The following is a 288358-nucleotide window of genomic DNA, read 5'->3' as shown; positions in this document are numbered from 1 at the left end:
TCCTGACTTGCTAATTGTAGCCATTCTGACTGGTGTGAGGTGGTATCACATTGTGGTTTGTATTTCCCTGATGCAGTGATGTGAACATTTTTTCATGTGTCTGTTGGCCATTTGTATGTCTTCTTGGGAGAAATGTCTCTTCATGTCTTCTGCCCATTTCTTGATTGGATTTTTTGTTCTTTGGGTGTTGAGTTTGATAAGTTTATAGATTTTAACTAACAGCCTTTTATCTGGTATGTCATTTGCAAATATTTTCTCCCATTCTGTTGGTTGTCTTTTGGTTTTGTCAATTGTTTCTTTTACTGTGCAAAAGCCTTTTATCTTGATGAAGTCCCAGTAGTTCATTTTTGCCTTTGTTTCCCTTGTCTTTGGAGACAGGTCTTGCAAGAATTTACTGAGGCCGAGGTCAAAGAGGCTGCTGCCTGTGTTCTCCTCTAGGATTTTGATGGATTCCTGTCTCACATTTAGGTCTTTCATCCATTTTGAGTCTATTTTTGTGTATGGTGTAAGAAAATGGTCCGGTTTCATTCTTCTGCATATGGCTGTCCAATTTTCCCAACAGCATTTATTGAAGAGACTGTCTTTTTTGCATTGGGTATTCTTTCCCGCTTTGTTGAAGATTAGTTGGCCATAGAGTTGAGGGTTCATTTCAGGGTTCTCTATTCTGTTCCATTGATCTATGCATCTGTTTTTGTGCCAGTACCATAGTGTCTTGATGATTACAGCTTTGTAATAGAGCTCAACGTCCAGGATTGTGATGCCATCAACTTTGGTTTTCTTTTTCAACATTCCTTTGGCTATGCGGGGTCTTTTCTGGTTCCATACAAATTTTAGGATTATTTGTTTCAGTTCTGTGAAAATAGTTGATGGTATTTTGATAGGGATTGTATTGAATGTATTAGATTGCTCTATATAGCATAGATATTTTAACAATATTTGTTTTTCTAATCCATGAGCGTGGGATGTTTTTCCATTTCTTTGTGTCTTCCTCAGTTTCTTTCATGAGTGTTCCATAGTTTTCTTTTTTTTTTTCAAGCAATTGATGTGTTCATTTGGATATTTTTTTAAATGTTTTTTTATTATATTATGTTAGTCACCATACAGTACATCCCTGGTTTTTGATGTAAAGTTCGATGATTCATTAGTTGCATATAACACCCAGTGCACCATGCAATACTGAGTACAGATCCTTTGTCTCTTTCATTAGGCTTATTCCTGGGTACCTTATGGGTTTGGGTGCAATTGTAAATGGAATCAGCTCCTTAATTTCTCTTTCTTCTGTTACATTGTTAGTGTATAGAAACGCAACTGATTTCTTTGCATTGATTTTATATCCTGCCACATTGCTGAATTCCTTTATGAGTTCTAGCAATTTCAGGGTGGAGTCTTTTGGATTTTCCATGTGAAGTATGATGTCATCTGTGAAGTTTGAGAGTTTGACTTCTTCTTTGTCGATTAGGATGACTTTTATTTCTTTTTGTTGTCTGATTGCCGAGGCTAGGACTTCTATTACTATGTTGAACAGCATTGGTGATAGTGTACATCCTTGCCACGTTCCTGACCTTAGGGGAAAAGCTCTCAGTTTTTCCCCATTGAGAATGATATTCGCTGAGAGCAATTCATATATGGCTTTTATGATATTGAGGTATGTTCCTTCTATCCCTACACTGTGAAGAGTTTTAATCAAGAATGGAACACTACATCAAAAACTAAGGATGTACTGTATGGTGCCTAACATAACATAATAAAAAATAAAATAAAATAAAATAAAGGATGGATGCTGCCCTCTGTCAAATGCATTTTCTGCATCTATTGAGAGGATCATATGGTTCTTGTCCTTTCTTTTATTTATGTAGTTTATCACATTGATTGATTCATGGATATAGAAACAACCATGCAGCACAGGAATAAATCCCACTTGGCCGTGGGGAATAACCTTTTTAATGAACTGTTGGACCCTATCGGCTAGTATTTTGGTGAGAATTTTTGCATCCATGTTTGTCAGGGACATTGGTCTGTAATTCTCCTTTTTGGTGGGGTCTTTGTTTGGTTTTGTGATCAGGGTAATGCTGGCCTCATACAAAGAGTTTGGAAATTTTCTTTCCCTTTCTGTGTTTTGAAACAGCTTCAGAAGAATAGGTATTATTTCTTCTTTAAATGTTTGGTAGAATTCCCCTAGGAAGCCATCCGAGACTGGGCTCTTATTTGTTTGAAGGTTTTTGGTCACTGCTTCAAGCTCCTTGCTGGTTATGGTTCTGTTCAGGTTTTCTATTTCTTCCTGGTTCAACTTTGGTAGTTGATACATCTCCAGGAATGCATCCGTTTCTTTCAGGTTGCCTAATTTGTTGGCTTATAGTTGCTCATAATATATTCTTATAATTGTTTGTATTTCTTTGGTGAGGGTTGTGATCTCTCATCTTTACTCATGATTTTATATATTTGGGTCCTTTCTCTTTTCTTTTTGGTAAGTCTGGCCAATTAATATCTTTCTAATTCTTTCAAAGAAACTGCTCCTACTTTTGTGGCTCTGTTTTACTGCTTTTTAGGTTTCTGTTTCATTGATTTCTGCTCTAATCATTATTATTTCTCTTCTCCTGCTGTGTGTAGGCTTTATTTGCTGTTCTTTCTCCAGCTCCTTTAGGTGTAAGGTCGGTTGTGTATGTGAGACCCTTCTTATTTCTTGAGAAAGTTTTGTATTGCCATATACTTTCCTTTTAGGACCGTCGCCTTTGCTGCATACCAATCATTTGGAACAGTTGTGTTTTCATTTTCATTTATTTCCATGAATTTTTAAAAATTCTTCTTTAATTTCCTGGCTGACCCATTCATTTTTTATTTTTATTTTATTTTTTAATGTTTTTTTATTATATTATGTTAGTCACCATACAGTACATCCCCGGTTTCCGATGTAAGGCTCGATGATTCATTAGTTGCGTGTAACACCCAGTGCACCATGTAATACATGCCCTCCTTACTACCCATCACCAGTCTATCCCATTCCTCCAACGCCCTCCCCTCTGAAGCCCTCAGTTTGTTTCTCAGAGTCCATAGTCTCTCATGCTTCATTCCCCCTTCTGATTACCCCCCCTTTCTTTGACCCATTCATTTTTTAGTAGGATGCCCTTTAGCCTCCATGGATTTGAGTTCTTTCCAAATTTCCTCTTATGATTGAGTTCCAGTTTCAAAGCATTGTGGTTTGAAAATATGCAGGGAATGATCTAAACCTTTAGTACCAGTTGAGGCCTGATTTGTGACCCAGTATGTGATTTATTCTGGAGAATGTTCCATGTGCACTAGAGAGGAATGTGTATTCTATTGCTTTGGGATGGAATGTTCTGAATATATTTGTGAAGTCCATCTGGTCCAATGTGTCATTCAAAGCCCTTATCATTTGTTGATCTTTTGCTTAGATGATCTGTCCATTGCAGTGAGGGGGCTGTTAATGTCTCCTTCTATCATTGTGTTATTATAAATGTGTTTCTTTGGTTTCATTATTAATTGGCTTGTATATTTGGTTGCTTCCATGTTAGGAGCAGAAATATGTACTATTTTTTTTTTATCTTCTTGTTGGATAGACCCCTTAAGTATGATATAGTGTCCTTCCTCATCTCTTATTACAGGGTTTAGTATAAAATCTAATTTGTCTGATATAAAGATTGCCGCCTTAGCTTTCTTTTGACATCCATTAGAATGATAAGTGGTTTTCCACCCCCTCACTTTCAATCTGGAGGTATCTTTGGGTCTAAAATTAGTCTCTAGCAGACAGCATATCAATGGGTCTTTTTTTTAAAATCCTATCTGATACCCTGTGATTTTGATTGAAGCATTTAGCCCTTTTCCATTCAGTGTAACTACTGAAAGATATAAACTTGGTGCCATTGTATTACCTGTAAAGTGACTATTACTTTATATTGTCTCTGTTCCTTTCTGGTCTATGTTACTTTTGGGCTCCCTCTTTGCTTAGTTGATCCCTTTTACTATTTCATGTAGGGCTGGTTTGGTGATCACAAATTCTTTAAATTTCTGTTTGTCCTGGAAGCTTTTTATCACTCCTATTATTTTGAATGCCATCCTAGCTGGCTAAAGTAGTCTTGGCTGCATGTTCTTCTCATTTAGTGCCCTGAATATATCATGCCAGTGCTTTCTGGCCTGCCTGGTCTCTGTGGATAGGACTGCTGGCAAGCTAATATTTCTACCCTTGTAGGTTACTGACCTCTTGTCCTGAGCTGTTCTCAGGATTTTCTCTTTGTTTTTGAGATTTGTAAGTTTCACTATTATATGTCAGGGTGTTGACCAACTTTTATTGATATTAAGGGGGGGTTCTCTGTGCCTCCTAGATTTTGATGCCTGTTTCCTACCCCAAATTAGGGAAGTTCTCTGCTATAATTTGCTCCAATATACCTTCTGCCCCCCTCTCTCTTTCCTCTTCTTCTGGGATCCCAATTATTCTAATATTGTTTTGCTTTGTGATATCACTTATGTCTCGAATTCTCCCTTCATGATCCATTAGCTCTTTATCTCTCTTTTTCTCAGATTCTTTATTCTTTATCATTTGGTCTTCTGTATCACTAATTCTCTCTTCTGCTTCATTTATCCTAGCAGTTAGAGCTTCCATTTTTGATTGCATTTCATTAATAGCCTTTTTAACTTCAACTTGGTTAGATTTTAGTCTTTTTATTTCTTCAGAAAGTGATTCTCTAGTATCTTCTATGCTTTTTTCAATCCCAGCCAGTAACTTTATAATCATTATTGTGAACTCTAGTTCTGATGTCTCACTTATGTTCATACTGATCAGGTCCCTGGCAGTTAGTACTGCCTCTTGTTCTCTTTTGAGGTGAATTTCTCCTTCTTGTCATTTTGTCCAGAGAAGAATAGATGAATGAGAGAACAATATACTAAAATGGCAACAATGACCCCAGAGAAATATATACTAAACAAATCAGACGGGACCTGAAACCAGGAAAGTGAAAAAAAAGAGAGAACGAGAGAGAATGTAATCATACAGATGAGCAGGAAGAGCAATACACTGGATTCTGTGTGTATTTTGGTCTCTGTTTTCAAAAACTAGTTCCCAAAATTGTAAAGAAAGAAAAACTTATATAAGTATAAAATAAAGTCAAATACACTGAAAGCATAGAATGTAACTGTAAAAAGAAAAAAAAACAAGAGAAAATAAAAATAAAAATTTAAGAAAAACAACAACAAAAAAGGAAGGGATATAAACAGACTGGTGAACAGAACAGATCAATACACTATCTCCTGAGTTTGTTAGAAGAAACTACATCTTAAAATTGTAAAAAATGAAAAACTTATTTATAGAAAAATAAAATTAAGCATCTGCCTTTGGCTCAGGGTGTGATCCCAGAGTCCTGGGATCGAGCCCCATATCAGGCTCCTCCGCTGGGAGCCTGCTTCTTCCTCTCCCACTCCCCCTGCTTGTGTTCTCTCTCTCACTGTCTGTCTCTCTCTCTGTCAAATAAATAAACAAAATCTTTTAAAAAAATAAAATTAACTACGTTGGAAGGATAGAATATAACTGTAAAGATGGAAATTAAAAAAGACTTCAACAAAACAAAAAACAAAGAACCCCCCCCAAAAAAAGGGGGAAAAAAGGAAGAAGAAAAACAACAACAACAACAAAGAGAATATGACCAGACAGGTGAATAGAACAGAGGCATACACTAGTATTTTGGGTGTATTTTGGGCTGTTTGAAGAAACTGCATCCCAAAATAATAAAGAAAGAAAAACTGTAAAAATGAAAATCAAAAATTGATTTTAAAAAGGGAGTAGATAAAACAAGACATTGTTTGGAAAAGGAACAGAAAGATATTAAGAAGATGTGGTCCATATACACAATGGAATATTACTCAGCCATCAAAAAGAATGATTTCACATTTGCTGCAACATGGACGGGACCGGAGGAGATAATGCTAAGTGAAATAAGTCAAGCAGAGAAAGACAATTGCCGTATGGTTTCACTCAGTTATGGAACATAAGAAATAGGAAGATCAGTAGGAGAAGAAAGAGAAGAATGAAGGGGGGGTAAACAGAAGGGGGAGTGAACCATGAGAGACTATGGACTCTGGGAAACAAACTGAGGGCTTCAGAGGGGAGGTGGGAGGGGGATTGGAATAGGCCGGTGATGGGTATTAAGGAGGGCATGTATTGCATGGTGCACTGGGTGTTATATGCAAGTAATGAATCATGGAACATTACATCAAAAACTAGGGATGTACTGTATGGTGACTAACATAACATAATAAAAAATTATTATTAAAAAAAGAAAAATAAAAATAAATAAAGTTTAAAGCATAGAGAATCATGGCGGGGGGTGAAAACCATGAATTCTTTGTGCTGTATTCCCCTAGCCCTGGAGTTTTGCAGTTCTCATTGATCAGTAGTAAACTTGGTCTCAGCTGGATGTTATTCCTGATCTTGTGGGAGGGGCCTGTTGCATTGATTATCAGGTGTTATTGCCCAGGGTGGAATTGCACCACCCTTGCCAAAGGGCCAGGCTAAGTAATCTGTTCTGGTTTGCTCTCTTTAGCTTTTGTCCCCTGAAGTTTTTCTGCACAGCTTCAGAGGGTGAGAATGAAAATGACGGCCTTCCAATCACTGGTCCCAGAGCACAAAGCTTGGTGCCCTACTCCTCCATGCACCCTCTGAAAAAGCAGTCAATCACTTCTGTCTCCCTGGTCTCTGGCTGCAGTCTGTGCTCACCGGTCTCTGACTAAGTGTTTCTATGTCAGGCACGTGACACGGTTTTGAGTCTTCAAACCCTGCAGACTCTCATAGCGTGCTCCTGCACTGCACTTCCTGAGGGAGGAAGTGAGGTTGCACTGGTTCTGCTGCTTGTTGGGCCCCTGCACAGAAAGCAGTGGCCCGGCTATGCCACAGTTCATGATTCATGGCAACCCTGAGCTAAGACCCACTCCTGGGCTTACTCTGCAGCGAGTTTCCCCACTCTGATGCCTAGCGGCTCTGCTGCACTCAGGCACCCCCGGTCTTCCTGTGACCTCAAGGACCTTGAGCCCACACTGTCCCAGGGAATGTTCCCCTGCTTAGCAGCCTGAGCAATGTTCCTCACTGGAGCAGATTCTAAAAGTTCCAATTTTGTGCACCGCTGCTCTGTAACTTGCCAGTAGCCGGCTGATGGAGGCTCCCTCTCCCTGTGGTCTATCTTCCCATGTATCGCCTTAGGTTCAGTTTTCTGCACCTCCTACCTTGCCAAAAGAGGTCACTTTTCTATTCCTATAGTTGCAGCTATTCTTTTCATAGAACTCCAGTTGAGTTCACAGGGGTTCAGAATGATTTGATAGCTATCTAGCTGAATTCCTGGGACCAGGTGAAATTAAGATCACCTATTCCTCTGCCATCTTGGACTCTCCTCCTCAATCAATAAATATTAATAATGCTCCAGGTGCTGTGTGCTCAGTGATAGTCACATACATGGGTCACAATGGGGAACATGAATACCCATTTTAGTCACAGGAGGGTGTCTTCTATTTGGCATCTAGAGATCAATTATCCTATGTTTCCACTAAATGACAAGCCAAAGGAAATGGGGTAGGAATTTTGGGCAGGAATTACAATTACCTGAAATATCATATCTGGGGACTATTGGAATAGGTACAGGGATGTTTGGAATCTCCTTTGACACCTAAAAGTATGGTCTGGAGGGGCGCCTGGGTGGCTCAGCCATTAAGCATCTGCCTTCGGCTCAGGGAGTGATCCCGGCGTTCTGGGATCGAGCCCCACATCAGGCTCCTTGCTGGGAGCCTGCTTCTTCCTCTCCCACTCCGCCTGCTTGCGTTCCCTCTCTCGCTGGCTGTCTCTCTCTCACTGTCAAATAAATAAATAAAATCTTAAAAAAAAATATGGTCTGGAGACATTTTGGCCCTAGATTAGGTTTGGATTTTAGCAGGACATCGTTTAGATGGAGCTTTCAGAATTAATGGTCCCAATGCTTCTACCTCTGGCCCACCACTGTGTATTTGGAGGAGATGGAAGACATGGCTGGAAGGTGACCTGGTCACAAAGAGAAGAACTGGCTCAAATACTCCTTTAGTAGCCATGCCCTGGAGTCTTGACTCTTTGTGGAGGTAGGGTGCTGCAGGAGAAAGAACATGGTCTTCGAAGTCACAAAGAACCAAGGTCATATTCATGCTCCTCTTTGTACTGACTATAAGAACTTGGACCAATTGTCTAACCTCTCAGTCTGTAAAGTGGAATAATAAGACTTATGTCATATGGTTGTTATGGGAGTTAAATGAAATCACATCTGTGAATTACTTGCAGCCCAACAAATTCCCATTCTCTTTTATCCCTCTGTCCATGTAGCCCTAAAGGTTGCACATATATCCAGTATCCCAATTTGCCAGATAACCATTTTTCTCTGCCTCTTGCCTCTGCACATGTTCCTCAATGCCTCTATAGTTCAAGCCTTAGACCCTGGTGTATTAGCTTGTATTAGTCCCACAACATAACAATGAGAGAATAAAGTTTTTAGAACCATACTAACATGAGTCAAGGTTGTAGTGTCTTTCCAGCAATTTTTGCTTGATGACAAATTTGGTTGTACATCAAAGCCAAGGGAATTCTATCTTCCCACCTACTCCTCTGATCTAAAGTTCCTGATTTGGGGCTAGATCATTCTGGCTGGGATTTGATTCCAACCAAAAGTGATGGCAAACTTGTTTATAAAGGACATGTAGGGAAGGAGAAACCATAACATTTACTACTGGGACATTGTTGTTTTCCTCCTATCTTTTCAGTTTGACAAATATTGAACCTACAGAAGTTGCAAGAATAGAAGCATTAACACCGCTGAAACTTTCAATGAGATTGAGCAGTTGTTAATATTTGGCACATTGGCTTGCTCTCTCCAGTGTGTGTGTGTGTGTGTGTGTGTGTGTGTGTGTGTGTGTGTGTGTGTTTGCATGAAATATGGTCCATATACAAAGTTTACTAATTATTCAATGTTTTATACTACAATGTTTCTCCCTGATCCAAGTGCTATACAGGGCTCTGCATTGCATCTCATTGTCATGTGTGTTTATTCTCCTTTAATCTGCAACTGTTCCTCAGCCTGCCATTCCTGACATGGATAGTTTTTCAAAACAGAGGTCAGTTGTATTATAGAAAGTCAATTTTCTGTGGAAAATTGTTTTGTAGACAGATCATTTTTTTATTTCAAGTTTTTATTTAAATTCTAGTTAGCTAAAACATATGGTAAATTTGGTTTCAGGTGTAGAATTTAGTGATTCATCACTTACATCTAACACCCAGTGCTCATCACAACAAGTGCCCTCCTTAAACCCATTATCCATTTAGCCCATCCCCACCCACCTCCCTCCAGGAATCCTCAGTTTGTTCTCACTCATTAAGAGTCTCTTATGGTTTGCTTCTCTCACTGTTTTCATCTTAATTTATTTTTCCTTTCTTTCCCCAATGTTCATCTGTTTTGTTTGTTAAATCTCATATACGAGTGAAATCGTATGGAATTTATCTTTCTGTGACTGACTTATTTCAGTTAGCATAATACCTCTAGTTCCATCCACATCATTGCAAATAGGAAGATTTCATTCTTTTTGATGTCAGAATAATATTCCACAGTGCGTGTTTATATATACACACAAATGTATATATCTTTATTCATTCATCAGTTGATGGGCATTTTGCTCTTTCCATAATTTGGCTATTGTTAATAATGTTGCTATAAACATCAGGGTGCATGTTCCCCTTCAAATCAGTATTTTTGTATCCTTTAGTAAATACCCAGTAGTACAATTACTGGATTGAAGGGTAGCTCTATTTTTAACTTTTTGAAGAACCTCCATACTGTTCTCCAGAGTGGCTGCACCAGTTTACATTCCCACCAACAGTATAAGAGGTTTCCCCTTTCTCTACATCCTGACCAACACCTGTTGTTTTTTGTGTTGTTAATTTTAGCTGTTCTGACAGGTGTGAGGTGGTATCTCATTGTGGTTTTGATTTGTATTTCCCTGATGCCGAGTGATGTTAAACATTTTTTCACGTGTCTGTTAGCCATCTGGATGTCTTCTTTGGAAAAAAGTCTGTTCATGTCTTCTGCCCTTTTCTTGACTGGATTATTTACTTTGGCGTGTTGAGTTCGATATCTTCTTTATAGATTTTGTGTAATAACGCTTTATCAGATATGTCCTTTGCAAATAACTTCTCCCATTCTGTAGATTGTCTTTTAGATTTATTCATTGTTTCCTTTGCTGTGCAGAAGCTTTTTATCTTGATGAAGTCCCAATAATTCATTTTTGCCTTTTTCCCCTTGCTCCTGGAGACGTGTCTGTAAGAATTTGCTATGCCTGAGGTCAAAGAGGTTACTGTTTGTGTTCTTCTATAGGATTTTAATGGTTTTCTGTCTCACATTTAGGCCTTTCATCCATTTTGACTTTATTTTTTGTATGGAGTAAGAAAGTGGTTCAGTTTTATTCTTCTGCATGTTGCTGTCCAATATTCCCAGCACCATTGGTTGAAGAGACTGTCTTTTTTCCATTGGATATGCTTTCCTGCTTTGTTGAAGATTATTTGACCATAGAGTTGTGGGTCCATTTCTGGGTTTCCTATTCTGTTCCACTGATCTAGGTGTCTGTTTTTGTGCCAGTACCATACTCTCTTGGTGACTATGGCTTTGTAATACAGCTTAATGTCCAGAATTGTGATGCCTCCAGTTTTGCTTTTCCTTGTCAAGACTGCTTTGGCTATTTGGCGTCTTTTGTGGTTCCGTACAAATTTTAGGGTTGTTCTAGCTCTGTGAGAAATGCTGGTGATATTTTGAAGGGATTGCTTCAAACGTGTAGATTGCTTTGGGTAGTATAAACCTGCAGAACCTCGCTCCTAACGACTCAACTGTGCTGCCTTCCTGTGAAAGAAGCTTTTAGAATCCCTTCTCCATGAACTTGAGGACAATTTCTTGTCATTTGGGGTGGTTTGCAGCAGTCATGGGAAGTACAGTGTTAGTGGACAAAGAATCTCCAGAGGGAGAGGATCTGAAGTTTGAAAATGTCCCCAGGTGTCTTCATTATGCCGGCCTCTGTTCCCCAAAGTAAGAACTTCTGCCTTAGGATATTCTATCTGGATTATAGGGCCTGAGCATGATGCCTTAAAAAAAAGTAGGGCTTCTCTAACTGGGCATGGGGGTTCATTGCCTATAATCCAAGGCAACCAGATATTTTAAAGCAAGTGTCCTCAAAGGCAAACAATTCTTTATCACTTATGTGTGGTTTGTACCTACCATGAATGATATGCGGTTAAGGTATCATCACAGTTGGTTTCCCCTCCATACTATCCATGTTGCTCACCTTCCACAAGGAAGGTAATACCATGTATAACTTTACACCTCCGTTTGGTCCTTTCTCTCTTTACAAAACACCAAATACCAAAAACCATGAATGATATGCGGTTAAGGTATCATCACATGATATGAATGATATGCGGTTAAGGTTATTACCTTCCACAAGGAAGGTAATACCATGTACAACTTTACCTGAGCCAGGATTATAAAGGTTTCTTGGCTACAAAGTATGTATCTCAATGTCCAGTAGAAAGGAATTCTGGATTATGGCCTCTTTCAGGTTTCTCTTCTCAGCGTGGTCATTTGTTCAACAAATATTTATTGAGCACCTAACTCACAGTCTGATGGAGGAGACCAGCAGCTGACCTGGAATTTGGGTACATTTGGATCAGTGACACATGGGGGAGGTCCCAGTGCTAGGAGAGCACATAGGAAGGGCAGCATAAGGGTCAGGGGAGGCTTCCTGGGGAAGCAACTGCTGAGCCGGGAAATGAAAGAGAAGTCGGGGTTAGCTCCATGAATGGGCCACGAGGGTATTATGGGGAAGGGAACACAGTGAGTGCCAAATTTCGGGAATCTGGAGCAGAAACTGGGCAGGGGATGAGGCTGCAGGAATCAGCACAGATCAGATTATAAAGGAAGGAAGGATGTGAAGGAAGGACAGTGGGGAACCATGAAGCCTGGTCATGGATCAGGAATACCACAAATAGTGTAGAAAGATTCCATAAGTTAAGAATTGACCCTTCTTATCTATCTTGTGTGCTTGTTGGTAAATCATAACATTGCAACTGGTGAGTGGCAAGTAAGGAGTCTAGATGGATTTGTAGACAGAAGGTCTGGCCCATAACTCCAGGGTTCCGTTTGATTATCTATAGAGAAGACTTTTCAATTTTGACTTGAGCTTTCTGTCTTTAAAAACCTCTGACAACATTTCCTACAATTCTCTCAAAACCAAAGGCTGTGTTGGGAGGAGAGTGGAGGCTGCGTGACTCTGCTTTCTTTGCTCTCCACTTCTCATTTCCTGGGCATTGCTGTGAATTGTGAACAAAGCCTTGTTCCCCTTGAGGAGGGGGCCATTTGAATAGCAGCAGAGGAGAATGGGGATGAGGGAACCACATGCAGGATTCTTTCATTAAGAAAACGTTCAGACAACAGTTTGAATGAGTTAAAAATAACTGCTTGTGAAAAATTCATAGGATGTTACAAGTGAGTGTTTTACTACAAGCTCACAGAGCAGGACAGAATCCCCAGGCCCCTGGCAGCTGACATCACAGATGACACAGGGTGTGTAGAGAGCACAGTGTGGCCAGTGAGGAGATTCTCTGCAGAAGTGAGCTCACCTTCTCTCCTGAAACCCTGAGAGGAGGAGACAGAAGGAATTGCTTAGGTTGTAAGCTCCTGAGGTAGGTGACTTATTTTTCTCCCTATGGATCACATTCTTATAACTGTTCACTTAAAAATCGGAGTGATTTTTTATCTGGTTGCTTTGGGTGAGGTTAATTGAATGCCAGAATTCACAATGTAGCCTTTCTGGCTCCTCTCTCTTTCTAATCAGGGACCATGGGTTGGCTGTTGCACCCAGTTCTCCAGTGTTTCCTTCCCAGACAGTCTGGTCCTCTCCTTCTTTCAGGTGGTTACACCCTTTTCTCCCTCTTCCTCTCTGCTCATTGAGCCCCTGAAGGCCTATGTGGCTAAAGGGAAGGGGCAGACTATAGATTCTTGGCCATCTAAATGGATGTACAGCTGAATGGATGATGCAGAAAATGGAGAAAGTGGCCCAAGTGACATCTAACATAGGCTAGCTGCTGTTGGGGCTAAGGGTTTTAAGACTGAGAGACTGGTATATGTATTTTAAACTCTGATGATACATAAAAAATGGTTCTATAATTGCAATGATGCCCTCTAGTCTATGAATTAATATGTCATTGCTCATGCTCAGGCACTGTGCACATATCCTGCATGTGAATTACATACAGCCCAATACAATCACGCCCTGTTGTGTCTTACCACCTAATTAGTACATGAAGCTACATGACTTATGAACTCAAATGGTATTTGAGTTTCATGTGGTGTGTAAAAAAGGAGAATATTAGTTGTGTATAACACCCAGTGCCCCATACACAACTAATGAATCATCGAGCCTTACATCGGAAACCGGGGATGTACTGTATGGTGACTAACATAATATAATAAAAAATCATTATAAAAAAAAAAGAATACTACAAGCAAAAAAAAAAAAAAAAGGAGAATATTGGGGTGCTTGGGTGGCTCAGTTGGTTGAGTCCGACTCTTGATATCAGCTCAGGTCTTGATCACAGGGTTGTGATTTCGGACCCCATGTTGGGTTCCATGCTGGGCATTAAGCCTACTGAAAAATAAAATTTTTAAAAAATCAGAATGTTGGGACGTATTTGGTAGTTTTTCTGCGGGAAAAGCAGGATTGATTTTTCTATGGTGTCTTTTGGTGTCATTTTGTGTATTACGTGGGCTGCAACAAGTTACATATGTGTTTTGAGTTTCCGTTGGTTGGTTGAACATCATTGTTCAGTAAATATTTATTGTCTCCTTAGGCATTATGGAAGGATAATATTTACCAGAAGAAATATGGAGCACAAGCTTTGAAGCCTGAGCAAGGGACCTCGGCAGCCCCCATCCAACTTGGCTTAACTCAGCCTCACTGAACCAGATCCAACCCTGTTGGCTCCCTGGGCTTGCTACAGCTCCCTGATCCTTAGAATCCTCTTCAATTCCAGCTAGAATGCTGCGTCAGGCACTTCTCAGGTTTGGTCGAAAGCTCATATGCAGACATTCGCTGGAGGAAGTGTTTGAGTTTGAAACTGGCATAAAACTGAGCACTCTGGATTTAGCGGCCCTGGGTGTGGGCCGCACAGTGGGTGTTGGTGTGTATTTCCTGGCTACTAAGGTGCCAATCAAGCAGGACCATCCATTGTGATCTGCTTTTTTGGTGGCGGGCCTGACTTCACTGTTGGCTGGGCTGTGCTATGCAGAGTTTAGTGACTGGGTTCCCCATCCTGGCTTTGCATATCTCTACACCTATGTCACTGTGGGCGAACTCTGGGGTTTCATCACTGGCTGAAATCTCATTCTCTCCTTTGTTGCTGATGCATTCATTATGATCCAGGTCTGGACCTTAACTCTTGACATCTTGATTGGGAACTGGAATGAGAGCATTTCACGGCATGTTCCCCAAGTCTTGGCAGACAATCTAGGCTACTTTGCCATGGTCCTTCTGTTGTTGCTCACAGAAATTCAAAATCTGAGATATCGTGAGTACTACATAGTTTTCAAACTGATCACATTGGTGAAATTTTTGGTTCTCAGTTTTATCATTATCTTTGGCTTCATTAAGGGAGACCTGCACAACTGGAAGCTCACAGAAGAGGACTACATACAGGCTGGACTCAATGGCACCTCTAGCTTGGGCCCTCTGGGCTCTGGAGGATTCATGCCTTTTGGCTTCCAGGGGCTTCTCTGAGGATCAGCTACCTGTTTTTATGCATTTGTAGGTTTCAGCACTATTGTTACTAGAGTCAAAGAATCACATAATCCCCAGTGTTCCATCCCCATGGGCATTGTGGTTTCACTGTTCACATGCTTTTTCTTGTAAATTGGTGTCTCTACGGCACTTACCTTTATGGTGCCTTAGTACCAGCTTCCACCTGGGAGTACCTTGCCTGAGGCATTTCTCCATATTGGCTGGGTCCCTGCCTACTATGTTGTAGCTTTTTCAATTTACTGTAGTCTTTTTCTTGTCACCTATTGGAGGTTTACGTTCCCCATACATCGGGTGATATACATGATGGCGCAGGATGGTCTCCTATTCCCTGTTCTTGCCGGATTCCATATTGGCACATATGGCCGCATTGTAGCCATTGTGATCTTTGGCATTATTGCAGCAACCACAGTATTCTTCTTTGGACTCGCTGATCTTCTGGACCTCATGTCAATTGGAACCCTGATATCTTATTCCCTGGTAACTTTTTGTGTTCTCATCATCAGGCATCTGCCTGAGAGATGAAAAAATGAAACAGAGGTGCTGGAGGAGAATGGGGGAAATAAAGCGTAAGTGCAGGAGGAGAAGGGACCTGCAGCAGAGAAGCTGACTCTACAGGGACTATTTTTCCCAAGCAGCCCCACCCCGACTACACTCTCTGGCCGGGTTGTCTATGTTTGCTCCTCACTGCTTGCTCTGCTGCTGACTCTCCTCTGCCTGGTGCTGGCCCACTGGCCAGGTCTGCTTTCTGGAGACCCAGGTCCCATCACAGTGGTTGTGTTGCTCCTGGTACTCATCACTGGGATCACTGGGGTCATCTGGAGACAGCCACAGAGCTCCACTCCCCTTCCCTTTAAGGTCCCTGCTCTGCCTCTCCTCCCACTCCTGAGCATCTTTGTGAATGTTTGCCTTATGATGCAGATGACAGCTGCCACCTGGCTGAGATGTGGTGTCTGGATGCTGATTGGGTTTGCTATCGACTTCAGCTATGGGATCCAGCAAAGCCTGGTCACTTTACACTACTTAAGGGCCCAAACTGTAGACCTTGAACTCAGTAGTGTCAATCCATATTTGGCTTGACATCATCACAAGTGAATAGCAGACTGCTTGCCCTACACGGTAATGGGGAGAACTCTAGAGCACATGGAAATCTAGGGCTCCTATGAGATGTTGGTGGGGGAACACTAATAGAGCTCTGTATTTATGGTAGGGTGAAGGATGTATCTTTGCTCTTTGTCCTTTTTTTTTTTTTTAACTTCCTACTTTTCAATTTTGGCTGTAGGTGCTTACTGGATTTTTATAAAATTAGTATTAAAAGAAACTTGAAAAAGTGTTTTCATTTTCTTTGGTTAAATATCTACTAGGGAGGGAGGTGCCTAGCTGGTGGAGTCAGTAGAGCATGACTCTTGCTCTCAGACTGGCGAGTTTGAGCCCCACATTGGCTGTAGAGATTACCTAAGAAAATACGCAGTAGCAGAATTACTGGATCATATAGTAGTTCTGTTTTAAATTTTTTGAGGAAACTCCATACTGTTTTCCATAGTGGTTGCAGCAGTTGACATTCCCACCAAGAGTGCATGAGGGTTCCTTTTTCTCCATATCTTTGGCAACACTTATTTTTCTTGTCTTTTTGATTTTAGCTGTCTTGGCAGGTATAAAGTGATATCTGATTGCAGTTTTCATTTGTATTTCCCTGATGATTAGTGATACTAAGCATCTTTTCATTTGTCTGTTAGCCATCTGTCTTCTTTGGGAAAATATCTATTCAGGTCCTCTGCCCATTTTTTAATTGGATTTTTTGTGGTATTAAGTTGTGTAAGTTCCTTATGTATTTTGAGTATTAACCCCTTGTTGAAATATCATTTGCAGATATCTTCTCCCATTCACTAGGTTGCCTTTTTTTGTTGTTGATAGTTTCCTTCTCTGTGCAAAACCATTTTAGTTACTTGAGTTCGAAAAAGTATATGCACCCCCATGTTTATTGCAGCATTATTTATAATAGCCATGATATGGAAGCAACCCTAGCCCCACTGATAAATTAAAAAAAAATGGACTCGCCATTTGTAACAACATGGATGGCCTCGGTGGGTATAATGCTAATTAAAATATGTAAGCCTGAGAAAAACAAATGCCATATGTCTTCACTGTTATGTAGAATTTAAGAATTAAAAAAACTTCAGAAGAAAAAAAAAGACAAAACAAAAATGAAAAAAAAAAAAAAAAAACCCAGACTCCTAAATATAGGGGAGAAACTGGTAGTTGCCAAAGGGGAGATGTATAGGGGAATGGGTGATTTAAATAAAGGGAAATAAGAGTACATAATCTTGATGAGCACTGAGAAATATGGGGAATTATTGAATCATTGTATTGTACACCTGAGAGTAACATAACAATACTGTATGTTCATTATATTTCAGTAAATAAACTGGAGAAAGACCAAAAAAAGATGACATAGGGCTCTGGCACTTAAGAAGCTGATGTTCTAACAGAAGGGGTAAAGCATAGCTATAACACAAAGTAGAAAGTGTTGTCGTAGGAAGTATACAAATATAGTGTCTTGGGAATTCAAGTGGAGGATGACCATCTGTGGCTGGCACAGAGGTGAGGGTTCATTGGTAAAATCAGAGAAGACATTGTACTGGAATGGCATTTGAGTTGGCTCTCTTCAGGGATAGGAAGAGTGGGTGGCAGGCAGAGATTGTAGAACACGGGGCTTGCACAGGACAACACGAGGAAAAGCACAAGAAAAGGAAGCAGTGTTCAGAACACACCCAGCAGGCTGTGTATCCTGAGCCTTGGCTGTGTGAGGGGACAACAGAGCATGCACAGGTGGATCGGAGTCAAAGGTTTCCTCTGAGCACAGAGTACTTTGGTTTTGAGCCCACTACCCATGTTGAAAATCCCTGGTTTGGTACTTCTTTTAGCGACATCTGTATTCTTGGACTTTAAATTTTTTCTACTGTTGTCTGCTTTGGTCCACCTGCACAGAAAGTGCACAACTGAGAGCCACGTGTCCTGGGTTCTCCTTCTGTCTCCACCATTATCTAGCAATGTGACCTTGAGCAAGCCACACATTTCCCTCCATGCCCTGTTTATTTATCTGTAACAGGAGGGGTCACAAATGATCATTTCTCAAGTTCCCTTTAGTTAAAAAATTCCTCTGGTTCTTCTGTCCTGTTATTCTCTTAACTAGGTCTCCTTACTGCACACAATCAGAACCTGTACCCTGCCCACTTTTCACTACAACCCATTGTTGGAGCTGTAGAGGGCCAATAAATAACACCCCAATTTCCCCTTCCTGTGTTTGGAATCTATTGATAATCATGACATAGAGACAGATGATTAAGTCATCAGCTGTAGATCCGCAGCCTAATTGCTCACTAATCCTGCAGCACTTAATTAGGCAGATTTACTCCTCATCACATGTAGTGCTGAGTGTCCCTCTTCTGCCACCACAGGAGAGACTCTGTTTTTATTAGTTTTTCTCCTGTATGAGCAGGTTGGATTGCATGTGTCCAGTGGGCAGGTTTGTTCTGGACAAAAAAAGAAGACCAACAAAAAATTGGAAGAAGCTAAGCCTGGTATGCTCAGTGTTATGTCTTCACTTCATTAATCAAGGTCCCAGTGAGATAGGGCCCCGTGGAGAGTGGCCAGGAATAGTACTCTGCTCAGTGGTGGTCCGACTTCAGGGGGTGCCATGACATCTGGAGGGCCTGTGAAAACAGGTTGCTGGGCCCCTGTCCCCAGTGTTTGGAATTCAGGAGGTCTGGGTGGGGCCCAGAACTTGTACTTCTACCAAGTTCCCAAGTGATGCTGATGCTGCTGGTCCAGGGACCACATTGACAACCAAAGCTCCAGCTGAAGCCTCTTCACATGTAAAGATGAAGTGAGGGAAACAAAGGTGCCCTTTCTACACTCACCCTCATTCAATGACACATAGAGATTAAAATACCATCATTAATCCTTTCACAGTGGGCAGATCATAATGAATCATTCCAAAGATATGTATGTCAAATTAACACTATGTACACTTTAAACATCTTACACTTTTATATGTCAATGGTACCTCAATGAATCTGAAATAAAAAAATAGCATACCACAGTTATCTGTGTGTCTTTCTTTTTTTCCTTTTTCTTTCATTTTTTTTTTTTTGCTCTTAATTATAGATCATGGGTAAGGAGTATATCCTGTTCACTCCCAGAGTGCATCCAGCTGGGGGCCAGGCACATAATGAACATTTAATAAATTTATCTTAAATTAAATTGACCCTTACACATTTCCTTGGTACAGAAAATTCTCGTTTCCTCAGGCTAGCACTGTACTATTCCTTTAAATCTATCTTCTGGGAGACTTCCTTGACAAACAGCATTTCTCTCCATCCAGAACTGTATCTGTACCCAGCATCTAGAACCAGACCAGGCACTTGTAGTTTTGCCCTGTGCAGCTATGCCTGAGTTCTGGTGATTGTCCTGTCTGCTCCATCCCCGTGGAGTCTTGCTCAGGACAAGGAGTAGGTTCTACATTTCCTCTAGATCCAACAGTAAGAACAGTGTTGTTCATTCAAAGAACCAGAGGGACAATACAGCCCTGGGGCAGGAGAACGCCCGACATGACCCCCACTGGTCCTGCTCCATCTCTTCCCATGGGGTGTAGGGAGGGGCTGGAAGGAGTGAAATTGATAGAAGACCCAACCAGCTCTACCCCATTCCAGGGAATCCCTGAAGATGAGACTGGCTCCAGTGTGGGCACAACAGGCATCCTTCTTGATGCAGTCAGTTTTATGCTTTGGTATAGGAGGGCCAGAGTTTTCCTATTGTATTTAGGTATGGGGCCTGCCCTGGGAGGGAGATGGGGCAGTTACTGTGTTCCTTGCTGAATTTCTCATGTTCCCAACAGGAAGTAGGTGACTCCAGGCAAGCCTGCCAGAGGCCTGATTACCCATATCCTTAACTACTCCTTTAGGTACTTTTTTGAGGGACTGGAGCAGAAACCTTGTGAGAGCATCTATGGTTCTTTGGGGAGAGAGAATTGATCCCCCACATGGGGAGAAAAATGGACTGAAATAGAAACTAATAGCTGGATAGGGATTGAGACATCATTGGAATAGAAGGTATGAGTAGAAACTGAGAGAGAGGTATTGGTCAAGAGACACTTCCTGGGGGAGGATACCCATGGAGCAATTTTGGAAATGGAAGAGGGACTTGTGAGTTGGAAAAGGAATGGGACAGTCATTCTAGGCACATGAACCTTTAGGAGTAACGAAAGAATGAACTCTTGTGAGGGATGTATTTTCATGTTTGAAGGGAATTTGTGAGCCAGGTTTCTATTGTTTATTGTGCCATGGAACCATATTCCTGAATCAGGAAGTGATGAGATATGATTCTTGTTTCCATCTGGATGCTAGACAGACAGAAGGATGTGGAAAGATAGACTCTTCCTGGGAAATACTTGTAGGAACTGCTACAGTCATCTAGATCATGCTCTTCAAGGTGTGGTCCATGGACCTGCAGCCAGGGTGTTGCCCTGGGAGCTTCTTAGAAATGCAGAATCTCAGGCTCCGGTGCAGACATGCTGAATCACAATCTGCAATTTTAACAGGCTCCCAAGTGATTTGTATGCTCTTTCAGGTTTGAGAAGCACTGCCCTTAAATGATGGATGACAGGTGTCTGGCCTCCGATGAGTACTATGGAAGGTATAAAAACTCTGGAATTGGGAGCACAAGAGAAGGGGTCTAGTCTGGGGAAGTTCAATTTGGGGAAGAGGGAGAAGTGTGGGGTCTGACTGCCCTCCTGTCTCCAGTCCTCCCATGCCAGTCACTATGGCTGCTTTAGCACTCTGCCCACTGTGGGAAAAAAGCCTGCGATGCCCTCCCTCGAGTCTGCCTGGTCCTCAGAGCTCCTCTAGGGCAAGCATTGGGTGGGTGGGGACTGTTGCCAATTCTATTTCTCCTACTTCATATGAGGGCCTGAAAGGGACTAGGAAGGTCACATTAGTCATGCCCAGCCTCAGGGTTGTTTGGTCCCTTAATCAAATGAGTGATAATATTATGATACTAATTGAGGAGCTATGGAGGTTGGGGGATTGAAATAGGAGTTCTTAACTATCTGTCCTGGAAATTAAGCTACTTTCATCCTTCAAATGCTTTCAGGAGAGACCAGATGTCTACATAAGAGGTTATACCCTGATAGGAACCTAATTAATGCTTTTAAGGGATCTTTTGATGATTTTTAATAGGTTAATAACAAACTATATGAGAGCTATAATTGCAGAGACCTGGACTGATAGGCAATGGAATGATGTTAACATGTTGGCATTAGAGAATTTGTTTAGGCTTTTGAGGATTTGTGTACCTCATCCCCTTTAAGAATGGGTGATAAATACAGGCCAATAGCAAAGGAAAATACATGGAGATTCAACATAAGGAAAATTTCCTGGGATTAGAGGGTGACAGGGGAATTGGGAGGGTGCAGTCTCTCTGGCTATCCACATGGCTGTCTCAATTGGGTGTGGAAAGTCTCAGATAGGCTCCTGCTAAGAAACAGTGAAATGTACACAATGAACTCTGAAAATCTGTGTTATCCCAAGAATTCTCCAGTTCACTTCTTAAATGAGAAGATGGAGTGGATGTGCGGTGTATGTAAGGTGGTGAGGCATTAGGATAATGAATGACAGAAGAAAAAAACATAGTATTATTAGAGCACTGAAATCTGTTATCAATTCTCCTAAATCTCTTTGGATTTCAGAGGATTTATTGGACATTAAGACTCAAGTAGAGTTTTAGGTTTACAGTCCTTACTCTCTCCATGCATTTATCTTGTGTCATAGGAGATTTCCTAAGGGAAAGGAACATCTTTCTTTTGTATTGCTTCTTTCTATGGCCACAGCTCCAAAATAATGATGATGAGCTTATAATAACTACCATTTGCTGAGTACTCCAAACACTTTACATAAGCACGTCTTTCATACAAAGTTGGATGAGGTGAGTGATTTGTTCTTTTCACAAAAGTTGAAACTAAGGCTCAGAGACGTAAGTCATTTGTGCAAAGTGAGTAGTGAGGCTAAGATTTGTACCTCGTTTGAGCAGTCTTGTGCCTGCAATCCCCGAGCTGTTCTCCGCAAGGAATAGGGGCTCAGGAAGGATTAGATGATTATTGACACTTGATGGCATAGAAGTAATTGAAAGACAGTGGATAATTCCAGTAGTGAATAATGAAAAACCAATTTCTATGTGTTTGTGGCAGAGACACACTCAGAGACACACGCAGCTCATACTCAGACACTCTCTCCTTCACCTTCCCTGGGCTCCACCCAGCAGTCAGGAGCCAGGAAAGGGGGCGATGCTGGGTGCGTATATTCATAAAACTCCTCACTGAAAGCCATGAGTGTGGACCTAATATATGGACATACGTGTTTGAATTTGAGTGGAAATATGCACCACGGAATTTCTGTCGATATGTCTACAAACATAGGCATAGTTTTAGACTTACTTGATATGGTCTGTGTGTGTGTGTGTGTGTGTGCATGTACATGTACACGAATCCTGAAGGAGTTCAATCAGCACTAAGGAACCAGCTGCCTTCCACCCCTGGCCCTGGTTGGTGTGTTTGTACGAAACCCTGAGATTTATTTTTCATCTTCTTTCACAGATAACTTAAGGAGCTTCTTTCTCGGAAGTTCATGGCTAAGATGCTGAGTTGCTGTGGAGCCCTCTACATCTGCTACAGTCAGAAGAGGTTTGCAGAGAAAGAAAAACAGCAGCTGCAAGGAAATCCCCTCCTGTTTTTTACCCTCTTGTCTAATACACAGTTGCAGTCACAGGTACACCACCCACAGAACCACTTCCCCTCTCCTCCAACTGCCTGACGGAAGGCACTAAGAGAAGCCATTTTATTTACTTCTTCACTTCCAAGTATGACTCTTTACTTGAGCCACCCCAAAAGAGGAGAATTAAAAATTATACTAATTAAGGAATCTAGAGTGGAAATTGTGAGAAACTGGTCATTTGTGGAACTAATTTGATAAAAATGCAATGAGCTCTGACAGAAGTAGGGACGATAAGAGGAGTTTGATGTCTCTGTTACTTCTTTAGAAAACCTGAAGCAAGTCTCCCGGAAGCAGGAGGCAGGAAGTCCTGCACGTGGTATGAAGGCAGAAACAGCACAGGAACCCCTCCTCCACCTTCCAATGCCAGTGCTTTTGAGACTGTTCTATGAGGGATTTTTATGACAAACTGTAGTTTACATGTGACAATTCACCTCATCTCTTGTCCAGAGAGGGAGGAAAAATAAATATTATTGATAGAGAATGTCAGAATGTCTAGGAAAATTGATTATGGAGATGGAAGTAAGAGGGGTTTCTCTCTTTCCCCAGGTATGCAAATTACGTGACCTAATTTGTGGTATATGCCTTTCTGCCCTTTGTGCTCTTCTCAGTGACGGGATTAAGAAATCCTTGGGGTTCTGGTTCCAAGATGGCGCTGGAGCAGGAGACCTAAAGTTCATTTGGTCCTAGGAATTCAGCTAGAGAGCTACCAAACCATTCTGAATACCTATGAACGCAACTGGAGAATGAAGAAAAGAGTAGCAGAAACTCTATGAACAGAAAAATGACCACTTTCTGCAAGGAGGAGAAAAGATGGCAGAGGAGTAAGGGACCCCTTTCTCAGCTAGTCCCCTGAGTCGAGCTGGATAGGTACCAGACCATCCTGAAAACCCATGGAATCAGCCTGAGATGCAGGAAGATACACCTGGATCTCTACAAACGAACATCTCCAGCGATGAGTATTGAGGTACAAAGTGGGGAGCTGTGAATCCATGCACAGATATCAGAAGGTAAACAGAAGTGGGAGGGAGCCACTGGGCTCGGGCACTGGGAAGTGATAGCCACCTGCACTGGGGAGCGGGCGGACTCACGGGGACCGGCACCGCGAGAGAACAGACTGAGACTGTGAGCCAGGGAACGTGCGCGTGACCAGACTGAGAACCGGAGCTCCGGAGTGCACACTGGAACTGGACTAAAACCAGGAGCTCGGGAGTGTGTGCACGACCTGACTGAAAACCGGAGCTCTGGAGCGTGCGCGAACCACACTGCAACAGAGAGCTTGGGATCGCATGTGGGAACCAGGGGCGGCTGGTGGTGGTAGAAGCACAAAGGACAGAGACATGCCAGCCCTGAAAGTGAGGGCTGGGAGAGCAGCTGTGGGGCACAGAACCCGGGACGCTGCAGTGTTTTTAGCAGCACCAACAGAAACAGAGTTAAAGTGGCCAAGAGAGCTCAGTGGAGAGTGGACTGCGATCTCTCTGTTCTGAGACAGAGGCTAGGTTCCAGCCACTGCAGCTCTGACTCTCAGAAGAGCCACAGAAAACTGCCATGGAAAGCCGCCAAAGAACAAAAGCCCAGAAATACCAGCTCACATTGTGCCCATCCCCATCCCCCCTCTCAGGGGCAGGGTGACTCTACCCAAACAGGGTTGCCTGAGTATCAGCGTGGCAGGCCCTTTCCTCAGAAGGCAGGCTGAAAAATCAAGACGCCCACATCCCTAAGGTCCCTATAAAACAAGTGCACACTGCCTGAATCCTGGTCAATAATTTGGGCGCTGGGCATCCCCGCAACCTCTCCTCATCAGAATGACGAGGAGGAGAAATGCCCCCCAGCAAAGAAAATATAATGATTCTGTGGCCTCTGCCACAGAACTGATGGATATGGATATAACCAAATTGTCAGAAATGGAGTTCAGAGTAACAATGGTCAAGATGATGTGTAGGCTTGAAAAAAATATTAATGAAAATATTAAGGAGAATATAGAATCTCTAAGGGTGGAAATGAGAGTGAATCTGGCAGAAATTAAAAATGCTATGAATCAAGTGCAGTCTAAACTAGACGTTCTGATGGCCAGGGTAAGTGAGGCAGAAGAATGAATCAGTGAATTGGAGGATGGGATGGTAGAAGAGAAAGTTAAAACAGAAACTTGGCTCAAAAATATCTAATCTCAAGAATGTAGATTACGGGAGATTACTGACTCAATGAAATGTTCCAATGTCAAAATCATCGGCATCCATGAGGGGGTGGAGAAAGAGAGGTCTAGAAGAGATATTTGAACAAATTGTAGCTGAGAACTTCTTTAATTTGACAAAGGAAACAAGCATTCGTGTCCAAGAAGCAGAGAGGACCCCTCCCAAGGTCAATTACAACAGTCCTACACCACGTCATGTCATAGCGCAATTCGCAAATATTAGATCCAAGGATACAGTATTGAAAGTGGCCAGGGGGAAGAGAATCCTTATGTACAAAGGGAAAAATAGCAGAATAATGTCAGAACTGTCTAAAGAGACCTGGCAGGGTAGGAAGCGTTGGCAGGGTATTTTCAAAGCTCCATCTGAGAAGAACATGCAGCTAAGTATCTACTGAGGGAGAGATAAGGACCTTCTAGGATCGGCAGAAATTGAAGGAATTCGTGACCACCAAACCAACCCTACATGAGATATTAAGAGGGGTTCTATAAAAGTAAAAGGCCCCAAGGGTGTTACAGAATATAAATTTACAATCTATAGAAACAAAGACTTTACAGGCAACATGACATCATTAAAATCATATCTCTCAATGATCACTCTCAGTATGAGTGGCCTAAATGCTCCCATAAAATGCCACAGGGTTGCAGATTGGATAAAAAGACATGACCCATCCATTTGTTGTCTACAACATACTCATTTTGAGCCTAAAGATACATTCAGACTGAAAGTGAAGGTATGGAAAACCATTTTTCATGCCAATGGACCTCAAAAGAAAGCTGGGGTAGCAATTCTCGTATCAGACAGATTAGATTTTAAACTAAAGACTGTTGTTAGAGATACAGAAGGACACTATATTATTCTTAAAGTATGTATCCAACAAGTGGATATAACAATTATAAATATCTATGTCCCTAGCAGGGGAGCAGCTAGATACACAAGCCAACTCTTAACCAGAATAAAGAGACATATAGATAAAAATACGTTAATAGTAGGGACCTCAACACTCCACTATCAGCAATAGACAGATCACCTAAGCAGAAAATCAACAAAGAAACAAGAGCTCTGAATGCCATTCTAGATGAGTTGGACCTCATAGATATATATAGAACACTATACCCCAGAACAAAAGAATACTCATTCTATTCTAATGCCCATGGAACATTCTCAAGAATAGACCATGTTCTGGGTCACAAAACCGATACCAAAGGTCTCAACCGATACCAAAAGACTGAGATTATTCCCCGCACATTCTCAGATCACAATGCTTTGAAACTGTAACTCAATCACAAGGAAAAATTTGGAAGAAACTCAAACACTTGGAAACTAAGAACCATCCTGCTCAAGAATGATTGGGTAAACCAGGAAATTAAAATCAGTTTAAACAATTTTTGGAGACCAATGAAAATGAAAACACATTGGTCCAAAACCTATGGGACATTGCAAAGGCGGTCCTAAGGGGAAAATACGTAGCCATCCAAACCTCACTCAAGAGAATAAAAAAATCTAAAATGTAGTTTTTATATTCTCACTTCAAGAAGGTGGAGCTGGAACAGAAGAACAGGCCTAACCCATGCACTAGAAGGCAGGTGATCAAGATTAAAGCAGAGATTGATGAATTAGAAACCAGGAACACAGTGGAGCAGATCAACAGAACTAGAAGGTGGTTCTTTGAAAGAATAAATAAGATCAACAAGCCATAGGCCAGACTTATTCAAAAGAATAGAGAAAGGAGCCAAATTAATAAAATTATGAATGAAAGGGGAGAGATCACAACCAACACCAATGAAATAGGAAGGATCATGAGAAACTTTTTTTTTTAAGATTTTATTTATTTATTTGACAGAGATAGAGACAGCCAACGAGAGAGGGAACACAAGCAGGGGGAGTTGGAGAGGAAGAAGCAGGCCCATAGTGGAGGAGCCTGATGTGGGGCTCGATCCCAGAATGCCGGGATCACGCCCTGAGCCGAAGGCAGACGCTTAACCGCTGTGCCACCCAGGCGCCCTGGATCATGAGAAATTTTATCACAGCTTTATGCCAATAAATTAAACAACCTGGAAGAAATGGATGCCTTCCTGGAAACCTATAAACTACCAAGGCTGAAAGAGGAAGAAGCTGATGTTTTAAACAGACCACTTAATTAAGAAGAGATTGAAGCAATGAACAAAAACCTCCCCCAAAACAAGAGTCCAGGGCCTGATGGTTTCCCCAGGGAATTCTACCAAACATTCAAAGAAGAAATAATACCTATTTCCTGAAGCTGTTTCAAAAAAATAGAAACAGAAGGAAAACTACCAAACTCATTCTATGACGCCAATATTACCTTGATCCCCAAACCAGGCAAAGACCCCATCAAAAAGGAGAATTACAGACTGATATCCCTGATGAATATGGATGCCAAAATTCTCAACAAGATCCTAGCTAATAAGATCCAACAGTACATTAAAAGGATTATCCATCACGACAAGTGGGATTCATCCCTGGGATGCAAGGGTGTTCAACATTCGCAAATCAATCAATGTGATTGATCATATCAACAAGAAAAGAGTCAAGAACCATATGAACTTCGCAATTGATGCAGAAAAAGCATTCGACAAAATACAGCATCCTTTCCTGATTAAAACCCTTCAGAGTGTAGGGATAGAGGGTACATTCTTCAATTTCATAAAAACCACCTATGAAAAGCCTACAGTGAATATCATTTTCAATGGGGGAAAAGCTGAAAGCCTTTCCCTTAAGATCAGGAACACGACACGGGATGCCCATTTTCACCATTATTATTCAACATAGTACCAGAAGTCCTTGCAACAGCAATCAGACAACAAAAACGGATAAAAGGTATCCAAATTGGCAAAGAGGAAGTCAAACTGTCTCTCTTCACAGATGACATGATACTCTATGTGGAAAATCCAAAAGACTCCACCCACAAACTACTAGAAGTTATAGAACAATTCACTGATGTGGCGGAATACAAAATCAATCCTCAGAAATCAGTTGCATTTCTATACACGAACAATGAGACTGAAGAGAGAGAAATTTGGGAATCCATCCTATTTACAATAGCACCCAAAATCATACATTATCTCGGAATTAACTTAACCAGGGAGGTGAAGGATATATATTCTAGAAACTACAAATCACTCTTGAAAGACATTGAAGAAGACACAAAAAGATGGAAAAGCATTCCATGCTCATGGATCAGAAGAGTAAACATAGTTAAAATGTCTATGCTACCCAGAGCAATCTACACTCCCATGCCATCCCAATCAAAATACCAATGACATTTTTCAAAGAGCTGGAACAAACAGCCCTTAAATTTGTGTGGAACCAGAAAAGGCCCTGAATCGCTAAGGAATTGTTGAAAAGGAAAAACAAAGCTGGGGACATCACGTTGCTGGATTTCAAGCTGTACTACAAAGCTGTGATCACAAAGACAGCATGGTACTGGCACAAAAACAGACACATAGACCAATGGAACAGAATAGAGAACCCAGAAATGGACCCTCGGCTCTTTGGGCAACTAATCTTTGATAAAGCAGGAAAAAACATCTGGTGGAAAAAAGACAGTCTCTTCAAGAAATGGTGCTGGGAAAATTGGACAGCTACATGTAAAAGAATGAAACTTGACCACTCTTTCACACCATACACAAAGATAAACTCCAAATGGATGAAAGACTTTGATGTGAGACAGGAATCTATCAAAATCCTAGAGGAGAACATAGGCAGCAACCTCTTTGACATCGGCCACAGCAACGTTTTTCATGACACATCTCCAATGGCAAGAGAAACAAAAGAAAACATGAACTTCTGGGACTTCATCAAGATAAAAAGCTTCTGCACAGCCAAGGAAACAGTCAAGAAAACTAAGAGGCAGCCCAAGGAATGGGAGAAGATATTTGCAAATGACACTACAGATAAAACACTAGTATTCAAGATCTATAAAGACCTTCTCAAACTCAATACATGTGAAACAAATAATGAAATCAAAAAATGGGCAGAAGATATGAACAGACATTTTTCCAGTGAAGACATACAAATGGCTAAGAGCCACAAGAAAAAATTTTCAGAATCATTAGCCATCAGGGCAATTCAAATCAAAACCACCTTGAGATACCTCCTTATGCCCATTAGAATGGCAAAAATTGTCAAGGCAGGAAACAACAAATGGAGAGGATGTGGAGAAAGGGGATCCCTCTTACACTGTTCATGGGAATGCAAGTTGGTACAGCCACTTTGGAAAACAGTGTGGAGGTCCCTTAAAAAGTTAAAAATTGAGCTACCCTATGATCCAGCAATTGCACTACTGGGTATTTACCCCATAGGTACAGACGTAGTGAAGAGAAGGGCCATATGCACCCCAATGTTCATAGCAGCATTGTCCATAATAGCTAAATTGTCGAAGGAGCCGAGATGCCCTTCAACAGATGACTGGATTAAGAAGATGTGGTCCATATATACAATGGACTATTACTCAGCCGTCAGAACGAACGATTATACATTTGCAGCAACATGGATGGGACTGGAAGAGATTATGCTAAGTGAAATAAGTCAAGCAGAGAAAGACAATTATCATATGGTTTCACTCATTTACGGAACATAAGAAATAGGATGATAGGTAGGAGAAGGAAGGGAAGAATGAAGGGGGTAAACAGAGGGAGGAATGAATCATGAGAGACTGTGGACTGTGGGAAACAAAGTGAGGGCTTCAGTGGGAAGAGGGTTGGGGATTGGGATAGGCCCGTGATGGGTACTAAGGAGGGCGCATATTGCATGGTGCACTGGGTGTTATACACAAATAATGAATAGTGGAACATTGCATCAAAAACTGGGGATGTACTGTATGGTGACTAATATAACAAAACAAAAATTGTAAAAAAAAATAAAGTAAAAAAACACAACAAACAAACAAACAAATAAAAAACAAACAAAAGAAATCCTTTCATTCTTGGGGCACCTGGGTGGCTCAGTTGTTAAGCGTCTGCCTTCGTGTCAGGGCCTGATCCCAGGGTCCTGGGATATAGCCCCGCATTGGGCTCCATGCTCCGCTGGAAGCCTGCTTCTTCCTCTCCCATTGCCCCTGCTTGTGTTCCCTCTCTCACTGGCTGTCTCTCTTTCTGTCAAATAAATACAATCTTAAAAAAAAAGAAAAAGAAAAAGAAATCCTTTCATTCTTATTAAGGAACTCAGTGGGGAGAAAGAGGTGATGAGACCTAACTATCGAGGCATAAGGGGTACCCTGTCCCATTTGAATCATTGCCTCTTCCTTAAGATCAAGTGGAAGAGAAGTGGGGATAAATGGAACCTGAGTTGGGACCCAGGTCCTGGTTCTTGTCTTCTGTATTCAATGCCTCCAGCTTCTGGTCCTTGCATTTCACTCTCTCATGATGAACAGATGTTCAATATCAAATGATGCCCAAAGTCAAGAAATTCTTCCCAGTAGTGATGCCTTTCCTTGGAGTTCTGTCCTCCCAATGTCTGACTACTAAAATCCTACACAATCATCAAGGTCCACTTTAAATGTTACCTCTGCCTACATCTCCCTGGATTATCTGCCTCTGAAGAAATTTCTTTCCTTGGATCTCCTCTACTCCTTTGTGTCACTCTTACTGTATATTCTCTCTGCACACTGTCTTCAGCTGTAGTTACCCTGTGTCTTCTCTTTCTCCCTCACTCAACTGTAAGCATCTGGAGTGGGGAAACTGCGCCCTGTATATTTTTATATTCTCTCCACTGTGCTTCATACAGAGCTAAAGACTTGTTAAATAACTCTCATGCATGGTATTAAACAGGGGGAATCAATGGGCCATACAAAGAGATGTAGAAGTAGAGGTATTATGAATACTGACAAAGGACATTACTGTTTGTAGGTCTGCACATGATACTTTCAGATATGGATCATCTTATTAGTAAATGTTGATCCCACCAGTAGGTTTATTCCCATATAATATAGTAATTCATTGTTCATTCCTTCTTTCAATCAAAGATAGAGCTTTTCCTAGAGGGAAATAGACAATAAGCAAGAAAACTAATGTTCAATAATTCTGGAGTGTGATGAACCCCCAAAGGAAATAAAGAGGGTCTTGTGATCAAGAATAACAGGGAGTTTCATTTAGATAGGGAGGTTAGGAGAGGCCTTTATGGTCACTGTCATATTTTAGACTCCTATGATTATGAGTTAATTCAATTTCTAACCCAAAGAATAATCAGAATAAAAACAATGACAAAGGAGAATAAAAAGCCTTCCCACCAGGGTGTGTGTTTGGTCCAACTTCGAAACCTCCCTCCTGCTTGGGAACAGGGGAAGTCAGGGCCTTTCCCCTGCCTCAGGATGGACCCTGTCCCATCTATTCCAGCCTAAGATTCAGCAAACAAAACAGCGTTAAGAGCTTTGATCTTGCTAGAGACTTGGAGACAAATCAAGGCAGAGGCCTCTGAAATAAAGCCCCAGGATGTGAGGAGCTGGGGAAGAGATGGAGACCGGAGCACACAGAGACAGAGGCTAAATGCTGGAGTCACAGGGACTCCCTGTCAGCTCCCAGCTCAGTCTCAGTGGATTCTGGGCTCTGTACTCTTTGGGGGAGTAGCTGAGGTGTTTTGGGGAGGGTACAAGATATCCTCTGAGTGACTTTAGAGACTACGTGACCCCAGTCATCCCTGGATCCTGGTCCAAGGCTAAAGACTCCCTGGACTGTGAGGTGCAGGCAGTCCGCCAGTATCCCAGCAGCCTCAGCTAGCTCCTTCATCACCAGGGTCTTCGTTTCTTTTCCTCTCCCCCTCCTCCAGGGACAGGTTGGAAGCATTTCTTTCTGTCTCATGCAGAGCAGGGGTCCCATTAAGTAAGGCTTGGGAGTGGGTAACAGGAATCTGAGACTGGCACCTGGACCTTTTATACCCACTAACTCTTTCCTGAGCCAGCTTCCTCTTGGGATAACATGTTTTGGGTGTGTATACTATAGGTACATTAAGAAAGGTTAGTTAATCATCATGTGGGCTCAGGGTGCTGGCTAAAGCTTAGAGACTACTAAGCTGACTGGAGGGGCTCAGGCAGCTGTGAGGTCACCTACGATTCTGCCAGAATGGAGGCACTCAGGCTGGTGTGCAAGGTGAGGGGTCAGAGATCTGGGAGCCCTGGCTGAAGAGAGGGTGTGTGATGCTGGAGGGGTGGGGGAACATTGGCTGGGCCCTTGCGGGCAGGTGTCGTGGTGTCCTGAACTGGGCTGGGTGGAGGTAGATGGAGAGGAGGACACCCCCTCAGCTTAGGGAGGACTCTAGGCTCAGGGCGTCTTGGAGCACATTCTCTCCAAGTGGCCCAGAGGGGAAGGGGAGAGAATGGGGAGGAGCCATTTCAGACCAGTCCAGCCTCATTCCTGAGTCCTCTACCCTCCCTCTCAGATGTCAGTGATCTGTGGGGAGAAAAGAGGCAGAGGCTGAGAAGGGTCTGTTCTCTCCTGCAGAATCACTCTGGGAGCTGAGGGGGTCTCCCTCCAGCCAGAGTGGAGGTGGAGGCCATGGGAAGACCTGATGAGGAACAGTCACCTTTTGCCTCTGTCCTGTCCTGAGACAGAGTGGCTTTGGGGTGACCAGGTCTTTAGGCCATTTGGGGTCCCAGGCATCCCAAGGGTCCCATGGGTCCTGGAGCAGAGCCAAGCTCCAGGGGCCCTGGCAGACACCTCCCCCCCCCCCCCGCCCCATGATACTCAGGCAGGGCTGGGCTTGCTGTGGTGGGTGGGGCTTCCCCAGTGAGAAGGAAGTGCCTAGAAGGTTTCCCCCGGTTATACTGTTCCTCTGCGCACCCCTGCCAGTCATTTTGTTGGTGGAGAGATGTCTCTTCAGTTCTCCTTAATACCTGAATGGACCAGGTCTGCATGCAGGAAGAGAGGGGGGAGGGCAGGCAGAGGGCGGGAGGAGAGAGAAAGGGGCAAATGTCCTTCCTTTCACTGAACTCTGAGCCCTGCTCTACTCCCTAGATTCTGAAGGGTGGGAGAGGTGTGAAAGCAGATGTAGAAATGACTAGAAATGGGGCAAAATGGTGGGATGTAGCAGGCTGGAGAGATGGAGGTAATGGAGAGGTGGAGCCCATTGGGAGGTGGGGGTTGTCTGGGGAGGTGAGCCAAGAGGGGAGGGAGGCAGTCTGGGGAAGTGGAAGGTCATCTAAGTGGGAGGGGAGAGAGTGGGAGGTGGGCAGGGGAGGGGTCAGAGGGATGGGGATGGGTGGGGGGGAGGTGGAGGCACCAGGATGGGCAATGGCAAATGGAAGCTCAGATATGGTCAGGGCGACCAGTTGTCTGGAAGGAGGACTGCAGGAGGACCCCCCTGGGAGGAGGGGAAGCAGACAGCAGTTCAGAAGCAGAGCCTGGGAGGATGTACAGAGTAAGCCTGTGGCAGGGAAACCAAGGGTCTTTGCGGGCCCTTGGAGGGTCCCAGGAAGGTGAGGTAAGACCTCAGAGCCATTTCCCACTCAGGCTGTGGCTTGACTCTGGAGGGGGATGAAGAGGCCACCTGAGCAGCAGGGTAGGGCAGCCATCCCAGCTCCCCTTGGCCTAAGGCACCTGCAGGGGGTGCCCATCTGGGTGGGAGCCACTGGGCTGCTTGCCAGTCTGAGCACAGAATCTAGTGGGGTTTCTTCCAAAGGGTTGTTTAGTATTTGTGGGGCGACACAGTCTCTCCCTTGACTGCTTAGCAGAGCAGGTCCTGTCCTATAACTGCCTCTCACGCTGTCTATAAAGAATGCGTCGGAATTGGTGTAATTCAGGGACATTCAGGATGACTTTCTGCAGGTTTGCTCCTTGCGTGCTGATTAACCCTTCATATCCATCTGATTGGAGGGCCTAGTGCTCCATCCCAAACTTTTCAGCCATGGCCAGCTGCGTTAAAGTTTATTAGGGAAAAGGCTACCTGCAAAGGGGAAGAGGCACTAGGGACCAGGAGGGGAGGGGGCAGGGCCGGGGTGGGGGAGTCAGATGGAATTGGCCTAGTCAGAGATGAAGTTTCCCTAGGTGTGTTCAACTGAGGGTCTGAGGCTGAAGGAGATGGAGTTTCTGCATCAGGGACAGAAGGACTGGAAGGGTGTTGGGGAGATGCTCACCACAGGGGCGGGAGAATGGAGTGGGGTGGCTTCCATGGGTGGACACACTGCTGATCAAACTTTACCTGCCTTAATCTTCACAGAGGTATTAGGTAAATTTTAATAATCCCACCTTACAGGTGATGAAACTGAGGCTCAGAGAGGTTATGCGAAGGGCCCAAGATAACAGCATATGAAGAAGCAAAGGCAGGATTTGAACTTGGGTCTTTGCTCCTGAGCTCTTGCTCTTCCCCCACACCACTGGGTAGAAGGTCTTACTGTTTTATGCGTCTCCCTCAGCTGCAGGCCTGGGGGTGGGGGTGAGGTGGGGGGTGGCAGGTAGGTGCTCACAAGTGCCCGTTGTGAGAGGGACTGAGTGATCTCTGAGGGCTGCACTTCCACGGTGTGGGCCACAGTCCCAGAGACTCTGGTGGCAGGAAGGGGGGTAGAGCAGGGGAGCTGCAGTGTGGGCCAGGAAACCGGAAGCAGGTTCCCTGTGGGTTTCCCTGCTTTCCCCTGCACATTCTAGATCTCTAGGATCTAGAGGACTGGGCTCTGGAGTCTTAGAAGAAAGGAATAGAGTGGTGCGTATGTGTGCACAAGTGTGTTTGATGAGTGTGTGAGAGTGTGTAAGTCTGGGTGTGCATGTCGACAAATGTTTGTGAGTGTGTGTCTTTGTGTTACATACATGTGAGAGTGTGATGTATGGGTGTGTATATGTGTGTATTTTGAGGGTGTCTGTGTGTGTGTATGAGTGTGAGCATCTGTGTTTGTATTTGCATGTGCACAGGTGTGTGTGTGTGTGTGTGTGTGTGTGTGTGTGTGTGTGTGCTGTCCCAGGGGAGCCTGAAGTCTCACAGCTGCAGATGTCTTTGATTTGTGCACATTTCCAGCAGGTTCCAGGCTGTGCTATGGGGTGGGGGGAGGGGGGAGGCCAGGAGAGGAAGGCTGTTAGTGCTGGAGGTGTGGGGGATGAGAGCCTGAGCAGTGGGTGTCTCTGTCCTGCCAGGGACAGGGTGGTGGCCTCAGGGTCCTGGGTCTGAGGCTGGGTGGATACTGGGGCCTGAGGCCTGCACTCAGGGCTGCATGGGAAGAGCTCAGAGGCCCTGCTCTTACCAGGGAGAGCCATAAAGATGGGGGAGCAGGATGGGAGGGAGAACAGACAGTGGAGTGTTCAGGCCTGCACTCTCCCAGCCCCCACCCCCAGGAATTGGGAATGATGGAACATCTCTCTTATGGATTACTTCTTTCTATGTCCACAGCCCCAAAATAATGATGATGAGCTTATAATAACTACCATTTGCTGAGTACTCCAAACACTTTACATAAGCACGTCTTTCATACAAAGTTGGATGAGGTGAGTGATTTGTTCTTTTCACAAAAGTTGAAACTAAGGCTCAGAGAAGTAAGTCATTTGTGCAAAGTGAGTAGTGAGGCTAGGATTTGTACCTCATTTGAGCAGTCTTGTGCCTGCAATCCCCGAGCTGTTCTCTGCAAGGAATAAGGGCTCAGGAAGGATTAGATGATCATTGACACTTGATGGCATAGAGGTAATTGAAAGACAGTGGATAATTCCAGTAGTGAATAATGAAAAACCAATTTCTATGTGTTTGTGGCAGAGACACACTCAGAGACACACGCAGCTCATACTCAGACACTCTCTCCTTCACCTTCCCTGGGCCCCACCCAGCAGTCAGGAGCCAGGAAAGGGGGCGATGCTGGGTACGTATATTCATAAAGCTCCTCACTGAAAGCCATGAGTGTGGACCTAATATATGGACATACATGGTTGAGTTAGAGTGGAAATATGCACCAAGGAGTGGGGAATGTTTCTGTCGATATGTCTACAAACATGGGCATAGTTTTAGACTTATTGGGTATGGTCTCTGTGTGTGTGTGTGTGTGTGTGTGTGCGTGTGCGTGTGCACATACAGGAATCCTGAAGGAGTTCAATCAGCACTAAGGAACCAGCTGCCTTCCAACCTTGGCCCTGTTTGGTGCATTTGTACCAAACCCTGAGATTTATTTTTCATCTTCTTTCATGGATAACTTAAGGATTTTCTTTCTGGGAAGTTCATGACTAAGATGTTTGGCTGCCGTGGAGCCCTCTGCATCTGCTACAGTCAGAAGAGGTTTGCACAGAAAGAGAAACAGGAGCGGCAAGGAAATCCCCTCCTATTTTTTACCCTCTTGTCTAATACACAGTTGCAGTCACAGGTACACCACCCACAGAACCACTTCCCCTCTCCTCCAACCGCCTGACAGAAGGCACTAAGAGATGCCATTTTACTTACTTCTTCACTTCCAAGTATGACTCTTTACTTGAGCCACCCCAAAAGAGGAGAATTAAAAATTATACTAAATAAAGAATCTAGAGTGGAGATTGTGAGAAACTGGTCATTTGTGGAACTAATTTGATAAAAATGCAATGAGCTCTGACAGAGAGGAAGGCTGTTAGTGCTGGGTGGGGGGTGGGGGATGGGAGCTTGAGCAGTGGGTGTCTCTGTCCTGCCAGGCACAGGGGAGTGGCCTCAGGGTACTGGGTCTGAGGCTGGGTGGAGGCTGGGGCCTGAGACCTGCACTCAGGGCTGCATGCGAAGAGCTCAGAGGCCCTGCTCTGACCAGGGAGGGTCATAAGGGGGGAGGGGCAGCGTGGGAGGGAGGCCAGACAGTGGAGGGTTCAGGACTGCTCTCTCCCTGCCCCCACCCCCAGGATTTGGGAATGATGGAACCAGGCTGCAGTTCCTAACTCTAGGGTCCACCCTTTCTGCCTGAGGGCCTCAGAGTCCCCAGAAGTCCTTGTGTGTCACCTGCTCAGGCTGGGATGACCTGAATCAAAGTGAAGACTTCTATCTCTAGTCAGTACCACCCAGACAGGTGCAGAACAAGTCCTTGTCTCCTGGAGGCCTCTCGTGAGGCCATGTGTGCATTCTTACTGTGTTTCATACAAGCTGAGGCTTTCACACCCCTTATGCTGGGAAGTTCCTACTGAGTCTAAATCAAATCCTCGGGTTGCACTTTGTGCCCTATAAACCCAGGCTGAGTTTGTGAAATTAAAGACCAGTGTCCCCTCCCCCCAGCATGGTAGTAGGTTCTTCTGGATAGGGACTTGGGTCAGAGTGTCGGGACACTGAGAAGATGTGGGGAAAGCCTGGTAGGTCACAGAAGGTCAGACCTTTCCTGGGCAGGAGGACAGTGATCAGCAGGGCAGATTCAGAGAAGAGAGCTCAGAGACCTCCAGTTTTCCCTCTGGTTCCCCTGTCACTCCAGGCGGTGCCAGGGGAACTGGAAACAGGGGCTATGGTAGGAGGGAGATTAGAGCAGGGAAAGGGCTTCCCTGTCAGCAGCTGTGAGGAGCCTCTGGAAACACAGGACAAAGAGCACATGATGAATGAGGAGAAGGTCTTCTGGCAGCTCAGGAAGTAGGAGGAGGGGGCAGGGCTGTGGGACTCAGGAGCAGAGGGGGGTGTGTGCTGAGGATGGGGGTGTGCACAGCATGGTGTGTTGGCCCACATGTCTGTGTTCGTGGTGAACAGTCCTCTGTGCCCGGTTCTGTGTGTAGCATAGGTTGCATGGGAAGGGGGAGCTGTGACATCGGGGTGTGAACCCAGGGCTGTGAGCTGGCTTCCCACTGGGCCCATGAAGTGTGCTTTGCTTTTAGGAGCGGCAGTCAGCACCCATGGGAAGACCCTGCAGTGGGAATCAAGAGTGCGTGGGTTCCAGTTCTGGCTCTAGTTCTCAGCGGGTCCCCTGTGAGGCCTCAGCTCTGGGAGCTGGGATGTCACCTGCTGTCCAACCATAAAGAAAAAGCCAGTGGCCCTTCTGTACCAGCAGCCCCAGTGCTGGGGACCAGAAAAGGGAAGGGGGCTGCAGTGGGGATGCATTTCAGGTGCCGAAGGAAATAAGGGGTTCCAGTGGGAAGGACAGCAGGAGGGGTTTCCTGAATTCAGAAATTCCTGGGCTCTTGCTGGAGCCACAGACCCCCCAGCCTGGGCAGCCCAGCCTTGTCTAAGCTCCCAGGGCCCAGGGCTGGCTCTGCAGGGAGCGCCGTTCTCTGCCGCCCTCTTGTGGCCGCCGAGCCCTTAGTAGGTTGCTGCTGAGAAGCTTCCCCTCAAGTCCACAGCTCAGAGTCCCTCGCCCCCTGGTGGAAATTGCATGTATCAGGAGAAAGGATGTTTGATCATCCAGCCCCACATTTCCCCCATCTCCCCTGGTTTCTGGGGGGCACTCAGGTCCTTCTTTTTTTGTTGTTGTTGTTCTTAAAGCGTTTATTGTTTCTTTCTTTTTTTTTAAATGATTTTTTATTATATTATGTTAGTCATCATACAGTACATCCCCGGTTTCCGATGTAAAGCTCAATGATTCATTAGTTGCATATAACACCCAGTGCACCATGCAATACGTGCCCTCCTTATTACCCATCACCGGTCTATCCCATTCCCCCACCCCCCTCCCCTCTGAGGCCCTCAGTTTGTTTCTCATAGTCCATAGTCTCTCATGTTTCATTCCCCCTTCTGATTACCCCCCCTTTCTTTATCCCTTTCTTCCCCTACCGATCATCCTAGTTCTTATGTTCCATAGATGAGAGAAATCATATGATAGTTGTCTTTCTCTGCTTGGCTTATTTCACTTAGCATTATCTCCTCCAGTGCCGTCCATGTTGCAGCAAATGTTGAGAATTCCTTCTTTCTGATAGCTGAGTAATATTCCATTGTATATATGGACCACAACTTCTTAATCCAGTCATCTGTTGAAGGGCATCTCGGCTCCTTCCACGATTTAGCTATTGTGGACATTGCTGCTATGAGCATTGGGGTGCATATGGCCCTTCTCTTCACTATGTCCGTATCTTTGGGGTAAACACCCAGTAGTGCAATGGCTGGATCATAGGGGAGCTCAATTTTTAACTTTTTAAGGGACCTCCACACTGTTTTCCAGAGTGGCTGTACCAACTTGCATTCCCACCAACATTGTAGGAGGGATCCCCTTTCTCCACATCCTCTCCAACAATTGTTGTTTCTTGCCTTGTCTATTTTTGCCATTCTAACTGGCGTAAGGTGGTATCTCAGTGTGGTTTTGATTTGAATTTCCCTGATGGCTAATGATGTTGAACATTTTTTCATGTGTCTGTTAGCCATTTGTATGTCTTAATTGGAAAAGTGTCTGTTCATATCTTCCACCCATTTTTTGATTTGTTTATTTGTTTCTTGCGTATTGAGTTTGAGAAGTTCTTTGTAGATCTTGCATACCAGTCCTTTATCTGTAGTGTCATTTGCAAATATATTCTCCCATTCCGTGGGCTGCCTCTTAGTTTTTTTGACTGTTTTCTTGGCTGTGAAGAAGCTTTTTATCTTGATGAAGTCCCATAAGTTCAATTTATCTCTTGTTTCTCTTGCCTTTGGGGACGTGTCATGAAAAAGTTTGCTTTGGCTGATGTCGTAGAGGTTGCTGCCTATGTTCTCCTCTAGAATTTTGATGGATTCCTGTCTCACATCGAAGTCTTTCATCCATTTGGAGTTTATTTTTGTGTATGGTGTGAGATAGTGGTCAAGTTTCATTCTTTTGCATGTAGCTGTCCAGTTTTCCCAGCACCATTTATTGAAGAGACTGTCTTTTTTCCACCGGATGTTTTTTCCTGGTTTGTCAAAGATTAGTTGCCCAAAGAGCCGAGGGTCCATTTCTGGGTTCTCTATTCTGTTCCATTGGTCTATGTGTCTGTTTTTGTGCCAGTACCATGCTGTCTTTGTGATCACAGCTTTGTAGTACAGTTCAAAATCCGACATTGTGTTGCCCCCAGGTTTGTTTTTCCTTTACAACAGTTCCTTGGAGATTCGGGGCCTTTTCTGTTTCCATACAAATTTAAGGACTATTTGTTCCAGTTCTTTGAAAAATGTCCTCGGTATTTTGATCGGGGTAGCATTGAAAGTGTAGATTGCTCTGGGTAGCATGGACATTTTAACTATGTTAATTCTTCCGATCCATGAGCATGGAATATTTTTCCATCTTTTTATATTTTCCTCAATGTCTTTCAAGAGTGATTTATAGTTTCTAGAATATAGGGCCTTTACGTCTCTGGTTAAGTTAATTCCAAGGTAACGTATGGTTTTTGGTGCTCTTGTAAATGGGATGGATTCCCTAATTCCTCTTTCTTTGGTCTCGTTATTCGTGTATAGAAATGCAACTGATTTCTGAGCATTGATTTTGTATCCCGCCACGTTACTGAATTGCTCTATAACTTCTAATAGTTTGGGAGTGGATTCTTTTGGGTTTTCCATATAGAGTATCATGTCATCTGCGAAGAGAGACATTTTGACTTCTTCTCTGCCGATTTGGATACCTTTGATCCCTTTTTGTTGTCTGATGGCTGTTGCAAGGACTTCTAGTACTATGTTGAATAATAGTGGCGAGAGTGGGCATCCTTGTCGTGTTCCTGATCTTAAGAGAAAGGCTTCTAGCTTTTCCCCATTGAGAATAATATTTGCAGTAGGCTTTTCATAGATGGCTTTTATGAGATTGAGAAATGTACCTTCTATTCCTACACTCTGAAGGGTTTTAATCAGGAAAGGATGCTGTATTTTGTCAAATGCTTTTTTGGCATCGATTGAGAGGATCATATGGTTCCTGAGTCTTTTCTTGTTGATATGATGTATCACGCTGATCGATTTGCGAATATTGAACCACGCTTGCATCCCAGGTATGAATCCCACTTGGTCATGATGGATAATCCTTTTAATGTACTGTTGGATTCTATTAGCAAGGATCTTGTTGAGGATTTTGGCGTCCATATTCATTAGGGAAATCGGTCTGTAATTCTCCTTTTTGATGGGGTCTTTACCTGGTTTGGGGATCAAGGTAATATTGGCCTCATAGAATGAGTTTGGTAGCTTTCCTTCTGTTTCTATTTTTTGAAGTAGCTTTAGGAGAATAGGTATTATTTCTTCTTTGAATGTTTGGTAGAATTCCCCAGGAAAACCGTCCGGGCCTGGAGTTTTGTTATTTGGAAGGTTGTTTATCACTGACTCAATTTCTTCATAATTAATTGGCCTGTTTAAGAAATCAATTTCTTCCTGTTTCAGTCTTGGTAGTTTATAGGTTTCCCGGAAGGCCTCCATCTCTTCCAGATTGCTTAGTTTTTTGGCATATAGCTGTTGTTAATAGTTTCTAATAATCCTTCCAATTTCATTGGTGTTGGTCGTGACCTCTCCTTTTTCATTCATAATTTTAATAATTTGGGTCCTTTCTCTTTTCTCTTGGATAAGTCTTGCCAGTGGTCTGTCAATTTTATTGATTCTCTCAAAGAACCAGCTTCTAGTCCTGTTGATTTGCTCTACTGTACTTCTGGTTTCTAATTCATTGATTTCTGCTCTCATCTTGGTCAACTGCTTCCTCGTGAGTGGATTAGGCCTGTCCCTCTGTTGCTGTTCCAGCTTCTTGAGGTGAGAATATAAAAACTGCATTTTAGATTTTTCTATTCTTTTGAGTGTGGCTTGGATGGCTATGTATTTCCCCCTTAGGACTGCCTTTGCGGTATCCCATAGGTTTTGGACCGTTGTGTTTTCATTCTCGTTGGTCTCCATAAATTGTTTAAATTGATTTTTGATTTCCTGGTTTATCGAGTCATTCCTGAGCAGGATGGTTCTTAGTCTCCAAGTGTTTGAGTTTCTTCCAAATTTTTCCTGGTGGTTGAGTTCCAATTTCAGAGCGTTGTGGTCTGAGAATATGCAGGGGATAATTTCAATCTTTTGGTATCGGTTGAGACCTGTTTTGTGTCCCAGAACATGGTCTATTCTTGAGAATGTTCCATGGGCATTAGAATAGAATGAGTATTCTTTGGTTCTGGGGTGTAGTGTTCTATATATATCTATGAGGTCTAACTCGTCGAGTATGGCATTCAAAGCCTTTGATTCTTTGCTTAGTTTTTGCCAGGGTGTTCTGTCTATTCCTGATAGTGGAGTGTTGAGGTCCCCTACTATTAATGTATTTTTATCTATATGTCTCTTTATTCTGGTTAAGAGTTGGCTTGTGTATCTTGCTGCTCCCCTGTTGGGGGCATATATATTTATAATTGTCATATCCACTTGTTGAATACTTCCTTTAAGAATAATATAGTGCCCTTCTGTGTCTCTAACTATAGTCTCTAGTTTAAAATCCAATCTATCTGATATGAGAATTGCTACCCCAGCTTTCTTTTGAGGTCCATTTGCGTGAAAGATGGTACTCCATCCCCTTACTTTCAGTCTGAATGCACTTCAAAATGAGTCTCTTGTAGACAGCAAATGGATGGGTCTACACTGTTGACCCCAGTCACTGTGATGTAATTTGCTCATACTGTGCCTGGTGCTTCTTTAGCTCTCAGTGCAGACCCAGTCCCAGCCTTAACCTCTCCTCCCTCTCCTCCATGGGATCCCTAACCTGTGTGTCCAGCACCTTCTCCAGGGCTAGTCAGCCTCACTTGCCTCAGTTTCCCTTTTTCCTTGCCCCCACTCATCTGTACTAGGCGTGCCAGGCAGCATGAACCCTGAGAAAGTAGGCAGTGTCCATATCCATGTGGGGCCTCTGGGAGCCCCAGGTGGGCACTGGGAGGGAGCCTGGGGCAGCCCTGGCAGCAGCCTCATCCTCTCAGCTTTCTGGGCCCTTCCAGCAGCAGCAGCAGCTCCTGAGAGGGGCCCGGGCTCAGCAGGAGTCAGGTGAGAGGGAAGAGGCTCCTGGAGCCAATATGCAGCCCCTCCCTGGCCTGGCTCCCCTCCTGCTGCACACCTGCCTCCTTCTCTCTCTCTGTCTGCTCCCTCCCCCTCCTCCCTGCAGCCCTGTCTGCTTCCTTCCATCTTGGCCTCCTTCACCTTCATCTCTGTCAGCACATCTGTCTGTCTGTGGGCCTGTCTGTCTCTCTGACTCCAGATATTCTGTGGTCTGAGATTTCCCAGACTGGGGCTGCCCTCAGCTCTCCTTTCTGGCTGTCCCCATCCCTGCCTCCCTCCCTCACTGTCTGAGGGTCTCTTTTCCCATCACATCTGTGTGAGTCTCACCCTGTGAGCCTTTCCATGTGTCCCCCACATGTCCTCCTGTCTGTCTCCTGTGCTGCCTCCCCCACCCCTGCTCCCTCTCTGCCCTCCCTCACAGCTCTCTCCCTGCTTCTCTTATCTCTGTGTCTCTCAGCCTTTTCCCTGTCTCTGGCTCACACCCCTGCTTCCTCCCCTCTTCCCTCCTCCCCCATCAAGGTTCAGATACTTCCTGTGACATCACCTGGATGGGCTCCACCTGCCAGGTCCCTATTCTGTCCCCTCCTCCAGGAGAGACTTATATCCCCAACTCTGCATCCTCTGCACCCCCAGCCCTGGGCCAGTTCTTTTTCTTCTTTTTTTAAAAAAAATTATATTTATTATAATAGCTACATACAATAGGAAGGATAAAGGGTGGGAACATGCAGGGGACATAGGAACAAGGTGACATGGCCAGGGCCACAGCTTATTCCAGGGCAGTGGGTTGAGAAGAAAAGGTCAGGGATGGAGTGGGGGACCGAGGGATGGGGTCACTGTGGCTCCAGTCCACCCACTCCCAGGAAGCTCCTGCAGTGACTGGATCCTCTTGTTTACCCTGGTGCCTTCAAATTCCATCTCTTGTCCCACCTCTGGCACTAGTGGCTCCTTATTCTGATCCCTGGACTTGTTTTACCCTGAGGTGTCTTAAGTAGGATGATGTTTAGAGCCCGAACCCGAACATTCCCTCCTTCTGAAGGTAGTGCCCTTGTCTTGCCTGCTTCTGCCCCGTCTCCAGTCTTAGCTTTTCCCCACTTTGGGGCAGAATCTATGATTCCCCTCCTTACCCCCCTCCCTTCCTCTGGTAAAAAACAAAAGTACTAAGTCCCCAGGAGGGGCAACAGATAATAACAGGAGGGGTGAGGAAGAAGGAGAACAGGGAGCATCAAGGAGAAGGCTCACAGATCTGGAAGGGCAGGGCAGGGGGTGCAGAGAGGAGAGGGGGTGAGGGCAGTGGCCGCCCCTGTCTTCTGGCATACCAGCCCACTGTCCAGGGGGCTTCAGCAGAACCGGGAGGACAGGTGTGTGGGGTCAGGTCTCCCAGGCCACTGTCACCACTGCTGTCCTGGGACAGAGCTCACCGGTACCTCTGCTGCGGAGCTCACAGACATGGTGACGTCCTGGCAGCACATCTGCACGTGGTGGGAAATAGCAGCCATGCTGGGCGTCTTGCCACACATGTGACCCTGCACCTGTCCTCGTGCGGTTCTGTGTGTGCTGCAGTGGATCCTTCGGAGCAAAAGCTGCCACACACGTCGCATGTGAAGGGCCGTCTGTGGAGTGCACGGTGAGCATGACTGATGAGGTGATCCTGGGGGAGCTGCTCTGGCCACACTGGGAGCAGTTGTAGGGCTTGTGCACTGCACCCTCCTGTCTTCTGTGTGCATGTGACAGCTCATGGGGTCCTTGTGCTTGTGCACTGTTGGCACACTGGGCACGGGTGGGGCTCCTAGTCTCAGTGCCCCAGCTCTGGTCATTTGGATGGGAGACGTCGCTGAAGGCCTTGCTGCACCTCTCACAAGCATGCTTCTTCCAGGTGCTTTCCAGAGGCGGTCACTGTCACCTGTCACCTGTGGCCCCTGTGCAGCTGACATCACACATGGTGCAGGGTATGTATAGGGCACAGTGTGGCCAGTGAGGAGACTGTCTGCAGAAGTGAGCTCACCTTCTCTCCTGGAAACTAGAGAGGAGGAAACAAAGGATTTGTTTCGGTTGTGAGCTACTGAGCTAGGTGACCTACTTTTCTCCCTATGGATCACACTCATGTAATTGAGGACATAAAAATTATAGTGAGTTTTGCCTGGATGTTTTAGGTGAGATGTATTGGATTTCAGAATTCCAAAAACCACCTTCCTGGCTCCTGTTCCTTCTCAGTCCTGGACCCTGTGTTGGCTGCTGCCCCCATCTCTCCAGTGTTTTCTTCCCGGAAAGCCTGTCCTCTCCTTCTTGCAGGTGGTTATGAAGGCCCTGCCCCTTTCTCCTTCTTCCTCTCTGTTCACAGAGCCTGTGTGAGTATAGGTGGGTAAAGGGAAGGGTGAAGTACACATTCTTGGCCATCAGTACTGCCTAATGGATGACGCAGAATGAGGAGAAAGGGGACCAAAATGACATCTATCCTTGGGTAGCAGATTTTGGGGCTAAGAGTTTTAAGACTAAGAGACCAGTATTTGTTTTTTAAACTCTGATGATACATAAAACATGGGTCTGTACTTGCAGCAAGGCCCTCTAGTTCATGAATTAATGTGTTATTACTCACGCTCAATCACCGTGCACACTTACTGCCTGTGAATTCATGCACAACACATTCATGCCCTGTGTGTCTTACCACCTAATTAGTACATGAAGCTACATGATTCATGAATCCAAGGGGTAATGTCATGTGGTGTGTAAAAAAGGAGAATGTTGGGGTGCTGGGATGGCTTAGTTGGTTGAGAGTCCGACTCCTGATACTGGCGGAGGATTAGGTCTCATGGTTGTGAGTTGGGTCCCATGTTTGGCTCCATGCTGTGCATTGAGCCTACTGAAGAATAGAATTAAAGAAAAGCAGAATGTTGGGAGGTATTGGTACTTTATCCAGGGGGAAAGCAGGATTGATTTTTCTATGATGTCTTTTGGTGTCAATTTCTATGGTAGGTGGGCTGCAACAAATTACATGTGACTTCTCAGTTTTGGATGGTTAGCTGAACAGCATTGTTCAATAAATATTTATTGTCTCCCTAGGCATTATGGAAGGATAGCATTTACTAGAAGAAATATGGAGCAGCAGCTTTGAAGCCTGAGCAAGGGACCTCGGCAGCCTCAACCTGACTTGGCTTCACTCAGCCTTACTGAACCAGATGCAACACTGTTGGCTCCCTGGGCTTGCTACAGCTCCCTGATCCTTAGCATCGTCTTCAATTCCAGCTAGAATGCTGCGTCAGGCACTTCGCAGACTTGGTCAAAAGCTCGTACGCAGACATCCACTGGAGGAAGTGTTTGAGTATAAAACTGGCAGAAGCCTGAGCACTCTGGATTTAGTGGCCCTGGGTGTGGGCCGCACCGTGGGTGTTGGTGTGTATTTCCTGGCTAATGAGGTGGCCAGTAATCAAGCAGGACCATCCATTGTGATCTGCGTTTTGGTGGCGGGCCTGACTTCACTGTTGGCTGGGCTGTGCTATGCAGAGTTTAGTGCCCGGGTTCCCCATTCTGGCTCAGCATATCTCTACAACTTTGTCACTATAGGTGAACTCTGGGCTTTCATCACTGGCTGGAACCTCGTCCTCTCCTTTTTTGCTGATGCATTCATTGTGGTCCAGGCCTGGTCCATGGCTTTTGATCTCCTGTTTACAAACCGGATCTCTGAGACCATGCATGAGAGCATCTCAGAGCAAGTTCCCCAATTCTTTGCAGACAATGTAAACTACTTTTTTGTCCTCTTTCTATTTTTCTTCGTGGAAGTTCAATACGTGGGGCGACGTGGGTTCTTCAGAATTTTCAAAGTGTTCACATTGGTGAAGCTTTTGGTTCTCAGTTTTGTCATCATCTCTGGCTTCATTAAGGGGGACCTGCACAACTGGAAGCTCACAGAAGAGGACTACATACAGGCTGGACTCAATGGCACCTCTAGCTTGGGCCCTCTGGGCTCTGGAGGATTCATGCCTTTTGGCTTCCAGGGGATTCTCCGAGGATCGGCTACCTGTTTCTATGCATATATTGGTTTCAGCATTATTGTTACCAGAGTCAAAGAATCGCACAATCCTCAGCGTTCCATCCCCATGGGCATTGTGGTTTCACTGCTCATCTGCTTTTTGGTGTATTTTGGTGTCTCTGCAGCACTTACACTCATGGTGCCTTACTACCAGCTTCGACCTGGAAGCACCTTGCCTGAGGTATTTCTCCATATTGGCTGGGCCCCTGCCTACTATGTTGTAGTTATTGTAATGTTTTGTAATGTTTTTGTCTACACCTACAGGAGCTTTACATTCCCCATACGTTTGGTGATATACATGATGGCAGAGGATGGCCTCCTGTTCCCTGTCCTTACCGGGATCCATGCTAAGTCATATGTCTATATCGTGTCCACTGTGATCTTTGGCATTATTGCAGCAATCACGGTATTCTTCTTTGGACTCACTGATCTTCTGGAACTGAGGTCAATTGGGACTCTGATATCTTATTCGCTGGTAGCTTTTTGTGTTCTCATAGTCAGGTATCAGCCTGAGAGAAGGAAGGAGGAAAATGAAGAGCTGCAGGAGAATGGGGGAAATGAAATGCAGGTGCAGGAGGAGAATGGACCTGCAGCAGAGAAGCTGACTCTACAGGGACTATTTTTTCCAGGCAGCCCCACCCCCACTCCACTCTCTAGCAGGGTTGTCTATGTTTGCTCCTCACTGCTTGCTCTGCTGCTGACTCTCCTCTGCCTGGTGCTGGCCCACTGGCCAGGTCTGCTTTCTGGAGACCCAGGTCCCATCACAGTGGTCGTGCTGCTCCTGGTGCTCATCACTGGGATCACTGGGGTCATCTGGAGACAGCCACAGAGCTCCACCCGCCTTCCCTTTAAGGTCCCTGCTCTCCCTTTCCTCCCACTCCTGAGCATCTTCCTGAATGTTTACCTTATGATGCAGATGACAGCTGGACCCTGGCTGAGATTTGGTGTCTGGATGCTGATTGGTTTTGCTATCTACTTCAGCTATGGGATCCAGCAAATCCTGGTCACTTAACCGTACTTAAAGGCCCAGACTGTAGACCTTGACTTCTGCAGTGCCAGTACATATTTGCCCTGACGTCATCAAACCTGCATGGGGGAGCGGGCTGACTCGTGGATGGCACCTGCAAAACAGCGGACTGAGACCGTGAGCCGGGAGCGCCCGCCACCAGACTTCTCAGGGAACTCGGGTGTGCTCACTGGAAGCAGACTGAGACCAGGAGCTCCAGGAGTGCGTGGGGGCAGGGGGGGGGCGGCTGGCAGCTGGCGGCTGGCAGCATTAGAAACACAAAGGACAGAGATGCGCTGGCCCTGGAAGTGATGGCTGGGACGCCGGGTGTGGGGTGCACATCCCAGGATGCTGCAGGGTTGAGCAGCACCAACAGTAACAGAGTTAAAGTGGCCAGAACATCAGTGGAGAAGGGTCCGCAATCCCTCTGTTCTGAGACAGAGGCTGAGATTTGGCCGCTGCTGCTCTGACTCTCAGAAGAGGCACAGCAAACCGCAAGGGAAAGCCGCCAGAGAACAAAAGCCTGGAAATACCGGCTCACAGTGTGATTGCAAGTCTTAATTTTTATTTCCCTGATTATTAGTGATGTTAAGCATCTTTTCATGTGTATGTTGGTCATGTCTGTCTTGTTTGGGAGAAAATCTACTTGGTCCTCACCCATATTTTAATTGGATTACTTTTTTTTTTGTATTGAGTTGTATAAGTTCTTTATGTATTTTGAGTATTAACCTCTTATTGATATATCATTTGCAAATATCTTCTCCCTTTCAGTAGGTTGCCTTTTTTGTTGTTGTTGATGGTTTCCTTTTCTGTGCAAAAACATTTTAGTTACATGAATTTGAAAAAATATATGCATCCCTATGTTTATTGCAGCATTATTTACAATAGCCAGGATATGGAAGCAGCCCTAGTATCCATGGATAGATGAATAGATAAAGAAGACATAGTATATATGTATGTACAGGGGACTATTATTCAGCCATAAAGAAGAATAGAATCTTGCCATTTGTAACAAAATGGATGGACTGGGTGGGTATAATGGTAATTAAAATATGTCAGTCTGAGTAAAACAAATGCCAAATGTTTCCACACTTATGTAGAATTTAAGAATTAAAAAAAAATTAAAAGAAGAAAGAGAGACAAGCAAAGAAACAAAAAACACCCCAGACTCCTAAATACAGGGAACAAACTGGTGGTTGCTAAAGGGGAGATAGGTAGGGGAATGCATGATTTAAATAAAGGGAATTACAAGTACACTAATCTTGATGAGCACTGAGAAGTGTGTGGAATTGTTGAATCATTGTATTGTGCACCTGAGAGTAATAAAAGAGCACTGTATGTTCATTATACTTCAGTAAAAAAAATAAAAAATTAAAGAAACTAGAAAAAGACCAGAAACAGATGAAATAAGGTCCCTGCCCTTAAGAAGCGGATATTCTAACACAAGGGGTAAAGCATAGCTGTAACACAGAGTACAAAGTGTTGTCATAAGTAATATACAAACAAAGTGTCGTGGGAATTCAGAGTGGAGAATGATCATTTGTGGCTTGTAGAGGAATGTGGCTTGTAGAGTACTTGTAGAGGAATGGCATTTGAGTTGGCTCTCTCCAAGAAAAGATAGGATTTTACCACATGTGTGTAGCAGGCAGAGACTGTAGGCAGAGAGAACAACACCAGGAAAAGCACACAGGAAAACGAATCAAGCTGTGGAGCTTGAGCCTTGGCTGTGTGAGGGGACAAGAGAGCAGGCACAGGTGGACGGGAGCCAGAGCTTTCCTCTAAGCACAAAGCACTTCGGCTTGGAACCCACTACCAAAATCCCTAGGGTTGGCACTTCTCTTACCGACATCTGCAGTCTTGAACTTTAAAGTTTCTCTACTGTTGTCTGCTGTGGTCCACCTGCGCAGAAAGTGCACAGCTGAGAGCCACACATCCTGGGTTCTCCTCCTGTTTCCACCACTAACTAGCAATGTGACCTTGAGAAAGCTGCTCAGGTCCTTCCATGCCCTGCTTATTCATCTGTAACAGGAGGGGTCACAATGAACATTTCTCAAATTCTATTTCCTTAAATTTTTCTAGGATTTCCTCTGGTTCTTCTGTCCTATTATTCTCTTAACTAGATGTCTCTACTGCACACAATCTGAACCTATATCCTGCTCACTTTCCACTACAACCCATTGTTGCAGCTGTAGACATCCAATAAATAATGACCCACTTCCCCCTTCTATGTTTGGACAAACTGATAATCATGACAGAGACAGATGATTAAATCATCAGCTGTAGATCTGGTGCCTAACTGGCTTGCTACTCCTGTATCCCTACATTAGACAGACTTAGTCCTCCTCACAGTAGTGCCGAGCATCCCTCATCTGCCATCACAAGACAGAGTGCGCTTTTATTAGTTTTTCTCCTGTATGAGCAGGTTAGATTGCATTTGTCCAGTGGTCAGGTTTGTTCTGGACAAAAAAAGAAGACCAACAAAAATTGGAAGAAGCTAAGCCTGGTATACTCAATGTGACGTCTTCACTTCATTAATCAAGGTCCCAGTGAGAGAGGGCCCCATGGAGAGTGGCCAGGAATAGTGATCTGCTCTGTGGTGCTCCAACTTCAGGGGGTGTAATGACACCTGGAGGGCTTGTGAAAACAGATCAATGGGGCCCTGTTCCCAGTGTTTGGAATTCAGGAGGTCTGGGTGGGACCCAGGTTCTACCAAGTTCCCAGGTGATGCTGATGCTGCTGGTCCAGGCACCACACTTAGAAAACCAAAGCTCCAGCTGAAGCCTCCTCATTTGTAAAGATGAAGGGAGAGAAACAAAGGCGCCCTTTGTACGCTCACCTTCATTTAATGACACATTATATTAAAATACCATCGTTAGTCCTTTCACAGTGGGCAAATCATAATGAATCCTTCCACAATTGTCAAATTAACACTATGCACACTTTAAACGTCTTACAATTTTATACATCACTGGTACCTCAATAAGTCTGAAATTGAAAAATAGCAAGCATACCACAGTTATCTTTGTTTTCTTTTTTTTTCTTTTTCTTTTTCTTTTCTTTTCTTTTTTTTTTTTTTTTTTTGTTCCTGATTATAGATCATGGGTAAGGAGTGTGTTCTGTTCGCTCTCAGAGAGCATCCAGATGGGGGCCAGACAAATAATGAGCATTTAATAAATTCATCTTAAACTGAATGAACCTTACACATTTCCTTGGTACAGAAGATTCTCCTTTTCTTCAGGCTAGCATGTGCTACTCCTTTATTTTTTTATTTTATTTTATTTTATTTGTGGAAAACTAAAGGATTTATTTTTCGTTCATTCTGAAACAAGTACGTTTTTCTATGCCATATAGAAAACATGCAATCTTGGGGCGCCTGGGTGGCTCAGTCCTTAAGTGTCTGCCTTCAGATCAGGGCGTGATCCCGGCGTTCTGGGATCGAGCCCCACGTCAGGCTCCTCCACTGGAAGCCTGCTTCTTCCTCTCCCACTCCCCCTGCTTGTGTTCCCTCTCTCGCTGGCTATCTCTCTCTCTGTCAAATAAATAAATAAAATCTTAAAAAAAAAAGAAAACATGCAATCTTTTACAGTAGGGCTAAGAGAAGACTTTGGTGTCCGTCTTTAAAGTATATTATTATTACTACCTTAAACTTGTGAATGAACTACTAAATGTTAATACACATTCTTTGAACAAATATGGATGATGATCCTTTTTATCCTGTGAAAGAGATTCCTGGCAGTAAAAACAGTCTACTTTTCAAATTCTCTTATAAGATAAAAGAGCAGTTGGGAAAGTAGCTGTTTGTATTAAGATATTAAGAATCTATGGTAAACCTATATTTAAAGTATTTTTTCCTAACCTGACCCCTTCTCAAGCTTAAATCATACTGACTTTTTGGTCAGATTAAAACAGCACAACAGAAGATTAAATTCAAGTTATGCCACCTGAGAATAAGAAAGAAATTGGATACCAGTCATAGTCTCTGAGTCATGTTAGGCAGAATGACAAATAAATGATCATATACATAATGACAAGGCAGTCTTTGGCTTTGGGCAGAGGTCCATAAATATTTTGCACATGCTTGGAGTAGATGGATGTCCAGTTTAAAACTATCTTCTGGGAGAATTCCTTGAGAAACAGCATTTCTCTCCATCCAGAACTCTATCTGTACCCAGCATCTAGAACCATACCAGGCACTTGTAGTTTTGCCCTGTGCAGGTATGCCTGAGTTCTGGTGACTGTCCTGTCTGTTCCATCCCCCTGGAATCTTGCTCAGGACAAGGAGCAGGTTGTACATTTCCTCTAAATCCAACAGTAAGAACAGTGTCGCTCATTCAAAGAGCCACAGGGACAATACAGCCCTAGGGCAGGAGAATGCCTGATATGAAGTCCCCTGGTCCTGCTCCATCATTTCCCATTGGGTGTGGGGAGGGGCTGGAAGGAGTGAAATTGATAGAAGACCCAACCATCTCCACCTGATTCCAGGGAATCCCTGAAGATGAGACTGGCTCCAGTGTGAGCACAACAGGCATCCTTCTTGATGCAGTCAGTTTTATGCTTTGGTATAAGAGGGCCAGTGTTTTTCTATTGTATTTAGGTATGGGGTCTGCCCTGGGAGGGAGGGAGGGAGGGAAGTTACTTTGTTCCTTGCTGAATTTCTCATGTTCCCAATAGGATGTAGGTGGCTTCAGGCAAGCCTGCCAGAGGTCTGATTACCCATATACTTACCTACTCCTTTAGATGTTTCTTTGAGAAACTGGTGCAGAAACCTTGTGAATGCATCTATGCTTCTTTGGGGAGAGAGAATTGAGAACCAATATGGGGAGAAAAACAGCCTAAAATAGGAGGAATTCAGACCTGGATATAGAGTGAAGCATCATTTTTCTGGAATGGAAGGTCTTAGTAGAAACAGAGAGAGAGGTGTTGGTCAAGAGACACTTCCTGGAGATTTATGCCTGTGGAGCAACTTGGGAAATAGAAGACAGATGGGTAAGTTGGAAAATAAATGGGACAGTAATTCTAGGCACATGGACCTTTAAGAGTCATGAAGGAAGTAGACTCTGGGAAGGATGTGTTTTCACATTTGAAGGGAATTTATGAGCCAGGTTTGTATTGTGTATTGTGCCATGGAACCAGATTTCTGATTCAGGAAGGGGTGAGATATGATTCTCATTGCCATTTGGAAGATAGACAGATAACCCTGAGTCGAGCTGGATAGGTACCAGACCATCCGGAAAACCCATGGAATCAGCCTGAGACGCATGAAGATACATCTGGATCTCTACAGATGAACATCTCCAGCACTGAGTTTTGAGGTACGAAGTGGGGAGCCGTGAATCCGAGCACAGATATCAGAAGATAAATGGAAGGGGAAGGGAGCCGACGCGCTCAGACACCGGGAAGTGGTAGCCACCTGCACTGGGGAGTGGCTGGACTCGCGGAAGGGCACCCTTGAGAGAGCAGACTCAGACCATGAGCCCAGGCATGCGTGTGCTTCCAGACTGAAAACTGAAGCTCTCGAGTGCTCATTGGAACCAGACTGATACCGGGAGCTTGGGAGCACATGCGCGCGACCTGACTGAAAACCGGCGCTCCAGAGTGTGCGGGAACCACGCTGAAACAGAGAGCTAGGGGGCACGCGCGGGAACTGGGGGCGGCTCACAGTGTTAGAAACACAAAGGTCAGAGATGTGCATGCCCTGGAAGTGAGGGCTGGGACACCGGCTGTGGGGTTCACAACCCGGGATGCTGCAGGGTTTTTAGCAGCACCAACAGAAACAGAGTTAAAGAGGCCAGGAGAGCTCAGTGGAGAGTGGACTGTGATCTCTCTGTTCTGAGACAGAGGCTGGGATTCGGCCACTGCTGTTCTGACTCTCACAAGAGCCACAGAAAACTGCCATGGAAAGCCGCCAGAGAGCAAAAGCCCGGAAATACCAGTTCACATTGTTCCATCTCTATCTGCCCTCACAGGGGATGGGGCAACTCTACCCAAACAGGGTTGCCTGAGTATCAGCTCGGCAGGCCCCTCACCCACAAGGCAGTCTGAAAAATCAAGAAGCCCACATCCCTAAGGTCCCTATAAAACAAGAGCATACTGCCTGGGTCCTGGTCAATAATTTGGGCTCTGGGCAACCCCGCAACCTCTCCTCATCAGAATGATGAGAAGGACGAATCCCCCCCCAGCAAAGAAAAGATAATGAGTCTGTGGACTCTGCCACAGAACTGATGGATATGGATATAACCAAATTGTCAGACATGGAGTTCAGAGCAACAATGGTCAAGATGATGTGTAGGCTTGAAAAAAATATTAACGAAAATATTAACAAGAATATAGAATCTCTAAGGGCAGAAATGAGAGAGAATCTGGCAGAAATTAAAAATACTATGAATCAAATGCAGTCAAAACTAGATGCTCTGACAGCCATGGTAAATGAGGCAGAAGAACGAATTAGTAGATTGGAGGATGGGTGGTAGAATAGAAAGAAAAACCGGAAACTTGGCTCAAAAAAATCCAATCTCAAGAATGTAGGTTACGGGAGATTACTGAATCAATGAAACGCTCCAATGTCAGAATCATCGGCATCCCCAAGGGGGTAGAGAAAGAGGGAGGTCTAGAAGAGATATTTGAACAAATCGTAGCTGAAAACTTCCCTAATCTAGCAAAGGAAACAACCATTCGAGTCCAAGAGGCAGAGAGGACCCCTCCCAAATTCAACCACTACAAACCTAACCACGTCACATCATAGCGTAATTCGCAAATATTAGATCAAAGGATACAGTATTAAAAGCAGCCAGGGCAATGAAATTTCTCACATACAAAGGCAAAAATATCAGGATTACGTCAGACCTGTCTACACAGACCTGGAATGAAAGAAAGGGTTGGGGGGGGGCATTTTAAAAGCTCTTTCAGAGAAAAACATGCAGCCAAGGATCCTTTATCCAACAAGGCTATCATTCAGAATTGATGGAGAGATAAGGACCTTTCAGAATTGACAGACACTGACCAATTTTGTAACCATGAAACCAGCCCTACAGGAGACATTAACGTGGGTTCTATAAAAGTAAAAAGGCCCCAAGAGAGATACAGAACAGAAATTTACAATCTATAGAAAAAAAAGACTTCACAGGCAACATGACATCATTAAAATCATATCTCTCAATAATCACTCTCAATGTGAATGACCTAAACACTCCCATAAAATGCCACAGGGTTGCAGATTGGATAAAAAGACATGGCCCATCCATTTCCTGTCTAGAAGAGACTCATTTTGAACCTAAAGATACGTCCAGATTAAAAGTGAAGGGATGAAGAACCATTTTTCATGCCAATGGACCTCAAAAGAAAGCTGGAGTAGCTATTCTCATATCAGATAGATTGGATTTTAAACTAAAGACTGTAGTTAGAGATACAGAAGGACACTATATTATTCTTAAAGGATGTATCCAACAAGTGGATATGACAATTATAAATATCTATTCCCCCAACAGGGGAGCAGCAAGATACACAAGAGAACTCTTAACCAGATTAAAGAGACAAATAGATAAAAAAACATTAATAGTAGGGGATCTCAACATTCCACTATCAGCAACTGATAGATCACCTAAGCAGAAAATCAACAAAGAAACAAGAGCTTTGAATGCCATACTAGACCAGATGGACCTCATACATATATATAGAACACTACACCCCAGAACAAAAGAATGCTCATTATTTTCAAATGCACACAGAACATTCTCCAGAATAGATCACGTGCTGGGTCACAAACCAGGTCTCAACCCATACCAAAAGACCGAAATTATTCCCTGCATATTCTCAGACTACAATGCTTTGAAATTGGAACTCAGTCACAAGGAAAAATTTGGAAGAAACTCAAACACTTGGAAGCTAAGAACCATCCAGCTCAAGAATGATTCAATAAACCAGGAAATCAAAAATCAATTTAAACAATTTATGGAGACCATCGAGAATGAAAACACAGTGGTCCAAAACCTATGGTACACTGCAAAGGCAGTCCTAAGAGGAAAATACATAGCCATCCAAGCCTCACTCAAAAGAATAGAAAAATCTAAAATGCAGTTTTTATATTCTCACCTCAAGAAGCTGGCACAGGAACAGAAGAACAGGTCTAAACCATGCACTAGAAAGCAGTTGATCAAGATTACAGCAGAGATCAATGAATGAGAAACCAGGAGCACTGTAGAATAGATGAACAGAACTTGAAGCTGGTTCACTGACAGAATAAATAAGACCGATAAGCCACTGGCAAGACTTATTCAAAAGAATAGAGAAAGGACCCAAAGTAATAAAATTATGAATGAAAAGGGAGATGTCACAACCACCACCAATGAAATAGGAAGGATCATTAGAAACTTTTATCAACAGCTTTATGCCAATAAATTAAATAACCTGGAAGAAATGGATGCCTTCCTGGAAACCTATGAACTACTAAGACTGAAACAGGAAGAAATTGATTTTTTAAACAGACCAATTAATTATGAAGAGATTGAAGCAGTGACCCAAAACCTCCCAAAAAACCAGAGTCCAGGGCCTGACGGATTCCCTGGGGGAATTCTACCAAACATTCAAAGAAGAAATAATACCTATTCTCCTGAAGCTGCTTCAAAAAATAGAAACAGAAGGAAAACTACCAAACTCATTCTATGAGGCCAGTATTACCTTGATCCCCAAATCAGACAAAGACCCCATCAAAAAGGAGAATTACAGACTGATATCCCTGATGAATATGGATGCCAAAGTTCTCAACAAGATCCTAGCTAATAGGATCCAACAGTACATTAAAAGGATTATCCATCATGAACAAGTGGGATTCATCCCTGGGATGTAAGGGCGGTTCAACATTCGCATATCTATTAGTGTGACAGATCATATCAACAAGGAAAGATTCAAAAACCTTATCATCCTCTCAACTGATGCAGAAAAGGCATTTGACAAAATACAGCATCCTTTCCTAATTAAAACACTTCAGAGTGTAGGGAGAGAGGGTACATTCCTCAATGTCATAAAAACCATCTAAGAAAAGCCTACAGCAAATATCATTCTCAATGGGGAAAAGCTGGAAGCCTTTCCCTTAAGATCAGGAACACGACAAGGATGCCCACTCTCGCCATTATTATTCAACATAGTACTAGAAGTCCTTGCAAAAGCAATCAGACAACAAAAATGGATAAAAGGTATCCAAATTGGCAAAGAAGTCAAACTGTCTCTCTTCGCAGATGACATGATACTCTATATGGAAAATCCAAAACAATTAACCCCAAACTACTAGAACTTATAGAGAAATTCAGTAATGTGGCGGGATTCAAAATTAATGCTCAGAAATCAGTTGCATTTCTATACATGAACAATGAGACTGAAGAAAGAGAAATTAGGGAATCCATTCCATTTACAATAGCAACAAAAATAATACGTTATCTCGGAATTAACTTAACCAGAGATGTAAAGGTTCGATATTCTAAAAACTACAAATCACTCTTGAAAGACATTGAAGAAGACACAAAAAGATGGAAAAATATTCCATGCTCATGGATCGGAAGAATTAACATAGTTAAAATGTCTATGCTACTCAGAGCAATCTACACTTTCAATGCCATCCCCATCAAAATACCAATGACATTTTTCAAAGAACTGGAACAAACAACCCTTAAGTTTGTGTGGAACCAGAAAAGGCCCCGAATCTCCAAGGAACTGTTGAAAAGGAAAAACAAAGCTGGGGGCATCAAAATGCCAGATTTTGAGCTATACTACAAAGCTGTGATCACAAAGACAGCATGGTACTGGCACAAAAACAGACACATAGACCAATGGAACAGAATAGAGAACCCAGAAATGGACCCTCGGCTCTTTGGGCAACTAATCTTTGACAAACCAGGAAAAAACTTCCAGTGGAAAAAAGACAGTCTCTTCAATAAATGGTGCTGGGAAAATTGGACAGCTACATGCAAAAGAATGAAACTTGACCACTATCTCACACCATACACAAAGATAAACTCCAAATGGATAAAAGACCTCGATGTGAGACAGGAATCCATCAAAATCCTAGAGGAGAACATAGGCAGCAACCTCTTTGATATGGCCCACAGCAACTTTTTTCATGACACATCTCCAAAGGCAAGAGAAACAAAAGGAAAAAATGAACTTGTGGGACTTCATCAAGATAAAAAGCTTCTGCACAGCCAAGGAAACAGTCAAAAAAACTAAGAGGCAGCCCACAGAATGGGAGAAGATATTTGCAAATGACGCTAGAGATAAAATATTGGTATCCAAGATCTACAAAGAACTTCTCAAACTCAATACATGTAAAACAAATAATGAAATCAAAAAATGGGCAGAAGATATGAACAGACACTTTTCCAATGAAGACATACAAATGGCTAACAGACACATGAAAAAATGTTCAACATTATTAGATATCAGGGAAATTCAAATCAAAACCACACTGAGATACAACCTTACGCCAGTTAGAATGGCAAAAATTGACAAGGCAAGAAACAACAATTGTTGGAGAGGATGTGGAGAAAGGGGATCCTTCCTACATTGTTGGCGGGAATGCATGTTGTTACAGCCATTCTGGAAAACAGTGTGGAGGTCCCTTAAAAAGTTAAAAATTGAGCTCCCCTATGATCCAGCCGTTGCACTACTGGGTGTTTACCCCAAAGATACAGAAGTAGTGAAGAGAAGGACCATATGCACCCCAATGTTCATAGCAGCATTGTCCACAATAGCTAAGTAGTGGAAGGAGCCGAGATGTCCTTCAACAGATGGCTGGATTAAGAAGATGTGGTCCATATATACAATGGAATATTACTCAGCCGTCAAAAAGAACGACTTCTCAACATTTGCTGCAACATGGACGGGACTGCAGGAGATAATGCTAAGCGAAATAAGTCAAGCAAAGAAAAACAATTATCATATGGTTTCACTCATTTATGGAACATAAGAAGTAGGAAGATTGGTAGGAGAAGAAAGGGAAGAAGAAAGGGGGGGTAAACAGAAGGAGGAATGAACCATGAGAAACTATGGACACTGGGGAACAAACTGAAGGCTTCAGAGGGGAGGGTCATGGGGGAATGTGATAGGCTGGTGATGGGTATTAAGGAGGGCACGTATTACATGGTGCACTGGGTGTTATACGCAAGTAATGAATCATGGAACTTTACATCAAAAACTAGGCATGTACTGTATGGTGACTAACATAATATAATAAAAATATTATTATAAAAATAAATAAATAAATAAATAAATAAATAAATAAATAAAGTAATAAGGAAGTAAAAACCTAAAAAAAAAAAAGGAAGATAGACAGATAGAAGGATGTGGACAGATAGACTCTTTCTGGGAGGCATTTGTAGCAACTGCTACAGTCATGTAAACTAGCAGTGAGGGTATCACCTGGGAGCTTCTTAGAAAAACAAAATCTCACACCCCCATGCAGATGTGCTGACTCAGAATCTACATTTTTAACAGGCTCCCAAGTGATTTGTATGTCTTTCATGTTTGAGAAGCACTGAGTTTAGCTGATGGATGATAGATGTCTGGCCTCAGATGAGCACTATGGAAGGTCTGAAACTCTGGAATTGGGAGCATAAGAGGAGGCGCCTAGGCTGGGGAAGTGGAATTTGGGGAAGAAGGAGAAGTGTGGGGTCTGAAGACCCTCCTCTCTCCACGCCTCCCATGCCAGTCACTATGGCAGGGTTTAGCATTCTGTCTTCTGTAGGGAAAAATCCTGCAATGCCCTCCCTTCAATCGTCTTGTTCCTTAGGGGTCCCCCTGGGCAAGAATTGGGTGGGTGGGGATTGTTGCCAATTCTGTTACCTTTCTTTCATGCGATGGCCTGAAAGGGACTGGGAAGGTCATACTAGTCATGCCCAGCCTCAGGGATTTTCTGTCTCTTAATGAAATGAGTGATAAAGTGATGACTCTAATTGAGGGGCTATGGAGGCCGGTGGATGAAATAGGAGTTCTTAACTATCTGTCCTGGAAATGAGGCTACTTTCATCTTTCAAATGCTTTCAGGAGAGACCAGATGTCTACATAAGGGGTTGTACCCTTGTAGGGACCAAATTAATGCTTTTTAAGGTATATTCTGATGTTTTTAGGGGGTTAATAACAAACTATATGAGACCTATAATTCCAGAGAACTGGAGTGATAGGCAATGGAATGATGTTACCAGGTGGGCATTGGAGAATTTTCTTAGGCTTTGAGGGTTTATGTACCTCATCCCCTATAAGACTAGGTGATGAAGAGGGGCCAATATTAAAGGGAAACAGATAGAGATTGAACATGAGGAAGAATTTTCTGAGATCAGAGAGTGACCAGGGAGATGGAAGGACACAGGTTCTCTGGCTGTGTGCATGGCTGTCTCACTTGCGTGTGGAAAGCCGCAGATGGGTTCCTGCTCAGAAAGAGGAAATTTACAAAATGAGTGCTCAAAATCTTTGTCATCCCAAGAATTCTCCAGTCAGCTTCTGAAATGAGAGGCTGTGGTGGGTGTGTGGTGTATGTAAGGTGGAGAGGCATTGGGATGATGAATGACAGAAGAAAAAACACAATCTTATTAGAGCATTGAAATCTACTATCAATTCTCCTAAATCTCTTTGGATGTAGGAGAATGTATTGGACATTAGGGATCAAATGGAGTTTTAGGTTTACAGGTCCTTCCTCTCTCAATGTAATTTTCTTGTGTCATAGATTTTAAAACCTCCTAAGGGAAAGGAACATCCGTCTCATGCATTACTTCTTTCTATCTCCACAGCCTCAAGATGATGATGATGTTTATATAGCTACCATTTGCTGAGTATTCCAAATACTTTACATAATTAGCTATGTAATACAAAGCTGAATGAGGTGAGTGTTGTTATGCTCATTTTACAAAAGTTGAAACTAAGGCTCAGAGAGATTAAGTCGTTTGTACAGAGTGAGGAGTGAAGCTAGCATTTGTACCAATTTGAGCAACGTTTTGTGCCTGTAATCCCTGAGCTATACTCTGCAGAGCAGTGGCTCAGGAAGGACTAGATGATCATTGAAACAATGGCATATCTTGATGAAATCCTAAAAGTTCATTTTTGCTTTTGTTTCCCTTACCTTTAGAGACGTGTCTTGAAAGAAGTAGCTGTGGCTAATGTCAAAGAGATTACTGCCCATGTTCTCCTCTATGATTTTGATGGATTCCTGTCTCACATTGGGGTCTTTCATCTATTTTGAGCTTATCTTTGTGTGTGGTGTGACAGAATGGTCCAGTTTCATTCTTTAGCATGTGGCAGTCCAATTTTCCCAAGACCATTTGTTGAAGAGACTGTCTTTTTTCCATTGGATATTCTTACCTGCTTTGTCTCAGATTAGTTGAACATAAAGTTGAAGGTCCATTTATGGGCCCTCTATTTTGTTCCATTGATTTATGCATCTGTTTTGTGCCAATACCATGCTGTCTTGATGATCACAACTTTGTAATATAGCTTGAAGTCAAGCATTGTGATGCCCCCAGCTTTGATTTTCTTTTTCAACATTACCCTGACGTTTTGGGGTCTTTTCTGGTTCTATGCAAATTTTAGGATTGTTTGTTCCAGCTCAGTGAAAGATGACGATGGTATTTTGATAGGGATTGCATTGAAAGTGTAGATTTCTCTGGGCAGGATACAGATTGTCAGAATGTTTCTTCTTCTTTTTTTTTTTTTTAAGATTCTTATTTATTTATTTATTTGACATAAACAGACTACCAGCGAGAGAGGGAATACAAGTAGGGGAGTGGGAGAGGAAGAGGCAGGCTCCCAGAGGAGGAGCCCGATGTGGGCCTCGATCCCGGAACGCTGGGATCACGCCCTGAGCCGAAGGCAGACGCCCAATGACTGTGCCACCCAGGCGCCCAGAATGTTTATTCTTCTAATCCATGAGCATGGAATGTTTTTCCATCTCTTTGTCTCATCGTCAATTTCTTTCATAAGTGTTCTGTGGTTTCTAGAGTATAGGTCCTTTACTTCTTTGTTTAGGTTTATTCCTAGGTATCTTATGGGTTTTGGTGCTATTGTAAATGGAATCGATTCCTTAATTTCTCATTCTTCAGTTACATTGTTAGTGTATAGGAAGGCAACTGACTTCTGTGCATTAATTTTGTATCCTGCCACATTGCTGAATTGCTGTATGAGTTTTAGTAACTTGCGGGTGGAGTCTTTTGGGTTTTCCACATAAAGCATCATATCATCTGCGAAGACAGAGAGCTTGACTTCTTCTTTGACAATTTTGAATGCCTTTTATTTCTTTTTGTTGTCTGATTGCTGAGGCTAGGAACTTTAGTACTATGTTGAACAATAATGGTGAGAGTGGGCATCCCTGTCATGTTCCTGATCTTAAGGGAAAAGGTCTCAGTTTTTTCCCATTGAGAATGATATTCGCTGTGGGCTTTTCATAGATGGTTTTTATGATTTTGGGGTATGTTCCCTCTGTCCCTATACTTTGAGGAGTTTTAATTGATAAAGGATGCTGTATTTTGTCAAATGCTTTTTCTGTAACAATTGAGAGGATCATATGGTTCTTGTCTCTTCTTGTGTTAATGTGATCTATCAAGTTGATTGATTTGTGAATGTTGAACCACCCTTGCATCCCAGGAATAAATCCCACTTGGTCATGGTGAATAATCATTTAATGTACTGTTGAATCCTATTGGCTAGGATCTCGTAAAGTATTTTGGCATCCATGTTCATCAGGGATATTGGTCTGTAATTCCCCTTTTTGATGGGATCTTTGGTTTTGGTATGAGGGTAATGCTGGCCTCATAGAACGAGTTTGGAAGATAAAAGCTTTTGAACAGGAAAGGAAATAGTTAAGAAAACTAAAAGGCAACCTACAGAATGTGAGAAGTTATTTGCAAATGACATTGCAGATAAAGGCCTGGTTTACCAGATATATTAGGAACTAATCAAACTCAACAGCCAGAAAACAAATAATCTGGTAATGAAATGCACCAAAGACATGAACAGACACTTCTCCAAAGAAGTGTCTAACAGACACATGAAAAAGTATTCAACATCATTAGCCATTAGGGAAATACAAATCAAAACCACAATGAGATACCACATTACACCAGTTGGAATGGCTAAAATTAGCAAGTCAGGAAACAACAAATGTTGACAAGGATGTGGAGAAAGGAGAACACTCTTACACTGTTGGTGGGAATGCAAGCTGGAACAGCCACTCTGGAAAACAACATCGAATTTCCTCAAGACATTAAAAATAGATCTATCCTATGACCAAGCAATTTCACTAGTAGGTATTTACCCCAAAGATACAGAAGTAGTAAAAAGAAGGGGCACATGCACCCCAATGTTCATAGCAGCATGTCCACAATAGCCAAACTGTGGAAGGAGCCAAGATGTCCTTCAACAGATGAATGGATGAAGATGATGTGTTTTATATATACAATCGAATATTACTCAGCCATCAGAAAGGTTGAATACCCACCATTTGCATCAACATGGATGGAACTGGAAGGGATTATGCTAAGTCAAATAAGTCAAGCAGAAAAAGACAATTATCATAGGATTTCACTCATATATAGAACATACGGAATAGTGAGGAGGACTACAGGAGAAGGCAGGGAAAACTGAATGGGAAGAAATCAGAGAGGAAGACAAACCATGAGAGACTCTGGACTCCAGGAAACAAACTGAGGGTTATTGAAGGGAGGGGGTGGGGGATGGGGTAACTGGGTGATGGGTATTAAGGAGGGCATGAGTGGCAATGAGCAGTGGATGTTATACAGAACTAATGAATCATTGAACACTACCTCAAAAGCTAATGATGTACTATATGTTGGCTAATTGAACATAATAATAAATATATAAAAAAAAGAAACTTGATGGCATAGAGGTAATTGAAAGACAGTGGATAATTCCAAATAGTGAATAATCAAAAAACAATTTCTATGAGTTTATGGAATGTAGTCAGAGACACACTTAGTGACACATGCAGCTCATACTCATGCCCTTCACCTTCACCTTCACTGTGCTCCACCCTGCAGTCAGGAGCTTGGAAAGGGGGAGGAGTTAGGTGCATATATTCATAAAGCTCCTCATTGAAAGCTATGCATGTGTACATAATATATAGACATATGTGTTTGAATTTGAGTGGAAATATGCAACAAAGATTGGGGTATGTTTCTCTCAGTATGTCTACAAACATGAGCATAGTTTTTAGACTTCTTGGGTATGGTGTGTGTGTCTCTGTGTGTGTGTCTTTGTGTGTGTGTGTTGTGTGCACGCACTCGCACATGTGCGTGTAGACGAATCCTGAAGGAATTAAATCAACACTAAGGAACCAGCTGCCTTCCACCCCTGGCCCTGGTTGGTGTGTTTCTACCAAACCCTGATATTTATTTTTCATTACCTCCCAAAGAAACCTTAATGAGTGTCATTCTGGGAAGTTCATGGCTAAGATGCTGGGCTGCTGTGGAGCCCTCTACATCTGTTACAGTCAGAAGAGGTTTGCAGAGAAAGAGAAACAGCAGCCACAAGGAAATACCTTCCTGTTTTTTACCCTTTAGTCTAAATACCCAGCTGCAGTCATATGGACACCACCCACAGAACCACCTCCCCTCTCCTAGAACCCCATCATGGAAGGTACTAAGAGAAGCCATTTTATTTGCTTCTTTGCTTCCAAGCAGGACTCTGTCTTTGAAACATCCCAGAAAGAGAAAAATTAAAAGTTATGCTAATTAAAGAATCTAGACTGGACATTGTGAGAAACTGGTCATTTGTGAAACTAATTTCATAGAAAGCAATGGGCTTTGACAGGAGCAAGTTTGGTAAGAGGAGTTAAACGTCTCTGTTACTTCCTTAGAAAACCTGAATCAAGGCTCCTGGAAGCAGCAGTAAGGAAGACCTGCACATGGTTTGCAGGCAGACACAACACAGGAACCCCCTCCTCCACCTTCCAACGCCAGTGCTTGGGAGACTGTTCTATGAGGGATTTTTATGACAAACTGTAGTTTATATGCAACATTTCACCTCATTTCTTGTCCAGAGAAGGAGGAAAAATAGATATTTATTGACATATAGTGTCAGAAGATCCAAGAAAATTGACTATGGAGACAAAAGGAGTGGTTTCTCTCTTTCCCCAGGTATGCAAATTACCTGACTTAATTTGTGTGGTATATGCTTTTCCACCCTTCGTGCTCTTCTCAGTGATGAGATTAAGATACTCTTTCATTCTTATTAGGGAACTCAATGGGGAGAAAGAGGTGATGAGAGATATATAGATGGAGGCAAATGGCTACCCTGTCCCATCTGAACCATTACCCCTTCCATAAGATCAAGTGGAAGACAAGTGGGAATGAATGGAACTGGAGTTGGGACCCAGGCCCTGGCTCTTGTGTTCTGTATTCAAAGCCTCCAGATTCTGTAGTTTTATCTTAAATTTCACTGGTCCTCACATTTTACTCTCTCAAGATGAACAGAAGTTCAAGATCAAATGATGTCCAAAGTCAAGAAATCCTTCCCAGTAGTGATGTCTTTCCTTGGAATTCTGTCCTCCCAATCTCTGACTACTAAAATCCTACACAATCATCAAGGTCCACTTTAAATGTTATCTCTGCCTACGTCTTCCTGGATTATCTGTCTCTGAAGACATTTATTTCCTTTGATCTCCTCTACTGCTTTGTGTCACTCTGAATATATATTCTCTCTGCACACTGTCTTCAGCTGTAGTTACCCTGTGTCTTCTCTTTCTCCCTCACTCAACTCTAAGCTTCTGGAGTGGGGAAACTGGGCCCTGCACTTTTTTATATTCTCTCCACTGTGCTTCACACAGAGCTAAAGAATTGTTCAATAACTTTAATGTGTGGTATTAAATAGGGGGAAAGAGGCCGTGAAGAGAGATGGGGAAGTAGAGGTACTATGAATATTGACAAAGCATATTACTGTTTGTGGGTCTGCACATGATACATTCATGTATAGATCATCATATTAGAAATGTTGATCCCACCAGTAGATTTATTCCCATATATTTATTTATCGTTCATTTTTTCTCTCATTCAAAGATAGAGCTTTTCCTAAAGGGAAATAGACAATAAGCAAGAAAAGAAATGTTCAATAATTCCATAGTGTGATAAACCCCCAAAGGAAATAAACAGGGTCTTCTGATCAAGAATAACAGGGAATTTCGTTTAGATAGGGACGTTAGGAAAGGCCTTTATGGCCACTGTCATATTTTACACTACTATGATTATGAGTTAATTCAATTTCTAAACTGAAGAAAAATAACAATAAAATCAATAACAGAAGGAGAATAAAAACTTTCCCACCAGGGTGTGTGTTTGTCAACATCAGTTTAGGACTGGTTCCTCTTTGGTCCAACTTCCAAACCTCCCTCCTGCTTGGGAAGAGGGGAAGTCAGGGCTGTCCCCTTGCCTCGGGGTGGACCCTGTCCCCTCTAATCCAGCCTAAGATTCAGCAAGCAAAACAGGGTTAAGAGCTTTGATCTTGCTAGAGGCTTGGAGAAGATCAAGGCAGAGGCCTCTGAAATAAAGCCCCAGGATGGGAGGAGCTGGGGAAGAGATGGAGAGAGGAGCACACAAAGACAGAGGCTAAATGCTGTCACAGGGACTCCCTTTCACCTCCCAGCTCAGCTTCAGTGGGTTCTGGGCTCTATTCTCCTTGGGGGAGTTGGTCAGACTTTTGGGCTTTTGGAGAGGGGAAGGTATCCTCTGAGCGACTTTACAGACTACCTGATCCCAGTCATCCCTGGATGCCTGGCTGAAGACAACGCAGGCTGTGAAGTACAGACAGTCCTCCAGTACCCCAGCAGCCTCAGCTAGCTCTTTAATTAGCAGGGTCTTCCTTTCTTTTCCTGGCCCCTTCTCCTGGCACAAGTTGGTAGCATCAACTTCTGTATCTTGCAGAGCAGGGTTCCATTAGGAAAGGTATGGGTATGGCTAAGAGAAATCTGAGACTGGTACCTAGAGCTTTATACCCTCTCGCCCTTTCCTGTACCTGCTTCCTGTTGGGATAACACATTTTGATTATACAGACTATAGGGATACTAAGAAAGATGAGTTCATCATCATGTGGGCTAAGGGTGCCGGCTAAAGCTTGAAGACTACTCTGTTGACTGGAGGGGCTCAGGCAGCTTCAAGAGGTCACCTAAGATTTTACCAGAATGGGGGCATTCAGGCTGGTGTGCAAGGTGAGGGGTCAGAGATCTGGGAGCCCTGGCTGAAGAGAGGGTGTGTGGGGTTGGTGGGGTGGGGGAACAGTGGCTGGGCTCTTAGGGGTGGGTGTCCTGGTGTCCTGAGCTGGGCTGGGTGGAGGTGGATGGAGGGGAGGACACCCCTCTCCGCTTAGGGAGCACTCCAGGCTCAGGCCTGTCTTAGAGCACATTCTCTCCAGGTGGCCCAGGGGGAACGGAAGAGAATGGGGAGCAGACAATTCAGACCAGTCCAGCCTCATTCCTGTGCCCTCTATCCTCCCTCACCTCCCTAAGCCCAGCTTCTCAATCGGCCATTTCATACTTATTACACACGTGCTGTGTGCACAGAGCTCCAAAGTGTTCTCTGGCCATTTTCACCTCAGGAATCACTGCCTTCCCCTTGCAGCCAAGCAGACACCCAGACTCCTCAGTCGTTGGCTGGATCTTGGAGCCCAGAAACCTGTTCTGAATCCTGGGATCTGGAACCTAGATATTCGGGACAAACCACGGGGAAACTGAAGAAGTGAGGAAAAAGGGAAAGGTGGGAAAGAGCCCCACAATTTCGTGGGGTTTATGATCACTTATAGCAACAAGAAAGACTGAAGCGAGAGGAGAGGAAGAACTTCCTGGGAGCAGACAGTGCTGCTTGTTTTCTGAAGCAGAAATCCTTAGTCGTATACAGGAGGGACAGCATGAAAAGGGACCCATAGAGGGAGATCCTCTCTCCAGGAGTGTTGGGGTTCAGCAAGGTGTGGCCGGGGAGAGGGAGACCGCGTAGACCAAACAGGCAGAAAAGGAGGTGAGACTCTGGGGGGAATCTTTGGCTTCCATATGGAGGTATGAGTCCTGTCCTGCACGCGTGCACACGGACACACACACACACACACACACACACACACACACACAGAGTCATTGCTAAACCACGCGCCTTCTGCTGGGCTCTCAGACATCAGTGATCTGGGGGGAGAAAAGATACAGAGGCTGCGCAGGGTCCTTTCCAGCAAACCCGCTCTAGGAGCTGAGGGGGAGTGTCCCTGAAGCTAGAGTGGAGGCCGAGGTGTCAGGAGGACCAGATGGGGAACAGTCACCATTTACCTCTGTCCTTTCCTGAGACCGAGTGGCTTTGGAGTGACCAGGTCATCAGGCTGTCCTGAGGTCCCAGGGCTGCCAAGGGTCCCTTCCAAACTGGGGCAGAGCCAAGCTGTGGGCTGTTCATGCTCTGCCCCAGGAAACCTCTCAGGAGGGGGCGGGGCTCCCCTGTCATGGGCGGGGCTTCCCCAGGTGGGAAAGAAGTGCCTAGCAGGTTTTTCCTGGTCACCCCTTTTCTCTGCACACCCCTACCCATCACTCTGCTGATGGGGATATGTCTCTTCAGGTCTCCTTAACATCCGACTGGATCTGCCCAGAGGAGAGAGGGGCAAGGCAGACAGAGCTCAGGAGGAGAGAGAAGGGGGTAAATGTCCTTCCTTTCCTTGGGCTCTGAGCCCTACTCTCCTCCCTAGATTCTGAAGGGTGGAAGAGGTGTGAAAGCAGATGTAGAAGTGACTAGAAATGGGGCAAAATGGTAAGGGTGGAGAGACAGAGGTAATGGGATGGTGGAGCCCACTAGGAGGTGGGGTTGTCTGGGGAGGTGAGCCAGGAGGGGAGGCAGGCTGGGGAAGGTGGAAGGTCCTCCAGGTGGGAGGGGACAGAGTGGGAGGTGGGTAGAGGAGGGGTCAGAGTGATGGGGGTGGGCAGGGAGGAGGTGGAGGCACCAGGATGGGCAATGGCAGATGGAAACTCAGAGAAGATCAGGTGGCCAGTTGTCTGGAAGGAGGACTGCAGGAGGATCCCACTGGGAGGAGGGGAAGCAGACAGCAGTTCAGAAGCAGTCAGAGCCTGGGAGGAATGTAGGGAGTAAAGGCTGTGGCAGGGAAACAAGGGTGTTTGTGGGTCCATGGATGTCCCAGGAAGGTGAGATAAGGCCTCAGAGCCACTTCCCACTCAGGCTGAGGCCTGACTCTGGAGGGGGCTGACGAGGCCACCTGAGCAGCAGGGGTAGGGCAGCCATCCCAGCTCCCCTTGGCCCAAGGCACCTGCAGGGGGTGCCCATATGAGTGGGGGTGGGCTGGGCTGCTTCCCAGCTCTGAGCACAGAATCTATTGGTTTCCCCTGAACAATTATTTAGTATTCATGGGGCAACACAATCTCTCCCTTGACTGCTTAGCACAGCAAGTCCTGTCCTGTAACTGTCTCCCACACTGCCTGTCTGTAAAGAATTGGTGTAATTCAGGGACATTCAGGATGACTTTCTGCAGGTTTGCTCCTTGCGTGCTGATTAACCCTTCATATCCATCTGATTGGAGGGCCTAGTGCTCTATCCCAAACTTTTCAGCCATGGCCAGCTGCGTTAAAGTTTATAGGGAAAAGGCTACCTGCAAAGGGGCCAGAGGCACTAGGGACCAGGAGGGGTGGGGGCAGGGCCGGGGTGGGGGAGTCAGATGGAGCTGGCCTAGTCAGAGATGAAGTTTCCCTAGGTGTGTTCAACTGAGGGTCTGAGGCTGAAGGAGATGGAGTTTCTGCATCAGGGACAGAAGGACTGGAAGGGTGTTGGGGAGACGCTCGCCACAGGGGGTGGGGAATGGAGTGGGGTGGCTTCCATGGTGGACACACTGCTGATCAAACTTTACCTGCCTTAATCTTCACAGAGGTATTAGGTTAATAATCCCACCTTACAGGTGATGAAACTGAGGCTCAGAGAGGTTATGTGAAGGGCCCCAAATAACACAGCATATGAAGAGGCAAAGGCAGGATTTGAACAGAGGTCCTTGGCTCCTGAGCTTTGTTCTTCCCCCACACCACAGGGCAGAAGTTCATACTCTTTTATGCGTCTCCCTCAGCTGCAGGCCTGGGGGTGGGGGTGAGGTGGGGGGTGGCAGGTAGGTGCTCACAAGTGTCCGTTGTGTGAAGGACTGAGTGATCTCTGCGGGTTGCACTTACACGGTGTGGGCCACAGTCCCAGAGACTCCGGTGGCGGGAAGGGGGGTAGAGCAGGGGAGCTGCAGTGTGGGCCAGGAAAACGGAAGCAGGTTCCCTGTGGGTTTCCCTGCTTTCCCCTGCACATTCTAGATCTCTAGGATCTAGAGGACTGGGCTCTGGAGCCTTAGAAGAAAGGAATAGAGTGGTGCGTATGTGTGCACAAGTGTGTTTGATGAGTGTGTGAGAGTGTGTAAGTCTGGGTGTGTGTGTGCGTCTGTAAATGTATGAGTGTGTATGTCTTTGTGTTGCATGCATGTGACAATGTGATGTAAGGGTGTGTATATGTGTGTATTTTGAGGGTATGTGTCTGTGTGTATGTATGAGTGTGAGCATCTGTGTGTGTGTATTTGCATGTGTGTGTGTGTGTGTGTGTGTGTGCGTCTGTGCTATCCCTGGAGGAGCCTGAAGCCTCCTAGCTGAAAGTGTCTTTGGTCTGATTTGTGCACATGTCCAGCAGTCTGTGGATGGGGTGGGGGAGGGGGGAGGCCAGGAGAGGAAGGCTGTTAGTGCTGGCGGTGTGGGGGATGGAAGCCTGAGCAGTGGGGGTCTCTGTCCTGCCAGGCACAGGGGGTGGCTTCAGGATCCTGGGTCTGAGCCTTGGTGGATACTGGGGCCTGAGGCCTGCACTCAGGGCTGCATGGGAAGAGCTCAGAGGCCCTGCTCTGACCAGGGAGGGCCATAATGGGGGGCAGAGTGGGAGGGTGGCCAGACAGTGGAGGGTTCAGGACTGCTCTCTCCCTGCCCCCACCCCCAGGATTTGGAAATGATGGAACCAGGCTGCAGTTCCTAACTCTAGGCTCCACCCATTCTGCCTGAGGGCCTCAGAGTCCCCAGAAGTCCTTGTGTGTCCCCTGCTCAGGCTGGGATGACCTGAATCACAGTGAAGACTTCTGTGTCTAGTCAGTACCACCCACACAGGTGCAGAACAAGTCCTTGTCTCCTGGAGGCCTCTGGTGAGGCCAGGTGTACATTCTTACTGTATTTCATTCAAGCTGAGGCTTTCACACCCTTATGCTGGGAAGTTCCTACTGAATCTAAATCTAATCCTCGGGTTGCACTTTGTGCCCTATAAGCCCAGGCTGAGTTTGTGAAATTAGAGATCAGTGTCCCCTCCCCCCAGCATGGCAGTAGTTTCTTCTGGATAGGGACATGGGTCAGGGTGTAGGGACACTGAGAGGATGTGGGGAAAGCCTGGTGGATCACAGATGAGTCAGACCTTTCCTGGGCGGGAGGACAGTGATCAGCAGGGCAGATTCAGAGAAGAGAGCTCAGAGACCTCCAGTTTTCCCTCTGGTTCCTCTGTCACTACAGGCGGTGCCAGGAGAACTGGAAACAGGGGCTGTGGTAGGAGGGAGCAGATTGTGTGCAGCTATGAGGAGCCTCTGGAAACACAGGACAAAGAGCACATGATGAATGAGGAGAAGGTCCTCTCCCAGCTCAGGAAGTAGGAGGAGGGGGCAGGGCTGTGGGACTCAGGAGCAGAGGGGGGTGTGTGCTGAGGATGGGGTGTGCACAGCATGGTGTGTTGGCCCACATGTCTGTGCTCTGTGGTGAACAGTCCTCTGTGCCCAGTTCTGTGTGTGGCATAGGTCACATGGGAAGGGGGAGCTGTGACATTGGGGTGTGAACCCAGGGCTGTGAGCTGGCTTTCCACTGGGCCCATGAAGTGTGCTTTGCTTTTAGGAGCGGCGGTCAGCACCCATGGGAAGACCCTGCAGTGGGAATCAAGAGCAAGTGGGTTCCGGTTCTGGCTCTAGTTCTCAGCGGGGCCGCTGTGAGGCATCAGCTCTGGGAGCTGGGATGTTACCTGCTGTCCAGCCATAAAGGAAAACCAGTTGGCCCTTTGGTGCAGGCAACCCCAGGGCTGGAGACCAGAGTAGGGAAGGGGGCTGGAGTGGGGATGGCATTTCAGGGGCCGCAGAGAATAAGGGATGTCAGTGCGAAGGGCGGCAGGAGGGTTTTCCTGAAAACTGAAACTCCTGGGTTTTTGCTGGAGCCACAGACTCCCCAGTCTGGGCAGCCCAGCCCTGTCTCAGGTCCCAGGGCCCAGGGCCCAGGGCTGGCTCTTCAGGGAGCGCCATTCTCTGCTGCCCTCTTGTGGCCGCCGAGCCCTTCGCAAGTTGCTGCTGAGAAGGTTCTGCTCCTGTCTTCAGGGCTGTTCCTTGCCTCCTGGTGGAAATTGCTTTTATCAGAAGAATCATTCTGTGGTCTTCCAACCTCATCTTTCCCCCATCTACCCTGGTTTCTGGAAGCACTCAGGACCTCCTTAACACTGGGAAAGTCTTCCTGAGATTTCACCCTCTTTTCTACTGCCTGAGGTTTTCAGTTGTGCTTGTGGGGATGTGCGGTGGAGACAAAGGGCTGACATGAAGATATTGGGCAGAGAGAACAATGTCTCTTCCTCTTTGGGTTCCATCTACAACCTCAGCTCCCAGGATTGTCATGAGTTGTCAAAGAAGACGGCAGGGGCAGTGACATCCCAGAGAAAATGGGTCTGGAGCAGACCAGGCATTAGGAGTCTAGGTTCAGTGAATTTGCACCTGAGCTCAGGCCGTCAGCCTCTGCAGGAGATGGACTGGTAGGAGGCAGGAGGCATGAGACAGGGATGCTGGAGGAGATGGTGTATGTGACAGATGCTGACAGGACTCCTTATCTCTAGCTCTGGAATCCCCTCCCCCACCAGGCTGCCCTCCCCCCTCCCCTTCCAGTGCTCAGTGCTCATTAGTGACTGCCTGTCTCTGGGGAGCACCCAGGGGGCCAGGATGCACTGGGGTGGGAGAGAGGGGAGAGGCAGAGGTAAAGACAGCAGGTAATGAGGGAGGAGGAGAGTTGGGATGAGTGTGATTTGAGCTGGGGTCCCATGATCCCTGGGGTGCTGGGAAGGCTTGGCAGGGGATACAGTCCTGGGGGCAGATACTGAGGGCTGGGGGTGAGGGAGTGGGGGTGGGGGTGGGAAGGAATATTGAAAGGGATTGAGTTCCACTGATTTAGAGGCTTATTTTGGGAGAGTTGGTGACACAGGAACCAATGACTTTATGGAGAGCTTCCTGTGTGCAAGGAAGTGTTACAGGTGTCATGAGGGGATGAAAGAGGGACACATATATTTTCTGTCCCCTTCCTGTACTTGAAGACCTGCTGCACCTCCTCTCTGGACCAGTGGTCCCACGTGTGTTTCTGTGAGGCCTGCAAGGAGCCGCTGGGCGGTGCTGGCCGGGATGCAGAGGCAGAGCTCCCCGGCTTTCTGTTCCGCTCACCCCCCGCAACCCCTCTGGCAAAGCACCTCCAGTTGGCTTTCCGCTTCTCTTCCCTCCTCCTCTCACAGAATGCTCGAGATGCAGAGATACCTGACTGAGGGGACCTGGCGTGCCCTCCCTTTCCAGTGGCTCCCAGTGGATGGACTGGGGAAGGTCAGGGCTAAGCCTCAGGGCCTGACCAGCCAATACAGCAGGCAGGGAGACCTGCATCTGGAGTCATGAAGAATGTTCTAGGAGGAGCAGAGTGCTGTTGTCATCTGTCAGTCATCCACCTTCCACACAAAGGGCTGCCATGCACAACCCCTCCAAAGCCTTATGTGCCAGCGCAGGCTTCGATCCATGGGGCGGTTGGGGGTGAGGCAGAGAAGTGGGAAGATCATCACAGGAACAGGGACAGAAAGGCCCAGGATTCGTGCTAAGACCAGCAGATAAGACCAATAAGACTGAGCTGGTCGGACGACCTGGAGAGTCCAAGAGACCCAGATACAGAATCATCAGAGACAGACAGTGGGCAGTGGAACAGAGAGACAGGGAGACAGAGTCAAAGACAGGAGAGCAGAAAGAGAGGAGCCTCCAGAGAGCAGAGCAAAGGATCTGAGACAGATGCAGAGAGACACCCAGAGGCCAGAGATAGTAGAGACACTTGGACTCAGAGACACAGGTTGGACTCAGGCTCAGGATGTGTGAAAGCCATGGACCCAGAGCCAACGAGAGATCCAAGGACAGGGGCCAGGGTGAGGAGACAGCCAGAGAAGTGCGCACAGAGAGGGAGGGAGACAGAGAAGGGAAAGGAGGAGGTGGGGGCAGCAGGGGAGGCAGGGAGAAGGGGCAGGTAGAGGTGGCGGGGGTGGGGGGGTGCAGACTCTGAGTCAAGGGTTTTGCTGGCCTCTCAAGACCTGGGGCTCTTGTGGGAGGGGAGGCTCCTGTGTGTGTGTGTGCGTGTGTGTGTCTGTGTGTGCATGTGGCAGGAACCCAGCAGTTTGGAGCTCTAGTCACAAGGCCAGAGTGCCCTGGTGCTAAAGAGGCCCCCACACCCCCTCCCTCTGCAGCCCCTGCTCTGAGCAGTGAGGGCAGGACAGAAACAAGATTCATTTTAAACACAGACTGAGCTGGGAAAGAAATGGGAGAGCCCAGACTGAGATCAGAGGGAGAGAAGCTGAGAGTGAGAAAGGGAGCAGAGAAAGGGCCAGAAGACAGAGAGGGACAGAGGTGGGGAAGGACACTGCTGGAGGCAGGAGAGACAGGGAAGAGGAGGGCACCTCTCAGTGCAGGAGGGACAGGGGGGCAGGGGGAGCCAGGGCTGTGGAGAAGCAGATCAGGGGCAGGGGGGAGGCAAGCAGGGCTCCTGTCTCCCCAGAGAGCTGGGCTGGGCTGACACAAGCTTGGCCTGAGGTGGGGAGGCAGTCATGAGTGCTTCTCAGGGAGACCTTGTCCCTCTCTTCCGTGTTCAGTGCAGTGAACCTGTCCCCCTGCCTGTCACCTTCCCAGTGGTGCTGACAGCCGCCCCTGCAGGAGGCTGGCTCATGCTGACTCCTTTGTGGGGATCCCTTCCCAGCCTGCAGGGCCGCTCTGAGCCTCCTTGCCAGGGACACAGGGGTGTCCTTTAGGGCGGGTCTAGGTGTTGAGATTTGCCCGGTGTTCTCTGAGGCTGGAGAAGAAGGTGAGGACCCAGCTGGGAAGCAGTATTTCCAGTGGAAAACCAGGTGGATGTGGGCAGACACAGTGGAGGACGGGTCTCCTCCCACGTGGCTCTGAAGGTGATGCTTGCAGCCTGTGGCAGAAGGGGACATTCCTGGTGGCTGCTGGTGTCCCAGTGTCATTTTTCTGTGTGTTTGTTAAAACTAGGTAGTGGTGCTCCCAGGAGCACCCAGGCCTGGTGCTGGAGGGGGAGGCCTGGCATTTGCCTGAAATACTTGGTCAAGGGGTCCTGCCCTTGGGGAGCTGACTGTCCCTTCTCTGCTCACTCATATGCATAGTAACCCGGTGACACTCACCCAGCACAGACCCACAAGTGCAAAGGACTAGGGCGAATTCAGAATCAGAGCCAGGGAGTTCATCAGGGAAGGCAGCCTGGAGGAGGGGAGTCCTGAGGGGGTGTAGAAGAAGAAACCCAGCAGGGCAAGGAACGGAGGAGGACAAGAGGAGGAGGACCTCTCTCTGTTGCTTCTGAGGCAGGATGAGCAAACCAAAGCCAGGCAGGAGCCAGCTTGCAGGCCTGGAATAAACAGCTGGATTGGGGACCAGCATGGAGGGGCGGTGGGGAGGCAGATGTTCACAGCCAGGCTGGGGGTTCTGAAGTTGCTAGAATTAGAATTGAGGCCACTGGAGGGAGCACTGAGATGTGTTGGGCAGTGATGTGTATGTGCAAAGTTGTCTGGAGCCGTGCGTGCACAAGTTAGCATTTGTCCCACTGAGGTCCTGACAAGGAGGCAAACAGCAAAATGACAAACTGTTCTGCCCACAGAGACCAGCATCATTGTCAACCCTGTGTGACTCCCCCTGCAGGGGTGAAAGCTGCACTGGGAGCCTGACATCCAGTCCGCAGGCACAGGCTGCTCCTCAGAGCAGGTGCGCTCACAGGCACTAACATGCACAGAAGGACACAAGCTCATGACCTTTCCCTTCCCCTCCTCTGATCCCTGTGGCCCTGCCTTCCATCACCTCCACAGCCTGCCAGGGTTTGGAGCTATGGGTTGGGGGGCTCCTAAGGACCCTGGAGCCAATCACCAGATAATTTCACCTTTTCCCTTGAAGGGTGTGTGTGTGTGTGTGTGTGTGTTCCTGCGTGTGTGTGCCTGCACCAGGGTGCACGGGACTCCTCTTTTGTTCCTTCTGCTGTTCTTTTCTCTCCATCTTGGGCTGACTCCTGCCTGTACACCTGGGTCCCTGTATGTGCCTCAGGCCCACATCTCCACAGGCTTTCTCCCTCCCTCCTGCTCTCCATCCTTTCCCTGGACTTTATCTTTGCTCCCCATGCTCCCGCTATCGCTCCCTCCCTGCACTCTAGAGTCAGCAGCCTGGTTCCTCCCTGTCACCACCCTTCTGCTCTGTCCACACCCAACCTGGCCTCCCTCTGTAGGTGCTCCTGCCTTCCCGCGCTTTGCCTGTGGCTACCTCAGCCTCCCAGCCTCCCTCAGGGTCCTGCCCGCATTCTTGCTCATACCCTCCTTTCTCCCATGAATTTCAGGAGTGCTCCCTGGGCTTCCCCCCCCTTCCATGGGGCTCTCCTGCCCCCCACAGAGTCCCATTGTAGCCTATTTCCTCCCCTCCCTCCCTGTCCTCAAGCCGCAGGCATGGCCTTCTGGCTCCCAGGCTCTGCCAGGACTTCCCTGCTGGTAGGTGGGCAGTGGGGAAGCAGGAGGTCTGGCGCTGAGTTTGATCCCAGCCCTGTTCCTCCCCGTGCAGCCTCCCCGCCTGGACTCACTCACCTGTAACAGGTGGGGAATAGCTGTCAGGCTCCAGGAAATCCTTCATGGGGCTGCAGTGACCATCAGCGCTGTGCTGGGAAGGCCAGAAACTCGGCTCAGAGTGTGCGCTCAGTAACTGTGAGCTCTTACTGTCTGCCCTTCCTTACTCTGCTCCTGTGGCCCCTTAGCTTGGGGGCAAAACAAATGTTTAGAAAAGAGAAGAACCAAAGTAATACACTGTAATGAGCCTAAAGGATTTACTACCAGGAATTCCATATGGTTCAGCCTAACATATGCTCTAAGCTCTGAACACAGGAAATGCCCATGAGTGTGGACAAGCAGGGAGGATGGGGACTGGACTGAACCACAGGACACAAGAAACCATGTGAATGAGCAAATTCAAACCCAGGGAGGAAGGAGGCATTGCCCAAAAGCCAACCTGCATCCATCCTGCAGTGGCCACCCTGACCGCCCTCTGTCCCTGTGGTCACGGGCCCGTGTGTGCTGGGAGCTGCCCGGGGTCTGCGAGTCCAGCTCCCCCAGGACTCTGCCCTCCAGACAGGACCTGCACTCATGGAGCCTCACAACCAAAGCCTCCTCTCCCCTCCCTAACAAAGTTACCTTCTTTGTGCCTTAGTTTCATTATCTGTAAAATAGCAGCTCTAACACCTGCTTCTGTAGCCTGTTATTGAGGAGAAAAGGAGATTCATGCAGAAGAACCGTGCACGTTGACAAGGTTGATAAATCTGAGAGCAACAGGCATTTATTCCATCCTCACCGTCATCTCTGATGTCTTCTCAGCTTCTCTGCAGACCCACTGAGCACAACAGCCTCCTGTCTCCTACCCCTGAGCACCCCCAGCCTCTCAATCTGCATTTCCTTCCCTCTGATCTTGCTTGCTGCTCTCCATCTCTGCTCCCATCCTCCTTTCCAGAGTCCCTCAGCACTGGACGATCGGGCTACAATCTGTTAACTTGCATGACCCCCCCTTTTGTTCCTTTTTGTCTTCCAGTGATTCTTATCAATGTGTCTCTCTTCTCACATCCCAGAGAACTGGGCCCTGTCTTCTCCTCCCCTGGGATGCTTTCCTTCCCCTTGGATTGGGATCACAGCCTGGCCCAAATATGGACAGTGAGAGGAGCAGAGAGCTGGAGATCCAGCAGGAGAGGGGGGCCAGGGGACAGGACAGCAAACTGGGCATCTGCATGTGGGCTCTTCCCTCCAGGCTGTGTCATCCTTCTTCACAATGCTTGTCATGACTGTGGGAAGGAAACACTGTGGCTCAGTGTGAGAGGGGAATTCATTTCTTCATGTTTAGAAAGACTACATTTTCTTCCCTGATGTGGGAACCCTCGTCTGGACGTCCATCCCACAGGCAAAGGAATAACAGTCAAGAGAGGCCTTTCCTTTCTTGTTTGGGTGTGATAAGTGTGTGTGTCTGTGTGTTTTGCTGGTCCTAACATTTCCCCAACATAGCTCTAAGGAAATCATTTCTAACGTGTACTCTAAATTTTATTGCTAAAATCAAGTCCATTTCTCTAGTGTAGGCAGTTTCTCAAGTCCAGGATCTTGTTCAATGTGTTTCTTTTTCTTTTTCTTTTTTTACATTTTGAAAAGAATTATATTTATTTATTTGAGAGAGAGCAGAGCAAGAGAGCACAGGAGCAGAAGGGAGGGGCAGAGGGAAAAGGAGAAGTGTGGTGGTGGGGGGAGGGAAACAGCAAGCTCCTCTCTGAGCAGGGAGCCAGATGCCAGACTTCATCCCAGGACCCTGGAATCATGACCTGAGCCTAAGGCAGGTGCTTAACTGACTGAGCCACCCAGGTGCACCTTGTTCAATGTGTTTCTAAAAGATGCATGTCCTTGGGGGAGAAGGAGAGCAATGCGTAGTAGCTTGGAAGAGAAATGTAATTACCAGCTCCTGGCTTTAATTACATGAAAGCCCTGGACATTTTGAACTTTGTAAGTGCCCATGGCAGAGGGATTAAGCTCCTGGGTTTTGCTCCCTGGTCTTCTCTGGGGGACTTCTCTGGAAGGTTCCCTCTCCACTCTCCCTCCTGCTGCTGCTACAGAGACTCCTTGGGCTCTAGCTGTCACCGCACACCTGGCCTCTGGGACCTTCAAATGTGGCTGCAGGGAAGGGGGCAGGGAGAACAATTTCCCTTTCGATTGCTTGAGTTAATGTTCTAGGGGTCTCCCCTGGCCCTGAGAGGAGCTGAAGGAGCTGGTCTTTGCAGAACATCAAGAAAGCCTGGGGGAAAGCAGGGCCCAGCTGCCATGCTACGTCTTAGGTCTTCACACCCTTGGATGGATGCTTCATCACCGGTCCCTTAAAATGGAGATTCAAGCATGTACACTGGCCTCAAGAACGTTATTCTCTGCCTCAGTTTCTCCCTTTGTGGGTTCCATATGTATACTTCTGGGGCCCTTTAGTGAGGGGCTGCTTAAAGGCATTGATCTTGACTGCTCAGAATGTGTCTACACTGTTGACCCCAAGTTAATGAACAGTCACTGTAGTGTTATTTTGCTCATACTGTGCCTGGTGCTTCTTCAGCTCTCAATGCAGACCCAGTCCCAAGCCTTCCCCTCTCCTCCCTCTCCTCCATGGGATCCCTAACCAGTCTGTCCCAGAACCTTCTCCAGATCTTGTCAGCCTCCCTTGACTGCCTGCCTCAGTTTCTCTTTCTCCTTGGCCCCTACACCCCAGCATGGGGGTGTCAGGCTGCATGAATCCTGAGAAATTAGGGCTGAGCTCAGGCCTCTTTGGATGGCAGCATTGTGGGGGAAGGGGAGGGAGGCAGGGTCCAGATCCATGCAGGGCCTCTGGGAGCCCCAGGGGGGCACTGGGAGGGAGCCTAGAGTAGCCCTGGCAGCAGCCTCATCCTCTCAGCTTTCTGGGCCCTTCCAGCAGCAGCAGCAGCTCCTGAGAGGGCCCTGGGCTCAGCAGGAGTCAGGTGAGAGGGAAGAGGCTCCTGGAGCCCATATGCAGCCCCCTCCCTGGCCTGGCTCCCCTCCTGCTGCACACCTGCCTCCTTCTCTCTCTCTCTCTGCTCCCTCCCCCTCCTCCCTGCAGCCCTGTCTGCTTCCTTCCATCCTGGCCTCCTTCACCTTCATCTCTGTCAGCACATCTGTCTGTCTGTGGGCCTGTCTGTCTCTCTGATTCCAGATATTCTGTGGTCTGAGATTTCCCAGGACTGGGGCTGCCCTCAGCTCTCCCTTCTGGCTGTCCCCCTCCCTGTGTCCCTCCCTCAGTGTCTGAGGGTCTCTTTTCCCATCACATCTGTGTGAGTCTCACCCTGTGAGCCTTTCCGTGTCTCCCCTGCATAGCATCTCCTCCTGTCTGTCTCCTGTGCTGCCTCCCCCACCCCTTATCCCTGTTTGCCCTCCCTCCCAGCTCTCTCCCTGTTTCTCTTATCTCTGTGTCTCACAGCCTCTTCCCCTATTTCTGCTCACACTCCTGCCTTCTCCCCAATTCCCTCCTCCCACCCCACCTGCCCCCAGGCTCAGACACTCCCTGTGACATCACCTGGATGGCCTCCATCTGCCAGGTTCCCACATTCTGTCCCCTCTGCCAGGAGAGGTTTAAGGCCCCAACTCTCCATCCTCTGTGTCCCACCAGCTCTGGGCCACTTCTTCTCCTTTTTTTTTAATTGAAAATATTGTTAAGGAGGGAGTGAAGTGTGGGAACATGCAGGGAACATAGGAAAAGGAATGATATGGCCAGGGCCACAGCTTCTGTCTGGGGGAAGTACCATGAGAAGAAAAGGCCAGGGCTGATTCAGGGGTGGAGGAGGGATGGGGGACTGTGGCTGCCTTCTCCCCACTTCCAGGAAGCTCCTGTAGTCCCTGGATTCCTTCTTTATCCTGGCACTCTAGAATTCCCTCTCTTATCCTGCCTGTGGCCCTAGTAGTTCCTTCTTTTGCTTCCCTTTACTGTTTTCCCTGACTGACATTCAAGTAGGATGATGTTTAGGGTCTGACCCCAAAGAACTCCACCTTATGAATATACTACAGTTGTCTTCCCTGCTTCTGCCCCTTCTCCAATCTAACCTTTCCCCTCTCTAAGACAGAATCTTTGATGCCCCTCCTTTGTCTCTTCCCTCCCCCTGGAAAAAAAAAAAGGCACCAGCTCCCCAAGGAGGGGCAGCAGACAGTAGGGGGGGGGAGGAGAAGAGCAAGGAGCATCAAGGAGAAGCTCACAGATCTGGCAGGGCAGGGGATACAGAGAGGAGAGGGGGTGAGGGCAGTGGCTGCCCCTGTCCTCTGTCACCCCTGCCTGCTGTCCAGGGGGCTTCAGTACAACGGAGGGGGGTGACAGATGTGTGTGGGGTCAGGTCTGATAGGAAGAAGTGAGGAGGAGGAAAAACTAATCCTGAAAACCTAGTGATTTCCCCTAAGAAACAACCACTCCTTTCCTTCGGAGGCTCCTTGGTTGGTGGGGAAGTAGTGAGGAGATGGTGGGGAGACAGAGGGGAAGAGGAAAGGGTAGCAAGGGACTTTCCTCCTCTTTCCACTATCCCTGCTGCCAAGGTGGAGCTCTCCAGGGCTGAGAGGGGAGTGGCTGAGAGCTCATGGGCGTCCCCTCTGCCCTGAGAGGGAGCCCACAGCTGGGGGGTGGGTGCCACTGCCACTGTTGCCACTGCTGTCCTAGGACAGAACTCACGGGTACCATTTTTGCAGAGCTCACAGACACGGTGACGTCCTGGCAGTGCACCTGCACGTGGCGGGAAATAGCAGCCACGTTTGGTATCTTGCCACACACATGACATTGCACCTTCTCTGTCCTACTGTGTGCGCCCACAGTGGGTCCTTCATAGCACAAGATGCCTCACATGTGTCACATGTGAAGGGCTGTCTGAGGAGTGCCCTGTGAGCATGGCTGTTGAGGTGATCCTGTGGGAGAAGTTCTGGCCACACTGGGAGCAGCTGTGCACTGTGCCCTCCTGTCCTGTGCACACACGTGGCAGCTCACGGGGTCCTCGTGCTTGTGGCACTGGCACACTGGGCATGGGCAGGGCTCCTATTCTGAGTGCCACAGCTCCTGTAGGTTTGGGTGGGAATCTTCGTGGAAGGCCTTTCCATGCATGTCCCAGCAGTATTTCTCCTGGATGTGCTTTCCTGAGGCAGTCTCGGGTACCTGCCATCTGCCACCTGTGGCCCCTGGGGCAGGTGGGCTGCCTGCACCCACGTCTCCCCCTCCCCTTGCTGCTCACCTCAGCTGGGGACACTCAGGAGGCTTAGGGGCCACACGGTGGGCATCTCCATAGTACCCAGGGGACCCGGCCAGCCTTGGCTCCCATGTGGATGGCCTCCTGACTCCAGAGGTTGTAGATGTTCTGGAACTCCTTGGTGCAGAGGGCATGCATTTAGTTCCCCTGATCTTTGTCTTCTCCCAGGCAGATGCGACCCAGGACCGTGGTGACCCTGGAGGTTCTGACTACATTTACGGTAGAAGTGGCTGCAGAGATGGTGGCGGCAGAGACAGGAATGGGCTGTATAGTATGCACAGACACCAGTGGGGGTTTCAGAGCCGCTCTGTCCACTGCGGAGGAAGCCGGGCCTGGGGTGCAGCAGCAAGGGCAGCACTGGTAGCGGAGGACTCTTGGGCGGCAGGGAGAGTGGGGAGCAAGTCCACCTGGAGGGGCAGGGCCTCAATGAGCTGGGGTGTGGCTGGGGGCACCGCCTGGAATGGACTGTGGGAGCAGCCCTGGGAGGCAAAGAAGGGGATCTGGAGCTCAGGCTGGACTTACAGGGTGTTCTGGGCATGACCCTGTGGTGGGTGGAAGGAGATCATGGGGCAGCCCACCACACAGTAGTTCAGGTCCAGACACGGAAGGTGGGGCCAGCAGCATGCAAGGGAACACGAGAAACATGGCCTTGCCCACGATGGGACCCCATAGGACTCAGAGGGGGCCATGGGTGGAAGCCTGCAGGGCCAGGACTCTGTGCCTCAACCCTGGCCCACCAGGCTGGACCAAGCCTAAAGCATGGCCCTGGGGCCCCTAGGGTGCCTGTGCATACCTGCTGTCCCCCAGCAGGTAGGGAAGGATGATGCCTGGGCCCGTGCTTTTTCTTACCTGGTAACTGGGGGCCCTGGTATTTTTCCCACCTCCCAACCTCTACCCAGTGGGCAGTGAATAGCACAGGGAGAAAAGGGAAGGGATTGCTTTTGGGACCAGATGCAAGGATAGACAGACCCTCCTCTGTACCTGCCCTTCTTGCCCTCAAGCAGATGCACATCTGGGGAAGTCCCAGCTTGAGGCAGGGCAGACAGCCTAGGCCTGTTGGAACAGACACAGATCAAACACTGATGTCCCTCCCCTGCTGTTCTGTCATGACAGCCATCCTGCCAACCCTGCCTGTCTCTTTGCCTGTAGGAATTCTGGCTCTGCAGTCTTGGCTGGTCACTCATCCCCTACCCAGCATAGCACCTGGAACACAGGAGGTGCTCAGTTAGTGCCCTTGGTCCATGCCTTCTGGAGATGGGTCAGGGCAGCGTCAGTGTGATTTGTAGGTTTTCCTTAGGTGGAGGTTCTTCCTGAGACCTGGGGCAATTCTTTCTGCTCCAAGTGCAATGCTCTGTTTTAGTATAGTTAGTATAGACTCTGTCCCTTTAGGGACCTGTTGCTACTCTTCTCTCCCCTCCCTCCACCTCCACCCCTGTCTCTAAGGAACCTAATTGAGGATTTAGATGACCATCAGCACACTCAAGTAGAGGCAGTGGTGCCCCTTTTCCTTGAGACCCATGGCTTTTTGGGCCCATCATTGTCTATTCTTCCCTACATCTCTAAGTAGGTCCCAGCTTCTCCATATCTGAGAAGTCTTGCTTCTGTTTGAAGATTAACATTTTGGGAAGGAGAAGGCCCCTTCCTTTGGTCACTGTTTCAGGGTCTTGGAAATGCTACGTTATGATTGTCTAAAGCAGGATGCTCTGCAGGCAGGGACTGTATCTTTCTCGTTACTTCCTCCAGCACAAGGCTTAATACACATTCAGTTAGAATGCTATGAATGATGAGTGACTGTCTCAGGAAATCCCTTCTGGTGAAGCTTGAACCAGTTCCCTTTATTTCTGGAATGACAGGAAACTGGGGTGAAGGGGTGGGGTTGGTTGGTGGTGGTAGAAGAACCTTTAGAAGATTCTGGGAGAGGTGGCTGTTGTGTGAGGTGCTTCTATCTTTGTTTAAAGGATGCTGAGTGGGCTCTGTAGCTGGATCTAGGACTGGCCTCCAAATCTCCGCAAGCTGGGCTCCACCTGGCTCCCCATACTCTCCTTCCGCCAAATAGGATGTCCTCCATACCCAGGACCCTGTAAAAGATATTTATTTCTAAACTGTAGTTTTGCTGCCAACAAAGTCTCCAGCAAAGTCCCATCTAAGCCCTCAGTCCACCTCCTCACCCAGATAGGGCCCCTCTAGTTTTCCACTGACCACCTGCTGCTTTCCTCCAGGATTCTGCTTAATCTACCTCCTTTACCCTTTCCCACCCTTCCCCTGGGCACTCCTCTGGAGTGCCCCAACCTCCTGATGGGCCCTCCTCCCCCAAGGGCTCCGCCTCCCAAGGGCCTCAATTCCCTGAAGGCCCAGTTAAGCTCTACTCCAAGTCCTAACTCTGCTTGGCCAAGATCCTTCCCTGTCCCTGGGTTTGGCTTGCACTTTCTTCTCTGATCTTTCTCCTCTGAGGCAGAAAAAGCCCACTGGTAAGTGCTTTGTCATTTATAGATTGACAAGAACTGAGACAGAGCCAGGGAGGAAAGAGGCTGGGCTTAGAGCACTGATGGCTATGCAAGCCCTGTGGAGGTTGAGCAGAGGGCATTTCATGGCAACAGAGCTAGACTTTGGATTGGAGGGTGCAGAGCAGAGGCCTTGCAAGTTTGGGAAGGGCAGGTAGGTTTGCTGGGGTCAGAGGGATTTGGAGGCCTATATGTTCTCCTTGAGAACAGAAAGTTTCTCAGCTCTGATAAGCAAAATAGAGTTAAGGGAGGTTATTCCTTGGTGCTTGTCCTCCAGCATCCTTCCCACCTGTTTGCTCTGCCCTCCTTCATGGCCTTTCCTTTCTGACCTGGTGCAGAGCTTGCTTTCTTCATCTTTGTCTCTCCTCACAGGGAATACCACATAGAATGTTTAGACATATTCCTGGAATGAATGAAGATTTTTTTCATTGGGCTTTGCTGTCTCCTTCATGTTTTGTCTCGTTTCTCACTGGAGTTTCTGAAAGTCTCTCTGTCGTATCTTCTTAGTAAGGACATCGCCATGGACTTTGCTATAGAATAACAGGTCCAGTGTGATAAGGTGGTCCCCTATCCCTAGAGAGGATTTGAGGGGCTTCTTCCTCCAGGCTCAATATCTATTTTTTACAGCTGCCGAAGGTATCTGCCTGTCTTTTTATCTAAGTTAAAAATGTTGTGCTGGGAATTGATTATAGACCAGGTCAGGGTATAGGAGGAATGATTACCAAGTTCCCCTGGTGTGTGGCTGTCTAGTGGTCTTTAAAACACTGGGTCTCCAAGAGGCAGTTTGCTGTTATCATAAAACATATTTGCAACTCTTTAAGTTCAAAGACCCCTGGGATTTTAAACTGTTCTTCACCCTCCTCCACCTCCCCACCACCATGTACACTGTGGGCGGTAGGTCAACACCAGAAGCCCAGACAACACTTATCCATGCATGACACTGGCTTTCTTGATTATATGTGGCTAATGTTGATTTCTAGTTTGTCTTTCTCTTGCCCTCTGGCAGTTCTTGGCTTCTTCTCTTCATTATCAATTGATACGTGTTATGAGCTTCCAGAAGGCAGATTCATTCTAACTTTAGTTTAAGCAAAATCATGTGGAAAGACCAGCTTCCTTGACCAGTATATTCCCAATTGATAAATATGATTTTTGCACTATATTTTTTTGGTTTATCCTTTTCCCTTTTTTCTTTTATTATTATAGAAATCTCAAAGCAGAAGGGATTAGAAAGAACTAGGAAGAGGGATAAAGAGTGTCCCTAAAAAAGTGGTGGGGGGGGGGGCTCTTTGTTGTAGATTACGTTGCCTGAGCTGGGGTGAGCAGGTGTGTTTGTCTTGGTGGACAAGTTGTATGGATCTATATTTGGAGAAGAGCTCAGGACTTTGAGGCATGATACAACTTTCATATGACTCAGATGATCTGGTGTCTTTCATACAACAAAATGAAGCAAAACAAATTAACTTTCCAAGGGAGATGATGGTGGTGTGGAGCTGCTACCCCAGGCTATGAGAGGACCAAGCATAGTCTGGTGAGTGAGGACAGAGAGACAGCCAAGTAGTTACATGGGAGGATAGAAGGACACATTTAAAAATATGAAGGAAGATAACCAGAGAGATAGTTGGCCTTTCCTAAGCTACCTTATGTGCCATGTATTACTCTGGGTGTGTATTGGGAGGAGGTACATCAAAGAAGGAGCCATGGGCTCTGACCATTCACAACTGCTAGTCTAACAGTGGAGACAGAGTGTAGTGTTGGATGGGACCACCAGATGGATTTCCAGATTCTGTGCCTACAAGTAAAGGAAGGATTTTGGGTGGGGGACAAGGCTGTTTAGTAAGGCTTCTTGGGGAAAAAATGATGTGGATCAGTGCTCATTGTAGATCAAGCCATCCTATGTTACTGTTGTAGTTTGCAAAACAAGATGGCCAGGCAGATGGATTTCCTTCTACTGCTTTCCCTAAGGACTTTTATTAGGTGCTCTGTGTTGACAGGATTCACAGTTGTGAAAATGGTGTAGAGAATGGAAGGGGAAATAGATAAGAAACTGATTTTCACTGTTGACATCAGTGTATCAGATCACTTTCTAATCCCTTAATTGCACACCCTTTCTGGCTTTCCCAGCTGTCTTTCTGATTCTTGTTTGGAAAATCTCATTCTAATTTTCCCTGGTAGCCCATCCAATTTCTGAAGACCTCTAGAAGCAGAAGCTCAGGCTTTTCTGATTTATCAATTTGATCATCTTGTTTTGGTATGATGGAAATGTTAAGAATTTTCAAAACTGGAGGGGCACCTGGGTGGCTCATTTGGTTAAGTGCCTGACTCTTAATTTCAGCTCAGCTCATGACCTCAGGGTCCTGAGATCAAGTTCTGCATCAGGTTCTGCACTCAGTGCAAAGTCTTCTTGTCCCTCTTCCTCTGCTCCTCCCCCAGCTCATGCATTCTCTCTCTAAAATAAATAAAGAAAGAAAACCTTAAAAAAAAAAAAAAAAGAATTTCCAAAACTAGATTCTGACTGAAACTAAACCAGTAAATGTGTCAAATCATGATTGAGGAACATTTCATTTAACTGTGTCTTCTCTGCAGTTATCCCAGAGGGACTAAGAAAATGCACCTTGTTCACACCTATCTCAGAATGATACTGGATAATACGGAGTCTATACAGCCTCTAGCAAAACTATACTATCTGATTGTTTATCCAGCTAATGGTGCACTGATACTACCGTGGTGTCTGCATGTAGCACGGACTCCACAGATATTGTGCGAAGGAAGCACGTATGTTTTGGTCTACGTCTACATAGATTTGGGGCTACGTTTGTGTGGATGGACTTGGTCTACATCAGTTGGTGTGGAGCATGTTAGTCCATCAGGGTGGGTTTTCAGTGACTTGGAATTCAACCTCTGCCAGACTGGGGTGGGATTTGAGAGGTGTAGTGCTGGGGGTGGTAGGGTAGGTGAGTTGGAGGAGGTGGCTGTGTTTACTCTTGGTCTAATGGGCAGTTTGGGGGTGGCCCTGCCTTCAAGTTCAAGTCTTGGTTGCACCTAGTAATATGTACTTGCAGAATTACGGTTTCTAGCCTCACGGAGAGAACATGAAGCAGGTTCTACCCTAAGGAGTTTTTATTTTAGAAAGGGACTCAAAGGCTTCTTCCAAGTAACATGTAAACAGAATTCAGTACAAACTAAGATCATAGGTGGGAGGATGCCTGGTAAGTGATCTGTTTGGTAAGGTTGTTCTCAGAAGACTCCTGGGAGATAAGTTTTGATATTTATTATTTTATTTTATTTTTTAATGTATTTTTTAAGATTTTATTTATTTGAGCGAGAGAGAGGGAGCGAGAAACAGAGAGAGAATGAGCAGGGCAGAGAGAGGGAGAAGCAGGGAGCCTGACCTGGGGCTCAATCCCAGGACCCTGGGATCATGACCCGAGCCTAAGGCAGACGCTTAATTAACTGAGCCACTCAGGTCGCCCGATATTTATTTTCTTTTGTACGAGCTGAATTTGTTACTTCATCTTTCTTTCCAACTTTTCAGGGAAACTGTCTGACCTTTCCTTCTCTTTCCACCAGGGGAGAAGTTACACATTTATTACTCCTGCAGTTTCCCTCTCTTTTCCTTTTCTCCTAAGGTCAAAGATGATGATAGTAATAATAATAATACTTATTATTATTATATTTTAATATCTAGATCTGTGTTAATATCTGTAGCAAATATTTAACTGGATCTGTCTAGTTGGGCAAACTGGATTTGATGGTCAAGGTGTGCTGGAGTTTTGTGGTTTTGGTGGGGGACATGAAAGGAGGCCTTAAAAAAGGCTCTATTTATTGGATCATGGCCCAAGTGAGCATGCATGAACTGATGTTTTCCTGGGAAACTGTTATATACAATGCCAGGATGTGCATTGTGTCTTCCATGCAGCCTTCTCAGGCTGATGCACAGTACACAAAAAATTCTCACTAGTCTTGCCAACACTGGAAAATGAGGTCCTATTACTCTTATCTTCCATCAACTAGGAAGCTGCCTGGGATCTTGACGTTCCCTTGCCTTCACTGTTATTTTCTGATTGAGAATATCCTTCTTGGTTCACAGTTCATGTATTTTTTTCTTATTTTGGCAGGTGGGGAGGTGTTCATGAAATGCCCTTAATTCTAAGTTCCCAGAGAGACGATTTCTCTATTTGCCACCATCATCTTGCACTGTGTATAAGTGTATAGGTGATGATTTGGGGGTAATGGTGGTGGTTATGGTAATTAGGGAGATAAAAATGTTGCTTTTGCTTGAGTTCTTTTGCACAAAGAGTCACTGTGGTGCCTGAATTTTCAAATTTGGAAATTTCTTTGTATTCGTTTATACTTAGTTGAAATTGGATCTTTAATAGACTGAATCCAGTCTCTCTCACTCAGAAGCTTCTTATGTTTTCTACTTGAAGAACCATCCAATTACCCCACCTTAGACCCAATCCAAAGCACACAGAACCCATCTATGTTGTTATTTATAGACAGTAGAGGAAAAATTGTAGCAAAACCAGAAAATTATTTTCTCTGGGAGCTTACAGTATGAGGACAATTCATGGATACTTCCCAATGCTCTTGAAACAAGTGAAATCCTATTCTACACAACATTCAGTCCGTTGACTGTTGTCCCACTCTTCCCTTCTGCACGCTAGCCTTACATGTAGTTATTGTAGTTTGAGTATCGTGTCATGTTGCCTAATCTCAAAGCATTAGGCGACTTCTTTCCAAATAAAGTAAAGCAGTGGAAGTAACAAAACTCTGTTGTCTTCCTGTTTAGTTGTCCCACATCAAGATGACACTAGAGCAAATAATAATCTGCCATTTTGGGTTACTTCCTTTGTACTTTATGTGGTGAAAGAGACTTGGACCTCAGTTCTTGTGTCAGACTCTGACTTTGCCAAACCGGCCTGTGGAGCCTGGGGTACTTCCTTGGCTGCCAGTTAACTCTTTGTACCTCAGACTTCAGCTGGGGAAAAAAAGACAAGCTGAAAGTGTCATCAGGCAGATGCTCTGCTCCTGGACTCCACCTCACCACCTACTACTCCTACCCTCTTCCCTAACTGGGATTTCTCTCAGTGTGAATTCCAGACCATTGAAATATGCCCCTGGAGGTTAATGAGGGGAGAACAGGGGGCAAGGAAAGCATAGTGGAGAGATCAGAGGACACGGAGACCATTCTGGAAAGATCATGTGTCTACCTGTAGTTGTGCCCAGAGAAGCTTCTGGAAGGAGAGTCATGTTGAATATGGTTTGGAAAGAGCATGTTCTAGGCAGAAAGGGACAGTCTGTGTGAGGGCTGATGTTAATTCCAGCAAGATGTACGTGTGTGGGGAAAGATTTGTCCTGTTCAACCAGGAGCCACAAAGGTTAATAGTAGGAATAAGTGGTAGAACAACAGTGAAAAGAAAGACTTGGAAATAAAATCTGAGAAGTTGGATTGAATAGAGAGTGGGAAACTATAGGTCTGATTGGGAGACAGAGAGTGAGTCTTTTTAAGACTTGTGGAAAGTGTCATCTTCCAGAAGGAGAGTAGAGAGCACTTGCACCTCAGTTATCTGCTGCAGTGTATTGTCATGGAGGATGTGATATACAGCTTTATCCTGCTTCAAGGGAAAAGGTATAGGGTGAGTGTAGAATTTCACAGCTGGAGCAGGAACTGGGCAGGGGATGAGGCTGGAGGAATAAGCACAGGTCAGATTTTGAAGGAAGGAAGGACTACAAAGGAAGGGCCTTGGGGAACCTCTGAAGGGTTTGAAGCCTGGGGTAGGTGGGGGACATCTCAATCACATTTATAGTTTAGAAAGCTTCCGTGAGTTAAAAATGGACCCTCCTTAACTATCTCATGTGCTTGTTGGTAAATCATAATACTGGAACTGGTGAGTGGCAAATAAGGAGTCTAGATGGATTTGTAGACAGAAGGGCTGACCCACAACCCGAGGGATTTGATAATGTATAGAGAAGACTTTTCAAATATGACTTGGTCTTTTTTGACTTTATTTTTTTCAAAGATTTTATTTATTTATTTATTTATTTATTTATTTATTTGAGAGAGAGAGAAAGCATGAGTGAAGGCAGGGACAGACGGAGAGGGAGAAGCACACCTCCTACTGAGCAGGGAGCCTGATGCGGGGCTCAATCCCAGGACCCTGAGATCATGACCTGAGCTGAAGGAGATGCTTAACCAATTGAGCCACCCAGGTGCCCCAATCTTTCTGACTTTAAAAAAAAAAAACTGACAACATTTCCTAAAATTCTCTCAAAACCAAAGCCTGAGTAGGGAGGAGAGTGGAAGCTGCATGACTTTGTTCTCTCTGTCTCCACTACTCTTTCCTGGGCATTGCTGTGAATTGTTCATCCACAGCCTTGCTCCCCTTGTGGAGGAGACCACTTGAATAGCAGCAGCGGAGTAGGCAGAAGGAGGAACCACATGTCAGCTCCTTTATTAGGAAAATATATTTGGCATATTTAGACAATGATTTGAGCAAGTTAAAAACTCCTTGTGAAAAATTAACAGACAGTAACAAGTGACTGTTTTGATACAAGCTCATAGAGCAGTGCAGGGTCTCCAGGAGGCTGGCAGCTGACATCCCAGATGGCACGGGGTGTGTAGAGAGCACAGTGTGGCCAGTGAGGAGACTGTCTGCAGAAGTGAGCTCAACTTCTCTCCTGGAACCCAGAGAGGGAGGAGGCAGAAGGAACTGTTTAGGTTGTGAGCTACTGAGCTAGGTGACTTCTTTCTTTTCTCCCTATCCATCACTCTCATAACTGTGGACATAACTGCAGAGAATATTTGCCTGATTGCTTTAGGCGAGGTTTACTGAATGTCAGAATTCACAAAACCACCTTCCTGGCTCCTCTCCCATCTCAGTCATGGACCCTGGGTTGGCTGCTGCCCCCATTTCTCCAGTGTTTCCTTCCCAGACAGCCTGGTCCTCTGCTTCTTGCAGGTGGTTATGAAGGTGCTGCCCCCTTTTCCCTCTTCCTCTCTGTTCACAGTGCCCCTGTGGGCCTAGGTGGGTAAAGGGAAGGAGTGGACTGTACGTTCTTGGCCATCAGTACAGCTGGCCAGGTCTGCTTTCTGGAGACCCAGGTCCCATCACAGTGGTCGTGCTGCTCCTGGTGCTCATCACTGGGCTCACTGGGGTCATCTGGAGACAGCCACAGAGCTCCACTCCCCTTCCCTTTAAGGTCCCTGCTCTGCCTCTCCTCCCACTCCTAAGCATCCTTATGAATATTTGCCTTATGATGCAGTTGACAGGTTTCACCTGGGCTGGAGTTGGTGTCTGGATGCTGATTGGGTTTGTTATCTATTTTGGCTATGGGATCCAGCACAGTTTGCTTAACTCCACTGAAGTTGGAGCCCAAACTGTAGACTTTGAACTCAGCAGTGCTAGTACATAATTGGTTTGACATCCTCACACCTGAATGTAGTCTAGTCCCCTGCAGAATAATGAAGAGTAATCTTGAGGATATAAAAAGCTAGGCCTTCCATGGAATGTTGGTGGGGGGAAGCTAATAGAACTCTCTAGTTATTTGTTTTATTTTTTATTTTCAAGATTTTATTCATTTATTTACAGAGAGAGAGAGAGGTCACACTAGCAGGGGTAAGGCAGAGGGAGAAGGAGAAAGAAGCAGGCTCCCTGATGAGGAGGGAGCCCCATGCGGGGCTGGATCCCAGGACCCCAGGATCATGACCTGAGCTGAAGGCAGACACTTAACTGACTGAGCCACCCAGGCACCCCTAGAGCTCTGTATTTATTGTAGAATGAAGGATGTTTTTATTGTTGGGTTTTCTTTTTACTTGTCTACTTTTCAATTGTGTCTGTAGCTGCTTGCTGCCTTTAAACAATTATAATTAAAGAACTTAGACAAAGTGTTTTTGTTTTCTTTGGGTAAATACTCAGTAGTGGAATTACTGGATCATACAGAAATTCTATTTTGAATTTGTTGAGGAACTTCCATACTGTTTTTCCACAGTGGCTGCATCAATTTGCATTCCCACCAACAATGTACAAGGATTCCTTTTTTAATACATCCTTGCCAGCACTTGTTATTTCTTGTCATTTTCATGACATGTCCCTGGCCACCCAGCCCCCTCCCCTGCCCTGGCCAGGCCAGGGGCTCTTCCCACATGCACTCTGCTTCCCCTACTCCAAGTGGCCTTCCTTAGCCCTGGCTCTTTGCCTCCAACAAGTCTGGAGTCACAAGAGGGCTACCCACCCCAGGCTGAGGCTTCTTCCCCAGAGGAAATCCCAGCTCCAGGGCTGTTGTGGACTGTCAGGCCTCCAGGAGCAGGAAGGAGCAGAGCTAACCACCTGGAGCACTCTGCTGCCAGTCCTCATCCTCCCACTCCCAAAGCTGCCTCTTTGCACAGTTTTCAGTAGCAGTTACCCTGTGTCTTCCCTTTCTCCCTTACTCCCCTGTGCACTTCTGCGATGGGGAGGCTGGGCCCTGCACATACTTATATTCTCCTCACAGGGCTTAACACTGAACTAAAGAGTTGATAAATAACTCTTATGAGTGGTATACAGTGGTAGGGGAAGAGGCCATAGGTAGAGATGTAGAATAGGGCCATTATGAATATTGATTAAGGATATTATTTTTAATGTGGGTCTACACATGATACTTTCAGGTATAGATCACATTACTAGGAAATGTTTATCCCACCAGTAGATTTATTCCCATATAATATATGTATTCATCGTTCATTCTTTCTCTCATTCAAATATAGAGCTTTTCCTCCTGGGAAATAGACAATAAGCCAAGAAACAAATGCCAGGATCCATACCGGCAGATACACTCGCATCATGGTCACCATGGTCTTTGGCGTGCCGAAGGAAAATAAACAGGGTCTTATGATACGGAATAACAGAGAATGTTCTTTAGATAGGGAGGTAAAGAAAGGCCTTTATGGTCATTATCATGTATTTTCCCTACTATGATTATGAGTTAATTCAATTTCTAATCTGAAGAGCAATAATATTAAAATCAGTAACATAATGAGAAGAACAGCCATCCCACCAGGGGGCGTGTTTGTCAACCCAAATTTAGGATTGGTTCCTTCTATGGTCTAAATTCCCAATCACCCCCTGCTTTGGGAAGAAGAGAGTCAGGGCTCTCCCTTTGCCTCAGGATGGACCTGTCCCCTCTTCTCCAGCCTAGGAGTCTGCAAGCAAAACAGGAGTTAAGAGTTTTAATCTTGAGAGACATGGAGACAGATCAATGTAGAGGCCTCTGAAATAAAGCCCCAGGATGTGAGGAGCTGGGGAAGAGATGGAGACAGAAGCACACAACGACAGAGGCTAATTGCTGTTACAGAGACACCTTCTCACCTCCCACTTCAGTTTCAGTGGGTTCTGGGCTCTGAACTTCTTGGCGGAACTGGTCAGGGTTTCTGGCTTTGTGGAAGGGGAAGATATCTCCTGGGTGACTTTAGAGACAGTCCCCAGGCCTGATCATTCCTTGATCCTTGCTCCAAGGCCGAAGACAACCCAGGCTGTGAGGAGCAGGCAGTCCACCAGTATTCAGCAGCCTCAGCTAGCTCATCCATTACCAGGGTCTTCCTTTGACTACTTTTCTGCCCCCTTGTCCTGGCACAACTTGGTAGCATTAGTTTCTGTCTCTTGTAGAGCAGGGATCCCATTAAGAAAGACTTGGGAGTGGTTAAGAGGAATCAGAGACTGATACCTGGCACTTTCATACCCACTAACCCTTTCCCAACTCTGCTTCTTGTTGGGATAACACGTTTTGGTTTCTAGCTCAAGAATAATGGTTCCCTTTCTCATGAAGGCTCTGCCCTCCTTGGTTGTGTTGAAGGACACTTCAGACTGTTAAGAATGTCTTACTTAGGTAACCATAAATTCCTCTAAAAAAGTTGTAACCCACACCTCTCTTCAGCCTTTCCCCACCCCGTTTGTACCAGCTTCTCTGCAAGTGGTGTCCTGCACACAGTGAAGGCTGTACTTCTGCTTCAAGGGGAACGCTGCCTCTCTGCTTCATAGTCCAGAATTGTGCCTAGAGGACTCACACTGCTTCATTTTAAGAGATACCTGTGGCAGGAGAAAGAGCTATGCTTCCTACTCGCTGCTCAGGGCATGCACAAGACACACTTCTGATCCTCAGAGATGGAAAGGCACTTTGGAGTTGTGATACCAACAGAGCCCTTGAAGTCAGACAGCCAAGCTCTTGTCCAAGCTGGGCCACTTGCTGTGCCTGAAGCAGGAGGTATATCTTCTAACATCTGCACTAGGGTCAGCACCTGGGATGAGCTGAAGTGACATTTAGATCTGACCAGGGTCTTCATACTCTGGATACAGGGAAGTGAGGTGGAAAAGAAGGAACATTGCTTGGAAGAGGAAAAGGAAGAGTTAGACCAGAACATTCTTGGAGGCAGGGGAATGGAGAAGCTGACTCCTAAACCCAGGGAGCCCAGATTTATATCCAGGCAGAGTTAATAACCTGTAAGCTGTTCTAATACTCTAGTTCCTAGCTGAAGGTCCTTTCTGGAATCTCTCCCTCAGTGGGCAGCAGCATTACTGGCTCCCTTCTGAGGCAGACAGTATAGGGCTTGCAGCTCAGGGCAGGCCCGGGCACATGCTGGTGCCAGAGTGACACTGATGTGGGTGAATATGGGCAGATTTTCTCTAGAAGCTTTGTTCAAAAGGTGGAGGAAGAGAGGATGGGAGATACAGGAAGGAAGAGGTTCCAATTATCTCTCTGGGTTCACCGGATTATGGATGAAAGAGAAGAGGAAATCAGTCAGAATCATGGTCTCCATTAACTGCTTTGCTTTCATGCATTATTCCTTTTCAACCACACTCTGAGTGATTGAAGATAGAAAATGGATTGCTAATAACTTCCCTGATGCTCCATTCCACATCCTGTGAGTTTATCCTATCAAGTCTCCCTGGAGCTGATACTCCCGTGACACATCTCTTTTAGGGGAATGTCTTTCAGTGTCAAGTCCATTCCAGAACAGGCTCTGCCACAGCAAAGCAGCATGTGTTGGGGATTTCTCCCTCACACCTGAGCTCATGTTGTTTTCCTATAGAAAAGCTGTCTGCCTCCCTCCCCATTCCTCTCCCTTCTTCCTCTTTTCTCTCCTCACCAGCTCTGTTTTGTTCTATAACCACCTGCTGAAGTTGGTGATAATGTTCTACACATTTCACTCCCTCTTCTCTTGCTTCTTCTGTCTTTTGTTCTCCCCCTGAAACCTCTCCCTCCCTCCCCTCCTTGTCACTCCTCTCCACCCCCTGCCTGGTCAGTTCTTCCAGCCTCCTTTCTGAGTCATTTCACTTCTCTTTTCCTCTCAATCTTCTTTATCTATGATTCCAACCTTGAAGGGATGGGAAGATGAGTTTTAAGGGCAGCATCTTTGAGGAAGTGGCCTTGGGACATAGCATGAAGCAATGTGGTCATGATGAGGGAACCGAAGGCAAGCTGAGGACAAAGCAGAAGCTGACACCCTGCAACCCCCCCCCCCCTCCATGGGATGTATGTGACATTCCTGGCTGCCCTAAAGGACAAAGAAACAGTCCTTACTACCTACAGCCCATTGACAAGTCCTTGAAACAGGCATGGTGACATTCCTCTAGGAACTCAGCTGCCTTGATGTTAATACTTTGCTAAGGGCAAAAGGCAGTCCTAGGCTGAGTCCCTCCCCTCCACCAAGATCCTGTAAGTCTACTTTAATGTATAAAAATTCCTTTGGAAACTTCCTTTATCTCTAACCCCCCAAGATACGTATTGGCAATCATCCCCCAAGCATATGGCCCACCCATATACATCTGAAGGGTCTCATGACTAAGGTATTACTAGACAGTAATAAATGACCTTTTCCCAACAACAGCTAGCCCCCTCAAGGTCCTGGAAACCTTGCTTCCAGAATTCCTTAGAGACTTACACTATCCCTAACCCCCTCCCCACTTGAGGGTATAAAATAGGCCATTCCTCACAACCCCGGGGCAGCAGCTCTTTCTGCCCACGGGTCCTGTCCCCGTGCTTTAATAAACCACCATTTTGCACCAAAGACGCCTCAAGAATTCTTTCTTGGTCGTCGGCTCCGGACTCCACCCCACTGAACCTCACTTATAGTCACCTGTACCTCATCAGTCAGACATCAGGAAGACTCTGATAGGCACTAACAAAGTGGCAAAAGTGCCTCCTGATCGCTCTTTCCTAATAGATGGGGCTGAGGTATAAGGGACAGACAGAAATAAAATTGGTTAGAATAAGGGGTAAAGAAGCCCTCTTTTTCTGATGTCCGGACTTAGTATCCTAAGTATGAGGAATCACTAGCAAATGGTCTGGGATTATGGGTCCCCAAGTCCATCCTCTATTCAGTCACAGGAAAGTGGGCCATCCACTACTTCCACGAGTTCACAGTTAGCACCATGGAGTGGGGTATGCTCTGGCATTTAAGGAGTGATTTGTTATCCTGGCTACATAGAAGTGGTCAAGGTGATCATTGAATTGCACAATTGTTGGGGAGTCCATTCTGTCGTTCAGTTGTTCAAATAATCATATGCCCATAGGGTACTGTTTTTATCCCTACAGATTAATAAGCCAGAAGATTTTTCTATACATAAGCTATTGTGGCCAATTCTCTCAAGTTTACCTCAAGTTGTCTAGCTTAGGTAACAAAAAATATTCAAAAACAGTTAATCAGCAGCGCCTGGGTGGCTCAGTCTTTAAGCATCTGCCTTCGGCTCAGGGTGTGATCCCGGCATTCTGGGATCAAGCCCCGCATCAGGCTCCTCTGATGGGAGCCTGCTTCTTCCTCTCCCATTCCCCCTGCTTGTGTTCCCTCTATCACTGGCTGTCTCTATATCTGTGTCAAATAAATAAATAAAATCTTTTAAAAAACAACAACAGTTAATCAGAACTAGAATTAAACATCCACAAAAGTGTCTTATTAAAATGCATTTTTCTCAGTCAAATCACCCTCCTTTCCATAGAGAGTCAAATCCAGAGTACTCCATTTGAAAAACAAGTCCAATGTTAACAAAGTTGCCCTAATTATTTACATAAGCTGAGCAAGAATAGTGATTAACCTTATGGATTCTTTAAAATTTGCTTTGCTGGAACTTCTCATAAGGAATCTCTAGATTGAATTTTTAATAGCCTCTTGAGGCCAGAAGTGAAGTCAAATACCTGCCATCAGACTTGCCTTTGATATTTTAGATTTGAATGAATTCCTCATCTATAGGCTCCCCAAATATCCTGAGGTTTCCTGCATCTGCCAGAAAGTGACATTCGTTACTCACCTGGTAAGGCTGCTGGGAACTCTGTAAGCAAGGGATCTGGCCAACATTTCCAAGGGGCTTTATTGGCTTCATAAAGAAACCCTTAGTTCCTTAATGCTATCAGGTCCTATCTGAGTCTGTGCATGTCTCTCTCAAATATGACATTCCAGTCAGAGCCTTGGAAAGTAAGCACTGTTTTCAATGGTGTCCTGTTACAAGGAGAACAGATTCTTACTGACCTTATGCAGAGATCTGCACCTACCGTTGATGAGGGAGCAGAAGGCAAGCTGAGGACAAAGCAGAAACTGACATCCTGCAACCCCCCCCGCCCCCCCCCCCGGGCTGGATGCAACATTCCTCAGCACTCCTGGCTGCGCTAAAACTAAGGAAAAGAAAAAAAAAAAACAAATGGTTACGGATAGAGATCACAGTCCTTCAAGACCCATAATTCTCCCTCAGTTTACACATGTCCTAGTGATTTACAAGGAAGAAGCTTTCTTATCAATAGCCTAACTTCCAGAGACCCATAATTCAGTTTCCTGGAGCCCTAACATTACCATCCCCTCCATAAAATGGAGGCAGGCTGAGGCAGAAGGAAATGTAAATAAAATGGAATTTCTTTTAAACCTGCAGCCCATTGAAAAGGACACTTGATAGGAGGAAAGTAACATTCTCCCAGGAAGCTCCGAACTACCTGTTAATATCTTCTAGAAGGGTAAACAACCTTAACTTGACAATGGCAAGGCCTCCAGTATCCTGTGAATCTTCTTTAACATATGAAAGTCCTTTCTCAACCTCCCTTTTTTCCTTACCTCCCCCAACCTCATGGTATATAATCAGCCACCCCTCACAACTCTGGTGCAGCAGTTTCTGCCCAGGGGTCCTGTCCCCGTGCTTTAATAAACCACCAATTTTGCACCAAAGACATCTCAAGAATTCTTTCTTGGTCATTGGCTCTGGACTCCACCCCACTGAACCTCATCTATATTCCACAACCTCATCACCATGAAAGAAAGAAAGAATACTCACCGAGTTTCTGAATCTGGAGAGTTCAGGTTGTGAGAAAAGTTAAATGTTTCAAATTGTTCACAAAGTTATATTTTATCATGTTTTTGTAGGTCACAGATTTCTTAAGAGAAAGTTTCATTAAAACTGGAAGAGCCAACATTACAAAACCAGCAATGTTTCAAATAAGAGTCCTAAAAACTATAATGATCTTCCTCAATTCATTGGGTCCCATGATACCAATTCTTGTTTCTGTTTGAATGCATCTTTTCCATTACTTCCAGAAATTCTTACCCAGTTTAGATTTATGATTTTAAAGATATCAAAACCCTGTATTTGTCAAAAGTCCTTTCCATGAATATCCTTGAAGAAGAAACACATTTTGCAAGAGCATCAGAATAAGTATAAATCATAAAAGTCTCAAAAATGGAATGGTTTAAGATCTGATGAGAGTTCACTTCAATGCAGTTGACAAGGAAACCTTTTTTTCTGTGACCCACAGCATTCCAATAATAAGAATATCAAGTGATGACCAATAACCGGGACATATTAAAACTTCAGAAATTTCCTGTATTTTCTAGAACATTTATAGCATATACCCATACAATACAACCTGAGAAGGCTTATCATCATTGTGTTTGATAATGCTTCCCATGTAATTTAATATACTAAGTAAACGAGGCAAAAAAATTCATTTACAATTCAAATTTTAGGAAGATTTTTTAAAAAATCTTCAGAAATTTCTAAAGCACACACCTAAAAAACATTACAGATTATTACAAAACTTAATTTTTGTTATCTATTTAACCAAGCTTGCAATTAGAGATTCTACAGAGGGCTATAGTTGTTAACAAACTTAGTTCCTTTTATATTGAGACGTTTTAGTTCTCATAAGTAATCAAAGGCCTGATAAGACAAATAACAGAAACTTTGGTTTTCAGGGCAGACAAAGAAAAGAAAAAAAACAACACTTTGTTTACAATTTCTTATCAAGAGCACACCAGTCCATGAAACTGTCTCTTAACAGAGAGAAAAGCAGAATTTCAAACTTACAACAGTGTAATTTTAACATTCACTCATTTCAGTCAGTCAGTCCAGACCACACAGAAAATTATTTTCCAAAGCTTTCCCTTCACAAACCTTCTATATACATTCAGAGTTTGTTAAGCCTCTCTCTCTAAATAACCAGTCTCATTTTTGGACAATGTTACTTTATTTTACCTCAGCAGAAATATATTTTCAGTTCTTACACCTTCCTTACACATCTCCTACTTTCCCACATACTGATGCTGTCCTTACCATTTCCAGCGGTCTTAATGACACCTGGCAGATTTTCTCTCTTAGGAAACTTAGTCTCCAGGGAAAAGTAAGCAGTAACCAATTGTGAACTGTCTCTTACAGTAGAATTGTTTAGATCAGAAATCTATGAATACATTTCATTATTTCTAGAATTATGCTTCTCCATAGTACAATCTTTTAATAAAGCATAAAGCATGTTCACCAACAGACCTGAGTATCTTCATTTTCTCTGCAATAAGAAGCTAGAGCAGATAAACCATGTTCAGTTATCGATGCTTTAGTGAGCTAACCTTTCTGGAAAAAACTTAATGAGGATTGAGGAGGCAAAATGGTGGAGGAATAGGGGACCCTGTTTCAACCGGTCCCCTGAATTTAGCTGGATATCTACCAAACCATTCTGAAGACCCACAAAGACAGCCTGAGATGTAAGAATATTTATCTGGATCTCTACAAGCAATAAAGCAGCTGCTTTTCGCTTTTTGCCAGGTAGGAAGTGCAGAGTCATGAATCTGAGGGGAGATATTGGAAGATAAACAGAAGGGGAAGGGAGCCTCCATAAGATGTCTCCTGGAAAGTGATATAACACCAGAGTACAAAATCAGAACCCTTAGAAATCTGCTCTAGGGAGCAACATCCCTCTCTGAAACGGGCTCTGGAAATGAAAAAGCAGAATTCTAGGTAGAGCATTGTGATCTAGGGATATGAGAAGCATCAGAGCCAAAGGGACTTCCTGGAATGGCAGTGTCCAAGAAGTGGAGCCAAGAAGCAGGTTATAGTCAGCAAGCCCAGGAAAAGTCTCTCAGCTTGGATGGCCATAAACTGCAAACCAGGCTGGCTGAGAATCACTCTTCTCTGGGGCAGCCTGAAAAATCAGGAGCCTGAGCCTGCAACCAGGCAAAAACTTGCAGAGTTATTAGTGGCCTGGAAAGGGCTTTAAATCAGCACTGGATAGGATCCAGGAGCTATGGGTGTGTGGCTGATGAGGGAACAGAAGGCTGTGCCTAAACCCTGCAAACTCTCCCCACTCCGCACTCCCCACTCCTGGGTGGTATCTGTGATGTTCCTCCAGGAAGTTCCCAACCATCTTCATGTTAATGCCTTGCCAGAGGGAAAAACAACCTTAATTTGACAATGGCAAGACCTCCCATATCCTGTGAGTCTTCTTTAACATATGAAAGTACTTTCTCAACCTTCCTTTTCCTTACCTTCCCCAACCCCATAGTATAGAATCAGCCACCCCTCACAACCCTGGGGCAACATCTCTTTCTGCCCATGGGTCCTGTCCCCAGGCTTTAATAAAGGACCATTTTGCACCAAAGAGTCTCAAGAATTCTTTCTTGGTCATCAGCTCCGGACTCCACCCCACTGAACCTCACCAATATCCCACAACCTCATCATGTGAGAGCCAGGAGCCCCTCTCAGTTTTGGAAGCACAAAGGCCAGGGACACTCCCAGGCCCCTGGGATGAACTCTGAAAGAGTCACCGTGGGCACACACAAGGGAGGCTGCAGTTGTTGTTGGTGCAAGCAGAAATGGAGACTGTTTGTCCTGGAGGGTTTAGTGGAGGGAGCAGACTGTAATTTCTCTGCTCTGAGAGAGAGGTTTGGGTGAGGCCATTTTTGCTCTGATCCTTGGAAGAGGCACTGAAAGCCCCCAGGGAACAAAAGCTTAAAAATCTGGTTTCCACTGAGCCCCGCACCTGACAGGGGGCAGGGCAACTCAGCCCAAGCAGGGTTGCCTGAGAAACCCCAGGGAAGGCCCCTCCCCCCCAAGACAGGCTGCAAGAACAAGAGGACCATAACCCTTTGGATCCTATAAAACTGTAAAATACCAATGCCAGGGGAAAATAGTACAGTGAGCTCCAGGCGTTGCCTTATGACTTGTTTATTTTTCAGATACAACTCTCTTTTTCTTTTCTGATGCTTTTTCTCTGTTTTTTTTCTTTTTACCTTTTTCTCATTTCAACTAGATGTTCATTATATCAACTTATATTTTATAGCAGCTTTTTAACTTGTATTTTTCACATCTATATTTTTTTGTAGATATATACTTTATTACAGTCCTTTTTTCACTATTCAATTTCACATATATATGTATATGTATACACACACACACACACGCACATATGCACACAAGTTTTACATTCCTTGTAAATTTGGGGAATAGTGTCCTCTAACACACAGATCAATATACACCCAGGAACAACCTGCTTTGTCACACTGAGAGATTATTAGCACCCCTTCAACTCACCACATTTTTACATTTTTTTTTTTAAATTTTATCAATTTTATTCTTGTGTTTCATTTGGCTTTATATTTTTTCCGTGGTGGCTTCTGATTGCTCTGGATTTTGCTAGGATGCATCTTGCTTGAGTCATGGTTGATATTTTGGATTCTGCTCATTCACTCAGCCATCCCTTGACAGAATGACTAGAGGGAGGACCTCTCAACAAAGAAAAGAAACAGAGACAATGTCATCTGCCACAGAACTAATGGATATGATATAAGCAAAATGTCAGAGATAAAATTCAGGATAGCAATCATGAAGTCAATAGCCAGGCTTGAAAAAAACATTGGTGACAATATAGAATCTCTAAGAGCAAAAATGAGATCTAATTAGGTAAAACTAAAAAAAAAATAATGCTATGAATGAGATGCAGTCTAAATTGGATACTCTAATAGCCAGGGTAAATGAGGCAGAAGAGAGAATTAGTGATCTAGAAGATAAGCTGATGGAAAGAAGGAAGTGGAGGAAAACAGAGATAGGCTGCTTGTAGCACAAGAGAGTAGGATTGCAGAGATTAATGATGGCATGAAATATTCCAATGTCAATTATTGGGATCCCTCAGGGGGTGGAGAGAGAAAGAGGGCTAGTAGATATATTTGAGCAAATCACAGCTGAGAACTTCCCTAATCTGGCGAAGGAAACAAGCATTCAGGTCCAAGAGGCAGAAATGACCCCTCCCAAGATCAATAAAAATCGATCAACATCCTGACATATTAGAGTGAAGCTTGCAAATTTTACAGCAAAGGAAATAATCCTGAGAATAGCCAGGGAGAGGAGGTTCCTTATATATGGAGGGAGGACCATCAGAATAACATCAGACCTGTCCACAGAAACCTGGTAAGCCAGAAAGGTCTGGCAAGACATATTCAGAGTACTAAATGAAAAGAACATACAGCCAAGAATACTTTACCCAGCAAGGCTCTCATTCAGAATGGAAGGAGAAATAAAGAGCTTTCAGGACAGGCCAACTGAAAGAATATGCGACCACCAAGCCAGCCCTACAAGAAATATTAAGGGGAATTCTGAAAAACAAAGAGAGACCCCAAGAGTCACATAAGCCAGAAAGAAACAGAAAATCTGTAGAAACATGGATGTAACAGGCAATACAATGGCACTAAAGTCATATCTTTCAATAGTTACTCTGAATGTAAATAGGCTGAATGCTCCCATCAAAAGAAATAGGGTTGCATTTGGATAAGAAAGTAGGACCCATCCATATGCTGTCTACAAGAGACTCATCTTGAACCTAAAAACACCTGCAGATTGTAAGTGAGGGGATGGAGAACCATCTACCACGCTAATGGACCTCAAAAGAAAGCTGGGATAGAAATCCTCATATCAGACAAATTAGGTTTTAAACCAAATACCATAATTAGAGATGGAGAGGGACACTATATTATACTTAAAGGGTCTATCCAACGAGAACATCTAACAATTACAAATAGGACTCCAACATGGGAACAGCCAATTATATAAACCAATTAATAACCAAAATAAAGGAGCATGTTGATAAATAATACATTAATAGTAAGAGACCTCAACCTTCCACTCACAGCAATGGACAGATCATCTAAGCAGAAGATCAACAAAGAAACAAGAGCTTTGAATGTCACATTGGACTTCGTAGATACATACAGAACATCATCATAAAACAGCAGAATACTCATTCTTCTTGAGTGCACATGGAACTTTCTCCAGAATAGACCACATACTGGGTCACAAATCAGGTCTCAACAAAAACCAAAAGATTGAGATTTTTCTCTACATATTTCCAGACCACAATGCTTTGAAACTGGAACTCAATCACAAGAAAAATTTGGAAGAAATTCAAACACTAGGAAGTTAAAGAGCATTTTGCTAAACGATGATTGGGTCAACCAGGAAATTAAAGAAGAACTTAAGCAATTCATGGAAACCAATGAGAATGAAAATGCATTGGTCCAAAACCTATGGGATACTGCAAAGATGATCCTAAGAGGGAAATACATAGCCATCTAAGCCTCTCTCAAAAAACTAGAAAAATCCCAATTACACAACCTAACCTTACACTGAAAGAAGCTGGAGAAAGAACACCAAATAAGGCCTAAGCCAAGCAGGAGAAGAGAAATAATAATTAGAGCAGAAATCAATGAAATAGAAACCGGAAAAACAGTAGAACAGATCAACAAAACTAGAAGCTGTTTCTTTGAAAGAATTATAATAAGATCGATAAACCTCCAGCCAGACTTATCCAAAAGAAAAGGGAAAGGACTCAAAGTAATAAAATCATGAATGAAAGGGGAGAGATCACAACAAACACCAAGGAAATAGAAACAATTATTAGAAATTATTATCAGTGGGAGGAGAAAAGAGGGCAGAGGAGCAGGGGACCCTATTTCGACCAGTCCCCTGAGTTGAGCTGCAAATCTACCAGAGTATTCTGAATACCCACGAAATCAGCCTGATATGTAAGATGATATATCTGGTCCTCTACAAACAGAACGAGTGAAGAAAGTCCAATTGACTGAAAACATAGATTCAACAGAGACTGTGGGCAGTGGAAGAGAGACACAAGGAGACAGAGCCAGAGACAGGAGATTGGAGAGGAGCCTCCAGAGAGCAGAGCTAAAGGTCCAAGACAAACACAGAGAGACACCCAGAGGTCAGAGATAGTAGAGACAGACAGGGACTTAGAGACAGGAGTTGGACCCAGGCTCAGGGGGTGGGAAAGCCATGGACCCAGGGCCAATGAAAGATCCATGGACAGAGGGCCAGGGTGAGGAGACAGCCAGAGAAGTATGCACAGAGAGAGAGGGAAAGGGAGACAGAGAAGGGAAAGGAGGAGGTGGGGGTAGTGGGGGAAGCAGGGAGAAGGGGCAGGTAGAGGTGTAGGGGGAGGGTGCAGACTCCAAGTCAAGGGCTCTGCTGGCCTCTCAGGACCTGGGGCTCTGGTGGGAGGGGAGGCTTCTGTGTGTGTGTGTGTGTGTGTGTGTGTGTGTGTGTGTGGCAGGAACCCAGCAGTTCTGAGCTCTAGTCACAAGGCCAGAGTCCCCTGGTGCTGAAGGGACCCCCACACCCTGTCCCTCTGCAGCCCCTGCTTTGGTCATTGGGGGGAGGGGACAGAAACAAGATGCAAGTTAGACACAGACTGAGCTGGGAAAGAAATGGCAGAGCCCAGACTGAGATCCGCGGGAGAGAAGCTGAGAATGAGAAAGGGAGCAGAGAGAGGGACAGAAGACAGAGAGGAACAGTGCCGCGACACCTCTCGTGGGGCTGCGGTGTTGATTCCAGAGAAGGACAAGGCACAGACAGGTTAGCTTGCGAAAGAGAACATGGGTGCAGGGGACAACCACCATCCGTTCCACCACCAAGAGTGCAATCCCCCGAACAGCTGCAACCTCACCTATTTATTGGCAATAAACAATCGAAGACAATGAAGGTGATGATCCCTATTACATCCTAGTGAATAGTAGTACATCATAGGGGAGGTCACAGGATTAAATGATGTAATGTTCAGCAAGGGAGGCCTATTCTTAAACATGTTTCTATGGACCCCTCAGGCTATTGTCAAGAGCAATCAAGTTTTGGTTGTGGCAGTTGTTCTGCCCTTTAGCAGACCAAGTGTTCCTGGCCGCTCCTTATCTGGGAGCAGCAATCCACCCTGAGCGAGCCAGGCTTTCCCAACTGCTGGGCAAGTCAGGCGGGCCCAACTCTGCTCTGATGTTTACGCTAAAGCCCACAAGGTCACAAACATGTTTTCCTGTTATATCCTTAGCATAAGCTCTCGGCCAGTGGCTGCTACAGGACAGAGGTGGAGAAAGACACTGCTGGAGGCAGTGGAGCCGTATTTCCATTGCAAAACCAGGTGGATGTGGGCAGACACAGGAGGACGGGTCTCCTCTCACGTGGCTCTGAAGGTCATTGTGAAGGAGACACTGCAGCCTGTGACAGAAGGGGACATTCCTGGTGCCTGCTGCAGCCCCAGTGTCATTTTTCTGTGTGTTTGTTACAACCAGGTAGCAGAGCTCCCAGGAGCACCCCCAGCCTGCTGCTGGAGGGGGAGGCCTGGCATTTGCTTGAAATACTTGGTCAAGCGGTCCTGCCCTTGGGGAGTTGACAGTCCCCTCCCTGCTCACTCATAGGCGTAGTAACCCGGTCATAGTCACCCAGCACAGACTCACAGACTCACAGACCAGGGCAAATTCAGAATCGGAGCGGTTAGTTCATCAGGGGAGGCTGCATAGAGGAGGAGAGTCATGAGGGGGTGTAGAAGGAGAAACCCAGCAGGGCAGGGATGGAGGAGGAAAAGAGGAGGAGAACCTCTCTCTGTTGCTTCTGAAGCAGGATGACAAACTCTAAGCCAGGCAGGAGCCAGCTGTGCTGGAATAAACAGCTGGATTGGGGATCAGCATGGAGGGGCAGTGGGAGGCAGATGTTCACAGCCAGGCTGGGGGTTCTGAAGTGCTGGGATTGAAACTGAGGCCCCTGGAGGGAACCCTGAGATGTGTTGGGCAGTGATGGGTCTGTGCACAGTCGTCTGGAGATGTGTGTGCCCGAGGGAGCATGTCCTGTGTGTGTGTGTGTGTGTGTGTGTGTGTGTGTGTGTGTGTGTTGAGAGGAGTGAGATGTACATCCAGGGAGCTTTGTGCCCCAGGCTCTTGTGTGTCCATCTGTGTAGGTGATGGTAGGTCGGAGTGTTTGAGCACCTTGTGCATTTGTGTGTCTCCATGTGGTCATGTGTGGATGGTGTCTCAGCTGATTTTGTGTATTTTATTCAGCTGCATGCCGGTGGAGGACGGCGTGTATGCAGGGTGCGTGTGTGTGCGTGTGTGTGTGTGTGCATGTGTGTCTGCAGCAGGGGTTGTGCCTGTGGAGCCCTGGCTGCTCAAGCCTCCCCTGCTGTCTCTCCCTGCACGGGCTCCATCTGCCCGGCTGAGGTCCTGAGGAAGCAAACAGCAAAATGACAAACTGCTCTGCCCACAGAGACCAGCAGCATTGTCAACCCTGCACAGACTCTCCCAGCAGGGGCTGAAACTGCATAGAGAGGCATAGGGTCAAAGGATACCTCGTCCCGTAGGCACAGGCTGCTCCTCAGAGCAGGTGCGCTCACATTCACACACACTCTTAGGCACCCACAGGCCTATCACACACAGAAGGACACACACACACACTGGCTCATGACCTCCCTCTCCCCTCTACTCCTCTGAGTCCTGTGGCCCTGCGTCCCATCACCTCTGAATGCCTCCAAATGTGTTTGGGATAATGAGGCTGGGTACTCTCGCTGGGACATGGGACCAATCACCAGATAATTGTTCCTTTTGTCTCCATAAGGTGTGTGAGCCTGTGTGTATGAGTGTGTGTGCCCGCTTTCTTCCCCAGTCCTCCAATCCCCACCCCCTCTTTGGGGCTTACTCCAACTCCCGCTCTCTGTGCCATCTGCCTCTAACCCTGGGTTCCTCTATGTGCCTCAGGCCCATATCTCTTCTGCAGCTTCTTCCCTCCCTCCTCTTTCCATGCTTTCCCCTGAACTTTATCTTTCCTGCCCATGCCCCTGTTATCACTCCCTCCCAGTGCCCTAGATGTGGCATGGTTACTCCCTGCCACCTCGCTTCTGTTCTGTCCATACCCGCCTTGGCCTCCCCACTGCAGGTCCTCCTTCTGCCTTCCCGCGCTCTGCCTGTGAATACTTCAGTCTCCAAGTCTCCCTCCAGACCCTCCCTGTGTTTCTGCCATTGTTCTTCCTCATACCCTCCCTTCTCCAGCTGGGTTTCATGTGTGCTCCCTGGGCTTTTAACTAGACCCTTTCCATGGGGCTCTTCTGCCCCCCTTCCCCCAGTCCCAGTGTGGCCTATTTCCTCCCCTCCTTCCCTGTCCTCAAGATGCAGGCTTGGCATTCTGACTCCCAGGCTCTGCCAGGACTTCCCTGCTGGTGGGAGGGCCATGGGGAAGCAGGAGGTCTGGCGCTAAGTTTGATCCCAGCCCTGTTCCTCCCCTTCTTACCTGGACTCACTCACCTGTAACAGGTGGGGATACCTGTCAGGGTGCAGGAAATCCTTCACGGGGCTTCAGTGAGCATCAGCGCTGTGCTGGGAAGGCCACAGACTCGGCACACAGTGTGCACTCAGTAACTGTGAGTGCATAGTGTTTGCCCTTCCTCACTCTGCTTCCCTGGCCCCTTAGCCTGGAGGCAAAACAAATGTTTAGAAGAGAGAACCAAAGTAATACACTGTAAAGAGCCAAAAAGATTTACTATCAGAAATTCCATATGGTTCAGCCTAACATATGTTCTAAGCTCTGAGTGTGGACAAGCAGGGAGGATGGGGATTGGACTGAACCACAGGACACAGGAACCCATGTGAATGAGCAAATTCAAACCTAGGGAGGAAGGAGGCATTGCACAAAGTCCAACCTGCATCCATCCTGCAGTGGCCATGCTGGCTGCCCTCTGTCCCTGTGGTCATGGCCCGTGTGTGCTGGGAGCTGCCCGGGGTCTGCAAGTCCAGCTCCCCTAGGACTCTGCCCTCCAGACAGGACCTGCACTCCTGGAGCCTCACACCCACAGCATCCTCTCCCCTCCCTGCATGGCAGGTGCACACACACACACACACACACACACGCAGGTGCACTGGGATTTCTAGAGGAAAGCAGGGTCCCCTAGACAGGGATTCCCTCCAGCTGCCTGTAGCGCTGACACTAAGCTCACAGGGCAGTGGAGGCTCACATGTCCCTGCCTGGGTTTCTGTCTCAGTTCCCTCCTTTCTCCCTGGGAGCAGAAGCAGTGAGTCCCCCACTCCAGCCTCTCTGTGTGTGCTGGGCACCCAGGGGAGACCCAGAGGGAGCAGCAGGGGCCTGGCCTGGGGGGCTCCCTGACAGCTGGGAGAGGAGGCTGACAGCAGGACAGGGAGACACAGCGCTCTGGGCGCTCCCTCAGCAAATGCGTGTCAGCTGAGTGAGTCAAGGGCAAGTGGACCAGACCCCCTGACTCAGATGATGGGAGACAGGCAATGACCACAGGAGGGAAGATGGAGGCAGACACAGAAGTCTAGAAGGTTTCTGAGGAGACAAGGAGAATGATGCTCAGTTAGTCAGCAAGGAGCAGGAACATGGAGAGGAGAGGATCAGAGAAGCCAGAGCTTCAGGAAGTGCGTGACCTTGGGGGAGGACCTCTGTGTGTGTGTGTGTGTGTGTGTGTGTGTGTGTGTGTGTGTGTGTGTGTGTGTGTTGGGGAATGTGTGTGAGGGAGGCAGAGGGATGGAGGAGGCAGGGTCTGCTGGATGCTGGTCACAGTGTAAAACGTCCAGGGTTGTAGCTCCGCGGTGACCCTGGGCTGAGCAGGCAGGACGCTGGGAGCGAGGCTGACTTCCTGGCCTTGATGTGTCCTCCTAGGCTGTGAGGACAACTGAGCCTGAACTGCACAAGCTAGGGAGCTGTGGCTGGGGGGAGACAGCAGCCAGGGACTGGATAGGTGGGGAGGAGGCCTCTGGAGGTCAGGAGACAGAAAGAGGGAGAGGGAGGCTGGGATGGGGGGGAGGGGTCATGGGAAGCCTGAAGGCTCTGAGACCTTTCTTCCAGCTCTCCCCTTCACCCGCCCCGTCCATGGCGGAAATTCTTGTTTAAAGCTCACGGATCTTCCATAGATGCTGTGGTTCAGCCTCTCATCTTCAGAGGGTAAGGTATTCCTTCCCCACTCCCCAGCTGAGGCCTCAACTTGGCAAAGCTCTCCTGGGCAGGACATGCTGAGAAGGGCCCAGAAGTCAGGGCTTTGGCCTTCTGGAGAGAACCTTCTCCCTGCCACACCTGGGCCCCCAGCCTGGCTGCTTCCCAGGCCAGAGCCTGAAGGAGGGGGCACCACATGCAGTCATGTGATCCTCTGCTCTGACCCTCACCTGCTCTGTGACTTGAGGCAAGTAACTTACCCTCTCTGTGCCTTAGTTTCATCATCTGTAAAATAGCAGCACTAACACCTGCTTCTGTAGCCTGTTATTGAGGAGACAAGGAGATTCATGCAGAAGAACAGTGCACAGGTGTCAAGATCGATAAATCTGAGAGCATCCGGCATTTATTCCATCCTCACCCTCATCTCTGATGTCTTCTCAGCTTCTTCTCTGCAGACCTGCTGAGCACATCAGTCTCCTGTCTCCCAGCCCTTTGTACCCCCAGCCTCTCCATCTGCATTTCCTTCCCTGTGGTCTTGCTTGCTGTTCTCCATCTCTGCTCCCATCCTCCTTTCCAGAGTCCCTCAGCACTGGAGGATCGGGCAACACCCTGTGAACTTACATGCTCTTTCCTCTCAGGGTTTCTTGTCTCCTGTGTCTCTCTTCTCACATCCTAGAGAACAGGGCCCTGTCCTCTCCTCTCTTGGGATGCTTTCCTTTCCCCCTGGGCTGGGATTACAGGGGTGAATCCCAAGATAGGCAGTGAGAGGTGCAGGGAGCTGGAGATCCAGCAGGAGAGGGGGCCAGGGAACAGGACAGCAAACTGGGCCTCTCTGCATGTGGGCTCTTCCCTCCAGGCTGTGTCATCCTTCCTCAGAATGTTTGCCATGACAGCCGGGGAGGGAAACTGTCATCTCCCTCCTGCAGCTCAGGGTTAGAGGGGAATTACTATCCACTTGTTCAGAGAGACTACATTTTCTTCCCTGATGTGGGACAGGTCATCTGGAGGCCCATCCCACAGGCAAAGGAATAGCAGTGGAGCAAAAGCTTTCCTTTTCCTCTTTGGGTTCTCTCTGCCTCTGTGTGTGTGTGTGTGTGTGTGTGTGTGTGTGTGTGTGTGTGTGTGTGTGTGTGTGTCTGGTTCTACCATTTAGGGACCCTAGCTCTACTGAAGTGCTTTCCAAAGTGTATTATAAATTTCTTTGATGAAATTAAATCTGTTTCTTTAGTGGAGGCAATTTCTAAATTCCACGATCTGGTTCAGTTTGTTTTAGAAAGGATGTGTGTCCATGGTGGACCGGGATGGTAAAGGGTTCAATGTGGAGAAGGAATGTAATTACCAGCTCCTGGATTTAATTACATGTAAGCTGTGGACATTTGGAATTTTATTAAACTTCTAAGTGTCCATGGGGGTGGGATGAACCTGGTGAATTTTGCTCCTAGTTCTTCTCTGCAGGACTTCCCTGTAAAGTTCCCTCACCATCCTCCCTCCTGTTGCTACAGAGACTCCTTGGGCTTTAGCTATACCCAGACATCTGGCCTCTGGGAACTTCAAATGTGGGTGACAGAGAAGGCGAGTAACAATTCCCCTTTAGATTGCTTGAGTTAATGTTCTTAGGATCTCCCCTGGCCCTGAGAGGACCTGGGGGACCTAGTCTTTGCAGAGCCCCAAGAAAGCCTGGGGGGAAAGGCAGGGTCCAGCCTGACATGCTAAGTCTTAGATCTTCACAAACTTGGCTGGTTGCTTCAATATTATTGTCTTAAAACCCATATTCAAGCATATACACTGGCCACAATTTCTCAGTTTCTCCTTCTATGGGTTTCATTTGTGTATTTGTGGGGGCCCTTTAGTGAGGAGCTCCTTGAAGGCATTGATCCTGACTGCTCAGAACATGTCTACACTGTTGACCCCAAGTTAATGGACTGTCACTCATGGGTTATTTTGCTCATACTGTGCCTGGTGCTTCTTCAGCTCTCAATGCAGACACAGCCCCAGGACTTAACCTCTCGTCCCTCTCCTCCATGGGATCCCTAACCAGTGTATCTAGCACCTTCTCCAGGGCTTGTCACCCTCCCTTGCTTGCCTGCCTCAGTTTCTCTTTATCCTTGGCACCCATTTCCCTACATGCAGTGTGTCAGTCTGCAGGAACCCCAAGAAAATAGGGCTGAGCTCAGGTTTATTTGGATGGCAGCACTGTGGGGGGAGGTGAGTGAGGCAGTGTGCTTATGCATGCAGGGCCTCTGGGAGCCCCAGGGGGGCACTGGGGGGGGGGAGCCTGGGGCAGCCCTGGAAGCAGCCTCACCCTCTCAGCTTTCTGGACCCATCCAGCAGCAGCAGCTCCTGAGAGGGGCCCAGGTTCAGCAGGAGTCAGGTGGGAGGGAAGAGGCTCCTGGAGCCAATATGCAGCCCCCTCCCTGGCCTGGCTCCCCTCCTGCTGCACACCTGCCTCCTTCTCTCTCTGTGTCTGCTCCCTCCCCTTCCTCCCTGCAGCCCTGTCTGCTTCCTTCCATCCTGGCCTCCTTCACCTTCATCTCTGTCAGCACATCTGTCTGTCTGTGGGCCTGACTCCAGATATTTTGTGGTGTGACATTTCCCAGGATTGGGGCTGCCCTCACTTCCCCCTTCTGGCTGTCCCCCTCCCTGTGTCCCTCCCTCAGTGTCTGAGGGTCTCTCTTCCCATCACATCTGTGTGAGTCTCACCCTGTGAGCCTTTCAGTGTTTCCCTGGCATAGCATCTCCTCCTGTCTGTCTCCTGTGCTGCCTCCCTCACCCCAGCTCCCTCTCTGCCCTCCCTCCCTCCCAGCTCTCTCCCTGTTTCTCTTATCTCTGTGTCTCTCAGCCTCTTCCCTGTCTCTGGCTCACACCCCTGCCTCCTCTCCTTTTCCCTCCTCCCAGCCCCCTATGCTCAGACACTCCCTGTGACATCACCTGGATGTCCTCTACCTGCCAGTTTCCTGCATTCTGTCCCCTCTGCCAGGAGAACCTTATGGCCCCAACTCTCCATCCTGTGTCCCACCAGCTCTGGGCCACTTCTTTTCCTTTTTTTTTTTTTTAATTTAAAATTTATTTTAATGAGGCCCATGCAATAGGAGAAATGAAGGGTGGGAACATGCAGGGGACACAGAACAAGGTGACATGGCCAGGGCCACAGCTTCTCTCAGGGAGCAGTGGGATGAGAAGAAAAGGTCAGGGATGGAGTGGGGTGGACGAGGGATGGGGTCACTATGGCTCCAGTCCGCCCACTCCCAGGAAGCTCCTGCAGTGACTGGATCCACCTCCCCCTGGTGCCTTCAAATTCCATCTCTTGTCCCGCCTCTGGCACTAGTGGCGCCTTATTCTGCTCCCTGGACTTGTTTTACCCTGAGGGATCTTAAGTAGGATGATGTTTAGAGCCTGAACCCGAACATCCCCTCCTTCTGAAGGTAGTGCCCTTGTCTTGCCTGCTTCTGTCCCGTCTCCAATCTTACCTTTTCCGCACTTTGGGACAGAATCTATGATTCCCCTCCTTCTCCCCTCCCTTCCCCTGGTAAAAAAACAAAAGCACTAACTCCCTAGGAGGGGCAGCAGACAGTAGTTGGGAGGGGTGAGGAAGGAGGAGAGCAAGGGGCATCAAGGAGAAGGCTCACAGATCTGGAAGGGCAGGGCAGGGGGTACAGAGAGGAGAGTGGTTGAGGGCAGCGGCCGCCCCTGTCCTCTGCCACCCCTGCCCCCTGTCCAGGGGGCTTCAGCACAACGGAGGGGACAGGGGTGTGTGGGGTCAGGTCTGCCAGGCCACTGTCACCACTGCTGTCCTCGGACAGAGCTCACGGGTACCTCTGCTGCAGAGCTCACAGACACGGTGATGTCCTGGCAGCACACCTGCATGTGGTCGGAAATAGCAGCCTCGCTTGGCGTCTTGCCGCACACGTGATCCTGTACCAGTTCTCCTGCAGTTCTGTGTGTGCTGCAGTGGATCCTTCATAGCAAAAGCTGCCACACATGTCACATGTGAAGGGCCGTCTGTGGAGCGCACGGTGAGCATGACCGATGAGGTGATCCTGCGGGAGCTGCTCTGGCCACACTGGGAGCAGCTGTAGGGCTTGTGCACTGAGCCCTCCTGTCCTGTGGGTGCAGGTGGTAGCTCATGGGGGTCCTCGTGCTTGCGGCACTGCTGGCACACCTGGCAATGGTAGGGCTCCTAGTCTGAGTGTCAGCTCCTGTCATTTCAGATGGAAGACATCATGGAAGTTCTTGTCACACCTCTCACAGGCGTGCTTCTCCTGGATGTGTTCCCCGCCCCCTCAACACGGTCAAGGTCACCTGACACTTGCCACCTATGGCCCCTGTGCTCCTGGGGCTCCTCTGCCACCCACACCCGCGTCTTCCCCTCCCCTGTGGTTCCACTCAGCTGGGGATGCTCAGGAGACTTGGGGGCACCATGGTGGGCCTCTCCATAGCACCGGGGGACCTGGTCAGCTCTGGCTCCCGTGTGGATGGTCTTGTGGCTCTGGACATTGTAGATGTTCTGGAACTCCTTGGTGCAGAGGGCACACCTGTTTCCCCTGCTCTTTGTCTTCTCCTTCAAGGCAGGTGGACCCTGGGCCATAACAACCATCAAGTTTGGGGCTATGAAGGCATGCAGCCAAAGTGGCTGTGGGGAAGTGGCAGCAGAGACAGGATGTGACCAAGGCCATGCGTTAGCACAAGGGCAGTGACAACAGGGGTTTCAGAGCCGGCGTGCCACTATGGAGGCAGCCAGGCCAGGGACAGCAGCAGTGGCAGGACTCCTGGACAAGCGGAGGGCAAGTCCACCTGCAGGGGCAGGGCCTCAGGGCTGTGGCAGGGAGCCTGGAGCCTCCTGGAATGGACTCTGGGTGCGGCCCTCAGAGGCAAAGAAGGGGAATGGAGCTCAGCCCCAACTTGCAAAGGGTTCGGGCATGACCCTGAAGTAGCTAGAAGGAGTTCAGGAGGCTGTCCACTCCACGGGGAAGGAAGGGTGGGCAGTGTTTTGCAAGGGAACATGGGGAACATTGCCTCAGCGATGGTGAAGCCACTGGAGCTCAGCGGGAACTGGAGGCAAGAGTCTTGTAGTGCTCAGGCTCAAGGCACCACCCCTGGATCACTGGGCTGGACCATGCCTAATGCATAGCTCTAGGGCCTCCAGGCAGCCAGTGCACCTCTGTTGGCCTGTGGGAGGGAGGGAAAGAGGCTGCCTCCGCCATTCTTTTCATTACCTGGTGATTCTCTGGGACCCTGGCATTGTCCCCAGCCTCCTACCCTCTACCCAGCAGCCAGTGAATAGTAGCACAGGGAGAAAGGGGGAGGGATTGCTATAGGGACCACATACAAAGAGAGACAGACCCTGTTCCTGCACCTGCCCATCATGCCCTCAAAAGACGGACATCAGGGGAAATCCCACTTTGAGGCAGGGAAGACAGCCTAAGGCCCTCGGAACCAACACAGATCAAACACCCATTACGCCTCCCCTACTGCTCTGTTATCACAGCCATCTTGCCAATCCTGCCTGTCTCCTTTGCCTCTAGGAATTCTCGCTCTGCCATCTTGTCTGGACCACTTATTCCCTACCCCGCATTGCACCTGGAACACAGGAGGTGCTTAATTAGTGCCTTTGGTCCATGCCTCCTGGAGAGGTGTTAGGGCAGGGTCAGTGTGATTTGTAGGTGTTCCTCAGGTGGAGGCTCTTCCTGAGACCTGGAGCAATTCTTTCTGCTTCAATTTCAATGTTCTGTCTTCCTATAGTTAGTAAATACTCTGTCCTTTCAGGGACCTGCTGCTACCCTTCTCTCCCCTCCCTCCACCTCCACCCCAGTCTCTAAGGAACCTAATTGAGGGTTTAGAGGCATTTCCGCAGGATCAAGTAGAGGCAGTGGTGCCCCTTATCCTCGAGACCCATAGTTTGTGGGCCCAACACTTACGCATTCAGCCCTGAGTCTCTAAGTAAGCCACATCTTCTCCATTTCTGAGAAGTCTGCCTCTGTTTGCAGATTCACATTCTGGGAAGGAGGAGGCATCTTCTTTTGGTTGCTGTTTCAGGGTCTTGGAAGGGCTACATTTTGAATGTCTAGAGCAGGAAGCTCTGTAGGCTGGAATTACATCTTTTTCTTTTCTTCCTCCAGCACAAGGCTCAATGCACATTCAGTCAGAATACGCTATGAACGCTCAGTGACTGTCTCAGGAAATCCCTTGTGGTTAAGCTTAAGACAGTTCCCTTTTAGTTTTATTCCTGGCGTGATTGGAAATGTGGCTAAGGGGCCAGGAGGATGGTGGTTGTAGAGGAAACTGTAGGAGATCCTGGAAGAGGCACCTGGGTCAGGGGAGGTGCTTCTATCCTTGTTACAGGACTATTGAGAGGGCTCTGTAGCTAGATCTTGGACTGGCCTCTATATCACCACAGGCTGGCCTCCACTGGGTTTCCCACACTCTCCTCCTGCCAGATAGACCTCCTCCATACCCAGGACCCTGGAGAGCTTGTTTACTTCTAAATTCACATCTTGCTCCTAAGAAAGTCTGCAGCAAAGTCCCATTTAAGCCCTCAGTCCACCTCCTCACCCATGAAGGGCCCCACTAGTCTTCCATTACCCACTTCCAGCTTTCCTCCAGGATTCCAAGTAAGCCACCTCCTTCCTATTGTCACATCCTCCCCAGGCCTCTTCCTTGCTTTGGCCCCAACTCTCTGTGGCCCAGCCTTATTAGTGCTCAGACTCCTGAGGCCCCTCCTCCACGAGGGCCCCACCTCCAGAGGACCCCGCCTCCCCAGTGCTGTAACTCCCTGAGAGCCCCACTAAGCTCCACTCCAAGTCATGACTCTGCTTGGCCAAGCCTTTCTCTGTCCCTGGTTTGGCTTGCACTTTCTTCTGAGATCTTTCTCCTCTGACGCAGAAAAAGCCCAATGGTAAGAGATTTCTCATTTTTGTAGAGTTGACAAGAAAACTGAGACAGAGCCAGAGAGGAAGCAGGCCAGTCTTGGAGTTCTACTAGCTGTCTAGCACTATGGGGTTTGGGTATTTCATGGCACCAAATCTAGAGTCTGGTTTGGAGGGTACAGACCATTACCTTGCGACTTTGGGGAGGGCAGGGAATTTTACTGGGACAGGGAGATTTGGAGGCCTACATTCTGTTCTCCTCCAGACCAGAAAGGTTCTCAGCTCTGATGAGCAAAATATGAGTTAGGGGAGATTATTCCTTAGTACTTCTCCTCCAGCATCCTTCCCACCTCTATGCCTGCCCTCCTTCCTGAACTTTCCTTTCTGACCTGGAGCAGAGCTTGCTTTCTTCATCTTTGTCTTTCCCACGGGGTCCAGCACACAATATGCTTACACATGTTCCTGGAATGAATGAAGATTTTTTCATCGCTCTGCTTCATGTTTTCAATGCTTTCTCGCTGGAGAGTCTGAAAGTCTCTGTGTGTATCTTCTCAGAGAGGACATGGGTGTGCACTTTACAGAATAGCAGCTCCAGTGTGATAAGGTGGTCCCCCATCACCAGAGAGGATTTGATGGTCTCCTTCCTCCAGGCTCAAGGAGCTAGATATCTGTTTTTACAGCTGCTGAAGGTATTTCCCTAACTTTCTTATCTAATTTAAAGAAGTTGTGGTGGGGATGGATTATAGTCCAGGTCAGGCTATAGGAGAAAAGATTAACAAGGTCCCCTGGGGTGTGGCCGCCTAGTGGTCTTTAAAACAGTCACCCAGAGGCGGTTTGCTGTTATCACAAAACGTATTTGCAACTCCTTAATTTTGAAAGCCCTTGGAGTCTTAAACTGTTCTCCACCCTCCCTGCTTCCCCACTGCCATGTACACTGTGAGCAGCATCCCAACACCAGAAGCCCACACAACACTCATCCATGCGTGACACCTGTTTTATTGATGATATGTGGTGAGTGTTGGTTTCTAGGCTGTCTTTCTCTTGCCCTCTAGCAGTTCTTGGGCAACTTCTCTCCATTATCAATTGATATCTGTTATGTGCTTCTAGAAGGCAGATTCATTTAAACCTTTGTTAAAGCAAAATCATGCAGAAAGGCCAATTTCTTCACCAAGTACATTCCAAATTGATAAATATGATTTTTGGATGATATTCATTTGCTTTATCTTTGTCCCTTTTTTCTTTGATTATCACAGAAATCACAAAGCAGAGTGGGGATGAGAAAGAACTAGGAAGAGGACTACAGAGTGTCCCTTAAAAAGTGTTGGCAGAAGCTCTTTGCTGTAGATTATGTTGTCTGAGCTGGGGTGAGGCAGGTGCATCTTGGTGGAGAAGTTATATGGATCTGTATTTGGAGAAGAGTTCAGGACTTTGAAGCACGATACAATGTTCACATGACTCCGTTGATCTGTGTCTTTCCTACAAAAAAACAAAACAAAACAATTAACTTTCCAAGGGAGCCGGTGTTGATGTGGAGCAGCCACCGAGAGCTATGAGAGCACCAAGCACAGTCTGATGAGAGAGGACGGAGAGAGAGGCAGCTGAGTCCTTGCAGGGAAGGACAGAAGGACACATTTAAAGATATGAAGGAGGGGGGCGCCTGGGTGGCTAAGCGGTTAAGCGTCTGCCTTCGGCTCAGGGCGTGATCCCGGCGTTATGGGATCGAGCCCCACATCAGGCTCCTCCCGCTATGAGCCTGCTTCTTCCTCTCCCACTCCCCCTGCTTGTGTTCCCTCTCTAGCTGGCTGTCTCTATCCTGTCGAATAAATAAATAAAATCTTTAAAAAAAAAAAAAAAAGATATGAAGGAGGATAACCAGAGTGATAGTTTGCCTTTCCCAAGCCATGTTGTGTTCATTGTGTTACTGAGGGGATGGACTGGGAGGAGGTACATGGAAGAAGAAGCCGTGGGCTCTGACCACTCACAACTGCTGGTATAATAGTGAAGACAGAGTATACTGATGGATGGGAAGACTGGATGGTTTTTTTTTTTTTTTAAGATTTTATTTATTTATTTGACAGAGATAGAGACAGCCAGCGAGAGAGGGAGCACAAGCAGGGGCAGTGGGAGAGGAAGAAGCAGGCTCCCAGGGGAGGAGCCTGATGTGGGGCTCGATCCCATAACGCTGGGATCACGCCCTGAGCCGAAGGCAGACGCTTAACCCCTGTGCCACCCAGGCGCCCCTGGATGGATTTTTAGATTCTGTGCTTACAAGGAATGGAAGGGTTTGGGGTAAAAAACAAAGATGTTTAGTAAGGCTTCTTGGAAAAGATGACTGTGTGTCAGTGTGCCCCTGTTATAGTTGTAGTTTGGAAAATGAAGTAGACAGGCAGGTGGATTTCCTTCTACTGCTTCCTCCTGATGACTTTTGTTAGCTGTTCTGTGTTGATAGGATTAAGGATTGAGAAAATGGAGTGGAGAATCATAGGGAGAATAGAGAAGAAGGTGATTTCCACTGTTGACCTCAATGTAGCACATCACATACTAATCCCTTACTGCACACCCTTCCTGGCTTTCCCAGCTCTCTTTCTGATTCCTGTTTGGAAAATCTCATTATGATTCTTCCTGATAGCCCATTAGTTTCTGAAGACCTCTAGAAGCAGAAGCTCAGGCTTTTCTGATTTGTCAAGTTGATCATCTTGTTTTAGTATGATAAAAATGTGAAGAATCTCCAACACTGGGTTCTAACTGAATCTAAACCCGTAAATGTGTCAAATCATGAATGAGGAACATAGCCTTTCACTCTGTTTTCTCTGCAGTTATCCCAGAGGGCCTAAGAAAAGGCACCTGTTCACAACCATCCCAGAATGATATTAATAATATGGAGTCTATAGAGCCTTTAAAGAAGCTTTGACAATCTGCTTGTGTACCGAGATAATGGTGCATTGATACTAGCATAGTGTTGCTGCTAGCAGGGACTCCATATATTTTGTAGGAAGGAAGCGAAATGTTTTGGTCTACATCTATACAGATTTTGGGCTACATTTCAGTGGATGGATCTGATCTATGTATAGTTGGTTTGCTGTGTGTTTTTCTGCATCAGGATGGGTTTTTACTAACTTGGAATTCAGCTTCTGCCATACTGGGATGGGATTTGAGAGGCGTAGTGCTGGGAGTGGTAGGGTAGGTAGATGGGTTGGAGGAGGTGGCTCTGTTTCCCCTTGTCTAAGCAGACAGTTTGGAAACTCTCATGCCTTCAAGTTCAAGTCTTGGTTGCACCTAGTAAAATTTATTGGCAGAATTTAGGTTTCTAGCCTCATGGAGAGAACATGAAGCAGGTTCTACCCTAAGGCGTTTTTATTTTCAAAAGGGAGAAAAAAGGTTCTTTCATGTAACATGCACGCAGAATATAGTACAAGGTAAGGTCAGAGGTCGGAGGATGCCTGATAAGTGATCCTTTTGCTGAGGTTGTATTCAGATGACTCCTGGGAGATAAGTTTGGATATTTATTTTCTTTAGCATGAGCTGCATTTGGTTACTTCCTCTTTCTTTCCAACTTTTCAAAGAAGTTATTTGACCTTTCATTCTCTTTCCCCAGGAGAGAAGTTATACATTTATTACTACTCTGGTGCTTTCTCTCTTTCTTTCCTGCACAGACTAGGACTGAGAATTATTATTATTATTATTATTATTATTATATCTTAGTGTCTTGATCTGTGTTAATATCTGTAGCAAATATTTAACTGTATCTGTCTAGTTGGGCAAAGTGGATTTACTCGCTCAAGGTATGGTGGAATTTGTTTCGTGTTTTTGGTGGCAGACATGGAAGGAAGGCATAAAGAGGCTCAATTTATTGGATCATGGCCCACACTGAAGATGTAGCTTGAACTGATGTTTTCCTGGGAAACAGTTATATACAATATCAAAATGGGGTAATTCCTGCCTCTTCCATGCAGCCTTCTCAGGTTGACCCATGGTTCACAGAAGATTCTCACCAGTCTTGCCAGCACTGAAAATTTGGTCCTTAATAATCTTACCTTTCACTGACTAGAAAGTTATCTGTGATCTTGACCGGTCCTTGCCGGGACTGTTCATTTCTTACTTAGGAATACCCTTCCTGGTTCACAGTTTATGTATATTTTACTTATTTTGGCATATGGAGAGGTGTTCATGAAATGCACTAAATCGTAAATTCTTAGAGAGGGGAATCTATGTATGCCACCATTGTCTTATGCTGTGTGTAACAGGGTATGTGATGATTGGGGGTTAACGATGGTGATGTCGATAAATTAGTGGGAAGAAAAGTGTTTTTGCTTGAGTTCTTTTGCACAAAGAATCGATGTTTACCTGAATTTTCTAATTTGGAATTTGCCTTTGTATTCATGTATACTTAGTTCAAATCTGATCTTTAACAGATTGAATCCAGTCTTTCTCACTTAGAAACTTCATCTGGTTCTACCTGAGAAGACATCCAATTTCTTACTTCAAACCCGACCCATTCTACACAGAACCCATCTGTATAGTTATTTACAGACAGTACATGAAAAATGGTAGCAAATACAGAAATACCTTTTCTCTCGGATCTTACAGTATAAGGGCATTTCATGGACACTTCCCTATCCTGAAATAAGCAATATCCTGTTCTACACACCAGTCAATCAATCGACTATTGTACACTCCTCCCTTCTGCAGGCTAGCCTTATATGTAATTATTGCAGTTCGAGAATCATGTCATGTTGCCTGATGCCAAAGCATTACATGGCTTCTTTCCCAAGTAATGTAAAGCAGTGGAAGTAATAAAACTCTGTATTGTCTGCCTTTTAAGTTGTCACACATCATGGGCATGACACTGGAGCAAATCATAAATGTCACAGATAATGAACTTTGTCTGTGCTTACTTCCCTTGTATTTTCACTTTGTTGTGGTGAAAGAAACTTGTGGTGAAAGAGACCTCAGTTCTTGTGTCAGATCTCTCACTTTGCCAAGCTGGCTATAGATCCTGGGGTACTTCCTTGGCTGTGGCCAGTTAACTCTTCGTACCTCAGGCTTCAGGTGGGGAGGGAAAGGCAAGCTGAAAGCATCCTCAGGCGGAAGCTCTGCTCCTGGGCTCCACCTCACCACCTACTACTCCTCTATCCTCTTCACTAACTGGGATTTCTCCCAGGGCAGAATTCTATGCCCTGAGTTCTGCTATTGGACATTAATGAGGGGAGAGAAGGGAGCAAGTGGAACATACTGGAGAGATTGGATATCTATCTGTAGGTGTGACTAAGCCAATTCTGGAAGTACAGTCATGTTGACAGGGTCTGGAAAGAGCATGTTCTGGGCAGAGTGGGACAGTATGTGAGGGGTGATGTTAATACCATCAAGATGTGGGTGTGTGGGGAAAGATTTGTCCTGTTCAATCAGTTGCCACAGAAAAGGTTAATAGTAGGAAAGTGGAAGAAAACAGTGAAAAGAAATATTTATAAATATAGATTATAAAAAAGAAAGACTTATAAATAAGATTATAAATAGAATCTAAAAGTTTGGATTTGATAGAGAGCAGGAAACTGCAGGTCTGGTTGGTATTGTGTGTGTGTGTGTGTGTGTGTGTGTGTGTGTGTGTGTGTGTGTGAGTGTTTGTTTAAGACTTGAGAAAAGTGTCATTTTCCAGAAGGACAATAGAGAGTACTCCCATTTCAGTCACGTGGGGCAATGTAGTATTCGGGAAGACTGTGATTTAGGGTGTCATCCTGGTTCAAGGAAGGGCAGCACTCTCTGATGGCTTCTGGGTGAATCTGAGTGAGAGGTGAGAGCATCTCATGGTTGAGATTTATCAATTTTATGGACCAGGAGGAAGGTGGACCAATGAGTATGGCAGGAGGCTGGCCCTGGATATGCAGGATTTGCAAATCACAGGAACCTGCCAGGTAGAGGTGGTGTGGACAAGGCGCTAGTGTGTATGTGACTTCATGTCAGTTGAATTGAATTGAGTTCTCGATTGGTAATCCCCAAATATCTGAAACCAATGATTTCAGTTGGAATTCCTTGGATTTATACCAAATTTTTATATAATTTACCTGAATAAAGTCCTTAAAACCTGTGTTGTCAACCCCTTGTTTCTGGACATATTTAGGGTTTTGTTTTGAGACTAAAATAGAAAGGCAATCCTTTATCTTCTCTGTTGATCTTCCTATACTAATAGCATGTTCGCAATGCTCATTATTCCTTATGTCAAGTCCATATTTGTTAATAACTTTAAAAAATATAGTGATATGATCCAAAAAGAGAAAAAGGGGTATAACGTGTGTGTGTGTGTGCATGTGTGTATAAAGTAAGATCTCTTCAAAGTTTACTAATTGTCCAAATTTTTATAGTAAAATGTTTCTCTGAACAGGCGCAAACTGGGTTCTGCATTGCATCTCATTGTCGTATTTCTTTATTCTCCTTTAATCTGCAACATTTCCTCAGCCTGCCATTCCTAACATTGACATTTTTGAACAGCAGAGGCCAGTTGTTTTATAGAAAGTCAGCTTTCTGTGGAAAACTGTTTTGTAGACTGATCATTTTTTTTTTAATTTCAAGTTTGTATTTAAGTTCTAGTTAGTTAACACATGTGGTAAAATTGGGTTCAGGTGTAGAATTCCATGATTCATCACTTACGTCTAACACCCAGTGCTCATCACAACAAGTGCCTTCCTTAAAATCCATCTTCCATTTAGCCCACCCCCGACCCACATCCCTCCAGCAACTCTCAGTTTGTTCTCTATCATTAAGATTCTCTTATGGTTTGCTTCCCTCTCTCCTTTTTTCCCCTTCCCTTATGTTCACCTGTTTTGTTTCTTAAATTCCACACATGAGTGAAATCATGTGGTATTTATCTTTCTATGACTGACTTATTTCACTTATCATAATATACTCTAGTTCTATCCACATTGTTGCAAATAGCAAGATTTCATTTTTTTGATGGCTGCGTAATATCCCGTTGTATATAGATACCACATCTTCTTCATCTTTTTATCAGTGGTTAGACATTCAGGCACTTTTCAAAATTTGGCTATAGTTGATAATGCTGCTATAAACATTGGGGTGCATGTGCCCCTTTGATTCAGTATTTTTGTATCCTTTATGTAAATACCTAGTAGTATAATTGCTGGATCATAGGGTGATTCTATTTTTAACGTTTTGAGGAACCTCCACACTGTTCTCGAGTGGCTACACCAGTTTACATTCACAGCAACAGTGCAAGAGCGTTCCTTTCTCCACAAGCTTGCCAATACCTGTTGTTTTTTGTGTTGCTAATTTTAGCTATTCTGACAGGTGTGAAGTGGTATCTCATCATGGTTTTGATTTGTATTTCCCTGATGACAAGTGATGTCAAATAATTTCCCTGATGACAAGTGATGTCACATTTTTCATGTGACTCTTGGCCATTTGTATGTCTTTTTGGAGAAATGTCTGTGCATGTCTTCTGCCCATTTCTTAACTGGATGATTTATTTTTGGGTTCTTGAGTTTGATAAGTTCTTTATAGATTTTAGATACTAACTCCTTATCAGGCATGCCATTTGCAAATATCATCTCCCATTCCATAGGTTGTCTTTTAGTTTCTTTGACTGTTTCCTTTGTTGTGCAGAAGCTTTTTATCTTGATGAAGTCCCAATAATTCATTTTTGCTTTTTTCCCTTGCCTTGGACACTTGTCTGTAAGAAGTTGTTATGCCTGAGGTCAAAGAGGTTACTGCCTGTGTTCTCTAGGATTTTGATGGTTTTCTGTCTCACATTTCAGTCTTTCATCCATTTTGACTTTATTTTTGTGTATGGAGTAAGAAAGTGGTCCAGTTACATTCTTCTGCATGTTGCTGTCCAATTTTCCCATCACCATTTGTGAAGAGACTGCCTTTTTTCCATTGAATATTCTTTCCTGTTTTGTCAAAGATTATTTGACCATATAGTTGTGGGTTCATTTCTGGGACTTCTATTTTGTTCTACTGATCTATGTGTCTGTTTTTGTGCCAGTATCATACTGTCTTGATGACTATGTCTTTGTAATATAGTTTGAAGTCCAGAATTGTGATGCCTCCAGCTTTCCTTTTCTTTTTCAAGATTGCTTTGGCTATTTGGGGTCTTTTTTCGTTTCATACAAATTTTAGTGAAAAATGCTGGTGGTATTTTGATAGGGATTGCATTAAATGTGTAGATCGCTTTGGCTGGTATAGACATTTTAACAATTTTTTTCCTTCAATCCATGAGCGTGGAATATTTTTCCATTTCTTTGTGTCTTCCTTAATTTCTTTCATAAGTGTTCTATAGTTTTCAGAGTACAGATGTTCAAAAATCATAAGATATCTAGGAATAGACCCAGACTGATCCTTTTTTGTCATTAGATTCAGGTTACACATTTTGGGGAGGAATATTATATAAGAGCATTGTTAAAGACAATTAGTGCCACGTAGGCAGGGGACATATATTTTTCCTCTCCATTGTATACATAGCATCAAGCACTAGGACTGGCATTTAGAAGGTGCTTAATATTTATTGAATGAATGAGTGAATGAATGAATGAATGACATACGATGTTCACTGCTACTTAGCTCTATTATTTTTCTACTTGAGGACAAGAGAAAGAGCAACCTTCTCCTATATTCTAGTATCATTTTTATATACATGTTTGAAGGCTTAAAGGTAACCCAGGACATCTGTAAAGAGCCCACAGAGAAAGGAAATGAGATAAAGAATATGACATGAGGTAGGCTGAGCAGTCTCTTTACCTTGGGGGTGGGTGTCGATCATACTATGTTGAGGGAAGATGATGAATAAGGTGGTCCTCAGCTGGAAAGAGACATAGCACACAAAAGTTGGGAATACATGGCCTGTTTCCTTGCTGAGAGAAATTAGTTATTTAGGTTTTCAGATTTTATTATACTTCCCTCCCCTGGCTCCTATTTGAATCCTTTGAATGACATGGTGAAAATGGATTTCTGTTTCACCCCCTTTCCCAGTGGGGACAGCCCCCTAAGTCTCTACTTTTTTTTTTAAGTTTATATACTTTTATTTTATATGTATATATTATTTTTGTATTTTCTTTTTTTTCTTTAAAACAAATTTTTTTTATGTTATGTTAGTCACCATACAGTACATCCTTAGTTTTTGATGTAGTGTTCCATGATTCATTGTTTGCGTATAACACCCAGTGCTCCATGCAATATGTGTTCTCCTTAATACCCATCACTGGCCTATCCCAATCCCCCATTCCCCTCCCCTCTGAAGCCCTCAGTTTGTAAGTCTCTCCTTCTCTACCCTCCAACTGCCACCACCCCCGTGCATGCATGTAAGTGTACATTTTCTAATATTTATATTCTGTGTTTGGGCAGCCATTCACTCCGGATTATTTGTTGTTGAGAAACTGTATAACTCCTGGACTTCTTATTTGAATATAGAAGCCTTCATCCTTGTCGCCCAGGGCAGTAAGGTTATGCCTCACAGAAATGTGTTCAGGCTTCCCTTGGGGGGCCTTTCTCTCTCCAGCACTGAGCATCTCAGACATTACTGACAGTCCTTCCTGAGGCATCTGGTGCTTGAGGCATCTATTTAATTTTGCAACTTGCAAGGGCCTGATTCACATGGCTCCTCTCCCCTTCCCAAGACTCTACCTATCCTTGTCTTTGCAGTCCTTAATTTTACTAGGTTCCAGAAAAAGCGCCCTTTATCTCCGTGTCAGCTCTTGATTATCCACAATACTGGGGGGAATAACCTAAAATAGTGAACGGTACTAAAATGATTTTTGTTTGAGTTTTAAAAGATGGAATCCTGTCTAGACATAATCCAGAAAGCAAACAGCTTCAGTGAAAGCAATCGTCGTGTCATTGTCCCATGGGTGGCTGTATGCCATCTTTGGCATCTAGAGAGGGAGGCAGATGGAAGCACAGTTTGTTCACCCCTTATTGTGTTGTCAGAAGCAGCAGACATCTGTTGAGAGCTCTGCAAAACCCGTCTCCAAGCCTTGTTTTCAAACTCTGGAGGAGGCCTTTCCTTAGTATGAGAACCCAATACTTAGCTCAGAGAACATGAAAATCGGTACACATCATGTGAAACTCTCAGTTTTCTAGTGTTTCCATCATACCCAGAGTAATGGCCAAATCACAGTGACTCTCAGACCCTATGTGAAGGTTCCAGCTTCCTGCTCTCTCTGACCTCATCCCCTACAGCTTCCCCCTCACTCACTGTGTCTTGGCCCCACAGGCCTCCTTATTATTTCTTCAAAACAGCCAAGTACCGCTTCACACCATTGGGATGGCTGCTATTAAAAAAAAAACAAAAGCAGAGGATAACGAGTGCTGGTGAGGATGTGGAGAAATTGGGACACTTGGGCATGCTGGTGGGAATGTAAAATGTGCAGTCCCTGTGGAAAACAGTATGGTCATTTGAAAAAAAAATTACATATACAATCACTATATGGTCCAACAGTCCCTCTTCTGGGTATATATCCCAAATAACTGAAAGCAGAAGCAAAAAGATATATTTTTTTAAATTTTATTTATTTCACAGAGAGAGAGGCAGCAAGAGAGGGAACACAAGCAGGGGGAGTGGGAGAGGAAGAAGCAGGCTTCCCGCTGAGCAGGGAGCCCGATGCGGGGCTTGATCCCAGAACGCTGGGATCATCACCTGAGCCGAAGGCAGATGGTCAACGACAGAGACACCCAGGAGCCCCCAAAAACATATTTGTATACCTGTATTCATAGCAGCCAGAGGTAAAGTAATCAGTCGCCCATCAGTGAATACACAGATAACTTGGATGTTGGATATACACACAGCAGAATATTATTCAGCCTTAAAGAGGAAGGACGTTCTGACACATGCTATGACATGGATGAACCTTGAAGACATTATGCCAAGTGAAATAAGCCAGTCACAGAAGGATACTATTGTATGATTCCACTTACATGAGGTACCTAGATTAGTCAAATTCATAGGGACAGGAAGTCGAATGGTGGTTGCCAGGGGCTGCTGTGAGGGGAAAATGGGAAGCTATTGTTTAATGGATACAGAGTTAGAGCTGAAGAAGATGAACAAGTTCTGGAGATGGATGATGGTGATGGTTGCACAACAGTGTGAAGGCGAAGCTGTCTTAGACCACAAATTGTAAAATCACAACATCCACTCTGAGTGGGTCTTTTTTTGTTGCTTTACTTTTCTCTGCAGCAATGATTGCAAATCTGAAACAATACATATTCTTATTCCTAATGTGTTTATTTTTTGCTTCCTATTGCAGGAATGTAAGCAACTTGAGTAGAGCGATGTTTGTGTTTTGCTTTTCTTTATCCATAGTACTAAATAAATGGAGAGCAGTGTATTTGTTGAATGAGTAATGAAAGACAATTTGATATAGACTTCTAGGGAAGGCAGAAACAGAAAGAGAAAATGGGAAAATTCCATTTTTATTTGATTTTGTGAACTATATATATATTTTTAACCCTCATACGTGAGACTCAGCCCCAGTGTTCATGGTGGCTTTTGTTCTGTTTACCTTTTCATACATATTCTGAATTGTTTCCATGTTGGACGTGTTGGTTACACATGCACCACACTTACTACTACTTCAAACTCTGGCAGTGAACTCAAAGCCTCTACCCTTGTATTCCTGACTGTCCCCTACCAGAGGTTCAGGGCTGTTTGAGTTAGGACTTCAGAAACTCTGGGGAAGCTCAGCTATCCAAAATCGTTATACTTGTATGTTTGGGAGCCAGTGGTTTCATTGGCTCTGGAGTTTTCACTGTCTGGAAATTTTAAGGAGGAAGAGAGTATTTATACAATTTGGGATCAGGAAGGACCTATGCTTAGATATAGAGGGATTGCTATAATCTCTAGAGATGTTGTATAAAGTCCACAGTTCTGGAACTTTGAGAACTTCAAAACCATTATTGAACAGCCTCGTTAGCCTTCCTCTCAAGTCTTTATCAAACTTCTAGCAAAACAACTCATATCCAAACTATATTTGAAGTCATTCAGGAGGAGCCACAAGGCCAACTTCCTGATTGGTAGGCGTGTTCACTACCTACCATGGAAACCAGTGGAAGTTACTGCCCTGGAAAAATGTTTTGAAAAGAAAAGTTCCAGAGTGAGGGCAGTACCCTTCTCAGAGACAAAGGAAGACAGACAAGAGTGGGTATGGCTGGTTGGGAATGCCAGATAGCCTGAAATTTTGTGGGTGGATTGTTGGATTTCGCAGATATTCTTCTGAGACGTATGGGATGGAACTTTTGTTTTAGAGTTTGGAAGAGCTCAGAGACTGAGAGAAACACAGGGAGCAGGAAGGAGGGGAGGATGAGCTAGGCCCTTATGGAATTCATAAAAGCTGGCTTCATGTTCCCCGGCCCATGTCTGCATTTCCTGAAGCACCTCCCCTGAGCAAACACCTCCTTTGGGAGATTGTTTCCTAATTAAATTGAGAATCACAGACCCAGGGCCCTCATTTGGAAATGTCCTCAGGAAATGTTCTTGAAATAATGATGGTGAATGTTCTAGTCTCCTGTTTATATCTCTGTTTGACCGTTTCTCTCTTTCCAAAAGAACAAAACAAAACAACCCTTCTTCTAGGAATCTCAAGATGCAATAGTCAATCAATACATCTATATTCATTTTCTCTCTTAAATTCCTCTTTTGGTTGCTTGTTAGCAATTATGAGCAGATCCTTGTGCTGTGTAGTGGTAGTTGGAGATGGCAGTGTGGAATCCAGAATGACGAGGCGTATAGATCCTGGCCCAGCCCTTGGAGGCTTTGAGACTACAAAGGAATTTAAGTAACACACCCCAGACACCAGCTGATAGGGAAAATTAGTTTCAGCTGACCATCATGATGGGCTGTAAGTGCTGGTGGGAAGGGGAGGAAAGTTGGAGATGGGGATCAGTCAGGATGCACAGTCCTGTCAGTATGGCTTAAGAAAGGCTTCCTAGATGCAAGGCGGAAAAAGGTTGTGGAATATGGTTGAGAAGAGCTAGAGTGTCAAGAGTGGACAGAAGGAGTGAGGAGGGCATCCCTGGCAGGGCAGGGAACTTACCCAGTCCAAAGGCTCATCCGAAGAAGGGTAAGTCAGGATGTGAGGAGCTGAGTTAGGAAGCAGGTGATGGGCTTGAGGGCAGGGGAAGAATTAGGTTGGGGCTGGACAGCTGGGTCAGAAAGTCTGGACTGAATATAAACCATTGGAATAATCACAGATTATTTCTTGGAGAAAGGACATTTCTGAATATGGCAATTAAGGACGATGTTTTTCTGTATTTTATAAGCTGGACTTGTGGTAGGCTCTCTCAAGATTCCCAATCATGAGTTTGCTTTCTCTTCTGTAAGTTTGCTTGTTCATTTGTTTGTTCTGCCTGCTTCTGTTGGAGTCATAAAATATGATTATTTAGTTGCCAGAAGTTTTGTTCTTTGGGTTGCTTCTCTGGTATCTTCCTATTTTGTCTGTAGGCCCATTTTCCCTCATTTTCAGTAAAAGTTGGAAGAGAGCAAGGTCCACCCTGCACAACACAATTGAGAAAAACAGAAATTATCAAAAGCATTACCAGTCTGTGACCCTGCAATTCAGATGGTCCTCCTCTCAGGATTCCTGCTCAGGATGCATGGATGGACTTCAGAAGGGTGTATGACATTTTTTTGAGGTGACCGACCTCAGAGAGGTCTGTGATTTAAAAAAATGTGAAGAACTAGTGTTGTACCCTTTGTTGGGAGGGAGGTGGCTGGAGATGGTTCCCCACAGAGAAATGTGGCACAAGCGACCTTAGTGCCAAGTGCAGGAGCCTCCAAAGGCAACTGAAGGCGCTGAAGGAGAAAGAGAAATTGGGAAAAAGGAAATGAGCTCAGAGGAAACTGGTAGGAGGGGTGCCCCATCTTTCCTTGTCCTGAACTCTCTTTCCAGCAGGTGTTTTTTCTTTGTATTCTCCATATCCTGGCTATTACAGGATTCTAGTTTCCCCTTCAATTTAAATCTATTGGGACCCTGCCATTTATCAGGCTCTGTACCAGGTCCTCTCACAACATTATCTACTACAATTCCGTTGTTGAACGTGCAGTGCTCAGAGTGGAGTCAGTCCCTCCCTCAGTCATGGCGTAGTGACACATTGTTTCCTGTCAGGCCTCTTCTTTTCTTTTCTTTTCTTTTCTTTTCTTTTCTTTTCTTTTCTTTTCTTTCTTTTCTTTTCTTCTTTTCTTTTTTTTCTTTTCTCGCTCTTTTTTTAAATCTTTTAAAGCATTTTATTTTTTTAGAATAGCTAATACATGTTACAAATTCTCAAAGCTCAAAAAAGTATACATTGGCAATTTCCCACTCATTTTCCTGTCACCCACGTTTTGTCCAGGAGAAATGTCATCCTATGTTACTAGTTTATTACCTAGTTATTAGTAACTATATTTTTCAATATTTTATCTAGTAATTTTCTTATTATTTATGATAGGTTTTTTCTTATTATTCATGATAGGAATTTTCTTATTATTTATGATAGGTTATTTTGAATTTCCTTTATGTATATGCATCATCTGCAAAGAGCAGCCATTTGGTCACGTCTTTTCCATTTCTTATTTTTCTATGGATTTTACTGCATTGACTAGGATGCTTCTAATAAATTAGCTGTAGAAAGTAGCTGAACAATAGCTGTCATAGAAGGCAATCCTCTCTTAGCCTAGCTTTGATGGGAGGGCTTCTGTTTCATATTTACATATGAAACTTGCTGTAGGTTCTTGGCAGATGACTTTATCAGGTTAAAAAATTTTTACCTCTGGCCCTACTTTGCTATGAATGAGGATCATGAAAGTTTTTATCAAATTATTTTTTGCACCTACTGAGATGACTATATGATTTTTCCCCCTTCAATCTATTAAATGTGTTGTGTCACCCACTCATGGAAAAAAGTAGTCTCAAGTAAAACACTTTTACCCCAGGCTATTATTTATTTTCATGGCGGGGAGAACCTTTTATGATAGTGAAAATAAAGTTTATTATACAATGCTTGTATTTTCTTTTCTGAACCAGTATATTGCTGGCAACTATTGTATCAGGCCTCTTTTCAATGCATTTTCCCCTTTCATCCTTATCTCTGTTCTCATTTCCCCTCCTCACTAGAGGCACTTGTGTTAGTGTACTTAACAAATGCTCTTCCAGTCCATGTTCTGTGTGTGTACTTAGATACATTCATCCACTCCACAAATACAGTACCGACTGTATGGTCAGGCACAGTTGTAGGTGCGGGGAATACAGCAAAACAGTAAAATGTCCTGCTTTCATGGAGCTCACATTCTTTTGAAGGGAACAAATCATGACCAAATAAATAAGTAAAACATATAGTACTTTAAATAGTGACAAGTGCTATGGGAAAAAAAAAGGCAGGGGAATCAGTTCTGTTATGCATGGTTAGGAGGGGATTGCAGTTGTATTTGGGGTGATTCAGGAAGGCTGTGCTGCAAATGTGCCCTTTCACCAAATGCAGTGAAGGGAGCAACCATGTGGATATCTGGGCTACCAGTCATGCAGTTATAGGGGGCAGCCAGTACAAAGGCTCTGAGGTAGAGTCTTGCCTGGTATGTTAGGAGGCCAGAATCGTTAAGAGGCCAGTGGCTAGAGAGAAATGTGTGGCAAGAGAGAGAAACAGAATTGGTAGTTGGGTCAGTGACAAATACTGTAGGACTTTGTAGGGCATTGTAAATGTAGACTTTGGCTTTAGTCTAAATGAAAAGGGAAACCAGTGGAAGATTGTGAGAAGGGGAATGTCATGACATTTTTAATAGATATATGTGTATCTTTGACAAATATACAATGTTTTTTTGGCTGTTTTTTAAATGTACATAAATGGCATTGTGCTATACGCATCGTCCTGATTCACTTTTGCTACCTAACACTGTATCCAAGCTCTACCCAAGTTGCTCTATGAAAATCTACTTTATTATCTCTGATGGCTGTGTCATATTTCATTGTGCACACACGGCACATTTTACTTATATACTCCTCTAGGAACAGATGCTGGCACAGCTCCCACTTCTGCCACGCTCACGTGGGCTCCTTATGGACTCAGGAGAGAGTTTCCTTGGGGTGTGTACCTCAGAGAGGGATTGCAGGGTGGGAGGGTGTGTGCATTCTTAATTCCAGGGGGATTGTGCTTCAGAATGGTGGCCCCAGTGATGCTCCCACCAGCAGTGTGTGATGGTTTCTATCTCCTCACTAAATTCATATGCTGATCCAGTGAGAGAGGTCAGGAAAAGTCCCTTGTGGATGAGGAAACTGAAGCTTAGAGAGATTGAGCAAATTCTCCAAGTTCGTGTAGTTACGTGGAAGGGCCAGGGCTGACATCCAGCATTTCAGCCATTGTGTTTATTGTTCCTACCTCTATGGCACCCAACACTACCCCTTCCAGAAATAAGATAAGGTATCCACAGGCAAAGATATTATTATTATTAATTATTATTATTATTATTATTATTATTGTGTTTAGTGTTGCATTTTTCAATGCCTGGTCTAAGTCTGTAAGTCTAGGACCCCCAAGTGTTTAGCACCAACATGGATGAGGGTGTCTAGTTAGAGTCCTTAGAGTTTAAAAGCAAATTGCATAGAAAAAAACTGTTTTCATTTTTTCATCAGGGCTAGCTAACAGGCTCGAGTTTTAGTGGAAGATTTTGAGTCTAGACATTTATAAAGACTGGTTATCAAAGTTTAAGGACTTTAGATCAGATTCCAATATTAAGGATTAGTTAGATGATATTAAGTACATATTGTTTTCAAGGTGCTGAGCTACGTACTTTACAGACATCATTTCACTTACTCCTCACAACTACCCTGTGAGGTATTTACTTTTACTCCCATTTCGCTGTTGTGGAAACTGAAGCCCTAAGATGTGAACGAATTTGTCCCGAGTCATCAGATGTGAGGTGGGATTTGAACCTGAGCAGTCTACCTACAGACCCTTAGTTCTAATTACTCAACTGTGTTGCCTTACTGTGAAGAAACATTTTAGAATTTCTTCCCCTTGAACTTGAGGACAATTTCTTGTCAGTTGGGGTGGTTTGCAGCAGTCAGAGGAAGTACTGTGCTAATGGACAAGAATCTCCAGAGGGAGAAGATCTGAAGTTTGAAAATGTCCCCGGGTGTCTTCATTATGCCTGCCTCTGCCCCCCAAAATGAGAACCTCTGCCTTAGGATATCCTACCTGGATTATAGGGCCTGAGCATGATGCCTTCAAAACAGTAGGGCTTCTCTAACTGGGTGTGGGTGGTTGTTTGCCTCATATATTTAAACAAGTGTCCTCAGAGGCAAACAATTCTTTATGACTCTGTGTCACTCATACTTGCCATGAATGATGTGTGGTCAAAGTTTATCACAGTTATTTTCCCCTTCACACTATCCATGTTGCTTGCCTTCTACAAGGAAGGTGATACCATGTATATCTTTACCTGATCCAGGTTTATAAAGGTTTCTTGGCTACAAAGTATGTATCTCAAAGGGAATTATATAGGAATTCTGGATTATGGCCTCTTTCAGCTTTCTCCTCTCAGTTTGCTATTTGTTTTAGAAATATTTATTGAGCACCTACCTCACAGTCTGTTAGAGGAGACAGGCAACGGTCCTGGAATTTGGATATATTAGGCTCAATGGCACATGGGGGAGCTCCCGGTGCTATGAGAGCACATAGGAAGGGCAGCATAACCATCAGAGGAGCCTCCTGGGGAAGCAACTGCTGAGTTGAGAACTGAAAGAGAAGTAGGGTTAGCTAAGTGAAGGGGCCAAGAGGGCATTAGAGGCAAGGGTACAGGGTGAGTGTCGAATTTCACAGCTGGTGCAGGAACTGTGCAGGGGATGAAGAAGAAGGAATAAGCACAGGTCAGATTATGAAGGAAGGAAAGATTATGAAGGAAGGGTTCTGGGGAACCACTGCAGGGTTTGAAGCCTGAGGGTGGGTGGGGTCACCTCAATCAGATTTATAGCATAGAAAGATTCCATGAGTTAAGAACTGATCCTTCTTATCTATCTTGGGTGCTCGTTGGTAAATCATAACACTGGAACTGGTGAGTGACAAATAAGGAATCTTGATGGATATGGAGGTGTAAGGTCTTACCCAATAATCCAAGTGTGCCTTCTGATAATCCATGGAGAAGACTGTTCAGTTTTGAGCTCATCTTTCTGTCTTTAAAAACCTTTGACAACATGTCCTAAAATTCTCTCACAACCAAAGGCTGAGTAGGGGGGAGAGTGGGGGCTGCATGCCTTTGCTTTCTCTGATCTCCACTACTCATTTTCAGGGCATTGTTGTAAATTTTCTATCCAAAGCCTTGCTCCCGTTGAGGAGGAGTCCATTTGAAAAATAGCAAGGGAGGAAGGGGACAAGAGGAAGCACATACTAGTTCCTTCGTTAAGAAAATATATTTGGCATATTCAAACTATGGTTTGAGCAAGTTAAAAATAACTCCCTGTGAACAATTAATAGACAGTTATAAGTGAGTGTTTTACTACAACTCACAGAGCAGGGCACAATCTACGGGCCCCTGGCAGCTGACATCACAGATGGAGCAGGGTGTATATAGGGCACAGTGTGGCCAGTGAGGAGACTGTCTGCAGAAGTGAGCTCCCTTCTCTCCTGGAACCTAGAAAGGGAGGAGACAGAAGGAATTGTTTAGGTTGTGAGCTACTTAGGTGACTCATTTCTTTTCTGTCTGCCCATCACATATTCATAACCGTGGACATAAAAACTGTAGTGAATTTTTCCTGGGTGCTTTGGGTGAGGTTCAGTGAATGTCAGAATTCTCAAAACCACCTTCTTGGCTCCTCTCCCTTCTTAGTCATGGACCCTGGGTTGGCTGCTGCCCCCATTCCTCCAGTGTTTCCTTCCCAGGCAGCTTGGTCCTCTCCTTCTCGCAGGTGGTTGTGAAAGCCCTGCCCCTTTCTCCCTCTCTCTGTTCACAGCACCCCTATGGGCCTAGGTGGATAAAGGAAAGGGCTGAACTGCACATTCTTGGCCATCAGTACAGCTGAATGGATGACGCAGAATGAAGAGAAAGGGGGCCAAATTGCCATCTGACATTGGCTAGCTGATGTGGGGGCTAAGGGTGTTAAGGCCCAGGGACCGGTATTTGTATTTTAACCTCAGACAATATTTAAAATGGGTCTGAAATTGCAACGAGATAGCTAGTCTGTGAATTAATGTGTCATAACTCATGCTCAAGCAATGTGCACACAACCCACATGTGAATTATTGCACAATGCATTCATGCCCCATTGTGTCTTACAGTTCAATTAGTACATGAAACTACACGAGTTAGATGAACCCAGACAGAATTCTGTCATGTGGTGTGTAAAAAAGAAGACTGTTGGGATTTATTTGGCACTTTTTCTTGGGGGGAGAGGATGCAGGGTTGATTTGTCTATAATGTTCTTTGGTGTCAGTTTCTGTAATATTTGGGCTGCAACAGGTGACATGGGACTTCTGAGTTTGGTTGGTTTGTTGAACACCATGTTTATTTTTTATTTAGGCATTATTTTATTTTTTACTTAGGCCATGGTTATTTTTTTAACATATTATTTATTGTTTACCTAGGCATTATGGAGGGATAGCACATACCAGAAGAAATAAGAAGTAGCACATTTGAAGCCTGAGAAACTGAACTCGGCAGCCCCAACCCAACAAGACTTAACTCAGCTACCCTGAACCTGATCACACACTCTCTGCTCCCTGGGCTTGCTACAGGTCTCCGATCCTAGATTCCTCTTCACTTCCAGCTAGAATGCTGCGTCAGGCACTTCACAGATTTGGTCAAAAGCTGGTTCGAAGACGTAAGCTGGAGCAACCTGTGGCTGAGACTGCCTCTGCCAGTAAACTGAGCACTCTGGATTTAGTGGCCCTGGGTGTAAACTACACACTGGGTGCTGGTGTGTACTTCTTGGCTGGAGAAGTGGCCAGCAATCAAGCAGGACCAGCCATTGTGATCTGCTTTTTGGTGGCTAGCCTATCTTGTGCGTTGGCTGGGCTGTGCTATGCAGAGTTTAGTACCCGGGTTCCCTATTCTGGCTCCGCGTATCTCTACACATATGTCACTATGGGTGAACTCTGGGCTTTCATCACAGGATGGAACTTCATCATCTCCTATGTTGCTGGGACAGCCAGTGTGGCCCTGGCTTGGACCTTAGCTTTTGACTATCTGATTGGGAACCAGCTTTTTCAGGCCCATGGGAGCGTTTTACTGCATGTTCCACAGATACTTCTAGAATATACAGACTTCTTTGCTATGGGCCTGGTGTTGCTGCTTACTGGAATACTGGCTCTGAGGGATTGGCAGTCGATCCTGGTTACCAAACTGGTCACGTTGGTGAGCTTTTTGGTTCTCAGTTTTTTCATCATCTCTGGCTTCATTAAGGGGGACCTGCACAACTGGAAGCTCACAGAAGAGGACTATGTAAAGGCTGGACTCAATGGCACCTCTAGCTTGGGCCCTTTGGGCTATGGAGGATTTGTGCCTTTTGGTTTCCCAGGGATTCTTCGGGGAGCAGCTACCTGTTTCTATGCATTTATAGGTTTCAACAATATTGTTACCAGAGTTGAAGAAGCCCAGAATCCTGAGCGTTCCATCCCCATGGGCATTGTGATTTCACTGCTCATCAGCTCTTTGATATATTTTGGTGTCTCTGCAGCACTTACCCTTATGGTGCCTTATTACCAGATTCATCCTGGGATCCCCTTGCCTGAAGCATTTCTGCATATTGACTGGAAACTTGCTTCTTATGTTGTGGCTACTGGAGGCCTCTTTACTGTTTTTACCACCATCTTGAATAACATTTTCTCCACCCATCAGATGATCTCTGTGATGGCAAAAGATGGCCTCCTGTTCCATGTTCTTGCTAGGACCCACACCAGCAAAGACATCCCCGTCATGGCCATTGTCGTCTCAGGCATTATGGCAGCAATCATGATACTCCTCTTTGAGCTCATTGATCTGGTGGATTTCATGTTAGTTGGGATTCTGCTTACTCACTCCCTGGTGGCTACTTGTGTTCTCATCCTTAGGTATCAGCCTGAAAGGAAGAATGGGGGAAATGAAGCACAGGTGCAGGAGGAGAATGGGGGAAATGAGGCACAGGTGCGGGAGGAGAATGGGGCAAATGAGGCACAGGTGCGGGAGGAGAATGGAGGAAATGAGGCACAGGTACAGGAGGAGAATGGACCTGAAGCAGAGAAGCTGACTCTACAGGGACTATTTTTTCCAGGCAGCCGCACCCCCACTCCACTCTCTGGCCAGGTTGTCTATGTTTGCTCCTCAGTGCTTGCTCTGCTGCTGACTCTCCTCTGCCTGGTGCTGGCCCACTGGCCAGGTCTGCTTTCTGGAGACCCAGGTCCCATCACAGTGGTCGTGCTGCTCCTGGTGCTCATCACCGGGATCACTGGGGTCATCTGGAGACAGCCACAGAGCTCCACCCGCCTTCCCTTTAAGGTCCCTGCTCTGCCTCTCCTCCCACTCCTGAGCATCTTTGTGAATGTTTGCCTTATGATGCAGTTGGCAACTGGAACCTGGCTGAGATTTGGTGTCTGTATACTCAGTGGGTTTGCGCTCTACTTTGGGTATGGGATCCAGCACAGTCATTTGGAAAAATCCACTTAAGTTTGGGCCAAAACTGTAGACCTTGAACTCAGCAGTCCTAGTATATACTTGCTTTGACAGTGTATTACCTGAATGTGGTCTGGTCACCTGCACAATAATGGAGAGTACTCTTGAGCTCATGGAATGTTAGGTCTCCCATGAGATCTGGTGGGGGAACACTAACCCAGCTCTGTATTGTGGTGTAAAGAATGTGTCTTTGCTCTTTCTCCTCTTCTTTCTTTCTTTCTTTCTTTCTTTCTTTCTTTCTTTCTTTCTTTCTTTCTTTCTTTCTTTCTTCTTTCTTCTTTCTTCTTTCTTTCTTTTAACTTTTCTGCTTTCCAGTCGTGTCTGTTGGGGCTTACTGGCTTTAAAAAAAATTATTATTAAAGGAACTAGACAAAGTGTTTTTGTTTTCTTTGAATAAAACCCAGTAGTGAAAATACTGGATCATATGGTAATTCTATTTCTAATTTTTTTAGGAACCTGCACACAGTTTTCCATAGTGGCTGCACCAATTTACATTCATACCAACAGTGCATGAGGGTTCCTTTTTCCCCACATCCTTGCCAACACTTGTTATTTCTTGTCTTTTTGATTTTAGCCATTCTGACATGTGTAAGGTGGTATTTCATTGTATTTTTAATTTGTATATCCTTGATGATTAGTGATGCTGAGCATCTTTTCATGTGTCTGTTGGCCTCTGCCCATTTTATAAATAGATTTTTTGGTGTTGAGTTGTATAAGTTTGTTATATATTTTGGATATTAAGCACTTATTAAATATATCACTTGCAAATATCTTCTCCCATTCAGTTAGTAGTCTTTTTGTTTTGTTGATGGTTCCCTTCATTGTGCAAAACCTTCTTACTTACATGCATTTGGAAAGATAATATGCATGCCTTATGGCTATTGAAGCATTATATACAATAGCCAGGATATGGAAGCAACACAGGTTTCCACCAATAGATGAATGGATAAAGATGATAAGGTCTAGGGGCACCTGGGTGGCTCAGTCATTAAGCATCTGCCTTCAGCTCTGGTCATGATCCCAGGGTCCTGGGATTGAGACCCGCATTGGGCTCCCTGCTTGGCGGGAAGCTCCTTCTCCCTCTCCTTCTTTCCCTGCTTGTGTTGCCTCTCTCTGTGTCTTTCTATCTTTCTGTCAAATAAATAAATAATCTTTAAGAAGGTAAGGTCTATATAGAGAGTAGAATATTAATCAGCCATTGAGAAGAAAAATCTTTCTATTTATAACAACATGGATGGACCTAAAGGGAATAATGCTAAAATAATTTGGTCAGAGAAAGACAATACCACATGATTTTACTTACAAGTGGAATTTATGAAATAAAATAAATGAACAAAGGGAAAAAAAGGAGACAAAAAAAAGAAAACAAAACACCCACCCAGACTCTTAAATAGAGGGAATGAACTGGTGGCTGCCAAAGGGGAGGTGGGGGGTTGATGGCTGAATTAGATAAAGGGAATTAAATGTGCACTTATCTTGATGAGCTCTGAGAAATGTACAGAAATGTTGAAACATTACAATGTACACCTAAGAGTAATATAGCAATACTGTAGTTAATTATACTTTAATTAAAAAAAATACAGAAAACCAAAAAAAGTGGAAATACAGCCCCTGTCCTTAAGGACTTTATATTCTAGAACAAGGGGTAAAGCACAGCTGAAGTAAAGGGTAAAAAGTGTTGTCATAAGTAACATACAAATAAAGTGTCTTAGGAATTCAGAGTGGTGGATGACCATCTGTGGCTGGAGCAGTGGTGAGGGTTGAGTGGTGAAATCAGATAAGATTTTGTAGTGAATGGCATTTGAATTGGCTCTCTTCAAGGACAGGTAGGTTTTTGCCCCATGTGTGCGGCAGGGAGAGATTGTAGGCAGAGAGAACACCAGGAGAAAAAGCACAGGAGAAGGAAGCAGCATTCCGAGCACACTGAGCAGGCTGTGTAGCTTGAGCTGTGACTATGTGAGGGGACAACAGAGCATGCACAGGTGGACTGGAGCCAGAGATTTCCTCTGAGCACAGAGCACTTTGGCTTTGAACCCACTACTCATGCTGAAAATCCCTGGGGTTGGTTCTTCTTGGCGATATCTGCATTCTTGGACTTTAAATAGTTTCTCTACTGTTGTCTGCTTTGGCCCACTTGCTCAGAAAGTGCACAGCTAAGAGCCACATGTCTGGGTCCTGGTCTTGTTTGCACCACTAACTAGCAATGTGACCTTGAGCAAACCACTCAGTTCCTTCCATGCTCTGCTTATTTACCTATAACACTAGAAGTCACAACTGATCATTTCTAAAGTTACATTTACTTAAAAAGTTCTAAGATTACCTCTGTTCTTCTGTCCTATTATTCTCTCAACTAGGTCTCTCTCTTTTTTTTAAAAAAAGATTTTATTTATTTATTTATTTGACAGATAGACAGCCAGCAAGAGAGGGAACACAAGCAGGGGGAGTAGGAGAGGAAGAAGCAGGCTCATAGCGGAGGAGCCGATGTGGGGCTCGATCCCAGAACGCTGGGATCACACCCTGAGCCGAAGGCAGACGCTTAACGACTGAGCCACCCAGGCACCCCTCAACTAGGTCTGTTTACTGCATGCAATCTGTACCTGCATCCTGCCCACTTTTAATTACTACCCATTGTTGGAGCTATAGAGGTCCAATAAATACCACCCAATTTTCCCTGCCTGTGTTTGGAACTAATTGATAACCAAGACATAGAGAGAGATGACTAAAATGTCAGCTTTAGATCTGCAGCCTCATCGGCTTGCTAATCCCATATCACTAAATTAAACAGACTTAGTCATCACATGTAATGTTGAGCACCTCCTACCTCCCAGCAAGGAGAGAACTTGTTTTTATTTGCTTTTCTTCTGTATGAACAGGTTGGAATGCATGTCTCAAGTGGTCAGTTTGGTTCTGGATAAAAAAAAGGAAATCAACAACAAACTGGAAGAGGCTGAACTGGGCATCCTCAGTGCTATCTCTTCAACCCACTCATCAAGGTCACAATGAGGGGGGCTGAGGGTGGAGAGAGGCCAGGAATAGTTCTTTGCTAAGTGATGTTCAAACTTCAGCTGGTGTCACCTCACCTGGAGGGCTTGTGATAAAACAGATTGCTGGGCCCCACTGCCAGCATTTGGAATTCAGTAGGTCTCGGCGGGGCCCAGAATTTGTACTTCTAACAAGTACCTAGGTGATCCTTATGCTTATGCTCAAGGGATCTCACATTGAACCAAGAATCCAGCTGAAGCCCTCAACATGTAAAGATGAAACGGGGGAAATGAAGGCGCCCTTTGAACAATTTCCTCATAATGAAACATTTATATTAAAATAGAATCATTAATCCTTTCACAGTGGAGAAATCATAGTGAATAATTTCACATACTATATATATATATATCAACTCACCACAACGTACATGTTAAATATCTTACAATTTTATATGTCAATGATACCTCAATAAAGCTGAAATAAAAAAAAATAAAATACTACAGTTATGTGTCTTTATTTATTTAATTATTTATTGTTTATTTATTTATTTATTTAGTATTTTTTAGTTTTTTTACCTGACTGTAGAGCATATGTTAGGCTATCTTGTTCACTCCCCTGAGCATCCACCTGGAGACAGGCACATAATGAGCATTTCTAAATCCATGTTCAACTGAATTGAGCCTTACACATTTCTTTGGTACAGAAAACTCTCCTTCCTTTCAGGATATCACTGTGCTACTTGTTTAAAACTATCTTCTGGGAGACTTACTTGACAAAGAGCATTTCTCTCCATCCAGAACTATATCTAGATCTGTGCCCTGCATCTTGACCTGTACCCAGGCACATCTAGTTTTGCCTTTCTGTGGTTATGCCTGAATTCTGGACCTATCCTGTCTGTTCCATCAGAGTGGAATCTTGGTTGGGGCCAGGAGAAGGTTCTGCATTTCCTCTAGACCCAACAGTAAGAACAGGTTTGCTTATTCAAAGAGCAATAGGGAATATATAGACCTGGGGAAGGAGAATGCCCGACATGAACTCCCCTGTTCCTGCTCCATCTATTCTGAGATTTGGGGAGGGGCCAGAAGTAGTAAAATTGATAGGCGACTCCACCAGTTCTACCTGATGCCAGGGAATCCCAGAAGACAAGACTGGCTCCAGCTTGCGCTATTACAATAAGCATCTTTTTGATGTAGTCAGAGTTTTATAGTTGGCCTAGTAGGGCCAGTGTTTTTCTATTGTATTTAAGTATGGGCCCTGCGCTGAGGGGGAGGGATAAGAAGCTACTTTCTTACTTATGGAATTTTTCATTTTCCTAAGAGGGAGTAGATGACTCCAGGGAAGCCTGAGGAGGCCAGGTTATCCATATACTTACCTACTCCTTTAGATGCTTTTTTGAAAGGCTGGTGCAAAAACCTTGTGAGAGCATCTAAGATTCTTTGGGGAGAGAGAATTCACCCCAAATGAGAATAAAAGTGGACTGAAACAGGAGAAAATTAGGAACTGGATAGGGTTTGAAGCATCATTACTTCGGAAAGGAAGCTATAAGTAGAAACTGAGAGAGATATTGGTCAAGACACACTTCCCGCAGGAGGTTGTCTATGGAGTAATTTGGGGGGAAAAAAGGGGGGCAGGTGAGCTGGAAAGAAATGGGATAGTGATTCTAGGCTACATAGACCTTTAAGAGTCATGAAAGAATGTGACTCTTCTGAGGAATGTGTTTTTTCACATTTGAAGGGAATTTATCGGCCAGGTTTGTATTGTGTATTGTGCCCTGGAGCAAGATTCCTGAATCAGGAAGGGATGAGATATGATTATCGCCATCTGGAGGATAGACAGACAGAAGGATGTGGGCAGATAGACTCTTCTTGGGAGACCACTTGTGCAACTGCTACGGTCATCTAGACCCTGCTCTTCAGCTGTGGTCCATGGATCAGCAGCATGGATGTCACCTGGGAACTTGTAGAAATACAGATTCTTAGGCCACAACCCAGACCTACTGAATCAGAATATGCATTTTTAACAGGTTCCCAGGCGATCTGTATGGTCTTTAAGGTTTGAGAAGCACTGGCCTGAGATGATCAATTAGAGGTGTCTGGCCTCAGGTGAGCACTATGGAAAATCAGAAAACTTTGGAATTGGCAACTCACCTAGACTGGGGAAATTCAATTTGGAGAAGAGGGAGAAGTTGGGTCCTGGCACCCTCCTGTCTCCAGGCTTCCCATGCCAGTCATAATGGCAGGTTCTGGCATTCTTCTGACTTTGGAAACATGCCTGCTGTGCCCTTGCTGGGGTCTGCCTAGTCCTCAGGGGCTCCCCTGGAGCAAGCATTGCATGGGTCTGGACTTTGGCCAATTCTGTTTCCCCTACTTCATATGATGGTCTGAATGGGACTGGGAAGGTCATAGTTGTCATCCCTCCCCTCTGGTTGGTACTGTCCCTTAATCAAATGTGTTATAACGTGATATACTAATTGAGGAGGCTATGGAAGTTGTGGGATGAAATAGGAATTCTGAACTCTGTCCAGGATATTAGAAAGTTACATCTTTCAAAAGCTTTAAGGAGAGACCAGATGACTGCTTAAGGGGTTATACCCTGGTAGGGACCAAAGGCTCCTGTCTTCCCTATAGAAAGCCTCCAGCTTTTGCACTTTTACCTTGAATTTCACTGGTCCTTGCATTTCACTCTCTCATAATAAACAGAAGTTCAATATCAAGTGATACCCAAAGTCAAGAAATCCTTCCCAGTAGCTATGTCTTTCTTTGGAATTCTTTCTTCCCAATCACTAATTACTGAAATCCTACACAATCATTACAGTCCAGTTTAAATGTTACCTGCTGCCCACGACTAACTGGATAATCAGTGTAAGAAGCAATTTATTTCTTCTGACCTCCTCTACTCTTTTGTGTCAATCTACCATAGCTGTGTCTCTGCACACTGTCTTCAAGTGTGCTTACCTTATGTCTCCCTTCCTCCCACACTCACCTGTAAGCTTCTGGAGCAGGAGACTGTACCTTATATATTTTTATATTCTCTCCACAGGGCTTAACACAGAGATAAAGAATTGTTATATAACTTCCGCATGTGGTATACAGTTGGTCACTCTAATATACTTATTGTACTATTTTTTTTTAATTTTAGAGAGAAAGAGAGCAGAAGAGCAGGGTGGGTAGAGCCAGAGGGAGAGGGAGATAGAAAGTCCCCAGTAGGCTCCATGTCCAGTAGGGAGTCTGACACAGGGCTCCATTTCAGAATCCTGAGATCATAACCTGAGCCAAAATCAAGAATCAGACATTTAACCCACTGAGCCACCCATGCACCCCCTACCCTACTGTTTTTATGAGTTATTTCAATTTTTAACCTGAAGATCAATAATAATAAAATCAGTAACAGGAAGAGAATAACAGCCTTCCCAACAGGGGGCATGTTGGTCAACTCAATCTATAATTGGTTCCTTCTTGGGTCCAAATTCCCATCTCACCCTGTCTTGGAAAGTGGGGAAGTCTGGGCCCTCTTCTTGCCTCAGGATGGACCCTACCCCCTCTTCTCCAGCCTAGGAGTCCACAAGCAAAACAGGTGTTAAGAGCTTTGATTTTGCCAGAGACCTGGAGACAGATCAAGGTAGTGGCCTCTGAAATAATGCCCCAGGATGTGAGAAACTAGGGAAAAGATGGGAGACAGAAATACACAACGAGAGAGGCTGATTGCTGTCACAGAGATTCCTTCTCACCTCCCACCTCAGTTTCAGTGTGTTCTGGGCTCTGTACTTCCTGGGAGACCTGGTCAAGCCTTTTGGCCTTTTGCAGGCGGGGAAGATATCCCCTGAGTGACTTTAGAGACCGCCTCCCCATTATCCTCTGCCCTCATCCCTGCTCCAAAGCTAAAGTGAACCCAGGCTGTGAGGAGCAGGCAGTCTGCCAGTATCCCAGCAGCCTCAGCTAGCTCCTTCATTAGCAGGGTCTTCTTTTGACCACTTTTCCTACTTCTCTCCTCCTGGCACAGGTTGGTAGCATTGGTTTCCGTCTCTTGCAGAGCAATGGCTCCATTAGGAAAGGCTTGGGAGTGGGTAAGAGGACTCTGAGACTGGAGCTTGCAGCTTTTATACCCACTCTTTCCTGAGCTCACTTCCTGCTAGGATAACACATTTTACTTGCTTGCTCAAGAGTAGTGGTTGTCCTTCTCACAATGGCCCTGCCCTACTTGGTCGTGCTGAGGGACAGCTCAGACTGTTGAGAAGGTCTTACTTAGGTGACCATAAGTTCCTCTAATTGAAGTTGCAGTCCTCACCTCTCTTCAGTCTTCCCCCACCCCATTGGGACCAGCTTCTCTGCAAGTGGTGTCCTGCACACATTGTTTTCCCACAGAAAAGCTATCTGCTCCCCATTCCTCTCCCTCTTCCTGTTTTCGCACCTCACTGGGCCTATTTATTTCTATAACCATCTGGTGGAGTTGTGGATAATGTTTTATACCTTTCACTCCCTCTGCTCTGGCTTCTTCAACTTTTGATTTCCCCCTGCAGACTCTCCCTCCCTCCCATTCTTGTCACTCCTCTCCACACACTGCCTGCTCAGTTATTCCTTGGGAATATGAGTTTTAAGGGCAGCATCTGTGAGGAGGGGGCTTTGGACACAGCAAGAGGAATGGTGGTCAGACATCAGGAAGAACCTGATAGGCACTGACAAAGTGGCATAAACACCTTGACCCATCTTCTCTAATATATGGGGCTGAGATACAAGGGACAGTTAAATAAAGTAGGTTAGAATGAGGGGTCAAGAAGCCCTCTTTGCCTGATGTCTGGCCTTAACATTATCCTAAGTTTGTAAGAGGAATCACTGACAAGTGGGAGAAGACTGGTCTGGGATTATGGGTCCCCAAGTCCATCCTCTATTCAGTCACAAGGAAAGTGGGCCATCCACTACTTCCACAAGTTCACAGTTAGCACCATGGAGTGGGGTATGCTCTGGCATTTAAGGAGTGATTTGTTATTCCAGCCACATAGAACTGGTCAAGGTGATCATTGGCTTACACAATTGTCAGGGAGTCCATCTTATTGTTCAGTTGTTCAAGTGACCATATGCCCATGGGGTCCTGTCACGAAGCTTGTCTATACATGAGCTATTGTGTCAAATTCTCTGACGTTTACCTCAAGTTGTCTAGCTTAGGCAAACAACAATTATTCAGAAACAGTTAATCAGAACTAGAATTTAACATCCACAAAGGTTAATTATTAGAACGTAATTTTTCTCTCTAAAATCACCCTCCTTTCCAAAGACAGCAAATCCAGACTACTGCATTTGAAAAACAAGTCCAATGTTAACAAAGTTGCCCTAATTATTTAAGGTCAGCAAGAATAGCAATCGACCTTATAGATTCTTTAAAACTTGTTTTGCTGGACCTTCTCATAAGGAATCTCTAGATTGAATTTAAACCTCTCCAAGCCAGAGGCCAAGTCAAATATCTACTATCAGACTTGCCTTCAATACTTTAGATTTGGGTGGATTCCTCTTCTGGAAGCCCCCCAAATATCCCGAGGTTTTCTGCACCTGTCAGCAAGTGATTTTCTTTACTTACCTAGTAAGACTACCTTGGAACTTTGTAAGCCAGGGATCTGGCTAACGTTTCCAAGGGGCTTTATTGGCTCATCAAGTCACCCTTAGTTCCTTAAAGCTCCATGGTCATATCTGAGTCTATGCAGGTCTCTCTCAAACATGACCTTCCAGTCAGAGCCTTGGTAAAATAACCAATGTTTCCAGTGATGTCCTGTCATAAGGAGAACAGATTCTTACTGACCTTATGCAAAGACCTGCAACTACCATTAAAGAAAGAATATTCACAGAGAGTTTCTGAATCTGGAGGGTTCAGGTTGAGAGAAAAGTTAAATGTTTCAATTTGTTCACAAAGGAATATTTTATCATGTTTCTGTAAGACATACATATCTTAAGAGAAAGTTTCCTTAAATCTGGAAGAGCCAACATTACAAAACCAGCAATGTTTCAAGTAAGAGTCCTAAAAAGTATAATCATCTTTCTCAATTCATTCAGTCCCAGATCACTAATTCTTGTTCTGTTTAAGTGCAGCCTCTCCATTAGTTCCACAAATTCTTACCCTGTCTAGTTTTATGATTTTTAGATATCAAAACCCTGCATTTGTCAAAAGTCCTTTCCATGAATCTTCTTGAAGATGAAACACATTTTGCAAGAGCATCAGAACAATAAGTATAAAGGACAAAAGATTCAAAAATGGACATGCTTCAAGATCTGATGAGAGTTCACCATAATGCACTTGAGAAGGAAATGGGGTTTCTTCTATGACACACAGCATTACAAAAGTAAGAATGTCAAGTGATGACCCATAACCAGGACATATTAAAATTCAGGAATTTCCTAAAATTTCTGGAACACTTATAGCATGTACTCACGCTAACTTAAGAAGGTGTATCATCATTGTGTTTGATAATGCTTGTCATGTAATTTAACATAACAAATAAACAAGCCCAAAAGATTTCGTTTACAATGCAAATTTTGGGAAGTTTGTTAAAATCCTCAGAAAGTTCTAAAGCACACACCTAAAAAGGATTAGAGATCATTACAAAACTTAATTTTTATCATCTATTTAACCAAGCTGGCAGTAAGAGATTCCACAGAGGGTTATGGTTGTTCGCAAACTTAGTTCCTTTAATACTGAGAAGTTTTAGTTCTTGTAAGTGATCAAAGACCTGATAAGATAAAACACAGAACCTGGTTTTCAGGGAAGACAAAGAAAAGAAAAAAAAAGTAATTTACGATTTCTTATCAAGAGCAGCCAACAATCTAAGAAAACTTGGTCTTTTAACAGAAGGAAAAGCAGGATTTCAATCTTATACCTGATGGGGTTGGGGAATATATGTGAGGTTCAGTGGGGTGGAGTCCGGAGCCGACGACCAAAACAAAAATTCTTGAGGTGTCTTTGGTGCAAAATTGGTGGTTTATTAAAGCAGGGGGACAGGACCCGTGGGCAGAAAGAGCAGCTGCACCTGGGTTGTGAGGGGTGGCTGATGATATACCATGGGGTTGGGGAAGGTAAGGAAAAAGGGAGGTTGAGAAAGTACTTTCATATGTTAAAGAAGATTCACAGGATACGGGAGGCCTTGACATTGTCAAGTTAATGTTTTTTTTCCCCTCTAGCAAGGCATTAACAGTAAGATGGTTGGGAACTTCCTGGAGGCTGCAGATTATAAGGATGTTTCATTGTATCTACATTCCCTTGCGGAAGCTGGGTTATTGATAGAAATGCTTTGTTCTTGTAAACTGCTAAGACATTTGCAAACTGAGGGAGACTCAAGTCTTGCAGCATTGTGGTATCTAAAGGTTAACTATTTCTTTGTCCTTTAAGGCAGCCAGGAGTGCCTGAGGAATGTCATGTACACCCCATGGGGGGGATTTGCGGGGTGTCAGTTTCTGTTTTGTCCTCAGCTTGCCTTCTGTTCCTTTATCAATACCAGTGTACTTTTAACATCTAGTCATTTCAATCTGAGTCAGTCCTGACCACACAAAAAATTATTTTCCAAAGGTTCCCTTCACAAACCTTCTACAACTTTCTTTTTCATTAGATGTTGTCCTAAGCCCTCTCTTTCTAAATAGTCTGATTTTAGGATAAAATTACTTTATTTGACCTCAACAGAAATATATTCTTGTTTCTAGGGGCGACTGGGTGGCACAGCAGTTAAGTGTCTGCCTTCAGCTCAGGGCTTGATCCCTGTGTTATGGGATCGAGCCCCACATCAGGCTCCTCCACTATGAGCCTGCTTCTTCCTCTCCCACTCCCCCTGCTTGTGTTCCCTCTCTCGCTGGCTGTCTCTATCCTGTCGAATAAATAAATAAAATCTTAAAAAAAAAAGTATATATATATTCTTGTTTCTTATACCTTCCTCACACATCTCCTACTTTCCCACATACTGATGCTTTCCTTACCCTTTCCATCAGTTTTAATGACATTTGGCAGAATTTTATCTCTTAGAAGCCTTAGTCTCCAGGGAAAAGTAAGCAGTAACCAATTGTGAACTGTCTGTTCCACCAGAATTGTTTAGATCAGAAATCTATGAATACGCTCTAGAATCATGCTTCCCCATAGTACAATCTTTTTAATAAAGCATAAGGCCTGTTTACCAACAGACCTGAGTATCTTCAGCTTCTGTGCAATAAGAAGAAAGCAGATAAACTATGTTCAGTAAGCAATACTTTAGTGATCTGTTGTTTCTGGAAAAAAACTTAGGTAGTCAATGAATTCAGTGCAATTTATTGTTTAACTTAACAAAACTTTAAAGTCTTAGTTTGCCAGAGATTTCGAAAGCTATGAACCTTTGTGTTTATTCAACCTACTTGTTCTTATCAATTACTGATGAAAACTGTATGAGACAGACACAATTAACCATCATTTTAAATCACCATTTTCCATATGATTTGCAACAGAAATAACAGGAGCTCCTTTGACCTTTACTAAACTTTGGTAGAATAAAAGTTTTGTACTTAATGCTGATAACTCTAAAGATCTATTTGAATTAAACCAACAAACTTGCATTAGCTTTACTATGGAACATGTTGCACCTGTCTCTGTTAAAAGTCAATCAATGTGTTCCCCACTGTCACTTTTTTACCTGGGAACCTGTGGGGAAATCTGAGGTGGGAGGTTTAAGTCCAGGGGAGCCCATGGACCCCTTCATGTTGATTTGGGAGGGATTTAGCTTGAACCTCATGAGGAAGGGGCCCAAGAGCTTAGGGTCCTTTTTGGTCCTGGATAGTGAGGGTAGGAGGAGCAGAGGCCTATGGCGCCCCTGGCACTGAGGATGGAGCCAGCTACATAAGCCAAACCCACGATGGGGCAGAAACAATAGGAAGAGGAGAGGGAGGAGGAGGACACCAAGGAGCAAGGTTGGCTACAGAACAACCAGAAGCAGATACAAAATTTGGACTCACATTCTTTTATTCTTCTGGTTTCCTGTCTCTCTGAGTCCTGCAAAACCAGGTTGGGTGGATCTATTTATCTATCATCTATCATCTATCTATCATCTATCTATCTATCATTTATCTATTTATCTATCATCTATCTATCTATCTATCTATCTATCTATCTATCTATCTATCATCTATCTATCTATCTATCATCTATCTATCTAATCATTTGTCTATCTATCTATCAATCATCCAATTTCTTTTCAGGCCTCTGCACCATTTATTTAACATATGTCCAGATGGACTTTCTTTGGGAACAGAAGGAGTGTTCAGAAAGAACACAGTGGAAACAAATCTTGGACTAAATGAAGCTCAGAGCACATCTGTTGGCATTCTTTTTTCCCCCAAAATTGAGGCTTTACCAACTGAACCAAATGCTTCCTAGTTTCTGGTTCCTCCACCAAAGTCAGAGTTCCACTGACTGAACCAACAGGCTCCCTACACAAGCTGACAGAGCCAAACCAAACCCCCATCTGGAGACAACCCAATGGGAGGAAGAGATCCAAGACAGCTATTTCGTAGTCATCTTTCCTCTGAGCTTAAAATACATAGCAAGATGTATGTTTTTCTTAGTCATAGGCTCCTGGCTATGTTCCTTCCAATTATTCCAAATGTGGCCCAGTGGGCTATTGGTGGGATAGAGATGGAATTTCCCATTTTACACAAGTTTAACACAACAAAACACAACTCATACTTTCTTCACACATACCACAACAGAGCTGTTCCAAATTCCATATAAATTGACCCATATTCAAGTCCCTTTTAGTTTCACCGGAGAGCCGAGATGTTCTAATGGGAAATGCAGGAAAAGGAAACAAGAAGGCCCAGTGCTTCACGAAGGAGAAACTCGCTTCAGTGTGCAATCGGAGGGACTCATGTGGTCCAGAACTCCTCAGCTTCCCCACAGGCTCTTTTCCTTTCCACTCCAACCAAAAAGCAACATTGGCAGCTCTAAGGGTCAGGAATCAGCAGGGAGTTTCACTGACACAAAAATAGTCCGGGAGGCTTCAGGGATAGATCCCTCAGATTCCCTCCCAGAGACCTACTAGCCCGGAGCAGCTAATGTCCTGAGGTCTTCCAAGGTACTCGCCCAATCTACTAAAGAGGAAGCCCCGGGCTGGTACAGGGCAAGGGCTCCACCTCGGGATTCCTAGGGACTGCATGCCACAGGGTCCTTGGCTTCTGGCTGCCTGCCAAAATTTGTTACTGAAACCCCGAGTTCAGCTGCCTGTTGCTCCAAAAGCCAAAACTCAAGAGAGGAGTTTGGATTGGAAAGCTATCTGAACTTTATTCAGGAGCCTGCCTACCTGGGAAGAAGGCAGACACTTGTCCAAGGCCATATCCCAGGTTTCTGCTTGGCTCAGAGCTTTTTAAAGGAGCTTAGGGCAATTAATCAATTAAGGGGGTCCAGTGGTCCCTAACATTTCTTGATTTCATGCAGCCTCCGTGGTACCAGCTACAGACATCATCTCAGTGCTCTGAGGTTGTGCAGGGGGTCTGGCTCCTTAGTACAGGGTGGGAGGTTGTGCAAGAGGCTCTGATTTCTGTTTCATGATGTGCAGAAGTAGCCTGTTCATTTCTAGGAATAGAGACATGATCTATGGGGATACCGAGAAAGGTTAGTTAATCATCATGTGGGCTCAGGGTGCTGGCTAAAGCTTAAGGACCACTAAGCTGACTGGAGAGGCTCAGGCAGCTTCAAGAGGTCACCTAAGATTCTGCCAGAATGCAGGCACTCAGGCTGGTGTGCAAGGTGAGGGGTCAGAGACCTGGGAGCCCTGGCTGAAGAGAGGGTGTGTGGGGTTGGTGGGGTGGGGGAATAGTGGCTAGGCAGTTAGGGGTGGGTGTCCTGGTGTCCTGCTCTGGGCTAGGTGGAGGCAGATGGAGGGGAGGACAGCCACCTCAGCTTAGGGAGGACTCCAGGCACAAGGCCTGACTTAGAGCACATTCTCTCCAGGTGGCCGAGAGGGGAAGGGAAGAGAATGGGGAACAGATATTTCAGACCAGACAATTGCTCCTTTTGGCTTGGTGTATTGTGTGTGTGTGTGTGTGTGTGTGTGTGTGTGTGTGTGTGTGTGTGTGTGTTGTGTGTGAGTTTGTCTTTGTGTGTGTGTGTGTGTGTGTGTGCCCCTCCATCAACCCTTACTGATTCTGCCAGGTCCCTTCCTCCCCCCTTCATGCCCCTTTTGTGGCCACTCCTGCTCCCTTTCTCCCGAAGCTGCCTCCACCCCGAGTTCCCTCTATGCGCCTGAGGCCCACATCTCCACAGGCTCTCTCCCTCCTTCCTGCTCTCCATCCTTTCCCTGGACTTTATCTTTGCTCCCCAGGCCCACGTTATCGCTCCCTCCTTGCTGCTTTTGACTCTGCAGCCTGGTTCCTCCCTGTCACCGCCCTTCTGCTCTGTCTACACCCAACTTGGTCTCCCTCTGCAGGAGCTCCTGCCTTCCCGCGCTCTGCCCATGGCTGGGGGCCACCACCTCCCAGGTTCCCTCCAGGCCCTCCCTGTGTTTCTGCCCTGGTTCTTTCTCACACTGGCCCTTCTCCCGCTCAGTTTCAAAAGTTGTCCCAGGGCTTTGCCCCGCCCCTTCCATGGGGCTCTCCTGCCCCCCACAGAGTCCCAGTGTGGCCTGTCTCCACCTCTCTCCCTGTTCTGAAGCTGCAGGCATGGCCTTCTGGCTCCCAGGCTCTGCCAGGATGTCCCTGCTGGTGGGTGGGCGGTGGGAAAGCAGGAGGTCTGGTGCTGAGTTGGGTCCCAGCCCTATTCCTCCCCATGTAGCTTCCTCACCTGGACTCACTCACCTGTAACAGGTGGAGATACCTGTCAGGCTGCAGGAAATCCTTCATGGGGCTGCAGTGAGCATCAGTGCTGTGCTGGGAAGGCCACAGACTCGGCACACAGTGTGTGCTCAGTAACTGTGAGCTCTTACTGTCTGCCCTTCCTCACTCTGCTCCCCTGGCCCCTTAGCCTGGGGGCAAAAACATGTTTAGGAAAGAGAAGAGTGAAAGTAATAGACTGTAGAAGCCAAAACTCACTGACTAGCAGGAATTCCATATGGTTCAGCCTAAGAAAAGCTTTAAGCTCTGAACACAGGAAATGCCTGTGAGTGTGGACAAGCAGGGAGGATAGAGACTGGACTGAACCACAGGACACAGGAACCCATGTGAATGAGCAAATTCACACCCAGGGAGGAAGGAGGCATTGCCTAAAGGCCAACCTGCATCCATCCTGCGCTGGCCGCACTGGCTGCCCTCTGTCCCTGTGGTCATGGCCCATGTGTGCTGGGAGCTGGCGGGGGTCGGCGAGTCCAGCTCCCCCAGGACTCTCCCCTCCAGAGAGGACCTGCACTCCTGGAGCCTCACACCCACAGCCTCCTCTCCCCTCCCTGCATGGCAGGTGCGTGCACACACACACACACACACATGCACAACACACAGGTGCATTGGGATTTCTAGAGGAAAGCACGGCCCCCTAGACAGGGATTCCCTCCAGCTGCCTGCTGTGCTGACACTAAGGCTCACAGGGCAGTGGAGGCTCACGTGTCCCTGCCTGGGTTTCTGTCTCAGTTCCCTCCTTTCTGCTGGGAGCAGAAGCAGTGAATCCCCCACTCCAGCCTCTCTGTGTGTGGTGGGCACCCAGGGGAGACCCAGCGGGAGGAGCAGGGGTCCTGGCCTGGGGGGCTCCCTGACAGTTAGGAGAGGAGCTGACAGCAGGACAGAGAGACACAGCGCTCTGGGCGCTCCCTCAGCAAATGTGTGTGAGCTGAGTGGGTCAAGGGCAAGTGGACCAGACCCCGTGACTCAGATGATGGGAGACAGGCAATGACCACAGGAGGGACGATGGAGGCAGACACAGAAGTCTAGAAGGTTTCTGAGGAGACAAGGAGAATGATGCTCAGTTAGTCAGCAAGGAGCAGGAACATGGAGAGGAGAGGATCAGAGAAGCCAGAGCTTCAGGAAGTGCGTGACCTTGGGGGAGGACCTGTGTGTGTGTGTGTGTGTGTGTGTGTGTGTGTGTGTGTGTGTGTGTTGGGGAATGTGTGTGAGGGAGGCAGAGGGATGGAGGAAGCAGGGTCTGCTGGATGCGGGGTCACAGTGTAGAATGTCCAGGGTTGTAGCTCCGCGGTGACCCTGGGCTGGGCGGGCAGGACGCTGGGAGCGAGGCTGACTTCCTGGCCTTGATGCGTCCTCCTAGGCTGTGAGGACAACTGAGCGTGGACCGCACAGGCTAGGGAGCCATGGCTGGGGGGAGACAGCTGCAGGGGCCTGGACAGGTGGGGAGGAGGCCCCTTGGGATCTGAAGACAGAAAGAGTAAGAAGGAGACAAGGATGGAGTGGGGAGGGGTCATGGGAAGACTGAAGAATCTGAGACCTTTCTCCGGGCTCTCTCCTTCACCCGCCCCTTCCATGGAGGGAATTCTGTGTTTAAAGCTCACGGATCTTCCATAGATGCTGTGGTTCAGCCTGTTATCATCAGAGGGTAAGGTATTCCTTCCCCACTCCCCAGCTGAGGCCTCAACTTGGCAAAGCTCTCTGGGCAGGACATGCTGAGAAGGGCCCAGGAGGCAGAGCTTTGGCCCTCTGGGGAGAACCTGCTCCCGGACACCTGGGCCCCCAACCTGGCTGCTTCCAAGGCCAGAGCCTGCTGGAGGGGGCCCCACATGCAGTCATGTGATTCTCTGCTCTGCCCCTCACCCACTCTGTGACTTGAGGCAGGTTACTAACCCTCTCTGTGCCTTAGTTTCATTATCTGTAAAATAGCAGCACTAACCCCTGCTTCTGTAGCCTGTTATTGAGGAGAAAAGGAGATTCATGCAGAAGAACCCTGCACAGGTGTCAAGACTGATAAATCTAAGAGCATCAGGCATTTATTACATCCCCACCCTCATCTCTGATGTCTTCTCAGCTTCTTCTCTGCAGACCTCCTGAGCACACCAGCCTCCTGTCTCCCAGCCCTGTGCACCCGCAGCCTCTCAATCTGCATCTCCTTCCCTCTGTTCTTGCTTGCTGCTCTCCATCTCTGCTTGCATCCTCCTTTCCGGAGTCCGTCAGCACTGAAGGATCAGGCAACACTCTGTTAACTTGCATGCCTTTTTTTTTTCCCCCATGGTTTCCATGGTTTCTCCCCTTGTGCCTCCCTTCTGACATCCCAGAGAGCAGGGCCCTGTCTTCTCCTCCTTTTATGTTTTCCTTCCCCCTGGGCTGGATCACAGGGGAAGTCCAATGAGAAGTGCAGAGAGCTGGAGATCCAGCAGGAGAGGGGGGTCTGGGGGACAGGACAGCAAACTGGGCATCTGCATGTGGGCTCTTCCCTCCAGGCTGCGTCATCCTTCCTCAGAATGTTTGCCATGATGGGGGAGGGAAACCGTCATCTCCCTCCTGCAGCTCAGGGTTAGAGGGGAATTCATCTCTTCATGTTTATAGATACTGTATTGTGTTTCCTGATGTGGGTTCAAGTCATCTTGGGGCCCATCCCACAGGCAAAGAAATAGCAGTCAAGTGAGGCTTTCCTTTGCTGTGGCGGTGTGATAAGTGTATGTGCCTGTGTGTTTCTCTGGTTGTAGCATTTACCAAACAGAGCTCTAAGGAAATCCTTTCCAAAGCTTACTCTAAATTTTATTGCTGAAATTAAGTCCATTTCTCTAGTGGAGGCAGTTTCTGAAGTCCAGGATCTGGTTCAATGTGTTTTATGAAAGATGTGTATCCGTGGGGGAGAAGGAGAGTAATGGATAGGACTTGGAGAAGAAACTTAATTACGCAGCTCCCGGCTATAGTTACATGGAAGCCCTGAACATTCTGAATGTTATTATGCTTTTATGTGTGCATGGTAGTGGGATGGACGTGGTGGGTTTTGTTCCCTGGTCTTCCCTGCAGGACTTCTCTGGAGGGTTCCCTCTCCACCCTCCCTCCTGCTGCTACAGAGACATCTTGGTCTAGGTGTCAGCAGACATCTGGCCTCTGGGACCTTCAAATGTGGCTGCAGGGAAGGGGGCAGGGAGAACTATTCCCCTGTAGATTGTTTGAGTTAATGTTCTAGGGGTCTTCCCTAGCTCTGACAGGAGCTGGGGGAGCTGATCTTTGCAGAACATCAAGAAAGCCTGGAGGAAAAAGCAGGGCCCAGCTGCCATGCTAAGTCTTAGGTCTTCATACTCTTGGATGGACGCTTCATCACTGGTCCCTTAAAACCTCGATTCCAGCATGGACACTGATCCCAGTGTTGCTATTCTCTGCATCAGTGTCTCCTTGTGTGGGTTCATATGTATATTTGTGGGGGCCCTTTAGTGAGGAGCTGCTTGAAGGCATTGATCCTGACTGCTCAGAACCTGTCTATACCATTGACCCCAAGTTAATGGACTGTCACTAGTAGTTTATTTTGCTCATACTGTGCCTGGTGCTTCTTCAGCTCTCAACTCAGACCCAGTCCCAGGCCTTCACCTCTCTTCCCTCTCCTCCGTGGGATCCCTGTCCAGTGTGTCCAGCACCTTCTCCAGGGCTACTCAGCCTCCCTTGACTGCCTGCCTCAGTTTCTCTTTCTCCTTGGTCCCACTCACCTGCACGGGGGTGTCAGGCTGTATGACCTCTGAGAAATTAGGGCTGAGCTCAGGCCTCTTTGGATGGCAGCACTGTAGGGGGAGGGGAGCTGAGGCAGTGTCCATATCCATGCAGGGCCTCTGGGAGCCCCAGGGGGGCACTGGGAGGGAGCCTGGGGCAGCCCTGGCAGCAGCCTCACCCTCTCAGCTTTCTGGGCCCTTCCAGCAGCAGCAGCTCCTAAGAGGGGCCCGGGCTCAGCAGGAGTCAGGTGAGAGGGAAGAGGCTCCTGGAGCGAATGTGCAGCCCCCTCCCTGGCCTGGCTCCCCCTCCTGCTGCACACCTGCCTCCTTCTCTCTTGGTGTCTGCTCCCTCCCCCTCCTCCCTGTGGCCCTGTCTGCTTCCTTCCATCTTGGCCTCCTTCACCTTCATCTCTGTCAGCACATCTGTCTGTCTGTGGGCCTGTCTGTCTGTCTCTCTGACTCCAAATATTCTGTAGTCTGAGATGTCCCAGGACTGGGTCTGCCCTCACTTCCCCCTTCTGGCTGTCCCCCTTCCGGCCTCCCTCCCTCAGTGTCTGAGGGTCTCTCTTCCCATCACATCTGTGTGAGTCTCACCCTCTGAGCCTTTCAGTGTCTCCCCAGCATGTCCTCCTGTCTCCTGTGCTGCCTCCCCCATCCCTGCTCCCTCTTTGCCCTCCCAGCTCTCTCCCTGCTTCTCTCCCTGCTTCTCTTATCTCTGTGTCTCTCAGCCTCTTTCTCTCTCTCTGGCTCACACCCCTGTCTCCTCCCCTCTTCCCTCCTCCCCATCAAGAGTCAGACACTCCATGTGACATCACCTGGATGGGCTCCACCTGACAGGTCCCCCCACATGTCCCCTCCTCCAGGAGAGACTTATGTCCCCAACTCTGCATCCTCTGCACCCCCAGCCCTGGGCCTGTTCTTTTCGTTTCCTTCTCTCTTTCCTTCTCTCATTTTTCTTCCCTTCCTTCCTTTCTTCCTTCCTTCCTTCCTTCCTTCCTTCCTTCCTTCCTTCCTTCCTTCCTTCCTTCTTTCCTTCCTTCCTTCCTTCCTTCCTTCCTTCCTTCCTTCCTTCCTTCTTTCTTTCTTTCTTTCTCTCTCTCTCTCTCTCTCTTTCTTTCTTTCTTTCTTTCTTTCTTTCTTTCTTTCTTTCTTTCTTTCTTTCTTTCTTTCTTCTTCTTCCTTTCTTTCTTTCTTTCCTTCTTCTTTCATTGTAATGTGGTCCTCATAAAAGGAGGGATGAAGGGCGTATAACATGTAGGGGACACAGCTGCAGGATGACATGGCCAGGGTCATACTGTCTCATGCAGGATGGGATAAAAAGAAAAGGCCAGGGCTGTATCAGGGGTGGAAGAAGGTTGGGGGGGACTGTGGCTGCCTTCTCCCCACTTCCAGGGAACACCTGTAGTCCCTGGACCCCCCTTTCATACTGGCACCCTAGAATTCCTTCTCTTGTCCTGCCTCTGGCCCTAGTGTCTCCTTATTTTGCTTTACTTGACCTGTTTTACTCTGACAGATACTCAGGTAGGAAGATGTTCAGGGCCCGACCATACACCCCACCTGTTGAAGTTACTATGGTCGCCTTCCCTGCTTCTGCCCCTTCTCTAATCTCACCTTTTCCCCTCTCTGGTTTCCCTCTGTCCTCTCCTCCCTCCCCCTGAAAAATAAAAGCACCAACTCCCTGGGGAGGGGCAGGACAGTAGTGGGGAGGGGTGAGGAAGGAGGAGAGCAAGGACCATCAAGGAGAAGGCTCACAGATCTGGAAGGGCAGGGGGTAAAGAGAGGAGAGGGGGTGAGGGCAGTGGCTGCTCCTGTCCTCTGCCACCCCTGCCCACTGTCCAGGGGGCTTCAACCACTGGGGGGACAGGTGTGTGTGGGGTCAGGTCTGATGGGGAGAAGCAAGGAGCAGGAGAAACAAATTGTGAAAACTCTGTGAATTCCACTAAAACCCATCTCTTCCTCCTTTCCTTCTGGAGGCTCCTTGGTTGGTGGGGAAGTAGTGAGGAGATGGTGGGGAGAGAGAGGAAGAGGAGAGGGTAGCAGGGGACTTTCCTCTCCTTTCCACTCTCCCTGCTGCCAAGGTAGAGCTCCCCAGGGCTGGGAGAGGAGTGGCTGAGAGCTCATGGGCACCCCTTCTGCCCTGAGAGGGAGCCCACAGCTAGGGGTGGGTGCCACTGCCACTCTCACCACTGCTGTCCTAGGACAGATCTCATGGGTACCATTTTTGCAGAGCTCCCAGACATGGTGTCACCCTGGCATCACACCTGCACGTGGTGGGAAATAGCAGCCGTGTTTGGCGTCTCGCCACACACATGACCCTGCACCTGTCCTCGTGCGGTTCTGTGTGTGCTGCAGTTGATCCTTTGTAGAAAACCTGCCTCACATGTGTCACATGTGAAGGGTCATCTGTGGAGCGCACGGTGAGCATGACTGATGAGGTGATCCTGCAGGAGAAGCTGTGGCCACACTGGGAGCAGTTGTAGGGCTTGTGCACTGCGCCCTCCTGTGCGCACGTGGTAGCTCACAGGTCCTTGTGCTTGTGGCGCTGCTGGCACACTGGGCTCGGGCACGGCTCCTACTCTGAGTGCCACAGCTCCTGTTGGTTTTGGTGGGAGGCTTGGGTTGGTTGGAAGGGGGGCTTGCTGCATCTCTCACAGATGTGCTTCCAGGTGCACTTTCCCACACAGTTGTGTTCACCTGCTACCTGCACCCACATCTCCCCTCACCTGCCTGCTCTGCTCAGCTGGGGACACTCAGAAGGCTCTGGGGCACCACAGTGGGCATCTCAGCATCTGAGGTTACCCAGCAGGCCTTGGCTTGCCTGTGGATGGCCTCGTGCCTCTAGAGTTTTCAGCATTTCTGGAACTTCTTGCCACTGGAGTGCACTGTAGTTTCCCTTGCTCTTTTGTTCTCCATGACAGAAGGGACAGGGCAACAGTGACACAGGACACAGCTATGTCCACTGTGGAGGTGGCAGGCCAGGGGAGCAGCAGCAAGGGCAGCAGCTGTGGTGGCGGACTCCTGGGAAGCAGCTGAAACTGGGAGCAAGTCCACCTGAAGGCTCAGGGCCACCTGGGCTGGGGTGTGCTCGGGAGCAAAATCATAGCACACCTGCTGGACTGTGGGAGGGATAGAAGGAGGGTGTCTGGGGCAGTTGCCTTCATTACCCAGTGATCGGGAGCCCTGGCATTGTCCCCAGCCTCCCACCCTCTACCCAGTGGGCAGTGAATAGCACAGAGAGAAAGAGGAAGGGATTGTTCTGGGGACCAGATGCAAGGATAGACAGACCCTCCTCTGTACCTGCCCTTCTTGCCCTCAAGCAGATGCACATCTGGGGAAATCCCAGCTGGACACGGGGGAGACAGCCTAGGACTGTCGGAACAGACACAGACCAAACACCCAGATGTGTCTCCCTTACTGTTTGTCATGACAGCCATCCTGCCAATCCTGTCTGTCTCCTTTGCCTCTAGGAATTCTGGCTCTGAAGTCTTGGCTGGTCACTCATCCACTACCCAGCATAGCACCTGGAACACAGAAGGTGCTCAATTAGTGCCCTTGGTCCATGTCTCCTGGAGATCTGTTATGGGAAGTTCAGTGTGATTTGTAGGTTTTCCTCAGGTGATGGCTCTTCCTGAGATCTGGAGCAGTTCTTTCTGCTCCAAATCCAATGCTCTGTCTTCCTATAGTTAGTATAGACTCTGTCCCTTTAGGGACCTGCTGCCACTCCTCTCTTCCCTCCCTCCACCTGTTCCACAGTCTTTAGCGCAGGTAATTGAGGGCTTGGAGGCATCTCCGCACTATCAAGTAGAGGCTGTGGTGCCCCCTTTTCCTTGAGATCCATGGTTTGTTGGTCCATCACTTGTGCATTCAGCCCCAGGTCTCTAAGTAGGTCCCACCTTCTCCAGCTCTGAGAAGTCTTGTCTCTGAAGATTCACATTCTGGGAAGAAGGAAGCACTTTCCTTTGGTCACTGTTTCAGGGTCTTAGAAGTGCCACGTTATGATTGTCTAGAGCAGGAAGCTCTGTAGGCAGGGACTGGGTCTTTCTCGTTACTTCCTCCAGCACAAGGCTCAATGCACATTAAGTTAGAATATGCTATGAACATTGATTGACTGTCTGAGGAAATCCCTCCTCGTGAAGCTTGAGCCAGTTCCCTTTATTTTTGGAGTGATAGGAACCCGGGGTTGAGAGAGTAGGGATGGATGGTGGTGGTAGAAGAACCTTTAGGAGATTCTGGGAGAGGCACCTGGGTGGGGGGAGGTGCTTCTGTCCTTGTTTACAGGACTGCTGAGTGGGCTCTGTAGCTGGATCTGGGACAGCACCCCAAATCACCACAGGCTGAGCTCCACCAGGATCCCCACACTCTCCTTGTGCCATCCAGGACCTCCTCCATACCCACGACCTTGGAAAGCTTGTTTAATTTTAAATTCATGTCTTGCTGCAAAATGTCTCCAGCAAAGCCCCATTTAAGCCCTCAGTCCATCTCCTCACCCATGCAGGGCCCCACTATCTTCCATTGCCACCTCCAGCTTTCCTTCAGGATTCCAGCTAAACCACCTCCTTCCTACTGTCACATCCTTCCTAGGCCCCTGCTTCCTGAGGGCCCTGCTTCTCTGAGAACCTCAACTCTCCGAGGGCCCTGCTAAGCTCCACTCCGTGTCCTGACTCTGCTTTGCCAAACTCATTCCTGGTCCCTGAGCTTTGCTTGCACTTTCTTCCTAAGTGTTTCTCGTCTGAGTCAGAGAAAGCCCACAGGTAAGTGATTTCTCCTGTTTATAGAGTTGGCAGGAAAACTGAGATAGAGCCAGAGAGGAAGAAGGCTGGGTTTGGAAGGCAAGATATATGAGGTGCCTAAAATGATCACTTTAGGAGACAGAAAATAGAACGCTGGTTGACAGGGGCGGCTGGGAGGGAAGAATGGGGAGTTACTGTTTAATGGGTACAGAGTTTCAGCTGAGGAAGAATCACAAGTTCTGGAGATGGATGGTGGTGAGGGTTGCACAACAGTGTGAAGGTGACGCTGTCTTGAACCACCCATTGTAAAATCACGACACCCACTCTGAGCACATCTTAACCTTTTCTTACTTTCCTTTTCTCCACAGTGCTGATTACAAATCCGACACAACATATATTCCTTATGTGTTTATTCTTTGCTTCCTACTGCAGAAATGTTAGCAACTTGAGTGGAATGGTGTTTGTGTTTTTCTTTGTTTTATCCACAGTGCTGAATAAATGGGGTCAGTGTATTTGTTGAATGAATAAATGAAGGACCATGATTAGACACAGACTTCTAGAGAAGGCACAAACAGAGAAAATGGGCAGATTCCTTTTTTCATTTCGTTTTATTAACTAATTTCTTCTGCTCTTGGGTATGAGACTCAGCTCCAGTGTTCATAGTGGCTTTTGCTCTGTTTACTTTTGGTATGTATTCTGACCTGTTTCCACTCTGGAAGTGTTGGTTACACATGCACCACACTTACTACTATTTCAAGCTCTCACCCTGAACTCTTCTATTCCTGACTGCCCCCTACCTGAGTTGCAGGGCTGCTTGAGTGAGGACTTGAGAAACTCTGGGGAAGCTCAAGTATCCAAAAATTGTTTTACTTGTTTGAGCCACTGGTTTGATTGGCCCTGGGATCAGGAAGGAGCTGTACTTGGATACAAAGGGATTGATATAATTTCTGGAGACTTTGTATTTAAAGATAGGCTGGTGATGGGTATTAAGGAGGGCATGTATTGCATGGTGCACTGGGTGTTATACGCAAGTAATGAATCATGGAACTTGACATCAAAAACTAGGGATGTACTGTATGGTGACTAACATAACGTAATAAAAGATTATTATAAAAAAATAAAGTCCATATTTATGAAACTTTGAGAACTTGAAAATAATGATTGAACAGCTTCATTAGCCTTCCTCTCAAGTCATTATCAAACTTCGAGCAAAGCAACTGGTGTCCACACTAACCTTGAAGCTGTTTAGGTTAGGAGGAGCCACAAGGCCAATTTCCTGACTGGCAGGAGTGTTAACCCCCAACTGCAGGAACCAGTGGAACTTACTGACGTGGACAAATGTTTTGGCAGGAAAAGTCCAGAGTGAGGGCAGTACCCTTCTCAGAGACAGAGGAGTGAACACAGTGACCTCCAGGACAAAGGAGAGTGGCAGGGGGCTTGTCTGGGAAAGCAAGACAGTCTTCAATGTAGTGGGTGGATTGTTGGATTTGACAAGAGTTCCTTTTGACCGCTTGGGATGGAACTTTTGTTCTGGAGTTTGGAAGGAGCTCAGAGAATGAGAAAAACACAGGGAGGAGGGAGGGAAGTGGGAGCCTGGGGCATCAGGGATTCATACAAGCTGCTGTCATGTTCCCTGGCCCCTCTCTGCATTTCTTGAAAACCTCCCCTGCGCCAAGCACCACCTTTGAAAGAGACTGTTTTCTAACTCTACTGAGCATCACAGACCCAGGGTCTTCATCAGGAAATGCCCTCAGGAAAAGCTCTTGAAACATATGATTGAGCATGTTCTAGTCTCCTGTTTCTACCTCTATTTGGCCCTTTGTCTTAAAAAAAAGCCCTACTTCTAGGAATGTCAAAATGTAGTAGTCAATCAATACATCTCTATTTTCATTTTTTTTTTCTGTCCTAAATGCCTCTTATGGTTGCTTGGTACACTTATGAGCAGACCCTTGTCCTGTGTAATGAGGTTTGGAGATGGGATTGTCGAATCCAGAATGAGGAGGCATATAGATCCTGGACCAGTCCTCTGGAAGCTTTTAGACTGTGAAGGAATTTAAGCGACACACCCAGGACACCAGCAGACAGAAAGGGAAAATTAGTTTCAGCTGACCATTGGAATGGGCTGGTGGGAAGGCGAGGAAAGTTGGAGATGGGGATCAGTCAGCATGGCTTAGGAAAGGCTACTTTGGTGTGCGGGGAAGGTTGTAGAATAGGGCCAAGAGAGGCTGCAGGGTCAAGTCTGGACAGAAAGAGTGAGGAGGGCATCCCTGCCATGGCAGGTACTTACGCAGGCCACAGGCTCATCCCAGGAAGGGTAAGTCAGGATGTGAGGAGCTGAGTTAGGAAGGAGATGATGTGTCTGAAGGTAGGGGGAGAATTAGGGTGGGACTCTGTCAGCTGGGTCAGAGAATTTAGACTAATATAAACCATTGGAATAATCAAAGTTATAGCATGGAGAAGGGCATTTCTGAACTTGACGTTTGACGATGTTTCTCTGTGTTGTTATAAACTGGGTTTGTAGTAGGCTCTCTGAGGATTCCCAATCATGAGTTTGTTTTCTAATCTGTAAGTTTGCTTTTTCATTTTTTGTCCTGCCTGCTTCTGTTGGTGTCATAAAATATGATTATTTAGTTCTTAGATGTTTTGTTCTTTGGGTTGCTTCTCTGGTATCTTCATGCTTTGTCTGTAAGCCCACTTTCCCTCATCTTCAGGAAAAGTGGGAAGAGTGCAAGGACCACCCTGCACAACACAGATGAGGGAAACAGAAATTATCAAGCATTACCCCTCTCCGATCCTCCATTCAGATGGTCTTCCTCTGGGATTCCTGCTCAGGGTCCATGGATGGACTTCAGAAGGGTGCATGAAGGTTTTTTTTTGTTGTTGTTTTTTTTGTTTTTTTTGAGGTGACCAACCTCAGAGGGGTCTGTGGTTCGACAAATGTGAAGAACCACTGTTGTGTCTTTGTTGGGAGGTAGGTGGCTGGGGACAGTACCTTAGAGAGAGAAACATGGTACAAGCGTCCTTAGTGCCAACTACAGGAGCCTCCAAGGACTGTTGAAGGAGCTGAAGGAGAAAGAGGAATTGGGAAAAGGGAAATGGGTTCAGAGGGCACTAGTAGGACAGGTGCCCATCTTCCCTGTTCTTCACCCTCTTTCTAGCAGGTGTTCCTTCTCTGTATTCTCCACATCCTGACCATTACAGGATTCCAGTTCCCCTTCAGATTAAACCTACTGAATGCCTGCCATTTATCAGGCTCTGTACCAGGACCTCTCACAACATTACCTCCTGCAATTCCTGTGTTGAAGGTGCAGTGCACAGAGTGGAGTCAGTCCCTCCCTCAGTCATGGCTTGTTCACACCATCACTTCCTGTCAGGCCCCTTTTCAAAGCGTTTTATTTTCCCGGCTCATCCTTATCTCTATTCTCATTTCCCCTCCTCACTGGAGGCACTTGCTTTCGTGTATTTAACAAACGCTCTTCCAGTCCATGCTCTGTATGTGTACTTAGATATATTCATCCATTCCACAAATACAGTGCTGACTCTGTGTCAGCCACAGTTATAGGTGTGGGGAATACAGCCAGGAGCCAAACACCAAAAAAAAAAAAAAAAAAAAAAGTCCTGCTTTCAAGGAGCTTCCATTCTTTTGGCTTAAGACAAATCATGACCAAATAAGTAACACATATAGTATGTTAAATAATGGTAAGCGTTATGAAAATAAAATAGGGCAGGAGGATAAGCTACCATATGGGTGCTTAGGAGTGGACTCTGTTTTTTTACGGGAGGAAATCAGGAAGACTGTGCTACAAATGTGCTATTTCACCAAGTAAAGTGAAGGAAGCAACCATGTGGATATCTGGACTAGAAGTAGTGCAGTTATACAAGACAATAGGTACAAAGGCCCTGAGGCAGGGTCTTCCCTGCTCTTTTAGGAGGCCTAAGTGATTAGGAGGCCAATGGCTAGAGAAAAATGAGTGGGAAGAGAAATAGAAGGCTGAGTGGTAGCTGGGTCAGTGACAAATACTGTAGGATTTTGTAGGTTTGTAAATGCAGATTTTGGCTTCTATTCTGAATAAAAAGTGAGACAAGGAAGGTTTTAGCAGAGGAATAATGTGACATTTTTACAAAGTATATGCATATCCTTGACAAATACACAGTATTTTTTGGCTGTTTTTTAAATGTACATAAATGGCATTGGGCAATACACATCATCCTGCTTTTAATTTTCTTGCTTAACATTGTTCCTATCCAATTGCTGTCTGTGAATCTGGTTTATAATCTCTGACGGCTGTGTCATATTTCATTGTGCACAGGGCATATTTTGCTTATATACTCCTCTAGTAACAGATGCTGGCACAGCTCCCACTTCTGCCACCACAAACAGTCCTGTGATGAACGTGCTCATGTGGGCTCCTTATGGACTCAGGAGAGAGTTTCCTGGGGGTGTGCACCTTGGAGGGACAGGGTTTGCGGATTGGGAGGGTGTGTGCATTCTTAATCCCACTGAGATTGTGCCTCAGGATGGTGGCCCCAGTGACACCCCCACCAGCAGTGTGTGATGGTCTGTATCTCCTCATTGAATTCTCAGGCTGATCCAGTGAGAGATGTCAGGTGAGGTCCCTTGTGGATGAGGAGACTGAGGCTTAGAGACAGTGAGAGAATTCCCTGAGTTCATGTAGTCCTATGGAAGGGCCAGCACTCACATCCAGCATTTCTGCCATAATGGTCATTTTTCCGAACACTAAAGTACCCAACACTTCCCTTTCCCGAAATAAGATGAGACATCTGTAGGCAAAGATATTAATATTATAAAAAGATTATTATTGTTATTATTAATTATTCCTGCATTTTTGATGCCTGGTCTAACTCAGTCAGCCTAGGACCACCGCGTCTTTAGCACCAGCATGGATGAGGGTGTCTAATTAGAGTCCTTAGGGTTTCAAGGCGAATTATATGGAATAAAACTGTTTTCATTGTCTCATGAGGGCTAACAAAGAGGCTCAAGGTTTAGGGGATGATTTTTGAGGCTAGCTATTTATAAAGACTATTTGGTATTCAAATTTTGGACTTCGGATCAGATTTCAATATTAAATGGTATGTAGATTATATTAAGTGTAAGGGGGCAATAGAGGCAAGGGAAGAGGGTGAGTGTCAGATTTCGCAGCTGGAGCAGGAACTGGGCTGGGTATGAGGCTGGAGGAATAAGCACAGGTCAGAATATGAAGGAAGGAAGGATTGAGAAGAAAGGGCAGTGTGGAACCACGGAAGGGTTTGAAGCCTGGTCATGGGTCGGGGACAGCTCAAATAGTGCAGAAAGATTCCATAAGTTAAGAATTGACCCTCCTTATCTATCTCATGTGCTTGTTGATAAATCATAACATTGGAACTGGTGGGTGGCAAATAAGGAATCTAGATGGATTTGTAGACAGAAGTTCAGGCCATAACCCAAGAGTTCCTTTTGATAATCCATAGAGAAGACTTTGCAATTTTGATGAGACCTTTCTGTCCTTAGTAACCTCTGACAATATCTCCTATAATTCTCTCAAAACCAAAGGCTGAGTAGGGAGGAGAGTGGGGGCTACATGACTTTGTTCTCTGATCTCCACTACTCATTTCTGGGCATTGCTGTGAATTGTTCATCCAAAGCCTTGCTCCCCTTGAGGAGGGGGCCATTTGAATAGCAACTGGAGAGGAGGGAGAAGGAGGAAACACATGTGGAGTTTGTTCATTAAGAAAATATATTTGATATATTCAGACAATGGTTTGTGGGTGTTAAAAAACTTGTGAAAAATTAACAGAGGGTTACAAGAGAGTGTTTTACTACAAGCTCACAGAACAAGGCAGATTCTCCAGGCCCCTGGCAGCTGACATCACTGATAGCGCAGGGTGTGTAGAGAGCACAGTGTGGCCAGTGAGGAGACTGTCTGCAGAAGTGAGCTCACCTTCTCTCCTGGAACCCAGAAAGGGAGGAGACAGAAGGAACTGTTTTGTTCATGAGCTACTGAACTAGGCGACTTACTTCTTTTCCCCTATCCATCACACTCTCATAACTGTGGACATAAAGATGTAGTGAATTTTTCCTGATTGCTTTGGGTGAGATGTATTGAATATCAGAATTCACAAAACCACCTTCCTTGCTCCTCTCCCTTCTCAGTGATGGACCCTGGGTTTCCTGCCTCCCCAATTTCTCCAGTGTTTCTTTCCCAGGACAGCCTGGTCCTCTCCTTCTTGCAGGTGGTTATGAAGGCGCTGCCCCTTTCTCCCTCCTCCTCTCTATTCACAACACCCCTGTCCACCTAGGTGCAGAAAGGGAAGGGGTGGACTGTACATTTTTGACTATCAGTACAGATAAATGGATGATGCAGAATGAGGAGAAAGGGGGCCAAAGTGCCATCTGACCTTGGCTAGCTGATGTTGGGGCCAAGGGTTTTAAGACTGGAGGAACAATATTTATATTTTAAACTCAGATGATATTTAGAAAATGGGTCTGTAATTACAATGAGGCCTGCTAATCTGTGAGTTAATGTGTCATAATTCACGTTCAAGCCCTGCACACACATCCCATGTGAAAATTATTGCACAGTACATTCATGCCCTGTTATGCCTTACAGCTTAATTAGTACATGACACTACATGAGTTAGATGAACTCAAATGGGATTATGTCATGTGGTGTGTAAAAAGGAGAATGTTGGGAGGTATGTGGTACTTTTTCTGGGGAGGGGGAAGCAGGGTTGAGTTTTCTATGATGTCTTTTGGTGTCAGTTTCTGTGATAGTTGGGCTGTAGCAGATGACATGTGATTTCTGAGTTTTGGCTAGTGGATTAAGTAATGGGTTCAGTAAATATTTATTGTTTACCATGTCTTTGGCATTATGGAGGGAGAGCACATACCAGAAGAAATATGAAGCAGCGGCTTTGAAGCCCGAGCAACCAACTGAAACATCCCCAATGCAACTTGGCTTAACTCAACCTCACTGAACCTGATCTGAGACTGTCTGCTCCCTGGGCTTGCTACAGCTCCCTGATTCTAGAATCCTCTTCAATTCTAGCTACAATGCTGTGTCAGGCACTTTGCAGATTTGGTCAAAAGCTGGTAAGCAGACGTCCACTGGAGCCACCTGTGGCTGAAACTGCCCCTGCCAGAAGCCTGAGCACTCTGGATTTAGTCGCCCTGGGTGTGGGCCGCACAGTGGGTATAGGTGTGTACATTCTGGCTGGTGAGATGGCCGGCAGTCAAGCAGGACCAGCCATTGTGATCTGCTTGTTGGTGGCAGGCCTAACTTCTATGTTGGCTGGGCTGTGCTATGCAGAGTTTGGTGCCCGGGTTACCTATTCTGGCTCTTCATATCTCTACATCTATGTCACTATGGGTGAAATCTGGGCTTTCATCACTGGCTGGAACCTCATCCTCTCCAATGTTGCTTCTATAGCCATTAGGATCTGGGCCTGGACCTTAGCGTTGGACAACCTTTTTGGCAACAAGATTTCTCAGGCCTTCCAGGAGACCATTTCACCACATGTTCCTGGTGTCTTTGCAGAAATTCTAGTCTTCTTTGTTATGTTCCTTGTGTTATTGCTCTTGGAATTGCTGACTCAGAACATTAAGCAGCTTTCCCTAGTTACCAATGTGGTCACATCAGTGAACATTTTGGTTCTCAGTTTTGTCATCATGTCTGGCTTCATGAAGGGGGACTTGCACAATTGGAAGCTCACAGAAGAGGACTACATAAAGGCTGGACTCAATGACACCTCTGGCTTGGGCCTTCTGGGCTCTGGAGGATTCGTGCCTTTTGGCTTTCCGGGGATTCTCCGAGGATCAGCTACCTGTTTCTATGCATTTGTAAGTTTCAGCATTATTATTACCAAAGTTGAGGAAGCCCAAAACCCTGAGCGTTCCATCCCCATGGGCATCGTGATTTCACTGCTCATCAGCTCTTTGGTGTATTTTGGTGTCTTTTCGGCACTTACACTTATGGTGCCTTACTACCGGCTTCGACCTGGGAGCACCTTGCCTGAGGCATTTTTCCATATTGGCTGGGCCCCTGCCTACTACGTTGTAGCTTTCGGATTTTTCTGTAGTCTTTCTGCAAGGTTCTCAGTCTTTATGTTCCCCATACATCGGGTGATACGTATGATGGCACAGGATGGCCTCCTGTTCCCTGTCCTTGCCAGGATCCAAACCGGGATACATGCCCGCATCGTGTCCACTGTAAGCTTTGGCATTATTGCAGCAATCATGACATTCTTCTTCGGATTCACTGATGTCTTGGACCTCATTTCATTTGGGGGGCTGCTAGTTTTCTCCCTATTGGCTTTTAGTGTTCTCATCCTCAGGTATGAGCCTGAGATGCAGAATGGGGGAAATGAAGCACAGGTGCAGGAGGAAAATGGACCTGCAGCAGAGAAGCTGACTCTACAGGGACTGTTTTTTCCAGCCAGCCCCACCCCCACTCTACTCTCTGGCCGGGTTGTCTATGTTTGCTCCTCACTGCTTGCTCTGCTGCTGACTCTCCTCTGCCTGGTGCTGGCCCACTGGCTAGGTCTGCTTTCTGGAGACCCAGGTCCCATCACAGTGGTCGTGCTGCTCCTGGTGCTCATCACTGGGCTCACTGGGGTCATCTGGAGACAGCCACAGAGCTCCACCCGCCTTCCCTTTAAGGTCCCTGCTCTGCCTCTCCTCCCACTTCTGAGCATCTTCGTGAATATTTGCCTTATGATGCAGATGACAGCTGCCACCTGGGCCCGGTTTGGTGTCTGGATGCTGATTGGGTTTGTTATCTACTTCGGCTCTGGGATCCAGCACAGCCTTAAGGGCCCAAACAGTAGACCTTGAACTCAGCAGTGCCAGTATGTATTTAGCTTGATATCATCACACCTGAATGCCGTCTCTTTGCCTGCACAATAATAGGGAGTACTCTTGAGCACATGGAATATAGGACTCCCATGGGATATATCTGAGGGAACACTAATAAAGCTCTGTAGTTATTGTGGAGTGAAGGATGTGTCTTTGCTTTCTTTCTTTCTTTTTTTTTTTTAACTTGTCTACTTTTCAGTTGTGTCTATAGCTGCATATTGGCTTTCAAAAAGTTATTACTAAAAGAAACTAGTATTGTTTTTATTTTCTCAGGGTTAATATCCAGTGTTGGAATTACTGGATCATACGGTAGTTTTATTTTTAAATTTGGAGGAATTTCCTGGGGGATCTGGGTATCTGGGTTAAGTGTCTGTCTTTGCCTCAGATCATGATCTCAGGATTGTGGGATAGAGCCCTGCATTGGGCTCTGCGCTCAGTGGAAGCCTGCTACTCTGTCTGCCCCTGCCCCCACTCATGATCTCGCTCTCTCTCTCAAATAAATAAATAAAATCTTTAAAATAAATAAATAATTAAATTTTGAGGAACTTCCTAAGTGTTTTCCATAATGACAGCAACAATTTACATTCCCACCCACAGAGCCTGAGGGTTCCTTTTCCTCCTTATCCTAGCCAGTCTTTGTTATTTCTTGTCTTTTTGTTTTTAGTTATTCTGACAGGTGTGACCTGATATCATATTGTAATTCTAATTTACATTTTCATGATGATTAGTTATGCTGAGCTTCTTTCCATGTGTCTATTAGCCATCTGGTATGTCTTCTTTGGAAAATAGTCTATTTGGACCTCTGCCTATATTTTTAATGGATTTGGGTTTTTTGGTATTGAGTTGTGTAAGGTCTTTATGTATTTTGGATGTTTATCCCTTATTGGATATATCATTTGCAAATATCTTCTTGCATTCAATAGATTGCCTTTTTGTTTTGTTGATGGTTTGCTTTTCAGTGCAAATCTTTTCAGTTACATGAATTCAAAAAGATATATGCACCCCTATGTTTATTGCAGCCTTATTTACAATAGCCAGGATATGAAAGCAACCCAGATATCCCAATAGATGAATGGATAAAGAAGATGAGGTACACACACAAACACACGTATCCACACACAATGTAATATTAATTAGTCATAAAAATAATGAAATTTTGCCATTTTCAACAACATGGTTGGAGTTATAATGTTAAGTGAAACAAGTCAGTCGAGAAAGACAAATACCATATGATTCCACTCCTGTGTGGAACTTAAGAAATAAAACAAACAAAGGACAAACAAAAATCCCAACCCAGACTTTTAAGTGCAAGGAACAAACTCATGTTTGCCAAAGGTGAGGTGATTTGGGGGATAGGTGAAACAGATAAAGGGAATTAAGATTAAATTTATCCTGATGAAGACTGAGAAATGTGTGGAATTGTTGAATCACATTGTACACCTGAGACTCTATGACAACACTGTATGTGAGTTCTACTGCAATAAAAGAATAAAAGAAACTAGAATAACAAAACAAAAAGAGATAAATATGGCTGCTTCCCTTAAGAGGTTATATTCTAAAATAAGGGTTAAGCATTGCTATAATACTAGGTAAAATGTGTTGTCATAAGTAATATAAAAATAAAATGTCTTGGGAATTCAGAGTGAAGGATGATCCTTTGTGGCTGGCAGAGTGGTGAGGATTGATTGGTGAAATCAGAGAACACTTCGTAAAGGAATGGCATTTGAGTTGGCTCTTTCCAGGGACAGATAAGATTTTCCACACATGGGCAGCAGGGAGAGATTGTAGGCAGTGAAAACACCAGGAGGAAAAGCACAGGAGAAGAAAGCCGTGTTCAGAGCACACTGAGCAGGCTGTGTAGCTTGAGCTGTGACTGTGTGAGGGGACAACAGAGCATGCACAGGTGGACTGGAGCCAGAGGTTTCCTCTGAGCACAAAGCACTTTAGCTTTGAGCCCCTATCCATGCTGGAACTCTCTGGGTTGGTACTTCTCTTAGTGATATCTGCATTCTTGGACTTTAAAGTTTCTCTACTGTTGTCTGCTTTGGTCCACCTGATCAGAAACTGCACACCTGAGAGCCACATGTCCTGGGTTCTCATCCTGTTTCCACCACTACTAGCAATTTGACCTTAAACAAGCCGTTCAGTTCCTTCCATGCTCTGCTTATTTATCTGTGACATGAGAGGTCACAATTGATCATTTGTAAAGTTCTGGGTACTTAAGAAATTATAGGATTTCCTCTGGTTCTTCTGTCCTGTTATTCTCTTAAGTAGGTCTCTCTACTGCACACGATCTGGACCTGTATCCTGCCCACTTTTCACAGAACTCATTGTTGGAGCTGGAGAGGTCCAATAAATAACACTCCATTTCCCCTCCTGTGTTTGGAATCTATTGATAATCACGAATAGAGACAGATGATTAAACTGTCAGCTTTAGATCTGCAGCCTACTTGGCTCGCTAATCCTGCAGCACTACATTAGACAGACTTACTTTTCACCACCAGTAGTCCGGAGCACCCTTCACCTCCCACCATGGGAGAGAACCTGCTTTTACTAAATTTTCTTGTGGATGAGCAGGTTGGAATACATGTGTTCTGTGGACATGCTGGTTTGGATAAAAAAAGGAAATGAACAAAAACTGGAAGGGGATGAACTGGGGATGCTCAGTGTTATCTCTTCAACTCACTAATCAAAGTCACAGTGAGAGAGGGGCTGGAGAGAGTCCAGGAAGAGGACTCTGCTTAGTGGTGCTCAGACTTTGGCTGGTGTCACCTCTCCTGGAGGGCTTGTGAAAACACAGATTATGGGGCCCTGCCCCCAGCCTTTGGAATTCAGTAGGTGTGGGTGGGGCCCAGAACTTGTACTTCTAACAAGTACCGAAGTGATGCTGATACTTAGTCTAGGGACCACACATAGAAAACCAGAGCTCCAGCTGAAGCCTGTCCACATGCAAAGATGAAGAGAGGGAAACAAAGTCTCCCTCTGAACATTTACCTTCATTTAATGAAATATTTAGATTAAAATACCATTGTTAATCCTTTCACAGTGGGGAAATCAGAGTGAATCATTTCACAATGTAGATGTATATCATTTTTAAAAAAATTCAGTTGGTGGGTGGTCCAAGACGGCGGAGGAGCAGGAGACCTAAATTTCGTCTGGTCTCAGGAATTCAGCGAGGTAGCTATCAAACCATTTTGAACACCTACGAACTCAACTGGAGATCAAAGAAAAGAATAGCTTTTTTTCTATGAACAGAAAAGCAACCACTTTCTGCAAGTTAGGACATGCGGATAAATGAATTTGAGGCAATATATGGGAAGATAGACTGTGGTGGTGGTGGTGGGGGCTCCATCAGCCTGCTACCAGAAAGTGATAGAGCAGAGGAGCACAAAATCGGAACTTTTAGAAGTCTGCTCCAGTGAGGGACGTCGCTCCACTGACTAAGTGGGGGGTGAGAACCTCGCTGGGACAGTGTGGTCTCAGGACCCTCAGGGTTACAGAAAGACTGAGGGTGCCTGAGTGTGGCAGAGCTCCCAGGTATCAGAGAGGGGAAGCCAGCAGCAAAGAGTGAGCTGAGGAGCGGGTCTCAGCTGGGGGTTGCCATAAACCGGGATCCCCAGAACAGTTGGGCTACAGCCCTTCCAACAGGGGCCCAACAAGCTGCAGATCCTGAGCAAGATTCCACTCTGATAGAACAGATAGGACAGTCACCAGAACTCAGGCGTATATATATAATGGAATATTATGCAGCCATCAAAAAATGAAAACTTACCATTTGCACTTACCATTTGTATTTACCATTTTATACACACACACACACACACACACACACACACACATATACACATACCAGCACAGATAAGGAGGGTATCTTGTTCACTCCCCCAGAGCATCCAAGGGGCACCAGACACATAATGAACATTTCACAAATTCATGTTAAATTGAACTGAGACTTACACATATCTTCGTTTTTTTTTTAAAGATTTTTTATTTTATTTATTTATTTGACAGAGAGAGAGACAGCCAGTGAGAGAGGGAACACAAGCAGTGGGAGTGGGAGAGGAAGAAGCAGGCTCCCAGGAGAGGAGCCTGATGTGGGGCTCGATCCCAGTACGCCGGGACCACGCCCTGAGCCCAAGGCAGACGCTCAACAACTGAGCCACCCAGGGGCCCCTACACATATCTTTGGTACAGAAAATTTTCCATCCCTTCAGGCTAGCACTGTGCTACTACTTTAAAACTATTTCTGGGAAACGTCCTTAACAACCAGTATCTCTCTCCATCTAGAACTATATCTAGAACTGTAACTAGATCTCTACCGAGCATTTAGAACTATATTCAGGCACTTGCTTTTTCTTTGTGTGGCTATGCCTGAGTTCTGGTGACTGTCCTGTGTGTTCCATCAGAGTGGAATCTTGCTCAGTGCAAAGCAGTTTCTCCCCTTCCTCTACAGCCAGCAGGAAGAACAGTATTGTTCATTCTAAGAGCAACAGGGAAAATACAGGCCTGGGGGGGGGGTTGCTGGAGAGGGGGAATACCTGACATGACCTCCCCTAGTCCCACTACATCGTTTCCCATAGGCTGTGGGGAGGGGCTGGAAATAGTGAAATTGATAGAAGGCCCAACCCGCTCTATCTGTCCAAGGGAATCCCTGAAAATGAGACTGGTTCCAGCGTGGGCACAACAGGCATCTTTCTTGATGCAGTCGGAGTTTTATGCTTTGGTATAGGAGAGCTAGTGCTTTTCTGTCATATTTATGTATGGGCCCTGTGGTGGGAGGGAGGTACAGGAAGCTACTTTCTTATTTGTGGAATTTCTCGTGTTCCCAACAGAAGCAGGTGACTCTGGGGACGCCTGCTAGAGGCAGGATTATCCATATACTTACCTACTCCTTTAGATGGTTTTTTTTAGAGACTATTACAAAAACTTCATGAGAACATCTAAGATTCCTGGAGGAGAGACAAGTGATACCCAAAATGGGGAGAAAAATGGACTGAAATAGGAGGAATTATTAACTGGTTAGGGAATGAAGCAACATGACTTTGGAAGGGAAGGTCTGAGTAGAAACTGAGAGAGAAATTGGTCAAGAGACTCTTCTTGGAGGAGGATGCCTATGGAACAATTTGGGAAATAGAAGAGTGACAGGTGAGTTGGAAAACAACTGGGACAGTAATTCTAGGCTACAGGGACCTTTAAGAGTCATGAAAGAATGAGACTCTTGTGAGGGATGTGTTTTCACATTTGAAGGGAATTTATGAGCCAGGTTTGTATAATGTGTATTGTGCCATGGAGTGAGATTCCTGAATCAGGAAGGGATGAGATATGATTATTGCCATCTGGAGGACAGACAGACAGAGGATGTGGACACATAGACTTTTCATGGGAGACAGTTGGAGCACCTGCTACAGTCATGTAGACTCTGTTCTTCATAGTGTGGTCCGTGGATCCGCACAAGGGTGTCACCTGGGAGCTTGTTAGAAAAGCAGTTTCTCAGGCCACAACCCAGACCTACTGAATCAGAATTTGCATTTTTAACAGGCTCCCAAGTGATTTGTATGCTCTTTCAGGTTTGAGAAGTACTGGCCTTAAATGTTGGATGACAGGTGTCTGGCCTCAAATGAGCACTATGGAAGGTCTGAAAACTTTGGGATTGGGAGCACAAGAGGAGGAGCCTACGCTGAGGCAATTGAATTTGGGGAAGAGGGAGAAGTGTGCAGTCTGACTGCCCTGTGTCCAGGCCTCCCATGCCAGTCACTATGGCAGGGCTTAGGACTCTGCCCACTTTGGGAAAATGCCCACTGTTCCCACACTGGATTTGTCCTGGTCCTCAGGGGCTGCCCTGGGGCAAGCACTGCATAGGTCAGGTCTGCGGCCAATTGTATTTCCCCTCCTTCATATGATGCCTGAATGGACTGGAAATGTCACATCAGTCATGCCCAGCCTCAGGGTTGTACGGTCCCTTAATCAAATGAGTGATAATGTGATGACACTTATTGAAGAGACGTGGAGGTTGGGGGATGAAATAGGACTTCTTAACTGTCTGTCCTGGAAATGAGGACAATTTCATCTTCCAAAGCCTTAAGGAGAGAACAGGTGACAGCATGAGGCGTTATATAATTACAGGGGCAAAATTATGCTTTTTAAGGGATCTTTTGATTAATTTTAATGGGTTAATAACAAAAATATGTGACATCTATACTTCCAGAGACCTGGAGTGATAGGCAAAAGAACGGTATTACCAAGTGGGCATTTTTGAATTTTCTTCATCCTTTGAAGGTTGGAGTACCTCATCCCCAAACAGAATGAGTGATATAAAGAGGCCAATATTGAAGGAACACAGATTGAGATTGAACATAAGGAAACACTGTCTGAGATTAGAGGGTGATGGGGCAGATGGGAAGACGCAGGCTCTCTGGCTGTGCTCACTTGGGTGTAGAATGCCTCAGATGGGCTCCTGCCCAGAAACAGGGGAATATACACAATGAAATCTCAAAATATTTGTTTTCTCAAGAATTCTCCAGTCAACTCCTGAAATGAAAGGCTGGGTGGACGTGTGGTTTATGTATGACAGTGAGGTATGGGGATGATGAATGACAGAAGAAAAATAACAACTTATTAGAGCATTGAAATGTAGTAAATTTTTAAAGCAGGCCTTGGATTTAGGAGAGTAAGTTGCCTGCTATGGCTCAAGTAAGAGTTTCAGGTTTTGTGTCCTACTCTCCATGCATTTATCTGGTCTCATTGATGAAATTTGAAAACCATGGAAGGGAGAAGAACATCTCTTTTATGTATTACTTCTTTACATCTCCAAGGCCCCCAAATGATGGTGACAGTAATAGCTCCATTAGCTGAGCACCATGCCCCTACTCTGTTCCAGGCACTACACATAATCACCTATTTCAAACAAAAGCTGTATGAGGTGAGTATTATTGTGCTCATTTTACAAAGGTTGAAACTAAGGCTCAGAGAGGTTAAATCATTTATGCAAAGTGAGTAGGGAAGCTCGGATTTGTACCAAGTTTGAGCAAAGCTCGTGCTGCACACCCCCGAGCTATACTCTGCTCGGGATAGTGTGGCTCATTGACACTTGATATCATAGAGGTAACTGGAGAGCAGTGGATGATTCCAAATAGTGAATAATGAATAAACAATTTCTATGTGTTTATGGCCCATAGTCAGTGACACACTTAGTGACACCCTTAGTGACAGCTCATATTCAGACACTCTCTCCTTCACCTTCACTGGACCCCACCCTGCAATCAGGAGCTTGGAAAGGGGGCACAGTTGGGTGCATATATTCATAAAACACCTCAGTGAAAGTCATGTATGTGTGCATACTGTATGGACATGTGTGTTTGAATTTGAGTGGAAATATGCAAAGGAGTGGGATATATTTCTCTCAGTATGTCTACAAACATGGGCATATTTTTTAGACATTTTGGGTATGGTGCGTGTGTGTGTGTATGAGTGTGTACGTGTGTGTACACAGATCCTGAAGGAGTTCAACCAGCTATAAGGAACTGGCTGTCTTGCACCTCTGGTGTTGGGTGGTGTGTTTGTACCAAACCCTGAGACTTATTTTTCATCACCTCTCCAGAGAACCTCAATGAATTTTCTTTCTGGGAAGCTCATGGCTAAGACTGGGCTGCTACAGAGTCTCTATACCTCTGCTACAGTCAGAAGAGGTTTGCAGAGAAAAAGAAACAGCAGTCCAAAGGCAATCCCATCCTGTGTTTTACTTTCTAGTCTAATACACAGCAGCCCCTGTGTGTATACCACCCACGTAACCACCACCCTTCTTCTAGAACAGCCTCATGGAAGGTACTAAGACAAGCTAAGAAGCTATTTTATTTGCTTCTTTGCTTCCAGGTGGGACTGTCTATGAATTCTCCTCTTTCTAGGAAATCCCAGAGAGAGGAAAATTAAGAATTATACCAATGAAGGAATTTAGAGTTGAGGTTGTGAGAAACTGGTCATTTGTGAAACTAATTCATAAAAAAACAACGAGTTCTGACAGAAGCAAGGTTGGTAAGGGGAATTGAATGTTTCCGTTACTTCTTTAGAAAACCTGAATCAAAGCTCCTGGAAGCAGGTGACAGGACGACCTGTATGTGGTTTGAAGGCAGACACAGCACAGGAACACCCTCCTCCACCTTCCAATGCCAGTGCTTGGGATACTTTTACTTTTTAAAAAAATTTTGTTTATTTATTTAACAGAGAGACAGACAGACAGAGAGAGCACATGCAGGGGGAGTGGCAGGCAGAGGGAGAAGCAGGCTCCCGCTGAGCAAGAAGTCTGATGTGGGACTCAATCCCAGGACTCTGGGATCATGACCTGAGCTGAAAGCAGATGCTTAACCAACTGAGCCACCCAGGTGTCCCAGAAATACTTTTCATTCTTATTAAAGAACTCAACAGGGGGAAGGGGAAATGAGAGATATATAGAAGGAGGCATAACGGGACCCTGTCCCATTTGAACCATACACCCTTCAAGAAGACCAGGTGCAAGAGAAGTGGGGATAAATGGACCCTGAGCTGGGACCCAGGTCCTAGCTCCTGTCTTCTGTATTCAAAGCCTCCAGCTTCTGTAGTTTTACCTTGAATTTCACTGGTCCTTGCATTTCACTCTCTCACGATGAACAGATGTTTAATACCAAATTGACGGCCAAGTCAAGAAATCTTTCACAGGAGCTATGCCTTTCCTTGGAATTCAACCACTCAGTTTCTGTTAAAATCCTACACAAGGGGCACCTGGTTGGCTCAGCTGGTTAAGCATCCAACTCTTGATTTTGGCTCAGGTCATGTTCTCAGGGTTCTGGAATCAAGCCTGGCATTGGGCTCTGAGCTCTGTGGGGAGTAGGCTTGTCCCTCTCCCTCTGCTCCTCCCTCGTTTGCTATCTATCTCTCTAAAATAAATAAATAAATAAATAAATAAAAGAAATTTTATTTCTGCTTGAAATTCTCTCTCTCCCTTTGCCTGTCATCACTATTGTCTCTCTTTCTTTCTCTCTCTCAAATAAATAAATAAACCTTAAAAATGATTAAGGGGTCAAGAAGCTTTCTTTGTCTAATGCCTAGCTTTAATAATACAATAATTATGAGAACCACTGGATTTGGGGGAAAACTCCATTTGGGGAGATGGGCATCCACAAGTGCATCCTCTTTCCAATTGTAAGAAAAGTGGGGCCATCCACTACTTCCACAAGTTCACGGTTAGCCCCATGGAGTGGGATATGCTCTGGCTTTTGTTTAAGATTTTTATTTATTTATTTAAGAGAGAGAGCAAGCACACACAAGCAGGAGAGGATTTCAAGCAGACTCCCTGAAGAGTGAGGAGCCAGATGGGAGGCTTGATCTCATGACCCTGAGATCATGACTTGAGCTGAGATCATGACTTGAGCTGAAATCAAGAGTCGAATGCTTCACTGACTGAGCTACCCAGGTACCCCTGCTCTGGCTTTTAAGGAGTGATTTCTTATCACAGCCACATAGAACTAGTCCAGGTTATAGCTGAATTATGCAATTCTTGAGGGGTCCTGACTACTGTTCAGTTAGTCAAGTAATCATATGCCCATGGGGTCCCCTTATTATCTTCACAAAGTGGCAAGCACAAAGATTATCTATACATGACCTATTGTAGCAATTTCTCTGAAGTTTACTTGAAGTTGTCTAGTTTAGGTAAGCAACAAACATTCAAAGACAGTTAATCAGAATTGGAATTTAACATCCACAAAGGTGTGTTATGTAAACATAATTTTTCTTTCTAAAATCACCCTCATTTCTAAAAAGCCAAATCGAGACTAGTTCACTTGAAAAACAATTGCCATTTTTAAAAAGTTGTCCTAATTATTTACATAAGCTCAACAAAAGTAGTGATTGACCTTATAGGTCCTTTCAAACTTGCTTCGCTATTACTTTTCATAAGGAATCTCTGGACTGAAATTTTAATAGTCTCTTGAGGCCAGAAGCCAAGCCCAATACCAGGATCAGATTTGCCGGCAATACCTGTAGATTGGTGTGAATTCCTCTTCTCCAGGTCCCCCAAATATCCTGAGGTTCTTGCACTTGCCAGGAAATGACATCCATTACTCACTGGTAAGGTTGCTGGGAACTCTGTAAACAAGGGATCTGGCCAACATTTCCAAGGGACTTTATTGGCTCCATAAAGTCAATCTTAGTTCCTCAAAGGTGTCTGGTCCTATCTGAGTCCATGCAGGCCTCTCTCAACCATGACATTGTAGTCAGACCCTTGGCAAAGTAACCAATGTTTCCAGTGGTGTCCTGTGACAAGGAGAACAGATTCTTATTGACCTTTTGTAAACAACTACAATTGTCATGAAAGAAACAATACTCCCAAGAGTCTCTGAACTCTGGAGGGTTCAGAGAAAAGTTAAAATTTTCAATTTGCTTTCAAAGGAATATTTTATCACGTCATAGACCTCTTCAGAGAAAGTCTTTTTAAATCTGGAAGAGCCAACATGATTAGAAGAGAACTAGCAATGTTTCAAACAAGAGTCCTAACTGCTATCATCATCTTCCTCCATTCATTCAGCCCCATGTTACTCATACTTGTTCTGTTTAAATGCAGCTTTTCCATTAGCTCCAAAAATTCTTACCCAGTTTAGTTTTATGATTTTAAAAATACCAAACCCTCTATTTGTCAAAAGTCCTTTCCATGAATCTCCTTGAAGAGGAAACATATTTTGCAAGAGCATCAGAAAAATAAACATATATTAGAAAAGACTCAAAAATGGACATGGTTTAAGATATGATGAGAGTTCACTATAATGCAGTTGACAAGGAAATCTGGTTATTTTTGTGACACACAGCATTTCATAATGAGAATGTCAAGTGATGAACCTATAGTAGAAAATATTAAAACTTCAGGAATTTCCTATATTTTCTACAACAGTGGAGCATGTACCCAATAGCACAGCCTGAGAAGATTTATCATCATTTTTTTGGACCATACTTCCCCTGTAATTTAACATACCAAATAAACAAGCTTAATTAATAAAAAAGATTTCATTGAGAATTCCAATCTTAGGAAGTTTGTTCAAAACATCAAAAAGTTCTAAACCACACACCTTAATAGGATTGCAGGTCATTACAAAGTTTAATATTTAATTATCTATTTAACCCAGCTGGCAATAAGATTTCACAAAAGGTTACAGTTGTTGGCAAAACTTAGTTCCTTTAATATTGAGAATTTTTAGTTCTCTTAAGTAATCAGAGACCTGATAAGACAAAATGTAGAAACTTTAGTTTCCTGGGCAGACAAGGAAAAGAAAAAAATCTTTTTTTACAATTTCTTATAAAAAACAGACCAACAATACAAGAAAATGTTGTCTTTTAACAGAGAGAAAAGCAGGATTTTGATCTTATACCAGTGTACTTTTAAAATCCACTTGCTTCAGGGACACCTGAAACAGTTGATTGGTTGTCTAACTCTAGATTTCACCTCGGGTCATGATTTTGGGTTGTGAGATGGAGGCTGGCATCGGGTTCTGCCCTGGGTGTGGAGTCTGCTTGGGATCTTCTCTCTCCCTCTGCCCCTCGCCGTCCCTCTCTCTAAAAAAATAAGTAAATAAAATAAATCCTCTCATTTCACTCTGAGTCAGTCCGAACCACACATAAAGTACTTTTCCAAAGCTTTCCCTTCACACACATTCTACAACTTTCTTTTCTGTTCAGATTTTGTCCTATGCTTCTCTTTCTAAATAATCACTCTCATTTTAGGACAAAATTACTTTCTTTTACCTCATCAGAAATGTATTCTCATTGATTATACGGCCCTGAAACATATCCTACCTTCCTACTTACTGAGTTGCTCTCCAAGTCAAGGGTGTAAGGGTGCCTCCTTCAAGGCCAGGGGCAGATCAAGGTTGGACTCAAAATCCTTTATTCTTTTGTTCTCCTGTCTCTCCCTGCTGCAAAACAGATTTTTTTTTTTCTGATTCTTTTCCAGGTCTCTGCACCATTTATTTGTGTCCTAATGGACACTCATTGGTAACAAAAGGAGTGTTACCATCTTTCTGGGCAAAAGTTCAGAAAGAACACAGAGGAAACAAAATGATGACCACATGAAGCCCAGAGGCCTCTATTTGCATTCCATTTTCCCTAAAAGTTGGGGGCTTTACTGGCAGAACCAAATGGTTTCCTAATGGCTGGCTCCTCACCCAAAGTCAAAGTTCCACTGATGGAACTAAAGAGCTCCCTAGACAAGCTGACAGAGCCAAACCAAACCCTCTGTTTGGAGGCAACACAATGGGAGGAAGAGATCCAAGAGAGCCGCTCGTGGTCATCCACGCTCTGAGCTTAACATGCATGACAAGTTGGTATCACATTAGTGATTCCCTTTTTTTTTGTGAATATCTTTTTTCCCTTTTTTTAAATTATGATATCTTAGTTACCATACAGCGCATCATTAGTTTTTAATGTAATGTTTCATGATTCATTGTTTGCATATAACACCCAGTGTTCCATGCAATATGTGCCCTCCTTAATACCCATCAGTGGCCTATCCCAATTCCCCACCCCCTCCCCTCTGAAGCCTTCAGTTTATTTCCCAGAGTCCATAGTCTCTTCTGGTTCATTCCCCCTTCTGTTTATCCCCCCTTCATTATTCCCTTCCTTCTCCTACCGACCTCCCTGCTATTCCTTATTTTCCACAAATGAGTGAAACCATATGATAATTGCTTTCTCTGCTTGACTTATTTTGCTTAGCAATATATCCTCCAGTCCCATCCATGTTGCAGCAAATGTTGTGATATAATTCTTTTTGATGGTTGGGTAATATTCCATTGTATATATGGACCACATCTTCTTAGTCCACCCATCTGTTGAAGGGCATCTTGGCTCCTTCCACGATTTGGCTGTTGTGGACAATGCTGCTATGAACATTGGGGTGCATATGGCCCTTCTCTTCACTACGTCTGTATCTTTGGGGTAAATACCCAGTAGTGCAATTGCTGGATCATAGGGTAGCTCAATTTTTACATTTTTAAGGGACCTCCACACTGTTTTCCAAAGTGGCTGTACCAAATTGCATTCTAACCAACAGTGTAAGAGGGATCCCTTTTCTCCACACCCTCTCCAACATTTGTTGTTTACTGCCTTGTCAATTTTGCCATTCTAACTGGCATAAGGTGGTATCTCAAGGTGGTTTTGATTTGAATATCCCTGATGGCTAATGATTTTGAACATTTTTTCATGTGCCTATTAGCCATTTGTATGTCTTCATTGGAAAAGTATCTGTTCATATCTTCTGCCCATTTTTTGATTTGATTATTCGTTTCTCGTGTAATGAGTTTGAGTGGTCTTTTATAGATCTTGGATACCAGCCTTTTATCTGTAGTTTCACTTGCAAATATCTTCTTCCATTCTGTGGGTTGCCTCTTTGTTTTGATGACTGTTTCCTTTGCTGTGCAGAAACTTTTTATCTTGATGAAGTCCCACAAGTTCATTTTTTCTTTTGTTTCTCTTGCCTTTGGAGATGTGTCATGAAAAAAGTTGCTGTGGCTGATGTCAAAGAGGTTGCAGCCTATGTTCTCCTCTGGGATTTTGATGGATTCCTGTCTTACATTGAGGTCTTTCATCCATTTGGAGTTTATCTTTGTGTATGGAGTGAGAGAGTGGTCACGTTTCATTCTTTTGCATGTAGCTGTCCAATTTTCCCAGCACCATTTATTGAAGAGACTGTCTTTTTTCAACTGGATGCTTTTTCCTGGTTTGTCAAAGATTAGTTGCCCAAAGAGCCGAGGGTCCATTTCTGGGTTCTCTATTCTGTTCCATTGGTCTATGTGTCTGTTTTTGTGCTAGTACCATGCTCTCTTTGTGATCACAGCTTTGTAGTACAGCTTGAAACCCGGCAATGTGATGCCCCCAGCTTTGTTTTTCCTTTTCAACAATTCCTTGGCAATTCGGGGCCTTTTCTGGTTCCACACAAATTTAAGGGCTGTTTGTTCCAGTTCTTTGAAAAATGTCATTGGTATTTTGATCAGGATGGCATTGAAAGTGTAGATTGCTCTGAGTAGCATAGACATTTTAACTATGTTAATTCTTCCGATCCATGAGCATGGAATATTTTTCCATCTTTTTGTGTCTTCTTCAATGTCTTTCAAGAGTGATTTGTAGTTTTTAGAATATAGGTCCTTTACGTCTCTGGTTAAGTTAATTCCGAGATAACGTATGATTTTTGGTGCTATTGTAAATGGAATGGATTCCCTAACTTCTCTTTCTTCAGTCTCATTGTTTGTGTATAGAAATGCAACTGATTTCTGAGCATTGATTTTTTATCCCACCACATTACTGAATTGCTCTATAACTTCTAGTAGTTTGGGGGTGGATTTTTTTGGGTTTTCCATATAGAGTATCATGTCATCTGTGAAGAGAGAGAGTTTGACTTCTTTGCTGATTTGGATATCTTTTATCCCTTTTTTTGTTGTCCGATTGCTGTTGCAAGAACTTCTAGTACTATGTTGAATAATAATGGCAAGAGTGGACATCCTTGTCGTGTTTCTTTTTTTTTTTTTTAAAGATTTTATTTATTTATTTAACAGAGATAGACAGCCAGCGAGAGAGGGAACACAGCAGGGGGAGTGGGAGAGGAAGAAGCAGGCTCATAGTGGAGGAGCCTGATGTGGGGCTCCATCCCATAACGCTGGGATCACGCCCTGAGCCAAAGGCAGACGCTTAACCGCTGTGCCACCCAGGCGCCCCCCTTGTTGTGTTTCTGATCTTAAGGGAAAGGCTTCCAGCTTCTCCCCATTCAGAGTGATATTTGCTGTAGGCTTTTCACAGATGGTTTTTATGAAATAGAGGAATGTGCCCTCTATCCCTACACTGTGAAGGGTTTTAATCAGGAAAGGATGCTGTATTTTGTCAAATGCTTCTTCTGCATCTATTGAGAGGATCATATGGTTCTTGACTTTTTTCTTGTTGATATGATGTATCACACCGATTGATTTGTGAATGTTGAACCACCCTTGCATCCCAGGGATGAATCCCACTTGGTCATGATGGATAATCCTTTTAATGTACTGTTGGATCCTATTAGCTAGGATCTTGTTGAGAATTTTGGTGTCCATATTCATCAGAGATATCGGTCTGTAATTCTCCTTTTTGATGGGGTCTTTGCCTGGTTTGGGGATCAAGGTAATACTGGCCTCATAGAATGAGTTTGGTACTTTTCCTTCTTTTTCTATTTTTTGAAACAGCTTCAGGAGAATAGGTATTATTTCTTCTTTGAGTGTTTGGTAGAATTCCCCGGGGAATCTGTCAGGCCCTGGAGTCTTGTTTTTTGGGAGGTTTTGGATCACTGCTTCAATCTCTTCATAATTAATCAGTCTGTTTAAATAATCAATTTCTTCCTGTTTCGGTCTTGGTAGTTTATAGGTTTCCAGGAAGGCATTGATTACTTCCAGGTTGTTTAATTTATTGGCATAAAGCTGTTGATAAAAGATTCTAATGATCCTTCCTATTTCCTTGGTGTTGGTTGCGACCTCTCCCTTTTCATTCATAATTTTATTACTTTGGGTCCTTTCTCTATTCTTTTGAATAAGTCTGGTCAGTGGTGTATCGATCTTATTTATTCTATCAATGAACCAGCTTCTAGTTCTGTTGATCTGCTCTACTGTGCTCCTGGTTTCTAATTCATTGATCTGTGCTCTAATCTTGATCAACTGCTTTCTCGTGCATGGATTAGGCCTATTCTTCTGTTCCCGTTCCAGCTTCTTGAGGTGAGAATCTAAAAGCTGTGTTTAGATTTTTCTATTCTTTTGAGTGAGGCTTGGATGGCTATGTATTTTCCCCTTAGGACTGCCTTTGCATTGTCCCATAGGTTTTGTACCATTGTGTTTTCGTTCTCATTGGTCTCCATAAATTGTTTAAATTGATTTTTGATTTCCCGGTTTATTGACTCATTCTTGAACAGGATGGTTCTTAGTTTCCAAGTGCTTGAGTTTCTTCCAAATTTTTCCTTGTGATTGAATTCCAATTTCAAAGCATTGTGGTCTGAGTATATGCACGGAATAATTTCAATCTTTTGGTATCAGTTGAGACCTGTTTTGTGACAAGCCTATGGTCTATTCTGGAGAATGTTCCATGTGCATTCGAATAGAATGAGTATTCTTTTGCTCTGGGGTGTAGTGTTCTATATATATCTATGAGGTCCATCTGGTCTAGTATGGCATTCAAAGCTCTTGTTTCTTTGTTGGTTTTCTGCTTAGGTAATCTGTCTATTGATGATAGTGGAGTGTTGAGGTCCCCTACTATTAACGTATTTTTATCTATATGTCTCTTTATTCTGGTTAAGAGTTGGCTTGTGTATCATGCTGCTTCCCTGTTGGGGGTGTAGATATTTATAATTGTCATATCCACTTGTTGGATACATTCTTTAAGAATAATATAGTGTCCTTCTGTATCTCTAACTACAGACTTTAGTTTAAAATCCAATCTATCTGATATGAGAATTGCTACTGCAGCTTTCTTTTGAGGTCCATTGGCATGAAAAATGGTTTTCCATCCCTTCACTTTCAGTATGGATGTATGTTTAGGTTCAAAATGAGTCTCTTGTAGACAGCAAATGAATGGGTCATGTCTTTTTATCCAATCTGCCACCCTGTGGTGTTTTATGGGAGCATTTAGGCCATTCACATTGAGAGTGATTATTGAGAGATATGATTTTAATGATGTCATGTTGCCTGTAAAGTCTTTGTACCTATAGATTGTAACTTTCTGTTCTGTATCACTCTTGGGGCCTTTTTACTTTTATAGAACCCCCTTAATATCTCCTGTAGGGCTGGTTTCATGGTTACGAAATTGGTCAGTGACTAGCGATTCTGGAAGGTCCTTATCTCTCCATCAATTCTGAATGACAGCCTTGCTGGATAAGGGATCCTTGGCTGCATGTTTTTCTCTGAAAGAGCTTTAAAAATGCCCCCCCCCCTCATTCCAGGTCTGCGTAGACAGGTCTGACGTAATGCTAATATTTTTGCCTTTTTTTACGTGAGAAATTTCTTTGCCCTGGCTACTTTCAATACTGTATCCTTGGATCTAATATTTGTGAATTTGCACTATGATGTGACATGGTGTAGGTTTGTCGTGGTTGAATTTGGGAGGGGTCCTCTCTGCCTCTTGGACATGAATTCTTGTTTCCTTTGCAAGATTGGGGAAGTTTTCAGCTATAATTTGTTCAAATATCTCTTCTAAACTTCTCTCTTTGTCCACCCCCTCAGGGATGCCGATGATTCTGACATTGGAACATTTCATTGAGTCAGTAATCTCCTGTAACCTACATTCTTGAGATTGTTTTTATTTCTGAGCCACTTTTCTGTTTTAGCTTTCTGTTCTACCATCCCATCCTCCAATTCACTAATTTTTCTTCTGCGTCATTTACCCTGGCCGTCAGAGCATCTAGTTTTGACTGCATTTGATTCATAGTATTTTTAATTTCTTCCAGATTTGCTCTCATTTCCACCCTTAGAGATTCTATATTCTCATTAATATTTTAGTTAATATTTCTTTCAAGTCTACACACCATCTTGACCATTGTTACTCTGAATTCCGCTTCTGATAATTTGGATATACTAATCCATCAGTTCTGTGGCAGAGGCCACAGACTCATTGTCTTTTCTTTGCTGGGGGGGATTTCTCCTTCTCATCATTCTGATGAGGAGAGGTTGCAGGGTTGCCCAATGCCCAAATTATTGACCAGGACCCAGGCAGTGTGCTCTTATTTTATAGGGACCTTAGGGATGTGGGCTTCCTGGTTTTTCAGCCTGTCTTCTGGGGGAGGGGCCTGCCACGCTGATATTCAGGCAACTCTGTTTGGGTAGAGTCTCCCTGTCCCCTGCGAGAGGAGATGGGGATGGGCACAATGTGAGCTGGTATTTCTGGGCTTTTGTTCTCTGGCGGCTTTCCCTGGCAGTTTTCTGTGCCTCTTCTGAGAGTGTGAGCAACAGTGGCCGAATCCTAGCCTCTGTCTCAGAACAGAGAGATCACAGTCTACTCTCCACTGAGCTCTTCTGGCCTCTTTAACTGTGTTTCTATTGGTGCTGCTAAAACCCTGCAGCTGGCATCCCAGCCCTCACTTCCAAGGCCGGCATGTCTCTGTCCTTTGTGTTTCTAACACTGCCAGTCACCAGCTGCCCCCACACCCTCCGGAGCTCCATTTCAGTGCACTCCAGAGCTCCGGTTTTCAGTCCCGTTGCACGCGTTCCCAGGCTCATGGTCTCAGTCTGCTCTCTCACAGGTGCCGGTAAGCAAGTCTGGCCATTCCCCAGTGCAGGTGGCTACAGCTTCCCGGTGCCCGAGCATGTTGGCTCCCTCCCCCTTCTGTTTATCTTCCTATATCTGTGCACAGATTCATGGCTCCCGGCTTGGTACCTCAATACTCAGTGCTAGAGATGTTCATTTGTAGAGATCCATATGTAACTTCCTGCGTCTCAGGCTGATTCCGTGGGTGTTCAGAATGGTCTGGTACCTATCCACCTCAGCTCAGGGGACCAGCTGAAAAAGGGGACCCCTACTCCTCCACCATCTTAACTCCTCTCTCTCTGCCTCATTTTTTTTTCTTTTGTGAGTTCATATGTATATTTCTGGGGACACTTTAGTGAGGAGCTGCTTGAAGGCATTGAACCTGACTGCTCAGAACCTGTCTACACTGTTGACTCCAAGTTAATGGACAGTCACTAGTAGGTTATTTTGCTCATACTGTGCCTGGTGCTTCTTCAGCTCTCAACTCAGACTCAGTCCCAGGCCTTCACCTCTCCTCCCTGTCCTCCATGGGATCCCTAACCAGTGTATCGAGCACCTTATCCAGAGCTTGTCAGCCTCCCTTGCCTGCCTGCTTCAGTTTCTCTTTCTCCTTGGCCCTCACTCCCCTGCACAGGGTGAGACAGGCTGCACGACCTCTGAGAAATTAGGGCTGAGCTCAGGCCTCTTTGGATGGCAGCACTGTGGAAGGAAGGAGGGGAGGCAGTGTCCATATCCATGCAGGGCCTCTGGGACACCAAGGTGGGCATGGGGAGGGAGCCTGGGGTAGCCCTGGCAGCAGCCTCGCCCTCTCAGCTTTCTGGGCCCTTCCAGCAGCAGCAGCTCCTGAGAGGGGCCTGGGCCCAGCAGGAGTCAGGTGAGAGGGAAGAGGCTCCTGGAGCCCATGTGCAGACCCCTCCCTGGCCTGGCTCCCCCTCCTGCTGCACACCTGCCTCCTTCTCTCTGTCTGCTGCCTCCCCCTTCCTCCCTGCAACTTGTCTGCTTCCTTCCATCTTGGCCTCCTTCACCTTCATCTCTGTCAGCACATCTGTCTGTCTGTGGGCCTGTGTGTCTGTCTCTCTGACTCCAGATATACTGTGTTCTGAGATTTCCCAGGACTGGGGCTGTCCTCAGCCTCCCTTCTGGCTGTCACCCTCCCTGCCTCCCTCCCTCAGTGTCTGAGGGTCTCTCTTCCCATCACATCTGTGTGAGTCTCACCCTGTGAGCCTTTCAGTGTCTCCCCCATCTCCTTCTGTCTGTCTCCTGTGCTGCCTCCACCATCCCTGCTCCTTCTCTGCTCTCTCTCCTTGCTTCTCTTATCTCTGTGTCTCTCAGCCTCTTCCCTGTCTCTGGCTCACACCCCTCCTTCCTCTCCTCTTCCCTCCCCCCCCCCCCCCCCCGGTCAAGGTTCAGACACTTCCTGTGACATCACCTGGATAGGCTCCACCTTCCAGGTCCTCCAACTAGCATGAGAGACTTATGTCCCCAACTCTGCATCCTCTGCACCCCCCTGCCCCTGGCCCAGTTCTTTTCCTTGCTTTTTTTTTTTTTTTTAATATTTATTGTAATAGGTCCCTGCAATAGAGGGGATGAAAGGTGGGAATATTCAGGGGACACAGGAACAAGGTGACATGGCCAGGGCCATAGCTTCTCTCAGGGAGTAGCGGGATCCCCCGTTTACCTTGGTGCCTTAAAATTCCATCTCTTGTCCTGCCTCTGGCACTAGTGGCTCCTTATTCTGCTCCCTTGACTTGTTTTACCCTGAGGGATCTTACAAAGGATGATGTTTAGAGCCTGAACCCGAACATCCCCACCTTCTGAAGGTAGTACCCTTGCTTCCCTGCTTCTGCCCCTTCTCCAGTCTTACCTTTTCACCACTTTGATTCCCTTCCTTCCTCCCCTCCCTCCCCCTGGTAAAAAACAAAAACACTAACTTCCCAGGAGGGACCCTGGCATTTTCCCCAGCCTCTAGCCCTCTACCTACCTGGAAGTGAATAGTACAGGGAGAAAGGGGAAGGGATTGCTCTTGGGACCAGATACAAGGATGGACACACCCACCCCTTGCCCTCAAGCAGATAAACATCAGGGGAAACCACAGCCTGAGGCGGTGGAAGACAGCCTAGGCCTGTTGGAACAGACACAGATCAAACACCAAGATGTCCCTCCCTTACTGTTCTGTCATGACGGCCATCCTGTCAATCTTGCCTGTCTCCTTTGCCTCTAGGAATTCTGGTTTTGTAGTCTTGGCTGGTCACTCATCCACTACCCAGCATTGCACCTGGAACACAGGAGGTGCCCTATTAGTGCCCTTGGTCCATGCCTCCTGGAGATGTGTCAGGGCAGTGTCGCTGTGATTTGTAGGTCTCCTCAGGGGGAGGTTCTTCCTGAGATCTGGAGCAATTCTGTCTGTTCCAAGTTCAATGCTCTGTCTTCCTATAGTTAGTATAGACTCTGCCCCTTTAGGGACCTGCTGCTACTCTTCTCTCCCCTCCCTCCACCCCCAGCGTCTCTCAGGGAGAAAGGAACCTAATTTAGCGTTTAAAGGCATCTCAACACTATAAGTAGAGGCAGCGATGTCCCTTTCCCTTGAGACCCATGGTTTGTGGGCCCATCACTGTGCATTCAGCCCTGGGTCTCTAAGTAGGTCCCACCTTCTCCACCTCTGAGAAGTCTTGTCTCTGAAGATTAACATTCTGGGAAGAAGGAAGCATCTTTCTTTGGTCACTGTTTCAGGGTCTTGGAAGCACTACATTAAGACTGTCTAGGGGCGCCTTGGTGGCTTAGTCATTAAGCGTCTGCCTTAGGCTCAGGGCGTGATCCCGGCGTCCTGAGATCATGCCCCACATCAGGCTCCTCTGCTGGAAGCCTGTTTCTTCCTCCCCTACTCACCCTGCTTGTGCTCCCTCTCTCGCTGGCTGTCTCTATCTCTGTCAAATGAATAAATAAAATCTTTTAAATAATTTTTAAAAAAACATTAAAAACAAAAGACTGTCTAGAGCAGGAAGCTCTGTAGGCAGGGACTATATCTTTTCTTCCTGAAGCACAAGGCTCAATGCTCATTCATTCAGAATATGCTCGAACACTGAGTGACTCTCAGAAATCCCTCATGGTAAAGCTTAAGACAATTTATTTTTAGTTTTATTACTGCCATGAATCGAAATGTGGTTGAGGCACGGATGGATGGTGGTGGTAGAGGAAACTGTAGGAGATTCTGGGAGAGACAGGTGAGGGAGGGGAGGTGCTTCTGTCCTTGTTTACAGACTGCTGAGTGGGCTCTTATCTGGGTCTGGGACTGGCCTCCAAATCACCACAGGCTGGGCTCCACCTGGCTCCCCATGCTCTCCTTCTGCCAGCTAGACCTCTTCCATACCCAGGACCCTGGAGAGCTTGTTTACTTCTAAATTCACATCTTGCTGCCAACAAACTCTTCCGCAAAGTCCCATTGAAGCCCCTAGTCCACCTCCTGACCCGTGCAGGGCCTGACAGCACACTTCAGATTTCCTCCTGGATTCTAACTTATCTACCTCCTTCCTACCTTCACATCCTCCCCATGCCTCTTCCTCCCTTTGGCCCCAAATCCCTGAGCCCCAGCCTTGTTAGCGCTCACACTACTGAGCCCCCGCCTCCCCAAAACCCCGCCTCTCCAGAACTCTGCCTCCCCAGTGGTTCAATTCCCTGAGAGCCCCACTAAACTCTACTCCAAGTCCTGACGCTGCTTGGCCAAGCTCCTTACCCGTCTCTGGATTCGTCTGCACTTTCTTCTCAGGTCTCTCCCCTCTGAGGCAAAAAAAAAAAAAAAAGGCCATGGGTAAGTGATTTCTGCTGTGTATGGATTTGGCAGGAAAACAGAAAGCCAGAGAGGAAGAAGGCTGGGTTTGGATGCCACTAGCTATAGAAGCTGTGTGGGGTTTGAACAGAGGGTATTTCTTGGCACCAGACCTAGGCTGTGGTTTGGGGGCTGTGGACCAGTACCTTGGAAGTTTGGGTTGTTTTTTTAGCGTCAGAGCGATAGGGAGGCCTACACTGTGTTCTCCTCCAGATTAGAAAGGTTCTCAGCTCTGATGAGCAAAATACAATTTACGAGGGTTAATCCTTGGTGCTTCTCTTCCGGGATCCTCTCCGCCTCTTACACTCGCCCTCTTTCATGGCCTTTCCTTTCTGCCCTGGTGCGGAGCTTGCTTTCTTTACCTTTGCCTCTCCCACGGGGCTCAGCACACAGTATGCTTACACACATTCCTGGAACGAATGAAGATTCTTCCACCTGACTTTGCTGCTTCCTTCATGTTTTGTCTTCTTTCTCACTGGAGATTCTGAAAGTGTCTGTGTGTATCTTCTTAGGGAGGACATTGGTGCGTACTTTGCAGAATAATAGATCCAGTTTAATGAGATGGTCCTCCATCACCATAGAGGAATTGAGGGGCTTCTTTCTCCAGGCTCAAGGAGCTAAATATCTATTTTTACAGCTGCTGAATGTGTCTCCCTGCCTTTGTTATCTAATTGAAAAAAGTTGTGGTGGGGATTGGTTATAGACCAGGTCAAGCTGTAGGAGGAAAGATTACCAAGGTCCCCTGGGGGTGTGGAGGCCTAGTGGTCTTTAAAATACTGAGTCACCAAGAGGCAGTTTGCTGTTATCACAAAACATATTGGCAACTCTTTAATTTTGAAAGCCCTTGGAGTCTTAAACTGTTCTCCACCCTCCACCCTCCCTACCGCCATGTACATTGTTGATAGCACGCCAACACCAGCAGCCTAGACAACACTTATCCATACATGACACCTCTTTTTTTTTTATTATATGTGGCAAATGTTGATTTCTAGGTTGCCTTCCCCTGCCCTCTAGCAGTTCTTGGGCTACTTCTCTCTGTTATCAATTGATACATGTTATGTGCTCCTAGAAGGCAGATTTATTTTAACCTTCGTTAAAACAATATCATGTGGAAAGGCCCATTTCTTCACCAAGGACATTTCAAATTGATAAATATGATTTCTGCATTACATTCTTTTGGTATATCCTTGTACCTTTCTTGATTATCACAGATATCACAAAGTAGAGTGGTGTTTAGAAAGAACTAAGGAAAAGGCATACAGATTGTCCCTTAGTGATGGAAGCTCTTTGTTGTAAATTATGTTGTGAGGCTGGTGGGTCTTGGTGGAAAAGTCATATGGATCTATATTTGGAGAAGATCTCAGGACTTTGAGGCATGATACAACTTTCACATGACTCAGATGATCTGGTGTCTTTCCTGCAATAAAACAAATCAATTCACTTTCCAAGGGAGCAGGTGGCTGTGGGAATAGTTACCTAGGGCTATGAAAGGAATCAAGCAGAGTGTGGTGAGAGAGGACAGAGAGACAGAGACAGCCCAGTCCTTACATGGGAGGACAGAAGGACACATTTAAGATATGAAAGAAGATAACTAGAGAGATAGTTGGCCTTTCCTAAACCACACTGTGTAGTGTATCAGTGAGGGTGTATATTGGGCACAAGCATGTGGAAGGAGGAGCCATGGGCTCAGACCACTCAAAACTGCTAGTGTAAATGTGCAGACAGAGTGTAGTGATGGATGGGACCACTGGAAGGATTTCTAGATTCTGTGCTTACAAGGAAAGGGAGGATTTGGGGTAAAAAACAAAGGTGTTTAGTAAGGCTTATTGGAAAAAATGGCTGTGTGTCAGTGCACCCCTATGTTATAGTTGTAGTTTGGAAAATGAAGTAGACAGGCAGAAGTAGATGGATTTCATTCTACTGCTTTCTCCTGAGGACTTTTATTAGGTGTTCTGTGTTGGCAGGATTCAGGATTGAGAAAATGGAGTGGAGAATCATAGGAAGAAATAGAGAAGAAAGTGATTTTTAATATTGACATCAGTGTATCCCATCACTTTCTAATCCCATAATTGCACACCCTACCTGGGATTTTCCAGCTCTCTTTCTGATTCCTGTTTGGATGATCGCTTTCTGATTCTTCATGATAGCCCATTAGTTTCTGAAGACTTTTAGAAGCAGAAGCTCAGGCTTTTCTGATTTGTCAAGCTGATCATTTATTTTCATGTGATAGAAATATGAAGAATTTCCAACACTGGATTCTGACTGAATCTAAACCTGTCAATATGTCAAATCATGAATGATGAATGTTGCATTTCACTCTGTCTTCTCTGCAGTTATCCAAGAGGGACTTAGAAAAGGCACCTGTTCACAACCATCCCAGAATGATACTGGATACTATGGAATCTATACAGCCTCTAGGGAAGCTCTGGTTATCTGATTATTTACCCAAATAATGGTGCAATGATACTAGTATAGTGTTGCTGCTAGCATGGACTCCATAGGTATTGTGGGAAGGAAGCAAAATGTTTTAGTGTGCATCTACATAGATTTTGGACTACATTTGGGTGGATGGATTTGGTCTACACACAGTTGGTGTGGAGCATGTTAGCCTGCATCAGAATGGGTTTTTATTGAATTGAAATTCAGCCTCTGCCAGACTGGGATGGGATTTGAGACGTGTTGTGCTGTACAGTAGGTAGGTGAGTTGGAAGATGTGTCTGTGTTTCCTCTTGGTCTAATGAGCAGACAGTTTGGGTCCTGCCATGCCTTCAATTTCAAGTCTTGATTGCACCTAGTAATATTTACTTGCAGAATTATGCTTCTAACCTCAATGTGAGAAATGAAGCAGGTTCTACCCTAAGGAGTTTTTATTTTCAAAAGAGAATAAAAGCTTCTTCCACATAACATGTAAAGAGAATATAGTACAAAGTTAGATCAGAGGTGGGGGGATGCCCGATAAGTGATCCTTTTGCTGAGGTTGTGTTCCCATGACTTCTGGGAGGTAAGTTTGAATGTTTCTCTTCTTTTCTTTTTTCTTTTTTTGTCATGTTTATTAAAAAAATTTTTTTTTATGTTATGTTAGTCACCATACAGTACATCATTAGTTTTTGATGTAGTGCTCCATGATTCATTGTTTGCGTATATCACCCAGTGCTCCATGCAATATGTGCCCTCCTTAATACCCATCAGGGGGCTAGCCATCCCCCCACCCCCCTCCCCTCTGAAACCCTCAGTTTGTTTCCCAGAGTCCATAGTCTCTTGTAGTTCATTCCCCCTTCTGTTTACCCCCCTAATTATTCCCTTCCTTCTCCTACCGATCTACCTGCTATTCCTTATGTTCCACAAATGAGTGAAACCATATGATAATTGTCTTTCTCTGCTTGACTTATTTCACTTAGCATAATCTCCTCCAGTCCCGTCCATGTTGCTGCAAATGTTGGGTAATCGTTCTTTCTGCTGGCTGAGTAATATTCCATTGTATATATGGACCACATCTTCTTTATCCATTTGTCTGTTGAAGGGCATCTAGGCTCCTTCCATAGCTTAACTATTGTGGACAATGCTGCTATGAATATTGGGGTGTATAGGACCCTTCTCTTCACTATGTCTGTATCTTTAGGGTAAATACCCACTAGTTCAATTGCTGGGTCATAGGGTAGCTCTATTTTTAACTTTTTGAGGGATCTCCACACTGTTTTCTAAAAAGGCTGTACCAACTTGCATTCCCATGAACAGTGTAACACATCCTTTCCAACGTTTGTTGTTTCTTGCCTTGTGCATTTTTTCCATTCTAACTGGCATAAGATGGTATCTCAAGGTGGTTTTGATTTGAATATCCCTGATGGCTAATGATTTTGAACATTTTTTCATGTGTCTGTTAGCCATTTGTATGTCTTCTTTGGAAAAGTGTCTGTTCATATCTTCTGCCCATTTTTTGATTTAATTGTTTGTTTCTCATGTATTGAGTTTGAGAAGTTCTTTATAGATCTTGGATACCAGCCTTTTGTCTGTAGTTTCATTTGTAAATATCTTCTCCCATTCTGTGGGTTTCCTCTTTGTTTTGATGACTGTTTCCTTTGCTGTGCAGAATCTTTTTATCTTGATGAAGTCCCAAAAGTTCATTTTTTCTTTTGTTTCCCTTACCTTTGGAGACATATCATGAAAGAAGGTGCTGTGGCCGATGTTGACAAGATGGGGTTTGTTTTGTGTTTTTTGGTGGGGGGCATGGAAGGAAGGCCTAAAAGAGGCTCTGTTTATTGGATCATGGACAAGCTGAAGATGTAGCTTGAATTTATGTGTTCCTGGGAAACAGTTATACATAATGCAATGATGGGGTAATTCCTACCTCTTCCATGCAGCTGTCTCAGGCTGACCCACAGTGCAAAGAAGATTCTCATTAGTCTTGCCAACACTGGAAAATGTGGTCCTTACTATTCTTACCTTTCAACTACTAGAAAGTCATTTGGGATCTTGACATGCCGTGGCTTTGACTGTTCATATCTTACTTAGGAATACCCTTCCTGGTTCATAGTCGATATATTTTTTATTTATTTTTGCATGTGGGAAGGTGTTCACAAAATGCACTAAATTGTAAGTTCCCAGAGAAGGGAATTTTATATATGCCACCATTGTCTTGCAGTGTGTGTAAATGAGTGTGTGATGATTTGGGGGTAATGCTGGTGGTGTTGATGAAGTATGGGGGAAGAAAAATGTTGTTTTTGCTTGAGTTCTTTTGCACAAAGAATCACTGTGTTTCCTAAATTTTCTATTTTGGAATTTGCCTTCATATTCTTTTATACTTAGTTGAAATTGATCTTTAATAGATTGAATCCAGTTTTTCTCACTTAGAAACTTTGTGTGGTTCTCCTTGAGAGACCATCCAATTTCTATTTTTAGACCCAACCCAAAGTACACTGAATCCATTTCTGTAGTTATTTACTGATAGTATACAAAAAAATGGTAGCAAATACAGAAATAATCTTTTCTCTTGGAGCTTACACTATAAGGGCATTTCACGGATACTTCCTTATCCTCCTGAAACAAGTAAAGTCCTGTTCTACACACCATTCAATCCTTTGACTGTTGTACCACACTTTTCCCTTCTGCAGGCTAGCCTTTTTTTTTTTAAGATTTTATTTATTTATTTGACACACAGAGAGAGACAGCCAGTAAGAGAGGGAACACAAGCGGGGGGGGTGGGTGGGTGGGAGAGGAAGAAGCAGACTTCCAGTGGAAGAGCCTGATGTGGGGCTTGATCCCAGGACTCTAGGATCACACTTGAGCTGAAGGCAGAGACTTAATGACTGAGCCACCCAGGCGCCCCTGCAGGCTAGCCTTATATGTAGTTATTGCAATGGAGAATCATTTCATGTTGCCTGATGCCAACGCGTCAGGTAACTTACTTTCCAAGTAAAGAAAAGCAGTGGAAAGAATAAAACTCTGTATCGTCTCTCTGTTTGTTGTCACACATAAAGGGGATGATGAGCAAATCATAAATGTCACAGATAATACACTTTGTCTGAGCTGAGTTGAGTTACTTTCCTTGTACTTTCACTTTGCTATTGTGAAAGAGACTTGGTCCTCAGTTCTTGTGTCAGATCTCTGACATGGACAAACCGCTATGTGGAGCCTGGGGCACCTTCTTGGCTGTGGCTATTTAAGTCTTTGTACCTCAGACCTCAGCTGGGAAAGGACAGGCAACTGAAAGCATCATCAGGCAGAAGCTCTGCTCCTGGGCTCCACCTCACCACCTATTCCCCTACCCTCTTCCCTAACTGGGATTTCTCCCAGTGCAGAGTTCTAGGCACTGAGTTCTGGTGCTGGATATTAATGAGGGGAGGGCAAGGGGTAAGTGGAGCATCTGCAGAGATCTGATATCTATCTGTTGGTGTGACCAAACTGTTTCTGGAAGTAACGTCATGTTGAACAGGGTATAGAAAGAGTGTTTTTATGCAGAGAGTGACAGTCTGTGTGAGGGCTGATGTTAATGCCAGCAGGATGTGCATGTGTGGGGAAAGATTGTCCTGTTCAAGTAGGAGCCACAGAAAATGTTAGTAGTAGGAAAGTGGTAAAAACAATGAAAAGAAAGACTTATAAATACAATCTTAGAAGTTTGGATTTAATAGAGAGCTGGAAACTGTAGATCTGGTTGGGAGTGTGTGTGTGTGTGTGTGTGTGTGTGTGTGTGTGTGTGTGTGTGTATGTCTTTTTAAGACATGTGGAAAGTGTCATTTTCGAGAGGGTACTCAAATGTTAGATATGTGGGGCAATGTACTAGTCAGGAGGAATATGATTTAGGGCTTTATCCTATTTCAAGGAAGGGCAGCACTCTCTCATGGCTGCTGGGTGAATCTCAGTGAGAGGTGAGAGTATCCTGTTACAGTTACCAATTTTAATGACCAGGGGGGTGGACCAAGGAATATGGCAAGAGGCTGGCCCTGGATATGCAGTATTTGCAAACCATAAGAACCTACTAGATAGAGGTAGTATGGACAAGGTGCTAAGTCTCTATGTGACTTCATATCTGCTGAATTGAATTGAGGGCTAGGTTGATGATCTCCAAATATCTGAAAGCAATGATTTCAGTTGGAATTCCTTAGATTTATTCAAAACATTTATGTAATTATCCCAGATAAAATTCTTAGAGTCTGTTTTGTCAATCCCTTTTTTGGCCATAGTTAGTGTTTTCTTTGTTTTGAAACTAAAATAGAAAGGCAATCATTTATCTTTTCTGTAGATCTTCCTATACTAATATCATGTTCAAAATGCCCATTACTCCTTATGTCAAGTCCGTATTTGTTAATAACGTTAAAAATATAGTGAGGTAATTGGAAAAATAGACAAAGAGGTCAATAATGATGCCTGATGTCCATTGGTTTTTGTGATCATTTCTTTGAGTGATCAATAAATATTAGCAATGCTCTAGGTACTGTGTTCTCAGTGCTGGTCACAGACATGGGTCACAATTGGGAACATTAATGCCCATTTTTAGTCACAGAGGATGTCTTCTTTTGGACATCTGGAGATCTATTATCCTTTATTTCCGCTAAAAGCCAAGCAAAAGGAAATGGGCTACAGTTGTGGGCAGGAATTACAATTAGTGGTAAAATCGTTATCTGGGAACTATTAGAATAGGTACAGGGATGTTTTGGGATCTTTCTTGGCATCTAAAAGGATGATCTTGAGATATTTTCCCAGATTAGGTTTGGATTTTAGCAGGACATGCTTTAGACAGAGCTTTCAGATTGAATGGTCCCAGTACTTCCAGCACTGGCTCATCACTATGTATTTGGGAGGAAAAGAAGGACATTGGCAGAGGGTAATCTTGTCACAAAGAGAAGGGCTGGCTCAAATACTCCTTTATTAGCCATGCAGTGGAGTCTTGACTCTTTGTGGAGGTAGGGTGCTGCAGGAGAAAGAATATGGTCTTTGAAGAAACAAAGAACCAAGTTGAAATTTGTTTTTTTTTTTTTTTTGTACTGGCTATATGAGCTTGGAAGAGTTGTCTAACCTCTCACTCTGTAAAGCAGAATAATAATACTTCTGTTTGGGTTGTTATGGGGGATAAATGAAATACCATCTTCCCATTACTTGCATCTCAACAAATTCTGATTCTCTTTCACCCCTCTGTCCATGTAGCCCTAAATCTTGCATATATACCTGGTACCATTTTTTCCAGAGACCATTTTTCTCTGCCTCTAGCCTCTACACATGTTCCCCAATGCCTCTAGAGTTCAAGCCTTGGACCCTGATATATTAGTTTGTGTTAGTCACACAAAATAACAATAACAGGATAGTTTTTATAACCATACTAACACAAGTCAAAGTTTTAGTTTCTTTCCAGGAATTTTTTGCTTGCTGACAAATTTGGTTTTAAATCAAAGCCAAGGGAGTTCTATCTTCCCACCCACTCCCCTGATCTAATGTTCCTGATTTGAGGCTAGATCATTCTGGGCAGGATTTGGTTCCAACCAAAAGCTATGGCAAGTTAATTTATAAAAGACATGTAGGGAAGGAGAAACCACAGCCTTTTCTACTGGGACATTGTTGTTTTCCTCCTACCTTTTCATTTTGACAAATATCAAACCCAGAGAAAGTTGTAAGAATAGGAGCATTAACATTTTATCTTTCAGTGAGATTGAAGATTGAGTAGTTGTTAATATTTTGGCACATCTCCTTGTTCTCTCCAGTGTGTGTGAGTGTGTGTGTGTGTGTGTGTGTGTGTGTGAGAGAGAGAGAGAGAGAGAGAGAGAGAGAGAGAGAGAGAGAAATATGGTCCATATGCAAAGTTTACTAATTATTCAATTTTTTAAATAATAATATGTTTCTCTCTGATCCAGGTGCTATCCAGGGCTCTGTATTGCATCTCATTGTTATGTCTCTTTATTCTCCTTCAATCTTCAACAGTTCCTCAGCCTGCCATTCCTGACATTGACAGTTTTGAACAGCACAGGTCAGTTGATTTATAGAAAGTGAGCTTTCTGTGGAAAACTGTTTTGTAGACTGATCATTTTTTGATTTCAAGTTTGTATTTAAATTATTTTTTTAATGTTGTTTTATTATATTATTTTAGTCACCATACAGTACATCCCTGGTTTCTGATGCAAAGTTCAATGATTCATTAATTGCATATAACACCCAGTGCACCTGCAATACATGCCCTCCTTACTACCCATCACCAGTCTATCCCATTCCCCCACCCTCCTCTCCTCTGAAGCTCTCAGTTTGTTTCTCAGAGTCCATAGTCTGTCATGCTTCATTCCCTCTTCTGATTACCCCCCCTTTCTTTATCCCTTTCTTCCCCTACTGATCTTCCTAGTTCTTATGTTCCATAGATGAGAGAAATCATATGATAATTGTCTTTCCCTGCTTGACTTATTTCACTTAGCATTATCTCCTCCAGTGCCGTCCATGTTGCAGCAAATGTTGAGAACTCGTTCTTTCTGATAGCTGAGTAATAGTTAGCACATATGGCAAAATTTGTTTCAGGTGTAGCATTTAGTGATACATCACTTACATACACACCCAGTGCCCATCACAAGTGCCCTCCTTAAAACCTATCATCCATTTAGCCCATCCCCCATCCATCTCCCTCCAGCAACCCCCAGTCTCTTTAAGAGAGAGTCTCTTATGGTTTTAAGAGTCTGTTATGATTTAACTCTCTCTGTTTTCATCTTATTTTATTTTTCCTTTGCTTCCCCTATGTTCATCTATTTTGTTTGTTAAATCCCACATATGAGTGAAATCATATGGTGTTTATCTTTCTGTGACTTGTTTCACTTAGCATGATACTGTCCAGTTCCACCCACATCATTGCAAATGACAAATTTTCATTCTTTTTGATGTCTGAGTAATATTCCATTGTGGTTATTTATACACACACACACACACACACCATAAATTTTTTATGCATTCATTAGTTGATGGACATTTGGGCTTTTCCCATAATTTGACTATTGTTAATAATACTGCTATAAACATCAGGGTGCATGTTCCTGTTTGAATCAGTATTTTTGTATCCTTTGGAAAATATCTAGTAGTACTATTGCTGGATTGAAGGGTAGTTCTATTTTTAAGTTTTTGAGGTACCTCCATACTGTTCTCCAGAGTGGCTGCACCACTTTGCATTCCCACCAACAGTGTAGGAGGGTTCCCCTTTCTCCAAATCCTCACCAACACCTGATGTTTTTGGTGGTGTTAATTTTAGCCATTCTGACAGCTGTGAGGTGGTATATCATCGAGGTTTTGATTTGTATTTCCCTGATGATGAATGACGTTGAGCATTTTTTCATGTGTCTGTTGGCCATCTGGATGTCTTCTTTGGAAAAATGCTGTTCATGTTTTCTGCCCATTTCTTGACTGGATTATTTATTTTGGGAAAGTTGAGTTTGATCCTTTTTTTTTTTTAATAGATTTTGGATACTAACCCTTTATCAGATATGTCCTTTGCAAATACCTTCTCCCATCCTGTAGGTTGTCTTTTAGTTTTGTTGATTGTTTCCTTTGCTGTGCAGATACTTTTTATCTTGATGAAGTCCCAATAGTTCATTTTTGCTTTATTCCCTTGCCTCTGGAGATGCGTCTGTAAGAAGTTGCTATGCCTGAGGTCAAAGAGGTTACTGCCTGTGTTCTTCTCTAGGATTTTGATGGTTTTCTGTCTCACATTTTGTCTTTCATCCATTTTGACTTTATTTTTGAATATGGAGTAAGAAAGTGGTCTAGTTTCATTCTGCATGTTGCTGTCCAGGATTCCCAAAACCATTTACCGAAGAGACTGTCTTTTCTTCATTGGATATTCTTTCTTGCTTTGTTGAAGATTAGTTGACCATACAGTTGTGGGTCCATTTCTGGGTTTTCAATTCTCTTCCACTGACCTATGTGTCTATTGTTCTGCCAGTACCATACTCTCTTGGTGACTATGGCTTTGTAATACAGGTTGAGGCCCAGAATTGTGATGCCTCTAGCTTTTCTTTTCTTTTTCAAGACTGCGTTGACTCTTCTGGGTCTTTCAAGACTGCGTTGACTCTTCTGGGTCTTTTAGGATGTTTTGTTCTAGTTCTGTGAAAAATGCTGGTGGTGTTTTGATAGGGATTGCTTTAAATGTGTAGGTTGCTTCGGGTGGAATAAACATTTTAACAATATTTGTTCTTCCAATCCATGATCATGGAATGTTTTTCCATTTCTTTGTGTCCTTTTCAATTTCTTTCATAAGCGTTCTATAATTTTTCTTTCATAAGTGTTTCTAAGTATTCAGAGTACTGATGTTCAAAATCATAAGATAGTTAGGAATAAAACTAGACTGATCCTTTTTTTATCATTAGATTCAGGTTATACATTTTGGACAGGAATGTTATATAAGAACTTTGTTAAAGACAATTAGTGCCATGCTGGGGCACCTGGGTGCCTCAGTTGTTAAGCCTCTGCCTTTGGCTGAGGGTGTGATCCCAGGGTCCTGGGATCGAGCCCCACATCGGGCTCCTCTGCTGGGAGCCTGCTTCTTCCTCTCCCACTCCCCCTGCTTGTGTTCCCTCTCTCGCTGGCTGTCTCTCTTTCTGTCAAATAAATAAATGAAATCTTAAAAAAAAAAGACAACTAGTGCCATGTAGGCAGAGAACACATCTTTTTCCTCTCCATTGTGTACATAGGGTCAAGCACTAGGACTGGTATTTAGAAAGTGCTTAATATTTATTGATTGAATGAATGAATGAATGAATGATGTATGATGTAAGATTTTCACTGCTACTTAGGTCTATTATTTTTCTACTTGGGGACAGGAGAAAGAGCAGCCTTCTCCTGTATTATGGTTCCATTTTTATATATACAGGTTTGAAGATTAAATGTAACCCAGGACCTCTGTAAAAAGCCCACAGAGAGGGGAAACGAGATGGGGATTATGATGTAAGGCAAGCTGTGGTGTCTCTTTACCCTAAGGTGGGTGGTGATCATACCATGTTGACAGTGGATGATGAATAAGGTTGTCCTCAGCTGGAGAGAAACACAGCAAACAGAACCCAGGAAAAAATGGCCTGTTGCCTTGCTGAGAGAAATTAGTTATTTTGGTTTCCAGATTTTACTAACACCCTCCCCTAACACCAATTTGAATTCTAAGAGTGCCATAGTGAAAATTTATTTCTGTCTCTTCTCCTTAATCAGCAGGGACAGCCCCATGATTCTCTCTTTCTCTACCATCCAGGTCCCCCCCCCCATAAATGTATATTTTCTAACATATATAGTCAGTGGTTGGACATTCATTCACTCCAGATTATTTGTTGTTGAGAAATTGTATAACTTCTTATATTTCTCATTTGGATGTAGCAGCTTTCATCCCTGTCACCTGGGGGAAGTGAGGTTATGAAAGGCATTCTTTGCCTCACAGAAATGTGTTTTCAGGCTTCCCTTTGGGGCCCTTTCTCTCTCCAGCTCTGAGTATCTCAGACATTTCTGACAGTCCTTCCTGAGGCGTCTGGGACTTGGGACTGGATTCATCTATTTAATTCTGCACTTGCGAGTGCCTGATTCACATGGTTCCTGTCCCCTTGCTGAGAGTCTACCTACCCCTGTCTTCACAATTCATAATTTCACCAAGTTCCAGAAAAAGCAACCTTTATCTCCATGTCAGCATTTTATTATCCACAATACTGAATAATCTAAAATAGTGAATGATACTAAAATGACTTTTGTTTGATTTTTAAGTGATGGAGCCCTGCCTGGAGATAATACAGAAAGTGAACAGCTTCAGTGAAAGCAATCTGTCATGTTACTCCTCCATGGGTGGCTGTATGGCATCTCTTCTTTGGCATCTAGAGAGGGAGGTGTTTCTAGATGAAGTATGAAGCTTGTTAATACCCTCAGTGTGTTCTCAGAAGCACTGGACATCTACTGAGAGCTCTGGGACCTGTCTTGTTTTCAAACTTTGGAGGAGGCCTTTTCTTAGACCCCAAGAATTAGTTCCAAGAACATGAAAATTGGTATACATGTAAAACCCTGTTTTTCTAGGGTTTCCATCACACACAGAGTAACAGCCAAATTCCTCACAGTGACTCTCAGACCCTATGTGAAGGATCTGGCTTCCTGCTCTCTTGACCTCATCCCCTACTGTTTCCCCCTCACTCACTGTGTCCTGGCCCCATAGGCCTCCTTGTAATTCCTCCAAACCTTCCAAGTGCCACTTCACACCCATTAAAAAATGGCTGCTATTAAAAAAAAAAAAAGAAGATAATGAGTAGTGGTGAGGATGTGAAGAAAATGTGACACTTGCGCATTACTGGTGGGAATGTAAAATGGGGCAGTTGCTGTGGAAAAACAGTAAGGCGACTTCTCAAAAAATTACCTACACAAATTCCATGTGATCCAGCAACCCCACTTCTGGGTACATATCCCACAGAATTGAAACCAGGGACTCAAAAAGGTATTTGTATACCTGTATTCGTAACAGCATTAGTCATAGCAGCAAATAGGTAAAACAACCAGCATGTGCATCAGTGGGTAAACAGATAGCAAAGATGTGGGTATAAACACAATGGAATATTACTCAGTCTTTAAGAGGAAGGATATGTTGACCTCTGCTACAACATGGATGAACCTTGAAGACATTATGCCACGTGAAATAAGCCTGTCACAGAAGGATACTACTGTATGATTCCACTTACATGAGGTATCTAGATTGGTTAAATTCATAGGGACAGGAATTAGAATGGTGGTTGACATGGGCTGAGAGGACGAAGGAATGGGGAGCTACTGTTTAATGGGTACAGAGTTTCAGCTGAGGAAGAGAAACAAGTTCTGGAGTTGGATGGTGGTGATGGTTGCACAACAGTGTTAAGGTGAGTCTGCCTTGGACCACCTGTTTTAAAGTCCCATCATGCACTTGGAGCACATCCTAACCTTTGCTTGTTTTCCTTTTCCCCGTAGCACTGATGGCAAATACAACACGATATATATTCTTATTACTAATCTGTTATTTTTGTGGGTTATTTTTGTTTCCTATTACAGGAATGTAAGCAACTTGAGTGGACGGATGTTTTTGTTTTTCTTTGCTTTATCCATAGTACTAAATACACGAGCAGCAGTTTAGTTGTTGAATTAATAAGTGAAGGACCATGATTGGACACAGACTTCTAGAGAAGGCACAAAGAGAGAGAGAAAATCAGAAATTTACATATTGCATTTGATTTTATAAACACTTTTTTAACCCTTGTATATGAAACTCAGCTCCAGTTTTCATGGTGGCTTTCGTTCTGTTTACCTTTCCCTACATATTCTGACCTGTTTCCACTCTGGAAGTGTTAGTTACACATGCACCACAATTACTACTATTTTAAATTCTTGCTCTGAACTCAACCCTCTATGCTTTTATTCCTAACTTTCCCCTACCAGAGTCCAGGGCTGCTTGAGTTAGGACTTCAGAAACTCTGGGGAAGTTCAGCTATCCAAAAGACTTTGTGTTTGATTTTTTTGGAGCCACTGGTTTGATTGGCTCTGGAGCTTCATTGTCTTGTAATTTTAAGGAGGAAGAGAGAATTTATATACTTTGGGATCAAGAAGGAGCTGTGCTTGGATACAGAGGATTAATATAATCTCTGGAGATGTTGCATTTAACGTCAAATTCTCTGAAAGAGTGAGAAGCTGAAAACAATGATCTAACATCCTCATTAACTTTCCTCTCAAGTCTTTATCAAACTTGTAGCAAAGCAACTGGTATCCAAACTACCTTTGAAGCTATTCAGGATGAGGCATAAAGCCAATTTCCTGATTGGCAGGAGTATTAACTCCCTACCATGGAAACCAGTGGAAGTTATTGCCTTCAAAAATTTTTTGAAAAGGAAAGGCACAGAGTGAGGGTGGTACCCTTCTTAGAGACAGCAGAGTGAACACAATGACCTCTAAGACTAAGGACGGTGGGTGGGCCTGGCTGGGAAAGCAAAACAGCCTGCTATTTAGGGAGTCATTTGTTAGACTTAGCAGGAGTTCTTACCAGCAATGTAAGATGAAACTTCAGTTTTGAAGTTTGGAAGGAGCTCAGAGATTGACAGAAACACAGGGAGGAAGAGGGAAGGAAGGGGAAGACAGGGCATTATGGATTCATACAAGCTGGCTTCATGTTCTCAGGCCCCTGTCTTCATTTCCTTAAGCATATCCCCTGAGAAACACCTCTTTGGGCAGAGACTGTTTCCCAATTAAATTGAGATTCACAGACCCAGGGCCTTCATAAGGAAATGCTTAGGATGCTCTTGAAATAGATGATGGTGCATGTTCTAGTCTGCTTACACCTCTGTTTGGCCTTTTCTCTTTTTCCAAAAAACAAAACAAATCTTTTTCTAGGAATATTAAGATATCATAATCAATACATCTAAATATTAATATTCTTTTCCCTAACTGCCTCTTTTGGTTGCTTGCTACAATTATGAGCAGATCCTTGTCCTGTGTAGTGAGGACTGGAGATGGGAGTGTGGAATCCAGAATGAAGAGGCATATAGATCCTGGCCCAGCCCTCCAGAAGCTTTTAGACTATAAAGCAATTTAAGAAACACACTTTGGACACAGGTGGCAGATAGGGAAAATTAGTTTCAGCTGGCCATCATGATGGGGTGTAATTGTTGGTGGGAAGGGGAGGAAGGTTGGACAATGGGATCAGTCAGGATGGCTTAGGAAAGGCTTCCTGTATGCAGGGTGGGGAAAGGTTATAGAATAGGGTTGAGAGAGGCTACAGGGTCAAGATGGACAGAATGAAGTGAGGAGGGCATCCCTGGCAGGACAGGTAACTTACCCAGGCCAAAGGCTCGTCTCAGGAAGGGTAAGTTAGGATGTGAGGAGCTGAGTTAGGAAGGAGATGATGTATCTGAGGGTAGGGGGAGAATTAGGTCAGGGCTCTGACAGCAGGGGCAGAGGGTCTGGAATAAATAGAAACCGCGGGAATAACCAAAGTTATTGCACAGCCAAAGTGCATTTCTGCACATGGTGTTTGATGATGACATTTCTCTGTTGTCATGAGCTGGATTTGTATTAGGGTCTTTCAGGATTCCCTTGAGAAGAGGGGTGTGTTTTCTCAATGCACTTGAGAGATGGGTGTGCTTTCTCCTCTGTAGGTTTGGTTTTCATTTGTTTGTTCTACCAGCTTCTGTTGGAGTCATAAAATACAATTATTGAATACCCAGATGTTTTGTTCTTTGGGTTGCTTCTCTGGTATTTTCATACTTTGTCTGTAGGCCCACTTTCACTCACTTTCAGTAGAAGTGGGAAGAGCACAAGGACCATCCTGCACAACCCAGTTGAGGGAAACAGAAATTATCAAGCATTACCCCTCTTTGACCCTGCCATTCAGATGGTCCTCCTCTGGGATTCCTGCTCAAGGTCCGTGGATGGACATGAGAAGAGTGTGTGACATTTTTTTTTTTTTTGAGGTGACCAGCCTCAGAGGGGTCTGTGATTCAACAAATGTGAAGAACAACTGTTGTGTCTTTATTGGGATGGAGGTGGCTGGGAACGTTTCCCCAGAGAGAGGAACATGGTACAAGCATCCTTAGCGTCAACTATAGGAGCCCCCAGGGACAATTGAAGGAGCTGATGGAGAAAGAGGAATTGGGAAAAGGGAAATGGGTTCAGAAGGAACTAGTATGGGGGTTGCCCCATCTTCCCTTGTTCTGAACTCTCTTTCTAGCAGGTATTCTTCTTTGTATTCTCCATATCCTGATGATTACAGGATTAAGGTTCCCCTTCAACTCAAGTCTACTGAAAGTCTGCCATCTATCAGGTTCTGTACTAGGTGCTCTCACATTACCTCCTGCAATTCCTGTATTGACCCTGCAGTACACAGAGTGGAATCATTTTCTCCCTCAGTCATGGAGTGTTTGCACCATTGCTTCCTGTCAGGCACCCTTTCAATGCATTTTATTTTCCCCTTTCATCCTTATCTCTATTCGCATTTCCTCTCCTCACTGGAGCCACTTACTTTAGTGTATTTAAGAAATGCTCTTTCACGTCATGCTTCATATGTGTATTTAGATACATTCACCCATTCAATAGCCACAGTGCCCAATTGTGTGTGCATTCTGAATTCCACTAAAATGTGCTTCAGGATGGTGCCCCAGTGACACTGCCCCCATCAGTGTGTGATAGTTTGTATCTTCTAATGGAATTTTCATGTTGATCCAGTGAGGGAGGTCAAGTAAAGTTCCTAGTGGGTGAGGAGACTGGGGCTTGGAGAGATTAAGCAAATTACCCATGTTCATGTAGTCACAAGGAAGGTCCTGGACTCACATCCAGGATTTCTGACATAATAATGATCATTGTTCTTATCTATATAGTACCCAACACTGCCTATTCCAGATGAGGCATCTGAGGACAAAAATATTATTATTTTTATTGTTATTATTATAATTATTATTGTATTGAGCCTTGCATTTCTTGACACCTGGTCTAATGCAGTGAGCCTAGGACTCCCCCCACGTGTTAGCACCAGCTCGGATGAGGGTGTCTAATTAGAGTCCTTAGCATTTCAAGGTGAATCATAAGGAATAAAACTGTTTTTGTTGTCTCATGAAGGCTGGCTAACAATCTCATGTTCTAGGGGATAATTTAGAGCCTGCACATATATAAAGACAGATTGATTGTCAGTGTTTGGTTACTATGGACCAGATTTTAATATTAGATACAAGGTAGATTGTATTAAGTCCATATTGTTTGCTGGGCACTGAGCCATGTACCCTATAGGCATCAAATCACTTAATTCTCTTAACTAACCTGTGAGGTATTTACTTTTACTCTCATTTGACTGTTGTGGTAACTAAAGCCCTGACAGTTAAACTGATTTGTCCAGAGTCATCGGTGTGAGGTTGAAATGAAATTTGAACCTGAATAGTCTACCCAGCTTACTCCTAACTACTCAACTGTGTTGCCTTCCTTTGAAGGAAGCTTTTAGAATCCCTTCTCCATGAACTTGAGGACAATTTCTTGTCAGTTGGGGTGGTTTAAAGCAGTCATGGGAAGTACAGGACTAGTGGACAAGAATCTCCAGAGGGAGAGGATCTGATGTTTGAAAATGTCCCCAGGTGTCTTCATTATGCTTGCCTCTGTCCCCTAAAGTGACAACCTCTGCCTTAGCACATCCTACCTGGATTATACGGCCTGAGCATGATGCCTTCAAAAAAGTAGGGCTTCCCTAACTGGGCATGGGTAGTTGGTTGCCTGACATTTAAACAAGTGTCCTCAAAGGCAAACAATTCTTTCTCACACTGTGTCACCCATACCTGCCATGAATGATGTGGGGTCAAAGTTTTATCACAGTTGGTTTCCCCTTCACACTATCCATGTTGCTCGCCTTCCATAAGGAAGGGAATACCATGCATATCTTTACCTGAGCCAGGATTATAAAGGTTGCTTTGCTACAGAGTATGTTTCTCAATATCCAGTATATAGGAATTATGGATAATGGCCTCTTTTGGGTTTCTCTTCTCAGCATGGTCATTTGTTCAACAAATATTTATTCAGCACCTAACTCACAGTCTGATGAAGGAGACAGTCAGCTGACCTGGAATTTGGATACATTAGGATCAATGGCACACAGAGAAGCCCAGTGGTAAGAGAGCACATAGGAAGCACAGCATAAGGGTCAGGGGAGGCTTCCTGGGGAGGCATCTTCTGAGGTGGGAACTGAGAGAGAAGTGGGGGTTATCTAATTGAGGGTCCAAGAGGGCGTTAGATGCAAGGGATCAGGGTGAGTGTCGAATTTTGCAGCTGGAGCAGGAACTGGGGTCAGATTATGAAGGGAGGAAGGTCTAAGAAGGAAGGGCACTGTGGAACCCTGGAAGGGTTTGAAGTCTGGTAGTGGGTTGGGGACACTTCAAATAGTATAGAAAGGAGGAGTTAAGATAGAGGAGGAGCAGTGGTCCCCTTTTTCAGCTGGTCCCCTGAGTCAAGCTGGATGGGTACCAGACCATCCTGAATACCCATGGAATCAGCCTGAGACGTAGGAAGATACATCTGGATCTCTACAAATGAACATCTCCAGCGCTGAGTTTTGAGGTACAAAGCAGGGAGCCGTGAATACGTGCACAGATATTGGAAGATAAATGGAAGGGGGAGGGAGCCTCGGCACTCGGGTGCCGGGAAGTGGTAGCCACCTGCACTGGGGAGCAGACCGGACTTGACTCATGGACTGGCACAGGCTAGAGAGCAGACTGAGACCATGAGCCTGGGAATGCGCACGACCAGTCTGAAAACTGGAGCTCTGGAGTACGCGCGAACCACACTGAAATGGAGCTCCAGAGCGTGCGGGAATAGATGGCAGCTGGCGGTGTTAGAAACACAAAGGACAGAGACGTGCCAGCTCTGGAAGTGAGGGCTGGGACACTGGCTGTGGGGCACATAACACGGGACACTGCACGGTTTTTAGCAGCACCAACAGAACCAGAGTTAGAGAGGCCAGGAGAGCTCAGTGGAGAGCGGACTGCGATCTCTCTGTTCTGAGACAGAGGCTAGGATTCGGCCACTGCTGCTCTGACTCTCAGAATAGCCACAGACAACTGCAAGAGAAAGTCACCAGAGAACAAAATCCCGGACATACCAGTACACATTGTGCTAATCCTCATCCCCCCTCACAGGGGACAGGGAGTCTCTACCCGAACAGGGTTGCCTGAGTATCAGCGCGGCAGGCCCCTCCCCCAGAAGGCAGTCTGAAAAATCAAGAAGCCCACATCCCTAAGGTCCCTATAAAACAAGAGCATACTGCCTGGATCCTGGTCGATAATTTGGGCTCTGGGCAACCCTGCAACCTCTCCTCATCAGAATGACGAGAAGGAGAAATCCCCCCAACAAAGAAAAGGCAACGAGTCTTTGGCCTCAGCCACAGAACTAATGGATATGGATATAACCAAATTATCAGAAATGGAGTTCAGAGTAACAATGGTCAAGATGATGTGTAGACTTGAAATAAGTATTAACAAAATATAGAATCTCTAAGGGCAGAAATGAGAGCAAATCTGGCAGAAATTAAAAATGCTATGAATCAAATGCAGTCAAAACTAGATGCTCTCACGGCCAGGGTAAATAAAGCAGAAGAACGAATTAGTGAATTGGAGGATGGGACGGTAGAAGAGAAAGCTACTACAGAAACTTGACTCAAAAAAATAGAATCTCAAGAATGTAGGTTACGGGAGATTACTGACTCAATGAAACGTTCCAATGTCAGAATCATCGGCATCCCTGAGGGGGTGGACAAAGAGAGAGGTCTAGAAGAATTATTTGAACAAATTGTAGCTAAAAACCTCCCTAATCTAGCAAAGGAAACAAGCATTCATGTCCAAGTAGCAGAAAGGACCCTTCCCAAATTCAACCACGACAAACCTACACCACGTCACGTCATACTGCAACTTGCAAATATTAGATCCAAGGATACAGTATTGAAAGCGGCCAGGGCAAAGAAATTTCTGACATACAAAGGCAAAAATATCAGGATTACATCAGACCTGTCTACACAGACCTGGAATGAGAGAAAGGGTTGGGGGGGGGCATTTTTAAAGCTCTTTCAGAGAAAAACATGCAGCCAAGGATCCTTTATCCAGCAAGGCTGTCATTCAGAATTGATGGAGAGATAAGGATCTTCCAGGATCGCCAGACAATGACCAATTTTATAACCACAAAACCAGCCCTACAGGAGATATTAAGGGGCGTTCTATAAAAGTAAAAAGGCCCCAAGAGTGATACAGAACAGAAAGTTACAATCTATAGGTACAAAGACTTTACAGGCAACATGACATCATTAAAATCATATCTCTCAATAATCAGTCTCAATGTGAATGGCCTAAATGCTCCCATAAAACACCACAGGGTGGCAGATTGGCTAAAAAGACATGACCCATTCATTTGCTGTCTACAAGAGACTCATTTTGAACCTAAACATACATCCATACTGAAAGTGAAGGGATGGAAAACCATTTTTCATGCCAATGGACCTCAAAAGAAAGCTGCAGTAGCAATTCTCATATCAGACAGATTGGATTTTAAACTAAAGTCTGTAGTTAGAGATACAGAAGGACACTATATTACTCTTAAAGAATGTATCCAACAAGTGGATATGACAATTATAAATATCTACACCCCCAACAGGGAAGCAGCATGATACACAAGCCAACTCTTAACCAGAATAAAGAGACATATAGATAAAAATACGTTAATAGTAGGGGACCTCAACACTCCACTATCATCAATAGACAGATTACCTAAGCAGAAAACCAACAAAGAAACAAGAGCTTTGAATGCCATACTAGACCAGATGGACCTCATAGATATATATAGAACACTACACCCCAGAACAAAAGAATACTCATTCTTTTCGAATTCACATGGAACATTCTCCAGAATAGATCATGTGCTCGGTCACAAAACAGGTCTCAACTGATCCCAAAAGACTGCAATTATTCCGTGCATATTCTCAGACCACAATGCATTGAAATTGGAGCTCAATCACAAGGAAAAATTTGGAAGAAACTCAAGCACTTGGAAAGTAAGAACCATCCTGTTCAAGAATGAGTCAACAAACCAGGAAATCAAAAATCAATTTAAACAATTTATGGAGACCAATGAGAATGAAAACACAATGGTACAAAACCTACGGGACACTGCAAAGGCAGTCTTAAGGGGAAAATACATAGCCATCCAAGCCTCACTCAAAAGAATAGAAAAATCTAAAATGCAGTTGTTATATTCTCACCTCAAGAAGCAAGGAACAGAAGAACAGGTGTAATCCATGCACGAGAAAGCAGTTGATCAAGATTAGAGCACAGATCAATGAATTAGAAACCAGGAGCATAGTAGAGTGGAGCAACAGAACTAGAAGCTGTTTCTTTGAGAGAATAAATCAGATCGATGAGTCACTGGCCAGACTTCTTCAAAAGAATAGAGAAAGGACCCATTTTAATAAAATTATGAATGAAAAGGGAGAGGTCGCAACCAACACCAAGGAAATAGGAAGGATCATTAGAATCTTTTATCAACAGCTTTATGCCAATAAATTAAACAACCTGGAAGAAATTGATGCCTTCCTGGAAACCTATAAAGTACCAAGACTGAAACAGGAAGAAATTGATTTTTTAAACACACTGATTAATTATGAAGAGATTGAAGCAGTGATCCCAAACCTCCCGAAAAACAAGACTCCAGGGCCTGACGGATTCCCTGGGGAATTCTACCAAACATTCAAAGAAGAAATAATACCTATTCTCCTGAAGCTGTTTCAAAAAATAGAAACAGAAGGAAAACTACCAAACTTATTTCATCAGGCCAATATTACCTTGATCTTCAAACCATGCAAAGACCCCATCAAAAAGGAGAATTTCAGACCAATATCCCTGATGAATATGGACACCAAAATTCTCAACAAGATCCTAGCTAATAGGATCCAACAGTACATTAAAAGGATTATCCATCATGACCAAGTGGGATTCATCCCTGGGATGCAAGTGTGGTTCAACATTCACAAATCAATTGGTGTGATACATCATATCAACAAGAAAAAAGTCAAGAACCATATGATCCTCTCAATAGATGCAGAAAAAGCATTTGACAAAATACAGCATCCTTTCCTGATTAAAACCCTTCACAGTGTAGGGATAGAGGGCACATTCCTTTATTTCATAAAAACCATCTGTGAAAAGCCTACAGCAAATATCATTCTCAATGGAGAAAAGCTGGAAGCCTTTCCCTTAAGATCAGGAACACGACAAGGATGCCCACTCTTGCCATTATTATTCAACATAGTACTAGAAGTCCTTGCAACAGCAATGAGACCACAAAAAGGATAAAAGGTATCCAAATCGGCAAAGAAGAAGTCAAACTCTCTCTCCTCACAGACGACATGATACTCTGTATTGAAAACCCAAAAGAATCCACCCCCAAACTACTAGAAGTTATAGAGCAATTCAGTAATGTGGCGGGATAAAAAATCAATGCCCAGAAATCAGTTGCATTTCTATACATGAACAATGAGATTGAGGAAAGAGAAATTAGGGAATCCATTCCATTTACAATAGCACCAAAATCATACGTTATCTTGGAATTAACTTAACCAGAGACGTAAAGGACCTATATTCTAGAAACTACAAATCACTCTTGAAAGACAATGAAGGCACAAAAAGATGGAAAAATATTCCATGCTCATGGATCAGAAGAATTAACATAGTTAAAATGTCTATGCTACCCAGAGGAATCTACACTTTCAACGCCATCCTGATCAAAATACCAATGACATTGTTTGAAGAACTGGAACAAATAACCCTTAACTTTGTGTGGAACCAGAAAAGGCCCTGAATTGCCAAGGAATTGTTGAAAAGGAAAAACAAAGCTGGGGGAATCACATTGCCGAATTTCAAGCTGTACTACAAAGCTGTGATCACAAAGAGAGCATGGTACTGGCACAAAAACAGACACATAGACCAATGGAACAGAATAGAGAACCCAGAAATGGACCCTCGGCTCTTTGGGCAACTAATCTTTGACAAAGCAGGAAAAAACATCCAGTTGAAAAAAGACAGTCTCTTCAATAAATGGTGCTGGGAAAATTAGACAGCTATGTACAAAAGAATGAAACGTGACCACTCTCTCACTCCATACACAAAGATAAACTCCAAATGGATGAAAGACCTCAATGTGAGACAGGAATCCCTCAAAATTCTAGAGGAGAACATAGGCAGCAACCTCTAGGACATCAGCCACAGCAAATTTTTCATGACACATTTCCAAAGGAAAGAGAAACAAAAGAAAAAATGAACTTGTGGGACTTCATCAAGATAAAAACTTCTGCACAGCCAAGGAAACTGACAAAAAAACTAAGAGGCAGCCCACGGAATGGGGGAACATATCTGCAAATGACACTGCAGATAAAGGGCTCGTATCCAAGATCTATAAAGAACTTCTCAAACTCAACACCCAAAAAACAAATAATCAAATCAAAAAATGGGCAGAAGATATGAACAGACACTTTTCCAATGAAGACATACAAATTGCTAAGAAGCAGATGAAAAAATGTTCAACACCATTAGCCATTAGGGAAATTCAAATCAAAACCATACTGAGATACCACCTTACACCAGTTAGAATGGCAAAAATTGACAAGAAACAACAAATGTTGGAGAGGATGTGGAGAAAGGGGATCCCTCCTACATTGTTGGTGGGAATGCAAGTTGGTACAGCCACTCTGGAAAACAGTGTAGAGGTCCCTTAAAAAGTTAAAAATTGAGTTACCCTATGATCCAGCAATTACACTACTGGGTATTTACCGCAGAGATACAGACGTAGTGAAGAGAAGGTCCATATGCACCCCAATGTTCATAACAGCATTGTCCACAATAGTTAAATCATGGAAGGACCTGAGATATCCTTCAACAGATGACTGGATTAAGAAGATGTGGTCCATATATACAATGGAATATTACTCAGCCATCAGAAAAGATGATTTCTGAACATTTGCAGCACCATGGATGGGACTGGAGGAGATAATGTGAAATGAAATAAGTCAAGCAGAGAAAGACAATTATCATATGGCTTCACTCATTTATGGAACATAAGAAGTAGGAAGGTCGGTAGGAGAAGAAGGGGGCTAAACAGAAGGGGGGATGAACCATGAGAGACTATGGACTCTGAGAAACAAAATGGTGGCTTCAGTGGGGATGGGGGGGTGGAATGGGATAGACTGGTGATGGGTATTAAGGAGGGCACATATTGCATGGTGCACTGGGTGTTATACGCAAGTAATGAATCATGGAACTTTACATAAAAAAATAGGGATGTACTGTATGGGGACTAACATAATATAATAAAAAATATTATTATAAAAAACAAAACAAAACAAATAGTGTAGAACGGTTCCATAAGTTAAGAATTGACCCTCCTTATTTATAGTGTGTGCTTGTTGGAAAATCATAACATTGGAACTGGTAAGTGGCAAATAAGGAATTTGGATCAATTTGTAGACAGAAGGTCTGGTCCATAACCCAAGGGTTCCTTTTGATTATCTATAGAGAAGACTCTTCAATTTTGAGTTGCTCTTTCTTTCTTTAAAAACCTCTGACAGCATTTCCTAAAATTCTCTCAAAACCAAAGGCTGAGTAGAGAGCAGAGTGGGGGCTGCATGACTCTCTTCTCTGTGTTCTCCATTACTCATTTCTGGGCATTGCTGTGAATTGTTCATCCAAAGCCTTGCTCCCCTTGAGGAGGGGCCATTTGAATAGCAGCTGGGGAGGAGGGGGAAGAAGGAAATGCATGCAGGATTCATTCATTAAGAAAACATTTAACAACAGTTTGAATTAAAAATAACTCCTTGTAAAAAATTCATGTGGCTTTACAAGTGAGTGTCTTAATGCAAACTTACAGAGCAGGGCAGATTCTCTAGGTCCCTGGCAGCTGACATCACAAATGGCACAGGGTGTGTAGCAAGCATAGTATGCCCAGTGAGGAAACTGTCTGCAAGAGTAAGCTCACCTTCTCTCCTGGAACCTAGAGAGGAGGAAATAAAGGAATTGTTTTGGTTGTGAGCTACTGAGCTAGGTGACTTACTTTTCTCCCTATGGATCACACTTATATAATTGAGGACATAAAAATTATAGTGAGTTTTGCCTGGATGTTTTAGGTGAGAAGTATTGTATTTCAGAATTCAAAAAACCACCTTCCTGGCTCCTGTTCCTTCTCAGTCATGGACCCTGGGTTGGCTGCTGCCCCCATCTCTCCAGTGTTTCCCTCCCAGACAGCTTGGTCGTCTCCTTCTTGCAGGTGGTTATGAAGTCCCTGCCCCTTTCTCCTCCTCCTCTCTGTTCACAGTGCCTGTGTGGGCCTAGTTGGGTAAAGGGAAGGGTGGACTATATGGTTTTGGCAGTCAGTAGAGCTAAATGGATGATGCAGAATGAGGAAAAAGTGGGCCAGAGTGACATCTATCCTTGGGTAGCAGATTTTGGGGCTAAGAGTTTTAAGACTGAGACACCAATATTTGTATTTTAAACTCTGATGATATATAAAGCATGGGTCTGTAGTTGCAATCAGGTCCTCTAGTCCATGAATTAATGCGTCATAACTCACACTTAATCACCATGCACACACACTGCCTGTGAATTCGTGCACAACACATTCATGCCCTGTTGTATCTCACCGCCTACTTAATAGATGAAGCTACATGATTTATGAACTCAAAGGGATTATGTCATGTGTGTAAAAAAGGAGAATGTTGGCATGTCTGGTGGCTCAATTGGTTGAGAGTTCAACTCTTAATACTGGCTGAGGATTAGATCTCATGGTTGTGAGTTGGGTCCCGTGTTTGGCTTCATACTGGGCATTGAGCCTACAGAAAAATAAAATTTAAAAAAGTAGAATGTTAGTACCTATTTGGTAGTTTTTCTGGGGGAAAAGCGGGATTGATTTTTCTATGGTGTCATTTGGTGTCATTTTCTGTATTACTTGGGCTGCAACAAGTTACATGCGACTTTTCAGTTTCAGTTGGATGGCCGACCACCATTGTTCAGTAAATATTTCTTGTCTCCCTAGGCACTAAGGAAGGATAGCATTTACCAGAAGAAATATGGAGCAGCAGCTTTGAAGCCTGAGCAACAGACCTTGGCAGCCCCACCTACCATGGCTTAACTCAGCCTCACTGAACCAGATCCAACCCTGTTGGCTCCCTGGGCTTGCTACAACTCTCTGATCTTAGCATCGTCTCCAATTCCAGCTAGAATGCTGCGTCAGGCACTTCGCAGATTTGGTCAAAAGCTGGTCCGTAGACATCTGCTGGAGGAAGTGTTTGAGTTTAATATTGGCATAAAAATGAGCACTCTGGATTTAGTGGCCTTGGGTGTGGGCCGCACTGTGGGTGTTGGTGTGTATTTCCTGGCTAATGAGGTGGCCAGTAATCAGGCAGGACCATCCATTGTGATCTGCTTTTTGGTGGCCGGCCTAACTTCAATGTTGGCTGGGCTGTGCTATGCAGAGTTTAGTGCTCGGGTTCCCCATCCTGGCTCTGCATATCTCTACAGCTTTGTCACTATAGGTGAATTCTGGGCTTTCATCACTGGCTGGAACCTTATCCTCTCCTTTGTTGCTGAGGCATTCATTGTGGTCCGGGCCTGGACCCTGGCTTTTGAAATCCTGTTTGCAAACCGGATCTCTGAGACCCTGCATGAGACCATCTCACAGTATGTTCCCCAAGTCTTTGCAGACAATGTTGGCTACTTTTTTGTCGTCTTTCTGTTTTTCTTCATGGAAGTTCAACATGCGGAGTGGCATGGGTTCTTCAGAATTTTTGAAGTGTTCACATTGGTGAAGCTTTTGGTTCTCAGTTTTGTCATCATCTCTGGCTTCATTAAGGGGGACCTGCACAACTGGAAGCTCACAGAAAAGGACTATGTACAGGCTGGACTCAATGACACTTCTCGTTTGGGCCTTCTGGGCTCTGGAGGGTTTGTGCCTTTTGGCTTCCAGGGGATTCTCCGAGGATCAGCTACCTGTTTCTACACATTTATAGGTTTCAGCATTATTGTCACCAGAGTCAAAGAATCGCACACTCCCCAGCGTTCCATCCCCATGGGCATTGTGGTTTCACTGCTCATCTGCTTTTTGGTGTATATTTGTGTCTCTGCAGCACTTACACTCATGGTGCCTTACTACCAGCTTCGACCCGGGAGCACCTTGCCTGAGATATTTCTCCATATTGGCTGGGCCCCTGCCTACTATGTTGTAGTTATTGTAATGTTTTGTAATGTTTTTCTCTACGCCTCCTGGAGCTTTACACTCCCCATTCGTTTGGTGATATACATGATGGCACAGGATGGTCTCCTGTTCCCTGTCCTTACCAGGATCCATACTGACACATATGCCCGTATCGTGTTCACAGTGATCTTTGTCACTATTGCAGCAATCACAGTATTCTTCTTTGGACTCACTGATCAATTGGACCTGAGGTCAGTTGGGACCCTGATATCTTATTCCCTGGTAGCTTTTTGTGTTCTCATCGTCAGGTATCAGCCTGAGAGGAGGAATAGGGGAAATAAAGCACAGGTGCAGGAGGAGAACGGACCTGCAGCAGAGAAGCTGACTCTACAGGCACTATTATTTCCAGGCAGCCCCACCCCCACTCCACTCTCTGGCCGGGTTGTCTATGTTTGCTCCTCACTGCTTGCTCTGCTGCTGACTCTCCTCTGCCTGGTGCTGGCCCACTGGCCAGGTCTGCTTTCTGGAGACCCAGGTCCCATCACAGTGGTCGTGCTGCTCCTGGTGCTCATCACTGGGATCACTGGGGTCATCTGTAGACAGCCACAGAGATCCACTCCCCTTCCCTTTAAGGTCCCTGCTCTGCCTCTCCTCCCACTCCTGAGCATCTTTGTGAATGTTTACCTTATGATGCAGATGACAGCTGGCACCTGGCTGAGATTTGGTGTCTGGATGCTGATTGGGTTTGCTATCTACTTCAGCTATGGGATCCAGCAAAGCCTGGTCACTTAACTGCACTTAAGGGCCCCATTTATACATCTTGACCTCAGCAGTGCCATTACCTATTTGGCCTGATGTCATCAAACCTGAATGCAGTCTGGTCACCTGCACAATAATGGGATTACTCTTGAGCACATAGAAATCTAGGGCTCCTGTGAGATATTGGTGGGGGAACTGTAATAGAGCTCTGTATTTTTGGTACAGTGAAGGATATGTCCTTGCTCTTTCTCCTTTTTTTTTTTAATTTCTACTTTTCAGTTGTGTCTACAGCTGCTTACTGGCTTTTACAAAATTAGTATTAAAAGAAACTTGAAAAAGTGTTTTCCTTTTCCTTGGTTAAATATCCACTAATGAAGGGAGTGCCTAGCTGGCTCAGTCAGTAGAGCACTGCTCTAGATCTCAGGATGTTGAGTTTGAGCCCCACATTGGCTATAGAGATTACCTAAGAAAACATCCAGTAGCAGAATTACTGGATCATATGGTAGTTCTGTTTTAAATTTTTTGAGGAATCTCCATGGTGTTTTCCATAGTGAGTGCACCAATTGACATTCTCACCAACAGTACACAAGTGTTCCTTTTTCTCCTTATCTTCGCCAACATTTGTTTTTCTCATCTTTTTTATTTTAGCCATTGTGACAGGTATAAAGTGGTATCTGACTGCAGTTTTAATTTGTATTTCCCTGATGATTAGTGATGCTAAGCATCTTTTCATGTGTCTGTTGGTCATGTCTGTCTTGTTTGGAAAAATATCTACTCAGGTCCTCGCCCATTTTTTAATTGGATTATTTTTTTTTTGTATTGAGTTGTATAAGTTCTTTCTGTATTTTGAGTATTAACCTCTTATTGATATATCATTTGCAAATGTCTTCTCCCATTCAGTAGGTTGCCTTTTTTGTTGTTGTTGATGGTTTCCTTTTCTGTGCAAAAGCATTTTAATTACATGAATTTGAAAAGATACATGCATCCTTATGTTTATTGCAGCATTTAAAAAAAAATAGCCAGGATATGGAAGCAGACTTACTATCCATGGATAGATGAATAGATAAAGAAGATGTAGTATATATGTATGTACAATGGGCTATTACTCAGCCATAAAGAAGAATAGAATCTTACCATTTGTAACAACATGAATCGACTGGGTGGGTATAATGCTAATTAAAATATGTCAGTCTGAGTAAAACAAATGCCGTACATTTTCACACTTTTGTAGAATTTAAGAATTAAAAAAATTAAAAAGGAAAAAGAGAGACAAACAAACAAAAAACACCCCAGACTCCTAAATATGGGGAACCAGCTGGTGGTTGCCAAAGGGGAGATGGGTAGGGGAATGGATGATTTAAATAAAGGGAATTACAAGTACACTAATCTTGATGAGCACTGAGAAGTGTGGAATTGTTGAATCATTGTATTGTGCACCTGAGAGTAATAAAAGAACACTGCATGTTCATTATACTTCAGTAAAAAAAAAAAAAAATAAAAGAAACTAGAAAAAGAACAAAAACAGATGAAATAAGGTCCCTGCCCTTAAGAAGCTGATATTCTAACACAAGAGTAAAGCATAGCTGTAACACAAAGTAGAAAGTGTTGTCATAAGTAATATACAAAGAAAGTGTCGCTGGAATTCAGAGTGGAGAATGATCATTTGTGGCTGGCACAGAGGTGAGGGTTGATTAGTGAAATCAGAGAGTACTTGTAGAGGAATGGCATTTGAGTTGGCTTTCTCTGAGGATAGATAGGATTTTGCCACACGTGTGTAGCAGGGAGAGAGTGTAGGCAGAGAGATCAACACCAGGAAAAGCACACAGGAAAACGAATCAAGCTGTGGAGCTTGAGTCTTGGCTGTGTGAGGGGACGGGGAGCATGCACAGGTGGACTGGAGCCAGAGCTTTCCTCTGAGCACAAAGCACTTCGGCTTGGAACGCACTACCAAAATCCCTAGGGTTGGCACTTCTCTTAGTGACATCTACATTCTTGGACTTTAAAGTTCCTCTGCTGTTGTCTGCTGTGGTCCACCTGCTCAGAAAGTGCACAGCTGAGAACCACATGTCCTGGGTTCTCCTCCTGTTTGCACCACTAACTAGCAATGGGACCTTGAGCAAACTGCTCAGTTCCTTCCATGCCCTGCTTATTTATCTGTAACAGGAGAGGTCACAACGAACATTTCTCAAATTCCATTTCCTTAAAATTTTCTAGGATTTCCTCTGGTTCTTCTGTCCTGTTACTCTCTCAACAAGGTCTCTCTCCTGCAGGCGATCTGAACCTATATCCTGCCCACTTTTCACTACAACCCATTGTTGAAGCTCTAAACATCCAATAAATAATACCCCATTTACCCCTCCTATGTTTGGAATCAATGATAATCATGACATAGAGACAGATGATTAAATCATCAGCTATAGATCTGCAGCCTAATTGGCTTGCTGCTCCTGTATCCCTACATTAGACAGACTTACTCTTCATCCCAAGTAGTGCTGAACATCCCTCACCTGCCATCGCAGGACAAAGTCTGCTTTTATTAGTTTTTCTCCTGTATGAGCAGGTTGGATTGTGTTTGTCCAGTGGGCAGGTTTGTTCTGAACAAAAAAAGAAGACCAACAAAAAATTGGAAGAAGCTAAGCCTGGTATGCTCAGAGTGTTGCCTTCACTTCATTAATCAAGGTCCCAGTGAGAGAGGGCCCCACGGAGAGAGGCCAGGAATAATGCTCTGCTCAGTGGTGCTCCAACTTCAGGGGTTGCCATGACACCTGGAGGGCTTGTGAAAACAGATCCCTGGGCCCCTGTCCCCAGTGTTTGGAATTCAGGAGGTCTGGGTGGGGCCCAGAACTTGTACTTCTACCAAGTTCCCAGGTGATGCTGATGGTGCTGGTCCAGGGACCACACTTAGAAAACCAAAGCCCCAGTTGAAGCCTCCTCATTTGTAAAGATGAAGTGAGAGAAAAAAAGGTGCCCTTTGTACACTCACCTTCATTTAATGACACTTTTATTAAAATACCATCATTAATCCTTTCACAGTGGGCAAATCATAATGAATCCTTTCATAATTATATGTCTATCGAATTAACTCTATCTATACATTAAACATCTTACACTTTTATACGCCCATGGTACCTCAATAAATCTGAAACTGAAAAATAGCATACCACAGTTATCCTTATTTTCTTTTTTTTTGTTCCTGATTAAAGATCATGTGTAAGGAGTGTATCCTGTTCGCTCTCAGAGACCATCCAGCTGGGGGCCAGGCACATAAGGGGCATTTAATAAATTCATCTTAAATTGAATGGAGCCTTACACATTTCTTTGGTACAGAAAATTCTCTTTTCTATCAGGTTAGCACTGTGCTACTCCTTTATTTTTTATTTTATTTTATTTGTTTTGTGGAAAACTACAGGATTTATTTTTCACTCATTCTGAAACAAATATGTTTTTCTATGCCATATAAAAAACATGCAATCTTTTACAGTAGGGCTAAGAGAAGACGTTGGTGTCAGTCTTTAAAGTATATTATCATTATTGCCTTAAACTTCTGGATGAGCTACTAAACGTTAATACATATTCTTTGAACAAATAAGGATGATGATCTTTTTTATCTTAAAAGAGATTCCTCTGGCAGTAAAAACAGTCTACCTTTCAGATTTTCTTATAAGATAAAAGAGCAGATGGGAAAGTAGCTGTTTGTATTAAGATATTAAGAATCTATGGTAAATCTATGTAAGGTGGTTAGGCATTGGGATGATGAATGACGGAAGAAAAACCTGCTATCAATTCTCCTAAATCTCCTTGGATTTAGGAGAATATATTGGACATTAGGGATCAAATAGAGTTTTAGGTTTACAGGTCCTTCCTCTCTCCATGTATTTATCTTGTGTCATAGATTTTAAAACGTCCTAAGGAAAAGGAACATCCCTCTCATGTATTACTTCTTTCAATCTCCACATCCCCAAAATGATGATGATGTTTATATAGTTACCATTTGCTGAGTATTCCAAATACTTTATATGATTAGCTATGTAATACAAAGGTGAATGAAGTGAGTGTTGTTATGCTCACTTTACAAAAGTTGAAACTAAACCTCAGAGAGGTTAAGTCATTTGTGCAGAGTGAGTAGGGAAGCTAGCATTTGTACCAATTTGAGCAACGTTTTGTGCCTGTAATCCCTGAGCTATACTCTGCAGAGTAGTGGCTCAGGAAGGACTAGATGATAATTAAAACAATGGCATATTTTGATGAAGTCCTAAAAGTTCACTTTTGCTTTTGTTTCCCTTACCTTTAGAGATGTGTCTTGAATGAAGTCGCTGTAGCTAGTGTTGAGGAGGTTACTCGCATGTCCTCCTCTAGGATTTTTATGGATTCCTGTCTCACATTGAGGTCTTTCATCCATTTTGAGTTTATCTTTGTGTATGGTGTGACAGAATTGTCCAGCTTCATTCTTCTGCATGTGGCTGTCCAATTTTCCCAACACCATTTGTTGAAGAGACTGTCTTTTTTCCATCGGATATTCTTTCCTGCTTTGTCGCAGATTAGTTGACCATAGAGTTGAGGGTCCATTTCTGGAATCTTTATTCTTTTCCATTGATCTATGTGTCTGTATTTGTGCCAATACCATGCTGTCTTGATGATCACAACTTTGTAATATAGCTTGAAGTCAAGCATTGTGATGCCCCCAGCTTTGGTTTTCTTTTTCAACATTCCCCTGGTGTTTCAGGGTCATTTCTGGTTCTATACAAATTTTAGGATTGTTTTTTCCAGCTCTGTGAAAGATGTTGATGGTATTTTGATAGGGATTGCATTGAAAGTGTAGATTCCTCTGGGCAGCATAGACATTTTCAGAATGTTTATTCTTCCAATCCTTGAGCATGGAATGTTTTTCCATCACTTTGTATCTTCCTCAATTTCTTTCATAAGTGTTCTGTAGTTTCTAGAGAAACTACAGAACACTTTACCTCTTTGGTTAGGTTTATTCCTAGGTATCTTATGGTTTTTGGTGCTATTGTAAATGGAATTGATTCCTTAATTTCTCATTCTTCAGTTACATTGTTAGTATATAGGAAGGCAACTGACTTCTGTGCATTAATTTTGTATCCTGCCATGTTGCTGAATTGCTGTATGAGTTCAAGTAATTTGGGGCGGGGGGAGTCTTTTGGGTTTTCCACATAAAGCATTGTGCCATCTGTGAAGACAGAGAGTTTGACTTCTTTGATAATTTGAATGCTTTTTATTTCTTTTTGCTGTCTGATTGCTGAGGCTAGGACTTCTAGTACTATGTTGAACAATAACGGTGAGAGCGGGCATCCCTGTCATATTCTTGACCTTAAGGGAAAAGGTCTCAGTTTTTCCCCATTGAGAGTGATATTCATTTGTGGATGGTTTTTATGATATTGAGATATGTTCCTTCTATCCCTATATTTGAGGAGTTTTAATCGGGAAAGGATGTTGTATTTTGTCAAATGCTTTTTATATATCAATTGAGAGGATCATATGGTTCTTGTCTCTTCTTTTGTTAATGTGATCTATCAAGTTGATTGATTTGTGAATGTTGAACCACCCTTGCATCCCAGGAATAAATCCCACTTGGTCATGGTGAATAATCCTTTAATGTACAGTTGAATCCTATTGCCTAGGATCTTGTAAAGTATTTTGGCATCCATGTTCATCAGGGATATTGGTCTTTAATTCTCCTTTTTGATGGGGTGTTTGTCTGGTTTTGGGATCAGGGTAATGCTGGCCTCATAGAATGAGTTTGGAAGATAAAAAACTTTTGCACAGCAAAGGAAACAGCTAACAAAACTAAAAGCCAACCTACAGAATGGGGGAAGATATTTGCAAATGGCATTACAGGTAAAGAGCTGGTATCTCAGATCTATCAGGAACTAATCAAACTCAACAGCTAGAAAACAAATAATCGGGTAAGAAATGTGCAGAAGACATGAACAGACACTTCTCCAAAGAACACATACAAATAGCTAACAGACACATGAAAAAATGTTTAACATCATTAGCCATCAGGGAAATACAAATCAAATCCACAATGAGACACCATCTTACACCAGTTGGAATGGCTAAAATTAGCAAGTCAGGAGACAACAAATATTGGAAAGGATGTGGAGAAAGGGGAACCCTCTTACACTGTTGGTGGGAATGCAAGCCGGTACAGCCACTCGGGAAAGCAACATGGAATTTCCTCAAGACGTTAAAAATAGAGCTATCCTATGACCAAGCAATTTCACTACTAGGTATTTACCCCAAAGATACAGATGTAGTAAAAAGAAGGGGCACATGCACCCAATGTTCATAGCAGCACATCCACAATAGCCAAACTGTGGAAGGAGCTGAGATGTCCTTCAACAGATGAATGGATAAAGATGATGTGGTTTATATATACAATGGAATATTACTCAGCCTTCAGAAAGGATGAATACCCACCATTTGCATCAACATGGATGGAACTGGAAGGGATTATGCTAAGTGAAAGTAAGTCAAGCAGAGAAAGACAATTATCATAGGATTTCACTCATATATAGAACATAAGGAATAGTGAGGAGGACCACAGGGGAAGGCAGGGAAAATGGAATGGGAAGAAATCAGAGAGGGAGACAAACCATGAGAGACTCTGGACTCCAGGAAACGAACTGAGGGTTACAGCAGGGAGAGGGTGGGGGGATGGGGTAACTGGGTGATGGGTATTAAGGAGGACACGAGTGGTGATGAGCACTGGATGTTATACACAACTAATGAATCGTTGAACACTATCTCAAAAGCTAATGATGTACTATATGTTGGCTAATTGAACATAATAATAAATATATTAAAAAGAGAAACTGGATGGCATAGAGGTATTTGAAAGACAGTAGATAATTCCAAATAGTGAATAATCAAAAAACAATTTCTGTGAGTTAATGGAATGTAGTCAGAGACACACTTAGTGACACATGCAGCTCATACTGGTACCCTTCACCATCACCTTCACTGTGCCCCACACTGTAGTCAGGAGCTTGGAAAGGGGGAGAAGATGGGTGCATATATTCATAAAGCTCTTAATTCAAAGCTATGCATGTGTACATAATATACAGACATATATGTTTGAATTTGAGTGGAAATATGCACCAAAGAGTGGGGTATGTTTCTCTCAGTATGCCTACAAACATGAGCATAGTTTTTAGTCTTTTGGGGTATGGTGTGTGTATTTGTGTGTGTGTGTGTGTGCGCGTGCCCTTGCTCATGTGCATCTACACAAATCCTGAAGGAATTCAATCAGCACTAAGGAATGGGCTGCCTTCCACCCATGGCTCTGGTTGGTGTGTTTCTACCAAACCCTGATATTTATTTTTTCATCACCTCTCAAAGAAACCTTAATGAGTTTCTTTGTGGGAAGTTCATGGCTAAGATGCTGGGCTGCTGTGGAGCCCTCTGCATCTGCTACAGTCAGAAGAGGTTTGCAGAGAAAGAGAAACAATAGCTGCAAGGAAATCCCCTCCTGTTTTTTACCTTCTAGTCAAATACCCAGCTGCAGTCATAGGCACACCACCCACAGAACCACCTCCCCTCTACTAGAACCCCTCATGGAAGGTACTAAGAGAAGCCATTTTATTTGCTTCTTTGCTTTCAAGTGGGACTTTCTCTTTGAAACATCCCAGAAAGAGAAGAATTAAAAACTATACTAATTGAAGAATCTAGAGTGGACATTGTGAGAAACTGGTCATTTGTGAAACTAATTTCATAGAAAGCAATGGGCTTTGCCAGAAGCAGGGACTGTAAGAGGAGTTGAAAGTCTCTGTTACTTCCTTAGAAAACCTGAAGCAAAGCTCCTGGAAGCAGGAGGCAGGATGCCCTGCACCTGGTTTGCAGAGAGACACAACACAGGAAACCCCTCCTCCACCTTCCAATGCCAGTGCTTGGGAGACTGTTCTGTGAGGGATTTTTACGACAGACTTTAGCTTACATGTGACATTTCACCTCATCTCTTGTCCAGAGAAGGAGGAAAAATAGATATTTATTGACATATAGTGTCAGAAGAGCCAGAAAAATAGACTGTGGAGATGGAAGGAGGGGTTTCTCTCTTTCCCCAGGTATGCAAATTACCTGACTTAATTTGTGTGGTATGTGCTTTTCTGCCCTTTGTGATCTTCTCATTGATGAGATTAAGAAACCTTTTCATTCTTATTAAAGATCTCAGTGGGGGGAAAGAGGAGATTAGAGATATATAGATGGAGGCATAATAGGTACCATGTCCCATCTGAACCATTCCCTCTTCATTAAGATCAAGTGGAAGAGAAGTGGGGATAAATGGAACCTGAGTTGGGACCCAGGTCCTGGCTGTTATCTTTTGTATTCAAAGCCTCCAGATCCTGCAGTTTTATCTTAAATTTCACTGGTCCTTGCATTTCACTCTCTCATGATGAACAGAAGTTTAATATCAAACGATGCCCAACGTCATGAAATCCTTCCCAGTAGCGATGTCTTTCCTTGGAGTTCTGTCCTCCCAATCTCTGACTACTAAAATCCTACACAGTCATCAAGGTCCACTTTAAATGTTACCTCTGCCTATGTCTTCCTGGATGATGTCCCTCTGAAGAAATTTCTTTCCTTTGATCTCCTCTACTCCTTTGTGTCACTCTGACTATATATTCTCTCTGCACAGTGTCTTCAGCTGTAGTTACCCTGTGTCTTCCCTTTCTCCCTCACTCAACTGTAAGCTTCTGGAGTGGGGAGACTGCGCCCTGTATATTTTTATATTCTCTCTACTGTACTTCACACAGAGGTAAGAATTGTTCAATAACTTCATGTGTGGTATTAAATAGGGGGAAAGAGGCCATGAAAAAAGATGGGGAAGTAGAGGCATTATGAATTCTGATAAAGGATATTACTGTTTGTGTGTCTGCACATGATACTTTCAGGTATGGATCATCTTATTAGGAAATGTTGATCCCACCAGTAGATTTATTCCCATATATTTATTCATCATTGATTCTTTCTCTCATTCAAAGATAGAGCTTTTCCTAAAGGGAAATAGACAATAAGCAAGAAAACAAATGTTCAATAATTCCAGAGTGTGATGAACCCCTGAGGGAAATAAACAGGGTCTTCTGATCAAGAATAACGGAATTTTGTTTAGATAGGGAAGTTAGGAGAGGACTTTATGGTCACTGTCATATTTTACACTACTATGATTATGAGTTAATTCAATTTCTAAACTGAAGAAAAATACCAATAACATCAATAACAGAAGGAGAAGAAAAGCCTTCCCACCAGGGTGTGTGTTTGTCAACACAAGTTTAGGATTGGTTCCTCTTTGGTCCAACTTCCAAACCTCCCTCCTGCTTGGGAAGAGGGGAAGTCAGGGCCCTCTCCTTGCCTCAGGGTGGACCCTGTCCCCTCTATTCCAGCCTAAGATTCAGCAAGCAAAACAGGGTTAAGAGCTTTGATCTTGCTAGAGGCTTGGAGAAGATCAAGGCAGAGGCCTCTGAAATAAAGCCCCAGGATGTGAGGAGCTGGGGAAGAGATGGAGACCGGAGCACACAAAGATACAGGCTAATTGCTGTCACAGGGACTCCCTTTCACCTCCCAGCTCAGATTCAGTGGGTTCTGGGCTCTGTTCTCCTTGGGGGAGGTGGTCAGACTTTTGGGCTTTTGGAGAGGGGAAGGTATCCTCTGAGTGACTTTACAGACTAACTGACCCCAGTCATCCCTGGATCCCTGGCTGAAGGCAGGGGATCCAAGTCTGAAGACAACTCAGGCTGTGAAGAGCAGGCAGTCCTCCAGTATCCCAGCAGCCTCAGATAGCTCTTTAATTAGAAGGATCTTCCTTTCTTTTCCTGGCCCCTCCTCATGGCACAAGTTGGTAGCATCAACTTCTGTATCTTGCAGAGCAGGGGTTCCATTAGGAAAGGTATGGGTATGGCTAAGAGAAATCTGAGACTGGTACCTGGAGCTTTTATACCCACTCGCCCTTTCCTGTACGTGCTTCCTGTTTGGATAACACATTTTGGTTATACAGACTATAGGGATACTAAGAAAGATTAGTTAATCATCATGTGGGGTAAGGGTGCCGGCTAAAGCCTAAAGACTACTCTGTTGACTGGAGGGGCTCAGGCAGCTTCAAGAGGTCACCTAAGATTTTACCAGAATGGGGGCATTCAGGCTGGTGTGCAAGGTGAGGGGTCAGAGAAAGGGGAGCCCTGGCTGAACAGAAGGTGTGTGGGGTTGGTAGGGTGGGGGAATAGTAGCTGGGCTCTTGGGGGTGGGTGTTCTGGTGTCCTGATCTGGGCTGGGTGAAGGTAGATGGAAGAGAGGACACCCCTCTCAGCTTAGGGAGCACTCCAGGCTCAGGGCCTGTCTTAGAGCACATTCTCTCCAGGTGGCCCAGAGGGGTAGGGAAGAGAATGGGGAGCAGACAATTCAGACCAGTCCAGCCTCATTCCTGTGCCCTCTATCCTCCCTCACCTCCCTAAGCCCAGCTTCTCAATGGACCATTTTACACTAATTACACATCTGCTGTGTGCACAGAGCTCCAAAGTGTTGTCTGGCCATTCTCACCTCAGGAATCACTGCCTTCCCCTTGCAGCCAAGCAGACACTCAGACTCCTCAGCCCCCGGCTGGATCTTGGAGCCCAGAAACTTGTTCTGAATCCTGGGATCTGGAACCTAGATATTTGGGACAAACCACAGGGAAACTGAAGAAGTGGGGAGAAGGGGAAGGTTGGGAGAGAGCCCCACAATTTCCCAGGGGAGTATGATCACTTACAGCAGCAAGAAAGACTGAAGCGAGAGGAGAGGAAGAACTTCCCAGTGGCAGACAGTGCTGCTTATTTTCTGAAGCAGAAATCCTGGGTCTGATACAGGGAGGGACAGCATGAAAAGGGTCCCATAGAGGGAGATCCTCTCCCCAGGAGAGTTGGGGTTCAGCAAGGCATGGCCGGGGAAGGGGAGACCGCGAAGACCAAGCAGGCAGAACAGAAGGTGAGACTGTGGGGGGATCTTTGGGTTCCACCTGGAGGTATGAGTCCCCTCCTGCGCATACACACACACACACACACACACACACTGTCCTTGCTAAACCAGGAGCTCTCTGCTGGGCTCTCAAACATCAGTGATCTGTGGGGAGAAAAGATGCAGAGGCTGCGCAGGGTCCTTTCCAGCAAACCCGCTCTAGGAGCTGAGGGGGAGTGTCCTGCAGCCAGAGTGGAGGCCTAGGTTCCAGGAGGACCCCATGGGGAACAGTCACCATTTGCCTCTGTCCTTTCCTGAGACGGAGTGGTTTTTCGGTGACCAGGTCATCAGGCTGCCCCGAGGTCCCAGGGCCACCAAGGGACCCTTCCAAACTGGGGCAGAACCAAGCTGTGGGCTGGCCAGGCTCTACCCCCTGGAAACCTCTCAGGAGGGGGAGGGGCTTTGCCTGTCATGGGCGGGGCTTCCCCAGGTGGGAAAGAAATGCCTAGCAGGTTTTCCCTGGTCACCCCTTTTCTCTGCGCACCCCTGCCAATCACTCTGCTGATGGGGAAATGTCTCTTCAGGTCCCCTTAATACCCGACTGGATCTGCCCAGAGGAGAGACGGGCAAGGCAGGCAGAGCGCAGGAGGAGAGAGAAGGGGGCAAATGTCCTTCCTTTCACTGAGCTCTGAGCCCTGCTCTACTTCCTAGATTCTGAAGGGTGGGAGGGGTGTGAAAGCAGATGTAGAAATGACTAGAAATGGGGTAAAATGGTAGGGAGGAGAGACGGAGGTAATGGGAAGATGGAGCCCACTGGAAGGTGGGGTTGTCTGGGGAGTGAGCCAGGAGGGGAGAGAGGCAGGCTGGGGAAAGTGGAAGGTCCTCCAGGTGGAAGGGGACAGAGTGGGAGGTGGGCAATGGCAGATGGAAACTCAGAGAAGATCAGGGTGGCCAGTTGTCTGGAAGGAGGACTGCAGGAGGATCCCACTGGGAAGAGGGGAAGCAGACAACAGTTCAGAAGCAGTCAGAGCCTGGGAAGAATGTAGGGAGTCAAGGCTGTGGCAGGGAAACAAGGGTGTTTGTGGGTCCATGGATGTCCCAGGAAAGTGAGGTCAGACCTCAGAGCCACTTCCCACTCAGGCTGAGGCCTGACTCTGGAGGGGGCTGAGGAGGCCACCTGAGCAGCAGGGGTAGGGCAGCCATCCCAGCTCCCCTTGGCCCAAGGCACCTGCAGGGGGTGCCCAAATAAGTGGGGGTGGGCTGGGCTGCTTCCCAGCTCTGAGCACAGAATCTATTGGAGTTTCCCCTGAACAATTATTTAGTATTCATGGGGCGACACAATCTCTCCCTTGACTGCTTAGCACAGCAAGTCCTGTCCTGTAACTGTCTCCCACACTGTCCCTCTATAAAGAATGCGTCGGAATTGGTGTAATTCAGGGACATTTAGGATGACTTTCTGCAGGATTGCTCCTTGGATGCTGATTGACCCTTCATATCCATCTGATTCGAGGGCTTAGTGCTACATCCCAAACTTTTTCACCATGGCCAGCTGCATTAAATGTTATTAGGGAAAAGCCTACCTGCAAAGGGGAAGAGGCACTAGGGACCAGGAGGGGTGGGGGCAGGGCCGGGGTGGGGGAGTCAGATGGAGCTGGCCTAGTCAGAAATGAAGTTTCCCTAGGTGTGTTCAACTGCGGGTCTGAGGCTGAAGGAGATGGGGTTTCTGTGTCAGGGACAGCAGGACTGGAAAGGTGTTGGGGAGACGCTCCCCACAGGGGCTGGGGAATGGAGTGGGGTGGCTTCCACGGGTGGACACACTGCTGATCAAAACTTTACCTGCCGTAATCTTCACAGAGGTATTAGGTAAATTTTAATAATCCCATCTTTCAGGTGATGAAACTGTCTCAGAGAGGTTATGCAAAGGGCCCAACATAACACAGCATATGAAGAGGCAAAGGCAGGATTTGAACTCGGGTCCTTGCCTCCTGAGCTCTTGCTTTTCCCCCAACACTGGGCAGAAGGTCTTACTCTTTTATGCGTCTCCCTCAGCTGCAGGCCTGGGGGTGGGGCTGAAGTAGGGGGGTGACAGGTAGGTGCTCACAAGTGTCCGTTGTGTGAGGGACTGAGTGATCTCTGCAGATTAGACTTCGCCAGTGTTGGTCACAGTCCCAGAGACTCTGGTGGCAGGAAGGGGGGTAGAGCAGGGGAGCTGCAGTGTGGGCCAGGAAACCAGAAGCAGGTTCCCTGTGGGTTTCCCTGCTTTCCCCTGCACGTTCTAGATCTCTAGGATCTAGAGGACTGGCTCTGGAGCCTTAGAAGAAAGGAATAGAGTGGTCCGTATGTGTGCACAAGTGTGTTTGATGAGTGTGTGAGAATGTGTAAGTCTGGGTGTGCATGCCTGTCTATAAATGTATGAGTGTGTATGTGTCTTTGTGTTACATACATGTGACAATGGGCTGTATGCGTGTGTATATGTATGTATTTTGAGGGTATGTGTCTGTTTGTATGTATGAGTTTTAGCATCTGTGTGTGCGTGTATCTGCATGTGTGTGTGTGTGTTGGTGTGTGTGTGTGCATGCGTGTGCTATCCCTGAGGAAGCCTGAAGCCTCCTAGCTGAAAATGTCGTTGGTCTGATTTGTGCACATGTCCAGCAGTCTGTGGATGGGGTGGGGGAGGGGGGAGGCCAGGAGAGGAAGGCTGTTAGTGCTGGGGGTGTGGGGGATGGGAGCCTGAGCAGTGGGTTCCTCTGTCCTGCCAGGCACAGGGAGGTGGCCTCAGGGTCCTGGGTCTGAGGCTGGGTGGAGCCTGGGGCCTGAGGCCTGCACTCAGGGCTGCATGCGAAGAGCTCAGAGGCCCTGCTCTGACCAGTGAGGGCCATAGGAGGGGGGGTGTGCAGAGTGGGAGGGAGGCCAGACAGTGGAGGGTTCAGGACTGCTCTCTCCCTGCACCCACCCCCAGGATTTGGGAATGATGGAATCAGGCTGCAGATCCTAACTCTAGGCTCCACCCATTCTGCCTGAGGGCCTCAGAGTCCCCAGAAGTCCTTGTGTGTCCCTGCTGAGGCTGGGTGACCAGAGTCACCGTGAAAACCTCTGTGTCTAGTCAGTACCACCCAGACAGGTGCAGAACAAGTCCTTGTCTCCTGGAGGCCTCTCGTGAGGCCATGTGTGCATTCTTACTGTGTTTCATACAAGCTGAGGCTTTCACACCCCTTATGCTGGGAAGTTCCTACTGAGTCTAATCCTCGTGTTGCACTTTGTGCCCTATACGCCCAGGCTGAGTTTGTGAAATTAGAGACCAGTATCCCTTCCCCCCAGCACGGCAGTAGTTTCTTCTGGATAGGGACATGGGTCAGAGTGTAGGGACACTGAGAGGATGTGGGTAAAGCCTGGTAGGTCACAGAAGGTCAGACCTTTCCTGGGCAGGAGGACAGTGATCAGCAGGGCAGATTCAGAGAAGAGAGCTCAGAGACCTCCAGTTTTCCCTCCGGTTCTCCTGTCATTCCAGGCGGTGCCAGGGGAACTGGAAACAGGGCTGTGGTAGGAAGGAGCAGATTAGAGCAGGGAAATGGCTTCCCTGTGTGCAGCTGCTAGGAGCCTCTGGAAACACAGGACAAAGAGCACATGATGAATGAGGAGAAGGTCCTCTGGCAGCTCAGGAAGTAGGAGGAGGGGGCAGGGCTGTGGGACTCAGGAGCAGAGGGGTGTGTGTGCTGAGGATGGGGGTGTGCACAGCACGGTGTGTGCGGCCCACATGTCTGTGCTCGTGGTGAACAGTCCTCTGTGCTCAGTTCTGTGTGTAGCATAGGTCACATGGGGAAGGGGGAGCTGTGACATTGGGGTGTGAACCCAGGGCTGTGAGCTGGCTTCCCACTGGGGCCATGAAGTGTGCTTTGCTTTACGGAGCTGCGGTCAGCACCCATGGGAAGACCCTGGAGTGGGAATCAAGAGCACGTGGGTTCCAGTTCTGGCTCTAGTTCTCAGCGGGGACCCTGTGAGGCCTCAACTCTGGGAGCTGGGATGGCACCTGCTGTCCAACCATAAAGGAAAAGCCAGGTGGCCCTTCTGTGCCAGCAGCCCCAGGGCTGGGGACCAGAAAAGGGAAGGGGGCTGGTGCGGGGGATGGCATTTCAGGGGCCAAAGGGAATAAGGGATGCAGGTGGGAAGGGCGGCAGGAGAGGTTTCCTGAGATCAGAAACTGCTGGGTTTTTGCTGGAGCCACAGACTCCCCAGTCTGGGCAGCCCAGCCCTGTCTCAGCTCCCAGGGCCCAGGGCTGGCTCTGCAGGGAGCGCCGTTCTCTGCCGCCCTCTTGTGGCCGCCGAGCCCTTCGCAGGCCGCTGCTAAGCAGCTTCTCAAGTCCTCAGGCTGAGTCCCTTACTCCTCGGGTGGAAATTGCATGTATCAGGAGAAGGGATGTTTGATCATCCAACCCCATATTCCCCCCCATCTCCCCTGGTTCCTGGGGGCACTCAAGACCTCCTTAAGGCTGAGAAACTCTTCCTGAGATTTCACCCTCTTTGCCATTGACTGTGGTTTTAGTTCTGCCTTTGGGGATGTGCGGTGGAGACAAAGGGCCGAGATGAAGATATTGAGTATAGAGCAATGTCTCTTCCTCCTTGGGTTCCACCTACAACCTCAGCTTCCCAGGATCGTCCTGAGTTGTCAAAGAAAGACGTCAAGGCAGTGACATCCTGGAGAAAATGGGTCTGGAGCAGACCAGGCATTAGGAGTCTAGATTCTGTAAATTTGCACCTGAGCTCAGGCCATCAGCCTCTGCAGGAGATGGACTGGCAGGAAGCAGGAGTCAGGAGGCAGGGATGCTGGAGGAGATGGCATATGTGACAGATGCTGACAGGACTCCTTATCTCTAGCTCTGGAATCCCCTCCCCCACCAGGCTGCCCCGGGCCATCCCCTTCTAGTGCTCAGTGCTCATTAGTGACTGCATGTCTTCGGGGAGACACTCAGGGGACCAGGATGCACTGGGGTGGGCAAGAGAGGAGAGGAGGAGGGAGAGACAGCAGGTAATGAGGGAAGAGGAGGGTTGGGATGAGTGTGATTTGAGCTGGGGTCCCATGATCCCTGGGGTGCTGGGAAGGCTTGGCAGGGGACATGGTCCTGGGGACAGATACTGAGGGGCTGGGGGTGAGGGAGTGGGGGTGGGAAGGAATATTGAAAGGGATTGAGTTCCACTGATTAAGGGGCTTATTTTGGGAGAGCTGGTGACATAGGAGCCAATGAATTTATGGGGAGTTTCCTGTGTGCAAGGAAGGGTTACCGGTGCCGTGAGGGGATGAAAGAGGGGCACACATATTGTCTGTCCCCTTCCTGTAGTTGAAGACATGCTGCACTTCCTCCCTGGATTGGTGGTCCCACGTGTGTCTGTGTGAGGCCTGCAAGGAGCCGCTGGGCGGTGCTGGAAATAGTAGAAACACATTGACTCAGAGACAGGAGTTGGACCCAGAGCCAAAGAGAGATCCATGACAGGAATGCGTCAGGGTGAGGAGACAGTCAGAGAAGTGTGCACAGAGAGCAAGGGAAAGGGAGACAGAGAAGGGAAAGGAGGAGGTGAGGGCAGCAGGGGAGGCAGGGAGAAAGGGCAGGTAGAGGTGGCAGGGTGGGAGAGTTGCAGACTCTCAGTCAAGGGCTCTGGTGGACTCTCAGGATCTGGGGCCCTGGTGGGAGAAGAGGAGAGTGTGTGTGTGTGTGTGTGTGTGTATGTGTGTGTGTGTGTGTGTGTGTTAGGAACACAGCAGTTCAGAGCTCTAGTCACAAGGCCAGAATTTCTGGTGCTGAACTGACCCCCAAACCCGTCCCTCTGCAGCCCCTGCTCTGAGCAGTGAGGTTGGGGGGGACAAAAATCGGATGTAAGTTATAGACAGACTGAGCTGGGAATGAAATGGCAGAGCCCAGAGTGAGATCAGAGGGAGAGAAGCTGAGAGTGAGAAAGGGAGCAGAGAAAGGGACAGAGGACAGAGAGGGACAGAGGTGGAGAAAGACACTCCTGGAGGAAGGGGTGCAGGAGAGACAGGGAGAGGAAGGAGGAGGGTACCTCTCACTGAAGGAGGGAGGGCGGCAGGGGAGTCAGGGCTGTGGAGAAGCAGAGCAGCAGCAGGGGGGAGGCAAGCAGGGCTCCTGTCTCCCCAGAGAGCTGGGCTGGGCTGACACAAGCCTGGCCTGAGGTGGGGAGGTGGTCATGAGTGCTTTCAGGGTGACCTTGTCCCTCTCTCCCGTATTCAGTGCGGTGAGCCTGTCCCCCTGCTTGTCACCTTCCTCCCAGTGGCACTGACAGCTGCCCCTGCAGGAGGCTGGCTCATGCTGGCTGCTCTGTGAGAACCCCTTCCTAGCCTGCAGGGCCGCACTGAGCCTCCTCACCAGGGACACAGGGGTGTCCTTTAGGGCGAGTCTAAGTGTTGAGAATTGCCCAGTGTTCTCCGAGGCTGGAGAAGAAGATGAGCACCCAGCTGGGAAGCAGTATTTCCAGTGGAAAACCAGGTGGATGTGGGCAGACACCATGGAGGACGGGTCTCCTCCCACGTGGCTCTGAAGGTCATTGTGAAGGAGACAGTGCAGCCTGTGACAGAAGGGGACACTCCTGGCGGCTGCTGCAGCCCCAGTGTCATTTTTCTGTGTGTTTGTTACAACCAGGTAGCAGTGCTCCCAGGAGCACCCCCAGCCTGGTGCTGGAGGGGGAGGCCTGGCCTTTGTCTGAAATACTTGGTCAAGGGGTCCTGCCCTTGGGGAGCTGACAGTCCCCTCCCTGCTCACTCATATGCACAATAACCCAGTGACACTCACCCAGCACAGACCCACAAGTGCAAAGGACCAGGGTGAATTCGGAATCAGAGCCAGTGAGTTCATCAGGGAAGGCTGCCTGGAGGAGGCAAATCATGTGTGGGTGTAGAAGGAGAAACCCAGCAGGGCAGGGAATGGAGTAGGACAAGAGGAGAAGAACGTCTCTCTGTTGCTTCTGAAGCAGGAGCAGGATGAGCAAACCAAAGCCAGACAGGAGCCAGCTGTGCTGGCCTGGAATAAACAGCTGGACTGGGGACCAGCATGAAAGGTAGTGGGGAGGCAGATGTTCACAGCCAGGCTGGGGGTTCTGAAGTTGCTGGGATTGGACCTGAGGCCCCTGGAGGGATCCCTGAGATGTGTTAGACAGTGATGTGTATGTCACAGTTGTCTGAGATGTGTGTGCCCGAGTAAGCATGTCCTCTGTGTGTGTGTGTGTGTGTGTGTGTATGTGTGTGTGTGTGTGTGTGTGTGTGTGTGTGTGTTGGGGAATGTGTGAGAGAGGCAGAGGGATGAAGGAGGGAGGGTCAGCTGGTTGTGGGGTCACAGTGTAAAATGTCCAGGGTTGTAGATCCGCAGTGACCCTGGGCTGGGCAGGCAGGACGCTGGGAGCGAGGCTGACTTCCTGGCCTTGATGTGTCCTCCTAGGCTGTGAGGACGACTGAGCCTGGACCACACAGGGTGGGAGCCATGGCTGGGGGGAGACGGCTACCGGGGCCTGAACAGGTGGGTAAGAGGCCCCTGGGGGTCCGAAGACATAAAGAGGGAGGGGGAGACAGGGATGGGGTGGGGAGCGGTCATGGGAAGCCTGAAGGCTCTGAGACCTTTCTCCAGGCTCTCCCCTTCACCCACCCCTTCCATGGATGGAATTCTGTGTTTAAAGCTCACGGATCTTCCATAAATGCTGTGGTTCAGCCTCTCATCTTCAGAGGGTAAGGTATTCCTTCCCTACTCCCCAACTGAGGCCTCAACTTGGCAAAGCTCTCCTGGGCAGGACATGCTGAGAAGGGCCCAGGAGGCAGGGCTTTGGCCCTCTGGGGAGAACCTTCTCCCTGCCACACCTGGGCCCCCAGCCTGGCTGCTTCCCAGGCCAGAGCCTGCAGGACGGGCCCCACATGCAGTCATGTGATCCTCTGCTCTGCCCCTCACCTGCTCGTGACTTGAGAGAAGTTACTTACCCTCTCTGTGCCTTAGTTTCATTATCTGTAAAATAGCAGCACTAACCCCTGCTTCTGTAGCCTGTTATTGAGGAGAAAAGGAGATTCATGCAGAAGAACCGTGCACAGGTGTCAAGATCGATAAATCTGAGAGTATCAGACATTTATTCCATCCTCACCCTCATCTTTGATGTCTTCTCAACTTCTTCTCTGCAGACCTGCTGAGCACACCAGCCTCCTGTCTCCCAGCCCTGTGCACCCCCAGCCTCTCAATCTGCATCTCCTTCCCTCTGTTCTTGCTTGCTGCTCTCTATCTCTGCTCCCATCCTCCTTCCAGAGTCCCTCAGCACTGGAGGATCGGGCGACACTCTGTTAACTTACATGTTTTATTTTACCCAGGGTTTCTGTTCTTGTGGGGCTCTCTTCCCACATTCCAATGATCAGGGCCCTGTCTTCTCCTCCCTTGGGATGCTTTCCTTCCCCCTGGGCTGTGATCACAGGGGGAGTCTAAAGAATGGACAGTGAGAGCTGCAGAGAGCTGGAGATCCACTAGGAGAGGGGGGCCTGGGGGATAGGACAGCAAAGTAGGCGTCTGCACATGGGGTCTTCCCTCCAGGCTGTGTCATCCTTCCTCAGAATGTTTGCCAAGATGGGGGAGGGAAACTGTCATCTCCCTCCTGCAGCTCAGAGTTAGAGGGGAATTACTTTCCTCTTGTTCAGAGAGAATATATTTTGTTCCCTGATGTGGGACATGTCATCTGGAGACCCATCCCACAGGCAAAAGAATAGCAGTCAAGTGAGGGCTTTCCTTTTCCTGTTTGGTGTGTGTGTGTGTGTGTGTGTGTGTGTGTGTGTGTGTGTGTGTGTCTGGTTGTAGCATTTATCTACCCTAACTCTGAGGAAATCCTTTCCAAAGTATATTCTAAATTTCTTTGCTAAAATGAAGTCCATCTCTCTAGTGGAGACAGTTCCTAGGTTCCAGAATCTCGTTCCGTGTGTTTCATAAAACATGTATGTCACTGGGGGAGGAGGAGGGTAAAAGGTAGAAATTGAGAACAAATGCAAAGCTCCTCTTTTAACTACCTGTAAGCTCTGGACAGTCTGAACTTTATATAATTCTATGTGTCCATGGGAGTGGGATGGATATAATGGGTTTTGCTCCCAAGTCTTCTCTTCAAGACTTCTCTGAAAGGTTCCCTCTCCACCCTCCCTCCTGCTACTAGAGAGACTTTTTGGTCTAGCTGTAAGCAGACATCTGGCCTCTGGGACCTTCAAATGTGGCTATAGGGAAGGGGGTAGGGAGAACTAGTCTCCTTTCGATTGCTTGAGTTAATGTTCTAAGGGTCTCCCCTAGCCCTGGGAGGACCTGGGGGAGCTGATCTTTGCAGAGCCCCAAGAAAGCCTGGGGGGAAAGGCAGGGTCTAGCTTGATATGCGAAGTCTTAGGTCTTCATAAACTTGGCTCATTGCTACATCACTGGTCCCTTAAAACCTCGATTCCAGCATGGACACTTGCCACAAGGTTACTATTCTCTGCCTCATTTTTTCCTTTTGTGGGTTCATATGTATATTTCTGGGGACCGTTTAGTGAGGAGCTGCTTGAAGGGATTGATCCTGACTGCTCAGAACCTGTCTACACTGTTGACCCCAAATGAATGGACTGTCACTAGTAGTTTATTTTGCTCATACTGTGCCTGGTGCTTCTTCAGCTCTCAACACAGACCCAGTCCCAGGCCTTCACCTCTCCGCTCTCTCCTCCATGGGATCCCTAAGCAGTGTGTCCAGCACCTTCTCCAGGGCTAGTCAGCCTCCCTTGTCTCCCTGCCTCAGTTTTTCTTTCTCCTTGGCCCCCACTCCCCTGCACTGGGTGAGCCAGGCTGCATGACCTCTGAGAAATTAGGGCTGAGCTCAGGCCTCTTTGGATGGCAGCACTGTGGGGGGAGGAGAGGGAGGCAGTGTCCATATCCTTGCAGGGCCTCTGGGAGCCCCAGGTGGGCACTGGGAGGGAGTCTGGGGCAGCCCTGGCAGCAGCCTCGCCCTCTCAGCTTTCTGGGCCCTTCCAGCAGCAGCAGCTCCTGAGAGGGGCCCGGGCTCAGCAGGAGTCAGGTGAGAGGGAAGAGGCTCCTGGAGCCAATATGCAGCCCTTCCCTGGCCTGGCTCCCCTCCTGCTGCACACCTGCCTCCTTCTCTCTCTCTGTCTGCTCCCTCCCCCTCCTCCCTGCAGCCCTGTCTGCTTCCTTCCATCTTGGCCTCCTTCACCTTCATCTCTGTCAGCACATCTGTGTGTCTGTGGGCCTGTCTGTCCTCTGACTCCAGATATTCTGTGGCCTGAGATGTCCCAGGACTGGGGCTGCCCTCAGCTCTCCCTTCTGGCTGTCACCCTCCCTGCGTCCCTCCCACAGTGTCTGAGGGTGTCTCTTCCCATCACATCTGTGTGAGTCTCACCCTCTGAGCCTTTCAGTGTCTCCCCAGCATGTCCTCCTGTCTGTCTCCTGTGCTGCCCCCCCATCCCTGCTCCCTCTCTGCCCTCCCTCCCAGCTCTCTCCCTGCTTCTCTTATCTCTGTGTCTCTCAGCCTCTTCCTTGTCTCTGGCTCACACTCCTGCCTCCTCCCCTCTTCCCTTCTCCCCCATCAAGGTTCAGACACTTCCTGTGACATCACCTGGGTGGGCTCCACCTGCCAGGTCCCTATACTGTCCCCTCCTCCAGGAGAGACTTATGTCCCCAACTCTGCATACTCTGCATCCCCCCAACACTGGGCCAGTTCTTTCCTTTCTATTTTTTTTTTTAATATTTATTGTAATAGGTCCTTGCAATAGGAGGGATGGGTGGGAACATGCAGGGGACACAGGAACAAGGTGACATGGCCAGGGCCACAGCTTCTCTCAGGAAGCAGCGGGATGAGAAGAAAAGGTCAGGGATGGAGTTGGGCGGAGTAGGGATGGGGTCCCTGTGGCTCCAGTCTGCCCACTCCCAAGAAGCTCCTGCAGTGACTGGATCCCCCATTTACCCTGGGGCCTTAAAATTCCATCTCTTGTCCTGCCTCTGCCACTAGTGGCTCATTATTCTGCTCCCTTGACTTGTTTTACCCTGAGGGATCTTACGAAGGATGATGTTTAGAGCCTGAACTGGAACATTCCCATCTTCTGAAGGTAGTGCCCTTGTGTTCCCTGCTTCTGCCCCTTCTCTAATCTTACCTTTTCCCCACTTTGGGACAGAATCTATGATTCCCCTCCTTTCTCCCCTCCCTTCCCCTGGTAAAAAACAAAAGCACGAACTCCCCAGGAGGGGCAGCAGACAGTAGTTGGGAGGTGTGAGGAAGGAGGAGAGCAGGGAGCATCAAGGAGAAGCCTCACAGATCTGGAAGGGCAGGGCAGGGGGTACAGAGAGGAGAGGGGGTGAGCTCAGTGGCTGCCCCCCGTCCTCTGCCACCCCTGTGCACTGTCCAGGGGGCTTCAGCAGAACCAAGGGGACAGGTGTGTGTGGGGTCAGGTCTGTCAGGCCACTGTCGCCACTGCTGTCCTCGGACAGAGCTCACGGGTACCTCTGCTGCGGAGCTCACAGACCCCATGACGTTCTGGCAGCACATCTGCACGTGGTGGGAAATAGCAGCCACGCTGGGCGTCTGCCACACACGTGACAAGCAGCATGTCCTCGTGCGTTTCTGTGTGTGCTGCAGTGGATCCTTCGGAGCAAAAGCTGCCACACACGTCACATGTGAAGGGTCGTCTGTGGAGTGCACTGTGAGCATGACTGATGAGGTGATCTTGAGGGAGAAGCTCTGGCCACACTGGGAGCAGTTGTAGGGCTTGTGCACTGAACCCTCCTGACCTGTGTGTGCACGTGGTAGCTCACGGGGTCCTTGTCCTTCCAGTGATGCTGACACACCAGACACAAGCAGGGATCCTAGTCTGAGTGCCACAGCTCCTGTTATTTCAGATGGGAGACATCGGGAAGGTGTTGCAGCATCTCTCACAGGTGTGCTTCCCCCAGGTGCATTTTCCAGAGATGGTCACTGTCACCTCCCACGAAGGGAGGCCGAAGGGGTTCGGCCCTTGTGCCCCTGTGGCCTGTCTGCCCACCCCGCACTCATGTCTCCCCCTCTCCTTGTGGCTCCACTCAGCTGGGGACACTCAGGGGCCTTGGGAGCTGCACTGTGGGCACCCGGGTGACATGACCAGCCTTGGCTTCCATGTGGATGGCCTCTGCCTCCAGAGTTTGTAGCTGATCTGGAACTCCCTGGTGCACAGGGGGCACATGTAGGGCCCCTTCCTCTTTTTCTTCTTCCCACACAGATGGACCCAGGTCACTGTGACCATTGAGGCTGGGGCCACAAAGGCAGGTGTGGTGGCTGTGGGGAGGTGGCAGCTGAGACAGGATGCAGCCTGTGTACTGGAGAGACACTGCCAGGGGCGGCAGTGCGGGCTTCAGAGCCACTCTGTCCACTGTGGGGGAGGCCAGGCCAGGGGTGCAGCAGCAAGGGCAGCAGTGCTGGGGCACTTCTGGCAGTAGGGAGAATAGGGAGCAAATCCACTTTGAGGGGCTCTGCCTTGGGGCTAGGGCATGGCTGGGGGCCCTGGCACCACCTGGGATAGACTCTGGTTACAGTTCTGGGAGGCAAAGAAAAGAGACTGGAGTTCACCCCCAACTTGTAGGGGCTTCTGAGCTTGACCCTGAGGTGGCTAGAAGGAGTTCAGGAAGCCGCCCTTTCCATGGCGCCGGTAGGGTGGAGGTAGCGTGGAAGGGAACAGAGGGAACAGGGCCTCTGCCAAAGTGGGGCTTCCGGGGCTCAGCAGGGGCTGGAGTCAAGAGTCCGGTAGTGCCCAGGCTCAAGGTAACACCCATGGCCCACTGGGCTGGGCCATGCCTAATGCAAGGTCCTAGGGCCTCCCAGCTGCCAGGGCACAGCTGCTGGCCTGTGGGGGATAGGGAAAGAAGAACCTTGGCAAGTTCTTTTCATTACCTGGTGATTGTCTGGGACCCTGGCATTTCCCCCAGCCTCTCACCCTCTACCCAGCAGGGAGTGAACAGCACAGGGAGAAAGGGGAAGGGATTGCTCTTGGAACCAGATACAAGGATGGACAGACCCTCCTCCTACACATGTCCTTCTTGCCCTCAAGCAGATGCACATCTGGGGAAATCCTAGCTGGAGGCAGGGAGGACAGCCTAAGACTGTCTGAACAGACACAGATCAAACACCCAGATGCCCCTCCCCTGCTGTTTGTCATGACAGCCCTCCTGCCAATCCTGCCTGTCTCCTTTGCCTCTAGCAATTCTGGCTCTGTTGTCTTGGCTGGACCACTCATCCACTACCCAGCATAGTGCCTGGAACACAGGAGGTGCTTAATTAGTGCCCTTGGTCCATGCCTCCTGGAGATGTGTTAGGGCAGCGTCAGTGTGATTTGTAGATTTTCCTCAGGTGGAGTTTTGTCCTGAGATCTAGAGAAATTCTGTCTGTTCCAAGTTCAATTCTCTGTCATCCTATAGTTAGTATAGACTCTGCCCCTTTAGGGACCTGCTGCTACTCTTCTCTCCCCTCCCTCCGCCCCCAGCTTCTCTCAGGGAGAAAGGAACCTAATTTAGCGTTTAGAGGCATCTCAACACTATCAAGTAGAGGCAGTGGTGCCCCTTTTTCTTGAGACCCATGGTTTGTGGGCCCATCATTTGTGCATTCAGCCCTGGGTCTCTAAGTAGGTCCCACCTTCTCCATCTCTGAGAAGTCTTTTCTCTGAAGACTAACATTCTGGGAAGAAGGAAGCATCTTTCTTTGGTCACTGTTTCAGGGTCTTGAAAGCGCTACATTAAGACTGTCCAGAGCAGAAAGCTCTGTAGGCAGGGACGCTGTCTTTGCTTCCTGAAGCACAAGGCTCAATGCACATTCATTCAGAATATGCTTGAACACTGAGTGACTCTCAGGAAATCCCTCATGGTAAAGCTTAACACAATTCATTTTTAGTTTTATTCCTGCCATGATTGGAAAAGTGGTTGAGGCATGGATGGATGGTGGTGGTAGAGGAAACTGTAGGAGATTCTGGGAGAGACAGGTGAAGGAGGGGAGGTGCTTCTGTCCTTGTTTACAGACTGCTGAGTGGGCTCTTTAGCTGGATCTAGGACTGGCCTCCAAATCACCACAGGCTGGGCTCTACCTGGCTCCCCATGCTCTCCTTCTGCCAGCTAGACCTCCTCCACACCCAGGACCCTGGAGAGCTTGTTTACTTCTAAATTCACATCTTGCTGCCAACAAAGTCTCCAGCAAAGTCCCATTGAAGCCCCCAGTCCACCTCCTGACCTGTGCAGGGCCTGACAGCACACCTCAGATTTCCTCCTGGATTCTAACTTATCCACCTCCTTCCTACTTTCACATCCTCCCCATGCCTCTTCCTCCCTTTGGCCCCAAATCCCTGAGGCCCAGCCTTATTAGCGCTCACATTACTGAGCCCCGCCTCCCCAAAACCCCACCTCCCCAGGACTCTGCCTCCCAGTCCTTCAATTTCCTGAGAGCCCCACTAAACTCCACTGGAAGTCCTGACTCTGCTTGGCCAAGCGCATTACCTGTCTCTGGATTCGTCTGCACTTTCTTCTCAGGTCTCTCTCCTCTGAGGCAAAAAAAAAAAAAAAGATCATGGGTAAGTGATTTCTCCTGTTTGTAGAGTTGGCAGAAAAATAGAGCCAGAGAGGAAGAAGGCTGGGCTTGGTATGCCACTAGCTATAGAAGCTGTGTAGGGTTTGAGCAGAGGGTATTTCTTTTCTTTCTTTTTTTTTTTTAAGATTTTATTTATTTATTTGACAGAGAGAGAGAGAGAGAGACAGCCAGCGAGAGAGGGAACACAAGCAAGGGGAGTGGGAGAGGAAGAAGCAGGCTCCCAGTGGAGGAGCCTGATATGGGGCTTGATCCCATAACACCAGGATCACGTCCTGATCCGAAGGCAGACGCTTAACGACTGAGCCACCCAGGCACCCCGAGCAGAGGGTATTTCTTGGCACCAGAGCTAGACTTTGGGTTGGGGGCTGTGGACCAGTACCTTGGAAGTTTGGGAAAGGCAGGTCGTTATGTTGGGGTCAGAGCGATATGGAGGCCTACACTCTGTTCTCTTCCAGACTAGAAAGGTTCTCAGCTCTGATGAGCAACATGTGAGTTAGGAGGGTTAATCCTTCGTGCTTCTCCTCCTCTTAGCCTTGCCCTCTTTCATGGCCTTTCCTTTCTGCCCTGGTGCAGAGCTTGCTTTCTTCATCTTTGTCTCTCCCACAGGGCTAAGCACACAGTATGCTTACACATGTTACTGTAACGAATGAGGATTCTTCCACCTGCCTTTGCTGTCTCCTTCATGTTTGGCTTGTTTCTCACTGGAGATTCTGAAAGTCTCTGTGTCGTATCTTCTTAGGAAGGACATTGGTGTGCACTTTGCAGAATAGCAGGTCCAGTTTGATAAGATGGTCCTCGATCACCAGAGAGGATTTGAGGGGCTGCTTCCTCCAGGCTCAAGGAGCTAAATATCTATTTTTACAACTGCTGAATGTATCTCCCTGCCTTTCTTATCTAATTGAAAAAAGTTGTCGTGGGGATTGGTTATAGACCAGGTCAAGCTGTAGGAGGAAAGATTACCAAGGTCCCCTGGGGTGTGCAGGCCTAGTGGTCTTTAAAATACTGAGTCACCAAGAGGCAGTTTGCTGTTATCACAAAACATACTTGCAACTCTTTAATTTTGAAGGCCTTTGGAGTCTTAAACTGTTCTCCACCCACCACCCTCCCTACCACCATGTACATTTTTTTTCTTTAGATTTTATTTATTTATGTGACAGAGAGACAGCCAGCGAGAGAGGGAACACAGCAGGGGGAGCGGGAGAGGAAGAAGCAGGCTCATAGTGGAGGAGCCCGATGTGGGACTCGATCCCCGTACGCCGGGATCACGCCCTGAGCCGAAGGCAGACGCCTTAACGACTGCGCTACCCAGGCGCCCCCACCATGTACATTATTGACAGCACCCCAACACCAGCGGCTGAGACAACACTTATCCATGCATGACACCTGTTTTTTTGATTATATGTGCAAATGTTGATTTCTAGGTTGCGTCCCCTGCCCTCTAGCAGTCCTTGGGCTACTTCTCTTCATTATCTATTGATACGTGTTATGTGCTTCTAGGAGGCAGTTTTATTTTAACCTTAGTTAAGGCAAAATCATGTGGAAAGGCCCATTTCTTCATCAAGGACATTTCAAACTGATAAATATGATTTCTGGATTATATTCTTTTGATATATACTTGTCCTTTTCTTTGATTATCACAGATATCACAAAGTAGAGTGGTGTTTAGAAAGAAATAAGGAAGAGGTATACAGAGTGTCCCTTAGTGATGGAGGCTCTTTGTTGTAGATTATTTTGACTGAGCTGGGCTGAGGATGGCGGGTCTTGGTGGAAAAGTCATATGGATCTATATTTGGAGAAGATCTCAGGACTTTGAGGCATGATACAACTTTCACATGACTCAGATAATCTGGTGTCTTTCCTGCAATAAAACAAATCAATTCACTTTCCAAGGGAGCAGGTGGCTGTGGGAATAGTTACCTAGGGCTATGAAAGGAATCAAGCAGAGTGTGGTGAGAGAGGACAGAGAGACAGAGACAGCCCAGTCCTTACATGGGAGGACAGAAGGACACATTTAAGATATGAAGGAAGATAACTAGAGAGATAGTTGGCCTTTCCTAAACCACACTGTGTAGTGTATCAGTGAGGGTGTATATTGAGCACAGGCGTGTGGAAGAAGGAGCCGTGGGCTCCAACCACTCAAAACTGCTAGTGTAAATGTGCAGACAGAGTGTAGTGATGCATGGGACCACTGGAAGGATTTCTAGATTCTGTGCTTACAAGGAAAGGGAGGATTTGGGGTAAAAAACAAAGGTGTTTAGTAAGGCTTATTGGAAAAAATGACTGTGTGGCAGTGCGCCCCTATGTTATAGTTGTAGTTTGGAAAATGAAGTAGACAGGCAGATGGATTTCATTCTACTGCTTTCTCCTGAGGACTTTTATTAGGTGTTCTGTGTTGACAGAATTCGGGATTGAGAAAATGGAGCAGAGAATCATAGGAAGAAGTAGAGAAGAAAGTGATTTTCAATATTGACATCAGTGTATCCCATCACTGTCTAATCCCATAATTGCACCCCCTACCTGGGCTTTTCCAGCTCTCTTTCTGATTCCTGTTTGGACAATCTCTTTCTGATTCTTCCTGATAGCCCATTAGTTTCTGAAGACTTCTAGAAGCAGAAGCTCAGGCTTTTCTCATTTATCAAGTGATCATCTTGTTTTGATTTGATAGAAGTGTGAAGAATTTCCAACACTGGATTCTGACTGAATCTTAACCTGTCAATGTGTCAAATCATGAATGATGAACGTTGCATTTCACTCTGTCTTCTCTGCAGTTATCCCAGAGGGACTAAGAAAAGGCACCTGTTTACAACCATCCCAGAACGATACTGGATAATATGGAGTCTATACAGCCCCCAGAGGAGCTCTGGTTATCTGATTATTTACCCAAATAATGGTACAATGATACTAATATAGTGTTGCTGCTAGCATGGACTCCATAGGTATTGTGGGAAGGAGGGAAAATGTTTTAGTCTACATCTACATAGATTTTGGACTACATTTGGGTGGATGGATTTGGTCTACACACAGTTGGTGTGGAGCATGTTAGCCTGCATCAGAATGGGTTTTCATTGACTTGAAATTCAGCCTCTGCCAGACTGGGATGGGATTTGAGACGTGTAGTGCTGGAGCTGGTAGGGTAGGTAGGTGAGTTGGAAGATGTGTCTGTGTTTCCTCTTGGTCTAATGAGCAGACAGTTTGGGTCCTGCCATGCCTTCAAGTTCAAGTCTTGATTGCACCTAGGAATATTTACTTGCAGAATTACTCTTCTAGCCTCACTGTGTGAACATGACGCAGGTTCTACCCTAAGGAGTTTTTATTTTCAAAAGGGAGAAAAAAGCTTCTTTCATGTAACATGCAAAAAGAATATAATACAAAGTATGATCAGAGGTGGGGGGATGTCCAATAAGTTTTTGGTGAGATTGTGTTCCCATGACTTCTGGGAGGTAAGTTTGAATGTTTCTTTTCTTTTCTCTCTCTCTCTCTCTTTTTTTTTGGTCATGTTTATTCTTTTTTAAAAATTTTTTATTATGTTATGTTAGTCACCATACAGTACATCATTAGTTTTTGATGTAGTAGTGTTCCATGATTCATTGTTTGCGTATAACACCCAGTGTGCTCCATGCAATATGTGCCCTCCTTAATACCCATCACTGGGCTAGCCCAACCCCCCACCCCCTCCCCTCTGATTCCCTCAGTTTGTTTCCCAAAGTCCATAGTCTCTCATGGTTCATTCCCCCTTTTCTTTACCCCCCCTTCATTCTTCCCTTCCTTCTCCTACCAATGTCCCTGCTATTCCTTATGTTCCACCAATGAGTGAAACCATATGATAATTATCTTTCTCTGCTTGACTTATTTCACCTAGAATGATCTCCTCCAGTCTCATCCATGTTGCTGCAAATGTTGGGTAATTGTTCTTTCTGATGGCTGAGTAACATTCCATTGTATATATGGACCACATTTTTTTAAAAAGATTTTATTTACTTATTTGAAGGGGGAGAGACAGCCAGTGAGAGAGGGAACACAAGCAGGGGGAGTGGGAGAGGAAGAAGCAGGCTCCCAGCAGAGCAGGGAGCCTGATGCAGGGCTCAATCCCAGGACCCTGGGATCACACCCTGAGCTGAATGCAGATGCTTAATGACTGAGCCACCCAGGCACCCCAGACCACATCTTCTTTATCCATTCTTCTGTTGAGAGTCATCTCAACTCCTTCCACAGTTTCACTATTGTGGACAATGCTGCTATGAACATTGGGGTGCATATGACCCTTCTCTTCACTACATCTGTATCTTTAGGGTAAATACCCAGTAGTGCAATTGCTGGGTCATAGGGTAGCTCTATTTTTAACTTTTTGAGTGATCTCCACACTGTTTTCCAAAGTGGCTGTACCAACTTGCATTCTCATCAACAGTGTAAGAGGGTTCCCCTTTCTCCACATCCTGTCCAATATTTGTTGTTTCTTGCCTTGTGAATTTTTGCCATTTTAACTGGCATAAGATGGTATCTCAATGTGGTTTTGATTTGAATTTCCCTGCTGGCTAATGATTTTGAACATTTTTTCATGTTTGTTAGCCATTTGTATGTCTTCATTGGAAAAGTGTCTGTTCATATCTTCTGCCCATTTTTTTTTGATTTGATTATTTGTTTCTCATGTATTGAGTTTGAGAAGTTCTTTATAGATCTTGGATACCAGCCTTTGGTCTGTAGTTTCATTTGCAATATCTTCTCCCATTCTGTGGGTTTCCTCTGTTTTGTTGACTGTTTCCTTTGCTGTGCAGAACTTTTTATCTTGATGAAGCCCCAAAAGTTCATTTTTTCTTTTGTTTCCCTTGCCTTTGGAGACGTGTGATGAAAGAAGTTACTGTGACTGATGTCGAAGAGGTGGAGTTTGTTTTGTGTTTTTGGTGGGGGGCATGGAGGGAAGGCCTAAAAGAAGCTCTATTTATTGGATCATGGACAAGCTGAAGATGTGGCTTGAATTTATGTATTCCTGGGAAACAGTTATACATAATGCCATGATGGGGTAATTCCCACCTTTTCCATGCAGCCTTCTCACGCTGACCCACAGTGCACAGAAGATTCTCACTAGTCTTGCCAACACTGGAAAATGTGGTCCTTACTACTCTTACCTTTCAACAACTAGAAAGTCATCTGGGATCTTGACATGCCGTGGCCCTGACTGTTCATTTCTTACTTAGGAATACCCTCCCTGTTTCATAGTTCATGTATTTTTTATTTGTTTTGGCGTGTGGGGAGGTGTTCATGAAATGCACTAAATTGTAAGTTCCCAGAGAGGGGAATTCTGTATATGCCACTATTGTCTTGCAGTGCGTATAAATGAGTGTGTGATGATTTGTGGGTAATTCTGGTGGTATTGATAAAGTAGGGGGAAGAAAAATGTTGCTTTTGCTTGAGTTTTTTTGCACAAAGAAACACTGTGGATCCTGAATTTTCTATTTTGGTATTTGCCTTTGTATTCTTTTATACTTAGTTGAAATTGATCTTTAATAGATTGAATCCAGGTTTTCTCACTTAGAAACTTCATGTGGTTCTGCTTGAGAGACCATCCAATTTCTATGTTTATACCCAACCCAAAGTACACTGAACCCATTTCTACAGTTATTTACCAGTAGTATACGAAAAAGTGGTAGCAAATACAGAAATAATCTTTTCTCTGGGAGCTTACACTGTAAGGGCATTTCATGGATACTTCCTTATCCTCCTGAAACAAGTAAAGTCCTGTTCTACACACCATTCGATCCTTTGACTATTGTACCACACTCTTCCCTTCTGCGGGCTAGCCTTATATATAGTTATTGCAGTGGAGAATCATGTCATGTTGCCTGATTTCAAACATTAGGTGACTTACTTTCCATGTAAAGAAAAGCAGTGGAAGGAATAAAACTCTGTATTGTCTGTCTGTTTTTTGTCAGACGTCAAGGGGATGACACTGGAGCAAATCATAAATGTCACAGATAATGGACTTTGTCTGAGCTGACTTGAGTTATTTCCCTGTACTTTTGTTTTGCTGTGGGGAAAGAGACTTGGTCCTCAGTTCTTGTGTCGTATCTCTGACATGGACAAACCTCAATGTGGAGCTTGGGGTACCTTCTTGGCTGTGGCTAGTTAACTCTTTGTACCTCAGGCCTCACCTGGGAAAGGACAGGAAAGCTGAAAGCATCATCAGGCAGAAGCTCTGCTCCTGGGCTCTACCTCACCACCTATTCTCCTACCCTCTTCCCTAACTGGGATTTCTTCCAGTGCAGAGTTCTAGGCATTGAGTTCTGGTGCTGGATATTAATGAGGGGAGAGTAGGGGGTGAGTGGAGAGATCTGATATCTATCTGTTGGTGTGACCAAGCTGTTTCTGGAAGTAGAGCCATGTTGAGCAGGGTGTAGAAAGAGTGTTTTTATGCAGAGAAGGACAGTCTATGTGAGGGCTGATGTTAATGTCAGCAAGATGTGCACGTGTGGGGAAAGATTTGTCCTGTTCATGTAGGAGCCAGAGAAAAGCTTAATAGTAGGAAAGTGGTAAAAACAATGAAAAAAAAAAGACTTATAAATAAATCTTAGAAGTTTGGATTTAATAGAGAGCTGGAAACTGTAGATCTGGTTGGGAGTGTCTCTGTGTGTGCATGTGTGTGTATGTGTATGTGTTTGTGTGTGTGTGTGTGTGTGAGAGAGAGAGAGAGTCTTTTAAAGACGTGTGGGAAGTGTCATTTTCGAGAGGGTACTCAAACGTTAGTTATGTGGGGCAATGTACTAGTCAGGAAGAATATGATTTAGGGCAGCACTCTCTCATGACTGCTGGGTGAATCTGAGTGAGAGGTGAGAGTATCGGGTTACAGTTACCAATTTTATTGACCAGGAGGATGGACCAAGGAGTATGGCAGGAGGCTGGCCCTGGATATGCAGTATTTGCAAACCATAGGAACCTACTAGATAGAGGAAGTATGGACAAGGTGCTAAGTCTCTATGTGACTTCATGTCTGCTGAATTGAATTGAGGGCTAAGTTGATGATCTCCAAATACTTAAAACCAGTGATTTCAGTTGGAATTCCTTAGATTTATTCAAAACTTTCATGTAATTACCCCAGATAAAATTCTTAGAGTCTGTTTTGTCAATCCCCTTGTTTTGGGCATAGTTAGGGTTTTCTTTGTTTTGAAACTAAAATACAAAGGCAATCATTTGTCTACTCTATAGATCTTCCTATACTAATAACATGTTCACAATGCCCATTATTCCTTATGTCAAGTCCCTATTTGTTAATAACTTAAAAATATAGTGAGGTAATTGGAAAAATAAGCAAAGAGGTCAATAATTATGCCTGATGTCCATTGGTCTTTGTGATCATTTCTATGAGTGATTAATAAATCTTAGCAATGCTCTAGGTAGTGTGTTCTCAGTGCTGGTCACAGACATGGGTCACAATTGGGAACACGAATACCTATTTTTGGTCACAGGGGATGTCTTCTTTTGGACATCTGGAGATCTATTATCCTTTATTTCCACTAAACGCCAAGCAAAAGGAAATGGGCTAAAGTTGGGGGCAGGAATTACAATTAGTTGTAAAATTGTATCTGGAAACTATTGGAATAGGTACAGGGATGTTTTGGAATCTTTCTTGGCATCTAAAAGGATGGTCTTGAGACATTTTGGCCCCATACTAGGTTTGGATTTTAGCAGGACATGCTTTAGACGGAGCTTTCAGATTTAATGGTCCCAGTACTTCCAGGACTGGCCCATCACTATTTGGGAGGGGAGGAAAGACATAGGCAGAGGGTAACCTTGTCACAAAAAGAACTGGCTCAAATACTCCTTTATTACCCAGGTACTGGAGACTTAACTTTTTGTGGAGGTAGGGTGCTGCAGGAGAACGAATATGGTCTTTGAAGAAAAAAGAACCAAGTTGAAATTTCTTTTCTTGTACTGGCTATATGAACTTGGGAGAGTTGTCTAACCTCTCAGTCTGTAAAGCAGAATAATAATACTTCTGTCATTGGGTTGTTATGGGGGTTAAATGAAATAACATCTGCCCATTACTTGCATCTCAACAACTTCTGGTTCTTTTCACCCCTCTGTCCATGTATCCCTAAATCTTGCATATATACATGGTACCCCTTTTTGTCAGATACCATTTTTCTCTGCCTCCAACCTCTGCACATGTTCCCCAATGCCTCTAGAGTTCAAGCCTTGGACCCTGGTGTATTAGTTTTTGTTAGTCCCACAAAATAACAATAAGAGGATAGTTTTTATAACCATGCTAAACACGAGCCAACGTTTTAGTTTCTTTCCAGGAATTTTTGCTTGTTGACAAATTTGGTTGTAAATCAAAGCCACGGGAGTTCTATCTTCTCACCCACTCCACTGATCTAATGTTCCTGATTTGGGGCTAGGTCATTCTGGGCAGGATTTGGTTCCGACTAAAAGCGACGGCAAGCTTATTTATAAAGGACATTTAGGGAAGGAGAAACCATAACTTTTTCTTCTCGGACATTGTTGTTTTCTTCCTACCTTTTCATTTTGACAGATAGCAAACCCAGAGAAAGTTGTAAGAATAGGAGCATTAATACTTTTATCTTTCAATGAGATTGAGTAGTTGTTAATATTTTGGCACATTTGCTTGGTTCTTTCCAGTGTGTGTGTGTGTGTGTGTGTGTGTGTGTGTGTGTAGAAATATGGTCCATATTCAAAGTTTACTAATTATTCTATTTTTTATAATAATATGTTTCTCCCTGATCGAGGTGCAGTCCAGGGCTCTGCAATACATCTCATTGTCATGTCTCTTTAGTCTCCTTTAATCTTCAACAGTTCCTCAGCCTGTCATTCCTGACATTGACAGTTTTGAACAGCGCAGGTCAGTTGATTTACAGAAAGTAAACTCTCTGTGGAAAACTGTTTTGTAAACTGATCATTTTTTAATTTCAATTTTGTATTTAAATTCTAGTTAGTTAGCACATATGGTAAAATTGGTTTCAGGTGTAGCATTTAGTGGTTCATCACTTACATACAACACCCAGTGCCCATCACAAGTGCCCTCCTTAAAACCCATCATCCGTTTAGCCGATCCACCACCGACCTCCCTCCAACAACCCTCAGTCCCTTTAAGAGAGAGTCTCTTATGGTTTTAAGAGTCTCTTGTGATTTAACTCTCTCTCTGTTATCATCTTATTTTATTTTTCCTTCCCTTCCCCTATGTTCATCTGTTTTGTTTGTTAAATCCCACATATGAGTGAAATCACATGGTATTATAAGTGACTGACTTATTTCTCTTAACATAATACCCTCTAGTTCCATCCACATCATTGCAAATGACAAGATTTCATTCTTTTTGATGTCTGAGTAATATTCCATTCTGTATATGTGTGTGTGTGTATAAACACATACATATATATGTATATATATGTGTGTGTGTGTGTATATATATATATATATATATATATATATATATATACACACTTTATCCATTCATCAGTTGATGGACATTTGGGCTTTTCCCATAATTTGGCTGTTGTTAATAATGCTGCTGTAAACATCAGGGTGCATGTTCCTGTTTGAGTCAGTATTTTTATATCCTTTGGTAAATATCTAGTAATACAATTGCTGGATTGAAGGGTAGTTCTATTTTTAAGTTTTTGAGGAACCTCCATGCTGTTCTCCAGAGTGGCTGCACCACTTTGCATTCCCACCAACAGTGTAGGAGGGTTCTGCTTTCTCCAAATCCTCACCAACTCCTGATGTTTTTGGTGGTGTTAATTTTAGCCATTCTGACAGCTGTGAGGTGGTATATCATTGAGGTTTTGATTTGTATTTCCCTGATGATGAATGATGTTGAACATTTTTTCATGTGTCTGTTGGCCATCTGGATATCTTCTTTGGAAAAATGTCCATTTGTGTTTTCTGCCCATTTCTTGACTGGATTATTTATTTTGGGGTGTTGAGTTTGATCCATTTTCTATAGATTTTGGATACTAACCCTTTATCAGATATGTCCTTTGCAAATACCTTCTCGGATTCCGTAGGTTGTATTCTAGTTTTGTTGATTGTTTCCTTTGCTGTGCAGAAGCTTTTTATCTTGATGAAGTCTCAATAGTTCATTTTTGCTTTATTCCCTTGCCTCTGGAGATGTGTCTGTAAGAAGTTGCTATGCCTGAAGTCAAAGAGGTCACTGCCTGTGTTCTTCTCTAGGATTCTGATGGTTTTCTGTCTCACATTTGGTCTTTCATCCATTTTGACTTGATTTTTGAGTATGGAGTAAGAAAGTGGTCCATTTTCATTCTGCATGTTGCAGTCCAGGATTCCCACAACCATTTATTTAAGAGACTGTCTTTTTTCCATTGGGTATTCTTTCTTGCTTTGTTGAAGATTATTTGACCATACAGTTGTGGGTCTATTTCTGGGTTTTCAATTTTCTTCCACTGATCTGTCTATTGTTGTGCCAATACCATACTCTCTTGGTGACTACAGCTTTGTAATATAGGTGAGGCCCAGAACTGTGATGCCTCTAGCTTTGGTTTTCTTTTTCAAGACTGATTTGGCTATTCGGGGTCTTTTGTGATTCTGTAGGAATTTTAGGGTGTTTTGTTCTAGTTCTGTGAAAAATGCTGGTGGTGTTTTGATAAGGATTGCATTAAATGTGTAGGTTGCTTTGAATGGTATAGACATTTTAACAGTATTTCTTCTTCCAATCCATGATCATGGAATGTTTTTCCATTTCTTTGTGTCCTCTTCAATTTCTTTCATAAGTGTTCTATAATTTTTCTTTCATAAGTGTTTCTAAGTTTTCGGAGTACTGATGTTCAAAATCATAAGATACTTAGGAATAAAATTAGACTGATCCTTTTTGATCATTAGATTCAGGTTACACATTTTGGGCATGAATGTTATATAAGAACATCGTTAGAGACAATTAGTGCCATGTAGTCAGGGAACATATCTTTCTCCTCTCTGTTGTGCACATAGCATCAAGCACTAGGACTGGTATTTAGAAGGTGCTTAATATTTATTGAATGAATGAATGATGTATGACATAAGACTTTCACTGGTACTTAGGTCTATTATTTTTCTACTTGGGGATAGGAGAAAGAGCAGCCTTCCCCTATATTATGGTTCCATTTTTATAATACAGGTTTGAAGATTAAATGTAACCCAGGACCTCTGTAAAGAGCCCACAGAGAAGGGAAACAAGATGGGGACTATGATGTGAGGCAAGTTGTGGTGTCTCTTTACCCTAGGGTGGGTGGTGATCATACCATGTTGACAGTGGATGATGAATAAGGTTGTCCTCAGCTGGAGAGAAACACAGCAAACAGAACCCAGGAATACATGGCCTGTTGCTTTGCTGAGAGAAATTAGTTACTTTGGTTTCCAGATTTTACTAGCATTCCCTCCCCTAACACCAGTTTGAATCCCAAGAATGCCATAGTGAAAATTTATTTCTGTCTCTTCTCCTTAACCAGCAGGGACAGCCCCATGATTCTCTCTTTCTCTACCATCCAGGTCCCACCCCACCCCCCACAAAAATGTATATTTTCTAACATTTATAGTCAGTGGTTGGACAGCCATTCACTCCAGATTATTTGTTCTTGAGAAATTGCAAAACTTCTTATATTTCTCATTTGGATGTAGCAGCTTTCATCCCTGTCACCTGGGGGAAGTGAAGTTATGAAAGGTATTCGTTGCCTCACAGAAATGTGTTTTCGGGCTTCCCTTTGGGGCCCTCTCTCTCTCCAGCTCAGAGTATCTCAGACATTTCTGACAGTCCTTCCTGAGGCTTCTGGAGCTTGGGACTGGATTCATCTATTTAATTCCACATTGTGAGTGTCTGGTTCTCATGGTTTCTGTCCCCTTCCTGAGAATCTACCTACCCCTGTCTTTGCAATCCTTAATTTCACCAGGTTCCAGAGAAAGCAACCTTTATCTCCATGTCAGCACTTTATTATCCACAATACTGAATAACCTAAAATAGTGAATGATACTAAAATGACTTTTGTTTGATTTTTAAGTGATAGAGTCCTGCCAGGAAATAATCCAGAAAGCGAACAGCTTCAGTGAGAGCAATCTGTCATGTCACTGTCCCAAGGGTGGCTGTATGGCATCTCTTCTTTGGCATCTAAAGAGGGAGGCAGATGGAAGCACATAGTTTGCTCAGCCCTCAGTGTGTTGTCAGAAGCACTGAACATCTCCTGAGAGCTCTGCAAGGTTGCAGAGCCTTGTTTTCAAACTTTGGAGGAGGACTTTCCTTAGACCCCAAGACTTAGTTCAAAGAACATGAAAATTGGTATACAACATGTAAAACCCTCAGTTTTTCTCGGGTTTCCATCACACAGAGTAACAGTCAAAGTCCTCACAGTGACTGTCAGACCCTATGTGAAGGATCCAGCTTCCTGCTCTCTTTACCTCATCCCCTACTGCCCCTCCCTCACTCACAGTGTCCTGGTCCCACAGGCCTCCTTGTTATTCCTCAAAACCTGCCAAGTGCCACTTCACACCCATTAAAAAATGGCTGCTATTAAAAAAACAGTGGATAATGAGTATTGGTGAAGATGTGGAGAAAATGGGACACTTGTGCATTGCTGGTGGGAATGTAAAATGGGGCAGTTGCTGTGGAAAAACAGTAAGGTGACTTCTCAAAAAATTACATACACAAATTCCATGTGACCCAGCAATCCCACTTCTGGGTACATATCCCACGGAATTGAAAGCAGGGACTCAAAAAGGTATTTGTATTCCTGTATTCGTAACAGCATTAGTCATAGCAGCAAATAGGTAAAACATCCAGCATGCCCATCAGTGGATAAACAGAAAGCAAAGATGTGGGATATACACACACAACGGAATATTACTCAGCCTTTAAGAGGAAGGATCTGTTGACCTCTGCTACAACATGGATGAACCTTGAATACATTATGCCAAGTGAAATAAGTCTGTCTTGAAAGGATACTATTGTATGATTCCACTTACATGAGGTACCTAGATTAGGCAAATTCATAGGGACAGGAAGTAGAATGGTGGTTGCCAGGGGCTGCTGGGATGAAGGAATGGGGAGCTACCGTTTAATGGGTACAGAGTTTCAGCTGAGGAAGAGGAACAAGTTCTGGAGTTGGATGGTGGTGATGGTTGCAGAACAGTGTGAAGGTGAGTCTGCCTTGGACCACCCGTTTTAAAGTCACAACACACAGTCTGAGCACATCCTAACCTTTGCTTGCTTTCCTTTTCTCTGTAGCACTGATCATAAATACAATATAATATATATTCTTATTACTAATCTGTTTTTTTTAATTTCGTTTTGTTTTGTTTTGTTTTTGCTTCCTAACAGAAATGTAAGCAACTTGAGTGGAGGGATGTTTTTGTTTTCCTTTGCTTTATCCATAGTACTAAATACATGGGCAGCAGTTTACTTGCTGAATTAATAAACGAAGGACCATGATTGGACTCAGACTTCTAGAGAAGGCACAAAGAGAGAGAGAAAATGGGAAAATTACATATTGCATTTGATTTGATAAACAGTATTTTACCCTTGTATATGAAACGCAGCTCCAGTTTTCACTGTGGTTTTTGTTCTGTTTACCTTTTCCTAAATGTTCTGACCTGTTTCCACTCTGGAAGTGTTGGTTACACATGCACCACACTTACTACTATTTCAGACTCTTGCCCTGAACTCAGCCCTCTACTCTTGAATTCCTGACTGCCCCCTACCAGAGTCCGGGGCTGCTTGAGTTAGGGCTTCAGAAACTCTGGGGAAGTCCAGCTATCCAAAATACTTTGTATTTGATTTTTCTGGAGCCACAGGTTTGATTGGCTCTGGAGCTTCAATGTCTTGTAATTTTAAGGAGGAAGAGAGAGTTTATATGCTTTGGGACTAAGAAGGAGCTTTGCTTGGATAAGGAGGATTAATATAATCTCTAGAGATGTTGCATTTAAAGTCCACTTGTCTGAAAGTGTGAGAAGCTGAAAACAATGATCTGACATCCTCATTAGCTTTCTTCTCAAGTCTTTATCAAACTTGTGGCAAAGCAACTGGTATCCAAACTATCTTTGAAGCTATTCAGGAGGAGACATAAAGCCAATTTCCAGATTGGCAGGAGTATTAACTCCCTACTATGGAAACCATGGAAGTTATTGCCTCAAAAATTTTTTGAAAAGGAGAGGCACAGAGTGAGGGTAGTACCCTTTTTAGAGTCAGCAGAGGGAACACAATGACCTCTAAGACTAAGGAGAATGGGTGGGCCTGGCTGGGAAAGTAAGACAGCCTGCAATTTAGGGAATCATTTGTTGGACTTAATAGGAGTTCTCACCGGCAATGTAAGATGGAACTTTAGTTTTGCAGTTTGGAAGGAGCTCAGAGACTGACAGAAACACAGGGAGGAAGAGGGAAGGAAGGGGAAGACAGGGCATTATGGAATTCATACAAGCTGGCTTCATGTTCCCAGGCCCCTGTCTGCATTTCTTTAAGCATATCCCCTGAGAAACACCTCTTTTGGGAGAGACTCTCCTGATTAAATTGAGATTCACAGATCCAGGACCCTCATTAGGAAATGCTCAGGACGCTCTTGAAATAGAAGATGGTGCATGTTCTCATCTGCTTACAGCTCTGCTTGGCCTTTTCTTTCTTTCCAAAAATCAAAACAAAACAAAACAAAACAAATCTTTTTCTAGGTATCTCAAGATATCATAATCAATACATCTAAACATTCATTTTCTTTGTCCTAACTGCCTCTTTTGCTTGCTTGCTACAATTATGAGCCTATCCTTGTCCTGTGTAGTGAGGGCTAGACATGGGAGTGTGGAATCCAGAATGAAGAGGTTTATAGATCCTGGCCCAGCCCTCCAGAAGGTTTTGGACTGTAAAGCAATTTAAGGAACACACTTGGGACACCAGCTGGCAGATAGGGAAAATTAGTTTCAGCTGACAGTCATGACGGGGTGTAAGTACTGGTGGGAAGGGGAGGAAGGTTGGACAATGGGATCAGTCAGGATGGCTTAAGAAAGGCTTCCTGGAGGCACGGTGGGGTAAGGTTGTAGAATAGGGTTGAGAGAGGCTACAGGGTCAAGATGGACAGAAAGGAGTGAGGAGGGCATCCCTGGTAGGACAGGTAACTTACCCAGGCCAAAGGCTCATCTCAGGAAGGGTAAGTCAGGATGTGAGGAGCTGAGTTAGGAAGAAGGTGATGTATCTGAGGGTAGGGGGAGAATTAGGGCAGGGCTCTGACAGAATTGAAACCGTAGGAATAACCAAAGTTATTGCACGGAGAGTGCATTTCTGCACATGGTGTGATGTTTCTCTTTGTTGTTACAAGCTGGATTTGTATTTGGCTCTTTCAAGATTCCCTTGAGAAGATAGGTGTGCTTTCTCTTAATGTATGTTTGTTTTTCATTTGTTTGTTCTGCCTGCTTTTGTTGGAGTCATAAAATACAATTATTGAGTACCTGGATGTTTTGTTCTTTGGGTTGCTTCTCTGGTATTTTCATACTTTGTCTGTAGGCCCACTTACCCTCAATTTCAGTGTAAGTGGGAAGAGCACAAGGACCATCCTGCCCAACCCAGTTGAGGGAAACAGAAATTATCAAGCATTACCCCTCTCTGACCCTGCCATTCAGATGGTCCTCCTCTGGGATTCCTTCTCAGGGTCCATGGATGGACATCAGATGAGTGTGTGGCATTTTTTTTTTTTTGAGGTAACCAACCTCAGAGGGGTCTGTGATTCAAGGAATGTGAGGAACTGAGGAACCACTGTTGCATCTTTGTTGGGATGGAGATGGCTGGGGACAGTTCCCTAGAGAAAGGAACATGGTACAGGCATCCTTAGTGTCAACTATAGGAACCTCCAATGACAATTGAAGGAGCTGATGGAGAAAGAGAAATTGGGAAAAGGGAAATGGGGTCAGAGGGAACTAATATTGGGGTTTCCCCATCTTCCCTTGCTCTGAACTCTCTTTCTAGCAGGTATTTCTTCTTTATATTCTCCATGCCCTGATAATTACAGGATTATGGTTCCCCTTCAATTTAAGTCTACTGAATGCCTGCCATCTATCAGGCTCTGTACCAGGTGCTCTCACAACATTATCTCCTCCAATTCCTGTGTTGACCCTGCAGTGCACAGAGTGGAGTCAGTCCCTCCCTCAGTCATGGCGTGTTTGCACCATTGCTTCCTTTCAGGCCCCCTTTCAATGAGTTTTATTTTCCCCTTTCTTCCTTATCTCTATTTGCATTTCCTCTCCTCACTGGAAGCACTTGTTTTAGTGTATTTAAAAAATACTCTTCCACATCATGCTCCATGTGTGTATTTAGACACATTCACCCATTCAACAGCTACAGTGCCCGATTGTGTGAGCATTCTGAATTCTACTAAAATGTGCTTCAGGTGGTGCCCCAGTGACACTGCCACTAGCAGTGTGTGATAGTTTGTATCTTCTTATGGAATTTTCATGTTGATCCAGTGAGGGAGGTCAAGTAAGGTTCCTAGTGGGTGAGGAGACTGAGGCTTAGAGAGATTAAGCAAATTACCCAAATTCATGTAGTCACAAGGAAGGGCCTGGCCTCACATCCAGGATTTCTGACATAATAATGATCATTTTTCTTATTCACATAGTACCCAACGCTGCCTATTCCAGATGAGGCATCTGTAGACATAAATATTATTATTTTTTATTGTTATTATTATTATTACTATTATTATTATTATTATTATTATTGTATTGAGCCTTGCATTACTTGACGCCTGGTCTAACACTGTGAGCCTAGGACTCCCCCCATGTGTTAGCACCAGCTCGGATGAGGGTGTCTAATTAGAGTCCTTAGCATTTCAAGGTGAATCATATGGAATAAAACTGTTTTCACTGTCTCATGAGGGCTGGCTAACAAGCTCAAGTTCTAGTGGATAATTTAGAGCCTGGACATTTATAAAGACAGATTGATTGTCAGTGTTTGGTTACTATGGACCAGATTTCAATATTAGATACTAGGTAGATCATATTAAGTTCGTATTGTTTGCTGGGCACTGAGCCATGTACCCTACTGGCATCATTTCACTTACTCCTCACTACTAACCTGTGAGGTATTTACTTTTACTCTCATTTGACTGTTGTGGCAACTAAAGCCCTGACAGGTAAACTAATTTGTCCAGAGTCATCGGGTGTGAGGTTGAGGTGCGATTTGAACCTGAACAGTCTACCTTCAGAGCCTTACTCCTAACCACTCAACTGTGTTGCCTTCCTGTGAAGGAAGCTTTTAGAATCCCTTCTCTATGAACTTGACGACAATTTCTTATCAGTTGAGGTGGTTTGCAGCAGTCATGGGAAGTACAGGGTTAGTGGACAAGAATCTCCAGGGAGAGAGGATCTGAAGTTTGAAAATGTCCCCAGGTGTCTTCATTATGTCTGCTTCTGTCCCCCAAAGTCAGAACCTCTGACTTAGGACATCCTACCTGGATTATAGGGTCTAAGCATGATGCCTTTAAAAAAGTAGGACTAATCTAACAGGACACGGGTAGTTGGTTGCCTGACATTTAAACAAGTATCCTCAAAGGCAAATAATTCTTTCTCACCCTGTGTCACTCATACCTGCTATGAATGATGTGGGGTCAAAGTCTTACCACAGTTGGTTTCCCCTCCATACTATCCATGTTGCTCGCCTTCCACAAGGAAGGAAATATCCTGTATATCTTTACCTGAGCCAGGATTATAAAGGTTGCTTTGCTACAGAGTATGTTTCTCAATATCCACTATATAGGAATTCTGGATTATGGCCTCTTTCAGGTTTCTCTTCTCAGTGTGGTCATTTGTTCAACAACTATTTATTGAGCACCTAACTCACAGTCTGATGGAGGAGACAGTCAGCTGACCTGGAATTTGGATACATTAGGATCAGTGTCACACATAGAAGCCTCGTGCCAGGAGAGCACATAGGAAGGGCAGCATAAGGGTCAGCGGAGGATTCCTGGGGAACCATCTTCTGAGGTGGGAACTGAAAGAGAAGTGAGGGTTAGCTAAGTGAAGGGGCCAAGAGGACACTAGAGACAAGGGAACTGGGTGAGTGTCGAATCTTGCAGCTGGGGCAGGAACTGGACAGGGGATGAGGCTGGAGGAATCAGCACAGGTCAGACTATGAAGGAAGGAAGGATTGAGAAGAAAGGGCAGTGGGGAACCACTAAGGGGTTTGAAGCCTGGGGATGGTTGGGGGACACCTCAATCAATTTATAGTGTAGAAAGATTTCATGAGTTAAGAATTGACCCTCCTTATCTATATTGTGTGCTTGTTGGTAAATCATAACATTGGAACTGGTGAGTGAGAAATAAGGAATCTGGATCAATTTGTAGGCAGAAGGTCTGGCCCATAACCCAAGGGTTCCTTTTGATCATCTATAGAGAAGACTTTTCTATTTTGACTTGATTTTCTCTCTTTAAAAACCTCTGACAGCATTTCCTAAAATTCTCTCAAAACCAAAGGCTGAACTTTATAAAAACAGTGTGGAGTTTCCTTAAAAAGTTAAAAATTGAGCTACCCTATGATCCAGCAATTGCACTACTGGGTATTTACCCCAAAGATACAGACATAGTGAAGAGAAGGGCCATATGCACCCCAATGTTCATAGCAGCATTGTCCGCAATAGCTAAATTGTGGAAGGAGCCGAGATGCCCTTCAACAGATGACTGGATTAAGAAGATGTAGTCCATATATAGAATGGAATATTACTCAGCCATCAGAAAGAACGATTACACAACATTTGCAACAACATGGATGGGACTGGAGGAGATTATGCTAAGTGAAATAAGTCAAGCAGAGAAAGAATTATCATATGGTTTCACTCATTTATGGAACGTAAGAAATAGGAAGATCGGTGGGAGAAGGAAGGGAAGAATGAAGGGGGGGTAACCAGAAGGGGGAATGAACCATGAGAGACTATGGACTCTGGGAAACAAACTGAGGGCTTCAGAAGGGAGGGGGGTGAGGGTTGGGATAGGCCGGTTATGGGTATTAAGGAGGTCACGTGTTGCATGGTGCACTGGATGTTATACACAAGTAATGAGTCATAAAAATTACATCAAAAACTAGGGATGTTCTGTATGGTGACTAACATAACATAATAAAAAATTATTTCTAAAAAAAAAACCAAAAAAACCAAAAACTGGGGAGAGAGCAGAGTGGGGGGTGCATGACTTTGTTCTCTATGCTCTCCATTACTCATTTCTGGGCATTGCTGTGAATTGTTCATCCAAAGCCTTGCTCCCCTTGAGGAGGGGCCATTTGAATAGCAGCTGGGGAGGAGGGGGAAGAAGGAAACACATGCAGGGTTCATTCATTAAGGAAACATTCAGCAACAGTTTAAGTTAAAAATAACTCCTTGTGAAAAATTCATGTGGCTTTGCAAGTGAGTGTTTTACTACAAGCTCACAAAGCAGGGCAGATTCTCCAAGCCCCTGGCAGCTGACATCACTGATGGAACAGGGTGTGTATAGAGCACAGTGTGACCAGTGAGGGGACTGTCTGCAGAAGTGAGCTCACCTTCTCTCCTGGAACCCAGAGAGGAGGAACCGAAGGAATTGTTTCAGTTGTGAGCCACTGAGCTGGGTGACCTATTTTTCTCCCTATGGATCACACTCATATAATTGAGGACATAAAAATTACAGTGAGTTTTGCCTGGATGTTTTAGGTAAAATGTATTGGATTTCAGAATTCACAAAACCACCTTCCTGGCTCCTCTCCCTTCTCAGTCATGGACCCTGGGTTGGCTGCTGCCCCCATCTCTCCAGTGTTTCCTTCCCAGACAGCCTGTCCTCTCCTTCTTGCAGGTGGTAATTATGGCCCTGCCTCTTTCTCCTCCTCCTCTCTGTTCACAGCGCCCATGTGGGCCTAGCTGGGTAAAGGGAAAGGTGGACTATGCATTCTTGGCCATCAGTACAGCGGAATGGATGATGCAGAATGAGGAGAAAGGGTAGCAGATTTTGCAGCTAAGAGTTTTAAGATTGAGAGACCAAAATTTGTATTTTAAACTCTGATGATATATAAAACATGGTTCTGTAGTTGCAGCAAGGCCCTCTAGTCCATGAATTAATGTGTCATTACTCACACTCAATCACCGTGCACACATACTGCCTGTGAATTCTTGCACAACACGTTCATGCCCTGTTGTGTCTTACCGCCTAATTAGTACATGAAGCTACATGATTTATGAACTCAAAGGAGTTATGTCATGTGGTGTGAAAAAGGAGAATGTTGGGGTGCCTGGGTGGCTCAGTTGGTTGAGAGTCCAACTCCTGATACTGGCTCAGGGTTAGATCTCATGGTTGTGAGTTGGATCCCGTGTTTGGCTCCATGCTGGTTATTGAGCCTACTGAAAAATAAAATTAAAGAAAAGGAGAATGTTGGGACCTATTTTGTAGTTTTTCTGGGAGGAAAGCAGGGTTGATTTTCCTCTGGTGTCTTTTGGTGTCAGTTTCTGTGATACTTGGGTTGCAACAAGCTACGTGTGACTTTCCAGTTTCGGTTGGTTGGCTGACCACCATTTTTCAGTAAATATTTCTTGTTTCCCTAGGCATTATGGAAGGATAACATGTACCAGAAGAAATAGGAAGCAGCAGCTTTGAAGCCTGAGCAATGGACCTCGGCAGCCCCCACCTACCATGGCTTAACTCAATCTCACTGAACCAGATGCAACACTGTTGGCTCCCTGGGCTTGCTACAGCTCCCTGATCCTTAGCATCGTCTTCAATTCCAGCTAGAATGCTGCGTCAGGCACTTCGCAGACTTGGTCAAAAGCTGGTGCGCAGACATCCGCTGAAGAAAGTGTTTGAGTATAAAACTGGCATAAAACTGAGCACTCTGGACTTAGTGGCCCTGGGTGTGGGCCGCACAGTGGGTGTTGGTGTGTATTTCCTGGCTAATGAGGTGGCCAGTAATCAAGCAGGACCATCCACTGTGATCTGCTTTTTGGTGGCCGGCCTGACTTCATTGTTGGCTGGGTTGTGCTATGCAGAGTTTAGTGTCCGGGTTCCCCATTCTGGCTCAGCATATCTCTACAGCTTTGTCACTGTAGGTGAACTCTGGGCTTTCATCACTGGCTGGAACCTTGTCCTCTCCTTTGTTGTGGATGCATTCGTTTTGGTCCAGGCCTGGACCATACCTTTTAACATCCTGACTGGGACCCGGATCTCTGAGACCCAGCATGAGACCATCTCAGAGCAAGTTCCCCAATTCTTTGCAGACAATGTAGGCTACTTTTTTGTCCTCTTTTTTTTTTTCTTCATAGAAATTCGATATGTGCAGTGGGGTGGGTTCTTCAGAATTTTCGAAGTGTTGACATTGGTGAAGCTTTTGGTTCTCGGTTTTGTCATCATCTCTGGCTTCATTAAGGGGGACCTGCACAACTGGAAGCTCACAGAAGAGGACTACATACAGGCTGGACTCAATGGCACCTCTAGCTTGGGCCCTCTGGGCTCTGGAGGATTCATGCCTTTTGGCTTCCAGGGGCTTCTCCGAGGATCAGCTACCTGTTTCTATGCATTTATAGGTTTCAGCATTATTGTTACCAGAGTCAAAGAATCACACATTCCCCAGCGTTCCATCCCCAGGGGCATTGTGGTTTCACTGCTCATCTGCATTTTGGTGTATATTTGTGTCTCTGCGGCACTTACACTCATGGTGCCTTACTATCAGCTTCAACCTGGGAGCACCTTGCCTGAGATATTTCTCCATATTGGCTGGGTCCCTGCCTACTATGTTGTAGTTATTGTAATACTTTGTAATATTTTTGTCTTTGCCTCCTGGAACTTTACATACCCCATACGTGTGATGATACACATGATGGCTGAGGATCGCCTCCTGTTCCCTGTCCTTGCCGGGATTCGTACTCACACATATGGCCGCATCATAGCCATTGTGATCTTTGTCACTATTGCAGCAATAATGGTATTCTTCTTTGCACTCACTGATCTTCTGGACCTGAGGTCAGTTGGGACCCTGATATCTTATTCCCTGGTAGCTTTTTGTGTTCTCATCATCAGGTATCAGCCTGAGAGGAGGAAGGAAGAAAATGAAACAGAGGTGCAGGAGGAGAATGGGGGAAATGAGGCACAGGTGCAGGAGGAGAATGGACCTGCAGCAGAGAAGCTGACTCTACAGGCACTATTTTTTCCAGGCAGCCCCACCCCCACTCCACTCTCTGGCAGGGTTGTCTATGTTTGCTCCTCACTGCTTGCTCTGCTGCTGACTCTCCTCTGCCTGGTGCTGGCCCACTGGCCAGGTCTGCTTTCTGGAGACCCAGGTCCTATTACAGTGGTCGTGCTGCTCCTGATGCTCATCACTGGGCTCACTGGGGTCATCTGGAGACAGCCACAGAGCTCCACTCCCCTTCCCTTTAAGGTCCCTGCTCTGCCTCTCCTCCCACTCCTGAGCATCTTCGTGAATGTTTACCTTATGATGCAGATGACAGCTGGACCCTGGCTGAGATTTGGTGTCTGGATGCTGATTGGGTTTGCTATCTACTTCAGCTATGGGATCCAGCAAAGCCTGGGCATTTAACTGCACTTAAGGGCCCAAACTGTCGACCTTGACTTCAGCAGTGCCAGTACTTATTTGGCTTGACGTCATCAAACCTGAATGCAGTCTGGTCACCTGCACAATAATGGGAGTACTCTGAGCACATAGAAATCTAGGGCTCCTATGAGATATTGGTGGGGGAACCATAATAGAGCTCTGTAGTTTTGGTACAGTGAAGGATGTGTCTTGGCTCTTTCTCTCTCTCTCTCTCTCTTTTTTAACTTTCTACTTTTCAGGTGTGTCTGTAGCTGCTTACTGGCTTTTACAAAATTAGTATTAAAAGAAACTTGAAATAGTGTTTTCCTTTTCTTTGGTTAAATATCCGCTAATGGAGGGAGTGCCTAGCTGGCTCAGTCAGTAGAGCACCATTCTTGATCTCAGGCTGTTGAGTGTGAGCCCCACATTGGCTGTAGAGATTACCTAAGAAAATACCCAGTAGCAGAATTACTGAATCATATGGTAGTTCTGTTTTAAATTTTTTGAGGAATCTCCATAGTGTTTTCCATAGTGAGTGCACCAATTGCCATTCCCACCAACAGTGCACAAGGGTTCCTTTTTCTCCATATCTTCGCCAACACTTGTTTTTCTTGTCTTTTTTATTTTAGCCATTGTGACAGGTATAAAGTGGTATCTGATTGCAGTTTTAATTTGTATTTCCCTGATGATTAGTGATGCTAAGCATTTTTTCATGTGTCTGTTGGTCATCTCTGTCTTGTCTTGAAAACTATTCAGGTCCTCGCCCATTTTTTAATTGGATTATTTTTTTTGTATTGAGTTGTATAAGTTCTTTATGTATGTTGAGTATTAACTTCTTATTGATATATCATTTGCAAATATCTTCTCCCATTCAGTAGGTTGCCTTTTTTTTGTTGTTGATGGTTTCCTTTATTGTGCAAAAGCATTTTAGTTACATGAATTTGAAAAGATATATGCACCCCTATGTTTATTGCAGCATTATTTACAATAGCCAGGATATGGAAGCAACCCTAGTATCCATGGATAGATGAATAGATAAAGAAGATGTAGTATATATGTATGTATAATGGACTGTTACTCAGCCATAAAGAACAATAAAGTCTTGCCATTTGTAACAACATGGATGGACTGGGTGGGTATAATGCTAGTTGAAATACGTCAGTCTGAGTAAAACAAATGCCATACGTTTTCACACTTATGTAGAATTTAAGAATTAAAAAAAATTAAAATGAAAAAAGAGAGACAAACAAACAAAAAACACCCCAGACTCCTAAATGCAGGGAACAAACTGGTGTTTGCCAAAGGGGAGATGGTTAGGGGAATGCATGATTTAAGTAAAGGGAATTACAAGTACACTAATCTTGATGAGTGCTGAGAAGTGTGTGGAATTGTTGAATCATTGTATCATGCACCTGAGAGTAATAAAAGAACACTGAATGTTCATTGTAGTTCAGTAAAAAATAAAAATAAAAAATAAAAGAAACTAGAAAAAGACCAAAACCAGACGAGATAAGGTCCCTGCCCTTAAGAAGCTGATACTCTAACACAAGGGTAAAGCATAGCTGTAACAAAAAGTACAAAGTGTTGTCATAAGTAACATACAAACAAAGTGTCGTGGGAATTCAGAGTGGAGAATGATCATTTGTGGCTGGCACAGAGGTGAGGGCTGATTAGTGAAATCAGAGAGTACTTGTAGAGGAATGGCATTTGAGTTGGCTCTCTCCAAGGAAGGACAGGATCTTTCCACATGTGTGTAGCAGGGAGCGATTGTAGGCAGAGAGAACAACACCAGGAAAAGCACACAGGAAAATGAAGCAAGCTGCGGAGCTTGAGTCTTGGCTGTGTGATGGGACAACAGAGCAGGCACAGGTGAATGGGAGCCAGAGCTTTCCTCTGAGCACAAAGCACTTCGGCTTGGAACCCACTACCAAAATCCGTAGGATTGGCACTTCTCTTAGTGACATCTGCATTCTTGGACTTTAAAGTTCCTCTACTGTTGTCTGCTGTGGTCCACCTGTTCAGAAAGTGCACAGCTGAGAGCCACATGTCCTGGGTTCTCCTCCTGTTTCCACCACTAACTAGCAATGGGACCTTGAGCAAGCTGCTCAGGTCCTTCCATGCCCTGCTTATTTATCTGTAACAGGAGAGGTCAAAATGAACATTTCTCAAATTCCATTTCCTTAACATTTTCTAGGATTTCCTCTGGTTCTTCTGTCCTGTTATTCTCTTAACTAGGTCTCTCTCCTGCAGGGATCTGAACCTATATCCTGCTCACTTTCCACTACAACCCATTGTTGGAGCTGTACACATCCAATAAATAAATAACGCCCCATTTCCCCTCCTATGTTTGGAACCACCTGATAATCATGACATAGAGACAGATGATTAAATCATCAGCTATAGATCTGCAGCCTAATCGGCTTGCTGCTCCAGTATCCCTTACACAGAGTTACTCCTCATTGCAAGTAGTGCCGAGCATCCCTCACCTGCCATCACAGGAGAGAGTGTGCTTTCATTAGTTTTTCTCCTGTATGAGCAGGTTGGATCGCATTTGTCCAGTGGGCGGGTTTGTTCTGGACAAAAAAAGGAGACCAACAAGAAATTGGAAGAAGCTAAGCCTGGTATGCTCAGTGTGTTGTCTTCACTTCATTAATCAAGGTCCCAGTGAGAGAGCCCCGTGGAGAGTGGCCAGGAATAGTACTCTGCTCAGTGGTGCTCCGACTTCAGGGGGTGCCATGACACCTGGAGTGCCTGTGAAAACAGATCCCTGGGCCCCTGTCCCCAGTGTTTGGAATTCAGGAGGTTGGTGGGGCCCAGAACTTGTACTTCTACCAAGTTCCCAAGTGATACTGATGCTGCTGGTCCAGGGAGTACACTTTGAAAACCAAAGCCCCAGCTGACGCCTCCTCATTTGTAAAGATGAAGTGAGAGAAACAAAGTCACCCTTTGTACGCTCACCTTCATTTAATGACACATTTATATTAAAATACCATCGTTAGTCCTTTCACAGTGGGCAAATCATAATGAATCCGCTCACAATTATATGTCTATCAAATTAACACCATGTACACTTTAAACATCTTATAATTTTATATGTTAATGGTACCTCAATAAATATGAAACTGAAAAATAGCATACTACAGTTATCTTTATTTTCTTTCTTTTTGTTCCTGATTATAGATCAGGGTAAGGAGTGTATCCTGTTCACTCTCAGAGCATCTTGCTGGGGGCCAGGCACATAATGAGTATTTAATAAATTCATCTTAAATTGAATGGAGCCTTACATGTTTCCTTGGTACAGAAAATTCTCCTTTCCTTCAGGCTAGCATGTGCTACTCCTTTATTTTTTATTTTATTTTATTATTTGTTTTGTGGAAAATTAAAGGATTTATTTTCCATTCATTCTGAAACAAATACGTTTTTCTATGCCATATAGAAAACATGTGATCTTTTACAGTAGGGCTAAGAGAAGATGTTGGTGTCAGTCTTTATGTTATTATTACTACCTTAAACTTCTGGATGAACTACTAAACGTTGATACACATTCTTTGCACAGATATGGATGATGATCCTTTCTATCCTGTGAAAGAGATTCCTCTGGCAGTAAAAAACAGTCTACCTTTCAGATTTTCTTGTAAGATAAAACAGCAGATGGTAAAGTAGCTGGTTGTATTAAGATATTAAGAATCTATGGTAAATCTATATTTAAAGTATTTTTCCAAACCTGACCCCTTCTCAAGCTTAAAACATACTGATTGTTTTGGTCAGATTAAAACAGCACAACAGAAGATTAAATTCAAGTCATGCCACTGAGAATAAGAAACAAATTGTGTAGCAGTCATTGCCTCTGAATCATGTTAGGCAGAATGACAAATGGATGATCATATGCATGATGACAAGGTAGTCTTTGGCTTTGGACAGAGGTCCATAAATATTTTGCACATGCTTGGAGTACATGGACGTCCAGTTTAAAACTATCTTCTGGAGACTTCCTTGACAAACAGCATTTCTCTCCATCCAGAACTGTATCTGTACCCAGCATCTAGAACCAGACCAGGCACTTGTAGTTTTGCCCTGTGCAGCTATGCCTGAGTTCTGGTGACTGTCCTGTCTGTTCCATCCCCATGGAATCTTGCTCAGGACAAGGAGCAGGTTGTACATTTCCTCTAGATCCAACAGTAAGAACAGTGTTGTTCATTCAAAGAGCCACAGGGACAATACAGCCCTGGGGCAGGAGAATGCCTGACATGACCTCCACTGGTCCTGCTCCGTCTCTTCTCATGGGGTGTGGAGAGGGGCTGGAAGGAATGAAATTGGTAGAAGACCCAACCATCTCCACCTGATTCCAGGGAATTCCTGAAGATGAGACTGTCTCCAGTGTGGGCACAACAGGCATCCTTTCTGATGCAGTCAGTTTTATGCTTTGGTATAGGAGGGCCAGTGCTTTTCTATTGTATTTAGGTATGGGGCCTGCCCTGGGAGGGAAGGAGGAAAGTTTCTTTGCTACTTGCTGAATTTCTCATGTTCCCAACAGGATGTAGGTGGCTTCAGGCAAGCCTGCCAGAGGCCCGATTACCCATACACTTACCTACTCCTTTAGATGCTTCTTTGAGGAACTGGTGGAGAAACCTTGTGAGTGCATCTGTGCTTCTTTGGGGAGAGAGAATTGATAACCCATAAGGGGAGAAAAGCAGCCTGAAATAGGAGGACATCAGACCTGGATATAGATTGAGGCATCAGTATTCTGGAAGGAAAGGTCTTAGTAGAAACAGAGAGAGGTATTGGTCAAGAGACACTTCCTGGAGGTTTATGCCTGTGGAGCAACTTGGGAAATAGAAGACAGATGGGTAAAAGAAATGGGACATAATTCTAGGCACATGGATCTTCAAGAGTCATGAAGGAATGAGACTCTGGTGAAGGATGTGTTTTCACATTTGAAGGGAATTTATGTGCCAGGTTTGTATTGTGTATTGTGCCTTGGAACCAGATTTCTGCTTCAGGAAGGGATGAGATATGATTCTCATTGCCATCTGGAAGATAGGCAGATAGAAGGATGTGGACAGATAGACTCTTCCTGGGAGACATTTGTAGCAACTGCTACAGTCATGTAAGCCAGCAGTGAGGGTGTCACCTGGGAGCTTCTTAGAAATACAGAATCTCACGCCCCCATGCAGATGTGCTGACTCAGAATCTACATTTTTAACATGCTCCCAAGTGATTTGTATGGTCTTTCAGGTTTGACAAGCACTGACTTCAGCTGATGGAGGACAGAGGTCTGGCCTCAGATGAGCACTATGGAAGGTCTGAAAACTCTGGAATTGGGAGCACAAGAGGAGGGGCCCAAGCTAGTGAAGTTGAATTACAGGAAATGGGAGAAATTTGGGGTCTGACCTCCTCCTCTCTCCAGGCCTCCCACGCCAGTCACTATGGCAGGGTTTAGCACTCTGCCTACTGTGGGGAAAAAAGCCTGTGATGCCCTCTCTTGAGTCAGCTTGGTCCTTAGGGGCTCCCCTAGGGCAAGCATTGGGTGGGTGGGGATTGTTGCCAATTCTGTTACCTTTCTTTCTTGTGATGGCCTGAAAGGGACTGGGAAGGTCATACTAGTCATGCCCAGCCTCAGGGCTGTTCTGTCCCTTAATCAAATGAGTGATAACATAATGATACTAATTGAGTGTGATTGTGTGTGTGTGTGTGTGTGTGTGTATGCATGTTCATATACACAAACCCTGAGGGAGTTCCATCAGCACTGAGGAACCAGCTGCCTTCCACCCCTGGCCCTGGTTGGTGTGTTTCTAGGAAACCCTGAGATTTATTTTTCATCACCTCTCAAAGAAACCTTAATGAGTTTCCTTCTGGGAAGTTCATGGCTAAGATGCTGGGCTGCTGTGGAGCCCAATACATCTGCTACAGTCAGAAGAGGTTTGCAGAGAAAGAGAAACAGCAGCCGCAAGGAAATCCCCTCCTGTGTTTTACCCTCTAGCCTAATACCCAGCTACAGTCATATGCACACCACCCACAGAACCACCTCCCCTCTCCTAGAACCGCCTCATGGAAGGTACTAAGAGAAGCCATTTTATTTACTTCTTTGCTTCCAAGGGGGACTCTTTCTTTGAAACAACCCAGAAAGAGAAGAATTAAGAATTATACTAATTAAAGAATCTAGAGTGGAAATTATGAGAAACTGATCATTTGTGAAACTAATTTCATAGAAAGCAATGAGCTCTGACAGAAGCAGGGACAGTAAGAGGAGCTCAATGTCACTGTTACTTCTTTAGAAAACCTGAATCAAGGCTCCTGGAAGCAGGAGGCAGGAAGACCTGCATGTGGTGTGAAGGCAGAGACAGCGCAGGAACCCCTCCTCCACCTTCCAATGCCAGTGCTTGGGAGACTGTTCTATGAGGGATTTTTATGACAAACTGTAGTTTACATGTGACAATTCACCTCATCTCTTGTGCAGAGAAGGAGGAAAAATAGATATTTACTGACATAGAGTGTCAGAAGATCCAGGAAAATTGACTATGGAGATGGGAGGAGGGGTTTCTCCCTTTCCCCAGGTATGCAAATTACCTGACTTAATTTGTGTGGTATGTGCTTTTCCACCCTTTGTGCTCTTCTCATTGATGAGATTAAGAAATCTTTTCATTCTTATTAAAGATCTCAGTGGGGGGAAAGAGGAGATGAGAGATATAGATGGAGGCATAATGAGTACCATGTCCCATCTGAACCATTGCCCCTTCGATAAGATCAAGTGGAAGAGAAGTGGGGATAAATGGAACCCGAGTTGGGACCCAGGTCCTGGCTCTTGTCCTGTGTATTCAAAGCCTCCAGATTCTGCAGTTTTATCTTAAATTTCACTGGTCCTTGCATTTCACTCTCTCATGATGAACAGAAGTTTAATATCAAACGATGCCCAACGTCATGAAATCCTTCCCAGTAGCGATGTCTTTCCTTGGAATTCTGTCTTCCCAATGTCTGCCTATTAAAATCCTACACAATCATCAAGGTCCACTTTAAATGTTATCTCTGCCTACGTCCTCCTGGATGATGTCCCTCTGAAGACATTTATTTCCTTTGATCTCCTCTACTCCTTTGTGTCACTCTGACTATATATTCTCTCTGCACACTGTCTTCAGCTGTAGTTACCCTGTGTCTTCTCTTTCTCCCTCACTCAACTGTAAGCTTCTGGAGTGGGGAGACTGCGCCCTGTATATTTTTATATTCTCTCCACTGTGCTTCACACAGAGCTAAAGAATTGTTACATAAATTTCAAGAATGGTATTAAATAGGGGGAAAGAGACCATGAAAAGAGATGGGGAAGTAGAGGTATTATGAATACTGAGAAAGGATATTACTGTTTGTAGGTCTGCACGTGATACTTTCAGGTATGGATCATCTTATAATAAAATGTTTATCCCACCAGTAGATTTATTCCCATATATATACTTGTTCATTGTTCATTCTTTCTCTCATTCAAAGATAGAGCTTTTCCTAGTGAGATAAGCAAGAAAACAAATGTTCAATAATTCCAGAATGTGATGAACCCACGAAAGAAATAAACAGGGTCTTGTGATCAAGAATAACAGGGAATTTTGTTTAGATAGGGAAGCTACGAACGGCCTTTATGGTCACTGTCATATATTTACCCTGTGATGATTATGAGTTAATTCAATTTCTAACCTGAAGGACAATAGTAATAAAATGAATAACAGAATGAGAATAAAGCCTTTCCACCAGGGTGTGTGTTTGTCAACCCAAGCTTAGGATTGGTTCCTTCTTTGGTCCAACTTCCAACCTCCCCCTGCCTTGGGAAGACGGGAGTCAGGGCCCTCCCCTAGCCTCAAGATGGACCCAGTTGCCTCTTCTCCAGCCTAGGAGTCAGCAAGCAAAACAGGGTTAAGAGCTTTGATCTTGCTAGAGACTTGGAGACAGATCCAGACAGAGGCCTCTGAAATAAAGCCCCAGGATGTGAGGAGCTGGGGAAGAGATGGAGACCGGAGCACACAAAGACAGAGGCTAATTGCTGTCACAGGGACTCCCTTTCACCTCCCAGCTCAGTCTCAGTGGGTTCTGGGATCTGTTGTCCTTGGGGGAATTGGTCAGGGCTTTGGGGGCAGGGTGGATAATTATCCTGAGTGACTTAGAGACCACCTGACCCCAGTCATTCCTGGATCCCTGCTCCAAGGCTGAAGACCCCCAGGTTGTGAGGTGCAGGCAGTCTGCCAGTATCCCAGCAGCCTCAGCTAGCTCATTCATTACTAGAATCTTCCTTCATTTTCCTGTCCTCCTCCTGGCACAACTTGGTAGCATTAGTTTCTGTCTCTTGCAGAGCAGGGGTCCCACTAGGAAAGGCTTAGGAGTGGGTAAGAGGAATCGGAGACTGGCACCTGGGGCTTTTACACCCACTAACCCTTTCCTGAGCCTGCTTTCTCTTGGGATAACACGTTTTGGGTGTGTATGCTATAGGGATACTAAGACAGATTAGTTAATCATCATGTGGGCTAAGCGTGCTGGCTAAAGCTTAAAGACAATTAGGTTGACTGGAGGGGCTCAGGCAGCGTCAAGACGTCACCTAAGATTTTACCAGAATGGGGGCATTCAGGCTGGTGTGCAAGGTGAGGGGTCAGAGATCTGGGAGGCCTGGCTGAACAGAGGGTGTCTGGGGTTGGTGAGGTGGGGGAACAGTGGCTAGGCTCTTGGGGGTGGGTGTCCTGGTGCCCTGATCTGGGCTGGATGGAGGTGGATGGAGGGGAGGATAACTCCTCAGCTTAGGGAGGACTCCAGACTCAAGGCCTGACTTAGAGCACATTGTCTCCAGGTGGCCCAGAGGGGAAGGGAAGAGAATGGGGAGCAGACATTTCAGACCAGTCCAGCCTCATTCCTTCCCCTTACCCTCCCTCACCCCCCTAAGCCCAGCTTCTCAATGGGCCATTTCACACTTATTAAACACCTCCTGTGTGCACAGAACTCCAAAGTGTTCTTGGCCATTCGCACCCCAGGAATGACTGCCTTCCCCTTATAGCCCAAGCAGATACTCGGACTCCTCAGCACCTGGGTTATCTCCAAGCCCAGAAGTCTCCTCTGAAGCCTGGGATCTGGAACCTAGATATTTGAGACATATCACAGAGAAGTTGAAGAAGTGGGGAGAAGAGAAAGGCTGGGAGAGAGCCCCACAATTTCCCGGGACAGTATGATTACGTACAGTAGTAAGAAACACTGAAGCTAGAGAAGAGGAAGAACTTCCCGGGAGCAGACAGAGATGCTTGTTTTCTAAAGCAGAAATCCTGGGTCTGATACAGGAGGGACAGCATGAAAAGGGACCTACAGAGGAAGATCCTCTTCCCAGTAGTGTTGGGGTTCAGCAAGGTGTGGTGGGGGAAGGGGAGAACAGGTAGAGCAAACAGGTAGAAAACAAGATGAGACTCTGGGGGGATCTTTGGCTTCCACGTGGAGGGGTGAGTCCTGTCCTGCACACACAGGGTCATTGCTAAACCACGCGCCCCCTGCTGGGCTCTGACATCAGTGATCTGCGGGGAGAAAACACTACATCAAAAGCTAATGATGTACTGTATGGTGACTAACATATCATAATAATTAAAATAAAATAAAATAAAATAAAATAAAATAAAATAAAATAAAATAAAATAAAATAAAATAAAATAAAATAAAATAAAATAAAATAAAATAAAATAGGGGCGCCTGGGTAGCGCAGTCGTTAAAGCGTCTGCTTCGGCTCAGGGCGTGATCCTGGCGTTCCGGGATCGAGTCCCACATCAGGCTCCTCCGCTGGGAGCCTGCTTCTTCCTCTCCCACTCCCCCTGCTGTGTTCCCTCTTTCGCTGGCTGTCTCTCTGTCACATAAATAAATAAAATCTTTAAAAAAAAAAAAAAAAAAAATAAAATACTTTTAAAATACAAAAAAAAAAGAAAAAAAAGGAAAGATGCAGAGGCTGTGCAAGGTCCTTTCTGTCCTGCAAACCTGCTCTAGGAGCTGAGGGGAGTCTCCCTCCAGAGTTGCAGCCACGGTGGTGGGATGACCTGATGGGGAACAGTCACCATTTGCCTCTGTCCTCTCTTGAGATGGAGTGGCTTTGGGGGTAACCAGGCATCAGGTCCTTGGGAGGTCCCATTGCTGCCAAGGGTCCCTTTGGAGGTGGGGCGGGGCAGAGCTGTGGGATGTGCTGTGGTGGGCGGGGCCTCCCCAGGTGGGACTGAAGTGCCTACAGGTTTCCTGGTCACCCTCTTCCTCTGCTCACCTCTGCCCGTCACTCTGCTGATGGGAAAATGTCTCTTCAGGTCTCCTTAACCCCTGACCTGGTCTGCCTACCAGAAGGGTGGGGGGTGGCAGGCAGAGGGCAAAAGGAGAGCAAAGAGGGCAAATGTCCTTCTTTTCACTGGGCTCTGAGCCCTGCTCTTCTCCCTAGATTCTGAAGGATGGGAGAGGTGTGAAAGCAGATGTAGAAATGACTAGAAATGAAGCAAAATGGTAGGATGCAGCAGGCTGGAGAGATGGAGGTAATGGGAAGGTGGAGCCCACTGGGAGGTGGGGTTGTCTGGGGAGGTGACCTAGGAGGGGAGGGAGGCAGACTGGGTAGGAAGGATGGTTGTAGGTGGAATGGGACAGAGTGGGAGGTGGGCAGGGGAGGGGGGTGGAGGCACCAGGATGCGCAATGTCAGATGGAAACTCAGAGATGATCAGGGCAACCAGTGGTCTGGAAGGAGGACTGCAGGAGGATCCCACTGGGAGGAGGGGAAGCAGACAGCAGTTCAGAAGCAGTCAGAGCCTGGGAGGATGTAGGCAGTCAAGGCTGTGGCAGGTAAAGCAAGGTATTTGTGGGTCCTTGGATGGCCCAGGAAGGTGAGGGTAGGACCTCCAGAGCCACCACCCACTCAGACTGAGGCGTGACTCTGGAGGGGAGCTGAGGAGGCCACCTGAGCAGCAGAGATAGAGGTGAGATCCCTGCCCCCCCTTCCTTCCATCCATCCCCTCTATCCTCCCTCACCTTGCCCATACTCGCTCCTAGACATTCTAGAACTCTAGAATCTAGAGGACTGGGTGCTGGATCCTTAGAGAAAAGGAATAGAGTGGCAAATATGTGTAAGCAAGTGTGTTTGATGAGTGTATGAATGTGTAAGTCTGGGTGTGCATGCCTGCCTGTAAATGGATGAGTCTGTGAGTACGTGTCTTTGTGTTGCATACATGTGAGATTGTTTGTGATGTATGGGTGTGTATATGTGTGCATTTTGAAGGTATGCATCTGTGGGTATGTGTGAATGTGAGCATCTGTGTGTGTGTGTCTACATGTGCATGCACGCGTGTATGTGTGTGTGTGTGTCTGTGCACACTGTCCCAGGGGAGGCTGAAGACTCAACCTAAGATGTCTTTGATTTGTGCACATTTCCAGCAGGTTCCAGGCTGTGCTATGGGGTGGGGGAGGGGAGAGGCCAGGAGAGGAAGGCTGTTAGTGCTGGAGGTGTGGGGGATGAGAGCCTGAGCAGTGGGTGTCTCTGTCCTGCCAGGCCCAGGGGGACCGCCTCAGGGTCCCGGGTCTGAGGCTGGGTGGAGACTGGGCCCTGAGGACTGCACTCAGGGCTGCATGGGAAGAGCTCAGAGGCCCTGCTCTGACCAGGGAGAGCCATAAGTTTGGGGGGCAAGGTGGGAGGGAGGCCAGACATGGAGGGTTCAGGCCTGCTCTCTCCCCACCCCCACCCCCAGGATTTGGGAATGATGGAACCAGGCTGCAGATCCTAACTCTAGACTCCACCCATTCTGCCTGAGGGCCTCAGAGTCCCCAGAAGTCCTTGTGTGTTGATGAGGGAACAGAAGGCAAGCTGAGGACAAAGCCTGCTGACACCCCCCCGCAACCCCCTTGTCCCCATTCCTCAGGCACTCCTGGTTGCCCTAAAGGAGAAAGAAACAGTTAACCTATAGAGACCACAATCCTGCAAGACTTGAGTCTCCCTCGGTTTACAAATGTCTTAGCAGTTTACAAGAACAAAGCATTTCTATCAATAACCTAGCTTCCAGAAGGAAAGGTAAATACAATTAAATGTCTTTATAACCTACAGCCCATAGACAGATACTTGAAGGGAGCAGAGTGTAATGTTCCTCCAGGACGTTCCTAACTATCTCCAAGTTAATGCCTACCTAAGAGGAAAAAAACAATTCAACAATGGCAAAGCCTCTGGTATCTCTTCGAATCTTCTTTAACATATGAAAATCGTCTTGAAACCTCCCTTTTTCCTTAGCTTCCCCAACCCCGCAGTGTATCATCAGCCACGCTTCACAACCCTGAGCAGCAGCCCTTTCTGCCCACGGGTCCTGTCTCCGTGCTTTAATAAACCACCATTCTGCACCAAACACATTTCAAGAATTCTTTCTTGGTCATCGGCTCTGGATTCCACCCCACTGAACCTCACCGATATTCTAAAACCACATCAGTGTCACCTGCTGAGGCTGGGATGACGAGAGTCACAGTGAGAACCTCTGTCCCTAGTCAGTACCACCCAGACAGGTGCAGAACAAGTCCTTGTCTCCTGGAGGCCTCTGGTGAGGCCATGTGTGCATTCTTACTGTGTTTCATACAAGCTGAGGCTTTCAGACCCATTGTGGTGGGAAGTTCTTACTGAGTTTAACTCAGATTTTCTTTTTGTGCTTTGTGCCCCATAATTCCAGGCTCAGTTTGTGAAATTGGAGCCCAGCACCCCCAGCCCCAAGCATGGAAGTAGTTTTTTTTCTGGATTGGGCAGTAGGTCAGAGTGTTGGGACACTGAGAGGATGTGGGGAAAGCCTGGTGCATCACAGATGGTCAGACCTTTCCTGGGCAGGAGGGCGGTGATCAGCAGGGCAGATTCAGAGAAAGGAGCTCAGAGACCTCCAGTCACAAACTCCTACTTTACAGACAGGAGCCAGAGGCCCTCGGGACAAGACCACTCAGTGTCCCCTGCTCTGTGATGGCTGCTTGTGGAAAACTGAGCCCTGACTCCTGGTCCAGGAGTCCTTCTTGTGCCCCATTTGGAGGCCCCTAGACTGTGTTCCTATTCTCTTGGCTTTATGGGATGGGGAGAGGGGGAGAACTACCTCAGCTAGACTGGGGCACTGTCCCCCTTCCTCTTCCTTCAGGGACTCCTTCCCAGCCTTCCCAGCTGGGCTTCAGGGCCTCCTGCCCACTGACACCTGTTCCTGGTCCTTCCTGCCCTCCCTGCACAGGTCCCTGGATCCGGTCTCTGAGCTCCACCTGGGCAGCCAGCCCACTACTCACCCCCTGCCCCGCTCCTAGCCTCACAGTCTGTCCCCAGTCTGACCCACCTTCTCTCCTCCTCTCCCTGCAGACTAGCCTCTCAGTCTCTTACAAAATTACCGCACGCTCTCTTCCTCTGGGAAGTCTTCCGTGATTAATCCTCCTGGTTTTGAATCTCAACCTGTATCTTTCTAAACTACTGCCAAGGTACCTGCCAGCGTCCTTGTTCTTCTGTCTTTCCTGGCTGTGTGCCTTGTCCCTGCTCCCCCTCTGTCCTCCTGTCCCACCCCCTGACATGAAGCTGTGCCTTCCACAGGCAGGGCTGGGGTTTCCCCTCCCTCCCAGGACCCCCTCCAGGCACCAGGAGGGTGAGGACTGCACTGGAGAATTGCCCGAGTCCCTCCCGGTTTTCTGTGTTCTGGGAATAGCGAAGATAAAGGTGTCCAACTGGTCTCATCCCGAGGAGGGAGGCGGCAGTGTGGACCCTCCCCTCTGTCCTGTTTTATTCAGGTTTAGGCCTCACCCCAGCCGCCTATGTCCTCCTGTTTCTGGTGGCCTCTGACCCAGTGCCCAGGTCTCTGGAGACGGCGGTCCTGGAGCCCCTGGGATGCTGGGCTGGGTGTGGGGAGCAGCAGGCAGTCCACCGAGATCTCTCAACTTGACCTTCACACCCTGACCGCCTGCTTCCTGGTTGGGTCTCTGCACACCTGTTTCCTCTCCCAGGCTCCTCTTCCCCCTCCCCTTCCTTCCTCCTCTCTCCTCACACAGCCCACTTCTCCCCACAGCCTGAGTCCTTTCAGCAAGCTCTGCCTTTCCCCAGACCTTGGGTTGGCGTCCTGCCTGGCGAGGAGGGTGGGTGGGTGGAGATGTGGGTGGAGGAGAGGGTCCTGGCTCTGGGGAGCCACCAGGCCTAGCTCTGGGCCTGGCTGTGCACTGGCTGCCACCCTGTGGCTGTCCCAAGAACTGCAGGGCTGGAGTCCTGCTGAGAGGGAAGAGGGAGGGGGGATGCCTGTGCTTTAGGAGGGGAGCAGGCCTCACTGACATTGGAGGCTTCCTTGGGGAGCCTTTGAATTCCTAAATGACAGGGGAGTAGAAACCTGGGGGGAAGCCAAGTAGCAAGTACAGTCTAGAAGGGAGAAACCATTGAAACTCTGTCCTCAAGTCTCAATTGCTAGTCCAATTCTTTCTCCCCAAAAGAGCCCTAAAAGGGAAACAATCTGAAACTAAAGCAGGAAGACCTGACATCTGACTGGAGAAGAACTCCCCAAGCAATCCCGCAGTGTATTTGGATGCCACACCTTCTGACAGGTGCACATTTTTCGAAGCTCCCCCCCTTTCCCAGTGGGTTGCGCCCCCTCGCCTCCCCCAGGTGCCCTGGTCTCATGCTCAGCTCCTACCCTTCCCTACTCCAGCCTGTGTGTGGCTATGGCCAAGATGCTAATGTGGGAAGTCCCTCCTCTGGTCTAACTGCAGCCCTTCCTGTAGCACTGGGAATGGAGGGATCCGCCCTATAGCTAGAAGAACTGCAGATGGGAAGGTGGCCCGAGGAAGGACCCTGTGAGGAAGGATCTGAGGGAGGGCAGTTCTGCCTCAGTTTCTTCTCCACCCTCCTCTCCCCTGACCCACTGGATCCCTGGAGATGGAGGCGATGGGACAGAGTGGCTCACACCCTGGAGAACGCGCTCTGCTTGGGCTTCAGGATTCACAGGTGCTGGGGAAATGCAGCTGAGCTCCAATCATGGCCTCCGTTATTCTCTTCTGTGGAGTGGGTACCATGGGGAGGGAAGATGGGGGTGGGTATTGTCTCCATCAGCCCGAGTCATTCTTGTCTCACCCCGAGTCCCTTTGAAACCTTTTTCTTTCCTGACACCCACACCCCAGTTCCTCAGAAGTGCTCAGGATGATACCTCCTCCCCCACCCCCACCCCCAGTCCAGCACCCTCCTCTGATGGGCTGAGAGTCCCCGAATCTTCCCTGCCCCTTTCCCCTCTGTTTCCCCTGTCCCTGCTTGGAGATCTTGGCCAGGAGTCCTGGCTCTGTGGGCTGAGGGCAGGGGGCCATGTCCCTGTGCCCTCCCTCTGAGCTGCCATTCCTCCCCTGCCTCACGTGCTGCACCCCCCCCCCCACCCAACAGAGTTAAACTAAAGAGCAATGTTCTATGTGAGCTCTGGTCCCCTGGAGCTTTACTCTGAAGAGACAAGACAATGACTGACCCCTCAGTCTCCCTCTCATCTGGCTGCCATATACTTTTGTCCCCTGCTGCCTGGTATGCCACATTGTGTATTTAATACCATCAGGATGGCTTTGACCTTAGGAGTTCACAGCAGAACGGGCACCATGAGAGGCTCTAAGGTGATTGGCCTTTGTCCCATTCTTTGCAGGGAGGAGGCTCTGTCTGGTGCCTCTTCCATTCTGGGGAGGGTGGAGGGGCTGCGCCCAGAGGGTCTGGGGTGAATTGCAAACACCTGAGTGGACAAGGAGGCACATGGGGAGAGGGAGAGAAAAGGTTGTGTGTTTAGGTTTCCCCTGTGGGATGAAAAGTGCAATAAGGTGTTTGAAAGGCTGGCAAGTTTCTCTCCTCTTGTTCTATGAGGAAGGCATCCTGGATTGGGGAATGGCAGGGAGTTCACGTGGGGGGGCTGTGAGGCAGGGGTGGGTGGGGTGGGGCACTCCTGTCTGCGCGCTCAGTGCATCAGCTCACAAGTTTGCACCTGTGCCCCCCAGCTGTCTCCATTCCATTGAATCAGTGCATTCAATCCAGTTACTATCACCTTCCTCAGCTCTTTAACTCTAAGGAGAGGGGGAGAGGGAAGGGCAATCAGAACATGGGGATCATACTTGGGGCGCCTGGGTGGCTTGGTCTTTAAGTATCTGCCTTCAGCTCAGGTCGTGATACCAGTGTTCTGGGATCAAGCCCCGCATCGCGCTCCCTGCTCAGCGAGAAGCCTACTTCTCCCTCTCCCACTACCCCTGCTTGTGTCCCTGCTCTTGCTACCTCTGTCTCTATCAAATAAATAAAATCTTAAAAAAAAAAAAAAAATCATGGGGTCATACTCAAACCAGAACTTCCCAGCGGAGGGCAGAGGGAACAGGGCAGAGCCTTTTCTTGCTTTGCACTTAGGATTTCTTCCTCTCCCTCATTCCTTCTCTCTCTTAAGTGCTCCTCTCCCTAGGTGACCCAGCTTTTGCAGATAAAGGAGGGCCAGGGCTGGCTCTGCAGGGAGCGCCGTTCTCTGCCGCCCTCTTGTGGCCGCCGAGCCCTTTGCAGGTCGCTGCTGAGAAGGTTCTCCTCTTGTCCTCAGCGCGGAGTCCCTCGCCCCCTGGTGGAAATTGTGTGTATCACACAAAACATTCTGTGCTCCTCCAACCTCATCTTTCCCCCCCATCTCTCTTGGTTTCTGGAAGCCCTCAGGACCTCTTTAACACTGGGAAAGTCTTCCTGAGATTTCATCCTCTTTGCCATTGCCTGAGGTGTTCAGTTGTGCTTGTGGGGATGTGCGGTGGAGACAAGGGGCTGAAATCAAGATATTGAGCAGTGAGAGCAATGTCTCTTCCTCCTTGGGTTCCATCTTCAACCTCAGCTTCCCAGGGTCGCTGGGAGTTGTCAAAGAAAGATGTCAGGGGAAGTGACATCCTGGAGAAAATGGGTCTGGAGCAGACCAGGCATTAGGAGTCTAGATTCCGTGAATTTGCTCCTGAGCTCAGGCCATCAGCCTCTGCAGCAGATGGATTGGCAGGAGGCAGGAGACAGGAGACAGGGATGCTGGAGGAGATGACATATGTGACAGATGCTGACAGGACTCCTTATCTCTACTCTGGAATCCCCTCCCCCACCAGGCTGCTGTGGGCCCTCCCCTTCTAGTGCTCAGTGCTCATTAGTGACTGCCTGTCTTTGGAGAGACACCCAGGGGGGCAAGTTACATTGTGAGGTGGGGGGAGCGGGTAAGGAGAGAAGATGAGGGAGAGACAGCAGGACAACAGGTAATGAGGGAGGAGAAAGGGATGGGATGACTGGAATTTGAGCTGGGGTCCCATGATCCCTGGGGTTCTGGGAAGGCTTGGCAGGGGACACTGTCCTGGGGGCAGACACTGAGGGGCTGGGGGTGAGGGAGTGGGGGTGGGCGTGGGAAGGAATATTGAAAGGGATTGAGTTCCACTGATTAAGGGGCTTATTTTGGGAGAGCTGGTGACACAGGAGCCAATGACTTTATGGAGAGCTTCCTGTGTGCAAGGAAGGGTTCCAGGTGCCTGAGGGGATGAAAGAGGGACACACATATTTTTTGTCCCCTTCCTGTACTTGAAGACCTGCTGCACCTCGTCCCTGGACTGGTGGCCCCACGTGTGTCTGTGTAAGGCCTGCAAGGAGCCGCTGGGGGGTGCTGGCCAGGATGCAGACGCAGAGCTCCCCGGCTTTCTGTTCCATCCTCTGTTTTGCTCACCCCTGTCCCCTCTGGCAAAGTTCCTCCAGTGGGCCTCCTGGCTCTGCTCACTCCTCTTCTCACAGAATGCTCCAGATGGGGTTCCTGGCCTAGGTCGTCATTGAGTACCTTCCCAGAATTTCCAGTGGCTCCCATTGGATGAACGGGGGAGGGGAACAGCCAAGCCTCAGGGAATGACAGGCCAGCATGGCAGGCAGGGACGCTACCAACATCTGAAATTCTGGAGAATGTTCTGTGAGGAGCAGCGTGCTGCAGTTGGAGCCCGACCTCCATCTTAGTGGTCCCGCAGTCCATCTTCCACACAAAGGGCCACCAACCTTTTCCCTCCAGGCCATCCATGCCCAGAACCATGGGTCAGCATTGATGGCATAGAATGGGAGAGATGGACACAGGGACAGGGACAGGAAAGAACAGTTAATTCGAGTGAAGATAGTTCAATAGACCGAAAACAGATTCAACAGAGACAGGAGCCTCCAGAGAGCAGAGCTAAATATCCAAGACAGACACAGAGAGACACCCAGAGGCCAGAGATCATAGAGATACATGGACTGACATACAGGAGATAGACCCAGAGCCAAAGACAGTTGCATGGACAGGGGGTCAGAGTAAGGAGAGAGCCAGCGAAGTGGGCACAGAGAGGGAGAGAGAGAGTGAGAAGGGAAGGAGGAGGTGGGGGCTGCTGGGGAGACAGGGAGAAGGGGCTGGTAGAGGTGCAGAGGGGGCGATGCAGACTCTGAGTCAAGGGCTCTACTGGCCTCTCAGGACCTGGGGCTCTGGTGGGAGGGGAGGCTCCTGTGGGTATGTGGGGGGGGGCAGGAACCTAGCAGTTCAGGGCTCTAGTCTCTGGTGCTGAACTGACCCCCTCACCCCTCCCTCTGCAGCCCCTGCTCTGAGCAGTGAGGCGGGGAGAGAAACAAGATACAAGTCAGAGACAGACTGAGCTGGGAAAGAAATGGCAGAGCCCAGACTGAGATCAGAGGGAGAGAAGCTGATAGTGAGGAAGGGAGCAGAGAAACGGACAGAGGACAGAGAGGGACAGAGGTGGAGAAGGACACTCCTGGAGGCAGGGGTGCAGGAGAGACAGGGACAGGGAGGAGGAGGGCACCGCTCAGTGCAGGAGGGAGAGGGGGCAGGGGTAGCCAGGGCTGTGGAAAAGCAGAGCAGGGGCAGGGGGGAGGCAAGCAGGGCACCTGTCTCCCCAGAGAGCTGTGCTGGGCTGACACAAGCCTGGGGTGAGGTGGGGAGGTGGTCATGAGTGCTCCTCAGGGTGACCTTGTCCCTCTCTCCTGTGTTTAGTGCAGTGAGCCTGTCCCCCTGCCTGTCACCTTCTTCCCAGTGGCACTGACAGCTGCCCCTGCAGGAGGCTGGCTCATGCTGGCTCCTTTGTGGGGATCCCTTCCCAGCCTGCAGGGGTGCTCTGAGCCTCCTCACCAGGGACACAGGGGCGTCCTTTAGGGGGGATCTAAGTGTTGAGAATTGCCCAGTGTCCTCCGAGGCTGGAGAAGAAGGTGAGGACCCAGCTGGGAAGCAGTATTTCCAGTGGAAAACCTGGTGGATGTGGGCAGACACAGTGGAGGACAGGCCTCCTCCCACGTGGCTCTGAAGGTCATTGTGCAGGAGACACTGGTAGCCTGTGACAGAAGGGGACATTCCTGGTGGCTGCTGCAGCCCCAGTGTCATTTTTCTGTGTGTTTGTTACAACCAGGTAGCAGTGCTCCCAGGAGCACCCCCAGCCTGGTGCTGGAAGGGGAGGCCTGGCATTTGTCTGAAATACTTGGTCAGTCAACGGCCATACCACCCTGAACGCGCCAGATCTCATCTGAAATACTTGGTCAAAGGGTCCTGCCCTTAGGGAGCTGACAGTCCCCTCCCTGCCCACTCTTATGCATAGTAACCCGGTGACACTCACCCAGCAGAGACCCACAAGTGCAAAGGACAAGGGTGAATTCAGAATCAGAGCCAGTGAGTTCATCAGGGAAGGCTGCCTGGGGGAGGGGAGTCCTGAGGGGGTGTAGAAGGAGAAACCCAGCAGGGCAGGGATGGAGGAGGACAAGAGGAGAAGAACGTCTCTCTGTTGCTTCTGAAGCAGGATGAGCAAACCAAAGCCAGGCAGGAGCCAGCTGTGCTGACCTGGAATAAACAGCTGGATTGGGGACCAGCATGGAGGGGAGTGGGAGGCAGATGTTCACAGCCAGGCTGGGGGTTCTGAAGTTGCTAGAATTAGAACTGAGGGCCCTGGAGGGAGCCCTGAGTTGTGTTAGACAGTGGTGTGTATGTCACAGTTGTCTGGAGACTTGTGTGCCCAAGTAAGCATGTCATGTGTGTGT

General features: G+C 45.5%; 2 protein-coding genes, 1 long non-coding RNA gene and 5 pseudogenes across 18 annotated transcripts; 6 read left to right on the top strand and 2 right to left on the bottom strand.

Annotated features, from left to right (window-relative positions):
• Window positions 1-13651: 13651 nt before the first annotated feature.
• On the top strand, window positions 13652-16869 carry LOC123801686 (cationic amino acid transporter 3 pseudogene; annotated as a pseudogene).
• Window positions 16870-32661: 15792 nt separating this feature from the next.
• On the top strand, window positions 32662-47870 carry LOC123801697 (cationic amino acid transporter 3 pseudogene; annotated as a pseudogene). The gene is made up of 4 exons (XR_015721636.1): window positions 32662-32715; window positions 35183-35277; window positions 44493-44565; window positions 45677-47870. The product of XR_015721636.1 is annotated as a cationic amino acid transporter 3 pseudogene (transcript).
• A 36228-nt stretch (window positions 47871-84098) lies between these two features.
• Window positions 84099-271628, top strand: LOC123781731 (cationic amino acid transporter 3 pseudogene; annotated as a pseudogene). 7 transcript variants are annotated; one of them, XR_015721623.1, is made up of 2 exons: window positions 84099-84216; window positions 266377-271628. The product of XR_015721623.1 is annotated as a cationic amino acid transporter 3 pseudogene, transcript variant X2 (transcript). The 7 variants fall into 7 exon arrangements; XR_015721622.1 differs by lacking the exon at window positions 84099-84216 and adding an exon at window positions 136153-136288 and having other exon boundaries at window positions 266527-271628; XR_015721625.1 differs by lacking the exon at window positions 84099-84216 and adding an exon at window positions 161353-161465.
• Window positions 113488-114315, bottom strand: LOC148107789 (myc-associated zinc finger protein-like). The gene is made up of 2 exons (XM_087855926.1): window positions 114085-114315; window positions 113488-113889 (listed from the first exon to the last, which is right to left on the bottom strand). The coding sequence occupies exons 1-2, from the start codon at window positions 114313-114315 to the stop codon at window positions 113488-113490; spliced, it is 633 nt and encodes a 210-aa protein (XP_087712052.1).
• On the top strand, window positions 136282-139571 carry LOC123801690 (cationic amino acid transporter 3-like). 2 transcript variants are annotated; one of them, XM_045811883.2, is made up of 2 exons: window positions 136282-137675; window positions 137742-139571. In XM_045811883.2, exons 1-2 carry the CDS (start codon window positions 136326-136328, stop codon window positions 138192-138194), a joined length of 1803 nt encoding a protein of 600 aa, XP_045667839.1. In that variant the 5' UTR covers window positions 136282-136325; the 3' UTR covers window positions 138195-139571. The 2 variants fall into 2 exon arrangements, with proteins under 2 accessions (XP_045667839.1, XP_045667837.2); XM_045811881.2 differs by having other exon boundaries at window positions 136282-139571.
• On the top strand, window positions 161331-221837 carry LOC123781788 (cationic amino acid transporter 3 pseudogene; annotated as a pseudogene). Of its 6 annotated transcripts, XR_015721631.1 has the most exons (3): window positions 200793-200828; window positions 210330-210449; window positions 218399-221837. The product of XR_015721631.1 is annotated as a cationic amino acid transporter 3 pseudogene, transcript variant X3 (transcript). The 6 variants fall into 6 exon arrangements; XR_015721633.1 differs by lacking the exons at window positions 200793-200828; window positions 210330-210449 and adding an exon at window positions 161331-161465; XR_015721632.1 differs by lacking the exons at window positions 200793-200828; window positions 210330-210449 and adding an exon at window positions 168396-168534.
• On the top strand, window positions 168496-170428 carry LOC123801680 (cationic amino acid transporter 3 pseudogene; annotated as a pseudogene).
• LOC148107788 (uncharacterized) lies at window positions 181411-193016 on the bottom strand. Its single transcript, XR_015721635.1, has 3 exons — window positions 192779-193016; window positions 192284-192327; window positions 181411-181866 (listed from the first exon to the last, which is right to left on the bottom strand). It is a non-coding gene; the product is annotated as an uncharacterized LOC148107788 (long non-coding RNA).
• Window positions 271629-288358: the final 16730 nt, after the last annotated feature.

This window comes from Ursus americanus, chromosome 25, assembly GCF_024610735.1.
Source record: "Ursus americanus isolate L20-20 chromosome 25, mUrsAme1.1.p, whole genome shotgun sequence".
Lineage (NCBI taxonomy): Eukaryota > Metazoa > Chordata > Mammalia > Carnivora > Ursidae > Ursus > Ursus americanus.
Note: the sequence above shows the minus strand (reverse complement) of the source record. Positions and strands in the feature narration are given on the sequence as shown.

Excerpts from the sequence above, each read along its gene's own strand:
- LOC123801690 (XM_045811881.2), top strand. The coding sequence starts at position 136,326 with ATGCTGCGTCAGGCACTTCACAGATTTGGTCAAAAGCTGGTTCGAAGA.
- LOC148107789 (XM_087855926.1), bottom strand. The coding sequence starts at position 114,315 with ATGGCCCAGGGTCCACCTGCCTTGAAGGAGAAGACAAAGAGCAGGGGA. Across the intron at positions 113,890-114,084 it reads CAGGGGAGGGGAAGACGCGG|GTGTGCCAGCAGTGCCGCAA; the intron begins GTGTGGGTGGCA and ends TACCATTGCCAG.